The 273,542-nt window shown below is 53.0% G+C and overlaps 5 protein-coding genes and 1 long non-coding RNA gene across 26 annotated transcripts; 3 read left to right on the forward strand and 3 right to left on the reverse strand.

The window, feature by feature from the left end:
• Positions 1–706: 706 nt before the first annotated feature.
• MMAB (metabolism of cobalamin associated B) lies at positions 707–13,540 on the reverse strand. Of its 10 annotated transcripts, XR_014251869.1 has the most exons (11): positions 13,322–13,540; positions 12,127–12,188; positions 10,609–10,692; positions 8,808–8,852; positions 7,884–7,941; positions 5,872–5,944; positions 5,522–5,619; positions 5,124–5,188; positions 3,532–3,591; positions 1,674–2,113; positions 707–1,559 (listed from the first exon to the last, which is right to left on the reverse strand). XR_014251869.1 is itself a non-coding variant. In XM_082417584.1 (10 exons), the coding sequence occupies exons 1-10, from the start codon at positions 13,523–13,525 to the stop codon at positions 2,033–2,035; spliced, it is 804 nt and encodes a 267-aa protein (XP_082273710.1). In that variant the 5' UTR covers positions 13,526–13,540; the 3' UTR covers positions 1,691–2,032. The 10 variants fall into 10 exon arrangements, 9 of the variants coding, with proteins under 9 accessions (XP_082273710.1, XP_082273708.1, XP_082273711.1 ...); XM_082417584.1 differs by lacking the exon at positions 707–1,559 and having other exon boundaries at positions 1,691–2,087; XM_082417582.1 differs by lacking the exon at positions 707–1,559 and having other exon boundaries at positions 1,691–2,145.
• A 138-nt stretch (positions 13,541–13,678) lies between these two features.
• Positions 13,679–124,152, forward strand: MVK (mevalonate kinase). 4 transcript variants are annotated; one of them, XM_082417556.1, is made up of 12 exons: positions 13,679–13,808; positions 15,731–15,822; positions 16,705–16,852; positions 19,574–19,718; positions 21,532–21,687; positions 24,856–24,959; positions 25,548–25,593; positions 29,521–29,611; positions 29,987–30,103; positions 33,342–33,416; positions 51,848–51,922; positions 123,072–124,152. In XM_082417556.1, the coding sequence occupies exons 2-11, from the start codon at positions 15,745–15,747 to the stop codon at positions 51,878–51,880; spliced, it is 993 nt and encodes a 330-aa protein (XP_082273682.1). In that variant the 5' UTR covers positions 13,679–13,808; positions 15,731–15,744; the 3' UTR covers positions 51,881–51,922; positions 123,072–124,152. The 4 variants fall into 4 exon arrangements, with proteins under 4 accessions (XP_082273682.1, XP_082273680.1, XP_082273683.1 ...); XM_082417554.1 differs by lacking the exons at positions 51,848–51,922; positions 123,072–124,152 and adding an exon at positions 34,531–35,266 and having other exon boundaries at positions 33,342–33,495; XM_082417557.1 differs by lacking the exons at positions 51,848–51,922; positions 123,072–124,152 and adding an exon at positions 34,531–35,266.
• A 1,770-nt stretch (positions 124,153–125,922) lies between these two features.
• Positions 125,923–181,106, forward strand: FAM222A (family with sequence similarity 222 member A). 3 transcript variants are annotated; one of them, XM_082417537.1, is made up of 3 exons: positions 125,925–126,063; positions 154,454–154,585; positions 179,695–181,106. In XM_082417537.1, exons 2-3 carry the CDS (start codon positions 154,504–154,506, stop codon positions 180,975–180,977), a joined length of 1,365 nt encoding a protein of 454 aa, XP_082273663.1. In that variant the 5' UTR covers positions 125,925–126,063; positions 154,454–154,503; the 3' UTR covers positions 180,978–181,106. The 3 variants fall into 3 exon arrangements, with proteins under 3 accessions (XP_082273665.1, XP_082273663.1, XP_082273664.1); XM_082417538.1 differs by lacking the exons at positions 125,925–126,063; positions 154,454–154,585 and adding exons at positions 154,934–155,795; positions 155,903–156,077; XM_082417539.1 differs by lacking the exon at positions 154,454–154,585 and having other exon boundaries at positions 125,923–126,063.
• On the forward strand, positions 156,968–164,529 carry LOC309639858. The gene is made up of 2 exons (XR_014251891.1): positions 156,968–157,631; positions 160,296–164,529. It is a non-coding gene; the product is annotated as an uncharacterized lncRNA (long non-coding RNA).
• Positions 181,107–191,705: 10,599 nt separating the features above from the next.
• TRPV4 (transient receptor potential cation channel subfamily V member 4) lies at positions 191,706–228,853 on the reverse strand. 4 transcript variants are annotated; one of them, XM_082417431.1, is made up of 16 exons: positions 228,632–228,853; positions 213,742–214,158; positions 210,602–210,774; positions 206,067–206,219; positions 205,207–205,347; positions 204,247–204,545; positions 202,567–202,746; positions 201,056–201,214; positions 200,594–200,686; positions 200,378–200,451; positions 199,503–199,668; positions 199,197–199,263; positions 196,109–196,425; positions 194,589–194,716; positions 192,879–193,000; positions 191,706–192,406 (listed from the first exon to the last, which is right to left on the reverse strand). In XM_082417431.1, the coding sequence occupies exons 2-16, from the start codon at positions 214,125–214,127 to the stop codon at positions 192,249–192,251; spliced, it is 2,616 nt and encodes an 871-aa protein (XP_082273557.1). In that variant the 5' UTR covers positions 214,128–214,158; positions 228,632–228,853; the 3' UTR covers positions 191,706–192,248. The 4 variants fall into 4 exon arrangements, with proteins under 4 accessions (XP_082273557.1, XP_082273559.1, XP_082273556.1 ...); XM_082417433.1 differs by lacking the exon at positions 228,632–228,853 and adding an exon at positions 228,369–228,459; XM_082417430.1 differs by lacking the exon at positions 228,632–228,853 and adding an exon at positions 214,561–214,582.
• Positions 228,854–238,486: 9,633 nt separating this feature from the next.
• On the reverse strand, positions 238,487–261,604 carry GLTP (glycolipid transfer protein). Of its 4 annotated transcripts, XM_082417604.1 has the most exons (7): positions 260,003–260,022; positions 255,768–255,820; positions 245,514–245,572; positions 244,389–244,522; positions 241,469–241,619; positions 239,472–239,648; positions 238,487–238,740 (listed from the first exon to the last, which is right to left on the reverse strand). In XM_082417604.1, the coding sequence occupies exons 1-7, from the start codon at positions 260,005–260,007 to the stop codon at positions 238,678–238,680; spliced, it is 642 nt and encodes a 213-aa protein (XP_082273730.1). In that variant the 5' UTR covers positions 260,008–260,022; the 3' UTR covers positions 238,487–238,677. The 4 variants fall into 4 exon arrangements, with proteins under 4 accessions (XP_082273730.1, XP_082273728.1, XP_082273729.1 ...); XM_082417602.1 differs by lacking the exons at positions 255,768–255,820; positions 260,003–260,022 and adding an exon at positions 261,332–261,604; XM_082417603.1 differs by lacking the exons at positions 255,768–255,820; positions 260,003–260,022 and adding an exon at positions 251,711–251,819.
• Positions 261,605–273,542: the final 11,938 nt, after the last annotated feature.

Below are 273,542 nucleotides of genomic sequence, written 5' to 3' on the forward strand. Positions count from 1 at the left end.
TGGGCGACCCCCCTCCCCAGCAGGCCTCCTCAGTTCTTCCCAGGTCAGTGGCACAGGATACGCCTGCACCTGCACGTTTCTCAGGGGTGTTTGTTTCTCCAGGATGTTTGCTGGTGGAAGGGACGATGCAGGGGGCGCAGGGTCTGGGAACCCAGAGTTACCATCTGGCCTGTGACAGCCCCTCCCAGCAAGGGCTGGTGGGGAGGGGATTTGGCTACAGGAAAAGGCCTTGTTTCAGAGATCATCCCGTGAGGACGCTGTATCTACTCAAAGAACTTATCTTGTCCTTTGCAGATGTTTCACTACAGTGGGGAGTGTGGGACTGTTGTTTTATTATGTAGGTCCGGCTCCTTCCGGGAAGATGCTAAGCTGTGGGCAGGATCTAGTCACTTGATGGATCTGCTGTGAGCTCTTGGAACATAACCCTCCCCGGTCCAGCCTGAGTGCCTGCCCGACAGTGAACCGCCTTTAGCCTGTTCTGTAATGTTCTCAGTTCTGTTCACACAGGCCGAGCGCCCACCATGCACCAGACCTGGCACCAACTGCTGGCCGGGGCCATTTCCTGGAGGGTTTTCACTTTCACTCACGGTCACCTGCACCTCGGCCACTTTGCCCAAGTCCAGGAACGAAAGGACCCAGAAGGGACGACATATGATGTTCCTCCAGCAAAATGAGCAGGTAAGGTGGTTAAGAACGAAAGCGAAAGCAAGCACAAAACTCATCATTTTAATGTTTCCTAACTGCTGGCAAGGATGGCTGGAAGGACCAGCCTTCCGAGCTTCAGGCTAATAAATGATGGCTGGATGGAGTTCACTGGGCGTTTCCGCCCTGACAGTTAGTGAGAGCCTGCCCTTCCCAAGTTGTTTCCTGCAATTAGTGGCGTGGAATCTTCAGGTTCTCAGGGCTGCCTCCTCGCCCTTTATAAATATCCCCCTTCCCAAGGACACAGCTGGCACTGGCAAGGTCACTTCATAGCGGGAGGGAGCAGCAGTGACAACTGAAATAAAATACAGCTGTGGCCTGGATCTCAGAGGCATAAACCACCCAAGTGCAACATCAGAGAAGTCGGTCTGGTCTGCGTCAGCCTCGCTGGAAACATAAGAGCTTATAGTCTGAAGCTGAACGCAGTTCACCTCTGACCCTGGATGCCACCTGCCTGGGCAGGACGTGCCCTCCTTAAAGTGGTGGTGTTCCTCTCCCCGGGGTGTCCATCCCTTGATGGAGGAAGGCTCCCCTTTAGAGAATATTCTCCGGGCTGCTCCCTCACCACACACGCACTTCAGTCCAAGTGTTTCCGAGGCCTCGCCTGTCAGTCTGCAGCCGTCCTTCCCCCTTGATGAGTGGCTCAGAGGTGACTAAACTCCAAATCCTGTCTGCCTTCCTCTTTATAAATGTGACATTTTAAAGCCCCTTTGGCACAGGTAAATCACAGTTACATTTCCAAGGGCCTCTGGTACCATTCCAAATCCTCGGACAGCCAGAACTGCCAGTGGAGGGCAACACACACACACACACACACACACACACACACACACACACACACACACACACAGCCAGAACTGCCAGTGGAGGGCATCACACACACACACACACACACACACACACACACACACACACACACACACACACACACACACACACACACACACACACACACACACACACACACACACACACACCCTACCTCTCAAGCCTTTCCCACTTTTATTCTTTTTTCTTCATGGCTCCTCAATGAAGCAATCACTTTATCTTTCTTTCCTGCAACACTGCGTTTATTCCCACCTCCTGGAAGGCTGAGGAGAGCCCAGGGGAGGGGGCAGGATTCTCCACCAGCCTCAGCTCCTGAAGGAAGTGGCGGGGCCCTGAGAGGAAGCTAAGTCTGGACAAAAGACCAGCTTCTGGCCCCTCTGGGTGAGATCCTCAGGAATCAGGACATGAGGGCAAAGTCTTCCTTTCCTATTGTCACTGTGGAGGAGTCTGCAAAGCTCCCTTTTTCCATTATTTCCACGTGCCTCAGACACGGTCCGACAAGTCATTTTTCTTGTATATTTTTTCTGGATTCCCCTCCTTCATGGCCGTGTATCTGGCTAACGTGAAGAGATAGTCACTGAGTCTGGAGGGGCAGAAGGAGGCAAACGGAATGATCTGAAATGAGAGATCAGTGCTAACAGGGTCCTCCCTGTATTAGCCTCCAAGGAGGAAACACCAGTCACGTGCCCCGGGAGCATCGGGCGGGACAGCAGGTGCTCAGCCAACCTGGGCCTGATGGATGGCGCTCCAGGCCAGCTTCTTGAGAGCCCAGCGCCCGACTCTGGCGCCAGGGCTGGGGCGGGTCCTGCAGGATGAGGTCACTACCCTGTCCGACCTCACAGGGCTGGTGACTTTGGGCCACTCCCTGGTTTCTGCACCTTCCAGTGAACAGGACTGGTGCCTCCCAAACTGGGGTGTGCACACAAGTCACCTGGGGATCCTGGTGACATGCAGATCAGATTCTGATTCGGGAGGACTGGCTGGGCCAGGCCCAGGATTTAGCAGGTCTAAACTGTGCCCAGGTGATTCTGGTGCTGCTGGTCTACTCTTTGAGTAGAGGGAGCCTAGAGCAGGCTTCTCAACCTCGGCACTAGTGACATTCGGGACCATTCCTTGTGGCTGGGTGATTCTTCGTGGCAGGAAGAGGGAGCTGTTGTGTGCATCATCGTAGGACATTGGGCAGCACCCCTGGCCCCCACCCACTTGTCTCCAGACATTGCCAGACATCCCGGTTGAGAAGCGCTGGCCTGGAATGTTCTAGTGGGCTAGACCCTAGTGCCCCTCTCCCTTCTTTCTTTGACCCACCAGTGATGGGGCCTCTGGGCAGGGGTGGGTGGGGAGGGAAACAGGAGAGGAAACAGCGAGCCTGCCCCTAAGGGGCTGGCAGTTAGTTTGCGAAGCTGCCCTGTGCTCTCCCTTGTTTCCATGCCGCACTGACCCCACCCTCCTCTTCTCTCCCTGCCCCAACCCTGCCCGCTGAGGCCAGCTCCATGCCAGGTCCTGCTGGAACCTTCCCTGACCCATGCCCCCTCCTCCTGATGCCTGGCTGTCTCTCTGGGAGTGGGGTGGGGGACTGGGCAGTGGAAGAGACTCCGCTCTGGGTGATCCCCCCGCCGCCGCAGAGCTGTCACATGCTGGTTCCTCATCTGCGCGGTGATGCCTTCCTCGCTAAGGGAACGAACTGGCTCAGCCCACACAACCTACACGGCTGGAAGGCTCCCCAGGATCACTACTGTGACATGAACAGAACGGTCCTCACTCCCCTCCCAGGAGGAAAGGAGCTGGTCAGGGCCATCAAAGCCCAGGCCATGTCCTAGGGGAGGAGTGACCACATTAAGGGGCCAGACCCTGGCTGTGAGGTCACTTTCTGGACCCCAGGCAGCTCCTGGGGTCCCTCAGCTCTCAGTCCTGGCCTGGCCCACGCTGGAGCCCCACGAGCCAGGGCTGGAGCCACGAAGTGCCTACTTTTTCAGAAAGACTCTCCAGATCCCATCTGAGTACCTGTTTAAGAACTTGGCCACGTTTGCATCCGTCTCACCGGACTGGACAAGAGGCACCACGCTAGAAGGGGAGGAAACACAGCATCACGCTACGTTACGGGCTCAACACGCCTGGGGGCAGGAGCTGCGTCCTGAGCCAGCATTTCACTGCCGCTGCAGCCTCGCCAGTCTGTGTGCAGACACTCTAGATGGTGCTGTCTGCTGAGCGCCAGCGAGCTGGCAGGCCCTCCATGCACGTCGCCTCTGCTACATAACCCCTGCTGGGAGGTGCTCGCCCCAAACCGAGGCGCCAGGTTTGTGTCTCCTGCCCCAGGGGCTTTGTCACCTGGGCACGGGTTTGGTGTCCTCAGGACCCCTCCTCTGCTCAGCCATTCCCTGATGTTGGGCCTTTGGGTTGTTTCCAATTTTTTGCTACTATGAGCACTGCTGATGTGGACAGCTTTGTACAAATGACTTTCTTCCTTTTGAAGCTGAAGCTCTTTTGTGACTCAGTGTCACTTTAGGAACCACTTGGCCCCAAGAGCCTTTCATGATAAGTGAAATCTTTATGACATGGGGCTATGGACAGAGCTCAGGTATGGAGCAGACACACCTGGGCTCAAATCCAGACTCTGCCATGGACCACCCAGGTGGCCCTGGCCACGGTGTCACCTCTGAGCCCCAGCGTCCTGACTCCAGTAGAGTGGGGGCTGCCACCACCTCTCTCCCAACGTTACCACAAGGAATCAATGAAATAATGGATACAAAGTGCCCAGCACGGTCCTGCCAGTTGTATAAAGCAGGGCTTTATTCCCATTTCTCTGTAAAGCTGGGTGGCAGCCTGGCCTATGAGTGGTGTAAATGGAGATGTTGCAATTACTCTTTTAAAGTTTCCTTGAAAAGGCTGTCAGGAGCTTCTGGGGCGGGGGGGCGGGGGTCCCTCCTCTCCTGACTCTCAGTTGGGGGATTGGGGTAGCAGGTGGCTGGTCTGGGCCCTTCTCCACTCAGCAGCCAGCACGTCATCCCATGGCCTAAAACCCATCAGTGGCTCGCAGGATAAAGGCTCTCAGGATAAATGCAGAGCTCTCGGGGCACGTGAGGCCCTGCCCGGCCTGGCCTCAGCTCAGCCTCTAGCCTCGTCATGCCTCACGCCCCTCACTCCGGACCAGACACTCAGCGTCCTTTGTGTGTGTTCCATGCAGACTGCCACCTCTGCCCTTGCTGTCCCCTCACCCCGGACACTCTGTCCACTGTGCCCCCAGTACCCCCCTTCCCCAGTCCCAGGCTGGGTCACTCTGGTGCCAAGTACCCTCCCTCATAGCTCTTATGGTGTGGAGCTTTTCAATCCTTTCTGCTCAGCTGAGACCACCTCCACCATTTAAATTAACCCCAGAAACACGGAGTCTTCACCAAATACGCACCTGAATTTCATACCACATGAGTGTTATTATAATTACAAATAATCACCTAGACCCGCTGGGCCTCCCCCGCCCTTTTCCTGGAGCTGCCTGCTTCCGCACAAGCTCTGATCCCTATGTGCTGCCCCCCCCTCCCGCGTCAGGATCACTGTCTCTCTGCCCAGGCCCCGCTCCCTCGGCCCCCGCACCCCAGTACCGTCTCTCAGCTCGGCGGCACACGGCCCGACAGAAATGCAGTGCGGAGCTGCTCTTGCCTCCGGACTGAAAGGAGAAAGCAGGTGTTGGCTGGAAGGGCGGGGGGAGGGTGCCCACTGCAGGCAGGGAGCCTGGATGGACGGAGGGACACACAGGCCCCGCCCACAACGGGCAGTGTTCCGTCTCCAGGGGCCCTGCCGGGGCACACCCACTGGGTACCCCTCTCCAAAGCAGGCAGGACTGGGGAGGGAGCCGTGACGGTCTGGAGGGGACTTGGGGGCTGGGGGACAGCTTCTGTCGCTGTTAAAAATTAAAGGGGGGGGCTGAATCCCCGCCTGTGTGTTTTGGTCAACACACTGGCCCGCAGCCACCCCCCGGTTAAGGCAGCCCAGTACCTACAGGCAGGATGAAAGCCGTGAGCGGGGGCAGCTGGCTGGAGTATCTGTCGATCCACTGCTCCAGCTCCAAGATGGGCCCTGCCTCGAACGTGGCGTGTTCTGTGGAGCCAAGGAGGACATGGCTGTGAGGCCACTGCCCCAGGATCACAAGGAGCGCACCCCCGTCCCTTCCGCCTGGGTGCCCGCAAACCATTCCACTGGCTCCGAGGGACCTTCCTTCAGCCTTCTCAGGCTGCACAGGTCAGGTTGACAGGGGTCCCAGGCGACACCCAGGAGAGAGTCATTCCCCCCACCCACGGGCCCAGGCACCCCGGGGCCCTCTGAGCACACACAGCGGGTTCAGGGAATTACTTAAGTGAGCCTCCCTGGCTGAGGAGCGCGGTGTCGCCAGGGCAGAGCCGACGTCCTGCAGGGAGCACTGGATCTGGGGAGGAATGCAAGGCGTGGGTGAAGACCCTGTCACGCGGGCCAAGCGGGGGTCTCGTGCGTCCACTGCAGGGGCGGGCCTGCCGGGAGCTGTCAGACCTCTAAGGAGCCGCCATTTAAAGGCTAATCAGCAAACTCTGTCTGAACCTGCAGCACAGCACGTCTGCCCTGTTGGGAGGGGCCCTGGCTCCCTTGGAACGCCTGGGTGACGCAGACGGGGAGCGTCAAGCACCCAGGGAGTCAGGAGGAATCTTCTCACCCCGACCCTCCTCTCCCATGTGCCAGGCCCTTCGAGGTCTTTTTCTTTTCTCTAAGCTGACGGCCTTGGTTTTCTAACCTATAACACTTGGGCGGAGAGACCCAAATTGACAGTGCTCTTTAAACTATACAGGACAGGTCTGTGCCTCTGATGAGACAGCCACCGTGGCAGTGTGCCGGGAGCAGGACACAGTGGGTGAGAGGAGGCGGTGCCCATCCGGGAGCGGACTGGAACCCTCTTGGGCCACCGAGCAGCAGACTCTGCGTAAGTGACTTGACCTCGTGGTGTCTCTGTGGCTTCTGGTGGAAAGGGGCGTCACAGTACTACCCCGCCGGCCACCTGCAGCGTTTACCCCGGGGGCTGGAGAGAGGTGGCCCCAGTCTGGGAATCTGATCCCAGCCCCACTGATTCCTGGCTGTGCGGCCTTCGGCTGAGCCTCGGTTTTGTCCTCTGTAAAACGTGAAAGCTGGCCTCCACCTCATGGGCTTCTGCAGGGAGAGCCGGGAACAGGCTGCCTGGCCTGCCACAGGCCCGGAGCAGCCCCCAGGGGCCAGGCGGGGCACCCAGCTGAACAAGTCACAGTCTGCGCCCTTGGGGCGCCCAGGCCACACTCCTGGTGATGCTTGCCTTTACAGGAAGAAGCACAGGAGCTGCGGAAGCCTGGGAGAGGCACCAGCTGGAGGCAGGGGTGGCCAGGAAAGGCCCCGGAGGAGGTGATGTTGAAACTGTTACCCAAAGGACGTGGTCTAAAGCAAGGGAGGGGCTCATCACGCCACTGACCCCCTCTTCCCTCTGCAAACCCCGCTCAGAGGTGAGCACGGCAGACAGAAACGACCACTGTAGACGCCAGCAATTCCTCGTTATGAGGCCGAAGACCAGTCTCCCTCATACAGGAGGTGCCTCATTCATAGAATGTTCCAGCAGTTTAGGCCTCCCATCTTTCTGCAGCCCCTCACTACCCTGTCTGCTCCCAGGGGCCCCAGTGGGCTCCAGCCTGGCCTGGAGGACTGAAGCAGGCCGAGGGCTGACCCTCCAGGGAGCAGCTGACTCAGGTCAGCATGCAGACTAAAACCCTGGTACATTCTCCCTGTTCTGGGGCTGGCGGCCCTGCCTCTATTTCTGAAGTCCTCTCTGTGGGCCAGAGCCCCCGCTGCCTCTTAAGGAACAGAACAGTAATTCTAAGAACGCTACCATCCCCCCCGCCGAGGGCTAACCACAGCTGGGCCTCTCAAGTCTCTCAACCTCAGGGCCACTGAGGCCACTGACACTTTGGCCCAGGTCATCCTCTGTCACAGGGGCTGTCCTGTGCGTTGTAGGACGTTTAGCCGCATCCCTGCCTCTACGCACTAGATCCCAATAGCACCTCCACCTCCAGTGTGACAACTTAAAACATCTCCAGACATTGCCCTGTGTTCCCTGAGGGGCAGAACTGCCCCGGGCTGAGACCACTGCCCTTCACATTTCCCTCCCTGAGGGCAAACCTCACCACTCACCTGTGAGGGAGGGTTATCTCTGTGTGTCTCCATCTTACAGATGAAGAAACTGAGGCTCACAGAGGGTAAGTGGACTAGTCCCAGGTGACACAGAAAGGAAGTGATGGTCAGCTGGCAAATCCAGTTATGGCCACCAGGCCTCGGGGTTGAAAAATCCCAGCTCGGGGTGAGACAATGTTACTCACTTTCTGAAGCTCTTCCACAAACGGGTGGCCCTTTTCTGCAATTAATTCCATAGCAAACCTGTGAGGAAGAAGGAAAAAGAATTTGCCTCGAATATAACATCCCCAGGCCCTGTCTTGCTGGAAGGCAATAATTCTCAGGGGATTGGCCATTTTGCTAATTGAGCTATCACAGGAAGGCCGTTATTTTCTTGCTGACATTGAGAACATCGTAACCTTCCATGTGGTTGGGGGTATTTGTTTTTCGCCACTCATCCAGCCAACAACTCCTCTTTCAGCGCCTACTCTGGCCAGGTCCAGGTGATTCAGTATGAACAGAGGTGACACAGGTCCCGTTAGGCAGGATAGGGAGATGTGAATCAGATGTCACACGACTGACGGTGAAGTTGCAAACTGAGGTCAGTGCTCTGAAGGAAAGGGTGAGAGTCCTGGGATATTTGGCCTTGATTAGGGTTCAGGGAGGGCTTCCTGGAGGAAGCGATGCTGGAGGTGGGACTTTGAAGGCTGAGTAGGAGTTCGCTGGTAAGGCCAGGTGGGGCAGGAAAATCAAAGTGCCCCCGATGCAGGTCAGGACTGTGGCCCTGGCCTCCCTCAGAACACTGCACCCACTTCTGTACCAGTCGGGGTCCTGGCCGGGAACAGACAGTGGTGTGTTTGAAGGGTTCCTGGAGGAAAGCTTCACGAAGGGACTACTGACAGAGTGGGAAGGCTTATGGGAACTGCGGATGGATGGCAGAGATGAGCAAAAGCAAGAGCCTGAAGGGGCAAGGGAGGGCCAAAGGCGCTACCAACCCTGGAGAGAGCTGCATTCCGGGCAGAGGCCACCACCAGGAGCTGGGCAGCTGGGAGAAAGCCGTGGAGAGCCCCACGACTGCCAGAGCCACACAGGGCTGGGGACAGGGTCACACATACCCCCACCCCTCTCACCCTTGTCCGATCTCCTGCTGGTGCTGCCCGTTGGTTGGACCAACTCTAAAGCCAGAGGACAAGGGAATCGGGGTGAGACCATCTCCAGGCCAGCCTCCCAGGCACAGGGGAATGGCTTTGAAAGGGCAAAAGAAGAAGTACTGTGCATCTTCTAGCCCAGCTTACAATCAGAACTAAATAAGCACACACGTAAGCTGTCCGGCGTTGGTCTTCCCCTCTGGACGGTGAGGAGGGGGCGTATGCCTCAGGCCTGGCACACTGGAGATGCTCAGGAATATCTGCTCACCGAGGATGTTCCCACGACAGAGGCCAGCGGGAGGCCCCTCCCCGTGCTCGCTCCATCCCCGCTCCCACCACTTGTGGCTGCCCCTCTAGAGTCTGTCTGCTCCGCCCTGCCCACTGCACCGCACTCCCCAGACCGCAGGCTCCATGAAGGCAGGGCTCAGGCTCCCCGCTCAGCAGAGCCTGGCACACGCAGATGCTCCGCCAACATCTGAGGACGGAAGAATCCACAACTGAGCTGTGGCCAGTCCCCTGCACCACATCACCTGAGGGATGATGGCCTGCTGATTTGCTAATTCTAAACAGCTGATGCTAGAACCCGCCTTCCCGCCCCTCTGCCCACTTCATCTTGTGTGCACTTCCCCCTTGCCACACCCTTCCCACACACACCAAGGGGTCTGCCCTCTCTCCTCTGCTGGCAGACTAGCTACATTATCTTTCCTGAGAACCTCACTTAGGCCCATCACTGAGAAATGACGACCATGAACAGGTAAGTTTTAATAATTATGATAATAATAGCTAGCATTATGATTGGTGCTAGGTACTGTCCTAACGGGGAAACATGGAGTTCTCTCATTACATCCTCACAAGAACCCAATGAGATTGGATACTATTACTAGGATCATTTGACAGAATAGGAAACTGAGGCTCAGAGAGGCCAGGTGATTTGCCTGAAGTCACACAGCTAGTCAGCAGTGGGAGAGAATTTGAACCCAGGTCTGTCTGATTACCATGATCTTCACCCACAAGGCCGAGTCAGAACTTGTGAACTAGTACTTATATCTGCAGCTCACGCTGCCAACAGCTTGCTGAGCATGGTGGCCTGAACTTTGTTCTCAAATATTTGCGGCCCCTCCCACCCCTGCTGCTGTCACATGTGTCCACGTCCCTGGCTCTGGCCAATGAAATGTGAGCAGAGGTGGTGTGTCACTTTGTGGAAGCTTTAAGAGCCAGCGTGGGCATCACCGTGATCTCTCTTCCCTCTGCCACAATTACTGGTGTTGTTCTAGACAGAGGCTGTCCCACCAGCCCGGGTCCCAGAGTGAAGGCCAGGCAGAGAAGAAACATACCCAACCCACGATGGGCTTGAAGTGAGAGGATGAAATACGCCTTTGGTGGGGTAAGCCACGAAATGTGGGGGTTGTTTGTTACACCAGCATGGCCCGGCCGATCCTGACTACTTCCCCGAGTCCACCTTCTAAACTCTGGCTGTGTATACGCTTGTTTAAAAAATAAGCCTCACGAAAGGGATCATGTCTGATGCCCTGTGTACTGTGCTCGACTCACCTGTCACTTAGCACGTGCACCTCAATGGCACACACATACGAGCACAGTGAGGGAGCAGGGATGGGGGGCGAGGCAGCATCACGCGGTGAGGGGCGGAAGCCACGGGCCAAGGAAGGTTCTTCGAGGGCTGGCAGCCTCTGGGACTGGCGGGCACTCTGGAGAGCTGCACATCAGTCATGCCCTCTAACGACCAACTCAAGCCCGACCTCAAGGCCAATCCCGTCCCCCTTACCCAATGGCTGAACTTAATTCATCTGTAGTTCCCACGGCTTCAAACACCTGGTCGTCTTTCGGTCTCCTTTCTCCAGTGAAGGTGCTGGAAAACCCTGTGAAAATGTTTTGCTGCCCAAATTAAAGAGTTTTTTTCTTGATAGGCTCTTTTAAAGCATTTTTCCACTTGAAGGATAACATACACAGAGAAGTGCTCGAATCGTAAATGTACAAGTTGATGAATTGTTACTAACTGAAATAGACCTCTGTGATCAGCATCCAGATCAACAAATAAAATATAAGCCTCACCCTGGAAGCCCCCATGTCCCCGCTTTCAGTCACTGCCCCCCTCCCCAGGGGTAACCACTGTCCTCACTTCTTTCCTGATATGCTTTATTTATTTATTTATATATTCTTGGCTGCGCTGCTTGGCTTGTGGGATTTTAGTTCCCCGACCAGGGACTGAACCCAGGTCCTTGGCAGTGAGAGTGTGGAGTCCTAACCACTGGACCGCCAGGGAATTCCGTCCCTGGAGTCTTTGGCTGGAGGGCATCAACACTGTCATCCCTTTGCATCTTTTCTTTTCTTATTGTGGTAACATAAACATAATGTAAAATTGGCCATTTTAACCATTTTTAAGTGTACAATGGCATTAAGTACATCTATGAATGTTTTTATCTTCTTACTACATAAATATACCCCCAAAGCAATAAATACTGGTAATCTGCGTGGTTTTTTTTTTGGGGGGGGGGGCGTGCCACGCAGCATGCGGGATCTTAGTTCCCCAACCAGGGATCAAACCCACGCCCCCTGCAGTGGAAGCGCCAAGTTCTAACCACTGGACCGCCAGGGAAGTCCATGCGTGGTTTAAAACTTTAGAAAATGGTATCATACTGATATGTTCTTCTGCATCTTTTCTTTCTGTACATTGTGTTCTGGCATTTTTAAAATTATCAAAGCAATATATGCTCATTACAAAATAAATAATAGAATAGAATAAAAGAATGTACAGGAAACAATGAAAGCCCATCTGTTCATTCCCCTCTCCCACAATTCAATCTCTCTCCCAGGTAACAGTCCAGGGTATAACCTTTCACAATGTTCTGTGCATACCTGAACACACATATAAATACACACACACACTTTTATCCAATGGATTCCAACTATTTGGATTGTTCTGCAACTTGCTTTTATCACTTAATATATCTTGGGCATCTTTCAATTCACATCACATTTGGGTGATGCCTATTGAGATCTGTTACATACTTTTAATGTCTGCAAAGAATTTGGAAGAACTTTTTAAAAATATATTTTAAAGCTATTAGTTATTTAATTCTCATTCCAGAATTTTCCATCAATTTCTAGTGCCACGTGGCATACGGGATCTTAGTTCTCTGACCAAGGATCGAACCCATGCCCCCTGCAGTAGAAACGTGGAGTCTTAACCACTGGACTGCCAGGGAAGTCCTAGAACTTGGAAGAACTTTAAGATGGAATCTGCCATGTCTTTCTTTGCATTTTTCACCTGTCCCCACCCTACCTTTGTCTCCTGTTTTGGTGTAGATCTTGGGGAGCTTGGGTGTCTTCGAGGAAGGCTGTGGCCTAAGGAGAAATAAACATCAAGAGATGACGAGTGAGGATGGCGTATACAGTGGGGCACGTCCTTCAGTGGGTCACAGTTTGCTACCCATATCCTTAGAGGCAGCACTTATCCCCTTCTGCTTGGATCTCTTGAAATCTTTCCCCTCCGTTCCTCTTAGTTTTAAGCCCTTTGTGGGCAAGTTCTGTGTCTTGCCACACCCGTATCTGCAGAATAGCTGATGTAGTGCATTGCTCAATGCAGACACTCAATAAATATTGGCTTAAAGAATTTATCGATCGCTTTCCATAGTCTCTGCACTGTGCTAAGTGAATTACAGGCATTATCTCCTTGAATTATCCCTAGAATCTTCCCAAGCACTACCTATGATGTTCATTTTGTTTTTGAGGAATCTGTAGCTGACGGGATGAGACTCACCCTCCTAGGTCACCAAGGGAAGAAGCGGTAGAGCTGGGATTCTTGCCCAAGACTATCTTATTCGACATCCCAAAACTGTTACCTCTGCTGTACCAAGCCAGGGACTCTTGGAGGGAAAAAACCCTGGGCTATTTCCATACTATAAAGCTTCAAGTATACTCCGAAATGGAGAATTGCCAAAACAGGGTTCGAAAACTGGCATTTTCAAATAGCAACACCTTTAATAAAGACTTCAACATTAAAATGTGACATTAGAAGGTTATTCAAAGGTTAAATTACTGGATCTGTGAAATAGATTAATCCATTATTAAGTCTGGTTCTGAGGTCTGGAAACGGGGTGCAAGTTTCAAGGTATATGATGACAGCCATCTTTAGACCGCGTTGGTGGATCCCTGTGCCTTAAAGTATAAACTGCTTTGGAGATAGGTTAAGATCCGAATTGAGGCCCCTCCTGATTGTGAGGCCAGGCAAGATGACCCTCTTGGCTCACATGGGATATGCCCTGTCCTGATGGATGCTGGGCTTCGTTTGGACTTGTCTTGTGCCAAGAAACCTTGGTCTCTGGCTTCCACGGAGCCCACGTTGCCACGGTGACGTCACGACTAAAGAGGACGTCACCTGGCGATTGCTGCGGTGAACTCCCAGCGGTTTGACGTAACCACGGCGACAATATAACTCAGGGCAGGTGCCTGGGTTACCCTCCCAGCCAGATACTCACCTGTCCCCGTCTTCCACGCCCTGGGGGCCGCGGCTCTGGAAACGGGGACACGATAGCTTGCGGGCGCCGAGGCACCCACGCAAGCCAATGCGACCTCCCAGACCCCACACAGCCATGCTCCAGGGCTCTGGTAGGGGACTGACCCAGCCAGGCTCCCGTCCAGATCCCGGGGTGACTCCACCTACCTCCGGCCGCGCCACCCATCAGCCGCCATCTTCCATTGGTCCGTGGCTCTCTCCCCAGGGCGGGACACTCCCAGAGACTTATTTCTCATTGGTTCACGGAAGGAGCTGGGCGGGGAAACTCGTGAGGACTTAGTTAGTAACAGCTATTGGCCAACGCTCAAGCCAATTGGTAAAGGGGCTCTCGGTTTGCGCGCTCTGATTGGCTGGGCGAAGGAAGCGGCCTCTTCCCCCCGCCGCCCTCGAGCTTGGGGATGGAGGCCCGGGGCGGCTCCGGCTCGGGAGCAGAGGACCTGTGGCGACAGGTGAGAGGTCGGGTTCCCGGGACAGGGTGGCGCGAAGTCCGAGGCCGAGACCCAGGACGACCCTGGACCGGGCTCCCGGCTTCTCTGGCTTAGTTTCCCCAACTCTGAGAATCCGTCCTGACGAGCCGGCAACCTGGAATCTGACAGACCGGATTTGGAGTTTAGGACAAGCAATAGGTTCCCCCACTCCGAGCCTGAGTTTCCCCCCCAAGAAACGGGGATCACTGTAGTATATACTTAGCGCATAGTGTGGTTGTGGTCTTACGCTATTGAGGTAAAGCCTTAAATGGATGGTAGTTTTGCATTCTTTATAAAAATCTAAAACGCGCACACGTACGCCCAGCAAGTCACTTTCTAGGACTCTGTCTTGTAGAGATCCTGACTTAAGTGTGCAAAAAAAAAAAAAAAAAAAAAAGTATAACAGCTGTTTTCTGCAGCCTGTTTGTAATTGTGAAACGTTAGAAACAGCCTAAATGTCCAGGAAAAGGTTCCTTCCGGTCCATGATTTCATTTAAATTTCTATCTTTAATAGTGGTAATAATAGGGGACTTTCCTGGTGGCGCAGTGGTTAAGAATCCGCCTGCCAATGCAGGGGACACGGGTTCAAGCCCTGGCCCAGGAAGATCCCACATGCTGCGGAGCAACTAAGCCCGTGTGCCACAACTACTGAGCCTGCGCTCTAGACCCTGCGAGCCACAACTACTGAAGTCCTTGCGCCGAGAGTCCGTGCTCCGCAACAAGAGAAGCCACGGCAATGAGAAGCCCGCGCAACGCAACGGAGAGTATGCCCCGGTCCCGGAACTAGAGAAAAAGCCCGCGCACAGCAATGAAGACCCAACGCAGCCAAAAATAAATAAATAAATAAATTTATTTTTAAAAAATAGTAATAATAACAAAAGCTGGAACCAAGAACAGAGCCATTAATAAGTAACTATGGGCTTCCCTGGTGGTGCAGTGGTTGAGAGTCTGCCTGCCAGTGCAGGGGACACGGGTTCGAGCCCTGGCCTGGGAAGATCCCACATGCCCCGGAGCAACTAGGCCCGTGAGCCACAATTACTGAGCCTGCGCGTCTGGAGCCTGTGCTCCACAACAAGAGAGGCCCGCGCACCGCGATGAAGAGTGGCCCCTGCTTGCTGCAACTGGAGAAAGCCCTCACACAGGAACTAAGACCCAACACAGCCATAAATAAATAAATAAATACAATTAAAAAAAAAAAAAAAGTAACTATGAGTAACTGAGTGATTATGGTGTGCCAGACCGTAAGTGTTTCCCTTGCATTATTTAGTTTAACCTTCTCAAAACCCATTGAGGTAAGTACATTTATTGTCCCCGTGTAACTTTTGGGGTTCCTAGCTATTTGAGTGAGTTAGCTAAGATGACATCACTGGGGAGTGGAAGAGCTGGATTTGAACCCAGATCTATTTGATGTGTCTAGCTGACTGCTATCCTGCACTGCTTTTTTGGGCACATAGCAAATGCTGATGGTAGCCGCCTTTTTTTTTTTTCTTTTTTTTTTTTTTTTTAAAGGAATTCCTTTATTTTTATTTTTTATTTATTTATTTATTTGGCTGCGTTGGGTCTTCGTTTCTGTGCGAGGGCTTTCTCCAGTTGCGGCAAGCGGGGGCCTCTCTTCATCGCGGTGCGCGGGCCTCTCACTATCGCGGCCTGTCTTGCTGCGGAGCACAGGCTCCAGACGCGCAGGCTCAGTAGCTGTGGCTCACGGGCCCAGCCGCTCCGCGGCATGTGGGATCTTCCCAGACCAGGGCTCGAACCCGTGTCCCCTGCATTGGCAGGCAGATTCTCAACCACTGCGCCACCAGGGAAGTGCGGTAGCTGCCTTTTTTGTTATAATGGTGAGCTTGAACTAGGCATTCTCTTAAGTTCTGGGGACCTTCCATCCTCTTTCTGGCTTTCCTTTTCAGGACTCCCAGGAGCCATGTTGTCAGAAGTCCTGCTAGTGTCTGCTCCAGGGAAGGTCATCCTTCATGGAGAGCATGCCGTGGTCCATGGCAAGGTACAAGGCCCCCTGAGCCTTTGAGGATTAGGAACTGCTTCTCCCTGATGCTAACCTTAAAAGAAGCTGAAAGGAAGCCTTGAGGCATAGCTTGGGAGTACATCAGAGAGGAGATCAGTTTCTCCCCAGCTGGGCAAAGAAAAGACAGGTCTTAGGCCCTCTGAAGGGCTTCTCTGGCCCACCCAGTAAGAGAGCAAAAAGATGACATGGAAAGCCCCGTGGGTGGAATGAGGCCACTTAGGAAGTGAGCTTCGGTGGAGAAGAGAAGAGGTTTAAGGACTAAACTCGGGGGGAAACGAATAGGATTCTGCAAAGGAGTCTGAGACATGCATTGTCTCATTTACCTCTTAAGCTACCCTCTGACATTAAACTTTTATTATCCTATTTTGCAGACGTGGAAGCTGGGACTTAGGAGGGGATCGGTAACTTGATCAAGGTCCCGTACACCTCAGTAGAGCTAGGAGTGAACCTAAGTCTGCTTGAACCCAAAGCCATGCTTTTTCCGCTCTTTCAAGCTGTCGTTTTTCATATTTTTAACTTATATTTATCTTTGAAAGCATGGTGATTATGGGGAAGCCATTCCTTGGTGTTGAGAACGTGTGAAATTTTACGTGGGGAGGGCAAATATAAGTAGGTATTAACTCCTAATTGATTGGTAGTGGCTGTGCCTAGGCCTGTGGGAGAGGGTGCCAACGTTTGATTAGGAGAGGGTGCCAAGGTTGATTAGCAGTGTCTGCCAAGGGCATAGGTGAGAGTGGCCTGTGTGCTAGTATTTGCCCTCTCTTCTCGGCTCATTGACAAGGGCCCCTTTTTTCCTAAGACAGGAGCCATGCTTGTTGCCAACCACCCTCAGGCTAACTGCTTGTGCCCTTTATTCTATAGGTAGCACTGGCTGTGGCCTTGAACTTGAGAACATTCCTCCGGCTTCAGCCCCACAGCAATGGGAAAGTGGGCCTCAACTTACCCAACATTGGCATCAAGCGGGCCTGGGATGTGGCCAAGCTTCAGATGCTGGACACCAGCTTTCTGAGTAAGTGCAGGGAGCAGGAACCAGGTGCGGGAAGAGCCTGGGCCCTGAAGAGAAGGGGAAGGAGGACAGCTGGGTTGTCATCCCAGGCTGTCCCCTAGGGACCAAAAGCCAGCCACTCTGGGGGTGTTTTCTCTCCTGTCCCCATAAAAATAGCTTCACTTATTTATTAATTTTTTTTAAATTTAAAAGCATAAAATGATGCACCAGGTCTATGTGAGCCGTTGGGAGAGGTCATCAAGGCCTCCTGTTGAGTGAAAAAACACAAGATGCAAAACAGCACGTATAGATTAAGTATCAGTGGGTATGTAAATGCAAAGAAGAGGCCTGGGAAGATATATATCCACTGACAATGGTGATTAGTTATGTCTTGGAGGGTCCTACGGTTGGGGAGTGGACAAAGGGAGCCTCCCTTCTACAATGTTGTTTTAACAAAGAGAATGTTTTGGTGTTTTGTGTGATTGAAGATCGTTAAAAATAAAAGTAACTTATGTTACTGGAAAATATGGTCAATGCTGAGACGTTGCCAGGAAAAAAAAATCCCCAATTATCACTGCCTCCCACTCCACCCCCCCAGGACAGCACTAAGCATTTTGGTGTTCATCCTTCTGGGTTATTTCCTGTAGACCAGTAGTTACATTGATTGATTGAGATAGGGAGAGAGCTTGTTTTTTACCCGAAATTGGATCAAGCCACATAAACTTTTTTTTTCCTTTTTTCTTCTCTTTTTTTTTTTTCCTCCTTTTTCTTTTTGTTTCTTTCTTTTTCTGTTTTCTTTTTCTTCTTTTTTTTTTTCCATGTAAACTCCTTAGAAGCGTGTGGGATTTTTCCTTTCTTCAATATATTGGGGCTCTCTTCCCATGCCAATAAATAAAGGCCTCCGTGCTCATTTTGCTAGTGTTGGGACTGTTTTGTCCACTCCTGAGCAGACACGGTTCATTCATCAGCAGAGTGACTATCTGCAGCAAAGCTGCGGTGTGTTCTTTGCTGTCAGTGTCTCCTGTCTGGGCTGACGCCTCGTCCTTTGGAATAGTGTCTCCCAGCCAGGGTGGGGCAAGTGAGACTCCTCCAAGGGCCTTTTCTTTTTAAAAAATAATTAATTAATTAATTAATTAATTTTAAATTTTTGGCTGCATTGGGTCCTCGTTACTGCATGTGAGCTTTCTTTAGTTGCGGCGAGCAGGGGCTGCTCCTGATTGCGGTGCGCGGGCTTCTCGTTGCGGTGGCTTCTCTTGTTGTGGAGCACGGGCTCTAGGCACTCCGGCTTCAGTAGTTGTGGCACGTGGGCTCAGTAGTTGTGGCTCGTGGGCTCTAGAGCGCAGGGGCAGTAGTTGTGGCGCACGGGCTTAGTTGCTCCGCGGCATGTGGGATCTTCCCGGACCAGGGCTCGAACCCGTGTCCCCTGCGTTGGCAGGTGGATTATTAACCACTGCGCCACCAGGGAAGCCCCAGGGGCCTTTTCCAGACGGTTCCCTGTCCCCCATGAGAATCAGTCCACAGCTAGTCACTCAGCCACTCCCAAACCCTGCAGGGAGATGAAGGAAGAGTTGAAAACCCACAATTGCAAGCAAGCCTCAGTCCTGCCTTGAGATCCTCGGGGGAGGTTTTTGTTGTTGTTTTAACAGTACAGATGGCTTCCTGGCCGTGCCCCTCTCCTGTGGAGAATCGGTAGTGGTGGTAGGTGACCTGGCGTGTGTATTTGGGTGATTGCAGGGACAGCCTCAGTTCAGAGCCACCACTTTGGAGCCGCCTGGCCCTTGCTCTCCGTGCTACCCCAGGCCTCTCAGCCTGGCCGGAAGCGTTCCATGAGAACTGGCTGCTGCTTTTGCACGTCAGTAGCATGGATGGAGCAGCCAGGTGTAGTGGCACACGCCTCAGACCACCTGTCTGAGACTCCCTGTGTGAGCCTGGGAGGGTCACTTACCGCTCTGAGCCTCTGTGAGCAGAGTCGTGATGCCTGGGAGGGCTGCTCTGAGGATCCCGCAAGGTGGGAGGTGGGTGGAGGCTGTGATCTAGAGTGTAGTCCATTCACAAGGGCTCGTTAGGCTACTTCTCCAAGGAGACAAAGGGGATCTGAACCTTTTGGTGTCAAGTTTTCTACTAGGTTGCCAGGGTCTGCCATATTTTTCTTCCAGTGTTTTTTTGTTCCCTCCTAATAGTCCTAAACATATTGAACATTTGGGCATTTATGTGTCCTGGTTTTATGTGCGTGTCCTGTTCTCACTAATTATGTTTTGAGAGAGGGAAATATTGGGGAAATAATACTGCCTTTGGTTTTGATTTTGTACCGTGGAGTTCAGTCCTAGGCCTTTGAGTGATTGTGTGTGCATGCGTGTGTGTGTGCTTGTGTGTGTTTGAAAACTACAATTAAGCCCTTACTATGTGCCAGGAGCAGTGCTAAGGATACTCTGTACCTTATTTAAACAACCCTGGGAGGATGTACTGCTGTTACCTCTGTTTACCAAGGAGGGAAACCGAGGTGCAAATAGATTAAGTCACCTACTCAAGGTCACAGTAACTGGCACAGTCAGGGCCCCAAACCCAAGTCCGCCTGCCTCCCAAGCCTGCAGTCCCCTGACACCCTCGGCTGTGGTGCTCGGACCCTGAGTCCCTGTCCATCCAGATGCTGACTCCCGTGACTGCTCGGCCGTTTGTGTTCTGGTGTCTATAAAAGCCCCGAGGCCCTCTCACCCACCTGCTTGCACTTGTTTGCCCATGTGACAGAACAAGGTGACGTCACAGCACTCACCCCGGAGCAAGTGGAGAAGCTGAAGGAGGTGGCGGGCTTCCCCGAGGACTGTGCCGACCACGAGCACCTGGCTGTGCTGTCCTTCCTTTACTTGTACCTGTCCGTCTGCCAGAGTCAGAGGTGTGTGCGCGGTCGGGGCAGGGAGTCCGGGTGCAGCCTGCCCCGGAAACTGAGCCAGGTTGGCTGTAGTTTTGGCTGCTGGACGACGCACGGGCTCCTTCCCAGGCTCTGAATAACAGCAGCTGTCCTCGCCGCGTGCCAGGAGCCGTGCTAGACCCTATATGTATGGTCTGCTTTCAGTATTCATGGCAACCCCACGAGAAGGACGCTCTCCTCATTTTGCACAGGGAGAAACTGGGACCCAGAGAGATAGAGACATTCAGGGCCACACAGCTACTTAGTTAAGTGGTGAGAGCTGGGAAGTCAACTTACTTCCCTTCAGTGTCAACGCCTGCCTTTTTAACCCCACACTGCCTCCTCTGGCCTCTTCGATTCAACCAAAGCCAGATTCCATTCTCAGATCCACTGTGTGTCTTCTTCAAGCCATGCCCAGAGAGGCACCCTTGTTCCACATCCCACAGGCTCCAGGGGAACTCCGTGATTAGCAGAGTGAAGCCTGTGTTATGATAAGATCTGGGTTGTCTGCTCTCTCGGGAAAGCCGGCTCCTAGAGGGGGACATTCCTGCTGAGGTGGTGTCACATGGTGACAGAGGGCACGGGCTGAGGGTCAGACGGCGTTGGTTCACACCCCAGCGCGACCATTTACTAGCTTGTGTGAGGTTCTTACCCTTCCTGAGCCTCAGCTTCCTCACCTGTAAAATGGGGGTGGTAATAGCACCTACCTCGTAGGGTTCCTGTGAAGTTAAATAAGTTCATTTACTTAAAGTGTTTGATTCAGAGCCTGGCACGTAGCTTGATAAATGTTAGCTATTATTATTATCACCTTCCTCAGAGAAACTATCAGAGGATTAGAAACATTATACATGAAAGGGGCCTAGCACTGTAACTGGCACACAGTGCGTGTGCATTGTGATTTGTGGTCCAGGACCCGAAGGGAAAGCCTCGAGGCGCAGCCCTTCACTCGTGCAGCAGACGCTGGCTAAGCGGCCACTGGGCCCGGGCGCTGCGCTGCAGACACATTCAATCGCGTCTTGACACTTGCTGTCCAATGCCGGGGTTTTCACCTTGAGTGGGGCGTGTCCCCTTCCGGGGTGAGGGCGGGGGACACATTCCAGAATCTGATGTGGGTGGGGTGGGCATGTGCAGTTTGAAAAGGCAGATTCAGTCTTACAATGTTATATTTGGAGAACGGGAAGAATGCTTAATGGAAATGATAGAACCTGACGTCTGACGGTTCTCGCTGGGGGGAAGTAGAGGTAAGATGCAGCGATTGGGAAGTCTCCGCTGATCCAGAGCAGGCCTGTGTTACACGCGGCTGGGAAACGCTGTCCGGCGGGAGAGGCATCCCATGAACACAGTATCAGCGCCCAGGGGGATCATTTGAGGACGGTCTTGCAGGATGGGTAGGAATTCCCCTGGGGGAGAAAGGGGTGCAGAGCTGTCCTGGGCAGAGGGACCAACCTGTGCTGAGGGCAGGGCCTTGACAGAGCCTTGCTTGTGTGGGGAGAAGGAAGGAGTTTACAGGAATGGTCGGTGGATCGCGAGGCACTTTTAGGAAGGGCTCCGGTTGGACAACAACATAGTGACTTAAACGATCCTCTACCTATTTTCAAGTTGTCTGATTCACCATGAGTTCCTGCCATCCAACAGGGGTGGCTTTGGGGTTGGGAGATCTCCCTGAGGTCAGAAAACTGGGCCAGACACTTAGAGTCAGGCCCTGCCCGTGTCCAGTCCTGGGTCTAGGCTGCCGGTTCAGCGCTGGCCCCTCATGGCCCTTCAGGAGAGTCAGGCTCTGCTGCCTGCTGTGTTTCAGAGCCCTGCCCAGCCTGGACGTCACCGTGTGGTCGGAGCTGCCCACCGGGGCCGGCCTCGGCTCCAGTGCCGCCTACTCCGTGTGTTTGGCGGCTGCCCTCCTGACTGCGTGCAAGGAGATCCCAAACCCGCTGAAGGATGGCGAGGCCGCCAGCAGGTAATCAGGCCCTTGCCTCGCTCCTTGTCCTGCCTGGGCTCCGCACCCCGCGCCGAGAGGAGAGAGGTGTCCCTTGGCCACATTACAGCTGAGGACGCTGGGGGGCAGGGCGGCCACACAGCTAGTGATGGCAGAGCAGGATCCGGACCCGGTGGTCTGAATCCAGAGCCTGAGCTCTTTGCCCCCAACCCCCCACCCCTCCTTGCCTCCTTTGGGTTCAGGTGCCCGTGATTTGGTAGAAAGAGCCTGAGCCCGGATGTAGAGGGCAATGGGTCAGAGGAGGCATCGGGCCCCCCCTGCCATCGACTCGCTGAGGGACCTTGGCCAGCCTGCTGCCCCCACCCCACCCTGGGAGCCTCACTCAGTGCCCTTTTCTGTAAATGGCGATACGGACAGCCGGCGGGTGTTGCCAGCTGGTACCAAATGGTTATGAAAAGCAGTGTAACGTGCTGAGAAATAAACATAGGAGGAGTGTCCGTCAGGTCAGGGCGTCTCCCCTCCCGTGGGTCCTCGATCCACAAGTTCGCAGCGTCTCCTCCGCGGCTTATTGTAAGTCACTGAGGCTTGTCCAGACAGGGCTGCCGGCGGACTGTTTCTGTTACTTGGGGAAACTAGAGAAACCGGCCCGAGTGCAGATAACGCAGTTTGCCCTGGGAGTTGGGGATGAGGCCCCAGCATCCAGCCTGGCAGCTTCTTGGTGAGGCCTGCCCTGGGCCCTCATGGCTCCGGGGAGCCCTCCCGCTGGGGGGCCTTATGTACCAGCCATGTGGGCCCAGCTGTGCTGTGTCGGGGGCTCTGCTGGCTAAGCCCGGAGGTCGCTTTGGTCCCCGTGGCCACAGCAGGTGTGGGGCTGTTGATGTGACTCCTGGTCCAAATTCCCCAGGGCTGCTCTGAAGGGCTCGTGCGCTGGAGAGAGGCTGGGGCGGGGTGGGGGCGGGGTGGGGGGAGGGGAAAGGGGCCCGCGGAGGTGGCCGTGGGAAGGATCCGCAGGTAATGAGCAGGTAATGATTGCACCTGCGGGGGGTGCGAGGCGGCTATTCTCCAGAATGGTTTTCAGGAATCTCAGGTTTGCCAGTTAACTAGCTTCTCTCTGGGGCTCCATTTCCTCATCTGAAAGTGAGGGGCAGCACCTGTGATCCCTTGGGTCGGGGGAGCTTCTAGCTTTGACATGCGCTGATCCCGAGATAAGACAGTGACTCAGGACGGAGGCTTCAAGACAGCCGCTCATTACTGTGTGCTGATCGCTGATTCTAGCCCAAAGCAGTGAAGGCCGTGTTGCCCTGGGTGTCCCGAATAGACACCTGCCCACAGGCCGGCCAACTGGCTCTGCCTTTCAAAGGATATGGGTGGTTGTGTGTGCGTGCGTGCATGTACACGCCTGTGGGTGAGCCAGTGTCCAGTGTGCATGTGGGTGTGGTCTTTCTCGTGCTGCTTCCTTCCACCCAGTTCTCCCACCTCCCCTGAAGACCCATCATTCCTTCTCAGAAGCTGTGAAGAGAGCAGACCCACCCGCCCTGCCCCCCAGCATTTCCCAATCGGAAGGAAGACTCGAGTTTGCAGAGCGGGCCAGGCCCTGGGCTATGTTCAGCTACCCCTTCCCCACCTCACTGGCTTGCTCGCTCACTTTTCGGTCCTGGAAAGGGCCAGTTCTTGTCCAGTTCCAGGCGTAACACAAGCAGCACGGCCTCGGGCTGGACTACTCTCCCGCTATGTCTTGCCTCACTGACCCACCTCGTCCCTCAGCCCCTCCATTCAGAACAGGGTGTGCCCCGTCCAGCCGGCATCGCACTTCCCAGAGGCTGTAGTTAAGTTCTGGTGGCTTCCTGACATCTGCTCTGTATTAGACTCCAAGCTGCAAGCAGTTAAGGACCACGTCTGTGTGGGCTTAGTCACAGGCACATAGTAGATGCTCAATAAATATTGGACAAGTGAGTGAGTCTCGTCGGCACCAAAAAGGTCAGTAGTTAACGAGCTCAGGCTTCCATTAGCAGATGCGGTTCTGATGTCGTGGTGAGTGGTACTGTGATCTGAGCCTCGGTGTCCTCTGCTGTAAGAAAGGGGGTGGTAATGGTACCTTCCCTTTTGAGTTGTTGTGATTGTGAGGATTACAGATGGTCCATTAGAGAAAGCCTTTAGCGCAGTGCTTGGCCCTGGGTAATCAGTAGCTTTGAGCAGTGTTAACTCACTATGAATCATAGCCTCACAACCACCGTGTGAGTCTCAGGTCCCTAAAATCCTCATCTGACAGATGAGGAAAGAGACTCAGAGGGGGTGATTGACTTGCCCAAGGCTCCACAGCAAAGGGGTGGGTGGACCAGGCTTGGAGTGACTCCAGGTGCCATGATCCCAGGTGGCCTCTTTTTCCGGAGCACATACTCTCCCCTGGGCATTTTACAAAGCACCTGTGTGTTTTTCCATCCCACAAAATCCTCTGTGAGGTAGACATCTTTACCCCTATTTCCCAGATGAGAACACTGAGGGTCGGAGGTGACGCAGTTGCTCAGGGACGCCCAGTGAGTCAGCGGCGGGATGGGGTTCACACCAGCTCCCTGCTTGATTCCCAGCTCAGCTGCACAAGCCCCGGTGGCTTCTGCCGTTTCACGGGGCAGGGGCTCGACAGAAAGGAAACAAGAGCTGAGAGAGAAGGTGGGGCAGTGGGGCTGAGCACTTGCCCTCGTTCGATACTCACATGTTTTGGGTCTGTTCACTTAAACCGTCACTGAGCCCGCATCCCTTCTGGGGAGGCACCGTGGCCGCGGGCTGGGGAGGGATCCAGAGATGACCCACGTTCCACACCCCTGCGCTGAGCCTGTGAGGAGGGAGGAGTTACCATCCTACAGAGGAGGAGAGTGAGGCTCAGAGAGGGCAGGCAAGGGGCCCAGAGTCACTCAGCTCGTAAGAGGCAAAAAGCAGGATCCCGTGAACACAAAGCTTTGGCTCTTTTCGCTGCACCAGGCGAAGAGGCATGCTTTAGGGCGTGCTCTTTAGCTGGAGAGGTTCAGAACTGTTTACTTTTCTCTTCTTTCTGAGTTCGGCGGCCCAAGCCCCTTTGCCTTTTGGTCTCCAGCAAGCCCAGCCTGTGACCCCTGCCCTCTGCTGCCCTCAGTGACCCCCAGCCCCCTATTCACCACCATGGACAGTAAAGACGAATCTCTGTGTCTCCTACAGGTGGACCGAGGAGAACTTGGAACTAATTAACAAGTGGGCCTTCCAGGGGGAGAGGGTGATTCACGGGAACCCCTCCGGAGTGGACAACGCCGTCAGCACCTGGGGTAGGTGCTGCCTCGGGCCTGTGTTCTTTATTTTTATTCTTTTAGAAATTCTTATGACAAGCGTCGCTGCCCAGGCTCTGTGGGTTTGGGATGAGCAGCATCAGTGCGTTCTGAGGAAGATGCCATTTTCCTGGTGGGAGGGGAACGGGGGGCGTCTCAGGGCCTCGCACCTCCTGGATCCGAATCTTGGAGGGTGGGCCTGGGCCTGGGAAGCTACGGTTTCAGTGGGACCCCCAGCCCCAGGGGTCCAGATGGTGACGCTGCGGAACCATTGCTGTGGGGTCTGCAGACTGCACCAGCCGGGCTCCCCTCCGGTGAGGACATCTGCTGTCCCACCTCCACCCCATCGCCGTGCAGCCCGTCGGAGGGAAGCTGGATGCCTGGATGTAAGGGAGGGACCCCAAGTCCTGGGCGCAGAGCGCCTTTGCGCCCTCCTGGGCCTTTGCTGCCTGAGGCTGAGGTGCCTAGTTACGGGGTTGAGTCTAGTTGTGGTGACACTCTACCCCTACCCCAAACCCAGCCCCTTTCCCAAGAGGCACAGATATGGAGCTTTTCCTACGACTCTGACCCACTCTTTCTTCTCTTTAGGAGGAGCGCTCCGATACCAGCAAGGGAAGATTTCATCCTTAAAGAGGTAATTCTGGGGGAGCCGCAGCTTCCGCGTCTGGCAGGGAAGGGGGGCCCCATTTCTTTGGGAGGGAGGGAGGGGCACGTGCCCCTGGGCGTCCCCTCCCCTGTGTGGTCCCGCAGGGCGTGGGCCATGAGGAAGCCTGCTCTTTCCTCTCCACTTCAGCTCTTTTTATTTTGGCTGCGCCACGTGGCTTGTGGGATCTTAGTTCCCTGACCAGGGAGGATTGAACCCGGGCCCTCAGCAGCGAGAGCGCAGAGTCCTAGCCACCGGACTGCCAGAGAATTCCCCACTTTAGCTCTTAAATTGCCGAGAGATCAGAGGGGGAGGTCATGCGAGGCTGCGCCATTCCGCTTCCAGGAAGTGGCTGTTTCCCCAGACCTTTGCTCAGTTACCTGTTCATCCGTTCAGTTACCTGTTCGTCCGTCCATTTGTTCAGTAAACAAGAACTGATACCTTCCTCTGTTCCAGATGACACTGCATTAGGGCCTAGGGGTATAAAGATGAATCTCAGACATAGTCCTGGGCAGTTAGGGACAGACATACACACACAAGCCACCAAAATGCAACGTGGGAGTTGCCATAGTGATGGCACCATGGCCGAGCAAGACCGGAGCCCGCCGCAGGCTCGTGGGAGTCTGAGTGGAAGGGACATTTATCAACTTTCATATTTCCTTCCGCCCTCCCGCTGGAAGCATTGGAATTATAGACATGTGTATTAAAGTCCAACATCCTCTGTTCTGTTTGCACTCAGTGTGGAAACGTCAGGGGCAGGCGTGAAGCCCATGGCCAGCAGGAGCAGGTGCCTCCTGGCTCTTCCCTGAGCCCTCCATCAAGTTGGGGGGGTGCAGTGGTTGTCCCAGGGTGCTCTGCTGCCTCGGGGGGCCTTTCCACACTCTCAGGGTCCCAGGGCTCCCTGTCACCTTCTGCAGCCAGGGTGGTCTTCTTGGCAGCTGGACAGCAGGTCCCGGCCCTCTGCCTCTGCCAGCTGGGCCACTCCGTTCGGGGCTCAGTGACCTGGCAGGCCATGGTGCGGACTCCTTCTGCCTGCACCTCTGGCATCTTCCCACCCCTGCTCTGTCAGCTTCTGGGAGCCAAGCCTGCCTTTCTGAGGCCCCACATCAGCGTTTCTTTAGCCTTAGCGCTGCGGACATCTGGGGCTGGAGAATTCCTTGCAGTGGGGCTGGTCCTGTGCAGCGTGGGATGTTTAGTAGCATCCCTGGGCTCTGCCCACCGATGCCCGTAGCACCTCCCCTGTCTCCCAGTGTGACAACCAAAGATAGCTCCAGACATTGCCACCTGTCCCCTGGAGGGCAAGGCCCCCTGGGTGACAACCACTGCTCCACACAAAGGAGGGAGCGGAGCCATTTGGGGGCTCGGGACAGCTTCCTCCGGCTGCTTGTGGAAGCGATGGCAGGGGGGCCTTGTGCCCAGGTGGCGGCTGGCCCTGCCAGGTGGACCGAGTCCATGTGCAGTGAGAGCAGGAGCGAGGGCGGGATGCAGAGGTTTGTGGGCCCGGGCCTGCCCTCAGCCCGCGGGCTTTTGGAGGAGGCAGTCACGACTGTGATGCTCGGCACACAGGTGTCCTCGGGGCTCTGAGGCTGCTGGGGATGACAGTCATCGTCAGGCTGCAGATCTGGGGAGTCCTTCACGGGGCAGGGGCAGGTCATTCACTCTGTTTCCTGCGAGCCTGTTGTATCCTAAGCCCTGAACTGGGCCCTGGGGACAGAAGATCAATGCAGATGTGGCCGGGCACATGCATGGCCTATGGGGAGAATTAAGAGCTGAGCGCTGGAGGGTTTCCCAGGCACGGGGAGGCGGGGGGAGAGGCCCCAAGGTGTGCACAGTGGCCGGTGGTGGTGGCGGGGTGGTGGCAGATTCTCTGGGGTCCACAGGCTCGAGTTTGAGCCCAGCTCTGCCGTTTGCCTGCTGGGGGCCCTTAGGTGAGTTACTTCTCCTGAGGCCTCTGTCTTCTCGTTTATGTAATGGGGATCCGGGGCATGAAATCAGAAACGGTATCTATCAAGTGCTTATTCACTCCTTCCTGACCAAATTCATTCATCCAGTCTACAAATATCTCTGAACAACTACTGGGTGCTGGGGCCTCAGCAGGGAACCCAAAGTCCCACCTTCACGGAACTCCCACTTTGTGGGAGGACAGGCCACAGACAGATGTCTCTGTAAGAGCACGGCAGGCCATCCCCACGGCCTTAGGACACATAAAGCAGAGTGAGGGCCGGAACGTGAAGCAGGGAGTGGGACAGGCTGATGGAGGGGAGCCTCTAACCAGACGGCATTTGAGCAGAGCTGCCGAGGCCGGGGCAGGTCCCTGGAGGAGGAGACGCACGTGCAAAGGGCCTGAGGCAGGAGTGTTCCTGGCGTGCTTAGCAGCAGCCAGGAGACCAGGGTGGCTGAGTGGAGTGAGCTCCAAGGGAGGGCAGAGATGAGATGAGGCTGAGGACATAGCCAGGCCCAGATCACTTACAGGGCATAGCCCCAGGTGGTGGTCACTGGATGTCATAGGAGCCTGAGTTTTGTGGGGCCCGCAGGGCTAGCAGCAGGCCCGTTTGCAGAGGACTTTATCTGAGAAAGATGAAGATGTGATACCCAAAGTTCTCCCACCCCGATGGATGGTGACACAGAGCGGCCGACCTTTGCTGCCGGCCACAGGGCGCTGCGGCGAGCAGATGGCAGATTCTCTGCGAAGCCAGGAGGCCAGACTCCACATTAATCCCGCCAATGGCTTAAAGAGGAGCCCTTGCACCCCAGACCACTCCTGGTGCTTCTCAATAAAAAAAAAAAAAAAAAGCATTGTTCGCGGAGAGGATCAAGATGCGACCTCCCAGAATGCTGCCCTTTTGAGGAACGGCTTGTCTTTAAAGGGAAGAGAAAAGCCAGATAGAATGTTCATCGTTTGTAAAGTTAAAAAAAAAAAGCCGGTCTCCAAGGTTGAGAATCGATATTAATTTCATGGGCTTATGGGCGGTGAGATCAAGCAGGTTTCTGACAGCCTTTTCCAGCCCTGTTGGATTTTACAATCTTGATCTGTGAAAAGAAAAGCGAATAAACGTATCAGGGGCCTGTCCGTCTCCAGCTATCTCTGGCTAGAGCTCATCCAAATTCTCCACCCTCTGTCCCTGGCCTTGGAGCAGTGCTCTGAAAGGCAGGTTGGGATGACAAGAAACAGTGGCTTAAGTCCCCAAAGACAGCCAACCACAAGGACAATTGGGGTTGTGGCTTTAGGAGGGATTAGAAAGCCCAGAGGGCAGATGAGGACAACGGGGTCGTGCTGGAGAGCCGGCTGACCGTGGCCACCCCAGGCCCTCCGTTCTCCTACCTGGGGGTGACTGACTTCCTCTAACCACACCTGGTATCGTACCAGGGCCACCGGTCTGGGCACTGTTGAGGCAGGGCAAGAACTGGCTCAGAGCACTGGCACCCTGACCCTCCCATAAGGCTGCCCTCCCCTCGCGTTCCTGTGCCCACTGGAGCATCCTTCTTCCCCATGCCCCCTCCATGACCCATCCCTGGTCCTGTGGCTTTTTCTTTTTGAATCTCCAGTACCCTCCTCTCCAGCTCCCTGGGGTGGCCCACAGGACAGAACCTCAGCCCCTTCTTGTACCCTTTGAACTTCTAACTCCATGCATGCCAGGCCCTCCATGCGCATGTTCGCTCGAGGTTGAATGAATGAATGAGTGAGTCACAAGCCAAAGGAAAATGTCCGTCCGCCCAGGGGCCAAAGGGATGCAGCTGTAGGCGGTGGTGGGCACCCCGGGGTGGGCGTCAGGACCTGTCTCCAGCCTGCCATTGACGTCACCTCCCCGGGCCTCTGCTTCCTGCACTGGGTCAGGGTGGGGCGGAGTACAGGCGGGCCCCCAGCCCTGACCCAGCTGCCCCGTCCTGGGCTCACCGTGGACCCTCTTCACCCCCCAGGCCGCCAGCTCTGAAGATCCTGCTGATCAACACCAAGGTCCCCCGCAGCACCAAGGCCCTGGTGGCCGGCGTCAGGAGCAGGCTGCTGAAGGTGCCGCTGGTCCCACTCCCGGGCGGGTTCCCGGCAGGGCCGCGGCACTCACGTTTGGGTGTCCAAGCCCTCCCTCTGCCTCGTGGGTCAGTGGAGGGGGTTGGGGTGGAGGGGACCTGGGAAGGTGCCGTCCGTCCATACCCCCGCCGGGAGGCAGAACAGGGATTGTTAGACGTGCTGGCTTTGCAGTGAGAACCCCCGCTTGGGTCAAGGGTGGCTGGACAAGGCGGGGACCAGGCCAGAAGGAGAGGGGGTTTCCTTAGAGGGTGGGTGTGGGCCCTGGGGACACCTCCTCCCCCTGCCCTGGTGCTGGAGCAGCTGTCCAGTGTCTGCCAGCCCCCAGGCCTCATGGGCCCTCGATCCCTTTCCCTGCAGTTCCCGGAGATCGTGGCCCCTCTCCTGACCTCCATAGACGCCATTTCCCTGGAGTGCGAGCGGGTGCTGGGGGAGATGGCGGCGGCCCCGGCCCCAGAGCACTACCTCGTGCTGGAGGTAAGAGCCCGCCTGCAGGATTGGGGTCCCTCATCCATGGCGCTGTCCCAGGCGGGGGCTCCCCATCTGCGCTCAGAATCCCTGGGAGCTAAAACACAGAGGCCGGGCCTGGGCACCCATGTGTGCACCCATGAGCAAGCGTGCCTTCTTTTGAAGCCTCTTCCCAGGTGATTCGGAATAATCAAGTGAACACACAGGCAGCACTGAGGGTGGTGCCTGGCGTGTGCTAAGTACGACAGGCCAGGTTTGGGATCATGCACGTAAGGACACAGTCCTCCATAGGTCCAGGAGCAATTTCTCCCCTGGCCGCTTCTTTCCCGTGATGTTTGCTAAGTGCATCTATTCATGCAGTAACTGTTTCTTACCTGCATGCTGTGGATCAGACATGGTCTAAAATTGTTCTCTCACTGTCAGTACTCCAGCCACCACCCTGTGCCTAATTCTAGTGTAGAGGTTGAGACCTCACGCTTTGGATTTCGTCAGGCCCAGGTCTGAATCCTGGCCTCACTGGAGTGTCTTAAGAGTGCAGTGAGGCCCTGTGGCTAACACACAAGCACCATGCCCGATGAGCCACCAGCTCGGCCAGAGGGCCCAGGCTCATTCCCAGACCCGGTCCATCTGGCCCAGTGAATGGATGGCATTAAAAAGCCATCTGGCTTCCCTGCAAGAATCAGAAGATCTGGCAGCCCCAGCTGACATAGCTGTGTGGCAGCGGTCAGCTGGAGGTGCCCAGGGGACCCCCTTGAGAGTGGCCCTGGGGTCTCCATTTCTCCGTAGTCCCCACCACTCCCTAAGTATTACCCACAGCCGCTATACTCTTTGCCTGGTGCCTCCCTGTCCCGCTGTAGGCATTTGAGTCTGCAGCCCCTGTAATGAGTGGGAACTGCTACTCTCCCAGGTCTCTTCACAAATGATTCCTTACTTAGTCCTACAACAACCTACCTGTGAAGTGGATAAGTTGCCACCCTTTTTTTTGCCACCCTTTTACAGATACAAAAACCAAGACCTAAAGAGAATGACTTTCTCTGAGGTTTTCCAACTAATGAGTGGCCCTGAGCTGGGAATCACTGACTTATTTGTTTATTCCTTTAGTCAACATTTTTTTTTTTTTTTTTTTTTTTGGCCTCGTTGCACGGCTTGCGGGATCTTAGTTCCCTGACCAGGGACTGAACCTGGGCCACGACAGTGAAAGTGTCTAGTCCTAGCCGCTGGACCGCCAGGGAATTCCCAACAAATTTTTAATGAGTGTCTACTACAGGCCCGGTGCAGGGACTCCATCTAATTCATCTCTGGGCTTTTGCCCTCGTTCCCCCAGCCACCTCCCTCCATTCCCCCAGCCTTTGCCTGCTCATTCTCAATCCCTTTCACGTAGAAAAGAAGGGAACACAGTCTTCCCGAGTAGGAAATTAATAATGATGGAGTGCTGCCTAAAATACACCCTGTTGAGCCCCTGGAGAATGCCTCAGAACAGCACGTCGATTATACATCGTGTATATTTTTGGCTTCGGCAGTCGCTGAAATGTGCAGCTCGCCTCCCGGACAGCTCTACGCTCAAGCCAGCGAGCTGTTCTCCTGTGTCACAGCCTGTCATCTGATCCTTGACAGATTTTGGATCAGAATGTGACAGGTGTTTAGAACCTGCCTTGGCAACGTGACACCTGGTGCTCAGGCACAGAGAGAGGCCCCCAGAAGTTTTCCCTCCCATCCAGCCCTCGGGGCCAGTGAAAGGCACCCGAGGCTGCCACCGGGCCATCACGCCTGTCTGCTCGTTTGTCAAAAATACTGGGGTGTGTGAGGCGGGCTGTGGGGGAGAGGCAGACCCAACCCTGCCCGACGGCTCCAGGCAGGAGAACCAGGTGGGCCTCGGCAGACAGCCCTGTGATTGGCAACCCTTATGGCACACAGGCGCTCCCGGGACCCCGGGGCAGAGCTGCATGCTGTCAAGCTGCACACGGCAAGAAGTGGGTGGCGGGAGGGATGCCAAAGGTGCTCTCAGAGGCGGGGTAGATGCACGCTTCACGTCAGGCAGATCCGGCTTCCCGTGCCAGCTCAGTACCTTACTAGCTCAGTGACCTTAGGCAAATCACTTTCTCCTCTGAGCCTCAGTTTTCCCCTTTGAAAAATGGGGATGATGGTAATGCAACCGTAAAAGTACTAACAGCAGCTGACGTTTGCCAAGCACTCACCCTGTTGCAGGCATCATGTGAAAGATACCTCATTTCCATCCTCACAGCAATGAGGCAGATACTCTTACAATCCCTGGTTTACAAGGGGGGAAACTGAGGCTCAGAGTGAAAGACCTCTTCCCAACACACACGACCAAGAAGTGGCAGAGCTGGGACCCAAACCCAGGCCCCTCTGCCTCCAGATCCCACGTTTGTAACTTCCCTGCGGACCGGAGCTCATCCTCAGAGCCTCAGCATCTAGCAGGGTGCCGGCAGCATGTTGAAGGGATTTGCCAGACACCGATGGAGTAAATGAAATGTAAATAGGGAACGCCTGGGCAGTGAGGGTTGTTAGCTTTGTTATTTCATCAACCTGCATCTTGTTTGATCTGCAGGAGGGCAGGAATTTTATTACGCATAATCAAAGAAACCTGAACAAACATTTAGCAATTTCCCCCACTTGTGACATTGTTAGAACTACAAACCTGTTCTTATTCTGAAAATCGGTACCTGAGGGAGCTGTACGATGGCATATTACTTGAGACTTCTTTTCCTGCAAATGACAGAAATTCATCTCAACGAGACTTTAGCAGAAAAGGAATTTATTGGCTTATAACTGAGACGACCAGAGGGGACAGCTTTGGTCATAGCTGGATCCAGGGGCCAAAGATCTAGTCTGAAATCTCTCTCCATCTCTGTAATCTCTGACCACGTTCAGGAAAGATAACTCTGGCGGCCTACCTCTGAAGTCAACCAGTTTTAGCAGCTTCCAAGGGAAGAGGCAGAGTAAACCCTGGGAGGGATCTCATTGGCCCAGCTGGGGTCACAAGCCTGATCAGTCCCCATGGCCAGAGGCTTCTGTGGCCAGGCCTGGGACATGTGCTCACCACCAGCTCCATCCCAGCCCCGTGGGACTGCAAGAAGGAGAGGTTCTTTTATCAGTGGAGAGGGACAGTGTGCCGGGTAGTCAGAGCCATTTGCGGTCCCAAACCAGCAGCTGTCACGTGGACAGGGCGGGCAAAGGACCCCGACCTCAGGCAGGCCAAGCAGGAACAGAGACCTCTCTCCCTCAGGAGCTCATCGACATGAACCAGCACCATCTGAACGCCCTCGGTGTGGGCCATGCCTCGCTGGACCGGCTGTGCCAGGTGACCATGGCCCACGGACTGCACAGCAAGCTCACTGGCGCGGGCGGCGGGGGCTGTGGCATCACGCTTCTCAGGCCAGGTACCCAGGGGATGGGCAGGGTTCCACCTGGGCAGTTCCCTTGGGAGAAAGAAGAGGCCTCTGAATAGTCTCAGCTCTGCTATATGGCCTTGGTCAAGTGAATTAACCTCTCTGGGCCTTTGTTGCCACATTGGTAAAATAAGGATGCTGACAATCTAGTTTATGTAAGATTGTTGCCTAGATTCAAGGAGGAAAAATGCATTTAGGGAGGCTGGTGCAGGGCTTGTTCCTACGACCTCCTTACCTGCCAAGCCTCCCACAGGCTTGAGAAATAACCAGGACATTGTCACCACCAACCCTACCAGCCTTGCATCCCCTGCTGTCACCTCTTGATGGGGCCACGATGCGGAATGGCCTTGCTACAAAAGAAAGGGGTCTCTTTCCTCTTAGTCTCTGGGGAAAGAGCAGGGCTGAGGATGAGGAACGGGCTTATAGCAGCAGCCCCTGTGCTGGGGTGGGAGTCACTGCTCCTTTTGGTTTCCTTTCTCTCCATCTCCCCTTCTTGGCCTCCTCCTCCTTCCTTTTCTTGTCCTGCTTTTGCCCTTTGCTTTGCTGTAAGCCCTCAGTGGCCCACAGAGGCCCCCTCCGCCTCAGTGGGACTCCCAGGCCTCAGGGAGTCACCGTGTCCTAACTTCAGGAGACCTTGACTGTGGGGACCTAGTTCAGGCAGCTATGATGATGGTGAGAGAACATTTCTTGAGCGTGTGCGGTGTACCAGGCGCTGTGCCAGGCTCTCCACCTGCAGTAGCCCATGCCAGCCTCACTGTGACCCTTGAGGGGTAGGTCTCATTATTAGCCCCTTTCCCAGATAAGGAGACTGAGACTCAGAGAGGGGAAGTCATTTGTCTGAGGCCCCACGGCTGAGCCAAGGCCAGGTCCGTGTGACTCGGGATTCACAACCCTCCCGGGGAGGGTGCCAGGCTCGGCATACCAACAGGAAGACCGGCCCCTGTGCCTGTGCAGTGAGCGGAGACAAACATTCTCCAAGGGAGTGGACGGTTGTCAGGGGTGACCTGCTGCCCTTCCTCCCCACAGATCTGGAGCGGCCAGAGGTGGAGGCCGTGAAGCAGGCGCTGACCAGCTGTGGGTTTGACTGCTGGGAAACCAGCATCGGTGCCCCTGGTGTCTCCATCCACACGGCCACCTCCCTGGACGCCCCTGTCCGGCAAGCCCTGGATGGCCTCTGAGATGAAACCACCCCACCACGAAGCCCCTTCCCAGATTATTCTGGGCACTGGGTTGGCCTCTGTGCTGGCCAGTGGGCACCCAGCTCCTGACACTGACCAGGAGCCCCCCAGCCCCTCTGTGACGCCCCTCCCACTGGCCATGCCCCCCAGTCCCCAGAGTGAGTCAGGTGGCCCAGAAGCCATGTCTGTGTTCTACAACATTCTCTTGAGCCGGTGGGCAGTGGGGCCATGTGGAGTCCTCTGAGACTCAAGGGCCTCTTTCCTGTCCTCCCTGAAGTGCCCACAGACCCACAAATTCCCTGGCAGAGCTGCTTGGATCCCAGATGCAGGGGTCTGGTTCCCAGAGCAGCAGGCCTTCTCCCTCCCTCCACCTCTGCTCACCTCCCCCAGGAAGCTTTCCCAGGCTGTTCTCTCCAGCTAGACTGTGGGTGCCCCCAGGGAGTGTCCGGGTGGTGGTCTTTGCCTTCTACCCTGCATCCCGAGGGTTGGCCAAAGGCAGGGTTGATGTTCAGTTTCTTCCGGTCTGAACCCAAGGGGTTTGCAGAAAAGATGGCAAAGGGGGGAATAAAAAGATCTTGAGTAAACAGTGCTTCACTCGTGTCCAGAAAGATGGGGGAGGGTCTGGTAGTCTCCAGCTGCCCACACCTTCCTCTCCTGTCCTGTCCCTTCTCCAGCCACTTTGTCAGTGGAAAGAAAGGCTTTGGGTCACTTGGTTGTGTGTCTCGGGGGATGGGGCGGGGTTTCCCCAGATGGCCCTGGCCAGACAGGGACGGATGCCTGGACATCAAGCTCTCAGCCCTTCAGCAGAGCTCCAGCCCGCTTTTCCAAAAAGGGGAATTTTAAGTTTCCTTGCTTCTCAAATCGTGAGTACCCACTAATTCGCAGACTTTTTAAAGAAATGGAAACAAACCTGCTGTAGGTCAGGGAATATTCCTTTCTTTCTAAAATTGACTGGGGGTGGGAAAGAGACTTGAGCACTGGTAGCCAGTGCCTGGTACCTGCTGGCCCTGTTTAAACTTTATATTGCAAGTCAAGGCTCTTTATGAAATGGCAGGATCCATACAATAGCTCTGGTAGCTAGCACATTGCCACCGGAAGCTCTGGAAGCCCTGGGTCTGCAAGAGGCTGGACAAGAAGTTTGGGGGGCTGAGGCAGGGAGTGCAGGATTTGGTTAAAATGGCTCTGTGCTTCTGCCCTTGACCACTAGGGGGCAGCTGGATTCTTTCCCAGCATCTTCACGGGGAGGGTGAGTAGGAGCCAGCCTTAGAGCACAGTCTGTCTGCCCCCCACACCACGGTTCTCTCTCCAGGTTCTGCCTGGGGTCACTGCCAGGAATCTGAGGGCGATAAGAAGAACATCTGCCCCAGCTTAACACGTGAAAATGGCCCTAGCATCACTGATAGGGGTTGCCTGCCTCTGCCCTTCAAAACAAATAATGCATAAAATGATAATACTGCGGGCTTACCATGTATGGGGCACTGTTCTAAGCACTGTTCCTCAGTCATCTCTTTTCATCTACCCCAATCTTGGAGAATAATTGCCAGTCTCAGTCCCATTTTACAGATCGGGAAACTGAAGCTCAGAGAGGTTGAGTAACTCGTCCAAGGCCACACAGCTAATCAGCATCCAAGGCAGGATTCCAACTCAAATGGTCTGACTCCAGCCCCTGCCCTCAGCCCCTATGTGCTTCTGCCTGGACACAGGTTTGTTTTGATTCTTGCTGTTTTCCACGCTTGGGCTCCTGATTTCCTCCGGACTCTGATGTACGTGGTCAGAGTGGGGCTTGGGCCTGGGTGTTTTTTGAAAGTTCCCCATATGGTTTGAATGAGCACTCAGGGTTGCAAGATGCTTTCTCAGGGATGAGGCTGGTTGGCAGCATTTCTACACTGCAGGAGGCGGGCCTGAGAGGAGGGTGTCCAGAGGCTGAGGCCCCAGAACCTACCTGCTCCTTGAGACGCTCCCTCTTCCTCGCTCCCTGGGGACCAGGTGTCACTCCTGGAGCAGAAGCCAACCCGTTGCCCCACTGAAGCAGCCACCTGGTGTGCCTTGGCCTGCAGGCTCTCACCCCAGCCACCGTCACCGGCCGCCATATGGGCCTAGTAGCCCCCACTCCTGGCCACCTGTCTTTGATATAACATTTGTACACGATTTGCATTTGTAGCCTCGCCCTTCTCGTTCCCTAGCGTGGTGGTTCTCTCTCCCAGCTGCGCCTGGAAACCACCCCTGAATGCCTCGCCCCACCCCCAGCTGTTCTGATTTAACAGATCACGGCGGGACTCAATCATGGGTAGTTTGCACAAGCTCCTAGGTGACTCGAATGTGCGGCCAGGGCTGAGGACACTGAACTAGATGACACCTAAGGTCATTTCTGCAGCCTTCACGGCACTGAGAGCTCGCCTCTGCCTGGGCCCCCATTCGGCTCTGCCAGCCACTAGCCACATGACCTCGGGCAAGCCAGTCCACTCTTGGGGCCGTAAGCTCCTCATCAGGAAGATAGAAGTAATAGTAATGCTCACCTTGTAGAGTTTCATGAAGATTGAATGAGAAAATGCACGTTAACGCCTTTGGCACGGTGCCTGGCACAGTGTAAGCGCTCAGTAAACGCTCATTATTTTAACTGTCCTGAGCTGAGAGACAGGGTGTCTCTCAGAGCCCAGAAATGGTGCACAGAGCTGGTTAGACGCACACAGCGCCGTCTGTTCAAAGCCCCTAGGTGGAGAGCCCCGGGGTCGCAGTTCGAGAAACACAGCGAATGCCAACTGGCTTTCCAGCCTCCTGGCTTCCTCCCCAAAGAGGCGGTGATGTAGCCCCAAGCCCTCTCCGGCTGCCGGAGGACGGCAGTTTCTCAAGTCAGCATTTGGAGTGGCTCCCAGCCTCTGCAGCCAGTTTAACACTCACCCCCCACCACCAGCCAGAAGTTCGCAGGACATTTGCCCGCTCTGGCAGAGGTCTCGCGTTGGGAGACAGGCAGCAGACGTTGTGATCCACAGCAGACAGAGGAGCCGCTACAGTCACACCCATGTTCTTTCTGTCAGTGGGGATCTTTTTCTCCCTGAGACCAGCTCCCATGGATGGCTGGCAGCCTGTTGAGTCAGGCGCTGGCTGCAGGTCAGCAGGTTGGTCGGGCCCGCCCTGCCATCCCAGTGTGCTTGGGCCCATCCCTTTGCCTCTCGAGGTCCCCATTTTCATTCTTGTTCTCCTGTGAAAGCTTTTTGTTTAAAAAAAAAAACACTAGCAGGCACCCCCTTCCCCCGTCCTTCCTGCCTTCCAGCTCATTTTGGACCAGCTCCTTGGCTGTCTCTTAGCACCTACTGTATGCCAGGCTCAATCATCAGCTTACGTGAGGAAGGCGAGGCCCAGAGAGGTTAAGCAATGTGCCTACAGTATGCTTTTATCTCCAGTGCCCAGGCCATAGGCACATTTCCTCCCAGTTGTTCCCCAAACGTCCAAAATCCTGTCCAGGACCACACATCTGGCTGTTATAGCCAGATGTGCCTCAGTTTCTTCACATGAAAAGTGCCAGGCAGCGTGCTAAACCCCGCAGGCGTTGTCACATTTAATTCCCACAGCAACTCTGCGGTGCCTGTAGGACAGGACCACAGTGCCTTATCTGAAACCCTGGGACCAGACGTGATTTGGAATTCAGAATTTTGCAGCTTTAGGGATAGACACCCTATGTTCCAGCCTTTGTGGCATCTGGGGCAGCGCCACTCCAGACTGCAGCGACGGGTGTGAAGGGTAAAGGTCACACACAGTGTGTCAGCCCGTGTTGCATCTGCTGACAAGTGAGTTCTGGTGCCAAGCTTCTGGGTTTCAGAGTGTCTTGGACCGTGGGCCTGAATGGCCCTCCCATTTTGCAGAGGAGCAGACAGATGGTCCCTGAGAGAGTTCAGTGACTCACCCAAGGCCACCGATCTAAGCGGGTGAAGCCCAGGCTTGAACCCCGTCTGTCAGGCTGGACACGACATCCCTCACTGCAGGGTCTGCCCAGGGCCCGTCTTTGGCCATCGGGGTGAGAGGGCTGGGGTGTCACTACAGACTGAGGGTGAGGGGCACTGGGCTCCCTCTGGTAAGTCAAACTGGAGTCGTCTACCATATTTGTTTCTTTCCCACGGTAAAGCTTGTAATGTGACAAACGCGGCCGTAGGAAATGGCCCAGTCCAGCTGCTGGGCCCTCTTGAGGGGTCTGCTTCTTCCTGAAGACTGGGGGCAGAAGTGAGGGGCCATAGCCTGAGGGGGAGGGAAGGGGCCTCCCTCTCCTCCTGGGCCGCCCCTCCTCCCTCCAAGCAGCGGGAAGGGGTGGGGAGGCCGAACGCATCCATTCTCACCACACTCGTGGGCTAACGGGGAGGCCGCCTAACCACACACGTAGGGGAAGAGACGGGGGTGGGGCGTGGGGGGGGAAGAGTTGGGCCTCTTTCGCAGGCTGCTCTGCCAAACCCCCCCGCACAGAAGTTGAGCTGGGTCTGTTCTCACACAGTGTTTTACATCTGATAAGGAAAACGTCCATTTTGATGCATTTACATAATGTATTGGCTGAGGCTGAGGTGTCCCCCATGAATGCTGATGGGGGCACACCGAGGCTTTCCTGGGATGCACCTGGCCTCCCCCCGGGCATCCTCCCTGCCCGGAGAGAAAAGGGTTGCCCTCCTCCCCACGACTGCCAAGGGCTGTAGGCAGATCCTGGCCCCTGAGCTCATGGACGATATTCATTCAGCAGATATTAAATGTGCACCTATGCATGCCAGGGACTGGGCTGGGCCCTGGGGAAGCTAGGTGACTGATGGAGCTGCTCCTACCCTTGTAGGCCTGCTGGCCTGTGGCTCTGGATGCTTTCACGATCATTCTCTCCACCTGTACCCACAACAAGCCTGTGAGGAAAGTGTGGTGAGCCCCATTTTACAGATGAAGAAACTGAGGCCCAGAGGGAGTCCCTGCTCCAAGCCACGAAGTCAACAGGTGCAGGAACTAGGCCCTGAGATGGGTCTCTAGACACCAGTACAGTGTTCTTCCTAAGATGCTCCGGCTGTGAAGAGAAAACCAAAAGGCAGCTTGCTGTGTGACCTTAGGCAAGTCTCTTGCCCTCTCTGGGCTTTGGTTGCCCCATCCATGGAAATCATGGGGCCCGTTCACCGTGCCAGGAGCTTGCCCTTGTGCCCTCGTTTCATCTTCCCAGTGATTCCTATTTTGTGGTCTCTGAGGTCAGACAGGTCTGGCCTTGTTCTGTGGCCTGATCACCTCCAGCTGTGGGGCTTGGGGTGGCCACATCACCTCCCTGAGCGTCAGCTTCCTCGTCTGTAAAGTGGGAATACTAGGTAACAATGCGCATCAAACACTTAGCCTGGAGCCTGGTATGTGGAGTGAGTGTCCAATAAGCAGGAGCTCTTGTTATTATCAGAGGTGGGGAAATTGAGGCTCAGAGAGGTGACGGGACAGCTGGGAGGTGGCCGAGCGGGGATTGGAATGCAGCAGCGTCTGACGGCAAAGCCAGGGGCTTCCTCTGCTTTCCTTGCCGGGCGAGGCTGGGTTTTGCTGATGCGACGTCCTGCCCTAGGAGAGAGAAGATTGGGTGCTAGTACCTCCCCTGACACTCTTAGGGAGCTTCGACCAGAGCCTACTTCCAGGAGGGGTGATGTGATAGCACACAGATGCAGGAGTCTTCATGGCTTTGATGGGGAGCGGGGAGGGGAGGTATGGTGGGACCAGAGTCACGACCCCCCGTCTCCCCACCAGCCTCATGTGGTTGAGGAGAGCACTACCCACGAATTCGGAGATTTCTAAAATGCTGTGTGACTTACACTTGAGGCCTTCCCTCTCTGGGCCTTGGTTGATTGTTTCTGAGGATATTATTTTCAGCTCCATGAAAAGTACCCTGGGGTGTTCCACCTGCCCCTCAGCCCCGCTCTGAGGAACCTTACCCACCAAGGGGTCTCACATTCACAAGCCTCCAGGGGCCAGCCAGGTGACACAGAAATGCCAGGCCTGGGGGAGGGTGCAGCACCTCCACCCCAAGCTCCCGACAGGTGTTGCCTTGCAGGGTGGTAGGTCCTGTATTGCCCAACATTTCTATTTAGTTTCTGAGGAGAATTCAGACATCTGGGTTTTGGGGGTAAAATAACCTGGTTTTTAAATGCTGTCAACCAGTTTTTAAAAACCTCGAATGATCAAATCAAGCTCTTCTGCAGATGGAAAACCGCGCAGCCTTGAGACCTCTTTCAGAGCCCATCTCCCCGGGGCTCTGGAGAGTGAGCCGGGGCACCACCTGTGGGAGGGCACCCCGCCCCCAGCGGAATCTGATTACCCCCGGGCGCCCCTGCCAATGGCAGGCGGTGGGAGGAAGGGGCGGGCCGGGGCGCCAGAGGTTGGGTTGAGAGCGCTTCCCCGTCAGGCACAGATGGTATTTTTTTTTTTATCAGTGTCAGCATTGGCTTCTTTCTGCTCTGATGAATAGATTCTAAAGAGGCAGTGACATTATTCGAGATAACAGAGGGAACAGAGAAAGGGTCAGCGACGGAGAAAAAATGGCAGAGCCAGCAGATAAAGGGGAGGCCGGAGGGGGCGGAGTGCCGCGGCTGGGGCGCCCCCCGCCCCCCATTACTGCGATGCCCCCCCAAGCCCGGCTTCCTGCAGCGGGGGCTGCGGTGCCCGCCCGGCCCAGGGCAGGGGAGGCCCAGGCAGCTGCGCGCGCGCGCCTGCTCCCTCCCGGCATCCCGGCCGCCCATTCCGCCTTTTCAATTCGATTCAATTAGGCCTCCCCGCTCGGAAGCTTGTCTCCTCTGATATCCAGTTTAACTGACAGGGGATTAGAGTTGTTTGTATTACACACACACTCTCTCGGGCTGCTAAACCACAGGCAGGGCCCGGGGACCCGAGTTATTTATGGAACCTGCAGCACTGTTTCTCTCGACCTGTTTCCTTCTGGGGGTAGCTAGGGGGCCTGCTGTCTGCTACAACCCCACGCCTCCCTCCAGGCCTGGGCAGTAGAGCAAAAGAGCTCAGGGAGAACTGAATCTGAATCCCAGCTCTGCCACTTGCTGGCTGTATGGCTGCGGGCAAGCCTCAGTTTCTTCATCTGGCAAATGGAGACAGCCAACTCCATCGGCTCCATTAAGGCAGGTGTAGGGACGACCTGCAGGAACAGGTGTAGGGCATTTAACACGGTGCCTGTGCATTCACTTGGCGTATCACTCAACAAATACGATTGAGGGACAGCCCTGTGCCGGGCGCTGGTCTGCGTCACTGAGGAAGGAAGGCCCCCTGTGCCTGCCTTCAGGAAGCTTACATTCCAGTGCCCGAGTTGGAAAATAAACATGGACTCCCTCCCGGTGCTACATGGGCAGGACCAGGCAGGTGAGAGTGAGGATGGCGGTGATGGTGATGGAAGCGATACCACTGCAGGGCCTCTGCCTCTGCCGTTCCCTCTGCCTGGAGCACCCCCACCCCACCCCACCTCTCTCTTTGTTTTATTTCCAAAGTGCCGTCATTTGCTGTTACGTCACCTGTCTCCCCAGTCAATTGCCAGCTCTCCGAGGGCAGGCGCCAAGGCTGTCTTCTCACTGCTGCCCCCTCCCCAAGTTAGCACAGTGCCTGGCACATGATAAGAGTGAAGAGTGAATGAGTGAATGAATGAACGGATGGATGGATGGATGAGAAGGTAGGGAGACAGAAAGCGGCCACCCTTGCCTGCGACATGGCTACCCTCAGCTCAGGAAACCTGGCCATCCCCAAGCCCACCTCTCCAGACCACCTCTCTAAAGGGGTTTTGCTGGGTTTAGGAATGGGTGGGAGTCGGGGTCTTGGTCAGAAGGCAGGGGGCTCTTCCCTTCTTATCCTATTTTCACTCAGAGGGAAAGAAGGGCCTCCACACAGACCCTCCCTCTCCCAGCAACCAGGGGCTGGGGAACAAATAGCATTTCTAAAGTCCTTTGAAGTGCTGGGGGTGGGGAGGCGGAGGAAATGTCCTCATTGTTGGGGGAAGGGTGATGCTGCCAGCACCCATCTGCACCCTTTCCTCACTCCACTTACCAGACCTTGAGGGGGCCCTGGCCCTAGGGGAGTGCAGGTCTGGACACTCATAAAATTCGGTGCAAGAGAATAACAGCCACCAGTAAATGCACACATTCCCCGTGTCAGACTTGACGTGCAGGACCGAATTATTTCCCACAACAGTTCTCAGTGGTGGGAGTTGTCTCCATTCTCCAGAAGAGGAAACTGAGGCTCAGAGTGGTGGGAGGGCAAGCCCAACATCACCCAGCCAGGAAAGGGTGGCACTGGGATGGAACCCAGGACTCTGAGGTTCAATACCTGCTTGTTCATCTAACGTCTGCTGTGTGCCAGGCACCTTCATGTCTCCAGACATCCTGAGAAGTGGGTATTCTGTCCCCCATTTTACAGAAGGGAAAACTGAAGCTCAGCAGAGAGGTGAAAGGGCTGGCCCTCAGTCTCACAGCCTGTTAGAGGCAGGCAGAGCCAAGTGGAAACACAGGTCTGCCTGACTCCAGATCCACTCTGCAGTCTCTACCCTGCAGTTTGCTCCTCAGCTCAAGTGTCCAGGTTGTTTCAGATTTGTATTAGGCCCTGGGTAGTCAGTGAAGGGTCAGATCAATCAACCAGCAGTTGTTGGGTCCCTCAAAAGCTCCTGAAATATGACACTGTCCCTACAGGTAAGGAAGATGTCATCCAGTTGGGAGGGTGACATATTAATATGTAAAGAGTTATAAGAATTAAATGACAAACAGAAACTCTGGGCAGTCTCACAAGGGCATGTGTATGATCCACAATTCTGAGGAATTGGTCAGGGAATGTGGCCTTGAAAGATTTTTTAGAGACAGAAGTCCACATGATACGCATTACAATTACAATGAATTGATCATCATTATAATGACAAAAACCGTTAATAATCACTCTAATTAGGCCCCATTGCTGTTCCTATTTCACAGATGAGGATGCTGAAGCTCAGAGAGATAAAGCGACATCCCCAAGGCTGGCCAGCTGGTAAGTGAGACTCAAGGCCAGGTCCTCTGACTCCAAAGCCAGTTTCTCTCCCCCTACCCTGGGCAATCTGAGTGTCACAAGCAGGAAAGTAACTGGCCCAGGTCTAGGTGGCTGAGCTAATATTTGTTCCCAGAGCCAGCTTCTTGGCCAAGGCCTGAGTTTGGCTGGGGCCGAGGGATCAAGTAGACATACTACCTGACCTTGAACAATGTGCTGGGTGCTAGGGTCTCAGGGGTGAATGAGACCCGTCCCTGCCCTCCAGGGCTCACAGGCAGAGCCAGCTAAGCAAAATGACAATGAGACTAAAGAGAGGCAGGTTCCGAGTTACCATGGAGCCCAGGGAGGCATGATATGTGTCCCAGCTAGAGTGTGGGAAGGGAATCAGGGAAGGCTACCTGGAGGAGGAGGTGCCTTTGCAGAATTTTGGCTGAGCTGGGAAGTGAGCGAGGGCATTCTAGGCAGCAAAGGCACTGAGGGGAGCAGTGCTGGAGCAGGTGCAGAGAAGCCACACATGGTTCGGTGTTCAGATGGCACCTATTGTATGAAACAGGGCCTGGGCCAATGCGAAGCAAGGTTTTTCCTAAGGGCCCTGGGGAGCCATGGTGGGTGTTAGACACGGGAGGGCAGGTCACAGTTGTGCTTTGGAGAGTCCTCTGGCTGTGGTGTGACAGAGGCAGGGGGATAAGGGGAGGTGAGAGATGGCAGTGGCTGGAAGGGAGTGGCAGCAACGGGGACAGACGGACTGGAGGTGACACATGGAAGGATTACCCAGGTGCCCAGAGGGGCCTTTTCAGATAGTCTCCTGCCTGGGGTGGGGCCTCTTCGCTGCTTCTTTAGTTGGCATGCAAGCCCCTTGTATTAGCGTCCAAGGGCTGCTGGAACACAGTACCACACACTGAGAGGCTGAAAACAACAGAAATTTCTTGTCTCACAGTTCTGGGGGCCAGAAGTCTGAAATCAAGATGTCAGCAGGGCCACGCTCCCTCTGAGACTCTAGGTAGAATCCTTCCCCGCCTCTTCCCCAACTTCTGGTGGTGGCCAGCAATCCTTGGCCTTCCTGGGCTCACAGCTGCCTCCTTCCCGTCTCTGCTTCTGTCGTCACGTGGCCATCTCCTCTCTGTGTCTCTGTCTTCACACGACATTTCATCTTCTTATAAGGGCACTAGTCACATTGGATTCGGGCCCACCCTCGTGACCCCGTCTTAACTTGATGACAACTGCAAAGACCCCATTTGCAAATAAGGTCACGTTCACAGGTAGCAGGGGTTAGGACCTCACCACCTCTTTTGCGGGGGATGCAACTGAAATCATAACACTCTTCAGAGCAGGGGTTTTCCTGGTTCGTTTCTGCATCTGCGGTCCCTGGCACAGAGCCTGGCGTATGTCAGAGCTCAGAGGGAGTCGTGGGATGAACAAATGAGCGGACTGAGTCCGGGCGTCCAGCCTCTCCTCCGTGGCTGACCCTAGCTCCTCTGGCGACTGCAGCCACCCCAGCCCGAATGGCATCCAGGCCAGGCAGGTCTCCGGGGGCGGCCTCTCCCGCGGGTTGTTCTCGGAAAGAAGTGCTGTCGATGTCAGCAGATGCCTATCACTTTCCTTCCCCAGCAGAGTCTCAGCTGTCAGGGGAAGTGAAATAGTCATTGCCTATCCTTGCGTTTGAGATTTTATTGACAGTTTCATTGTCACCTAAAAAACCTCCTTTTCTCCAGTGGCATTTTCATCAGGAGAGCCTGGGGGCAAGAGGGGAGGCAGGGCTGGTTCCTGAAAACTGGTTTTGGCAGGCGGTGAGCACTGGTTCTGCCCGCCTGGGGTCAGTCGGGGTAGAAGCCCCCTGCCACCACGCCTCGGCTCCAGCCCTGCTCGGCACCCCCCTCCAGGGGACAAGAGGGAATGAGAGGTGGGAGAGGAAGGCACCCTGACGGGCCCTGGAAATAGCCACGGTGGCCAGATGGGGCAGCCCAGACCCCACAGGGGGTCCTCACACCTTTCTCCAGCCCTCCACGGTGGGCATTCGGTGGCATCAGGGGGCTGGGTGAGAGCACGGGCTGTGCGATCAGGCCCACTGGGGTGCAGTTCTCAGCTCGGCGATGCACCTCAAGGCAAGTCCTTAACCCTGCGGAGCCTCAGTGGCCCCATCTGTCCAATGGGGTAGTAACTTGTAGCTTCAGTGGCCGAGGTCCATCTGAGCCAAGCACCCATTATCCTATTCAGTTCTCCCCAGAACCCAGAGAGCTGGTGCCGTCAGGGTCCTCACTTTACTGATGTGGAGCCGAGGCTCAGAAGGTGGGGCAGCCTGGCCAAGACCTCCATGGCTGGGAAGTGACAGAGGCTGTGTCTGAACCCAGGCTGTGATACGCCAAGCCTGGCTGTGAACCACCTCATAGTGTCAGTGCGAGGGTGCAGGCATGAAAGTATCACGGCGCCTGCGTGTGGGAAAAGCCATCTGCTATTATTTATCGTTGTTGTTTTTGTGGGGTGGAACCGGGCCCCTCGACAGCCACTCTGCCCCGAGGACTCTCTGGATGTCACTGGGAGGTGTTGGCCACACAACAAGGTGAGCTCAGGGGCTGAAGGCCCCATCAGCGGGTCCTATCCTGCTCCATGCTGCAGCCCCCTCTGCGCTCCCCTTCCCCGGCCCCCAGCAGGGCTCCAGGCAGAGCTGTCAGTTACCAAGTGGGCAAAGGCAAGGTCAGCTGACCACAGCATCAGCCTGAGACCTTGCAAAGCCGCTTCACCATGTCCAAGCCACCTCACCATGTCCAAGCCACCAGATGGGAAATGAGGGCTGGATAGCTGCCCCTGCTCAGGGCCGCCGAGCGAGGCAGGTGGATACTGTAGTTAAAACAGATCCTGGAGTCCACAAGTTTGGGTTCTGGTGTGGCCACCTGCTGGCCGGCGAAAGTGCCAAATATCACTGAGTCTAAGTTTCATCTTCTGTATGATAAGATAATAAAAGGTCCCCCTTGTAAGGTCCAGGGGCTAAATAACACTGCACAGAAAACACTTAGCACAGGGTCTGGCACAAAAAGAAGACAGAATTTTAGCACCTAAACGCTTCTTAAAGGATCTCGGGCTGCCAGCCCCTCCATGGTACACAGGAGGAAACAGAGGCCCAGAGAGGGGAAGGGTTTCCTCTTAGCCAGTCCCCAGAGCGGGTCTCGCACTTTGGCCTCTGGACTCCCGGTCCAGTGCTCCGCCACCTCCCCTCCCAGCTTGTCAGCTGAGTCCCTCCGGCCCTCGCCCATCCTTCTCCCCGTGTCTCCAGCCCCCGTGGCTTCGAGAGCCCGAGCCGCAGGCCCCGCAGCGAGGCCCGCCATTCTCCCTCTCTCCGGCACACTGAAGGTTTTGAAAGTTAAAGTATTACCGTCGGCTTTGTTGTTGCCTAACTACGACAGACAAATTGAAAACCAGTTGTCAAAATGTCAGTGCACAACAAATCAACATGCAGAACGAGTGGCGGCCCTCTGCGGTGTATAATTAAACAAAAAATCCCTTTTAGAAATTTCAACGAGCGTTGGTTCCACTTTATATTTGTCTGTGTGATTAATAAAGGCAGCTAATTTTCAGACTTTAAAAACAGCTAGAAAATAGCTCCTAATTACATATTAGGTTCCTAGCGGCCCCCGCTGAGCCGCACCGGCATTGGTGGGCCCAAGAATTTGGCAGAAGCTTAATTGCATTCTGAGCATCATCTAATTTTAGTTAAATGTAATGTAATCAGCAGCAGATGTCTGAAATAAAATATGAATTATGAATATGATGAAATTTCATTCTTGAATAAAAAAGTAATTTGCTATTTAGTTCATTAAAGTCTTAGAGGTTTATTAGGAGCAGGTATATACAGCCCGGCGAGGTGATGTATTAAATGGTATCTGGGAGAACGAGAGAAACCCCAAAGGGATGGGAAACTTTATCCAGAGTGTCCAGTTATGATTAATTACTGTGGGGCCTGGGGAAGCCCCTGGGGACCCTGATGAATCTCTCAGGCTCCTTGAGGTGGAGCCCGAATTTTAGGGAAAGGGGCTTGGAGTGGGAAGCCATGGGTGCCTCTGAGGCCTGTGCCACCCCTGGCATCCCACCCCTATCTCCCTCCCACCCACAGCTGGCGTCCCCTGGCTTCTGAGATGACTATGTGGAGGGCTTGCTCCTGGTGACACTGCTCCATGGCGGGCCCCACTCTGGGCTTGGTGACACCGTGTGGGACGGCCATGGGCATCCCAGGCAGGGATTCAGTCTCTGCCTCTCACTGTGTGACCTCAGTTCAGGACCTCAGTTTCCTCTTCCATAAAATGGGCATAATAATAGCACCTATCAGACACTCAGAACAGTAGCCGGCATGTGGCAAAGCCCCTGCTTCATGTTTGCTATTGTTGGAGTTGTTATTACTATTCATAGAGGTCACAGTAAATCAGTATTAAAATGCCTTCTTTGGTTTCGTCTCTCGGAGCAGCCCATGATGCAGATTGTAAACTCTATCTTGTTTTTCAGTTGAAACTCAGAGAAGTCACACAACTTGCCCGTTGCACAGCTAGTAGTTGCCAAAGTCAGGATTTGAACCTGGGACCATCCCTGCTTCCAGTGTTTCCCACAGCATCCCAGGAGAGCTGACCTGGTGGGAGGCCTGGGCTGAGGATTCTGGAAGGGGACTCGGCAGGGTGCAGGAGGGAGCAGGGTTCATCTGCCCCAGATTCAAGGCATAGAGAAGTGGGTAAAGGCCGGAGGCTGGGCAGAGGGTCTAGGCCGGTATCCTGGGCTCTGCCAGGAGCCGCTCTGGGCAGGTGGTGGGGACAGAGGCCACCTCTCCACCCTCATTCACACCAACCAATAATTTCCTGCAATTATCTGGAAAAGATTAATTAGCAAAGTGCACCATATTGACTGGAGGCTACCCTGGCAATCGATAAACTTGGGACAGTCTCCCGGGTGCTTGGAGAAAAGGACCAGAACTTGAAAGCGGGGGAGGAAGGCCAGCTCTGGCAGGTCTGAGCCTTGTTTTCCAGCCCTGGGGAGGGCTGGTCGGCTTCCTGGGTGGGGCTCAGCTCTGTGTGACCTTCTGGTAGCTTTGAGCAAGTCCCTTTGCCTCTCCAAGCCTCAGTTTCCCCACCTGTAAGATGGGGGTCCGGGCTGCCCCCAGTCAGGGATCTTCCTTCTCTTATAAGTTCTGGGAGGTGTAGGGGAAAAGAGGGTACAGGGGGCCAGTAGGGCAGCAGCTGTGGAGGGAGCCCCTCTTCTCGTGGCCTCAACTTCCCTTTGCTGACTTGGGGGCCTGCTGGGGACTGAGGAGGCAGAAAGGGTTCACCGAGACTGCCTTTTAAGGACAAAATTGAACATCTGGTCTTTCTGAGGAATCATCAGTGTACAGCCCCAGGAGCCCTCCACTGCCCCAGGTTCTGGTCAGCCTAAGAGCTGAGCGTGCGCAGCCTGGCGGGGAAGGTGACAGAGCTAGAGGGCAGGTGAAGGATGGCTCAGGTCCCGACTCCCCCATCTCCCCACTGGGCGCCCCAGCCAGTCTCCAGGCCTCCTGGGGCCCCAGTGCTCCCCTCTGGAAATCGCACACCCCACTCAGCAGTTAGGAGTTTCCAGTGGGCCAGGGGATGCCGGCGGCCCAGCCTGGTGCCGGCACAGAGCAGCTGCGGGGAGGATGGAAGCTGCTGTCCGCGCAGATCCCCACCCTGCCCCCCACCCCCGCGTCCGGCAGCGTCCAGCCGGCCCCAGCGCCCCACTCGGATGGTACAAGTGAAGAGAGTGCCATGGAGGGATTCTGTACACAGAGGTGCAAGCCAGCCGGGGACACTGAGGCCCCCGCACTCAAAGGGACACGGCCGCTGCCGGGAATGCCACACCGAGGCAAGCATACCCCAGACTCACCCTCTCCCTCGACCCCCAGCCTCCGATTGGGTGATCCTTCCTGGAAGCCAGAGGGCGGGAAGCCTGTGGAGGTCAGCTTCCCAGGGCACAGAGCCGGGCCAGGAAAGTTGGAAACAGACACGTGGTAAAAGGGAAGAACCCACCACCGCCCCTCTTCCCAGGACTTTGGATAAGTACTGGCGGGAGGGGAGGCTTTGGGGGGGGGAGTGGGGACGAGGGGGTCCTAAGCAGGCGTGGTCTTCACCCCATGTTGCTGATGCTGAGTCCCATGTGACCTCTGCCCGTGGCTCCTCCCCTCCCCCCCTGGGGCCTCATCCCGCCCATCAGAGTCTCACTTGGCATCAGTGCTCCCAAAACAGTGCTCCCTGGGGAGTCAGAGAGGATTCCAGACAGGCTGGGTTCTCCAGTTCCCAACTTGCTTGTGCCCTAGGCTTAGGGGCTCCACCTCCCTGAGATTAACTGAGACCACATCAGCCATCAGCCAAGCGCCTCGCACAGTGCCTGACACATAGTAGGTGGTCCACAAAGCATCCCCTTCCCCCCCTCGCCACCCTCTTCCTAATCAGTCCCTGGGGCATGAGCCATTCATCTGATAGCAACTGGGCTCCTGCCACGTGGCAGGCCTGCGCCGGCCCCTGACCCAAGCTGCAGGGAAGCTGGAGTCATTTGTCCTGTGGCGAAAACTGACAGAGCTTCTCCTATGAGCTGGACTCTGGAGACAGGGCAGTGAGAGGACAGCGCTGGACTCTGCTCCTGTGAGGTCCACGGGGTCTTACGGAGGCAGACTTGGAGTGGGAGTTTCCAAAGTTGGAGGTGCTGTAGCAGGGGGTGACCCAGAGGGCTGTCAGGTGAGGCCTCTCATGTCAGTCGGCAACACGCTTCCAGGAAAGAGCCCCTTCCTGTGTCCTGTCCTTAGCTGCAGGGGGTGCTCGTGTGCAGAGCCGCAGTAGGTGGGTCCAAACAGCCCTAAGTCCTGTGCCTGGAGGGGACCAGGAAGGCTGGACGGCTCCGGTGTCCCGCCTCCACTCACCTCCCGGGTCCCCCCTCACCACCTCACCTCCCGCCAGGCCCTGAGGCCACCTGCCTGCCTGCCACCCCCTGGCCACTCCCCAGCCCAGGTCAGCCGCCTGTCCCTGCTCTATTCATCAAGGGCATGACAGCTAAAATTCATTTGAAGATGAAGAAAGTGCCCGCTAATCCGTTCTGGAAGACATTGATAGACTAGCAGCTCAGGGAGAATTGCACAGCAGTAATGAAATTAGGCTAAAACTGCTGGCGGATTGCAGATAATTGCCCTTGTCTGTCACTAGGAATAACATCTCCCAAATCCAACACAAGGATTGTTCAACTTGCAGGAATTTCTTTTCTTTTTTTCTTTTCTTTTCTTTTCTTTTTTTTTTTTGAGAAGCAGGAGAGGGAAAGCCAGTCAGGGCTTGGAATCTTTGTCTGGGCAACAGCCTCAGGGGGGTTGGGGAGCAGACATCGCTGTGGTGCCTGCCTCCCCTGCCCCTAGAGGCCCCCAGGATCCCCAGCTGCAGCCAGAGAGACAAGGGGACAGGAGGAGGGGGCTGAGCCATGGTCCCGGGACCGTTCCTCCACGGCCCTTTGTGGGTCCCACCCTGAGCCTTGTTTCCTCCTTGATGCCCACCAGCATGGTCCAGCTGGCAAGGCCCTGGGTAGAAATCAGGGAGGAGGGAAATCTTAGGGAACTGCACCTACAGCAATGATGGCTCTGGGTTCTGGGGGGACAGAATCTTGTTGGAAGAAGGCCATAGGACCTTGTATAGAAGTTACCTTTGCATTATGTTGAGATAAAATCAATCCTTCATATAAGAGGATGGACTGTGGGAGATGGGGACAGCTAAGGTCTCCTGAAGCCACTCTCTGGTGCCACCATGGGGGTCTAGATTCCTGGAAAGGAAAGTTCTGAGAAGGGACAGTTTATGGACTCACAGGTTTCCCCTGGCTGTTGGCGTGACCAGCACACAGCTGGCACTCAATTCACACTGATGTCATAGAGCATTCAATGTCAGCCACAGCCCCTGTGAATGTCAGCATAATGTCTTTTCACGTGTTAGCATTATAGACTGTTTGATGTCGATATCACTGGATGATGTCACAGAACATTTGAATGTCAATGCTACGTTCAAATGTCAGTGTCCCAGAAAGCTTGAATCTCCCTCTCACAGGAGGTCAGAGTGTCAGTCAACGTCAAGGACCATTAGTACATGAGTATCATTGACTCAGAGAATTGGGGAGCAGTAAGGAATCTTAGAGATTGATTTAAACTCTTCATTTGACAGATGCAGACACCATGGCCCAGAGAGGTTAAGTGATTCGCCAAAGGTCACACAGCGAGAAGGACTGCCCCCCCAGATGTAAGTTTCATCAAGGTCACAGTTTTCTCTGGGTCAGCCGTCAGAAAACGTGTAACCCCTTCCTCTCCTCCAAGCCCCACCCGTCCCAGTCCCCCCAGGGTGCTGGTTCCTGGTGCTCAACTCTTGGGGATATGCCCATGTTCTGGGATTCATAGCAGGATCTCCCAGGATCCTCTGGTCTGCTAACCACGGTTAGCCAGTGTCACTAATCAGCCCCAGCCATTGGCCGAGTCACATTTCCATCTCCTCATTCCTTTGGATCAACGTGGTTTTGTTGAGGACGTATTATGTCCGATGAGGGTGCTGAGAGTGAGGTGAGGCTGGAACAGAGATGCTGAGTGGACAGGAGGTTCAGAGGAGGGAGACATGATCCTCTCTGAGGGCTTGTGTTCAGGAAGAACTTGACTTTGAACAGGATCTCGAAAGAGCCAAAAGGTTTCCATTAGTAGCTTCACTTAGGGCTGGGATCGAGGGAGGAGCTGCACGTGGGGGTGGAGGACACTTGCCCCCGGAATGCAGAGGCGGCCTGATGATAGGGGCAGGGACGGTGGTATCCGATGATGGACAGCAACTCGTTGAGGACCCTTTGCCCATCAGACTTCATCCGCGTCTTCCAACGCCTCTAGCGGCACCAGGGATCATCACCCTGGATCTGTGGTTCTCAAAGTGTGCTCCACAGACCTCCTGGGGCACCTTTCAGGGAGCCTGTGAGATCAAGACCATTTTCATAATAATCCTAAGTCCCTCCTTGCCCTTTTTCACTGTGTTGATGGTGTAAAAGTAATGGGTGGATAAAACCTGCTGGCCTCATAGCATGAATCACGGCATTGGCACCAACGTGGAATAGAGATGTTTGCATTTTTCATCCTGAACACTCCCTCGGTTAAAATTTCGACAGCTAGTTTCACTTAAGAATGTTCTTGATGAAAAATAAAAATTTTAATTTTTAAAAATCTCAACTTTGGAGTACACATCTTTTAAATACTCCATGTGACAAAATAGGAAGCACACCCGGAAAGGCCCAGAAAAGTGCCATGTGACTGTTTGGGTTACAAGCTGCACTAGACACTTTTTTCACGGAGCATCATTTTCACTCTAAATAATGACACACAGACAAACTATAGCCTTGCCGGCTTGGCGATTTGGCAGGTATTTTCTCGAAAATGCACAAAGTTGCCTGTCAGCTGATAGTATTTGTTGCCAATGATAAAATTTGACTTTCAAGCAAAAATTTGAATTTTGGAGAATTTGTACCTGCCGCTCTGGGTTTGACAGCTTCCTACGGAAAGGCTTACCAAAGAGCTGGGTGGTAATAGTGAATGTAACTTTTTTTTTTTTTTTGGATACTGTATCATGAAATACGTCAACATTTGGAAGAGCTACATAACTCAGTAAACCAGTACGTTCCCAATGACCAATGCAGAGTGTTACAAAATGAGTAAAAGATCCATTCAAAAGGCAAAATAGACCAATGGGTTTTAATTTAACAGAATCTGAGAGTTAATGGATGTGGTTTCAGGTGCCATACTGCAGCTAACCTTTTGCGAACTGCCACAGAAGGACTCTTGGTTTAATATCAAAGTAGAATATCCATAATCATCTGAGAAGGCTATTAGAATATTCTTCCCTTTTCTAGCACACATCTGTGCCAGGTCAGGTATTCTTCCTATGCTTCAACCGGAACAAAACATCGCAACAGATTGAAATGCAGAGGCAGATGTGGGAATCCAGCTAGCTGTCTTGGTAGGCCGTATGTTAAAGAGATTTGTAAAACTGTGAAACAAGGAATGAACCGCTCCATTTTACAGATGTGGAAACTGAGGCTCAGAAGGCAACAGAGGTAAGCCTTGGACCAAATCCCTTTCGCCATCTGCGCCTCCATCTCATCTGGTTGCCGACCTCCAAGAATCCCCTGGCCAAGCGTCTTCTCACGGCTCCTGCCCAGGCATCCGGGAGGCGGAGCGGCGCAAAGCCAGGCCTCGCCTCCCCGGCCCCTGCCAGCCTGCTTCATACCCTGCTGCCCAGGGTGGGCGAGGTCCAGGCCAGGGCAGCTGGCAGCTGGCCCCACGTCCCTCCGGCTGGTGAGGAGGTGACCAGGGCCATTTGCGGTAATGGATTGCGGGCGGGTGGTGGCTGGGTGAAGGAGTACATTGGCCGCGGCCCTTAATGCCTCACAAGCCAGCTCTGGCATGGGTAATTTACTGCTGCCGACAATAACATATTTCACTTCCCGTCGCCCCGATGAAGATTAGTTGTGTTTGAAAGTGGCTGAGTACACAGTCAATTCCGCTTAAACGTTTACAGTCAACTGAGCACAGATAATGCCCCCTCCAACATGTGTCTGGGCCTCCTGTGGCTAGGGGAGGGGCCCGGAGCGGGAGCAGGGGGTCACAGCCCAGGGAAGGGGCTGCAGCAGCATGGAGGGAGGGATTCGGGAGCTGGGGGCTGGGCAGAGGTCTACGGCTTCCTTCGGCCCCACTTTCCAGATTGTCTTTTAAAATCATCCGTGCAACAAATGCTTCCCCGGGACTGGCCAAGGACATCTGTGTAGATGGGTGTGGGGAGGATTCAAAGCCATGATTACATTTCATCCCGACAACATCCCTGGGAGGCAGGTCTTATCTCCAGTTTCCAAAAGAATGGAAACTAATGCTCAGAGAGGCTCATTAGCTTTCTGGATGTCACATAGCTGGTACCAGATGGGGCCATGATTTGAACCCAAGCCTGATGGAGTTTCTGAGTCTTGCGTTGTTCCTAGTGACCTGGATTCTACCAGCTTAAGCCCTGGGCTGGGCAGGGTTGTCTGCCCAGGGCTCCCGGGTGAACTGTAGACTTGCATCCTCTATGCACCCATGTTTGGGTCGACTACCAGGCTCCAAGGCTCAGGCTTAGAGTCCCTGGGTCGTGTGGAGGGTCCCGTGGGTGCCATGAGTCTGATGGGATTGGAGGCTGGACAGAGTCCCAGGCACAGAATTTCACTTGTTGGGGGAGGAAGTTTCCCCTGACAAGCAGGCTTCTTGCCGTCTTTGGGAGCAGAGTGGTTTGAGGATTGGGTGCAGCTCCCTCCAGGCCTGCCGGTGACACTCAAGGCTCTGGATCGGGTACAGATGGAGGCCCCAGCACCAGCCCCTGGGCCTTCTCTTCCCATCATGGGCCATGTCCAGAACTGGAGGGGCCTCACTCCCACACAGGGGGACACCAGCCTGCTAGGGTCACACCCCCCCCCTCAAACAGCCACCCCGTGACCACCCCTTGGGCTTGGGGGTGCTCACATCTGTGACACGTTTGTCCTGGGAGGAGGGACCTCGGAAGAGGACTTCCAGGCCTTGGAAGTGGGCTCAGCGCTCTTAGAGAGGGGGATTCCAGGATGCCGGCTTCCTGAGTATGGTCAGCAGAGGCACAGGCTCCTGGTGGGCACGTCTCCTGGGTCCGTAGATACTTCACCCTGTGGGAAGGGGCGTGGTCAGCCCTGTAAGACACAGGTGGCGCCCATCCAAGGTGGTGCAGCCGCCCAGCCAGGCTTGCTCACGAGGAGGGGGGAGAGGGGGTGAGTGGGTGGCCTGGGCTTCTCCCCTCCTCACCGCTCCCCGCCCTGAGCCAGCCCCGAAATCCCCCCGAGGGGCATCCACGCCCGAGGACGCTGCAGGCACTGCACCCAAGGCCTGCCGGGAAGAACCAGAGGCTTGCCTGTCTGGCCTGAGGCTGGGCCTTCCACAGCCAAAACCACGCTGTAAGCAACAGCCTTTATTGAGCGCCTGCAGTATGCCAGCGCTCCTCCCGGCCCCTCCAGCATTATTCCACTCAAGCTGCACGGTATCCTGGCTGCTGGCTGTTCCCTCTCCCTTTCTCAGAGGAGAATGAGACTCAGAGCAGGGAGGAGGACACACAGAAGGAGGGATGGAGCCAGGATTCAACCCTGGGTCTGCACTCCTGTAGGGGGGCCTGGCCTCTCTGCTCTGGACACGTGGTGTGAGAGAATGTGACTGTGCGTGTGGGTGGCCACTCATGTCCCTGTGTGACAGATGGGGTGTATCCCATGCTGAGTGTGATACCGTGTCTGGTAAGTCATGCCCGTGGATGCCATGGGCACTGCGTCTCCCGGGGTGACACTGTCCCAGTTACGCTATGTTTTTCCATGTCTCTAGGACACGGCCATGTGACCCTAAGTTGTTTGTGTGATATCGGTGTCGGTGTCTGTCCGCGCCTGATGACAACATCTGGGTGACCTGTGTCTGGGTGACCCCCATCTATCCGTGTCTCATGACATTGTTGGGTGACCTTGTCGTGTACGGGTGGTGCTGTCCCCAGTGAGGAGCTGTAACTGGGTAATTCGCAGGGTCGAGAGGCCGTGCGGGACACTGGGTGCTGGCAGAGCGTGGGGGCTGCTGGACCCATCTCTGCAGTCCCGGCCACCCTGCCCACCTACCTGGCCATGCGGGGACCCTGAGGCCTGGGCCCCCGAGTCGGGGAAGTGGCCACAGAGGCTGCGGTCCTCGGCCACACCGACCAGAGTGCCTGCCACTGGGCAGGGCTGACCCCATGTCATCTTGTCATCCCTCCACCCCAGGGGGCACCTCTCACCAGCAACTCTCTGTCCTCAGCAGCAGCAGTGGCAGAGCCCTCCGTCCGGGGCTGGACCCCATCCCAGCCATGTCTAAGTCTGGCCCCTCTGTGGACCCCCCCAGGACCCTCCCCCCCCATCCACTTATCAAGCTCCAACGAGCCAAGCCTATTCCAGGCACTGGGGATTCAATCAATTCCCTGCCCTCACCAAAAACAATGAATAGATGTGCTCAGGCCGGGAGCGCCCCCATTAGACCACCCTTGGATGCTGAGCCCCTGCCTAGCTTCTGCCCCCATGGTGCCCACAGCACAGCTGAAGCCTCCTGAATTGGAGGATAAGGAATTCAGGATGGGATTTGTGAGCCTGCCCGATGTCCCCTTGCTGTGTGACCTTAGATATGTTGCTTAACTTCTCTGGTCTGAGACATGAGATGACCTAAGAAAGGGCTTGATGGTTTGGAAGGGCAGCAGAAACAGCAGACTGCCCTGCATGGCACAGAGCTCTGCGGTGTTCAGAGGGCTGCTGCCGCCACCACCGATGATGACAGAAATGGCAACTTCTGTCTCTTAGCACAGGCCCGGGGCCACGCTCTTTGCGTGTTGTAGCTCCTCGGAGGCAGGCCTTCTTTTATTTTCATTCTGCAGATGTGGAAACAGGTTCAGAGAGGGCAAATGACTTGCTCAAGGTCACCAGAGCAAGAAACGAACAGACTTAAACCAAACCTGTATTCAGAACAACTCCTGTGTCCCCTACCATTGTCTGCAGTATGGATGGGGCGTGGCAGGAATGACTATCTCTTTTACAGCTGGGGAAACTGAGGCTTAGAGAGGGGATGTGATGTTTTGGGGTCTCTGGACTCCCAAGCCAGTGCTCTCTCCCACCCCTCCCTAATCTCTCTACCGTCCTGAGTGCAAATCACCATGGTGGGGTGGGGGAGGGCTGGGAGGCAAAGAGAGAAAGGCTGTCAGAGACAAAGAGCCACTGTGGCCGCACAATGGTGACAATCCAAGCCAGATGACAGGCACTGGGCTTCAGGAGCAGCTTGGAGCCCACCTGCAGCTTCCTCCAGACAATGAGAAGCCTATGCTCCTGGGGGGCGGGGCACAATAGGCACCCTGTGTTCCGGGGCCTGCCTCTCCCTGCGCCACTCTGGGGACGAGAGATGGCCCTGACAGCCACTGCCCGGCCTAAGAACAAGGGGCGAGGGGCTGGTGAGCTCACACATGGTGGTGGTGGGAGGGGGAATGGGCAGCCCACCCACATGGCGGGATTTGGAAGATCTCTCTTTCCTGAGCCAAACACCCCACCATAAGTGGCCTCTTACCTTGCCTGAAAATGTATAAGTAGCTCTCCATTCCCTCTGGGCAAGCAACTTAAACATCTCCGAACTTCCGGTTCTCCATCTGTAAAATGAGGATGATAGATTTCACTTGGCAGAGGTGCTATTAGGATTAGATGAGGGAGACACATTGAATGACACGTAGTAATGGCTTGAGATGTGTTAGCTCCTTTTCATGATGGGTGAAAGGATGGATGGGTGGGTGGGTGGCTGGGTGGATGGGTGGATGGATGTATGGATGGAGGGGAGATTAGATGAGTGGAAGGACTGGTGGATGGAAGGATGGGTGGGTGGAAGGATGGGTGGGTGGATGGATGGATGGATGAATGGCTGAAGGAGACAACAGATGAGTGGAAGTGTGGGTGGGTGGATGGGTGAATATCACATTAAGGTCTAGGTAGCAGGTGGATGGAGGAATGGCAGATGGAAGGAGGGATGATGGCTGGGGAAGTCTGAGAAGGCTTCCAGGAGGAAGTAAGCTGCAGATAAACAGAGAGAAGGGTATTGTGTGTTCCTTAAGGGCAGGCAGTGTGCATCTCCCAGATTTGAATCCCCATCTTCTGGCCTGAGCCCCCACGCAGACCAGGTGCTCAGAGATCCCCTCTCCCTGGATCTCAGGTGTGTGCCGATCAAGGCCCCAGTGTGTCCCATCTCTCACCAGGCCCTTCCAGTGGATGGGATGAGGACTCCAGTCCCTCTCCATCCTTGGCGGAGGTGGAAAGGCAGGAGAATTGGAGTCAGGTGGCCCTGGATCCGAGTTCCAGCTCTACCTCCTACTTGCTGTGTGACTTTAGGCCCGTCCCTTCCCCTCTCTGAGACTCAGCTTCCTCTGCTCGTACACTAGGCACCCTCATCCCAACCTCACTGGCATTGTGGGTAGCAAGAGAGATGATGGAGATAGAAGCTCTCGGCACACAGTAGGTGGACAGTCACGAGTGTGGCTGGGACTTAGGGCAGAGGAGCATCGGGTGGCAGTGCGGAGGCCCAGGACTCAGAGCCCCTGCCAGGCCTGACCTGTCCCCTCCTGAGTCCTAATAGTCCCCTGTCTCCTGTCCTCTGACCCCTGAAACTAGAAGGAGCCAACGGGACATTTCATAATTTAAAGAGAACAAGCAAGAGACTCTCGAACCACAGCCACCTCTTAATGGAATTACCAAAAAGGGCTTCTTAATTAAAAACAAGAAGCTGGGGACAGGTTCATATCCATGATTCAGGGCCCGGTGCTGCGGTCGCCCATGGTTTCATTTCCCTTTATTTGTGTCTCACCCTTGGCATGATCTATATTGTTAAAATCCTGCGTGAAAAATGGGCCCGGCTTTTCAGGTGGAGCTGTAAATATTTACCCTGCCTAATACGGGTCCCCCAGTCATGGGAAGCTTAGGGGCTTTTCAATGCCGCTTAAGACATCCCGGCGATGTCTCATTAAAATTTAGTCTTGCCTTTTCCGTCTGCTCTGATTAACGCTCAGGGCATGGGAGAGGCAGCTGCGGCGGGGGGGGGACATAGAAGTTGAGTGGGGCGCAGGTTAGGGGATCCTAGCTGTACGGAGCTGACACCTTCTATTTTGGGGTCACAGGCACCCCAGCCCGGAAGAGCGGACAAGGCAGGGGACATGGCCGGGAGCTGGTTCTGCCTCTGGGAAGGGGCTACTCAGGGCCGGCCTGTGGGCTGCTCCAGCTCTACCCTCCCAGCCCCTTCCTCACAGAGCCAGGGGGCCTTCCTCGTCCCTCCCACCCCCTCGTCCCTCACTTTCTTCTTCTGAATACACCAAGCTCTCTTGAGCCTCTAGGCCCTCACATCTCCTCTTCCCGCTGCCTGGCTACTTTTCCACCCCTGAGCTCCTTCCCGTCTCTGCCTACATGTCTGTTCCTTGGGAGATGGTTCGGGTCCCAGGCTGGGTTAGGAGCCCTCCTCTCTGTGCTTGCCAGGATTGTAGCAATGTCACACTGGGCTGTCATTTCTGCCTACTTGTCAGCCCCACTCCATCTGTCTGTCGACTTCCTGGAGGTAGGGAGTGTTTCTTGCTCCCCACCAAGTCCCCAGCTCCAGGACTGAGCCTGGAATGGGGAATGAAGGTTGAACGGCCGCGTGGGTTCAGGGACGGGCCCAGGGCGTCTCGCATGGTGATTCCCTGTGTCACCCCCTGGGCTGTGCCACGAGGCCCTGCCCAGGTTTGATGGGGAGTCTGAAGGCCTGGGGGTACCCCAGCTGGGCTCTCCCCTCAGCTCAGGTGCAGGGCCTGAATCGCAGAGACACTGGGCAGGGGTCTACTCGCCGGGGTTTTGGGAACAGCTTCAGTGAGTTATAATTCACACATTCGAAGTGTATCATTCAATGGTATGCAGTATCTGCACAGAGTACAGATATTGCAACCAGCACCACAGTTCTAGAACATTTCACCATTTCCCCCAGAAGGGAACTCCCTGCTCATTAGTGCGTGCGCATGCACGCACACACACACGCAGCCCTGGCAACCGCTAGTCGTTCTGTCACATGGACTTGCCTATTCTGGGCATTTCATATAAATGGAATCATACAGCACGTGGTCTTTTGCGGCTGGCTGCTTTCACTTGGCATCCTGTTTTCAGGGTTCATCCACGCTGTAGCATGTATCAGCGTTTCATTCCTTTTTAAGGCTGAATACTATTCCATTGTCTCGATGGGCCACATTTTGTTTATCCCTTCCTCAGCTGCTGGACATCTGAGTCGTTTCTGCCTTTTGTCTGTTATGACTCATGCAGCTATGCACATTTGTGCACAAGTTCTTGGTGTGGACGCATGTTTTCATTTCTCGGGGGTGGAAACTGAGGAGGAGAGGGAATTCCCTGGCGGTCCAGTGGTTAGGAGTCGGCACTTTCCCTGCCGTGGCCCCGGGTTCAATCCCTGGTCGGGGAACTGAGATTCTGCAAGCTGCGTGGTGCGGCCAAAAGAAAAAAGGACCTGAGGAGGAGAATATGCTTGGGTTTCGTGATGGCATTTTGGCAGCTCTGAAGCTTTTTGGCAGCCTTCTAGGTGGCGAGGGAGGGACCGTGCTGAGACGTGGTGGCAGGGGTGGGAGCACCGGGAAGAGGGGGGCACAGCAGTGCCCGTCTACCTGCCGGGAACTCAGAGTCGCTCTGTCTCTGAGCCTTGGGCTCCCCCTCTGCCCAACGGGGACAACCAAGGCGCCTCCCAGAGTTGGTGCGGGCCACGGGAAACGACAAGGCTGCAGGAAGAAGGCTCACAGGAAACATTCTCCTTTGCTGGGTGTGGGAAAGGCCCTGGAGATGCCGTGTCGACTGTCCAGTACTGCCACCGCTGCCAGCAGGGGATGGGGTGGAGGAGCCAGGCTTGATGGCACTGACTATATCGCCCTGAGAGGGAGGTGTCATTATGGCCCCCATTTTGCAGATGAGAACATGGAGGCCTCGGGAAGCAAAGTCACTTGCCGGGTCACAGTTGCAGTCCCCACATCTGCCGGATGAAGTCTTTCCCTCAACCCGCTCCCAGCCTGGCCCTGCCTCCTCCTGGCTGCCGTGAGAAGCAACGAGAAGCCAGGTTCCTTTTGTGGGTGCGAGCCCCCAAAGGGCTGGGATGATCTGTCTTGTCCCCTGATGTGGTCCCAGTGCCCAGAACAGCCCTTGGCACAAAGTGGGCACTAGGCAATTTTGCCAGAAGGATGCATGATTTGGAGACTCTGTTTCCCCATCTGTGAAGTGGGCATAACATCCAGCCCCAGAGCTTGTGAAAGCACAGGGCACAGAGCCTGAGCTTTTCAGGTGACGTTCCCGCCTCTCCCTCCTCCCGCACCGGGATGGTGTTGGGGCAGGCCTGGGAGACCAGCCGTCACCTGGGGTCCGGTCCCCTGGGAGGAGAATGGGACGGCAGTCCGAGTCCATGGCTGGTCCTGCCCTAGAGCTTGTGGGGGCACCTGGCACCTCTCCTGCTGCCCTCTCCCTCTTCCCAGGCTGGTCCCCATCAGTCAGCTCCCGCACACTTCTCTGGGGTCCCGACCTCAAGTTCTGCCCATCCTGGGGGTGCCGAATGAGTATGTCTTCTGCACAGAGATGCCCTCGCTCCTTTTCCAGCTAATGGAGCCAATTAGTGATGTCAGGAGGCCTCTCCCCTGTGATTCCACTGCAGCAGCCAGATTTTTAAAGTCCAGATTATCAGATGCCCAGCCCTGCCCCTTGCCCACCCAGAAGTGGTAGGAGAGGGAGGGGTGTCCCCAAGGTGGAGGTGGTCAGAGGCCTGGCTTCGAGGGGGCCCTAGCTTCCCTCCCCCCATTTGCAGGCACTGCTCTGCCAGGGAATCGGCCCCTGCCCCTTGTGGGCTGTGGGCTGGTGGGAAGGGGAGTGGGACCAAGGCCTCTCCCCTTCCCAACGGCCGGCCTTTCCCTGAACCAGCTCACAAAGGTAGCACCATTGATTGCAGAGCTGAAATTCCCCTGGGGTTGCAAGACCCAGAGCCCGTGCTTTGTCAACCTCAGCGACAGGTCGGTGCTGCTATTGCGTTATTATTATTGTCAACATTCTCCACAGATACACTTTGCAAATTGCTGCCCTGGTGGAAAAAGTTGTGGGGTGGGACTGAGGGGCCTGGGTCCTGGCCCCTATCTGCTATGGCCCAAGTGATCTTGGGAAATCCCACCCCTCTGAGCCAGGAGCCACCCTCCCTACAGAGGCAGTGTCTTGCGGTGGCCGAGGCCCAGGCTGGGAGCCAGGTTGCCTGCTCTGCTCTGCATAAGCAGGTGAGCTGGGAGAGGTGACTTAAACACTCAGGGCCTCCGTTTCCTCACCTGTAAAATGGGAGCATAATAGTCCTCACTCAGCTGGGTTGTGGTGAGGATCTCTGTCGGGGTTACGTGTGCAAAGCCCGACTCAGCAGATTGCTATGCAGTGGACTGGATCAGGGGGTTATAGGATCAAGACCACAGGGAGACACCTGACCCCCTGCCTGTGGCAACCACGCAGGTAGATGTTTGAGGGGGGCAGTCCGCCCGCATCACCCAGGGGCTGAGGTTGGAGGAGAGCCATCGTTTGTGTCATTTTCCAATCTGCCACAGGGAATCAAAGGCTCTGAGGGGCCTGTTAGCACCCATTCTCTGCGGATCACTCAGACAATTTCCGCAGTGCTCCACGACAATGGGCCGTAATTAAGGTGTCAGCATATCATTTAGCCCTTTCAGCGCAAAGCCCAGAGACAGGCTGGGCAGTCTTCAGCCCCTTTAATGAGAGATGCTTAGAAGGAGTGGGAGGGTGGGAGGTGCACATGCGCGAGTGGGGGGCGGTGCAGGTCCCCCAGAAGCCTTCGCTGACCCAGGGGGACCGACCAGATGGGTGTCTGAGCAGTGGAGTTGGGAGGAAGAGGAGATAGGCCTGGAGGTGACGAGGGGCACAGAGGACCAGGGACGGGCTGGCTGGGTGCATCAGCTGTGCCCTCAGCCCCCTGAGTCCCCGTCAAAGCCCTCTTGAGGCTGCGTGGCCAGAGGCCTGTGCAACCTCACTCTCCTTTCTAGACAGTGACCTCCTTAAAGACAGGCACCACGGGTGCCACCTCTGTCTCTGTACCTCCAGTTCCTTGACCAAGAGTGGCTTAAAGGGTGTAAGAAAGAATGGAGAAAGGGAGGGGAAGGCAGAAAAACAGACAAGGTAAGAGGAACCAAAGGCAAAGGTTTGATAGTACAAGGGATGGGGTATGAAAATGATAGAAGCCTGAGAGAAAGGTGCAGAGAAGTGTGTGTGTGTGTGTGCGTGTGTGCACGTGCATGTGTGTGTTGTGGGTTGAATTATGTCCCCCACCAAAAAAAAGATATGTGAAGTCCTCACCCCCAATACCTGTGAATGTGACCTTTTTGGAAACGGAGTCTTTGCAGATATAATCAAGTTAAGGTGAGGCCAGGGAATTCCCTGGTGGTCCAGTGGTTAGGACTCAGCACTTTCACTGCTGGGGGCCCGGGTTCAGTCCCTGGTCAGGGAATTAAGATCCTGCAAGCTGCGCAGCATGGCCAAAAAAAAAAAAAGTTGAGGTCATTAGGGTGGGCCCTAATCCAATATGACTGGTGTCCTTTTAAGAAGAGGGGAAAAGACACAGACGCACAAGGGAAATGCCATGTGATGACAGAGGCAGAGATTGGAGTGATGCAGCTGCAAGTCAAGGATTTAGGGCCACCACCAGAAGGTAGGAAGAGACAAGGGAGGATTCTGCCCAGCGTCTTAGAGGGAGAATGGCTCTGCTGACATCTTGCTTTTGGACATCTGGCTTCTAGAACTGTGTGAGAAGACATTTCTGTCGTTTTAAGGCTTCCAGCTTGTGGTGCTTTGTTATAGCAGCCCTAGAAAATTATAGTGTGTATACATACGTTGTGTGTGTGTAAGAAAGCGAGGAAAGACAAGAGAGGAGAGAGAGAGAAGAAGATGCAAAAACACTGTGCGTTAGTGCCTGTGAAAACGAAGTCTTCAACATAGCCTGGCCTAGTGCACTTTCTGTGTTGAAAGACTCTCTTCACAACAGCACCACTATCCCCATAACTACGTCCACCCCCATCATCACCACCATCACCATTATGACCACCACCGTCATCACCATCAACCACCATCATGACCACTATCACCATCACCACTACCACCATTATCACAACCACCGTCATCACCATCATGACCGTCACCACCATCATGACCACCACTATCATCACCATCATTACCACCATCATCTCCCGTCATCCCCACTATCGCTATCATGACGACCGCTATCACCATCACCATGACCACTACCATCACCATCACCATCATGACCACCACCACCAAGTGTGGGAGGAGAAGCAAAGAGGGAGAAGGCAGAGCCCTGGGGAACACCTGCATTCAGAGGCAGGCAGGAAAGGAGGCAGCTGCACAGGCAGACAGCCAAGCAGTCACATCTGGGGAGGCAGGAGGAGAACGAGAAAGAAGGAATCTCAGACCCGCAGGGAGGAGGGAGTTAGAACAGTGTCTGGTTTCCCAGAGAGGCCTGTGAGGTGGGGCTGGTGCACATGCCAGGGTAGAGGAGAGCATTCTCAGGGGATGGGGGCCCAGAGCAGATGGCAGTGGGTTGAGGAGTGAATGGAAGGTGGGAGTGGATGAAGGCACCAGGCTGGGAGTTGGAAAGATTCTCCTGGTTGCTGGGTGGAGAATGGATGCAGGGGACAAGCCTGAGATTCCCAAGGAGACTGGGGAGGGGCTGGGCTGGTCCTCCAGGTGGGGGAGAGGGGCGGCCCCACCTGGGACAGGGGCCTGTGGGAGGGGCCTCGGGAGCCTGGAAGGAAGCAGCCTTGGCTGGGCTGCCCCACTGGGCAGCTCATCCTCATCCCCACTGCCTTAGTGTCCTAGGGCGGCTGTAACCAAGTACCATAAAGTGAGTGGCTTAAAACAGCAGAAATGTATTCTCTCAGAGTTTTGGAGACCAGAAGTCTGAAATCAAGGTGTCAACAGTGTTGGTTGCTTCTTGGGGCTCTGAGGTCAAAACCATTCCACGCCTTTGTCCTAATTTCTGGTGGTTGCCGGTAACCCTTGGTGTCCCTTGGAGTCTAGATGCATCACTCCATTCTCTGCCTCTATCATGACATGGAGTTCTCCTCTCTGTGTCTGTGTGTCAACTTAGGACACCAATTATTGGATTTAGGGCCCACTCCAATTCAGTATGAGCGCATCTTAACTTGATGACACTTGCAAAGGCCCTATTTCCAAATATAGTCACATTCACAGGTACTAGGGGTTTTGTATTTTGAGGGTGGGGACACCATTCTACCCACTACAGCCACTGGCACATTGGCAGCTCTTTTTCTTTTTTTTTGGCGTGTAAGATCCTAGTTCCTCGACCAGGGATTGAACCTGCATCCCCTGCAGTGGAAGCATGGAGTCTTAACCACTGGACCGCCAGGGAAGTCCCCCTTTTTTTTTAGCAGCTCATTACTAGAGGCATTTAATAAGCACCTCATGGGCACTGGAGCCAGCCCAGGCATGGGGCTCCTAGTCTCACAAAGCTTATAGTCTATGACCAAAACATGTGGCAGAAGCTTTGGGGGACAGGGCTGGGGCTCAGCAGGGGGTGTGAGTGCCCAGGGGCCACATGTTGGAATGCTGCCCTCAGAGCTGGACTAGGAAAGGAGGCAGGCTGGGGGAAAGGGGCTGCAGCCTCGGCCCCCAGCCCTTCCCCACCTTCCCTGGCATTTGGATAAAGCCACAGAGGAGCTTGTGACATCTGGAGCCCGTGTAAACGGAGCATAAATTAGCTCTAACAATCACATCTGCAGCCGCCATGCTGCAGTCTGTTTCCTGCCGAACCCTGGGTGGGCTTGGCGTGGGCAGGAGGGCAGAAGCTGGTCCCATATGTGCCTGAAACCCTCACTGATAGCATCGCCGTGTTTAGAAGCTTCTGCTGAAACGTGTTCGTGTTCGGGACACATGGGACCCAGGATTCTCTTCATAGATGGTGGAATTGGGGTGTTAAGAGATGTGGACATGGACAGGAGAAAATTTGAAAGGTGGAGAAGGAGGGATGGGACACCTCCGGGGGTGAAGGAAGGTAAGGGCAAGACCAAGTGGCTAAGAGGCCGTGGGGGGGTGCACAAGCCAGAGCCGATGTGGCCTCACACCCTTCTCCGTGCTCCCTCCCTCCCACCCCACCCTGGGGGTCCCAGAGCCAGCAAGGGGTGGGGGGGAGCAAGGGGCCACCGTGGACCAGACCTTTACGTAAATTAAGTCATTGTCCTTCATCTAACCTTGACCATGTCCTTGTGAGGGTGGTTTGTATCATGCGCATTTTTTCAGATGAACAAACTGAGGGGCTGAGGTCGTACCATTAAGAGGCATCTAAACCAGGACCCGAACCAGGTGCTTCGACTCTTCCTCACTGTGTCACCCTGCACCTGATCAAGAAAGGGTGTCGCACACGTGTGTGCATGAGTGTGAATACGTGTGTGCAGAGTGTCAGCGTGTGAGTGTGTGTGTGAAAGTGAGGGGAGGCAGCCACAACCCAAGATCAAAGTGTAGGAACCGGAGCCTCCTTTCCCCCTCCTGCCCCAGTCAGCAGGGCCACCACAGATAGTCGTCCTCCAGTCTTAAGCACCTACTGTATACAGGACCAGCGCTTTGACGCGCACAGCTGCTTACCCACCTACTCACTCATTCCATTTCACAGGCCATTTCATGAGCACCTACTACAATCCGGTCTCTGCACCAGGCACTGGGGACACGAGATGAGTGGGGCAGTCCCTGACCCTAAGATGCTCGCTCTCCAGTGCAGAGGGGGCAGCCGTGGAACAGCTGAACTTGGTAGCAAACTGTGGTTGGCGTCCTAAGAGATTAAAGAGATAGGTTTCCAGAGGGTGGCGTTTGGAAATTTGCTTCCCGAGCTCAGGGACCATGTCTGTCTGGTTCATGCTGAATCCCAGCTCCCAGCGCAGCGCCAGGCACACCACAATTGCGCCTGTACGTGTTTGTCGAATGACTATTGATTGAAAGATGGGCAGGTTCTCAACACGCAGAGTTGGGGTGGCCGGCCATCCTGGCTGAGGACCCTGCGGCGCAGAGGTGGGGAAGCACTGAGATGTCTGGAGGAACGGCTTTTGGGGGAGGCTCCACTAGGAAAAGCATGTCCCCGAGAATGAAATAGACCTGAGGGAATCCTGGCCCCAGCACTTATGCGCTGGCTGGGTGAGTCTAGGCAGGTTTCTTAACCTCTCTGATCCTCTGCATTCTCATCTCCAAAGCAGAGCCTCCTATATTTGCACGGTTATTATTATTTGGGGGGAAATGTTTTCCTTTTTATTGTGGAAGCTTTTAAACACATAATGAAGGGGAAAGAATAGAATAATGAACTCCCACGACCCCATCCTCCAACCTCAACCCTTACCAACATTTTGCCATCCTGGTTTGAAGATACTTAGATAGTGATTAAACCCAGTAGATGAGTGACAACAATAGCAGTAGCTCCGACGGGGTTAGGACACGCGGGCAATGACAATTCCACCGTCACTGCTGCCTGGCAGCAGGGCGTAGGGGGTTGAAGGGAGTGGGACTGGAGGCCACAGCTACTGCAAGGTGCACCCGGATTTCAGAGACGTTCAAAGGTGAAGGAACGCGCGTCCTAGCATTGATGAAAAGCAGCAGTGAGGCCAGGCTGCATTTTACTTGTGAGACATAGAGTTCGTACCTAAGGTGGGGAAGAGGTCAAGATTTTCCTCACTTGATGTTTTGTGAGTTTCCCTGTTTGTTTGTTTGTTTCAGAGAAGAGCCCCTTGCGAGGTTATTAGGATCAAAAGTGATCGTGGGGTGTAGGGAGGTGGCTGTTTGTGGTGTGGTTGGGTGTGGAGGATGGGACTGGGGGAGGCGACCCTTGGGCTGAAACCTAATTAACACGGAAGAACATTCCAGGCAGAGGGACAGGCTAGAGCTGACCTTTAGGTTTAGAAATCTGCATGAAGTTAAGTGAGCTGTTGCCTACACAGGGATGGGGCGGAGCAGGAAACGAGGCTGGGGCAGCAGTGAGATCACTCTCGGCCCTGGAGTCCAACCTGTGACATTTTCTATCTTTATTTGCTCCATGTCTGCCTGTCCCCTCTGGAGTGTCAGCAACTTGGCGGCAGGGACTTTCTCACTGTATTAGGGTTCTCCAGAGAAACAGAACCAATAGGAGACGTGTGTGTGTGTGTGTGTGTGTGTGTGTGTGTGTGTGTGTGTGTTTGGTATTGCAGTTGTGGAGGCTGACAAGTCCTAAGACCTACAGTCAGCAAGCTGGAGACTCGGGAGAGCTGATGGGGTAAGTTCCAGTCCGAATCTGAGTTGGAAGGTAGGAGAAGATGGATGTCCCAGCTCAAAGACAGTCGGGCAGAGAGAGAAAGAATTCTTTTTCACTCAGTTTTTTGTTCTATTCGGGCCCTCGGTGGATTGGCTGGGGTCCACCCACATTGGGGAGGGCAGTTTGCTGTCCTCAGATCACAATTCAAATGTTAAGCTCATCCGGAAACACCTTCACAGCTACACCCAGAATAATATTTGACCAAATGTCTGGGTACCCTTGGTCCCAGGCAAGTTGACACATAAAAATAACCCTCATACTCCCAGCATCCAAGACAGCCTGACACAGAGTAGGAGCTCAATCCACATTTATTGAATGAATGAATGAATGAATGATGGGGTTGGAGAGACTTGACTTTGACATGGGATCCCCCCTGTATGGCTGAAGCCACTCTTGCTTCAAATCCACACAAAACCCATCTCCTTGTCTGGGGCATCTTCTCTGCATCTCCCCCTCCTGGGTGTACCCGACCTCTCTCTCCTTGGGCCTCCCGGAGCCCTGGGTCACGTTGTCTCTGTTGGGACCCTCCAGGTTGTCCCCAGGGATGCCATCCCAGGGGAGGACCCCTCTGCCCCTGGTAGACATCCTCGGGGGCAGCATCTGGATTCCATTTACCTCCACATCCTGAACGTGCTAATGGCAGATGCCCCCTCCCCGCCCCACTCAACATAAAGGATTCATGGAGTAGATGCTTTGAAGGATCTTCTAACCCTCAAAGGGGCTCCCCGTTCCTCATAGGGTGCCTGGAATCCCCTGGAGCATCAGTCTGAACATACGTGTGGTGTCCTCAGAAGACCCCCAGGGAAGATGTAGAGGGTCCACGTTGCCAGCCCCTGGGATTCGTGAGTATGTGGACGGAGCACAGGCAAGGTGTGTCCCCTTGAGCCCTGGGAGGTAGCCACGGTGGGTATCGCCTCTGTGCCCACGTTACAGATTGGGAAACTGAGGCTTATTTGTTGAGGGGAGTCACGGCACTGAGAGCCTGAGTGACCTGCCTAAGATTTCCCTGCTGCTTCTCAGAGGAGCCCAGACTCAAATCCAGGGGTTTCTGACTTTAAACCCCATTCGCTTCGTCCCAGACCATTTTGTAGACCACGTCTGGGCCCTGGCCCATCTGTATTACATTCACTGAGGGAACTGGTTTGCAAAGGCAGGATCCCGGGCCTCACTCTGGAGATTCTGTTTCAATGGATCTGAGTTGAGACCCAGGACTCTGCCTTTTTAGCCAGCTCCCAAGCCAATTCTGATGCTTTCTGAAGTGTGAGACCCACGGGCTACACTCTGCTGCTTGTAAGGGGGTAAGACGTGCATCTCAGGACCCAGAATTTTGAAAGCAAGAGTGACCTGGTCTCTGCCTCCCTGAAGGGGGCTGGTCCCCCGGAGCCCTGCTTGATGGGGACTCGGGCTTCTGCCTCTACCCCCCCTGCCTCCACAGGGGCTGTTGCCAGCAAGTGCAGCTCTGCTGGTAAAGTCTTTATCGGGAATGTCGCCTAATGCATTCATATCAAACAATAGCGCCTCATACATCATCCCTGCCAGAGGCCACCTCCGCTAGGACAAGCACAGTCCATTACCCTGACGGGCGCAGGCCGTGCGCAAAACAGATAACGGGTCCCAGCTGTGGGGGGCAGCCATGGGAGGGGAGTTGTCACCGCCCCAGCCATCGTCAAGGGGACCCTGGGCACCTGCCATTCTGTGCAGTTGGGACAGAGGTCCCAGTCTTACAGCGCAGCTGATAGAGTATTGGTTGAGAACCTGGCTCTGCATCTTCAGGGAAGTAACTCAACTTCTCTGAGCCTTGTTTTCCCATCTGTAAGAGGGGCTAAGCATAGTATTTGCTTCACATAGAACTGTGGGTGGGGCTGAAGAAGAGGAGGCCAGTAAAGTGCTGGGCACAATGCCTGGGGAAGAGGAAGCAACCGGTAAACAGTAGGTGTAACTATTGCTTTATCAGCAGGACCCCATTCACGCTGGCCTGCCCCTTTCCAGGGATGGTTGTCAACAGTCCTCATGACCCCCAAGCTCCCGTGGACGCAAAGGGACCAGTCACCCTTCCCAACTGCTGGCTCCCCAGACCCTGAGACAGGGATTTGCAAGCCTGCAAGTCGTTTATTTTGGAAATGAAGCTCACACCACGAGGAGAGTGGGGAAGTGAGGCAGGGCAGGAGGCCGCCAATAAAAGGCGTGTTATAAAGCCCAGCTGTCACTGTGGCGAGTGGGGCGTAAACTTGCGAGGGAGCTCTGGGATGCAGCTGGGAACACGCCAGCTCAAGAAGCTGGGAGCTGGGGTATTTACAGATCAACTCCCATCACCACTGGGGTTTCTCCAGGGGACATGAATCCCCCAGTTTGGCCTACAGGTGACAAAGCAGCCTTCACACACTGGTAGCTAGAGGCTGGATTAAGGTGCACCCAGGTGGTAAGGGTGAGGGGATATGGTGGGGCACTGCTATGGGCTGAATTGTGTCCCCTGCAAAATTCGTATGTTCAAGTGCTAACCCCCAGTACCTCAGAATGTGAGTACATTTGGAGATAGACCCTTTACGTAGGGAGCTAAGGTAAAATGAGGTCATATGGGTCACAGCCACTCCAATATGACTGGTGTCCTTATAAGAAGCTATCAGGACACAGATACACAGAAGGGGGAAGCCCATGTGAAGACACAGGGAGGAGAAGACGGCTGTCTCCAAACCAAGGAGAGAGGCTCTGAAAAATCACACCTGCCCTTGATCTTGGACTTCCAGCCTCCGGAATCGTGAGAGTAAATTTCTGTTGTTTGGCGCTAGTCCTCTGGTTAACATCACACATGACTTTGAACTGTATGCAATTGAATGCTTTGGCCCCTACTTTTAAATATTATGGCAGGGGGTTTACAGCTTAGAAAGCATTTGAACGGTACTGTGTAAATGTTAGCTATTATTATTAATCCCATTTTAAAGATGACAAACCTGGTGCCAAAGCTGGCAGCTGGCAGAAGGCCAAGGGCAGGAGAGGGCATTTTGGTGCCCCCTGACATGTGAGGACAGAGTGGCTTCAGATACCTCCATCCTCCCCAAGGGGCAAGAGGCAAGGGTCCCAAGGGGTAGCAACTTCATTACATGCCCCAATCTCTCCACATCATCTGAGTCAAGTGAAGGGAATCATAAACCAGGGTTTTATTAGCTGCCCTATTGGTGGGTGGGCTGGGCTGGGCTGGGTCTCCTCCCTGAGCCCCTGAATAATGCAGGAGGGCATACCTAGGGCAGACAGGAATGGAGGTTGGGTTTGGGGTTGCATAGCAGCCCAGAGAGTAGGGGAGTGGGCCAGGGTCTTAACAGCATGTGATTAAAGACCCTAGTAATTGTGTCTGACAGGGGACTCATCCCCAGGGCTGGAGAGGAGGGGGATACCAAAGCCCAGATGTAGCCTGGGGTTGGAGGCTGATGGGGGTAGGGGAGAACCCCACTCGGAGCTCCTGAGCAGTGAGTCCTGTGCCATACATCACCCAACACGCCTTTCCGTGGGACCGGCCTGGCTGACAGCAGCCATTTATCTGAATGTCATTGGCAGTAAACTGGCGCGGGGGAGGGCAGTGAGGAAGGAGGCAGCCATGGGGCGGGGTCTCCTTGGGAATTTCCCAGAGGCCAGTTCGCAGCCCCAGCCTCGGAGGGGAGCTGTTATAAGCGGGGAGGTGGTGCTATCCGTGGTGCTGAATCCCACCTGCCCCTTTCTCTTTCTCCCTGGGGACAAAGAGGGCTGAGGTGGGGGAGTCCTGTGAACTCAGCGCTACCCTGTAATCAGATGGGAGCTGGGGGCAGCCCCAGTGGTGAGACACTGACGGGGAGGAAGGTGACAGTCATATACTTTCATGGTTATGGACGTGAAATTTGGAGCCATACTCCTAGTGTGTTCGTTCATTTAAAGGATATTTATTTATCAAGAACAGGTTCCCCAGGACATAGTCCCTGAAAATGTCAATCAGTCATACAACCTAAAAAATGTCGACACTAACTGTGTGACCTTGGGCAAGTTACTTAACCTCTCTGTGCCTCAATGACCTCATCTGTAAAATGAGGGTAATAATCATAGCCACTTCAGAGGGTTGTGAGAGGATTGTGATTATGTAATTAAAGTGCTTAGAACAGAGACTGGCTCATGGAAAGTGCTCAATAAGTCTTAGCTTGAGTTACTGTCATTATTTATACTATGAAGTGTACAGGGAGCTCTCAGAGGCAATAACAGGGGGAGCCAGACTTTGTTCAGAGAATCAGGGAAGACCTGAAGGATGATGAAAGCTTGCATGGGGGAGGGTGGAAGGCATTCCAGGCAAAGGGGACAGCATGGGCAAAGGCCCTTAGGCAGGAAAGGTGCAGGACACCATCCAAGAGCTAAAAAGAAGCCAGAGGGGCTGGACCACTGAGAGTGATGGAAGAGCCTCAGTTTCTTAATCTGTTAAATGGATATAATAGTAGAACCTACCTCCTGCAAAGCTGTGAGGGTTAAATGAGATGGTGTGTTTAAAGTTCCCAGCACAGAGCCTGAGCACTCATGGTGATTGGGTAGCTTCCTGGTTCCAAGCCCAGGGAAGCCACATTCAGTTTGCCACACCCCACATCAAAGCTGGAAAGGACTTCAGAGGCCATTCATTGTACAGATAGGAGCACAGAGGACTTTAGAGAGATCCACTGGAAAGGGAGGCTGCTGGGGCTGCTTGTTCCAGCCTCCTTAGATGGGAGAGAGTGTGGGGCAGTGAAAACAGTAGAGGCTTGGGGGGCTGAGGGGTGGGGTGAAGTCCTGACCCCAGTGCTAACCTGTTGTGGGACTTGGTGGGATGGATGCCTTGAGGCACTCAATTTCTTCATCTGTAAAATGGGGATAATAACACCCAGAAGGCATTTATGGTTATAAGAGTGGGTCAGACACTCAGATGCCCACAGGGACCAGGTAGACAATGTAAAGGAGACTTCCCAAACTAGTCTTACTTCTCAAGAGAACCCTAAATCCCGATTTTATGTAGGATATCCCTATTTGTAAGTGTTAGAAACTAATTTAAGCTTTTTTAAAACACAAGGTGGGTCAAAGCTACCACGTTTGTGGCTTGAATTTGATCTGTGGACTGCCAGGGTGTAGGCTCTGGCGGAAGGTGATGTACTTAGCAGGTGCTCGATAAATGAGGTCCCTTTCTCTTGGGGAGCCTCTCCTTCATCCATCTCTATGCCACCGCCTGCCTGCTGGGAGTTCAGACCTTCCTAGAACCCTCGAGTTCAGGAAGGGGCTTAGTCCTACCCAGATCTAAGCCTCTGGCCATCCTCACCCCTCCTCTGTCCCCATCCTGGGAGATCCTGTCTTACCAGGAAGGCGCTGCCTGCCTGGGGACCCAGAATCACAGAGCACACAGGTGGCTGGTGTGGGAGGTACGTGTCACAGCCTCGTCATCAGCACGGCGGCCCCCTCCTCCTGTCTGTGGCATCAAGAAACCCTGAGAACCAGGTGACACAACTCCCCAGGGAGTGTACGTGCCTCGGGGAGTGGCGGCTGTGACTCAGAGGTGCAACCGGGCTCAGATGCTGGTGGATGCACCAGTAAAACAAGCAGAAAAGGAGTGATAGCAGGTCAGAGCTACATGGGGCCTTGGAGGGCAGCCCAACAGTGTTCCGTGGAGAAACAGAGGCCTGGAGAGAGGAAGGTCACATGTCTACTGATTCGCAATTGAGTGCTTTTTCCATGATATCTTCCTGCCAGACCAAGATCTAGAGCAGGGATGTTAGAGTCTGGGGAGGAATCACATTTCTTGGTCTTCATATCCCCTAAGTCATGGGAAGAAGAGGCCTACAGACTTTGTTTCCATCCTGGTTCTGCCACTTACTGTGTGTCCTTGGGCAACTCACATAGCCTCTCTGGTCCTCAGTTTCATCATCTGTAAAGTGAGAATAAACGCTTTGCCAAGGTTAAAATGAGAGCTAGTGTAAAATGCCTGGTTCGTAATGGATACTTAAAAGTCTTTCTAAAGGCACTTACATCTGGCCTCATTTCAAAAAAGGCTTAGAAGTGGCTTATAAATACACACTGCAATGCCAATGCAGGAAAGACCTAGATGAGAGGACAGGATGACAAGATGGTGGGGTAAAGTCTTGTATGGTTGCGAGCAGGGGGCCACACATCTGGATCAGAGTTTCCTGGCAGCCACAGCAAAGGGAGAAATACAACCATTATGTGACTCTTGGTATCCATAAGCTGAGAAACTACTGCTTGCTTAGGGAAAAAAATTAACTTTTCTTGGTAATGGGATATGAGTGATTTCTCATGTGAGTCTTCAAAAACAGGGCCTGTGGGAAGAGTAATTCTCTTTCCTTTCCACTCCCTCGCTTCCTTCTCTAGCTATTCCGTGGGGTCACCCAAATCCTACAACCGTAGCTGATGGCATAATGATTAAGAGGCCCAGCCCTGAAGACAAAACCAGTCTCCACCTCTGCGCAGCCTTGGGCTCGAGACTGCCCCTCTCTGAGCCTCAGTTTCCTCATCTGTAAAATGGATGGTTATAGAGATAACTACCTCTAGGTTCTCGAAAATTAGAGGTGGTGAAACAGCGTGTAAAACACTGACCAGCTTAAACTGGTTTTGTTTCCTTAAAATGGGTTGTTGATTAATCTAACCTGGAGTTATTTTTACAGACAGCATTGCGCATGTTCAAAATGGGAACGCATGTCTCCAGGATGACCCCGGAACCAGGAATCTTTAGCTGACGGAACTTAAAGAATAGAAATGTTGCCACCGGAGCCCTTTACGAAACGAGAAGTCCTTCAATAAGGAGACTCTGGCTTCCAGCGGTAGCTTATTTGGACTGATTCGAGACTAGCCAATCAGCTTCCAAGTTTGAAGTTCCCTTAACCCTTTAAATTTCACCCAGAACCCTGGATTGAGGGGGGGGTTTGAGCTCTGCTTCCTGTTTCCTTGCAGGTCGACCTTGCAGTAAAGCTCTTTCTTTCCTCAAAAGCTGGTGCCATAGTATCAGCTCCTACATGCATCAGGCAGCCAGCACTTGCTGGGTAACAGAGGCATCTTCTATAAAGACCTTCAAGTGACGTCTTGCATACAGTAAGTGTTCCATAAATGGCGGCTGCTCTTATAGCAGGAACTCAATAAATGGTCACTGAATGAGTATCATAGGGCAGCAAAAGCATTTTCTCTTCCAAACCATCTCTTCAGTGCTTCTCAGCAGCAGGCGTTCTCCCCAAACCAAACTGAAACTGCGTGTGTGTTTTAATCAATTCCATGGTTTGTGGAGCCAAAGAGCCCAGGTTAATGGAACACAGCCGAATCCCCTGTGAATTTCTAACCCTCCTTGAAAGGCCTCTGCTTTTTCCTGCTCAGCCACTGGGAAGCTGTTGCCTCCACTCGGGGAGGAGAAATTGAATAATTGATGCAATTTGAATAACACTAGGATTTATAATGATATTGAAATGTAAAGATAAAAGGGGGCGTGAACGGGGGGGGCTCATAGCGGAAGAGGCAAGTTGTTAATAGGCACTTAGGGGCTCTGTGGGGTGGGGGGAGCTCCCCTGGAAACATGTGCTGAAAAGTCATTTGAGAGAGGAGGTGCTGGGAGGGGGGTGGGCTGGGAAATCTCCACCCGGAGAGGGAGAAAAGCCATATTCATAAATAAGACTCGGAAATTTCTCCCGACTCAGCACCACTAACAGGGAGTGGATAATTATTTAAATGCCAAATCATTCCTCTCATTAGAATCCCAAATCATATCTGAAGAAACTGATTGCCCAGGGCAAGAATGAGAGGGGGCGGAGGAGGAAATGGGGTGGCTAGGAAAGCAGGAAATGGGAGGGTCTCCCCAACTTCTGGTCCAGGCCAAGGGGAAGATGGGGTGGAAAGGATGGCAGGATGGTAGGGAGGGTAGGAACATAGGGTGGAAGGAAGTCAGATAGTCGTGGGTTCAAGGCCAGGATCTGATACTTCCTTATTGTGGGTCTCCTTTGTTACCTTACCTCTCGGAGCCTCAGTTTGCCCAGCTGAAAATGGGGTTGATGCTAAGATCTACTTTGCAAGCAGCGAATGTTAGCTGCTATGATTAGGGAGGCAGGACGGAGGGGGCTCAGGACGGGGCACGGGCTAGGGCTGGGGGAGAAGCCTCGCATAAGCCCCAAGCCAGGCTCCTTTCCTTCCCAAACCTACCCTGCCTCTGACCCCAGTCACAGACAGGAGCTGACTTGAGAGGTGGAGACTGAGTCCCAGAGAAGGTAAGGGATAAGGGACTTGGCCAAGATGACACAGAGCCAGGGACCCCAAGTACACGCACATCCTATCATCCCCACAAGCCCTCAACTCCCAGCCTGATCTGGCCACCCTCCCAGGTGCCGGGAGGTCTCCAAGGTGGGAGTCGCCTCAGCCCCCGGGAGCGTTATCATGTCTGTGGACCGGAGTCACAAGGGCAAGTCGGTAACAATTCAATTATGCCGAGAGACTCAGGGCTGGCTGGCGCCCCCTCCCATGGTGGATGACCATGCCACCCCTCAGAGACGAGCAAGCAAGCGGGGGCCCTGGAGCAGGGGGGCCACAAGGAGCGCTGGCTGGGCTCAGCAGGGACAGGAAAACCCCAAAATAGGGAAGCAGCGTGCACTCACGTGCTCTCAATATAACACTATGAGTTGTAGTAATAAGCCAACCGCACACCTGTTGTGCAATAGCATGTCGGCTTTTATTCTGTGCCAGCCCTTGTGCTAAGCATTTTATATCATTTAACTCTCATTAGAACCCTGTGAGCAGAGGCGATGGGGAAGCTGAAGCCTGGAGAGGTGAGGCAACTTGTTCATGCAACTCAAAACCTGTGAGGCTAAGGTTTGAACCTGTCGGCCTGAAACCCAGGCCTCTTGGTAGCTCTGGGCTGCCCCCCAGACTCAGTCCATAGCCAGCGCCTGGCTTTCTCCTCACCATGGCTCTGGGAGATCCCTTAGGTGCTGTGTGCAGGCGAGACCCTCTGTAGCCCCACAGAGAGATGGAGAAGGAGCTGGGATTTAGACATGGGTTGTTCCAATCTCAATCTCACACAGCCCTCTCTCTGCCCCCTCTGGAGCCTCAGACCCTCCCACGTTCCAGCCCACCTTGCTGATCTCTCTCCACTGTCTCCCACCCCCATGGCCTCCTGGTCAACGCAGAGAGCAGCCCAGCTGCCACTCCCCCCATCCCTTCAAAAAAGACTTCCAGCAGCCACTTGCCTGTCCCCAGAAGCCTGGGGAACCAGGTGGGGCCCCCCCACCCGCTTGCTTAAGGTCACCCTGGCGTTCGCATTCAGTAGAGGTTGGGGGCCAGGCCTTCCAAGGTTTCCCAAGTAGTAACTGAAACATTAGCTCAATTAATATTTCAGTGGCCCCATCCTGGCTGGTGATTGCTGCAGCTGGGAAGCTGGGTCCTTTGTCTTCCCAAGAGGCCAAGCGGAGACAGCTGGGAAGCCCTGGGGCCAGGGGCAGTCAGAGGATCTGGGTTGGAGCCTGCCTGCATGGCTGTGTGGCCTTGATCAAGACCCTTCCGCTCTCTGGGCCGTGTCTGTCAAATGGAGACATCACTCTTTCCTGCTTATAGTGTTATTGGGATTAGCCTGGGGCCTGGCATATGGTCGGTACTCAGTAAACGATAGTATTCGCAATACCTGTGTTTTCCAAGGTGAGCTGCCCATTCTACCTGCTCCAGAATTCCATGGGGTGCTTGTTACAAACACAGTCTCCTGGGCCCCGCCTGGACCGGCAGAGCCTGGATGCTGGGGCCCTGGAGTCTGCACTTGTGTCAAGGGCTCCCAGTGACTCCCCAACACCCCTGCTTCCTAGAGAGGGAGTAGGGGCCTAGGCTCTGAGACAAGCAGTTGCACCTCGGTTTCCTTGTGTGTAAATGGGAACAGAGACATTGACCTCTCAGGGCTTCTGGGAGGAAAGAATGAGATTAGGGGCTGGCACATAATAGGTACTCAATAAATGATTTCCCCCCTCCCACCACCCACTCCCCTTCAGTGGAAGACCAAGCATCAGCCCCCTAAAGAGGGGACGACGGGGGTGTCCTGCCCCTCAGGAGCCTTGTCAGCAGGGCCCGCTCCAAATCGATCGTTTTCCCCCCCGTTTTCACTCACAGTGTCAGCGTCTCTTGGGGCGGGAGAAAATGCCAGCATCAGCGCACTGCATGCCCCAGCCAGACACCGCTGCTCTTTATTAATTAACCACCAGATGTTAGTTTTGCATCTTTTATCAGAGGGAGGTTTATCACCAGGACCCTGTATGTCAGGCCATTAGGGAGAGGCAGGAAAACATCCCTTGGGGGCCCTGGAGTTGGCAGGGAGCGGGGAGGGGGACAAGAAGCATGGTCGCCAGCCCAGAGCACCCCTCCGCCCTGGCCACCCCCCGCCCAGTGCCTCCATGGTCACGTCCACAGTGGCCATTCGGCCCATTTGAAGTGGCTACTTGTACATCAGCTCACAGGGCCACCATGATGAGCAACCCAGGCCCAGTCCCTGTTCTCCAAAGCTCACAGTCAGTTGGTGAGATTGCCACATTCCAGTAAACCCAAATAAATAACACTATGACAAATTGTAAGCGGTGTCATGAAGGAAACTGACAAGGTTTTCAGAGCAGGCGAATAGCTGGCAGGGGACCTAATTTAACGGAGCAGTTTCCCTGGGGAGGTGACATTTAAGTGGCCTCATGGAAAAGGAGCCGGGGCAGAAGATTCCAGGCAAAGGGCACAACAAGGGCAAAGGCCCTGGGGCAGGAACCGGCTCAACATGTTTAAGGATCTGAAAAAAGATCCGAGAGCCTGGAGCGTGTTGAAGGAGGAGGCCACCAGGATGCTGAGGTCAGCTGGGCCGGGACCAGGGGTCCTCGTGGGGTATAGGGAGGAGCATGGATTTCTCGTGTTGAGGGCACCCAGGAGCCACAACAGGCTGTTGAGCAGGGGAGCGATGTGATGATGGGATTTTGACATGAGAAAGAGCCCTCTCTCTGCCCTGGAGGGTGAGGAACGGGTTAGAGGGGAGGGAGGGAAGCCCGCCAGGTGGTCAGTCTGGGAGAGATGGTGAGCCCTTAGCATTGGCTGGACACTCACAGAGTGTCGGGCAGTGTTCACACGCAAGAAATATTATGAAGCAGAAACGGGGGGCGAGGGTGAAAGAAGGGTCTAAGGTGACTCCAGGTGCCTTGCTCCAGACACACCCGAGTCCTCTCATGCCCCCAGCACCTACGAGACTGGAATGAGGATCATCTTCATTTCACAGATGAAGAAATGGGGGCCCAGTGAAGTGTAGCAGCTTGCTCAAGGTCACACAGCGAGAAGCAGCAGATCCCACACTTGAACTTGGTCTGCCTGCTGCGCTGTCTTTCCTGCAAACAGCTGCCCAAGCTCACGCAGGCTGCAGGTAACTGCTGTCTTCCTCCTGCTGTTTCATGAATGCCGTGCTACCCTCCACCAATTACCCAGCAAAGACCACTGGGCGGAGCAGTGGGGGCCCGGCTGACCTGAGCAGGTAAGGGGCAGTGGGTCCCAGATCCAGCCCTTAACTTGTCCAAGGCACAGCAAATCCAGACCGAGTCTATGTTATCTCCTTTAAAACTGATGTGACACTGTTACCCAGGGTGATTATTTTCTGCCTGTTTCACTCACCCTCTGATAAACAGGTGATTACTTCTCCTCCCAGTTCAGTTTCTGATTTGCATACAATAAATATCACCCCCTGGAAGTGTGTGTGTGTGTGTGTGTGTTGAGGGTGGAAAACAGGTCTCATGTCTTATTTATGAGAAATAAACAGGAGCACGAACTCGCATAATCAACACATATTTAATCGGGCTCTTTTCGCCCTTTTGACTCTAATCAGGCCGGGTCTGTGCAGCTCTGTGTGTGTGTGTGTGTGTGTGTGTGTGTGTGTGCACCCGCACACTCACGGGCTGCAGGGGGACAACCCTGCCAAGATCTTCATCCTAGCCTGTTTGGTTGGGGCACAGGCTGCCTAAGAGGTCTCCTGAACCCCAGCACACTTAGTTTGCGAATCCAGGCTCAAGGTATGGGAGGGGGGCAATTGCATCCCCCCAACAACTTCGCAGAGGGAACCTTTATTTTAAAATTGTCGAAACATGTTTGAACCGTTAAAAGTACCAGCAATATAATTGGGTAGCATTAGCCACAGTTCTGTTGGCAGTGACACCCAACATCACATTTTTTTTTTTTTTTGATTTATTTTTGGCTGTATTGGGTCTTCGCTGCCGTGCGCGGGCTTTCTCTAGTTGTGGCGAGCGGGGGCTTGTCTTCGTTGTGGTGAGAGGACTTCTCATTGCGGTGCCTTCTCTTGTGGCAGAGCATGGGCTCTGGGTGCACAGGCTTCAGTAGTTGCGGCACATGGGCTCAGTAGTTGTGGCTCGCGGGCTCTAGAGTGCAGGCTCAGTAGTTGTGGTGCATGGGCTTAGTTGCTCTGTGGCATGTGGGATCTTCCGGGACCAGGGCTCGAACTCGTGTCCCCTGCATCAGCAGGCAGATTCTTAACCACTGGGCCACCAGGGAAGTCCCTCAACATCACATATTTTTCATCAAGATAGAAAAGCCAAACAGAAAAATTTTTTAAAAAGCTAAGCATTGCATGGAGAATCAAGGTCACATGCTCATAAATGCCAGAGCCAAGGCTTGAACTTGGGACTCTGACTGCAAAGCCCAAGTTAGTATCACCCCATGATGCTGCCTTCCTGACATGATGAGTAAGAGATCTGGGAGAAACCAGCAGTGTGATCACCTACTGCCATCCAGCTCCTGTTCCACTGATAGAGAAACTGAGACCATAAAAGTAAAGGGACTTGCCCATGGTCATACCCAAACCGTGTCAGAGCCAGAATTCAAATCCAGGTCTTAATTGTGTGTGTGTATGTTTAAAAAATAACTGTTTTGGTATGTTGACCAAGGCAGAGCCCAGAAGGGATAGCTTGTGTTTGCTCACCAGTGACTGGGTCCTAATTTGGAGTGGTTTGAAAGACTAGAAATATGTCTGGGGTGGCAGTTCTGGCTGCCAAATGGGCTCCTTGGTTCTTCTCCAAGTTGCATGTGCTGGGACTGAAATGTCCAACATGGCTCGCTCACTCGCATATCTGATGCCTGGGCTCAATGGCTGGGACAGCTGGAGCTTCTTCAATATCTCCCTCCTTTCTATACAGCCTCTCCACTTAGCTAGCTTGGGCTTCCTCACAGCATGGCGGTCTCAGAGTAGTCAGGCTTCTTTCATGGCGGCTGACTTCCACCAGAGAAAGAAATGTGAAATCTTGGGTGTGTTTTCTATTTTGGTATGCTTGTTTATTTTTATGAATATATCATTTTTATGCAAACACATATGATGGATGTGTGGTGTAAAAATTCAAACACTATGGAAAAGTGCAAAGATTAGAGGGGAAAAAAAACACTCAAGATTCCTCTACCCAGAAGTTAACATTTGGTGAACTTTAATCAAGGAAACCTTTTCTTTTAATTTTTATTTATTTATTTATTTGGCTGCGCTGGGTCTTAGTTGCAGCAGGCGGGGTCTTTAGTTGCTGCATGTGGGATCTTTTAGTTGAGGCACGCAGGATCTAGTTCCCTGACCAGGGATCGAACCTGGGCCCCTTGCATTAGGAGTGCAGAGTCTTAATCACTGGACCACTAGGGAAGTCCCAAATCAAGGAAACCTTTTACAACAAAAAATAAAAATAGGAGAATGGGGAATTCCCTGGCTGTCCAGTGATTAGGACTCGGCACTTTCACTGTCGTGGCCCAGGGTTTGATCCCTGGTTGGGGAATTAAGATCCTGCAAGCCGTGTGGCGAGGCCAAAAAAAAAAATCGGAGAACAGATGGATGGATAGATGAGGGAGAGATGGGTGGATGGATGGATGGGTGGGTGGGTGGTGGGTGGTTGATGAGTAGATGGAGAAAAAAAAAGATAGAGGAAAATTCTGACTGTTGAGGATTCTAAGAGCTGGGAAGAGAGACAATTAAGTTTCTCAGTGTTGGAAAAGTGGTGATGAGAGGCCTGTCACCCCAGACCAATTACTACTATTACTATTACTGCCACTACTATTACTATCACTATTACTAGTAATATTACACTATTGTCACTATTACCACTATTACTATTATTGCCACCACCACTGTTACTATACTATTACTGTTATTTTCACCACTATTGCTACTGTTGCTTTTACTGCCACCAATACTGCTACTACTCTTACTACCACCATTACTGATATTATCAGTACTATTACCACTGTTACTATTGCCACCACCACTATTACTACTATTCCTAGTACTATTAATACTATTACTACTATTACTTCCACTATCACTACTCTTATTATAACTACCACCAGTATTGCTGCTATTACTACCAGTACTGCTACTATTACCACTATTACCACTATTACTATTACTGTTGCTGCCATGATCACTACTATTGCTACTTCTTCTCTTTCTCCCTTTTTTCCCTTCTGCTGTAATTTTTATTGTTATTTTTAAGTTATTACAAAGGTAACACATGTTCATGATAGAAAAATTAAGAAAGAGGTAATTTCAAAGACAAATTAAAACTCACCCTCAAATACCACCATCCAGAGGTGTCAGCCCCTGGTAGGTCCCATTCCTCAGTGGGGTCTGCAAGGCCCTCCATGGCCAGCTGCTGCCCACCTTCCCATCTCATCTCCTCTCTGACCATGTGCTCCAGTCAGCCCAAACCTCTGATGCCCCCAGACCCACCTGCCTTCCCTCCCCTTGTCTCTGGGCCTTTGCACGGGGCTGTTCCTTCTGCTTGGCATGGCCTTCCTCCTGTCCTCCATCTGGCTCACCCCCATGCTCCCTGGACTCTGAACAGAGACAGAGATCCTCTAGGGAGCCTCTCTGAGCACCCCACCCCTTAGACTGGGTCAGGGGTCCCCTCTGGGCCCCAACCATCCCCGAGTGCCCCCTGCAGAAGTACCCCTCACCCTTCTTTGTTTATCTGTCTTTCTTCTCCACTGTAGAAAGCAGAGACCATGTTGCGTCACCTCTGTGTGCCCAGCATGGACCTGCCACATAGTAGGGGCCTCCGTATGTGTTTGTTGAGTGAATAAGTGAACGCGTCAGCCTGGAAAGGTTTGCTAGAAGAAGTGGCCTAGGACCCATGCTCTCCCGGCGGTACTGGGGAAGAAAGCAGTCAGGGTGTAGGGCCAGGCAGCTTTTTCTACCCCGAATGACAGCTGTCTGCATTGACTTTTGATCTGGGCTGTCACCTGGGCCCAGGGGCCCCATGTTTGCAAACGCACCAGGCTCCCAGCGGGGTGTTTGAGGAGGGCAGGGTGCTTCCGCCCCCCTGCGCCACTGAAGAGGCAGCGTCAGACACGAGAAGCAGGGTTCCTCTGTGCACTGTTGATTCGTCATAACTGCCTGCCGACAGACAAGGTGAACAGTTCACTTTTATGAATCCTTATTAACAGTGTGGCAAGAGATATTTCACTTTAAGTGCCCCCTTTTTGCTGAAAAAGAAAAAGAACAGAAAATGTAAATTATCTCATCACAGAGAGATGCTGAGAGCTCCGAGCTGGGGCCTTCAGAGAAGACAGAGCGGAGACTGGCTGGGACACGAGGAGGGGAGGCCCCTTCACGTCCCCTAAGTGGTCAAGGCTGGCCCCGTGGAGGATCCCAAAGCCGAGGTCGGTGGGGAAGGCAAACTTGGCAGGGGGAGCGTGGCCACGCAGCCGAGGGCTGTGAAGCAGGTGGTTACAGCATGGAAGCCAAGTGTGTGCTTAATGGGCAAAGAGAAAAGTACAGGAATGCTCATGACAACCTTAAAAAAAGCGTAAAACTGGAAACAGTCTAAATGTCCTTCAACAAAGGACTAGATACACGTATGTTATAATACAGCCTTTTGAGTGGAATACTAGGCAGCTAAGAAAAAGAATGAGATCATCCTGTGTGGACCAATAGAGAAGAAAGTATATGAGATATTACTGAGTGGAAAAGCAAGTTATAGGACAATTTATAGTGTGCTCTCATTTACATGAAAGTAGGCATATATGTACTTGATGTGCATGAAAAGTATGTAGGAAGAGTCACACAAATATCTACTCACCGCAATTCTCTGGGAAGTGAGACCAAAGAACCGGGGATGGGGTCAGTTTTTGATTTTCATCTCATCCACTTTCGTGCTAGTTTAATTTACTTTTTACTATGTGCAGTAGGACTTGTATTTTTTAAAAGTTTTAACTCTTTTAAAATGTTCAGCTCCAGGGGGGTAATTTAATTGTCTCCTTTATAACCTTCTCCATGGTTTGAGTTTTTTTTACAATAACCAACTAAGATGTCTGTAAGTATAAAAATGTAATACAAAATTTTTAAACAAGAAAACACTGGCTTTGGAGTCAAGCCGATCTGGTTCTTGTTCACAATCTTCCTTCTACCAGCTGAGTGACATTAGGGAAATTACTTAATCTCTTTGGGCATCAATTTCCTCCAGCAATAGTGGATATTAATAGTATATACAGATAATCTGCAAAAAAAACCCCACAACTGAATCCCTATGCTGTATACCTGAAACTAACACAATATTGTAAATCAACTATACTTCAATTAAAAAATAGTATATACAGAGCAAGCATACAGTAAATAGTAGCTTTAGCCTTATAATTATCATTATCCCATCGAGAGAAATGGCAAACCCTTGCATGCCCTCCCAGTTGGTGAATTCATACCCACCCCTGTGACAGACCCTAGGAAGCTATTTTAAATGATCCTCAAACAGTTTTTAGGTATGTAATTCATTTACAAATGGAATCTTAGGTGGAAACCCAATACGTGTAAAACAGGAACAAGAATGTTTTAGTAGCATTCAAAGCGTGACATTTGTACTCAGGGATGTTTGCAGCCTTCTGGCCATCCTTCATCCTTTTTCCTTTTGGTGATAACATCCTGACCTTCCTTCAGGGGGATTGTCCTTCCCCCTCTCTCAGCTCCCCACCCCCACCGGAGGTGGCATTTACTCAATGCCAAAGACATCCCCTGGCCACAGGGAAAGGTTCAAGGACCAGACTGTGACCAATGTGAGCCAGTCAGGCTTATGATTTCCATGCAAACTATAGAGGGAAAGAAGGTCCTTTTTCTCCTAGATTTGAGCCTGAGATGGGGGTTGGGTAAGCCTAGAGCTGTCAGAGTTCACCCTTGGAGTCTAAGAATGAAGCCAATACCCTGAAAGGCAGAGCTGAGAGATGGCGAATACTTGAACCCTGGTGACATCACGAGAGCCCCTGAGTCACGCTGTGCCTGAAAGTAGCACCACCTCTGGAGATTTTTGTTGCAAGAGCCATTTGTGCTCCAGCCAGTTGGGTTTTCTATCACTTGTGACCAAAGATAGGCTAAATAAGATAATATATGTATTCATAAAGCCAGTTAGGAAAAACAAGGAAGTTGCTTTGACAGATGTAAACATTTGAAATCAGGAGTTAGGGATAACAGGTGCTGTCTTGTATCAGCCCCACATCTAATTTATTTCCATATTTGTTTCTGTTTTTTTCTTCTGGCCGCACCATAAGGCATGCAGGATCTTAGTTCCCCAATGAGGGATCGAACCTATGCCCCCCGCAGTGGAAGCGTGGAGTCTTAACCACTGGGCTGCCGGGGAAGAACCCTGTATTTGGTTTTGAGTGCCCAGCGTCAAGAAAATTTGGAATCACAGGTAAGTAGAGCAGCAGTTTAGTGTAAGGCTTTGGTGCCCAGGCTCTGGAATAAGACAGTCTGGGTTCAAATCCCTACCCTGATCCTCAGCAGCTGTGGGACCTGGGGCAAGTCACTTGACCTCTCTGAGTCTCCGTCTCCTAGCACCTACCTCACTGGAGGGTTGGAAGCAGTAGATGAGTTGCTCCACGTGAAAGCATTTAAATAGTGCCTGACACCTGGCCTGGGTGAGCTCTTATTATTCTGCCCTGTTCCTGCTCGTCGGAGCACCTGTGTGCTGCCACGGGCTGACAGCTCTGAATGAAACCTCGCCTGCTACGTCATTTTCATTGACAAACATCCCGAGATGGCAAGGTAAGCTTTTACAAAACTTATTGGCAACTGCTTATCTGCGGCTTAGGGTTTTCTGGAGAGTGACCTCAGTGCTGTGCTCCAGGGGAAAGAGATTCCTAGAGGAGTTTGAGGGACGTGAGCTTGAGCTCAGAGGGGACTATTCCAGTGCCTGGCGTTGTCTAGGGATGGACCAGGCTGCCCTCCAGGCAATGAGCTCCCTGCGTCGGGAAAGAGTTCACAGTGAGGCTGGGCTCCCGTGCGGTAAACGTGTCGTAGTACGGATGCCAGCGCCAGACGGAAGGAAGGCTTCATTCATTCATTCATCAAATATTCACCATGACCCAAGCACTCGGCTGAACATCCCCCCCTCACTCTCAGATTAGGTCATTTCATAAAGAATTTCTTGCTAAGATAGGAGGACTCCCTCCGCCAGCCTTCTAGGGGCCGTTTTCATTTTTAAAGAAAAATGAAACGTTTTTCATTTACCGTGTCAATGGTAAGAAAAGGGTTTCTAATGGTGGACTCCCGGGCGCTTGGGCAGCTCACCCGGGCATAGAGATGGGAGGAGGCCCACTCATCTCGCCTTGCATCTTACCTGACCAAAGTGGACGGAATAAGGGAGATGGACACGCCCCACACCCCCCAGGTGGGGTTTCAGATCACAGTAGCGGTATTAATGAGCATGTGACACGTCTGCTATTTCATTTCATCTCAGCTGCCCTGGGCAGCTGTGAGGGTCCCCCAGGCAGGCAGTTTGGCCTCAGGCAGCCCTCCCCTTTCTGCCCACCCCCACCCACCAGAAGTCCTCAGTCTCCTCCAGTGCTGGGTGAACAAACAGGCAGGCTGGGGATGACAGGTCTATCAAACTCCCATTTTCAGATGAGGCTCGAGGGGAAAAGGTCTGGCCTGAGGCCTGCCTCCACAACTCCCATAATCCTCCCAAAACCTCTGAGGGTGGTTTTATGCCCATTTCACAGGTGTAGAAATAGAGGCCCAGAGAGGCAAGTCACTTGCCCAAAGTCTCATGTGAGCTGAGCTGAAGCTCAGCCCAGTTCCATCTCATTTCCCATCCTGGGGTTCGCCCTTCCTTGTGGCCTCCCTGAGTAAGACCATGCAGGAGACAGAGTGGGGTGCACAGGCCCATTTCTCGCTCAGGGGACAGTGTGTGTAGTTGGGGGGAGTGGGCTGCAGGCCTGTGGTGGGAAACCATTGACCTGCCTCTTTCTCTGCAGCCTGGGGAATATCTCACCCCCAACAGGGGCTGCAGGTGTAGCAAATACATCTTTATGTTTCTTCCTCTAAATGTAAATGGCAGATGAGTGGGATGTTATGGGATTTGGTAAAATAAAAAAACAACAGAAGAGTAATTTGCATTAGGTGTGTGACAAAATCTCAAGAGAAAAGTGTTCCTCAGCTCTTGGTTCAATCCTGGGTCTCTACCTTGGAGGGTGGTGAGGGTCACAGAGGAATGAGCGGGCCCTTCATGTCCCTCTCTCCCTCTCTTCCTCCTCTTTCCTCTCCCTCACCTCTCCTTTTGTCTCTCTGCCTCCCTAACCTCTCCTCCCTTTCCCAGCTCTCTGATTTTCTCTCTCCCCAGCCCACAAGAACCCCTCTGGTGCAGCACTGCACCGAGAAGCAATTTATAAAGCAGATGTTTATTGCAAGGTTTCACACAAGCTTGGTGCCTCGCCAAACGTTATAGTAATTGGAGGCTGTGTTTAACTACTGATCAATGTAAAGTTGGGATGAGACAGGCCTGGAAACTGCCTTTGGTCTAGACTCTCTTCTCCGTTTCAGAGAAGGCAGGAGGTCTCGGCCCTCCATCTCTCAGCCCGTCCAGAGCCAAGGCCTGGACAGCAGCAAGGAAGGAGGATGTGGGCTTATAAGTAGCTACTGGCCCACTGGCTTCTAGGAAATGGCTTTGGGGAGAGGAGACCCAATTCTGCTATTGTCCTTTACTTGCCATCCCATTTCTGTGGAGGCCTAGTCTGTGCCAGGCATTGGGGTCACAGTGATTAATAAATTTCTCCCTCCCAATGCCTGGACTAAGAGCTTTACATACATTATCATTCAGTCTGACGTAAGACAGGTGTGGTAGCCAGGCTCCAAGTCAGCCCTCAGTGATCCCTGCCTCCTGGTATTCATCTGCTGTGTAGTCCTCTCCTACATGAAGAGACTGACCTTTGTAACCAACATTGCAGAAATGACAGCTGTGACTTCCAAGGCTCCCTCATTAAAGACATTGTAGCCTCTGCCTTGCTCTATTGGATCACTTGCTCTAGGGGAAGCCAGTAGCTATATCATAAGGACGCTCAAGCAGCTATGGGAAGCTCCACATGGGGAGGAACTGAGGAGCCACTTTGGGGAGTGGAACCTCCAGTCCAAACAAGCCTTCCGGTGAGACTGCAGCCCTGGCTGACACGATAGCTGCTCATGAGAGACCCTGAGCCATAAACACCCAGCTAAGTTGCTCCCAAATTCCTGACCCACAGAAACTATGAGATACTAAGTGGTTATTGTGGTAAGCCACCAAGTTTTGGAGTAATAGATAACTAATATAATAGCCATGGGAAAGAAGGAAGCAAAAGGAAGACTGGTAAATAGGAAACAAAACAAATATGGCAAGAAAGAGTGCAGCCATATAATCACATAATTATATAATCACTATATATGGATATAGATTTTTAAAATCTACTTATATGTTGATGGAATATATTTTATATATGATAGTATAATCACAATAAATGTGAATGAGTTAAATTCACCAATTAAAAGAAAAAATATTATTTCATTCTTTCCTTCAAATAATCCCGTAAGAGGCATTTTACACCCACTTTACAGATGAAGGAGTTAGGCTCAGAGTGGGGGAGAAACTTGCCCAAGGTCTCCCAACTCAAGAGTAATAAGGTTGGGATTCAAACCCAGGTCTTTCTGACTGTAAAACCCAAAGCTCTTACACCATACTGTATTGTTAGCTCCTTTGGATAGGAGAGGAAACTGAGACTCAGAAGGGGTGGGTGACTTGCCTGGGGTCACACAGCAAGTCGTTTCAAAACTGGAGCCAGAACTGGGGAAGATTTGTTGTCTGGTGTCTGCCTCCATGAGCTTCAGGGCTCTGCCATCAAAGCACAAGGATCTCATGGGTCTTCTATCTTCATAGCTGCTTAAGACAGCTGGGGACCTTTGGCTGTGGCCAGAGAGACCCTGTGGGGTCAGGTTGGGAGTGTTTTCAGGGAAGAACACCAGCACAAAGCAACGTGCAGGGGTACAGAGTGGGGGTGGCTCATGCATCGAGCTGAACTCCAGTAATTACATCAGGGCCAGCAGCATAATTTGTATCTGGGTGATGAATGTCTGTGTTTTCGGGCCTGATTGCCCTATTTACATTTGGAATTTGCTGATCTATTATTAATGTCTGCTGGAGGCCAGGGTGACAGGCATGAGCAGCTGGGGAGTCCCCTCCCCCCTGATCCAGGGAGCACTAGCTCTTAGGCCGTAGCTCCCCAAAGTCCCACCTTAGTCCCCTTTGTGTGACCCTGACTTTCACAAGGCTCTTGGACCAACTGGCAGAGGGGTTGACCTGGGATGAGGTTTCCCAACCTCTTATCTGAGTGTACACACTCAGATGTACACATGCATAAACACAGAACGTGCTTACATGCACATACTTGCACATGTATATACATCCACATCCTTGTATACCAATAGGCACCTTTACAGAAACACGCACATACATGAAATGCACGCATAGACATGCAAACACACCACACTCGTGTACATGCACACTCATGCATGTACATGTGCACAAGTATATAGCATACATTACTGTTACGGATTGAATGTCTGTGTCCCCCTGCCCCCTAAATTTATATGTTAAAACTCTAACCCTCAATGTGATGATGGTATTTGGAGATGATGTCTTTGGGAAGTAATTAGGGTTAAATGAGGTCATGAGGGTGGAGCCCTCATGATGGGATTAGTATGCTTATTAGAAGAGATACCAGAAAGAGAAATCTGTCTTTCTCCATGCACAAGAAACAAGGAAAGACCATGTGAGCACACAGCAATAACGCAACTGTCTACAAGCCAGGAAGAGAGCTCTCACCAGGAACTGAATAGGCTAGCACCTTGATCTTAGACTTCTTAGGCCTCTAAACTATGAGAAAATATATTTCTGTTGTTTAAATCACCCAGTCTGTAGTATTTTTATGGCAGCCTGAGCTAAGACACACATGCACAAACACACACACACACACACACACACACACACACACACACACACACACACACACACACACACACCCTCACGCGTCTCATCATTCTGGGAGCAGCACAGCAACTTGGCAAGGTCTCCCAACTTGAGAGGGAAGCGTCCATGAACCATGGTCCCAGATAGCCTGGGTTTGAATCCCAGCTCTGCCACATATCAGCTGTGAGACCTTGAACAGCTTACTTCATCTCTCTGTGCTTCTGTTTCCCCATATGTAAAATGGGAATGATAATGTCACCATCTCATAGGGTTGGTGTGAGGATTAAATGAGTTAATGGAAGTCACTTCCCTGGTGTACCATAAGCAGTAGATACATATTTGCTGTGTTATTATTATTGTTGTTTATGTGCTTGTCACATAATAGGCTCTGAATCATTTTGTTGAAGATGATTAAACACACTCGTCCACACCTATGTATTCACACATAACACACACACACAAACACACTTTCTACCCTCCCCCATCTCTGCTTCCTCAACCCCTCCTGAACCTTCAAGGACTTCATGGCCTCTTCTCCCTGAAGCCCCTCCTGACTGTTCACTCTTCCATGCCCACCTCGAGGCTGCAGGCAGGATGGGATTGGGGAAAGACCACTGGATTTGGAGTCACCAAACCAAGAATCAGAACTTGGCTCTGCCACTTGCTGGCAGCGTGATACTGGTCCAGCCATTCTTAGCCTCACTTTCATGATCTACCCAATGGGCGTAATGATAGAAATGACCTCACAGAAATTGAACCTCCAGTGGGTAGCTAGGGTGGAGTTACAGGCACAGTCCCTGGCCAGGCTGGGTCCTGCTAAGGGAGTGGCTACACTGGCATGCAAATGAGCATGCAAATTAAAGCTAAGTCCCTAAGACTCTCAGAATCCAGGCACTCCCCAAGCTGAAAGGCTCCTGTCTCCAATCAGCTCTTTGCAAAAAGGCACTGGGTAGGGATGAAAGAACACTGGACAGGGAGTCAGGAGATGTGCTCCAGGTACAACACATACATGCTCACATGTGGGTGGACACCAGCATCCTTATATCGGCACCTCTACACAAACATGCACACACACGGGAGGCATGCACATGCATGAACATGCAAACGCATATGGTGTAGCCAAGCGGGAAGGGTCTGAACTTGGAGGCAGGTGGTGCTGTGTAGCCGTGCCCGAGACTCTGTACTTCTCTGGGCCTCTGTTTTCCTCCTTTGTAAAATGGGGTTAGTCATCTCTGGCCCATACTTGGTGTGGTGAGGACTGAATAAGACAATAGAGGGTAAGCTATGACTGTGGTGTGCGGTATACAGTAAGCACTTAATATACGGCAGCCATGTTTGAGCATCCTCATCTGTGAAGTGTGAGGCTGGAGGGGGTGCTCTCTGAGACCCCTGCCGGCTCCAAGTTTCTGTGGTTGTGTGAGTTTCACCCACACCCCCACTCAGAGCCTGTCCGCCATCAAGGCTGGAGGGCCTTGCGTACGTTCAAGAAATTGGCCCCCCAAAAAGTGATTCTGCCACTCCTCGATTATGCTGGAACCTATGGCCCATGGCAGCTCTGAGTACTGTGCTGGAGGTCCTGTGACAGATGAGGAAACTGAGGGAAAGGCAGGAGTCACCAAGGCCAGCACAGGTTGGAGGTGAGACTGACACTGCGACCAGGCTCCTGGTCACTGAGGCAAGGCTTACATAGCCAGCATTTTCTGCAGCCTTCTCTAGTCAGGGCAGAAGCAGGGCCTGGTGGCTTTCTACTTTAAGATATGGCCCATCCCTGGGTCCCCAGGCCCCAAGCAGTGGCTCCAAAAAAAGAACATATAACTGTATGTGAAAACCCCAAAGCTGCAATAACCACTACCTTATCCTGAGTATTTACTACACACTGAACATTTCCCATCTGTTTCATCTCATTTCACCCTCATAACCAGGAAGCTGAGGCAGAGACCCACACATACTTAGGGTCACACAGGGAGCAGAGTTGGGACCTGAACCTGAGTCTTCGCTGACTCGCTGCCCTTAGCTTAAGCTCCAGCACCTCCCAGAAGCAAAACAGAAAAATGGGTTTGCAAACCGCAACAGACCCTCGTCTCCTGGGAGCCATTGCTGGGAGGGGCGGATGCGTGGCCCAGCGGCCAGGGCTGCAAGAAACGCCCGCTGCGCCCTCCAGAAAGGGCCCCCAGTTTCCCTGCAATCCCAGGGAAGATTGGGCAGCGAGCACATTAAGGCCATAAATTTGTCATGAAGGCCTGGAAATGAACGGGGCTTATCATTTATGGATGGAATAATTAAGCCACTGAGCTCGGCGGTTCACCAAGGCCTGTGCCCGGACACCAGGCGTCACCAGCAGCTGAACTGGTTTGGGGTGTTCGTTATCGCTCTCCCCTTCCCCTCTCCCCCCCTCCCCCCCACCCCCGCAGCATCTCAAACTTGACCCTTGGGCGTGCAGACTCCACCAGCACCAAGGCAGGTGCCAGCACGCACTTCAGTAGCGATGGCCCCGCCCTCGTGATGTCATACCAGCTCTGGCCAATCCCAGGGAGACCTCTCTCGAAGCTCCGCTCATGGGGGGCGGTGCCCAGCCCTCTTAGGTGGAGGTGACTTGCCTGGCTTCTCCTTGGGAGATAAACAGGCTTCTTCGTATGGTAGTGAGAAATTTGGACCGACTTGGGTTCAGATCTTGACTCACTCTCCAGCTGTGTGCCCCTCGGCTAGTACTTCACCACTCTGAGCCTTAGTTTTCTCCTCTCGAAAATGGGCAAAATAATATTTTTATGGGTTATGTGGTGGATCAAATTAGACAATGGCTGTAAAGTACATAGTGAGGGTGGGTCTGGCTTATAGTAAGTGCTTCACAAATCCAGCATTTCATGACTTTCTCCCAACAGAGTGCTCAGGCAGGCAGGAATCAGAGGCTCAGAGAGGCAACGGGACTTGACCAAAGATGCACAGCAAGTGAGCAGAAAGTGGGCTCCTACTTCCTTCCCCTGGAGTTCCTGTGACCTGTCACTTGTGGGAGGGTTCAGCCCATTCCCCAACAAAAGGTTGAGGCTCCTGTTCCCTCCCTGCCCCAACTGCCCCAGGTCAGTGGAGAGGAGAGGTGATTGCAAAGGTGATCGTCACCACTAACATTTATAGAGCTCTTGCAGTGGCCAGGCACTGTTCTAGATGCTCTGCAGTTATGATTTCACTTTATTCTCCAGATAACCCTCAGAGTTAGGAACCATTATTATTCTTCTCATTTTAGAGGTGAGGAAACTGAGGATTGCAATCAGACCCCTGACTTGAGTCACTCAGCCAAGAAGTGGAATTTGTGCGTAATTTCCTGGGTCCCAGCAAAGCCAGGCTTGGGGGGAGGGTGGCAAGTTAAAGACTATTTGAATTATGAAAGTGACGTCACTCGACACATTCCAGAATTCCAGCTTTGATATTCTATATTCTTAAATGGGTTCAAGCCCTCACTTTACAGATGGGAAGACTGAGGCCCAGCCACCAGAGGCAGAACCTTGGGGCTTGCCTACCAGTTCCCCAGGGCCTGTTGCATCGGTGGTGGACACCAAGACTGGTGCAGAAGAGAAGGCTTTGGCACCTGCCTTGAGGAGGAGTCTGGACCCTCCTTGCCACCCTACCCCACCCACCCTCCATCACCATGGCAACCATGCAGGTGAGCCTCATCACTGCTAATCCTCTAATTACCAGCCACCTCTTCAATCGGCTGTAATTACTTTGGGGACACAGTTAACCTCTCATTAGGAACGCACGGCCGCTTTCTCCAAAAGCGCAGCGGTGACATGCCTAGTAATTTACCGCCCCGGCTCGCAGGGCCTCTTTGTGTTTAACTCGGGCGCCATCGCATCCCTGTCATTACTCCAGCCTGGTTGTCATGACGATTAATCATTCAATCCTTCATCAGCAACTTTTGCCAAATGTCACCCTGCTCTTGATCAAAATCCATCCTGCAGCCCGACACTGGGGGACTAATGACTTGGAAATAGGCTTCTCCATTCCCGAGAGGTTTTCTCCAGGACTCCTTCTCAGCTCCCTCCGGGAAAGGGAGAGGAGGGCCTGAGTTCAGTGTGGTGGTAGAGTGTGATGGGGGCAGAAAAACTGGCATGTATTGGTGGCTTACTCTGTGCTAGGCACCTGAGGGGCATTGATGCATTTAACCTTCATGACAACCGGATTCCTGGAAGAGGAAACAGGCTCAGGGAAGCTGGTAGCTTGCCAACAAGGAAGTATGGAGAGATTCGAACTCAGATCTGTTTGACTCCAAAGCAGAGCTCTTTTTATCAGACCTCGAGGAGGATGAGCATTACCTACTAGCAAGGATCCTAGAATGTCAGAGTTTGGGCAGCATTGTAGAAATTAGCTGGCCCATTAAATTCAAGGCAAAATAAAAAAGGCTTAAGAGACAACGCTGGGCACTTTATGATAAGAAGTCCAATCCAAAGTCAGCAGTTAACTGTCATGAATACCTATGTCCCAGTCAACATGGCAGCAACACCCAGCAGAGAGCAACTTCAGAACCCAGATGGTGGAATAAGCTCAACCATACTGGTAGTAGGTCCATGAAATGATCTAGATTGAGATTCTTGACCTGGGGTCCTTGGAGCTTTATGATGGACTTCAGTGGCCCATGAGCCCCCTGAAATGCAGGCTACATTGTGATCAGCTGTGAGTTTGGGCATTTTTCTAGGGAGATGCTCCAGAAAATGTTAAGAACTACTGATCCAGTACATTTATCTTTCCCCATATCCTTATTTTATAGAAGGGGATACTGAGGCCCAGAGAGGAGCCATGACTTGCCCAAAGTTCCACAGCAATTCAGGGTGGGAACCACTGGTCCAAGCAGGGGTGACCTCTTTCTTAGGTGCCCAGGGTTGTGCAAGGAATTCTTCCTCCTTCACAGTGGCTTTGAAAACCTTAGTCCCCAGCTTCCTGAGAAAGCCCAATCTCCCACCCCACTAAAGGAATCTTTCCAAAGCCCCTCCTAGGGAACGTTCCTGCTGGCTGGGCCGCCAGCATGTGTGAGACATAATTACAGCACGTTGTAAATGGCATTAACAGACTGTCACAGCAGCCACATGGTATTAGCAAACGGCTCTGTCTTCATCATGCAGTCCCCGCAGCCCCTGGGCTGGAGCACTTCCCAAGGGGTCTTCTTCCAGGTCCAGGTTGCAGAAATCTCCCGGTGGGGCACTGGGGGTGGGGGCAGTGATTCAGATCGCAGAAGCCTGGAGGTTTCCCCTAAGGCTTTCTGAGATCTCAGCAAAGAGCTGAGTAGAAAGTTAGGAAATCTGATTTGTAAACCTGGTTCAGCCTCGAAGAACTAACCTTTATCGGGCAGCGACTTATGAGCCAGATACTCTGGAATGTAATCTTGTTTCAACCTCATAACCACAACCCAAAAGATTATGTTCTTCACTCTGCTTTATAGATGAGTTCACTGAGGCTCAGAGGGGGAATGTCACTTGCCCAAGTACCTTCATCTAATGAGTGGCAGCTGTAGGATTTGAACCAAGTTCTGATGTTTGCAGAACCTGTGCTTTTTAATATATCATGTTGCCTCCTTGGAAAAGTCTTTGATCAGTTTTCTACCAATAGATATTGATACTATAGCCTTGAAGGCAATTCCCTGAAGCTACCAGCCCACCAGAAACTTACCAGCCCCTGAGCTCTGCTCACTAGGGCTTCCACAGGAGCAACATAGTAACAACAGAGTAATAATCAAGATGATAACAAATATTGTGAGTTTCCATACAGTTTCTCCTATGATCTTTGTAGCAAATCAATAGGAGGAAGAGGAACAATTCTTATTTGAGAGAGTTGAGAACAAAGGCCCAGAGAGGGAAAGTGACTTGCTTAAAGCCCCACAGCAAGTCCTGTGGTAAAGCTAGAATGGAACTCCCCTTGTCTCCTGATTTCCAGTCCTGGTTCTTCTCCACAAACCACTGAGAACATGTCCATAGGCCTGTGGCTGGGGTCTAAGCAGGGGGTCATTCACTCTTCCGGGTGCCTCCTGCCCTCCCCGTGGGCACCAGCGGTTTATGCTTTATCCAGGAGGCCTCCGGGCTGCAGGCAGCAGGATGGGCTGCCTCTCGACTGGTAAGCAAATCCCCTGCTGAGCAGGTCATATTTTATCCAGGCTGCCACCTGCCAGCTCATTTGCTTACAGATACAGGTGCTTCTAGGGAGGAATTAGTGATTACTTAGCCCGGAGACCCTGGCAGACAGAGAGCAAGCTGGGGCCATAGCTGGGGTGGGAAGCCAGAGACCTAACTGTGAAGTCTCTATCTCCTCCCAGGCTGCTTAGCCCTGCTCTGGAACCAAAGGGTAGGAGTTAAGGATAGAAGGAGAAACCTCTCTGCTTTGGGGAAAGCTGACCCCCCACCTCCCACTCCCAATCCCATCCGTATCCTACCAGTTCTCCAAGGCTTGGTGCCAATAGCCCTATTCCCTGCAGCCTTCCAAGATCCTCCACTTACCCTGCCAAAAATAATAATATAGTAAATCTGATAGTCCCAGAGAATTTATTGGTGCCTAGTACTTTACATACATTGCCTCATTTAATCCAAATCAACTAATAATCGGCATTTTAAAATCCCCATTTTATGGATGAAGAAACTGAAGCTCAAAAAGATCGAGTAACTTGCTCAAGGTCACACAGTAAGTAAGGTACAGAACCCAGGCTGCTCTGATTTCAGATGTCCCCTCCTAACCAGGACATATTTCCCCCGGGCTGTTCCCCAAACCCTGTACGTTGCTTGTTTGAAGTTTATTTATTTGTTTATCTATTTATTTTTAAAATAATTTTTAGGGAACTTCCCTGGTGGTCCCGTGGTTAAGACTCCACGCTTCCAGTGCAGGGGGCACGGGTTCAATTCCTGGTTGGGGAACTAAGATCCCACATGCCATGCAGTGCGGCCAAAAAAAAAATAATAATAATAATAATAATTTTTAATCTCAGAACCATTTTAGATTTACAGAAAAATGACATAGATAGTGCAGAGAGTTCCCATATTCTTCTCAGCCAGTTTCCCCTATTATTAACATCCTACGGTTTGTATGGTCCATTTGTCACAATTAATGAGCCAATATTGATACATTATTATTAACCAAAGTCTATTCTTTATTCAGACTTCTTTCACTTTTACCTAATGTCCTCTTTCTTTATCAGGATCCCACCCAGGAGACCACATTCTATTTTATCATCACTTCTCCTTGGGCTTCTCTTGCTGTGATAGTTTCTCAGACTTTCCTTGTTTTTGATGACCTTGACAATTTTGAGGAGTACTGGTCAGGTATTTTGCAGATTGTACCTCACTTGGGATTTGTCTGATATTTTTCTCATAGTTAGACTGAGGTTATGTGTCTGGGGGGCAGGAAGACCACAGATGCCATTCTCATCACGTCCCGTCAAGGGTACATACTATGAGTCTGACATATCGTTGTTGACCTTAACCTTGATCACGTGGCTGGGGTAGCATTTGCCAGGCTTCTCCACCGTAAAGTGACTTTCCCCCTCCTTTCCATACTGTCCTCTTTAGAAGGAGGTCATTGTGTGTAGCCCCCACTTAAGGAGTAGGGAGTTAGCCTCCCCCTCCTTGATGACAGAGTACCTACACAAATTATTTGGAGTTCTTCTGCACAGGAGATACGTATGTTCTCTCTTTTGTTTATTTATTCAGTCATTATATCACTATGGACTCATGGATATTTATTTTTTACTTTGGGTTATAATCCAATACTACTCAGTGCTTTTTAAATGACACTTGGTTCTTTCTTCCTTGGTTTATCTGCATTTCCCCAAATCTATTCTGAGGCAATCTCATTCCATGGGATTTTAACAGGCAATCCTCTTAAAATAAGTTCTAGAGGCAAGTCATTTGGGGTAATAGTGATTGAAAAGAGATCTTGACTAGAGGACTTGTCAGATATTTTAATGTGCTAATAGTGTGAGCAGTGAATCACCCAGAGGGGGATCTAATAGGCAACATTTCCCAAACATTTCTTTTCCTGATCCCCTGGGGTGGGGTGGGTAAGATAGATATGAGAAAATAATCTAGCTACGTATCTTATCTTCCTCTGGAGACCAGAAGTTCTTTTCTTTTTTTTTTAAACAGAAAGCTACTTTAAAAAAATATATTTATTTATTTATTTGGTTGTGCTGGGTCTTAGTTAACGGCAGGCAGGCTCCTTAGTTGCGGCAGGCGGGCTCTTAGTTGAGGCATGCATGTGGAATCTAGTTCCCTGACCAGGGATGGAACCCAGGCCCCCTGCATTGGGAGCGTGGAGTCTTAACCACTGCACCACCAGGGAAGTCCCGAGACCAGAAGTTCTTAAGAGCAAAGTTTATGCTTTATTCTCCTCTTATCTCTAGAAATTAGCCCTTAGAAGGTGCTAAGGAATAATGGGATAGGTGAAAGGGTGAATGATGAAAGGATGGACAGATGGATGGATGGGTGGGTGAGATGGATACATGGATAGATGAACAGACAGAAGGATTTGTGGTTGATGGATGGATAGATGGATGGATGGATGGATAGATGGATGGATAGGCAGGTTGGTGGATGGATGGGTGAATAGGTGTGTTGGTAGTTGGGTGGATGGATGGATGAGCAGATTGGTAGGTGGATGGGTGAATGGGTGGGTTGGTAGTTGGGTGGATGGATGGATGAACAGGTTGGTAGGTGGGTGGGTGAATAGGTGTGTTGGTAGTTGGGTGGATGGATGGATGAGCAGGTTGGTAGGTGGATGGGTGAATGGGTGGGTTGGTAGTTGGGTGGATGGATAAATGGATAGCTGTTTGAGTTGGTAGGTGGATGGATAAATGGATAGCTGTTTGAATTGGTAGGTGGATGGATAGATGGATGAATGAACAAATGGATGGATGGACAGACTGGGAAGTGAATGGATTGGTAGATGTTGACTTCTGGTTTCAGTAGTTCCCTTTGTTAGGACCAAAAATACTCTCATCTCTCAGTCACCCACAAACTTCCAGACTTAGGGCTTGAGATAATTGCTCATAGCTGACAGAAGGCAGTGAAAGTAGTGCCCATTTATTATGCCCTGACTGTGTGCCAGGCATTTTACATGCTCTTTCATCCTCATAACAGTCTGTATGATTATTTCTCCTCATTATTCAGAGAAAGAAACTTGAGGATCAGAGAAGTCCAGAACTTGGACCAAGTCCCCTAACAGGAAAAAGTGATGGAGCTGGAATTGGAGCTGAGATCTAAGTATCTTTGCTGCCTGAGTTTCCCATGATGTCTCTGAATTTCCAGGCCCATAATCATCTCTGATTCCCTTTCCTGGGCCCCACCAGGCCAATGGGAAAATTATAGAGATCTTCAGGGACCTGGGGAAGAGAGAAGAGTCACTGCAGGACTTAATCTTTTTATCCAGCACCAGGCTCCAGAATGTTCCAGGTGAGGGAGGGCAGAGCATAGGCAAACCAGAGTCCCAGGAAACAAAGAGTAGGGAGACAGGGAGGCATTCAGACCGGATGTGTATGTGTGTGTCTATGTGCGTTTGTGGTCACGTGTGTACCTGTGCACTTGAAGACAGGTAGTGTTTTGTACAGCTAACTGTGTTGCTTCCAAAAAATTATGTAAGGTAGTTGACATTTTTTTAAAACCCTGCCTAATTAAAATTATACCATTAAAACTGGAAATAAAATACAAGAGCCAAGCATAAAGAGGGTTGGGAACAGAGAGGTAGCCAGGTCCTAACATCAGAGGGAATGAGCTGGGGGGAGGCCTATGCCATTGGATGGGGGTGCAAGGGAGATGCAAAGAAAAAGCCTCCATTCTCTGACTACCCTCTCTCTGTTTTCCATAGTCTTGCAAGACAATTATTAGGTCAACATATTCCCTTAGAAATTGTTTAAAAGGCACTTTTTTTGGGAGAATGTGCTTTTTCTCTGACAGTAAGTGAGGAAACAAATTATATCAGAAAACGTAGGGTAAGGTAAATGATGGCAATCAAAATGTAAGCCTTGTCCTGAGCTTCCTAGCAGCCATGGCAAAAAGGCAAACAAGTTTCTTTTCCTAGTTCTCATTGTCTACCAAAAGCCAAGTTTAAGAGAAGTAAAACTATGAGTTTTCCAGAAAAGAGAGACTTTTCTTAGGTCTGGATCCTGAGAGGGATGTGTCCCCTGGGCCATTCTAGAATCCATATGACATAGAACAACCATGGACAACATTATGGATCAGCTTCTTGACAGTGGTTTTGCACAGAGACATTCCACATATGATTCTTTCTCACATAAACCCTTAGTGACTGCCAAGGGCTCCATCGCTTTGTGGCCCTGGGTGGGTGGTTCTCCTGGGAAAAGATTAATTTGATCTGACTTGATCCAGGGACAAAGCCTGGATAATCTGGAGGATGGAAGCTGAATGTCTTGTGGCAGCAGCAAATAGGACTCTGGCATCCATGGGAGCAACAGCAGGGTGTGAGGAGAGGGGCACAGAGCAGTTGACATTCCCTAGCACTTAGAGTCAGGCTAGAAAAATCAGGCCTTTGGCGTCCTTCTTTCTCCCTGCAAAGGCACAACCAGGGCATTTGCCCTCTAGGAAGAGACCTCAGCCTCGTCTAGTAGAACAGCTTTGAAATCAGACAACCAAGACTCGAGGCCCAGCTCTGTCACTAGCTGTGTGATCTTGGACAAGTCTCTTAGCCTCTTTGAGTCTCAGTTTCCTCATCTGTAAAATGGGAATAGTTACTACCCCACAGCATTGCTGAGAGCCTTAGACAAGCTAATACATATAAAGTCAGCTCAGTAGATGCCAGCTTCCTTCCTTCCTTCTCCTCTTCTTGCCCTGTGGAAGAATCTAGTGTCCCGATGGCCCCCCTGGGGGGCACGGGGACCTGAGCCTGCTGCTTCTAGGGTGGGAATTCTTTGGGGTCCATGGTTAGGTTTTACTATGTTCATGAACCCTTGAAGCAATATGCAAAACTGTGTGTGCAGATGCATTTTTCTGGGTAGAGAGGCCATAGTGTCTATCAAATACCCAGAGGGGCTCATGACCCCCAAAAGCCAAGGACCACTGCTCTGGGGGCTGGATCTTGTCTCCTGGCATGTGCCTCCCCAGCCCTAGATCCCAGGTCCAGTCCTCAGGTTATCTGCTGGCCTCGCTAATCATTGGGCCCCAGCTGGATTCTTCCTCTGCTGTGGGGAGGGAGATGGGCAGGCCTGGTTCTTAGGAGGGTACAGCCAGGGATCTGGGCTGGGGCCAGGGAATAAAGGCCCAAGCGTGTATTGAGCACATAGGAAGGACCACACATGGCTGTACATGTCACCTCCTCTGTCATCCCTGAGCCCTGGGATGGAAGAGCTGTTATCATCCCCATTCTAGAGATGAGGAAACTGAGGCCCAGAGATGAGACAGTAGGACACACATAGGGCTAGAGGCAGTGCTGGGATTTGGATCCAGTGCTAGCTGGTTCTGGAGCCCATGTTCTTTTCATGGTGTCACAGGGGACCAAAGCAGTCCCTAGGGGTCTGAAGATGGGAATAGGCTGCAGGATAGTTTTTCAGGTTGTGCCCCACCCAGGGGCACCTGGTTGAGGGAGTGGGGTTAGGGGTGAAATGCATCTGAAATGCAGTCCGAGGTCCACTGGTTGAGGCTTGTACCAAGGGCCTTCAATAGCCTGGAGAAAGTGTAGCCTTTTGGTAATGATCACACCCAGAGGGGTGCTTTTTCCTCATGGGTCTGCCCAGAGGGGGATACGTTTTTCTAATTCCAACAAAGCCCCCAGATGGGCTGCCTGCAATCCCAGCAGAAACACATTTTAAAAGGCAAGCACATGGGGCTTCCCTGGTGGCGCAGTGGTTGAGAATCTGCCTGCCAATGCAGGGGACACGGGTTCGAGCCCTGGTCTGGGAAGATCCCACATGCCACGGAGCGACTAGGCCCGTGCGCCACAACTACTGAGCCTGTGCATCTGGAGCCTGTGCTCCGCAACAAGAGAGGCCGCGATAGTGAGAGTCCGACGCACCGTGATGAAGAGTGGCCCCCACTTGCCGCAACTAGAGAAAGCCCTCGCACAGAAACGAAGACCCAACACAGCCATAAATAAATAAATAAATAAATAAATAAAATTAAAAAAAAAAAAAAAAAAAAGGCAAGCACATCCGCAGGAGCTGAGAAACCCTGCCCAGCTTCTAAGATGACACTTTTGAGGTGGGGTCCCATGGGGCCCCCCTGTCCGGAAGAGCCAGCCCAGACTCAGCAGGTGGGAGACAGTTCCTGACAGTTTCCCAGGCAAGCGGGCTGGCAAGGAAGGGGGTTGGGACCTGACCACTCTATTCAGCTGCCCTAGAGCACCCCCTCCCATCCCACCTAGCCCTGTCTCCCATGTCCCTCCTACCTCTGAAATCCAGGCATGGGAGGCAGGGCCCCATCTGTGGTCATTTCCTGAGCCACCTTGATCTAAAATTCTGTACTGTCTTTCTAGGGAAGGGTGAGCAAGCCCTCCTGGTCCCCCAGAATATCCGCTCCCCTCCCCTCCCTGACCAGTGGCATCTCCCAGGAGCAATGGCTGCTTCTCCCCAGGCCAGCCTGATGGCCACTTGTAAGGACTGATCACCCAGATCCTTAGGACTCGGCACCCACGCTTCACTCTCCCCCGCTTCTCCTCCGCCCCCTCCCTGCCACCACCTCCGGCCTGATTAATTCCCCCAAATCTGCCATGCCACAATGACTAAGCAGGCCCTTGCCCCACTAATTGGCACTCAGAGACTTGACAAATGCCTCTGCTTATGGGATACAGAGGCTGGGCTGGGTTAACTTCCCAGACCCAAACGACCCCAGGTTTGTCCCTAAGATTAGTGAGCTGGAGCCTTGGAGAGGAGAGGGGAGCAGAGGACCCAAGACAGAAGGGCAGGCCCCACCACGACCCTCTGATTAACTCAGCTCTGACACTTCCTGGCTGTGTGACTTAGAGCAGCTCATCTCCCTCTCTGAGCCTGACATTCAGGCTCCTGGACTATCTGAACTGGGCCTCATCTCCAACTTTAGCCCCTCAGGCACCTTGTCCCTTCCACTCCATCCAACCTGCCTTATCATAGTGGCTTAGTCCCAGCTCTCTGGGGAAAGAAAAAAAAGTGTATATGTTACACGTGCCTTTGGGCATAGTTGGAACCTTTACTGATATTGTATATCAATATCAATATTGTATTGATACGGATGTGTGGCACACAACTTAAAAATAATAGTGAAACATACAATAGTCTTTCTTGTAAATTCCATAGAGCCAATTGATTCTCCTAAAATGCTTTCACTGAAATTTGCCAAGCTCTGGTATTAATAGCCAGCCTATGGTTGGACTTGATGAACAAGTGTAGTTCAGGCATGAATACTGGCTGATATTTTCATTTAAGTGTTAATGGGTAAGCTGAGAGTGAAACAGTGGAGATGTATGTTAGAATTTCACCCATTTGTCAGTGATGGGAACTGCATGATGGTTTTTAAATACTGGAAGAATATTTCTTCAATTTTGTGTGTCAGCCACATTTAAGGGCTATAAACACAACACACTTTCAAGTTTGATCTGTGTTATTAACATTTTCTCCATCACTTTCTAAGTTTAGATAATCAACAGCACGATAAGTTAAGCCCTGATCTGTAGCACTTGCCAATTTCTGTGGTGTCAATACTCTGATTTCAAACTCACCAACATTTTAGTGAATGTGGAGTTGGAGAGAGATACGGAGATACCAGTTATGTAGTATTTCCACCATATAGACACAATAGATGGAAATAACCTCAATGGCATAGATAATAGCAAAATGTAGTAAAACATTAAGAAATGATGAGTTTTGAGTATTTATTGCTGTTACAATATGATTTGTTTAGCTGTAAGTTTATACAATTTAAATTTCTTGTATAAGAAAGACTGACTGGCCTTTGTCCCTGGTTCCTGTGAGGGAGGCTCTAAATCCTTGGAATTTCTGGAGTAATAAGAGTGTCTTTGTGGGACTTCCCTGGTGGTCCAGTGGTTAGGACTTGGCACTTCCACTGCAGGGGGCATGGGTTCCATCCCTGGTTGGGGAACTAAGATTCCACATCTTAGTGGAAGCGTGACCCAGGAAAAAAAAAAAAAGATTGTCTTTGTTATTCCTGAACCCCTGGATCACACCTAAGTTTATGCTAACAAATGAGGTGACTCAGGATGGGGGCTTGTTACCAGAAAGACCAACCAAGTGATTAGAAGGTGGGCCTTTGTGCCGCTCCCCGCTGACCCCAACCCCCTCCAAGCAGGAGAGAGGCCTGGAAATGGAATTCAATCACATGGCCAATGATTCAATCAAGCTTGCCTAGGTAACGGAACCTTAGCAGAAACTCTGGACACCAAAGCTCAGTGCAGCTTCCTGGTTGGTAAACACATTGATGTGCTAGGAGGTGACGTGCCCGATTCCACAGGGAGCAGGCACGGAAGCTCTGAGTTCTGGAACTTTTCAGACCTGAATTTGTAGCCAGTTGGTCCTAAGTGTCAGGACCCCTGAACTTGCAGCTGTCGTCTGCAGCGAGGGCAGTCGTGTTGGGGTCTGTGCCCCTTAACCTGCCGAGTCCAATGCTGACTGATGGTTAAACATCAGAACTGGATTGAATGAAAGCACACCAGTTGGGATCAGAATACTATGTTACATAACTGGCTCACGGAATTCCTGAACCTTTGACAACTGGCTCTCATCAGATGGGTATAAATGCTGAAAAAAATGCACAGCGTGAGAGTTGTGAGTTAAGTTTTACTTGGTGCAAAATGAGGACTGTAGCCTGGGAGATAGCATCTCAGATAGCTCTGAGAAACTGCTCCGAAGAGGTGGTGGGGAAAGTCGGTATTATATGTGATTTCAGTGAAGGGGGCAGATGCATCAAGCACACGTGTTGCCAGAGGCTAGCGCTAGTCACGAGGAGCAGACATCACCGTTAATAATTTTAGTGCTGTTTTAGATACTAGAAGATGCAAGAATTTGGGCTCATAAAACCTTCTCCTGAAAATATCTAACTATCTGAAGTGTTGTTCTGCCAGTTTTTCCCAGAGCACAGAGCGCCTCATTCCTGATCTCCGCCCTGAACTCCTCTCAGGGAGTGTTGACAGTCAACGACAGCAGTGGCTCATGACTTCATCCTTGTAGAGGCAGATGGTGAGTGACAATTTTTAGTTGGCAATGTCTAGTTCTACTTTTGAGCCTTTGCATATGCCATCGCTTCTGCCGGAATATTGTCTTTACACTCACATTCATTCTTTCATTCATTCATTGATTCACCAAGTCTTTCTTGAGTGCATGCTTTGTGCCAAGTGCTATGCTGGGTTCTTGGGATAGTGAAGAAAAAAGACCTCATTTGCAGTGGGTACAATCACATGCCACTTATCTCCTGGGGTCCCTTTGACCATTTCTATATGTCCCTCCACCAGCTTTTGTGTGCTTCTTTCCGTGTGTCCACATTTGTGACTCCTTCAAAGAACTATCTTCAGGCCACGGGAGCTACTTTGCAGGCACATGCCCAGAGCCAGGGAGTTTATATACACCTTCATCCCCATGCTGGGGCAGTTCTTAGCCAATGGCTGACAGTGAGGGTGGAAGCCCAGCTCCCTTGCCTCAGGTCAGGATAACTGCGGTGTAACTTACACTCCCGAGCTCCCGGTCAGGATGAAGCCACCCTCCGTGGGGCTTTGCCTGGAATTGTACCCTGCTTGGCTTCCTCCCCTTCCCCGTCCTGCTTCCCCCATGCTCTCACTCATCTCTCCTGAGATCGATTCCTTAATCCCTTGCACACCAATCCTGGTCCCAGGGTCCAACCCAAGTTTCCATCTCTGCCCTGTGGAGCTCACAATCTAGTGGGGAGACAGGCATTGTTCACAGGATCCTAGAGAAACAAATTTCTTTATAAATGGACATCAGCGCTCTGAAGGAAAGCAGTGGGGTCTCTGAAAGCTGTTAACAGTCAGAGCAATCAGGGAAGACTCCCTGGAGGAGGTAGTGCTTCCTGTAGGATGAACTCTGAAAGACAAGAGGGAGTTTAGCCAGGCGACGGGGACAAGGAGGAGGGAGGAAGCTTTGCAGGCGGATAACATAGCAGGTGCAAAGGCCCTGTGGTAGGGCAGAGATCAGTGTGGCTGGAGCACAGGGTGAGATGAAGCCAAGGGGAATTGGTAGGGACAGGATGGTGCAGCTTGTCGGCGTGTGTGAAGATTTGGGTTCACTTTCTGAAAAGGGTGGAAACACACCCAAATGTCAAGAAGAGGGCTGACTTGAGAGATTTAAATTTTTTTGAAATTTTGAAAAATATTCTTCAACCCGCAGGAATATACCCTGTGAATAAGCCCAGTTGCAGGCACAAGAATGTTCACTGCAGCTCTGTGTGTGATATTTTAAAAATGCAGAGCCTAGTGGGATGTCTGTCAAGAGAGGACAGGTTAATAAATTTGGTCCATCCATTCAGTGAACTCCTGGACAGCCTTTAAAAAGCATGGATGAGGTGTGAACTCACCCCATCTCTCCTTAGGCTGGGCTGTTGGGTGGGTGAAAAATGTGCAAAATAGACTATTGCATGTTCACAATTACCTAAAAGCAAAGTATATCTAGAAACTGTTCCTAGAGAATTACACACAAACACACGATTGTTAAAAGTAGCTACAGCAGTGTGTAGCACATAGTAGGTAGTCAGTATTAGTTGAGTAAGTGAGGGAATGAAAGTCTGAATGCACACTTGGGTTGTTGCTTCTGGGGAGTTGATATGAAGGTAGAGAGTTTTACTTCTTTCCTTTTTTTAAAAAAATTAATTAATTAATTTGTTTGTTTGTATTTTTGGCTGGGTTGGGTCTTTGTTGCTGCGCTCGGGCTTCCTCTAGTTGTGGTGAGCGGGGGCTACTCTTCGTTGCGATGCATGGGCTTCTCATTGCGGTGGCTTCTCTTGTTGCGGAGCACGGGCTCTGGGTGCACGGGCTCAGTAGTTGTGGCTCACGGGCTTAGTTGCTCCACGGCATGTGGGATCTTCCTGGGCCAGGGATCGAACCCGTGTCCCCTGCATTGGCAGGCAGATTCTCAACCACTGCGCCACCAGGGAAGCCCCTACTTCTTTACTTTTTGATCTTACATTCTTCCCTAAAGACGAATTGTCTTCTGCTTGCATGTGGGTTTTTTACTGTAATTTTTTTTAGCCTTTGTCCAAGTGTAATTTACATACAACAGAATTCACTGATGTTAAGTGTGCAGTTTGATGAGTATACAAGTATATACAGATGCCTGCAATCAGTATACAAATATATACAATCATATAAACCCACCAGATTCAGCTATAGGACGTCTCCATCACCCTCCGCATTTCCCTCCTGACCCCTTTGTGGTCAATCCCCACTCCCCACACTTTGGCCCCCAACCATCACCAGTCTGCTCTGCCACTATAGTTCTACCTTTTCTAAAATTTCGTACACATGAAATCGTACGGTGTGTAGTGTTCTGAATTTGGCTCTGAAGGATGAGGGGGAGTTTAGCCAGATAAAGAGGTAGGGGAGGCGGCAGGGAGGGAGGAAGCTTTGCAGGCAGATGGCAAAGCAGGTGCAACTATATGGTTTTTTTTTTTTTTTTGAGATTCACATATGTTGTTGCTTGTATCAAGAATTCGTTCCTTTCTAGCGCTGAGTAGTACTCCATGGTATGAGCAGACCTGGTTTGTTTATTTGCTCACCAGTTCACTCCCCGGCATACCTGTTTGTGTCCCAGGTCACAGGACCCCGCCTCCACCCACCCCTTTTCCCACTGTCCTGGTCCCACCCCCTCACCCTCACACACACAGCCCCCTGCCCTGCACACGCCTCCTGCCACTTTATTGCCTTCCCCCCTAAAGCCCTGTGAAGGGAAGAGCCGCATCCCTCCTCGGTGACCTTTAAAGGTGCAGGTAAAGGAGGTGGCGTGACGCCAGCGCCGCGGATGATCACGGTGGCCGCCTCCTCCACCAGCTGAGGCCAGGCCTTTCGTCTAGGAGAAAGCTGGGCAAAGGGCCAGGCAGGGGGCCTTGGCCGAGGCCTCTTCCCCCTGGGGCCCTAGCTTTGCCTCCTCTGAGCCTTAAGAAAGGAAGCCGAGTCTGGAGAAGGAGGCAGAAGAGACCATTGCTCCTTGGAGGGTCGCCGAGAATCCCATGTGCTCCCGGGAGCGACCTGCTTCGATCCCCACACAGCCTTGCATGGTATGAGGCTCCCTGTTTTCGAAATAGGGGAAGGGCGGCTCAGAGAAGGCAAGGGTTTGCTCAAGATCACACAGCTCAGAGACCAGGCAAGCTGGGACTTCACCTCCTCACCTGCTATTGGCTACTGAGTTGCTTGGAGGTCCCGCAAGATGCAGAGAGTGAAAGAGAAAACCTCCTAGAAGCAGTCAGGCCCCTGTAAATGTTTGAGAGGAGCCAAGCAAGGTCATCCTGTTCTTCCCTCTGGCCTCACTTCACCGGAGAACCAGGCGGGGAGCAGGGAACACACTGTTTCTCTGGACTGTCTACTTGGGTCCCTCTCTCCACCACCCCCATGAGCTAGCCTAAACCACTCCAGCTGTCACCTGACTGATAAAAAGGGAGAAACACATGAGGGGTCCCTCCCTACCAGGCAGGGTGGAAGGTTAGACCCCAGGGCTAGGAGGAAAGGGATAGCCACCTGCCTCGCTAAGAACTCGTTCTCCCCTACCTGCCTATCTACATTCCCTGTCCCCCTCCCTCCCAATAAGCCAGAAATAATAATCCATTTTTTTAAAATCCCGCAGTCCCTACTGCTGGGCTCAGGGACATGAGATAGCTGCCTCTGGCTGTCCATAAACATGAGAGACAGATGTTGGCAACATCTGGAGACCAGGGAGGCCCAGTTCTGCCTGGAACTGGGAAGAGTGCCCGGCTGGGCAGAGTGCTCCAAGGGGAGGGGACCCCTACCTGTCACTCATCTGGACAGGGGCCGCTTCCACCCCAAAGGAGGGCCCCTAGGGCCTGGCCAGGGCTCCCAGGCGTGGAGGCCCTTTGGAAGGGAAGCTGGGCGGATGCTGCCTGGAGGGAGGGGACTTCAAAGGCTCCCCTAATCCCCAGTGACATTTTCAGACACAGGAGTTTGCTTTTTTATGCTGTGGATCAAAGCCCAAAGCTTTATAAATAACCCTCATAAAAACCAAGGGACTTGTAAAGTTAACAATAAGTCACAAGGAGTGTGAGCATTTGGGGGCAGGACAGAGGCTGGGGGAGTCCTGATCTGCCCCACGGGCTGGCCACCCACCCCCAACCCTGATGAGACCAAAGATTGAAGTCCCTGCGGGAGGTCAGGAGGCAGGCCTGGAGGGTAGAGTTGGACTTGGCGTCTCTTCTCCAGCCCCCTGCCCACCCCCTGTAGGCATCCTAGAGCTGACCATTCATTCATTAAATCATTTCTTCTCTCATTCATTTTTTCAATCGGTCAATCAACAAACATTTCCTGAGGTTATCCCTGGGCAAGGGCCCTGGCCAAGGAGCTTTGGCATTACTGGGGTTCAAATCACAGCACTGCTGCTTCCAAGCTGGGCAACTCCTAGAAAATCACCTCACCTCTCTGAGCCTCAGTTTCCTCATCTGTAGAATGGGGATACTTTTCGACCATGTTCTAAAAGAGTCATTGGGAGTCCTAGGTGGCATGGCATTTGGTGAAGGCTCAACACGTGGGTTATTATTATTATTAATCAGGCAGATTAATAATAATTATTATTATTAATAAAAAAGAGGGGGTGCTTCTTTTCTTTGTCTGGTTCCCACTCCTCTCAAAGTAACTTCCCCTTCTACCCTCATATCTGCGGGGCCTCAGCTGGGAGGTGGGTATTTTCTGTGCAGTTACAGGGGCCATGAGCCATCACCCAAGGAGAGGCTGTTTCTAGAGCCGGGGCCGGGGGGGTGGGATGTGAGTTCAAATCCTGTGTCCAGCACTTCCCAGATGCGTGCCCCTGGGCCCCTGCCCTCCCTCTCTGAGCCTGAATTTCCTTATCTGTAAAATGGGGGCAGAGGGGAGGATCCAGTGAGGGCAAGAATATCTAGGCCCTGGAACATAGTAGGTGCTCAGTAAATGATAGTGGATCCTTTGGGCCCTTCTCACAGTGGAAATTTCCGGAGGGAGAGCTCAGCATCAGTATAGAAGGGGGAGGAGAGACAGAATTGGCAAATGATGAGGGTTCCTAAAACCCAGCACACTGGGAGCTGGAGCCTGGGCCCTCCCTTGAATGAGGAGGCCAGGATGTAGGACAGACTATGCTTGTGTGAAACCCCCTGCCCCATCAAAGGGCCTCCCCTAAGTGCACGTGGCAGCTTCAGGATGGCGGCGAGTCCATTTCATACATGAGAAAACTATGGCCCAGGGTAGAGGCATTTGCCTGTGGTCGCCCAGCTAGATTGTGCCAGGACTGGAATTGGAACTCAGGCCTGGCTGATTCCAGATCAGCCTTTTCTGCTGCTCCCATAGGCACCAAAGGTGGGCAGCCCAGAGCTGGTTTCTCCTGAGCAGCACCCACCCGACCCAGCTATTCCTGACAAAGCAAATGCGCTCCCAGAACTGAGAACCTGGTTTCACATCTGTGCAGCTCCTGTTATGGGAGATTCAAATTTAGCTTCTGCCACCCAAGCTGCCAGCTTCCGTGTTCTCTGAGAAGAGGGATTAGGGTTGGGGAGCCAGGAGAGGTGGGCACGTGTCTTAGTCTGTTTGGGCTGCTAGATACTAGAGACTGGGTGGCTTATGACAACAGAAATCTATTTCTCACAGTTCTGGAAGCTGGAAGTCTGAGATCAGGGTGCCAGCATGGTCAGGTGAGGGTTCTCTTCCAGGTTGCAGATTTCTCACTGTGTCTTCACATGGCTGAAGGGGCGAGGGATCTCCTGAGGTCTCTTTTATAAGGGCACTGATCCCATACCTGAGGGCTCCACCCTCATGACCTAATCACCTCCCAAAGTCCCCACCTCCAAATACCATCACTTTGGGCATTAGGGTTTCAACATATGAATTTGGGGAGGACGCAAACATTCAGGCCATAGCAGTGTGCTGGTGAATTTCACTCACTGGTTCCATCACTCAGGGAGTGAGTCAGTCGTTGAACAAACGTTTATTAGCCCCTGCCACATGCCAGGCCCCATGCTGGACACCAAGGCTGCTGTGCACACCAGATAATCAGGGGCCCTGCCCTGCTGAGCTGACAGGGAGGAAGCAGGTACAGTCCAGAGTGATCAGGGAGCACAGAAGTGGAACTCAACCTATATGTGGAGGAGGGTCAGTGAGAGATTTCCGGTAGAGGTGACAATTGAACTGGGACGCAAACAATGAGTAGAAGTTAGCCTGGGAAAGGGGGCCAGGAAGGACATCTCGGGCAGAGGGAACAGCCTGGGAAATGTGAGAAGGCACAGGGTGTAGACACAGAAGGGGCCCTCCCACAAGCCTCCTTTGTTTCTAGATCAGAATCCTCTGAGCGGCAGGTGTGTCCAGCAGCATGTGATCCTCACAGCCACCGTGCCCCTCACCCCTATCCCCAGCTAGATATTATTCCCATCATGGCACCTGAGGCAAGGGAGGCTCAGAGAGCTTGAGTAACTCGATCGAGGTCACCCAGCAAAGACACTTTGGATCTGGACCAGCTTGGTGGTCCAAGGAGCTGTTTATCGGGGGCCCTCCCAGAGTCTCCAGGGTTTACAGCCTGCACTCTCAGCAAGTCACCTCTCCCTGATGAGTCTCAGTTTCCTTACCTGCAAAATGAGACCTAGGTGAAGTGCCTCCTCACACACCTGTTAAAGCCACATTTCTCACTGACTTCATTAGGGCAGTTGGCCTGGAAGCAGTGGTCCCTGGGGGAGGCTCAGCTACAAACCCTGTCCCAACTAGGCCAGGGACAATGGGATCCCCCTGCAGGCATCTGGCCTAATTGGCAGGAGAGCCCCGGGAGCTGTGCCCGCTTCGCTGTGATCATTTCATGACCCACGTAACACTGGTCTCAAGCGCCTCTGAGCCAACCCCGGGACCCAGCTCCTCTGTGGCCGGAGGATGGGCTTCAAACACCAGACGGGGCCCTTCTCCCTGCCAGGCCCACACTGGATACCTCCCATAGATGCCATCACTTGATTCCCAAAGCACCCAGGGAGGTCAGTACCTGTGTCTCCACTTTCCAGAGGAAGATTCAGGGTTGGGGCACCACCCACAGAGCCCTAGCCATGCTGGGGGCAGCCCCTGAGGGCTACCTGGCTTCCCAAGCCTCGGTTCTCTCATCTAGAAAATGATGATGAGGCCCCTCTTTGGGCAAGGGATGGCCTAAGTTTCCTCATCTGTAAAATGGTGGGGATCTGACTTGCCAGGTTCACGTAAGAATTAATCACCAAATAATAACAATAGTGCACAACTATTGAGCACCTACTGTGTGTCGGGTACTTTTTAGGATCTCTGCATGTGTTAACTCTTTTAATTCTCATAGCAATCTCTGGAGTTAGCTCCTGGTATCATTCCCATTCTACAGTTGAGCAAACAGAGGCACCGAGAGGTTAAAAAACTCACCCAGGACTTCCCTAATGGCGCAGTGGTTAAGAATCCACCTGCCAATGCAGGGGACACGGGTTCAATCCCTGGTCTGGGAAGATCCCACATGCAGCAGAGCAACTAAGCCCATGCGCCACAACTACTGAGTCTGCACGCCTAGAGCCCGTGCTCAGCAACAAAAGAAGCCACTGCATTGAGAAGCCTGAGCACCGCAACTAAAGAAAGCCCACGTGCAGAAACGAAGACCCGATGCAGCCAAAAAAAAAAAAACCTCACCCAAACTCAGATAAAGGTCTTAACACAGGAGGCCTCAATAAAGGTTAGCTTTCTTTTTTCTGTTCCACTCCCTTCAGTACCCAAAGAACCCCTGCCCACACTCTCCACCCTTCCTGTATCTTCCACCTGCTTCTAAACAGTGACAAAGTGTGTCATTTGTGGGATCACCTAGGGGACAGAGTTGCAAATGCTTTTACCTTGACTAAAGTGAGACAGCAGAAGGAACTTCCCAGCCACGGGAGCTGTGAGCAAAAGAGTGTGTTCCCCAGAGTCAAGGCTGAGAGATGCTGAGATAAAAACTTTCACGAGACAGCAATAGGGGCAGGGGGCAGACAGCCCCTCCAAGTTCCTTCTGGCCTTAGGATTCTAGAAGCAGGACGGCAGCGGGCCCACATGATGCCATCTCGCTTGTATGTTTCTTCCTGGGGCTGGAGAATGCCAGGCTATTGTCTGGCACTGGGGGAGGGGGAGCTCCTCGGCAACAGGATCCTGGGATTGGTGACAACACCCCCTTCGCCACCCCATGCATGCCAGCCCCCCAGAGCAGCTGGGCAGCATTTCTGCTGTCTGCGGGCTCATTTATCATTCCAAGGGGGGCATCACTGCCGTGAGGTCCCTGGGGACAGCTCTGCCGGGCCCCATCTGATTGAAATCCAGGCCCAGTGCACACACGGCCCAGGGAAGTGGCTGCCCAGAACCTGAAATAAATAATACCACAGGCAGGAGGCACAAATCTGCCGCTAATTATGGCATATCCTGATTAAATGGGGTGCGTAAATAAATATTTCAGCTTGAAAGATGAATCGGCCTGGAGGACCGCTGTGGCCAGCCCCGCTCTGAGCCTCTCTTGTCCTGCTTCTTCCCCGTAGGGGCAGACAAAGGACAGAGCCTTGGCCTCTCTTGCTATGTGACTCAGGATCAGCCTCTCTCCCCACTCTTGGTCTCAGTTTCCTCATCCATCAAATGGGTGTCAGTGATCACCCTTTAGCCAAGTTCAAAGGTCTGGAGTTAGAATCTGAGAGGGCATTTGGGGTGACCGGGTTTCACAGAGCCAAGGAGGAGTGATATTAATAGTAAAGAATAAATAACTGGGGGCCAGGTGGTCATGAGTTTGAATCTCAGCTCTGGGACCATCCCTGTGCCTCAGTTTCCCCTTCTGTATGTTGGGTGGATGCAAAGAGCCAGTGTACTCTGAGCTGCGCCTGGCACTTAGCACAAACGGTAGCCGCTTTGAGGATAAGCGACACCACACACGTTATTGTCACTGAAGTGGAGGTCCCCAGAAGACCCAGCCCCAGGCAAGGTCCACATTCTCCACACCTGCTCGGAGGCCCCCACCTAGAGACTTCTGTGCCTGGCCTAGCAGATGCCACCTACTCACTTCCGAGAGGCAGAGTAGTAATAGAATCGGGGGCCCAGGGGAGTGGAGGAGGGAGAATCATCCTGGAAAAGTTTAAATCAATTAACTCCCTTCCAGAAAACAGGCTGGGAAATGTAATGGAGAAATAATGACTTTTCTCCACAGGATGAAATGACATAGACCAGGGCTCAGCAAGGAATCGGGGAGGCAGGAGCAAGAGCCCTGTCTGTGACTGCCTGTGTGGCCTTGAGTAAGTCTTGTTTCCCTCTCTGAGCCTTCATTTCGCATCTGTGCAAGGGGAGGGCTTGGGCCAGGAATGGCTAATAGATGGCATGCCTCCTGTCACTCTCCCCTCCCATGCCCATGGCAGGCATTGCTAATCAACTGCAGCACTGTTTTCATTGAACCTGGATGGGGTAGCAAAACTAACCCAAGCCAGTGCTCGAGGCATTTCCCCTGGATGAGCCAGAGTTGGCACACAGGCACAGACTGGGTTTAGAGGGTCTGCAGGTCCTCCACTAGCACTAGGTCAGAATTCACCAATAACATTATCACCAGTTTGATAGACTCAGAATCCATCACAGCACTAATAGCAAAGGTTAGCATTCCCTGAGTGTCAGCTCTGGACCAGGCACTGGTCTAAATGCTTTCATATATTAATTCACTGAAACCTCAATGAAACCTAATAACCATTAGATAAAGCCATTCCTATTATTATTATGCTCATTTTAAGACCAAGGCTCAGAAAGGGGAAGTGATTAGCCCACGATCACACAGCTAATAAGTGGGATCAAGATTCAAACCCATGCACCTGTCTTGCCGGAAACAGGCCAGATGGGGTAAGGGAGACCTTCTCTTCTCTTTTAATTGAAAGCCTAAGGAAGAGAACCACCATTTCTCCCTGCCAAGCTCTGTGCCAAATGTGTCACACACATTCTCAGTTTGGAACTACAATTATCCTTATATTCTGGATGGGGAAACTGAAGCTCAGAGGGGTGATGGGACCTGCCCAAAGTCATATGGCTGGTCGTTTGCTAGGGGTGGGGTGAGATGGCACTGTTCTCTATTTTCCACTGGCCCCCACCTGCGGGAATGATGCCCGTTTATCCTGGCACCTCCAGTGCCCTGCCCAGGACCTGGCACCCTGGGGTCATGGAATGAATGAATGATACTAGTACTAGAGGAGTTCCAGGCTTAGGGTACACGCCACCCCTTCCATTACCAGCCCTCGGACCTCTAAGCTGACTCCTTGTCCCTGTCCCTTGCTGACCCACCTGCCCCAGCTGGGTGACCTCTCACCTCTGCTCATGACCCCAGATGACCCTGGAGGCTTCTGGTTGGGGACCAAATCCATCACTCCTGAGTGGTCTGTCCCAGCCCTGGCTCCCCCCATCCATCTTCCCACCACAGCTAGAGGGAAGGGGATGGTGCTGCTCCAGGAAACGCTGTCCAGTGTCCTCCCATCACCTCCCAAACAGCCTCTCCCCACCTGCAGAACCGTTTGGTCAAATACCTTGGAACCCAATATATGACAGCTAAAGGCAGAGGGCTCTGGCTGGAGGGTACAGGGTGTGAAGGCACCTGCCTAGTACCCAACCCTCCCTCTTTGCCTCCCAGCAGCCCCCAGGGTGGAGACCCCAGAGACCCTCCAGAAAGCCATGGAGAAAAATTCTGTCCTGGGGACCAGGAGACCTGGGTTTGAATTCCTGCTCAGCCACTGGCTCGCTGTGTAATCTGGAGCAAGTCCCTCCCCTTCTCTAGACCTCACTTTCCCCATCTGCAACATGAGAGGATTGAACTCAGTAGTTTTCAAACCTTTTATTGTTGGAACAGTGGAGAGATTTTTTCAAATTAAATCACGTGCTGAGCTCCGAGAGGAAAAAGAGATGAAATTGAATGTTCTCTGGTTGAAGTTGGCAGGGTGAGGGGTAAAGTGTGGACCCCAGAGCTCTAACTTTTCCAGCTCCATCTGCCCACTCCCACCACTAACTAGTGGTCCCTGAGGCATCTTTCTAAAACTCTAAGGTTCCTAGAAAGACTTTGAAAATATAGGAATAGATATTTTTTCAATCATTTTATTATGAAACATTTCAAACCTACAGCAAAGTTGAAAGACATTTACAATGAACACTCAAATATCCACCATCTAGATTCTACCATCAATATTTTACTGTACTTCCCTTATCAAATAAGGGCACCCTCGAAGCTCTGCAAAATGCCATGACTCAGAGAGGACTGTGCTGGGGGCAGGGGTGGTTCTGAGTCCTTCCTGGGAAGCCCTGCGAATTCATGATGGCAACACCAGCTGCTGTAACAAATAGACCCCAGCATCTTAGTGGCATATCTCAACAGAGGTTCATTTCTCACCTAACAGTTCAGAGCCTGTGTTGTTGGTCCACAGGTGGACAACTTTCCTCAAGTGATTTAGGGACCCAGGCTTCATCCATCTTTGGTCCTGCCTTGACCTAGAAGGGTCGATCACCTGCCTTACGGCAGAAGAGAAAGCTTATAGAGAAAAGGCACATTCACTTCTCACATCATGCTTGCTCACATTTCGTTGGCCAAAGCTACTCATTCAGCCATGCCTGGAAATGTCATCCCCAGCTACGTATTCTCCCTGGGCTCTCTCATTTCACCCATGGAAGGGGCTATGAATTTCAGCAGGGGGTTGGCTATCTTTGCCATATCCAGCATGGCTGGAAGCCCCACCGGCCACCCTAAATCATCCTAACCATCCCCTGTCTCCATGCTGTCCCATGCCCAGCCAGCTCTCCAGAGGAGTTTAACTTTGCTCAATAAACATGTATTGAGCTCTTATTGTATACCTGGGCTCTGCACCAACCCTTGACCATACAAAGATGAACAAGACCAGCCCCCTGTCCTTCAGCGCCTTCCAGTAAATGAAACAGACAACTCTTTCCCCTCGAACCCTCCCTTTCCTGAGAGAAAGCCCGTGAGATTTTCCATTTAGGAGGGAGGGTATATGTGACGTTGGAACACTGGAGGAAGGACAGGATGTGATAGATCTTTACTAGGCACATTTTGTGTGCCCAGAACATTCACGTGGGTGAGCTCATTTCATTCTTTCACTCTGGCAAAGGCAGTTTCTCCATTTCATATAAGGGAATGGATGCCCAGGCTCAGAGTGGTGAAGTGACTTGCCTAAGGTCACACAGCTAGCAGTGGAGAGGGGATTTGGACCCAAATATCAGTTTCTAGTTCCCTGCCCTTTTCTTCTCTGCCAGGGTGTCTTCTGGAATCTGTGACAGAAGAGAGACACAGAGCATTAGCTTCCTGACACAGGCCCTAAGCTAGGGGCTTCACACATGTCCCCTGATTTCTAAATCCCTACACCCATGAAGTTGGGGCTGTTATTCTTGTCATTTTAGAAGGTAGAGAGCCGAGGCTCAGAGAGGCGAACTGACTTACCCAAGGCTGCACAGCCAGTTTAATTTCATATCCTGGTCTGTTTGACCCCATTAGGTCACGTCTTGATGTATGGGTGGTTTTTATGGCTAAACATAGAGGCAGTGGGATTGTTCCTTGTTACCAGGATGGCTTAAAAGGCAAAGGGGTGCTTTCTCCATCAACGATGGCGTGAACATATTTTAAGGAATGGAATGGTGTCTCTGAGCAACAATGGTTTACAGAACAGCTGCAGACAGCTTAGCAGATCCCCTCCCTGCTGGATCCCAGCCAGAAGGGGGCTCTGGGGCAAGGGAGGAGGCACCTTCCTGGAGCTCTCTGGGTCTGAGCCAGGGGCTGGGGCTGCGGGAGGGAGCCCAAGGCGACCGGGCAGGAAGCAGGGACCCAGCCCATCGACAACAAGGGCCCAATCAATGCTATCTCCCCAGGCCATGCCTGGCCAGACATTGATTTCTGCCGCTGTTGTTAACTCCCTGTTTATGTAACGCCTGAACTTTGCACAACTGAACCGTTTCATGTTCAGAAGAGGGCCTGTTGCCATGAAAACCAGGCTGCACATGACAGCCGGGATGCGGCGGTATCCCTGTTTTATTGGCCTGCGCTGAGTGTATTTTAACCTTGATAAGTCAATAACTTTTTGTACAAAAGGAGATCTGCCAGGCGGGCTGGGGAGGGCCGGCTGGCCTTTCCAGGCCAGAGGGGAGGTGGGGCGGGCTGGGTTTAATCCCCTGGAAATCTCACTGTCACTCAGAGCCCAGGAGAACCAGGCCCAGCTGGCCAGAGAGCAGAGATGACCTTGTTGAGAGGGGGGTCGCCTTTGAGGGGGGGTTGCCAGGACTACTCCCATCTCCAACCATTTCTGGTTTGTTAAGGCCTCCAGCTAAGTCAGCAGGCCTTCGTGCAAAGACACCCACCGGGGCTCAGATCCTAGTCTCACCCACTCAAGAGCTCTGTGCCACCCTGATCAAGGCCACTGACCCCACCTCAGGGTCCACACCTGTAACACAGGCCAGTGGGTCCCCTTCATGGCGTGTTGCAAGGCTTATAGATCACGCATGAGAAGCACCTGGGGTAGTGCCTGGTCCATAGCAAGGCCTCAGAAGATGGATGTTATTATTATTATTGTTGCTATATTTTACAATAATAATCATTGATTTTGCTTATAAAGAGCCCATTAGGCTTTTGGAAATGTTATACATATTTTCTCATCACAGTCCTTGAGCTAGGCAGGGCTAGTCCCAATCTTCAAATGAGAAAACTGAGGCCCAGGGAAGTTGGCTGGCTTGTCTAGGGGGTCATGTGATAAGATGGTGGTGCTGATTGAAGGAACGAAGCCTCCTGACTCCCAGTCCAGTGCCCTTTCAAACTCCATGCACAGGAATAGCCAACCCTGACTCTGGCAGACATCACTACGCAATGGTAGCCCAGTGTTCTTTCCATTCTAATCCTGAATGAGACCTCAGAATCCTCCTCAACATAGAGCTGGTATTTGAGATGAGACTCATATGGAACTCTGTGCTCCCAAAACGGCTCCAGGTTCAAGTCCCACCTCTGGCCCAAACTTACTGTACAACTTTGGGCGAATGCCTTCCCCGGGGTCTCCTGATCCCCAGTAGTGAAACAAGGGATGGGGGGCATTTCATGGTTCCTGGATTCTCCGGGGGGTCTCCCAAGTGGAAGGACCCCCACCACCTCCTGTTTCCCGTCCCAACAACCCAGGCCCCTCGAACCCTCCCCAAACTCCATCTACAAATATTGACAGAGAAGCTGGTATGCATCTGTGATTACACAAGGTGCTGGGGACACAGCAGTGAAGATGGTGACATAGAGTCCCGCCCCTACAGAGCTGACAGTCTAGACAGGGAGACAGGAAATAAACAAGTCAACCGACAGTGCTCAGAGAGCTGCCAACAGTGATAAGTTTGGGGAAAGGAAAAGCAAAAGGGAGGTGCTCTGGGAAGAAGAACTTCAGATGGGGGTAGTCAGGGAAGGCTTCTCTGAGGAGGTGACATTTAAGCTAATGAGCCAGCCGAGTAAAGAGCAGAGGAAGAGTGGTCTGGGCAGAGGGAACAGCTCATGCAAAGGCTTTGAGGTGGGAAGCAGTTTGGCACCTTCAAGCAACCAAGAGGAGGCCAAAGTGGCCGGTGGGATGTGAGGGTGGGGTGTGGTCCGGGAGCTTGGGGGTGCCAGTCCCTGCGGCTACCTGGGCCTCCTCAGCCCCCCTCCGTTGGCCTCTTTGCCCCATCCCCCCCAAAGCTTGGCCCAGAGAGAGGCTCCAGGTACTGGGGATGGGGGGCAGGGCCGGGTGAGTAACAAGGTTACACGTGCTTCTTCTTTCTCCTTTTCTCCAGAAGAAGCATAAAGAGCTCTTTCTTTTCTGCTTATTAATAGCTCTGATTAAATTATCTCTGAAAAACCTACATGGCGTGCACCAATGGGGGCTCGGCTCCCTCCAGGCTCTGGCCTAGATTACAGCAATGAGGGCAGGTGAGGCACCTGGGGGATGGGGAGGGAGGCTGGGCCAGGCCTGCTCCCCCTACCAGGATAAAGGCTCAGTCTCAGCCTCCTCGCCTCCCTCCCCAGCCCCAGCTCAGCCTCTGAGCCACCACCACCCTGAGGACATTCACTTGGGACACTGGGCCTTTGCATTGACAGTTCCCTTTGCCAGGAGCACTCTTCCCTCGCCTCTCCCCTTGGCTACCTCCTACTCATTTTTCCAGGACAGCTGATCATTCTTTCCACCATCACTAGCCCACCAGCTGGGTCAGGTGCCTGCTCTGTGCTTTTCCCTTCCCTGTTACCCTGGGTGATAACTGCTAGTCGCCTTGTCTGTCCCCCATGAAACTTGATTTCCACAAGGCCAGGGACTGTGTCTGGGTTACTGCTGAATCCTCAGTGGCTTGCACAGGGCAGGCCCTTAGGAAATGATGAATGAATGAATGAATGAGTAGGGTTAAAGGGGGAATGATCAGGCCTCAGTGAGAGAGGCATGACTAACCTTACATACGTGGGAGGGTGGAAGCAAAAATACTAGGCTCCAGGCCTCTTGAGCAGTGCCGCTGTGGCAATTAACCCCATTTCACAGATGGGAAAGCGAGGCACAGAGCAGATGAGTCACATGGCTAGTCACCTGAAGAGTTAGGATTCAAATCCAGCCTGTCTGATTGCCCTCCCTCTTCCTCTCCCTGCTCCCCCTCTACAAGAAAACAAAACAGAAACCTGGGCCACATTCATCCATTGATTCAGAGATGAATTCAACAAACCTTTATTGAGCATTGACCGTATGTCAGGCCCATGCTGGGGATAAAGCAGTTTGAATGCAGCCCCTGACCTCACAGAGCCCTCAGGTTGGTGGGGAAGACTGACAAAAAAGTGGGCCATTATAACACAGACTGGGTGCATCTATGAAAGGGGAAGCACTCCAGCCTGGAGAGCAGTAGTCAGGGAAGGCTTCCTGGAGGAGGTGGCAGCCTAACTGAAATCTGAAGGAGGAGCAAGCATCTACTACCTACCTGGAAAAGAGGACATTTTAGATGGAGCGGACAACCTGGACAAAGGCCTGGAGGCCAGGAAGACACCTGGGAGGATGTACAGGTATTTTAACAAGGCTGAAGTGTAAGAGGCATACAGCGCACATGAGGAATGAGGTGCTCTCAGTCCACTTTCCCCCTTGGGGCCTCTTGGACCCCTGGCTGGAGCCAACACAATGTTCAGGGGCCGACCTGCCTGTTGGTTCTACGGACCGTGGCAAATCCATCTTGACATTGTCTCCATTCACATAATGCAGAGTTATTGGACACGACCAAAAGCAAGGAAAGGCTGGGTCAAGGCTGAGAGTTGGGGGGCCAAGGGGCAATGGTACAAGGGTCTGATTTCAGGGATGTGGGCTGTGGGGAACGGTATGGGGCAGTAGCACTGAGCTTGTGTATGGGGCATAAGTGAAGGTCCGAGGCTGAGCATCTGTGGGGACATCCACCTGCCTGGAAGGGTATAGGGGCACCTGGAAGATGAGTTCCCTATGTAGCTACCTTCGAGCCTGCTGCTGCCTGAAATGCCACCATTTAGCACATAATGGACTCACATACCTTCAGAGATGGAGGGGCGTTTTGAGATCATCTAACTCCTTGGCTGCACTTTGGAATCATGTGGGCATCTTTGGAAACTACTGAGACAGAGATGGGTTGCCAGCTCCAGAGTCTGATTGGCAGGGCTGGGTTATAAGCCCCAACCTTTATAGCAGAGGAAACTGAGGTCCAGAGAGGAGAAGAAACTTGCCCTCAAGGTCACACCCAGTCAATGAGAGGCTGGCACAGAGCACAATAAATCAAGGTCAGGGGCTCTGGTTGGGACCCCAATCTGTCATCGTGTGACCTTGTGCAAGTCGCATGGCCTTCCTTGGCTGTAAGATGTGGATAATAATGGAATAGACCTCACAGAGTTGCTCTGAGGGTAAAAGGAGGTAGAAATATGTGATATAAATAGCACTGAGCATGAGCTTCTGCACATAGTAGGTGTCAAGTCATGGTAACCTACGACAGAAAAAATCCCAAACTTTGCAAAGGCTCTGGTGTGGCTCCCTGCCGCCATCTTCCCTTTCTGCTCTTTCTTCCCAGGGTTTTGATTGTCGCTGTCCCTCGCCTTGCACCTGGCCTGGGTCCACCAAGCACTCTCCCCACCTGTTCACGCCCAGGTCCGCATAGCAGGTCGCCTGGACAACCCAACCAGACGTCACTGGCAGCTCAGGCGGCTGGCCCAGGAGCTGAAGCAGCTGGTGGCCAGATCACGTTTCCAGGTGAATCCCCTCCCCCACCACAAACCTCCCCCCGCCCCCCCCGCCCCGGGGGTTTGGGTGGGGCAGCGGGGAGAAATAGAGTGGGGCACCGAGACAGGGAGATGCTGGGAACGGGGGGTGTGGCGGGCAGCCTGAAACAGGGCCAGCTTCTGTCCTAGATAAGGCAGTGGGTGGCCTACTTGGGCCAGCGCTGGAGCTTCCCGGCCGGCGTCTCCCCCAGGCTCTGGGTAGGTGTGGGTTGGCTCCTGGAAGTAGGCTAGGGCCCAGCTATAATCAGCTCCTCCCACTGGGTACATTCACCAGGGTCTCCAGAGCTCTCCACATCTGAATGACCACAGCTGGCATTTATTGAGCACTTAACTTTGTTCTGAGTCCTTTCCAGGCAATAACTCACTCTGCCCCCACACCAAACCTGTAAGGTAGGAATTATGATACACAGACAAGAAACTGAGGCACAGAGCCATGAAGATAAATGTCAAGGCCACAAGGCCAGGGCTAGAATCCTGCCCAGGTTTTGTGGGACTGGGGGGTATGGGGTGGGATGGGGGTGAGGGTCACACAGACACAGCCTGAGTGTGGTGGGCGGAGTTCTGGCTGCTGCTTTGCATTTCTTTAGGGATCCTGAGATCTTTCCTGGAAAGCTGCCTCCCCAACTTGCTGTGTGATGCACACATGGCAACTGAGGGAAATGTCCCTCCCAGGGCTCAATTTCTCCAGCTGTAAAATGGGACTGCTAAATGGGCCAACCTGCGGGCTATCAGGCAGAACAAATGAGAACCTATTAAGCTGCTTAGAAAGTAAAAGGCAAGGTGCGTATAGTTTGATGGAGTCAAAATTTGGACCCCAAAGAAAAAAGCAGGGCAAATAAATTTCCAATGAAGTATCAAACAAAACAACAAAAACAAAAACCCCAGGTGATACTGTGCCTCATTTTCCCCATCCGTTAAGCTGGGGCGGTGGGTACCAGTGCCTACCTCCCACGTGTGTGGTGAGGATCCCGTGAGGTGAAACTTACAGTGAGCATGAGGCCTGGCTATATAGTTAGTGCTCCACAGATCTCAGCTGTGATGCCAAAATCAATCACTGCCAACAATATGAATTGAGGCAAAACACTCTGGACTGTCACTTCACATCTCTTAGCCTCAATTTTCTCTATAAGTTGGGAGTATAATGATAGTACCTCCTATATCAGTTTTCTCATGTGTAGAATGAGGGTGATAATACCTATCTCACAGGGTTGTGTGTGAGGTTTAGGTAAAGTATCAATACTTGGTTACATGCGTTAGCTTCTTTTATTACTTTTATTATTTTTAACAAACTCCTCATTGGGATGTTTCCAAAATTAAGTGAAACAATGCAGACAACGCACCTAGCTTGTGCTACCAAATACTTGCTCAATAAAATGATACCGATTTTTCCACCCCTCGTTCCCGACAAAGGGACTACAAGTACCAGCATGCCCTGCGCCCCCAGTTGGGGCCCTTACGACCGGCGCCGGCGCGCTGCGTGCCGGGAGTTGCAGTCCTCGCGAGGCAGGCTCCGCCTCGCCCCAGCTTGGGGGAGGAGGTTGGAGAGCCGCCCTGCCGGCCTTTGAATTTTGCCGCGAAAAGCGCGCGTGGCGGCCCCCGGCTCCGCCCCCCTCAGGACGCGGCGCCGCGTCACCCTGGTAACCGCCTCTCGGCCGCCGCTGATTGGGCCAGACCGCAGGGGGCGGGCGGGGGGCGAGACGCGGCGGCGGCTGCGGGCGCTAGCGCCTGTCAGTCGGACCGGAGCGAAGCAGCGGGCAGGACTGCAGGGCTGACGGCTCTGCCGAGAGGCTGCGCGCGGCACCCGGGGGAGGCGAAGAGCCGGGCACGCCGCTTGTGGGGCGCGGCGCGCGGCACCTGGGCCCGAGGCGAGGCGAGGCGCCGGCGCGCGCCAGGCGGCTTGAGGCTGAGGCCCCGGGAGCCCCCACGCGCCGCCCGGGGCCATGGGCGCGTGAGAGCCCGGCGCGCGCCGCCCCTGCTGCAGCTCGAGAGCTCGAACGTCCAGTGCACCATCCTCCGGGCCGTCCTCACATCCGCCCAGCGCCACCCGGACCATTTCTCGGCGCCGAGGCCCCCGGGGCTGCACCCGAGCCTCCACCGCCCGCTGCCGCCGCCGCGGCTGCCGCTGCTCTCCGGCTTCCCCTCCCCCCACACCCGGGGCTCCGAGCAGGAGGAGGAGGGGCCGGTGCATTCTCGCCGCCTCTCTTTGCAACCTGCGGGGGCCGGTGCATGCCCGGCGAGGAGTCGGGGCGCTGCAGGTGCGTGCAGCCTCGGAGGAGGCGATCCCCCCACCCTCGGGCGAACCGGGGGGCTGCAAGCCACGGGCGGGCGGTCGAGTGAGAGGAAGCAACAAAGACAGGCTGCAGCTGGGGCCGGCGAGAGGAGCCGTGGTCGCCGGGCTCCTGGCGCGGGCAGAGAGGGCGCCCCGGGGAGCTGCAGCCCCGAGCAGGACCCCGAGGGGAGGCGCAGCGCCGCCCGCCGGACGCTGTGAGCACAGGCCCCCGGCGAGGATGCGCCGCCTGAGCGCCCGCGCGGCCCGGGTCCCGGGCGGGCACGACCCCCGCTGAGCCGAGAGAACCCCAACCCCCGACTTCGGACGGCGTGGGCCGGCGCCTGGATAGACCACACCGACAGCGTCTCTTCCCACCCGGAGAGAGGCATCGGCCCCCAAAGGGGGCTTCCTCAGGCAGCCTCTGCCGCCTCTGCCACCTCTGCATGGCTGCGACCCGGCGAGCGGAGAGTCGTAGCCGCTGAGACCTGGTGCCCTTCGACGGCCTGGCTGATTAGGTGAGTTCCGCGGGGCGGGGCTCCGGGGTGAAGCTGGGGGCACCCTCTGGCGTCGGGGCAGCCAGATTGGAAATAAAGAGGCCCTGGGCTTTTGGGGATCCTGAAGCAGCAGTGGCCCTTGTCTGCCCCTTTCCCCCCGCGCACAACTTGTCTAGACCGGCCTGTCGGCCGGAGCGGACACGGGGGGCTCGTTGTGAGGACTCCGGCAGAGCCCTGGGTGGGGCGTATGCCGGAGAGGAAAGGTCACCCCACCCCTAAAGCCAACAGACAAAGGTAGCAGCTCAATCATCCGAAAATTCCCCGGGAGTTCTCGCGTCTTAGAGGGGTTGGGGGAGCACCCAGGATGGGACACCTTGGGCTTCTCCCGAGTAGCCTCTGAAATCTTCAAGGGACATTAGCTCAGAGGGGGACGTAGTGTCCCGACCATGCAGGTGGCTGCGTTGAGGATTGTGCCCTCTGAGGCTGGACTGTAGCAGGGTTCACCTTACTGCCGCGTTCCTACAAAGAGCTCGCAGGGACGAAGAGTTCCCCGGTGGGGTCACGGCGTGACGTCATTGCCAGACCTCTGACGTCGCTGCGGTTGCCGTGGCGACGCGACTTGTCCTGACCCAAGGCCGGAGGGGGCGGGGTCGTGGTAACCTGGGACGAGGCTGGATGCCTTTGGGTAGTGGAGGGGTGAAAGCAGACTTCCCCCACCTCCAACTGCAGTCCTCTGACCTAAATCCCCAGCTCCCCGATGGGGTGGGGGAGGGAGGGAGTGCCAGCTGTCACTGCTGATGCCCCTCCCCCAAAGACAGGTGTTTAGCTTTGCCCATATAGCCTGGCAGTGCCTGGGGGCGCAGGACTCCCAAGCAGAGCAACTTTGTGCTTTCAGAAAGGGATGCTACAGAGGAGAGCTCCCTGGACCCCAACCAGCAGGCTGGAGTTCCCAGGGTCCCCAGAGTGAGGTGGACCCCCAGCCTTAAAGCAGGCTACTTCTGCTCAGGGAAACGGGGGTGACCCGCCCCCAGCCCGGGAAGGTGCAGGGGAGCTGCTGCTTGCTGCCCCTCCAGTCCCGGGGTTCCCCCTGCTGCTCGACCCCAAGATGGCAGGGCCTTGGCCAAGCCTGAACTCCTGACTGCCCCACTCTCCTCTTGGTGTTTAAGGTGATCTGACAAGCACAGTGTGGTGCTCATTAAGTGAATGGAGGGTAAGTCAGGCCCATCAGTGCCAAGGTCTGAATAAGCGTGCCCCTGCCAGGGGCCAGCTTTGATGGGGGTCAGGCAGCAGCCCTCTCTTCCCCGCCACAGCCCAGCCCTGGCCCTGTTCCGTGTGAAGGCCCAGAGCAGCGTTCTGCTGCTGGCTCTTTGATTCCTCTTCTAAGTTCCTTCCAGCAGTTGCTGCTGGTGTCGGATGTGGGTGAAACTGCTGTGATCACATTTCTAGGAAAAGGTTAGAGAACTGTGTCATTGCTTAAGCGGTGCGGGGTGGGGTGACAGCAGAGGGGAGTGCGTGGGGGTCATTATGGGAAGCCAGGCCCCAGTCTCTACGTAGTGAGCTTTTTCTTCCCCCCCCGTTCTCCTACCAGGCTCTCTAGCTAGATTTAACAGGTCGATAAGTATCAGTGGAGCTGCTTTGGGGGGCTTGGCAGGGAGATGATATTTCCAGCTGAAATGGTGTCGTTAAACACACAGGCTTCCAAGGACAGAGCAACGGCAGATGGGGGTAGAAGCGGGAGAGGTGGGCAGAAGGGCTGTTTGCGCTGCCTCTAGAAGCTTCCCAGTTTAGAAACAAACTCAGAGTGTGCGCCAGAGATCCACAAACACAGGCAGTCGGAGGTCCTCCGTGGAGTATTTACACTTCCACAGCCAAGGCGGAGGGAGAGGCTGTCAGAATTGGGCAATTCCTTCTGTTCCCTTCCCTGGGCTTGGCAATAGCACCAGGCGACAAGCAGGAGGGAGTGCCAACTTACCCGGCGTCTCCCTGCGTGCCAGACATTTTACAGGATCTCAGTTACTCTTTGGAGTAGCTTATGTGCTGTGGCCCATTTTACAGATGAGGAAACTGAGGCTCAAACAGAGGAAGCAACAGGCTACAGGTGCTCAGCCAGGCAGCTGCAGAGGTTCAGCTCTGAACTGCCTTGGCTCCTGAGTCCCCAGATCTTCCCACCCCCTTCCATGGGTGGAGGGAGGCACCCCCACTTGTTGGACAAGGGTCCCTGTAAGACTCAGGGGCTATCTGCTATGGAGGCACTGCGATGCCTTCCCACACTGAAACCCGGGTTTGAATCCTGCTTCCCCATTACCTACAGGACAGTGTTGAGCAGAGTAGCAACTTCTGTCCTGGCCTTGTGGGCAGCCTGTTCCCCTCACCCCCAGCACCCCTTTCTCCAGTACTGGGGTAAGAAAGGTATGGCATGAAACCTGCCTGCCAGGAAGGGTCAAGAGAGCCAGCCCTAGGCTCCTTGTCACCTGCCCCTCTGGGCTTACCTTGGGGAGGGGTGTGAGTCTGCCCTCAGCCATTCTGGGGACCCTCTTGGTTGGCACTCAGCTGGTGGGGAAATCAAGGATGTTGATGGGGCAATGACAACTTTGGCTCCCAACCCAGCCTGAGGGTCAGGAAGGGCCCTATTAGCAGGGGTACCATGTGAGTCTCAGAAAGGACAAATAGAGACCTGCCAGGCAGGGGAGTGGAAAAGTGTTCTGGGCATTGGGAGTGGCCATGTAGCAAGCCTGAGTGCTGGAGTGTGCTCTTGAGGGGAAGAGGTGGCCCTGGGGTGGGTGTGTCCTGGAGGCTGAGGTGATGGGAGAGATTTAAGCAGGGAGAGGATCCGGTGAGGGCTCCCTTGACAGTGACGGAGACCCTGGACATCCCTTCCGGTCCGGGGCGGGGGTGGGGGGGTGGGGGGGGCGGAAACCTTCTCAAATCTCTGAGCAGTCTCCTCTCTCAAGGTTAGCTCCCTACCTTCCACCCGCAGTAATCCTTATCACAGGTCTAATTCCATATAAGCTCACCCACCCCCTATCCCTTCTGAGCTTCACAGTTGCTCTGGACCGGGGCTGCACTGGGCCAGGTTTCTTAACGCCCAGTGGCTCGTGATTAAGAGCCAGGCTGTGGAGTGGGTCCACCTTGTTGGCTGTGTGACCTTGGGTGAGTAGCTTTGCCTCTCTGAGCCTCAGTTTCCTCATCTGTGAGAAGGAGCAGATAATAGCATCCACTGCCCAGCCTCATGTTAGGGATTCAGTGAGGGCTGAGCACAGACGATGCACAGAACAGGGCCTTGAATGGCTCTCCCAGTCCCTCTTGGAGCCAAAGATCAAAGACCCTAGGGCAGGTCAGGGACCCCCCACCCTTCCAGCTGCCTGTGCTGTGTCTCCCACCCACCTTCCCGGAACACCCCACGTGGTGAGCACACGTGGCTCCCATGTGAGCCCCTGGGGGCCTGGGGCCTGGCCAGGGGCCCCCCTGCCCAGTCTCCCTTCTGCGCCCTCCGCCTTCCAGTCCCTCTCCAATCGGAGGAAGCTAGCGGAGCAGCTCATATTCATGGACCGTAATTCAATCAGGCGGAGATTCCTCTGGGCTCGGGGGCGGGGGTGAGAACGGGGAGGCGCACACAAAAGGGCCGCCTTATTACCTCCCGCGGGCCGGGGATTGCTGCTCTGCCCCGGCAGCGGCCGGAGCCGCCTTTATTGTGTTAACCCATTTGCGTGTCAAGAGCTATTGTGCGCTTTCTCTGCCTGTGCGGGGCGGGCTTCGGGAGGAGGGCTGCGCGCTGGCCGGTCACCTCTGCGGGCGCCGCCCACCGCCCTGATTGGTTGCTAAGTGATTTGCATCCAAGGTAATCACTTTTATCTCAGAAGGATGTCGACTATAATTATAAGCTACTGACATCTTTTGAAATCTGCCTAATGACTATTTTAGTCTGCACGGGCTGCGGGTGGGGAGGGGGATTCTGGAGGCTGGAGGGGTGGGGTGAGGGAGGAGGCTGGAAGGGGGAGGGATTCCTTCCACCTGGGCCGTTGGTTGGTTTGTTAGTTGAGAAATATCTGAATGCCTACTGCGTGCGTGGAACAAAAGGCCAGGGTGGGGGGGGGCGGGTTGCATTCCTAGGGGCGGAGTTAGTACCATTTTAGAGATGGGAAAAATAGAGGCCCTGGGGATGAGCCACCTGCCCAGAATTATACACCTAATAAGTGGTCGGTCGGGACCTAAGTCTCTCTGACCCTAAATTCATGCGCTGGCCACTGGAGTAGGGTGTAGACAGACATAATAATAGTAATCATTCCTGCCTGATACCTCCCAGGGTTTATGTCATAGCCCTAAGAAATGCAGATGCTATTACTACCCCCATTTTACCAGGGAGGAAACAGGGGCACAGAGAAATTACATTACTACCCAAGGTCACACAGCCAGGGAGGGGCAGAAGTGTGAGGTCTGTTGATGGCCAGAAATAGGGGTGCAGCGTGGGCAGTGAGAAGGGTGAAAGGGCAGGCATGGGTTCCAGCTCCCCTCTCCCTCACCCCTTTGTGTTTCCATTTGGTAAACAACGGGCATCAGACTGGGTTGAGGGCACCCTGCTGGCCACTGTCTGGGTGGCAAAGCTCTAAGGAATCAGATGGCCTGCAGCCTCCATGGGGAGTAAGATGAGTCTGCAACTGACTCGAATTACAGACAGAGCCAGAGCAGGGCTGGAGGAGAGACACTGAGGAGGGGGAAACTACAGCTGGTCGTGGAGGGCTTCCTGCAGAGGAGGCTTTTGCTCTGGGCCCTGAGGACTGGGTGGATCTGCCCAGTCTGGAGTGAATGGGGATGTCACTAGGAGGGAGCTTGAGAACCCAGGGGCATGACCAGAGGGGCAGGGGGAGCTTATAAGAGGGCGGAGGTAAAAGGGAGTTAAGTTAGGAGGATGTGCAGTTAAGCTAGGAGTGCTGCGCTAAGTACCTGACTTGTCCAGGGGAAGAGCAGCCAGAAGCCAGTGAAGGTGTCTGGCAGGGAGGGGTGCAATATGATCTGGGTGCCCGTAGGTCAGTCTGGCAGCCTCTGTAGGGGCTTCGGCGTTGCAGACTGGGATGAACCTTGACTGCATTCTCGCTGGCTGTGTGTCCTCAGACAAGTCACTTTGCCTGTCTGGGCCTCACTTGCCTCATCTGTTCAAGTACGTAATAGCAGTTTTCTCACAGGCTTGTGGGTGGGATGAGCTTGGGTGTGCGGAGTGCTTGGGGGAGCTTGACTGAGCCTTTCAGAGCTAGGTGGGCTCAGGCCCAGGACCCAGCCAGTCATCCTGGCCTCACAACAAACCAGCATCCCGGCCACAGCAGCTGTTTGGGGCCCTGGGAGCCCCTGCCATTGTGCAGAGGGCACAGGGGACAAAGGCCTGGGAGGTCAGGGGGTAAGGCCGAGGCTGGCTGTGAACAGGCTCCTGAGGATGGGGACTTAATGACTCAGAACTTACTGACCTAGAGTCTGTGGGGCAGGGGGCTGAGGAGGAGGAGGAGGAGGAGGAGGGAGGTCCAGCCACCAGCTGTCTGCTCCAGGATTCGCTGCCAAGGCAGGGGCAGCTGCCCCGCAGGGTCCAGGCCTGAGCTTGGCACTGGGAGAGGAAGAGGTGGCAGAGCCTCCTGGCCTGCAGTCCCCAGGCCTGAACTGGGGGCTCGGCTTTGCCCCTCAGCATCTGCATGACCTCAGTCTCCTCATCTGTCAGATGGGTCAGAGGTCCACTTTGGAGGGCAGCTGTGAGGCTTGGCAGGAACTGACAGCAAGCGGGCAGTAAACAGGAACTGCTATTTTTGCTCTTTATTCATCCGTTCATTCCGGGAGATTCACCACTCTGTGCTAGGCTCCCTGCCAGGAGCTGGGGATGCAAAGATGAACAAGCCCAGTTGCCTTGAGAGGTGGTGAGGCTTTAGACACACCATCACAGTACAGTGGGTAGGTCGCCACAATATAGGAATTCACAGTGTGCAGGCACTGTGCCAGAGGCGGGGTGACAGCAATGAACAAGCCAGATATGGCCCCTGCCCTCTGGGGCCCCCAGTCTTTCAAAAGCACGCTAGGAAATCAGAGGTGGAAATGACTACTTCCAGCTGTAGTATTCAGGGAGGGCTCCCTGGAGGAGGAGACACTTCCTATTGCTAGCTTTGGGGGCTTCTGTCTAAACACCTTCACCTATTACAGGAATCACAGGACATGGCTGGTGTCTGCTGTGTGCCAGACAGAGCTTTCCGCTTTGGCAACCACATTCTCATGTGGTTCTGGGAAGGGTGTTTTTGTCCCTGTTGTGTAAATGGAGAAACTGAGACTCAGCAAGGTTTTGTCCCTGTTGTGTAAATGGTGAGACTGAGGCTCAGCCCAGGGCCACATGGCAGGTCAACAGAATCCCCTTTGTTATCCACACAAGTTTTGCCTGTCCTCTGCCTGTGAGGGTGCTGGGCTGGGTGGGGCTGTCACAGGAAGATCCTTGGGCAGGAGCTAAGGGGACCAGTTCTGGGCCAGCTGTTGCTTTCATGAGCTCACGACCTTGAGCAAGTCACCCTCCACTCTAGCCCGGCCTCAGCCGTGTCCTCTGTAAGATGTCAAGGATAGCAAATCCGTGGCAGGTCTGGCTTGCTTTACACTGCTGTGCCCTTGGCAGACATCACCAGTCAGTTGCTGCCCTCTTCCCCCGCTGAGTTCTTCCCCTGACCTTGGGTTCTTGCCAGGGAGGGCTCTGGGCAGGCGGCACCAGTCAATCAGTGGGGCCTATGTGCTGAAGCCTGCTTGCCTGCCTGGCCTCAATAAGCTCAGGGGTCCCTTTAGCCCATCTCTGTACGGTTCAGAGGACCAGGGTACCAGAGCGAGGGATTTCTGGGGAATCTTCTCTGAGGATATGGGTTGTTCTTCAGCCATGAAGACTGTTGAGGTGTGAGAGTCTGTTACCTTCCTCCAACTCCCAGAGTTGCACAGCCCATCACATGCTCAGCATGGAGTGCTGTCAGCAGATTGCAGATGCTTTCAGTCTGGATAATAATAATAGCATTTATTGAGCTCTTCCTGAGAGCCAGGTCCTTCCTGGGCACCCTCTCATTCATCATTCCCCAGAGCACCTGCATTGTGCCTCTCAGCACTCCTAGGAAGAAGTCTTAACCCATTTTAGAGATGTGGAAACTGAGGCTAAGAGCCATTAAGCATAGCAGGGTTACATACTTACTGAGTGGCTGAGCTGGCATTCAAATCCAGGTCTTGAAGTCCACAGCCTGGGACAGACCGGGCAGCCTTCCTGGAGGAGGTGTCATTAAAGGCCAAGGCCTTAAAGGCTGGTGGACTTCTGGCAGACAGAGCTGGGCCTTCTGGGAAAGGGAAGGGGGTCCTTTTAGGTGAAGGGAACAGCATGAGAAGCAGCTCAGAGGCCACAGGCAAGAGTGTTTAGGTTGAGGGACTAGTGTATGGCTGGATGTGGCTGGAATGTGGGAGGGGACGGGGCTGTGGAGGAGACTGTGGTGGTCTTGGCATTTAGACTTTGCCCTCCCATAGTAGGGAACTATGGCAGATCTTGGAGCAGAGGAATGATCCAATCCTGTCTAAGTGTATTTATTCAGCGCCTCCATGAACCCAGGGTGAGGTCAGCTGGTGCTTGGGGCTACCTCTGGTCTACTGGAGGCTTTAGCCTAGAACCTTTGCCTGGCACATAGTAGGTAGGCATCCAAGAAATATTTGTTGAATGAATCAATGAATGAAAATGCCTGCCGGGCTGAAATGCTCCTGGTGTCCCCGTGGGCCCAGCTGCAAGGAGGAGAGAGGCCAGAGTCTCTCTCTCCAGGAAAAGTTGAACACCAGGCCTGGGGGTGAGGGCTGGGGGAGGGAACCAGGCAGGTACCTGGGGCAGGGACTTCCCGCCCTCCCCAACCCTGCTGCGTGTCCCCAAAGCCCTCCTAGACCTTCCCACAGGGCTGTCCGCTCTCCTCACCACCAGGCGTGGCAGGCAGCCTGGACCCAGCGTTTGGTGGGGATAAAAGATGAAGGTTCGTGACCATTTTTTAACTCAATAAAGGGAGAGACAAGCTGCAGGCTGCAGGCCGGAGATATAATTAGTTCACAGCAGTGGCGCTTTCTTGATTTAGCTTCTAAGAGAACAAGACAAGGATGTTATACCCAATTAGCAGTAACATCCAGTCGGGGCCTCAATAGGTGAGATAACAAGCTATTTTTATGACTTTTCTTTCCCAGCTTGGAGGGGGTGGGGCGAAAGGGGGTATCGGGGCCTTATTTCTTTTCATTGGGGAACAACTATTAGTGAACACGGGATTTCCCAAAGCCAAATGATGCATTTATTAACCCAAATTAAGCAGGCATGCCAGCGCGGCAGCTGGGGTGGCATTTTGAGGCCAGGACTAGTGGAAGGGGTGCAGGCCGCTCACCTCCACTTTGGAAGCCCTTGGAAATGGCTCCAAATGCACAGGGTCCCTTGGTGTGGCAAGGGGAAGCCCAGGCCCTTGAGATATTCTTAGTGACTGCCTCGATTTCCCTACCTGCTTCCAAGAGGTACAAAGAGGCTTTGCCAGTTCCCCTGGGGATGAGGAAGGAGCCAGTTCTGGCCCTTGGCAGCTCTTCCTGGCACCACCTGATATCCTTTCTGCCAACTGGGCCAGAGGTTCTGGCTCCTCAGCCTTGAACCTGGCGTTGCACTCTGCCCGCTAGACCCCCATTATGGCTCGTACTGCCCGACCACCCTCCTCCCTGTCCTGGGTCCCAGCCCCAGTCTCTGGCAGGGGCTGAGTGGTGATTACCTCCCCCCTCTCCACCCTCATTACCCACACAGCCGGGGCACCCAGCACTGGCCAAGTCTCCGCTGGGCAGGGGAGCCCTGCCAAGCCCCACCCCAGCTGCCTGGCCACACTCCGACTCCTGGCGAGGGCTGGGGGATGCCCAGAGAGGGAGCTGGCATGGCTGTCTCAGCACACCATCATCTTGGGCCACAAGCCCAGAGCAGGTTCGTGGGCCTCCGCCCGTCCTGCCCCAAGTCCCATCTCCCCGTCAGTGTGGAGCCCCGTGCTTGTGGCTCACACAACTGACAAATCCAGCCATGCAAAGCGGGAGTTTAATTGCAAACAGTTTTTGTGGATCATGGGCCCATCTGTGCCACCATATGCAAAAGGGGAAAAAAAAATTCCCATAAAAAAGAAAAAACGTTTCTCCCTGCCCCATCCCCCAAACTGACTCCAAAAGAAACATTTGCCAGGGTTTTTCTGGCTGGAGCCAAGCATGGAGCTGGGATCCACCCTGGGGGCTTCCTTTAGTGTGGGCCCGGCAAAGTCAGGGGGCTAGGTGGGGCAGGGGTGAGCAGGCCCCATGGGGCCTGACTGCTGAGAGGAGGCTTTTTTGGCCTCAGCAAACTGCCAGAAGTTCCTGAACCCACTGGGTTTTCTCTGGGCTCCGGGCCTTTGCACGTGCCATGGAGCTGTCCAAGTATCTGCTGTTCTTTCTTGGCATGGAATGGGCACTGTGCAGTGTCGATGCCAATGTGGGCATGAGTGGGGCTCCCGGACGAGGCGCCTCTTCTTCCATTTCTAGCCCAGGAAATGCAGCCCCAGGAATTCATTTCCCCCAGGCTGCCCAGGCCTCACAGACTCCGCTCTTCCCATTGGTCCTGGCCACCTGGCATGGTGCCCAGCCCGGCTGGGCAGATGAGCCCTGTCCATGGGGTCAGCGCTCCTTGGGACCTCAGGAAGGGCTGAGTGGGCTGGTCATCTGAGAGCACTCACCTCTGCGGCAGCCTGCTAGGGTTCTGTTGCCGCACCACCTCATCCCAGCTGGGGGATGTCAGACTGTTGTTTTTTCCCTCCATGCCTCAGTTTTTTCCTCTGTAAAATGGGGATAAGAAGTGGATGCGAAACTGCATGTGAAAAGCCTCTGTTATCTGTCATATCTCTTCCCCAAGTGAAGGTCTTTGTTCACTGATGTCTTCCCAGGTTCCTAATCAGGACATTCGATGTTTATTGCATGAATAAGTCAGTGAATGAATGCATGCATGAGTGAGTGAAGTATTTGGAGGACTCTCTGGGGAGGGAATGAGACACAGGCTCCAGGCCAGCCAGAAACTCAGGGTTTTTACACCCTTTCTATTGGAGTCTAGAAACCACTCTGCAAACTGGGGGGATTATGAGTTCCATTCTACTGATGGGGAAAACTGAGGCCCAGAGAGAGCCAGGGCCTCTCCCAAGGTCATGCAGCTGGAAAGAGGCCCGAGTTGGGACCGGAACTCTGATCTGACCATATTCCTGACCCTCACATTGTAGGTGAGGAAGGTTAGGCCCAGAGTGGGGAAGGGATTCAGCCCAGGTCACACGGCAAGGAAACAGCAGGCAGCGTTTGTGGGGTCCTTCCTAGTCCCTTGTAGACTGAGGAAACTCAGCCCCTCCAGCCTCAGAGCCAGGCCAGCCAAGTGTGCTGCTCCTCCCTCCTCCTCTGCCCTCCAGCTCCCCCAGGTCTGCACCAGGATCCCTGTGCCAGTGGGTTTCCCCATCAACTTCCTAAACTGGCAGCTCCAGGCCGCATGCTGGGGTCCTGGTGCCTGAGGCCCGGTACTTGGGGCAGCCCTCCTGCAACAGGTAGCGGGGGAAAGGGGACCCTTGGGACCCAGGCAAGCACAGGCCAGCCAGGCCCCTGGCAGGAGCCCAGGCCAGACACCAGGCAGCCCATTCCCCACCTGGCAGTGATCACCAGCTCCCGTTGTAATCATTAAAACTATTAGAAGGAAACGTTTGCTTGAAGCAAATGTCAGGCGCCGAGTTGTGCTTTGTAAACGCTCACAATTAATGCCAATCAGGGCCGGAAAAAAGCCGGCCTGGAATCCTGTCTGTTTCGTCTCATTTGTCAGCTGGTGCCGCTCCGTGTTGCACATTTTCATACAATTGCTATAAACATAAAAGGGAAACTCCACAGTGTTCCCGGGCGCCCGGATGGTGCACGCCGGCTTAATTACTTGGGATTCTGCTGTTCACTTGGCCGCCCCGCGCCCATGGAAGGGAGAAAGGGGGACTTTGTGTTGACAGGGTGAGGGCTCCTGGGGGTCAGCCAGGGAGATGGGTCAGGCGCCCAGCCCGGGTCTCCACACCCTTCACAGGCTGAGGATGACTGTGAAACAAGAAAAAAAAAAAAAAAAAAAAAGCCGCCTAAAATACGTCTGCAAAATCCTCAAGGAGAAAAGAGGGGCTCAGTGTCCACCAGACTTTGGCTTTGAATCCCATCTCCTAGAATGATCCATCAGGTTTATTGCCCTCCCCCTGCATGCCAGGCCCTGTGCCACTTGCCAGCCGGGCCTCAGTTTCCCCACCTGTGAGTTGGGGGTCATAGCCCAGTAGGTCAGGATTTCAAGCTGGCTGGGGCCAAGCTCTGGGCTGCAGGCATGAAGTAGGCTTTTTCTCATTTAGTTGTTACATGGACCCTTTGAGGGCGTGCTGCTCTTCTTAGTAGCAACAGGGAGTGCGAGGCCCAGAGTCTCACAGCCAGAAGTAGTGGAGCCAGGATTGCTGGACTGCAGAGCCCATCCTGCTGTGCCCTCCCAGGCTAGCTGTAGGGTCAGAAGGAGATGATGGAGCTAAAAGTCCCAGCACACAGTGGGTGTTTTCATAAACAGTAGCTGCTGTCATCCCACTGCCTGCAGATGGGCCAGGGGCAGTAAGGGGCTCAGGCCCAGGCCTGAGGGACAGCACCAACACACGTGGACCTTGCTGGATGGAGGTAGTGAGGGGAGTGGTCTATAGGGGGATGCTGCCTGCCGCCCCCTCCCCCAGTTGCCTCTAATCTGCCTCGGAGGTGCTGGGTGCTAACTGCACGCCAGGCCCGCGTACCTAACCAAACCCTCCACTGCCCAGAAAGTTGGGCAGGTTGTCATCATTGTCTCCATTGTACAGATGAGAAAACTGAGGTCCAAACTGATCTAGGGCTGCAGAGCTAGGAAGTGGGGAAGCTGGAGCCAGATTCAGGTTCAGCCACTCCAAAGCCCTTCTTATGCCTTTCCAGCCACCTCCCCATCAGTGGCCTGGATGTGAGGCCTGGCCAACTCTACGAACCCTCCCCAGGACCCTTTTGAGCTCTCTAGCTCTCTGTGGATGGGGTCTTCTGAGGCCAGGCTGGCTCGGCAGGGACACACCGGCCTTTGTGTAGGCTTGGGCAGGCTTGGGCCAGGCGGGGCAGCCAGTGGAGTGGGGAGAGGCGGTGCAGCCCAGCCGGCCAGGGACAAATGCTCAGAGCAGGAATAGAGGCCCCTTTGTGTGGTGCTCAGTGGGGGAGGGGGTGCTGCCAGCTGCCACCCTGTGTGACCGGGGAGCCCTGAGTCCTCCACAGAGGCCTGCCGCCATCCCCAAGGGACTGGCCAGGGAGCCTGTCATCTTCTCCCTGACACCTCTTTCCACCATTATTTGCCTGCCTCTTGTTTTCTGGGGGCCCCAGCTGCTAGAGGAGCCAAGGGCAGCCATTAACCTGGTTTGCCGTGGGCCTACTGTGTGCCAGCACTGGGCCAGACACTCCACCAACCCTGCAGGTCAAGGGCAATAGTCCCACTTACAGGTGAAGACACTGAGGCTCAGGACAGGCCACTTGTCATAGTCACACAGCTGGTCCTGGGGCCAGGATTTGGCCGACTTCAAAGCCTTTTCTTCCCATGGAGTTGCCTTTTGGGCCTGGACCCAGAGCTTGCAATTTGAGGTGCCGCCTCAGTTGCCGGGGTGGCCTGAGGAAGGCTGCTGGCTGTCTCTGTTGCCTGGGCAACAGGGTACCAGGCGTCCATTCCATCCCTCCATCCTGGCCAGGCTCTGGGCTAGCAGCTGCAGCTTTAGTGGAGACCAAGCCCGGGACCTGTTGAGGGCTGCCCTACCCATTAAACCTTCTCTGAGCTTCGATCCCCTTGGCTTAAAAATGAGAATGAAATAGAATCCACCCCTGGGAGCATCAGGGATGCTGGGCCAGGGGGCAAGTAATGTGCCGAGCTCAGTGCCTGCACGTACTCAGGCTGCACAAACGTGGCCTGGGGTTTCCCGGCAGCCCTGCCACCTCCTGGGAGAGGTGAGAGGACAAGGCAGTGGGTGGGTGGCAGGGATGTGAGGGTAACTCTTAGGAGCACAAGCACATGGCAGGGATTGGCTCACTGGGTCCCTGCCGTAGCCCCATTTTGCAGGTAAGCAGACTGAGTCTCAGATAGCTGAAGTGGCTTGTCAGGGGTCCCAGGGCCCTAAGGAGCCCAGGAACACAGGGAAGGTAGCTTCCCAGAAAGCCCAGCTCTTAGTGTTTTTCTGACCCCCACCTGGCCTGCAGCCACTGACCAAGTCCCGTCTGTGAGCTCAGCCCTGTGGGAGGCCCAGAACCACCCACAGGAAGCCCCCAAAGGCCACTTGGCTTCCCATGGCATAGTCCAGCAACCCGGGACCAGCCTGCACCCACCAGGTCGTTCCCTGCTCTGTGCCTTTGCTCAGGCCGGGGCTCCCACCGGGAGTGCCTTCCCCACCCCACGCTCATGCGGGCACACTCATGCCTTCTCTTCATGGGTGACTCCAACTCTCCTCTTCCCTAAAGGGCTCCAAGTCCCTCCTCTGGGCCTATACCCTGCTCACCAGTGCCACAGCCCCAAGCCTCTTTCTCCAAACTCTCCGTCCACAGTGTGGCATGTGGTAGGCTTTCAGTGAAGTCTAAACAAAGATGCAGCCCTGGCCATCAGGACCAGGTCCCTGCCTAGCCTAGTGGAAGAAACAGATACAAACAGATCAGTGACAAGGCTGCATGTCTGGGGATGGGGTCAAGTGCAGGACATCCAAGGAGCCGGCAGGTCCCACCCCAGCTCTCCCTCCTCCACCCAAGGGAGCGAACACTTCCAAGCCCTTACTATGCTCCTGAAAGCTCGGCCATCTCGGTTTAATCCTCCCAGGGCGAGGCAGGGGTTTACGGATGAGACAGGAAGCTCAGGAAGGCAGATGCCGGCTGAGGTCACACAGCTTCTGCGGGTGGAGCCTCTGTTGGAGCCTTGGACCATCCGACTCCAAAGCCTGTGCCCTGCTCCCGGGTGGAAAATTCAGGTGCCCACAGGGGCCAACCAGGTGACACAATGAACAAAGCCAGCTGCCACTGGGCCTCGTGGGAACGTGGGCTCCAGAGCTGCCAGCTTTAGTTTGTTTTCAAGAGAAACCAGACAGTGAGAATTTTAGATGGAATTTTAGTTCTTTTCTTTTCAATATTGGCAGCCATGTCACAATTTCTTTTTACTTCAACAAACAGAGCACAGAAAAGATGTTTGTGGGCAGGATTTGTACCCTTCACTGATGTGGTGTTATCTGGGTGGCGGGAATGATGGGGCTCCCAGGATGTCTTGCCTTCCCCATCCCCGGCCAACAAGAGTCCCCAGAACCCAGCGGCAGCTCCACGCACCCCTGAAGGCACCCGCAGCCACCGCCTTCACTGCCAGAGGCAGGAGGCAGGGCCCGAGCCCCACGAGGGCACCACCCAAATAGCTATAATCAGCAGCCTCGCCAAGACTTCAAACTCACCCAATTATCCTGCGAGAGAAAAAAAAACACAAAATGAAAACAAATTAACATGTTTGCATAGAAACTGCTGCAGCAACACACACAGCCGCACACACGCACGTGCTGGCGCATGCCCTGGCGAGGCTGGGAGACACCGCTGCCACCCCTCCCCAGGCCTGGCACCCACCTGGCAGGGCTGGGCCGGGCCAGGCTGAGCCCACGGCCCAGGGCCAAAATGTGCCCTAGGCCCAGCGACCTGACTGTCCCCACACCTGGCTGGGCACTGTCTTAAGTCCACCGGCTTTCACGTTCTTCACTTTTTTCTTTTCTTTTCCAATTTAATAAACGCATGAAATTCATCGTATGCCAAAATTCAGCCTCACTGATCTGAACCCCTTTCTTCAGATGGGGAAGCTGAAGCACGCAGGGGTTAGTTGACCTGCCCAAGGCTGCACAGCTGGAGAGGAAGAGCTGGGGTTTGAAGCTAGAGTGATCAGCCCTGGAGTCCTTGCCCACCCCTTCCCGGCGCGCTGTCTCGTTCCGAGGGCTGTGTGGGTGTGGTGGTCAGGATCGCAGAGCCACGTGGAGATGAGTTCAGACCCCTGATCCGTCAGTCCCTCACTGGATGGCTTTGGGCAAGTGACTTGGCCCTCTCTGTGCCTCAGTTTCTCCTCCTGGAAGACTGGGATAATAATGGTCCCTTCCGCAGGGAGGTTAGGAGATTTGGTAGGTGAATGACTGCAAAGTACTACCTCTGGCACCTGCCCACGGGGAGGGGTCCCTCCCAGCCCCACACCGTTTAGTTGGCCCTCCAAGGCCTGGCTCGTCAGAGGAGCCCCTGTTGGGGGCCTTTGGGCTCCGAGCCAGGTGCTGCCCTTGCCCCTGGAGCACGCAGTCAAGGGGCTCAGGGGCCCTCTCTGCCGGGAGGCCGCTCGTCCTGGGAATGAGCCCTCTTCTCTGGGCTCCCGCGAAGCTCCGTCTGACCCGGGGCTGGGCTTGCTGGGCGTGCGCCGGATCCTCCCTGCTGTGTCTGATTCTTCTTCAGGTCCCCACAGCCTGGCGCACGGCCGGTGCCCGGGCAAGGCTCCGTGAATGGAGCCATCCCCTCGCTCCCACCCCCACCTGGGCATCTCTGGGGCTTGTCCCTGGGACTTGAAGGAGAAACTGTGCTGGAAGGACTTGGGGCTTAAGATCTTGGGGCTCAAGGGTCCCCAGGCCAGGGCTGAGGACGCCTCCCCAGCCCCCTCCCCCTGCCCTGCAGGACCACAGACAAATCCCTTCACCTCTGCAAGCCCCTTGCGTTCGTCTCTGGTCCATGACGGTGAAAGCTGAGGGTGGACATCGCCAGCACGGTGGGCACCTAGTGGGCAGTGGATTTGAAGTTGCTAAGAGGGCAACAGAGTAGCCTCTGTCCCCGATCGAGTGACAGTACTTGATCACCCGGCTTAGTCCTCACCACAACTGGGTGAGGGAGGGGAGGTTTCTAGCCCCATTTTTCAGATGGAGAAACTGAGGCCCCAAGGAACTCAGACTCAAGAGAGTCCCACTGGTAAGTGGCAGGGCTGGGGTTCAAACACAGCAGTTCTGGGTTTGCGCTTTAGCCGCGGTGCTGTTTGGCCCTTCCTGGATGCCACCGGTCAGGGGTGAAGGGGGCAGTGTCTAGCAGGTCTGGACGGTGAGGACCAGCAGGACGCTGTCCTGGTGGTGGTGGTAGAGGGTTAACTTCATTGGCCTCAGGTTATTTGGCATCAGCCTCGGTCTACAGTCACGCCCACCACTTAGGGCCATGGTGGCCCCCTGAGGGTGGTGACCCAGTGCCCACCCCAGGGGTGGCTGGTGGGACATTGGGTGCCCACTTGGAATCCCAGCCCTCCCTTGGCATGGCCCTGCCACAGGCCTGAGAGTCCAGCAGACCCAGCTTCATGCCCCCACCCCACCAGCTGGCCTCAGACAAACCCTTGTCCTCTGTCCCCCGGGAGCATGGGAGGCATGGCTGTGCCCGCACCTCTCAGGATGGGCTCAAGGCTGGGACGTGGCTCCAGCATGTGGTCGCTGCCAGCTGAAGCAGCCCCTTGCTCAGACCTGTGAGGAAGCGGCCCTCCCCCTCTTCCAGAGGATTCCCAGCCCTCGCGCCTCCAGGACACAGCTTGGGATGGGGCTCGCGTGGCCTCCCATCCGATGTGCCACTCACCCACCTGCTTTGACAAACACCCGCTCGGTTCTCTGGGGGCCCGGGTGTTCCAGACGTGCAGAGGGGTTTGTTGGATTGAAGTGGTAAACTGTGCAGTGAAACAAGGAGGGGAGAGACCCCAGGGGCCAGGGCAGATGACCGGAGAGGAGAGCTGTGAGCCCCGGGCATGCAAGGAGTGGTCGGGAAAGAAAGGCCCCAGTGTATCCTCTGTTCAGTGCGGATTTATTGAGCATCTGCTTTGTGCCTGGCCTCAGAGTGGGAAGACTAGAGCTGGGTCTGTGAGGCCCCAGGCTCGGCCGCCTCCCGGCTGTGCACCCCTGGGCAAGCCAGGCAGTCTTTCTGGACCCAGCCTCCTCCCAGGGGGCTGTGGAGAGGGTCAAGGTGGGACGACATTCAGTACGAGGTGGTTGAGAGCCACGGAGTTCCACCCTCAGAGGTTCAAACCCCTGCCCTGCCCCGCCCCTTGGGGGTAGGTGGGCGCCGCTTCGGTGGCTGTGTGTGGAGGGGGCATGGCTCCTGGCTCTGAGAGCAGAAGCCGGGGGCCAGTGGGGTACAAGAAGTAGGGAGAAAGTTCTTTTTCCTCCCCCATGACAAAAGTAATATTTCTAAGTGTTTGGAAATGACAAGTCTGATCACGAAAATTTGGCCATCATCCAGCTGCCCAGAGCTGGGGACTTGGTCGCACACTGGGGCCCTCCTTCCCAGGTGTAGGGCACTTGGGGAGGGTCTGGTCTTGCGTGGCATGAACGACCATCCTGGTCAAGCAGACCTCACGTGAGTCGGTGCAGGGACACGGCCAAGTCTCTCCTGGGCCCTGCACCGATCGGCACGTTCTGGCCTGGGCTTCTGGAGCCACCTGCCCGCTCGCCTGCCCGCCCAGCAGCCCATTGTCTGGCGTGTAGGGGCCGGAGCAGCCGTTGTTCTGCACACATCTGATCCCGTCTTTTCCACATCAGATCATTTGTAACCGTCACCAGGCAATCGGCCCCGTCGCTGATTCAATCTCGGCTTTGTGCTGTCACAGCCGTTTTTCTGCGCCGGGCTGATTTTGAAAGGAGGCCCATCTTCTGGGCCCGCTTTTCAGAAGCAGGGGGAGGGGGGGGGTCTTTGTGTGTGCGTGTGTGTGTGCACGTCCCCCCCACATGTGCGCACACACACAGGCCTCTGCCTCTCGTCGCTGAGAGTAGAATTTGGAATGAGGCAGGCAGATGAGGGCCCCAGGCTGCCACCTCCACCCCCTACCACCTGCTCACCCTGAGCACCTACTATGTGCCCCAGTGTGCAAACACAGCAGAGTCAGTGCTCCAGTACAGGAGGTAGATGCTAAACCATTCCTCAATAAGATCATTTCAAAGTGGTAATGACAGTGAAGGAACTACAGTGGTGACAGGATAGTGGCCAGGGCAGAGGGTTGCCAGCTTAGACAGAGTGATCAAGGAGGGCCTCTTGGCGGAGGTGATGTTTGAGTTGAGGTGTGAATGAGGGGACGGAGCTGGCACAGAGAGTGCCGCCCCATCTGAACTGAGATGTCTTCTACGTGTGAAATCCACCCCAGATTTCAAAAAGTTACTATGGAAAAAAGGTCATAAAATACCTCATTAGTAATTTTTGAATACTGATTCCATGTTGAAGTAATACTATTTTGGATATATTGGATTAAATAAAATATATTATTAAACATAATTCCCCCTGTTGGTACTAGAAAATTTATAATGACATTATATTTCTATGGGAGAGCACTGGATCTAGAGTATTTAGGTAGAGACAAAACTGTAATTGCAGAAGCCCTGGGGTGAGACCAGGGTTGGCCGCTGAGAGGACCAGGTGCACCAGGGGAGAGTGACAGAGTGGGCAAGGAGTGAGGAAGGGGTACGTGCAGGGCCGCAGAGGATATTGTTAGAAATGCCTTGGAGGCCAGCGGGGGAGTTTTGAGTGGGGAAGGCAGTGAGTTCCACATAGGAAAGCTCAGCCTGGCCCCTGCAGGGTGGAGTGTGGAGTGAAGGGGCCTGAGTGGAGGCCTGTAGGTGATGGGGCGCATGGTGGGAGCAGGGACCTGTTGTAGAAGAGTGGTCCACAGGACCTGCTGGAAGCTGGGCTAGACCCGATATGCTTCCATCTGTCTGTCTCTCCACTCCTGGATTTCGATGCCTTCCCCTCCTCCTGTCTCTCTCCCCACCCACCTCTACCCTCCTTGGCCGCTGTCTCCCTGTCAAGTCAGTGAATTTACAGCACCCCAGATTTGTGTCCAGGTGGTCAGTGGTTGAAATCCCTTCCAAAAAGTTATTTTTAAGAAAACAGAAATGATGGCATATTTACCATAGAAAAATTGTAAATGCAGAGAAGCACAAAGAGGAAAAATCAAACTCCCCAGAGGTAGGGGAGGCTCTGGCCCAGCTGGGGTTTGAACCCAGGTGGTCTGGCCCCTGCACCCCAGCACTAAAATCATGGCGCCCTGTGGCCAGATGACACAGAGGGAGCTCCCGTACCAGGGAAGGGCTTAGGGACACTGCATCCCCGGCCTCGCTCACAGCGAGGGCAGAATGGGGAGACCTGGCCCACACAGAAGTGGGGTTTGCCTCTCAGGGGTTAATACTTTTATGTTTGTGCTCTTATTGGTCCCAAGTGTCCTGTCCTGTTCCCCCACCCCTGCCTGGAAGGCTCTACTGATTTCTGCCCCAGCCTGACCCCCAGAAGCATCTGTTGATCCTTGATTTAAAGACTAGCCCTCACCGGCCACCCCCACCTAGGCTTTTCTCTCCTAAGCACTCCTGGCCGTTCCTGCCAGGGCCCAATCTTCCACCGTTCTTCCCCTCCCCCCAGGATCTAAACCTCATGCTCGTCTGGCCCAGGCCCACCTCTTCCAGCCCCTCCCCCTCCTCGGGCCTCTGTTTCCTCACGGGTACACACACCATGGTAATCATCTCTCTCCTTCTCCCAGGCCTGGTGTGGGTTAAATGAGGTGATGTCTGTAAAGTGCTGAGCCCATGGGGAACACTAAAAATAAAAACGAGCTCCTATTATTGCTCTGAGTATTAGATTTTCTCCTTCTCCGTTGCTGGGTTAACGCTGAACTGCGGATGTAGGGACCTGGAGTAGGCGGGAGGAGGGCTGGGCGTGCATCTTACCTATGCCCTTTGCGCACAGCGTTTCTTCTTCCAGACCCGATATCCCTGGAGTCATCTGGTACCATGTTGCTCCTCTGGGAAGGGTCCATGCCCCCCTCCAGAAATACTGGGTTGGGGCCTTTCTGCTGGGTTCCCCTGGCCCCCACTGTAGTAGCATCACAGCACTGATGACTTTGGTATTGATTCCGGCTTCACCGCACGCCCCACCCCTTTGCTGGAAGGTGACTGCCACTTTGTCATTCAAGAGCCAAGGCCAGAACTAGGAGAGGAACAAATGACTTGTAGGATGGGACCCCGCCCCAGACTTCCCCCTTTGGGGGCTGGCTCTCAGAGAAGAAGGCTCTCAGGGAAACTGGCCAAGGGGTTCTGAGCTTTGGGGGCTTTGCTCTCCAGCCAGGGCTTCCCGAAGGTTCATTTTCATGCGAATGAGCCCCGCATTCACTCCCTAGGTACTGTGGAGGGGGCCTCTGGGATAGAGCCAGCCAGGTCTGCTGCTGGTGGCAGTGACTGCCCATCTCACCCCATCACTGAGGGGGCGGCTTTTGAGCCTTTGTGAGCCCCCCACCTACCCATGCACCCAGCACCTGCTCTTAGCCTCTCCTTGCCCTGACCCAGCACGTGTCCACAGAAAGCGGCTCTCCCCACCTTGAGGTTTGGGGGACCCTGCCGCTGTCCCCTCTGTCCTGGTGACCCTGCCCGGCCAGGACGGGATGCTCTCGGTCTTCTCCGGCAACCCAGAGCTGCTTCAGGTTCTCCACACTCACTGATTTCTTTCAGGTCTCCATAAGCTTGTCTGTGTAGTTCTCTGCTTGGGACCCCCTCCCCCTCGCCTTGTTCACTTGGCTGTTTCCTACTTACCTGTTGATAATAATCATAAATGATACTAGTAACGGCTACCACTTAGGGAGTTACTACTGTGACCCTAGCACTTTGTTTGTACTGAGCTGTGGTAAGGAATTAACCCCTTTTTCAGACGAGGAAACTGAGGCTCAGAGAGATGGAGGCGTTTGCCCAAGGCCAGACTTAATGGATAAAGCTGGGATTTAGTTAAGAGACAAAGCTCAGGCCTCTGGCTCTGAAGCCTGGGACACAATACTGTCACCCTCCTTATGAGGCCGTGGGGCTGTCCCTTTGTCTTGACAGCCCCCAAGCCAGGTAGGGTGGCTCCATCAAGGGTACACTTGTCACCCTGCCTTGTAATTGCGCTTCTGACGCACACACCGCTCTCCTGGCATCTGCCTCAGCATCTAGCACAGGACCTGGCACATAGTAGGTGCTTAATTTGTCACGTAGTCATCTCTGAAGGTTGGAGCGCTGCCCAGGGCAGATAACGTCAAGGTAGTTCCCATGGCGACTGACATCATTAGGCTCCCAGGCTCCGCCCCGCCCCTCTTTCCAGGGTGCCTGTGCTGGGAGCTGGCCATGGTGCTGAAGGGCCTGGGGACCGCCGCACGCCCCAGCCCGCAGCCCTGTGTCCCAGTCGGATACTTCCTAATCCCGCCTTGCCCTAGCTCCCTGGGCCAGCCTCTCGCCCATCCTTCCTTCATGAGAGGGTTTCCTGAGGGCCTACTGTTCACAAGCACTGGTCATGGCACCGTGAACCCATGGAGGAGGGATCGGGGAGAGCCGCTCGGGGCACTCCAGTTATTCATCAAACATTTATCAGGCATCTCGTGTGTCTCCAAGAAGCCTTTGAGGAGCCTGGGCTTCAGGTGAATGCTGAGTAGAATTTCAAGGGCTTCAAGCAGAAGGGACTGCATGGGCAAAGGCCTGCAAGTGCGCAGGTGAGAGGCACGTCTTGAGGGATGCCCGCCTCTGGACTCTGCTGCCCGCCATCCAGAACTCGTGGCTGGTGGTTCACTCCTCGGCCTCCCCTGCAGCCCAGAGCCACCAGCATCTGTGGCTCCAGTGGTCTGCCCAGGGTAGGGCCCAGACAAGGTGCTAGGAACTATGCGTGAGGATTAAGTGGAGGGGTGCTGTCGCCCAGGCAGGAGGCCGGCATCTCTGTCCTAGCAACAGAGGCAGCCAGGCTATGCTCAGTGGCCAGATGTGCATTTTAGAGAGACCTCCGGCCTCTGGGGGTGGGGATTGGACGCAGCGGTAATGCTTGGCAGTAGATGAGGCCTCCTCTGGAAGGGGCCAGTGCCCTCCCCCTACCCCAACCTTAAAAAAAAGAAAGTGAGGCTCCCCTTTCTGGTGCTGCAGCCCAAATGGCAGTGGGAAATAATCACTTTTCACAGGCCCCTTTATCCACAGCCAAGCCCTGCGCCAGTTTAATCAGCAGTGCCAGTGTGACTTGAAGATTCCCGGGCTTGAGAGATCAGGAGAGGGGTTAAAGAAAATTACCCTCGCCTCCTCCATGCTAATGTAATCTCTAACCAGATCTGCCTAGCCGAAGCTCAAATTGCTTTTTAGATTAACATTTAATTATTAACAGGGTCCCCTGGAAGGCCTCGGGCTCGGGCTTGGAACAGGAATGGGGGAGGGAGCGGCAGGAGGGGGTGGGGGAGGGCTTCTACTCTGGCTGCCTTGCAGAGAGAGTTGGGGCGGGTGGAGGGGGAAGGGGTAGGGGAGAGTGGGGTCAGGAAGGGAGTGAGAAAGGAGACAGCAGGGAGGAAGAAGGGAAGCGCCAGGATAGGAAGGCAGATGGAGTGAGCGACAGCCATAGAGACAGGAGTGAAAGACAGACAGACAGACAGTGGATCCGCCTGTCCTTGGGGAAGGGTTGTGCACCCAGGTTCCCTATGGCACTCTCAGGCAAGGGCCCCTCCACCCTTCTGTCCTGGCCAAGGGCAGGCAAATCCTGCCCCTTATGGTTTAGGGGGGCACTGAGCTTTCTGAGGCTTTGTGCTGGCCTGGCTCATGGTGGTGGGGGCCCATCCAGAGAAGGGAGCCGGTACTCAGGGCCACACAGCCAGGATCCGAGCCAGCTCTTCCAGGCTCTCAATCCAATGCTCATTCCCCTCCCCAGGCCCTCGGCCTTCTGCCTCTACTTCAAATTCTTCCCTGCATTTGGGGGCAGGCTCTGGGGCCAGGACAGGGTGAAGGAGAGCAAGGCTTCAAGTGCAGCACTGGGGATGGAGGTGAGAACTGGGGGGCGGGGGGGGGGGACTCCTGCCCCCTCCCCGTGAAGGTTGTGAGGCCCTGGGAATAGCAGGCTTCTCCTTCGCCTATTTTTAGGGAACTCAGAGCCCTGACTGTCCACTCAGCACTTAACATGCTGGGTTTTACCAGCTTCCTGACTCAACATTCCAAATCCCTCAAGAACAGACTACATCTGGAACCCGCCCTGTGTGGGCTCAGCCCTGTGTCTTGCACACAGCTAGTGCACTGGATTGTGTTTGAAAACCGCATGGTAACATCCCCTCAAAGGCTCAAAGGCCCTCCTACGATCGGCTGGGCCACTGCCCGTCAGGGTTCGGCAAGGGAAACTGAGACTCAGAGAAGGGCTGTCGCTTCCTTAAAGTCACTCAGCCAATCAGAACCCTGGTGCTTGGCCCCTGCCTGGCAGGTGCAACCCTGAGGCCTCCGGGGCTGGCCCTCTACTGTGAACTCCTAGTCCCGTTGGACGACGGGAAGGCCTCACATGACCTTCTCCTCCAAGCCACAGCGGGTCTTTGGCCTTGAGTGGAGCCATAGAGGCCAGAGTAGGGAGCTCCAGGGAGGAGGGAAGGACGGGGGCTGGCAGCGGCACCGCTCGTGGCCTTCACAGGGTCACAGCCTCCTGCTGTGGAGCCCAAGTACGTCCCTGCATTCCACGGGCTCCAGGGCCAGCCCAGCCTGGTGAGGGGCAGACTGCTGACCTACAGGATACATGGGGGAAAGTCCTGCCCACCTGCCACTTCAGAGAAATATTGGAGGGTGGAGGGAGAGGCCAGGGAAGTCCACTTTGAACAGGCTGGCCTTGGGAGTAGGCAGTCGCTTCCGGTTGGATATTCTGTTTTGGCAGGATGTTCTCACCGATTTCCATACTCCCAGCATATGGCACGGGGCTGGCCCCCAAAAGATGCTCAGGGAGTGTTTGCTGCCTGAATGAATGAATGAGTGAATGAATGGCTGGGTAAATGACAGCTGCCTCCAAACAGTTCCCTCCTGGAGGCAGGGCCTTGCTTTAGCCACCTCTGTACTGTTCTGCTCACGCAGGCCTCTCACGTTGTCCTCCATGAATGTTCATGGGATGAGTAGGTGGACTCCTGAGAGCCCCTCTTCCTCCTCTCTCTCCTCTCATCTCCCTCTCTGTGACCCCAGCCCCTCCCGGAGTAGAACCAAAGACTTGGGCACCGGGGAGAAGCAGGACTTTGCTTCTGGAGCCAGGGCTGGAGGCCGTACAGTGTGGAGCCGTGTTGACACCCTGGGGCTCTGCCACCTAAAAGCTGTGTGACCTTGGGCAGATTACTTCTGCTCTCTGTGACCATTTCCTAATCTGTGAAATGGGGCTAAAAACAGAACCCACCACAGCAGCTGCTAGGAGGATGCTGTGAGATATAACAGACAGGATGCACATGGGGCACGGCACAGAGGGAGCATTCAGTAAATGTGCGCTGCTGTTACTAGCACTAACATGCGTATTGTAATTTTCAAGCTCCCTGTTCCCACTGGCAGCGTGGGGGGTGGCAGGGGTGGCTCCCCTACACCCTCTGCAGCCGGACAGGCTGGGAGAGATGACAAAAGGCGGGCAGGGCCAAAGGCCCCAATTCCCTGTTCTTTTAATAAAAATAAAGACAGCCTTTAGACACCCTTCTGCTATGCATTGTTCTGCCGAGGCGAGCAGCACAGACTCAGTTCCTCCTCGGACTTGGAAAGTTCCTTCCTTTCTTTCCCCTCCCCTGTCACATTTTCTTTATCTAAATCCTCAGCTATGAAAGGGCATATCGACAGCTGGGGGCATTATCTGGTGGAGGGGACCTTTTCCTAGGGGTGCTTCCGAGATAAGGCGTCTTATCAGCCCCCATGTCAGGGACGGTGCCAAAGCATTCTAATCATTGAGGCTTGCGACATTTCCCCCCTCCCCCCTTTTTTATTATTAAAGTCACAAAAGACCTTGGGCTTATAAACAGCCCGATTTGCTGATAGGGTTTCAGAATGTGCAGCGCTCCCAGGATGGTCCCTGGCTGGGGGAGTAATGAGTTGGGGTGGGGGCTCTGAGGGGCTGGCTTTCTGCAGATGGGATGATGCCAGGCGGGGGGTGGGTCATGGGAAGATCATGAGTGTTTTAGGCACCTGCTCCAGTCCTGTCTCCAAGCTTGCTGTGTGACCTTGTGCACGACGCTTGGCTTCTCTGGGCCTCCATCACTTCATCTGACAATAACTGATTCATTAGTTTAGCCATTCATTCAACACCTATTTATTAAGTGATTACTCTTTGCCAGGCATTGGGGAGAAAGAGACAAATAAGACACGGTCCTTGCCCCTGAGAAACTCACAGTCCAGTGGAGAAAGACAGACATGAAAATTGGCAATTACAACTCTGTGTGATTAGGGCTGTGAGGGGGGATGCCCAGAGGAGGGGAGCCAGAGTCTGAGTTAAAATGGATCAGGTGGCGGTGCTGTAGGCAGAGGGACCAGCACAGGCAAAGGTTTGGAGGTGGGAGGCTGCCAGGCTGGAGGGAACGCTAGGAGGGAGCTAGGAGAGATGGGGGTGGGAGGCGGGGAAGACAGGTCATAGTGGCCTTGAGGGCCAGGTAAAGGAGGTGAGGCTCTACTCTGGGACCAGAGAGAATTTTTATGGCCAAAAAGAGGGCTCTGTTTTGTTTGTCTTGTTTGTAGATGATGTGGATGATACCGAACTGGCCGCTGCCCACATCCCACGCTGCACCCGCCCCCCCACCCCAGCAGCAGGCTCAGGACTCCTGGGAGAATGGGCAGGGGGTTGGGGGGATTGGGGGTGTAGAGAGAGAAATTGCTCCTCTCCAAGTGAAGACAGCCTCTTAGGCTGCTGGTCCTCCAGAGGCGAGGGATGAAATGATCCAGGTGGCTGCACCAGAAAAGCTGAGCTGAGGCCTTCACGTGGATACTGTCCCCTCTGGGGAATCCTCTGTGGCCCCCTGAGCTGGGCCACGTGACCTCAGCTCCCAGAGCTGCCCGGTCGTCCAGCATCCGAGCACTCGGAAACCAGAGCCCTGCTTGGAGGGCAGCTGATGGGGTCTAGAGAGGCCCCAGAACAGGCAGCCTACCCCTCACCCGATTAGCACTGCAGTCCCAGCCTGCCCTTTTCAACAGAAAAGCATGCTGGGGTGCATGGCCCCTGGGGAGGGGGGGCGCTGGAGAGGGGCTGGGCTTCTGGGCCCCCAGCACCTGGTGAAAGGCCAGAGGTGGGGAGGACCTCCCAAAGTGGGGCTGGGCTTGGCCAGGACCCTGGAGAAAAATGACCTGGGAAGGATCATGGAAGTGCTTTTACAAGACCAGAAAGGGGCAGTAGCTCCCCTGGGGTCACACAGCAGGCACTAGGGCAGGGGAGGTTCCAGGCTTCCAGCCCAGGTTTCCTCGGTGTGCCAGGAGGCTGGCCTCCCTCCTTCCCGGCCCAGCGCTGCCCCAGCCTGTGGGAAGCAGTGTAGCCCAGTGGAGAGGGGGCAGGTTCACCCAGTCACTGTCTGCTGGGTGGCCCCGGGGAGGGTGCTGCCTCCCTCTGGCCTGGGTTTCCCCATCTGTGGAGGGAGAGGGCTTGCTTGGGCCCTGCAGCTGGCTGGCCTTTTCCAGCTATCCCCTTTGTCCCCTAACCCCTGCATCAGAGCAGCAAGAAGTGGCCGCTGCTCTGGGCTGGAGTAGGGGTGAGGGGCCGGGCTGCCAGGGTCACCACAGGCCTCTTACCTTCCAGGTGGGCACATGATTGTGCATGTCCGTGCACCTCCCGCGTGTGCTGAGAGGTGCCAGGGGAGCGTGTCAGTCGGGGTGGGCGAGGGTGTGACGGGGTTTGCCCACCTGCAGGAAAGCGTATGCAGCGAGCACGTCCGGGATGCGTGTGGAGGCCCAGCATGGCGGGCAGCATGTCCACGTGTCCCCGGGTGTCCCCATGTGTGCGGGTGTGTCCCAAAGGGCCCCAGCACGGCCCGCTCCCGCTGCCCGCGTCCCCAGGGAGCGGCGCCTCGTTCCCGCAGTCAAGGGCTTTCATCCCTGCAATAGCCCTACTTCATTCCCTTTTTAAACTGTATAATTTCTGCCTGATTGTAATGGCATATTTTAAAATTACCAGAAATCAAAGCCAGGAAGTGGATACCAGATCTTTCACTGCATCGCTGCGTTAAGGCTGGCGACTGGGCGGGGTGGCGCATGAGAACCACCGACCCTCCCCCATCCACCCCCCACTTTCTCTCTCTCTTTTTTTTTTTTCTGAGACAGTAATAGGAGAAAATTGGTTTTGAAACTGAATAAAAGTCCCTTTCAGAGTAAATCATTTCTTTCAGGCTACCTTTGCTGAAAGTAAAATAGAGCATAATGAAAGGTGGGTACGTGATTGTCTTTCATTTACCGGGCGTCCAGGACAGACAGGAGGCTGCACCCGTCTCGGGGAAATACAAGATCGGAATAATTGCGCCGTAACAAGGAGCTTGTTGTGAAATTAGTATCTTAAGAAAGTAGTGAAAAAAGGCTTTTCCTCATGAATACTTCATTATTAGAAGAAAGCAGCAGAATTTAGGGCTCCAGACACCTGTTTAGTGTTAAATAACTTCTCTTTCTTCCCCTTCAACACACCCTCCCCTCTACTTTCTTCTTTTTTCAAACCAGCCCAGCTTGGTGGCTCAGGCCTTGGCAGTGGCGGTGGCGTGGGAGTGGGAGGGGGTGGGCATGGGGCGCCCAGGCTGGGTGGACATCAGCAGTGTCCAGGGTTGAGCCCGCCTTCTCCTTACCCTGACCCTGGCAGGAGACCTCCCACCCTCTCCCCATCCATCCAGGGCAGGCTGTGTCACCCTGCCCCTCGGGGGCTCTGGGTTCTCGGGAAAGTGGGTTCTGTGAAGATAAAAATGCTCGTTTCTGTGTGAATCTGGGTGCGTGAGCACACGTGGACCTGTCTGGAGCCACATCTGAGCTGCTGCCCACGGGGGGCCTCGCCCCAGCCTGGCAGAGCTGCCCTGGGCGGCCCTGCCCTTTCCGTTCGGGGTAGGGAACTCAGTCAGGGGGCCCTGGTGGCCCTCGGGGCCTGGGCTCAGGGCTCAGCACAGGTCACCTCTGGTTCTCCCGGGGACACCATCCCGGGCATCTCCCCTCCAGGGGCGCTGTGAGAAGTCTCCAGGCCGGGGGTGAGGGCAGACCAACACCTGAATAAGTGGGGACACCCATTCGCCCACTGGCCGTTCCCGGGCACCCGTCCATGTTGGTTCCCAAGATGACCAGATGGGGTCTTTGCCCTTGATGAGCTCAAGGCTGAAGGTGAGGGGCGGGGAGGCTGGTACGGATTTGCTGGTGGGCGGTTACAGGAGAGCTGGAGGCCACCACCCCTGGAAGGACGGCCTGCTGGGGGAACACGGAGGGGGTGAGGGTCTGAGCAGGCCTGGGGGCGTCGGGAAGCCCCCTGGAGGAGGCGGCCCACACGGTGAGCAGGGCTGGGTGGGGAGGGGGGAGGTGGGCACAGAGCAGCCCCGGTGACCAGCGCCTCCTCTCCCTCCTCACAGGGACCCTGCCGCAGAGCGCGTCCCCCCCGCCGCGGGCCCCCAGCTCAGCCATGCTGGCCTGCCTGCAGAGGACCCAGAACGCCCCCGGCCAACACCTGGCCTGCCCGACCAAGAGCCTGGAGCTGCGCAAGTGTGAGTGACACGCCCTCCTTGTGGCCCTAGCCCCGCCCCTTCCTCTGCCCACCCCGAGTCCACGGGGCTGCCTCTCTCCTGGACACACCAAGCTTTCCCCACCTCGGGCCCTCGCAGGGCAGCTCCCAGGCGGGGAAAGCCGTCCACGCTCCGGCACATCTGCCCACCACCACCCTGCTTTGGACCGTCCGTGTTCTCCCAGGCCTTTGCCCCGTCTGTGCTGCCTCCCTGGGGTCCCTTCCCACTCCCCTGGTCTGGCTGACTGCCACTGGGCGTGACCTTCTCCCCAGCAGCCTTCTCTGACCACTACCAGCACCATGGCCCCGACCCCAGCACTTCTTCTGTGACCTGACCGTGTGTCCTGTCTGTCTCCCTCTGCATCAGCAGAGAGGATAATGGGGAAGCAAACACAGCCGGCCCTTGAACAATGTAGGTTTGAACTGTGCAGGTCCACTTATAGGTGGATCTTTTTCAGTAGTGAATAGTACAGTACTACAGGGTCCGTGGTTGGTTGAATCCGCAGATATGGAGGAACCAAGGATATGCGGGGCCAACTGTAAGTTATGCCTGAATTAACCACCACGTTGTTCAAAAGTTCACTGTAGTCCTGAATGGGATCCCAGCTTGGGGACTGAATTGCTGGGCGATCTTGGGCATGTCTTTTCCCTCTCTGGGCCATTAGGGAGCCGGACTTGGTAACCTCCAAGGGTCTGTCCTCCTTTACCATCCAGGACAGGGCTCCCAAACCCTCTGATCTGATTATTTTTAACCACCATAGGTTGTTTGGGTTTTTATTTTTCCCAAGTATTTAGACACATTTAAAAACGGGGAGATTTGTATAAAAATCTGGATGTAGTGTGTCTTGAACACAAATCAGAGGATCTGGTAACATAAGCCTGTGTTCCTGTCCTGTAGCTATTGGTTAGAATGTAACTATTGCCTCTTTAAAGGGGACACCCATCTCCAGTTCACCACAGTCCCCACCCTTTCCTATTGCCTCTGTCCTATAGTGCAGGAGCGGTTGCCACTTACCATAGTGTTTACTTTGTTGCTTTTTGCTTTTTTAATATGTATTTTATCTTCAGACATGGTAATATACTCACGTGGTCCAGTATTCAAAAGGAATAAAGGGGTATAGAGATAAAACTCGTCCTCTCCCCGCTGTTGTGTGTCCTCTCAGGAGACGTTTTATGCACATCCCAGCAAATATGTGTGTATATACATATTTTATCCACTGTCCTACCCCTCACTTTTTCACTTAGCAGTATATCCTATATGTCAGCCTCTAAAGAGCTTCCTCATTCTTTTGCCATATAGTTTTTCATAGCACGGATGATCCATAATTTATCTGACCAGTCCCCTCAGAAGAACCATACCCAACCTGTTGCCATTACAAGCAATGCAGCAACAAACTCTGTCACTGTGTATGTGTCACAAAGGTGTGAGTAAAACTACAGCATAAATTTCTACAGGAAGAAATACCGGGTCGAAGGTATGTGCATTTGTAATTTTGATGGATGTGGTTTGACTGACTTACCTATTCATCTTCTTGATCTATTTTTCTCATTGGGTTTTGTCCTTATTGATTTATAGGAGCTCTTTGTATATGATGGAATTAGACTTCTGTCTGTCATATGAATTGCAGATGTTTCCCCCAAATTGTCATTTGTCTTTGATTCTGCCATGGAGTAGTTTTTTGGTGAACTAAAATTTGTCAGTATTTCCTTTTATGGCCTTTGGATTTTGTGTCATACTTAGAATGTACTTTCTCACGCTGAGATTTTTTTAAAAAACAAACAAAAGGTGTCCCCAGGGATTCTTCTAGTTCTTCTCTGGTTTAATTTTTAAAATATACGATCTTTGATTATTTGATAATTTATCTGGTGCAAAGTGCGGGGTATGCATTGCAAGTGTATTCAAATATCAGTGCAATACTGTTTTCATTATTGTAGCATTATAACACATTTAAACATTTTTAATGGCTTTATTGAGATATTATTCACATACCATACAATCCACCCATTTGAAGTGTACCGTTCAGTGGTTTTAGTGTATTTAGAACTTTGCATCCATCAGCACAGTTCATTTTAGAGCATTTTTATCACCTCAGAAGAAATCCCTTTCCCACTCCCTCATCCCCCTGGCTCCTCCCTTCTCTATAGATTCCCCTATTTTGGACTTTCCTAGGAAGGGACTCATACAGTATGTGGCCTTTTGTGACTGGCTTCTTTCCCTCTGCATAGTGTTTTCAAGGTTCATCCATGCTGTAAGCATGTGTATAAAACATTTTAATATTTGCTGGTGCTTCTTGCTTGTTATTCACCATCCTCTTATGCAGAAATACCTTGGCTGTTCCATTAGTTTTCTGTCTGGACTGTAGAATCAACTTATCTAGGTAAGAACAAAATCCTGTTTGGGTTTTTACTGGGATTGCATGCAATTTATAAATTAGGAAGAAATGACATTTTTATGATGATGTCTTTCCCTCCAATAACATGATCTATACCTTTCTGTTTGTTCAGACTTTCTTTTGTGTTCCTCAGGAATGTTTTAGTATTTTCTTCATTTAGATCTTACACATTTTTAAAGTTTCCTTCCTCTGGAAAGTTAATTTTTTTTTTGGATAAATTTATTTATTTTTATTTTTGGCTGCTTTGGGTCTTCGTTGCTGCACGTGGGCTCTCTCTAGTTGCGGCGAGCGGGGGCTACTCTTCGTTGTGGTACGCGGGCTTCCCATTGCGGTGGCTTCTCCCATTGCGGAGCATGGGCTGTAGGCGTGTGGGCTTCAGTAGTTGTGGCACGCGGGCTCAGTAGCTGTGGCTCACAGGCTCTAGAGTGCAGGCTCAGTAGTTGTGGTGCACGGGCTTAGTTGCTCCACGGCATGTGGGATCTTCCTGGACCAGGGCTCGAACCTGTGTCCCCTGCATTGGCAGGCGGATTCTTAACCACTGCACCACCAGGGAAGCCCCTTGCAAGTCTTATACCTTGATTTCTTTGTCTTATTTAATAGTGTTGTCTACTATCCCTGGAACAGTGAAAAATAATAGTGGTGACAGTAGACATTCTTGCTTTGTCTTTGCCCTTGAGAAGCTTCTAGGATTTCCTCATTACACAGAATGCTGGTTTAGGGGCAGATATTTTATCAGGTTAAATAAGTGTCCATCTATTCCTATTTAGTTGAGAATTTTAAAAATCAAGAATGGAATCTGAACTTTACCAAATGACTTTTCAATGTCTGTGAAACTGATCATATGGGTTTTTTCTTTGTTCTGTTAATATGAATAATGATACAGATTTCTTTATATTGAACCATCCTTGCATTCCTGGTTGGTTCCCACTTGGTCATGATAAATATTACATTATAACATACCATAGAATTGGGTTTTATATTTTGTTTAGGAGTTTTGCCTCAATTTCATCAGTGAGAATAGTCTTTAGTTTTCTTTTTTTGGAACAGTTTTTGTTGGGTTTTGCTATCAGTGTTACATTTGCTTCATAAAGACAATGGAGGCTTTCCTTCTTCCTCTGTGCTTTATAACAGCTTAAGTAGAAATGGATTATCTGTTCTTTAAAGATTGTTTGATCCTTCATGAAGCAGTCTGGGCTAGTGTATTTATTTGGGAGATGGAGGGCTGGGTAACTCTGAGATAATGTTCTCTATTTCTTCTGTAATGATTGATCTAATTGTTCTTGAATGAGTTTGGTAAATTATGTTTCTCTAGAAACGTACCCATTTTATCCAGGTTTTTGAATTTATTTGCATGAGGTTGCACAAAATAAATTCTTTTAAATGATTACTTTACCCTTGTTTCTTATATTGTATTGTATATTTTGTGTGTGCTCCCCTACGCATTTTCTTGATTAGGTTAGTTAGCTAATGAGGTTATCTACCCCTCTTTCCCAAAGAACCATCTTCAGGATCCATTTATAGTAATTACCCGTTTCTGGTTCCTAATTCATTAATTTATGCATTTATCTTTATTAAAATCTTCCTCCTGCTTTCCTTTTTAAAAAATTTCTTGAGAGGCTTAAATCTTTATACTGCTAAACAAGAAAAAAAGGAAAATTAAGGCTGTGAATTCTCTCAGCACTGCTTTAGCTGTATCCTGTAGGTTCTAGCATGTATTTTTATTATCAGTATTTTCTAGGTAACTTTATAACTTTGGCTTTGATTTCTTCTTCTTTGGCTTCAGGCTCATTTGAGTTCCATCTATCCACCCAGGTAGTAGGTGCCTTTGTGTTTTGTTATTTCTAGTTCTATTGCATTATAATCAGAGAATGCTATCTATGATTTCTACTTTTTTGGACTTCGGTGAAGTTTTCTTTGTGATATAATCTCTGGTGATTTTTGTGAGTTTTGTGACTTTTTATGGGAATTTGAAAAGATGTGGCTTTGTTTCCGGGATTCAGAGTTTGGTGTTAACCAGTTATATCTACCCTGTTAATTACATTAGTTAGGTCTTGTGTATCCAAGATGCAATGGAATTTAATGCACAGGTATTAGTACCTTAAATCTCCATGGTGAATTGCATCCTTCTTGGCTGTATTTAATACTTTTTGGCCTGGATTCAATCTTATCTATTAAGATGGGAACTGCCTATTAAGATGCTTTTTTAATTCACATTTTTCTTGAAACCTTTGCCAGTCCTTTTATTTCAACCTTTCTGAATTACTTTGTTTAGATGTGACTCATATAATATAGAGTTGAATTAAGCTTTGTGATCCAATCTGAATGCCTTTTAAAAAAATGTTAATAGAGTTTAGCCCATTTACATTTATTGATATAACAGATGTCTGGTATTAGTTCAGTCATGCTGTGCTTTGTTTTAATTGCTTTGAAAAGTCTTTCCCTATGTGATCTAAGTTCTCTGCTTTGTGTACCTACTAATCATAGGGAAGGCTGGTGTTCTTGTTCTAGTGGTGTAGCATTAAATAATCCCCTAATTTTTTGTCTCTTTGTAACAGCATCTATTCCATCTACCCTAAAATGAACAAAATGATGAAATTAGTGTATTTCCTTTTTCTCCCTACAGCACTTTCTCAGCGTTCACTTCATCCTTTTAAACCTCTATTAACTGACATCAGCTTTAAATATCTTTTGATACCAGCTATTAAAAATGAGGACACCTGTGTACTTATACTACTGTTCCCCTCTTTCCCCATCCCCTCTCTTCTTAGTGATACCATTATTTTACTCCTAGGGCTTGTGATGTTAACCTCTGGTTACATCACCACACTCCCACAGTTCTATCCATCTCAGTCTCCTAGATAAACAGGGTCCATGCTCATCACCAGTTCTTTTGCCTTATTTTTCCACCATCTGAAGTTGCCCTCTAGTCTGTGGCTTAAGGCCTCCTGTGAACAACACTCCTGGAATTCCCGCACATTCAGGATGGTCTGTCGACTTTCTACTTGAATGAGCAAAAAAATAATTCCTGGGTCACTTTGTTTCCTTGAGGATTTTTGTAGACCTTGTTCTGTTCTTTTCTAATGTTGAATGTTGCCATGGAGAAGTTGAAGCCTGAGCCCTCCTCCTTTATATTTCATTTTGATCTTTCCACATCTTTCATGCCATTACTTTACTAGCCTGTGTCTTGGGGTTGACCCTTCAGAGTCTGTTTCTCCTGGAACAGTCTGTGCCTTTCGACAGGCAGATCCAAGGCTTGTATTATTTCACTTTCCTTCTTTTGGGGACTCTAGTTAAGCACAGATTGGCTGTCTTTTGCCCATCTTCCCTATGTACCCTCTTCTAATTATGCCTTTCTGACTCCCTATTTCCCTTTCATTTTGATCACTTTTCATCCTGTTTTCTATGACTTCTTTTTTTTCTCCCTGTGCTCATTCCATTTCTCCTTTTATGATAAGTTTTTTCCTCCTACTCTTTGCATTTCTGCTTTATGGAAACAGTTGCTTACTACATTGTTTCCTTCACAATGAAATATTTGGCCATAATCTTCATCTCTTCTGTGGCCACATTTTTCTGATGGGAAGTGTTTTTTTGCCAACCATTACTTATATTTTGCCTTTCCTTCCCTTTTCTTATATATTTTGATTAGGTCCTGTGCTGGTTCAATTTTGATTACTTGCCTCTGGAGGGTATTTCCAGAAAGACAAGGGGGACCTAAGATGTTATATCAACATCCTCAGAACTGAAGGTCCTCTGATGGTGTTCTTTCAGAGATAGGGGTTTACAGAATGCATGTCTGCCTCATCAAAAATAGAACAATGACAGATAATCTGGAAGGGCCTTCGGTTTCAAGGAAAAATGTTTTTCATGCACAGCCCCCTTCCCTCCTTTACATGGCCTCCAGGGAGAACACGTTCTCTTTTATAAAATTAGATACTCCACTGAATAGATTGTCTGTGGCACATAATTCAGAAGGCATAAGGATTTACAGTGAAAAATAACTCTCCTTCCCAGAGGAAACCAGCATTAGCAGTTTCTTAAATACCCTCCTGAAAAATGCATGCACGTAGGAGGGGCAGTAAATACCTTTTATGTAAACATTTGCACCCCGACATACTTCTCAGCTCCTTGCCTTTTTTCTTACCGATGTGTCTTGGAGATTATTCCTCACCTGACAGAAAGAGTACCCTCGTATTCCATTGTACAGATGAATATAATGTTTTAACCATCTCCCTGTTGATGGACGTTTAGGTTGTTTCTAGTCTCTTGCTATTCTGAACGGTGCTGTAATGAACATCAGCTTCGTACACGTACGTATATCTATCTGTGCAAAAAATTCTTCCAGGATGGGCTTGCTGGTTTAAAGGATCTGTGCATTTTAACCTCTGATTGCCACCGTCCCCTGCCTTGCCCTCTGCTGCCAACTGGCTGGAGATAAGGGCTGGGCACAATGACCTGGGCCAGTCCTTCCTTCCTGCTCCAAGGCCGGAACTAGAGAATGTGGAGGGCCACCAAGGATGTCCTGCTTCCCCTGCCCACTCAGACCCTTTGACATCTTTGCACTTATTGGAAAAGACACTGACTCTGCCTGTAACTGAAGAGCACAGGAGAGATGGCAGCAGGAAGGGAGATAAGCAAACTGAATTGGGTGCCCTGCCGCCTGGTCAAGGCCTGGACAAGACTCCCGGGCATTCAGGCCTAGGCTGACCCTCTTGTCCCTGTGGCCCCCAGGCAGAACCGAGACAGGAAGGGCTGGCCCTGAGCTTCGTGACCAGACCTCGGGCTGTGCTGTTTCTCACTAAGGGAGAAAGGTCTTGACTGGGCCACATGTAGCGTGACCTTGGATGAGTCAATTGGCCTCCTGGGGCCCGCATTCTCCCTTCTGTAAAGCAAGGGGTCAGATCAGATGGACTTAAGAAGCCATCCAGCTCTGACCATCTGTGATGATAATGTCAAAAACCCGGTGGGGAGAAGACGTGGCCTGATCTGAGCCCTCCTCCCTCTACTTCCTGTGAAATGGGATCAGAGCGGCCTGACTACACTGGGCTACACGAGGACTGACCTCCACAAGCGCCCAGAACGTAGCCAGTGAACCAGAAATGGCTGCAGTTTACCTCTCTTAGGACCTGAGGTCAGGCAGGTGGAGGAGCCGGGGGCGCGGGCAGCCACGTGTCCAGGAGCCCAGGCGGCTGGCTGCTGTAGCCTGTTCCAGCTAACCAGAGAAAGTTACCTGGAGAAAGAGAAAGGGAAAAAGATGTGGCGGGAGGGAAAGTCCGTCCCCCTTCCCTACCTCAGGCCTAAGATCTTGGGCTACTCCCAGCTGGGTAGAGTCCCTGGGTCCCCAACAGGACCCACCCACCCCTGGGACAGAAGCCTGTTCTTCTCAGCTGCTCAGGACCGTGCCCCTAATAAATATTTGACTTTCTCATCATGGTTTTGATACATAAACTTTGAGTCACACGCCGCTAAAAGTACGGGCCAGGCAGAGAGGCACCATGGGGGCTCAGCTGGTGCAGGGGTAGACTCAGGGACCTGTCATCCAGGGAGGGAGGGGCCGTGGCAGCTGCCCCAGGAGCCTGGTGTGAGCATCCAGCCTCGCTCTGCCGGACCCCGGGTGAGGGACGCAGCCTCTCTGTGCCTCAGGCTGGTCCTCTGAAGATGAGGATTGAGTGACTGCCCTGCCCTCCTCCCCAGGAGCCCCCAGGGCACAGGCTTTGAGACCAGATGGCCTGGGGGGTCAAATCCTGGCTGTGCCCTGAATGGGATGTATGTGTGGTCTTGGGCAAATGAGGGACTGGCCCTCTCTAGACCTTCGTTTCCTCCGCTGTGACGTGGGAATAAGAAGAAAAGGAGAGAATCCCCAGGGCCTGGCAGCAGACTCAAACCCTTTACCTGCCCCCATCTCCCCCAGAGGGCAGGACCCCTTTCCCCACACCCATACCACAAAGGGATAAGAGGTTCCCCAGCCCATCCTTCGCATCTTCACAGATGGAGCTTCTCCCCAACGCCCACCCCTCCTCACCTGACTCCTGCCCAACACCCCCAATCCCAAAGGCTGGCGCCATTGCCCCTGCGGGCCGTAGCCCCACAAGCATTCCTGCAGGTGCAGCTGCTTCCACTAACACTAATAAAATAAGGAAGAAACAAAGCAATTTAAAATTCCAATAAAATTAAAAACCCACCGCTGGCCGCACAGCAGATTCAATTACAGAGCTGTTGCTGAGCACAGCCCCGGGGATGGAGGGATGGTCCAGGGCCACCCCTGCCTCGGAACCGAGCCCAGGAGGGGAGAGACGCTCAGAGGTGACGGCCAGGACAGGCCCAGATGGAGTTAGCCTCCTTTTATGATTGAATGAATAAAAATAAGCTCTTAGCAAACTAGGACGGCAGGCAACTTCCTTCTTCTATTACGGAGGATACAACCACAGTCCACCACAAACCAACCCAAGGGTTGATAAAATCAGAGGAGGACAGAGACCCAAATCACTGCCTTCCCACATTGTACAGAGGTCCTGGCCATCTCAGTAAGACAGGGGATAATAAATAACAAGTTTTAAGGATTAGAAAGAAGTCAGACTGTCTGCATAGAAACCTCAAGAGAACAAGAATTCAGCAAGATTTGCAGACAGAACATCAACATACAATACATAAAGTAGATAACCAACAAGGAGCTACTGTATAGCACAGGGAACTATACTCAATATCTTGTAATAACCTATAATAGAAAAGGATCTAAAAGAGAATATATATGTATATATATACACACACACATAACTGAATCACTTTGCTGTACACCTGAAACTAACACAACATTGTAAATCAACTACATTTCAACAAAGTTTTTAAAAAATAAAAGCGGAATAATAGAAAAAAATTAAAAAAAAAAAGAATATCAACATACAAATGCGATTTCATTCCTCTACAGCAGAAGTGGGCAAACTTCTGTAAAGAGCCGATATTTTCGGCCTCGCAGGCCGTACAGTGTCTATTGTAACTACTCAGCTCTGCGGCATTGTGGTGCGAAAACTGCCACAGACACACAGAAATGAGTGTGCATGGCTGGGTTCCAATAAAATTTTATTTACAAAAGCAGGTTGCACACCCCATTTGGCCTGCAGGTGGTAGTTTGCCAGCTCTGTATCTATAACAAAGAGTTGGGAAATATGTATTACAAAAAGATACTATTACAGTTGGGGGTGGGGACAGTTTTACGTGTATGGTAACAGGGACTCTACAACTCACCCATTAAAAATATACTAGTGGGGCTTCCCTGGTGGCGCAGTGGTTGAGAATCTGCCTGCCAGTGCAGGGGACACGGGTTCGAGCCCTGGTCTGGGAGGATCCCACATGCCGCGGAGCAGCTGGGCCCTTGGGCCACAATTACTGAGCCTGCGCGTCTGGAGCCTGTGCTCCGCAACCAGAGAGGCCGTGATAGTGAGAGGCCCGCTTACCGCGATGAAGAGTGGCCCCCGCTTGCCGCAACTAGAGAAAGCCCTCGCACAGGAACGAAGACCCAACACAGCCATAAATAAATAAAAATTTTTTTTAAAAAAACTTGCTTTAAAAAAAAAAGTATACTAGTGAATACTTTTTAGCATAAATTCACAGTTGTCCAACCATCACCAATTATCAACTTCCAGACCATTTTCTCCACACCCCCAAAAGAAACCCCATAGCCAATAGCAGTCACTGCCCAGCTACCCCTCAGCCCCCTCACAGCCCTAGGCAACCACTAAACTACTATCTGTCTCTCTAGATTTCCCAACTTTGGATATTTCATATAAATGAAATCATATGTGACCTTGTTTTCAAGGTTCATCCATGTTGTAGCATGCATCAGTACTTCATCCTTATTAGTGCCGAATAATATTCCATTGTGTGGATATGCCATGTTTTGTTTATCTACTATCAACTGATGGACATTTGGGTCATCTCCACATTTTTGGCAACTATGAATAATGCTATGAACATTTGTATATAATTTTCAGTGTGGGTGTATGTTTTCATTTCCCTTGCATATGCACCTAGGAGTGGAATTGCTGGGTCACATGGTAATTGTATGCTTACTTTTTTGAGGACCTGCCAAATTGGTTTCCAAAGCAGTTGCGCCATTTGACATTCCCACCAGCAGTGTTTGAGGGTTCCACTGTCTCCACGTCTTACCAAAACTTGTCATCTTTTTGATTCCAGCCATCCTAGTGCATATGAAGTGGTATCACTGTAGTTTCGATTTGCATTTCCCTAATGGCTAAGGATGTTGAGCATCTTTTTATGTGCATACAGGCCTTTGTATATCTTCTTTGAAGAAATGTCTGTTCTGCTCTTTTGCCCATTTTTAAATTGGGCTGTCTTTTTATTAAGTTGTAAACGTTCTTTATATATTCTAGATACAAGTTCCTTATCAGATTCATGATTCACAAATATTTTCTCCCATTCTAGGGTTGCCTTTTTCACTTTCTTCATGGTGTCCTTTGAAGTGCAAAAGGTTTTAACTTTGATGAAGTAAAAATTTCTTTTGTCACTTGTGCTTTTGGTGTTGTATCTAAAAAGGCTTTGCTTAACCCTACGTTAAGGAGGAAAATTTACTCCTATGTTTTTGCCTAAGACTTTTCTAATTTTAGCTCTTACTTTTAGGTCTGTGATCCATTTTGAGTTAACTTTTGTGCATGGTGTGAAGAAAGGTCCAACTTCATTCTTTTGCATGTGGATATCTTGTTCCAGCACCATTTGTTGAAGAAACCAATCTTTCCCTATTGAATCGTTTGGCTCCCTCGGCAAAAATCAGTTTACCATAAATGTGAGGGCTTATTTCTGGATTCTCAATTCTTTGGATCTACATGTTTTTCCTTATCCCAGTACCACACTGTCATGATTATTGTAGCTTTGTAGTAAGTCATGAAATCAGAAATTGTGAATCCTCCAACTTTGTTGTTTTTCAAGATTGTATTGGGTCTTCTGGGTCCCATGAATTTTAGGATCAGCTTGTGAATTTCTGCAAAGAAGCCATCTGGGATTTTGATAGGGACTGTGTTGGATCTGTACACCAGTTTAGGGAATATTATCATCTTGATATTAAGTCTTCTAATCCATGAATGTCTGATGTCTTTCCATTTATTTAAATCTTCTTTAATTTCAAAAAAATTTTTTTCAGATTATAACTTTTGCTCTTTTGTTAAATTTACTTCTAAGTTTTATTTTTTGATGCTCTTGTATACGCAGTCATTTTCTTAATTTTGTTTTGGACCGTTCATTATGCATGTATAGAAATACAGTTGATTTCTGTATATTGATCCTGCAAACTTGCTGAACTTGTTTATTCTAATAGTTTTTTTAGTGAATTTCATAGGATTTTCTTTTTTTTATAAACTTATTTATCTATTTATTTATTTTTGGCTGCATCGGGTCTTCGTTGCGGTGCGCGGGCTTCTCGTTGCAGTGACTTCTCTTGCTGCGGAGCACGGACTGTAGGCGCGTGGGCTTCAGTAGTTGTGGCACGTGGGCTCAGCAGTTGTGGCTTGCAGGCTCTAGAGCACAGGCTTAGTAGTTGTGGCACACAGGCTTAGTTGCTCTGCGGCATGTGGGATCTTCCTGGACCAGGGCGTGAACCCGTTTCCCCTGCATTGGCAGGCGGATTCTTAACCACTGAGCCACCAGGGAAGCCCTCATGTGATTTTCTATGTGCAAGATTATGTCATTTATGAAAAGAGATAGTTTTACTTCTTGCTTTTTATGTGAATGACTTTTATCTTTTTCTTGTCTAATCGCCCTGGCTAGAATCTTTAGTACAATGTTGAATAGAAGTGGCAATCTTATTCCTGATTTTTGAGGGAAAGCATTCGGTCTTTTACCATTAAATGTGACATAATCTGTGAATTTTTCCTAAATACTCTTTCTCAGGTTGAGGAAGTTCCCTTCTATCCTAGTTTGTTGAATATTTTATCATGAAGGTACCTTAGATTACATCAGATGCTTTTTTGCATCCACTGAGATGATCATGTGGTAGTTGTCCTTTATTCTATCTATATGGTGTATTACATTAATTGAGTTTTGGATGTTAGGCCAACTTTGCATTCCTGGGATAAGTCCCACTTGGTCATGGTATATAATGCCTTTTATATATTACTGGATTAAGTTTGCTAGTATTTTGTTGATTTTTGCATGTACAGTCATGGTATCCCTGGGAGATTGGCTCCAAGACTCCCCCCCGCCCCCCGGAAGTGGATACAAAAATCCACAGATGTTCACATCTCTTATATTGATACATAAAATGACATAGTATTTGAGTATAATCTATGCATATACTTTTTTCTTTTTTTGGCCGCACTGTGTGGCCTGTGGGATCTTAGTTCCCCGACCAGGGATTGAACCCTGGCCCTCGGCAGTGAAAGTGTGGGGTCCTAACCACTGGACCACCAGGGAATTCCCCTGCATATACTTTAGCTCATCTCTAGATTACTTATACCTAGTACAATGTAAATACTATGTAAATAGTTGTAAATATAATGTAAATGATATGTAGATAGTTGTAAATATGATGTAAATGCTATGAAAATAGTTGCTGCTGCACAGCAAATTCAAGTTTTGCTTTTTGGAATTTTTGGTCCTCAGTTGGTTGAATCCATGGATGTATATAACCTGTGGATATGGAGGACCAAGTACATATTCATAAGTGATATTAGTCTATAGTTATTTTGTGGTGTCTTTGTCTGGTTTTGACATTAGGGTAATACTGGCCTCACAGAATTAGTTTGCAAGTGTTCCTTCCTAGTCTCTTTTTTAGAAGAGTTTGTGGAATAATTGGCATTAATTCTTCTTTAAATGTTCTATAGAATTCAACAGTGAAGCCTTCTAGGCCTGGGCTTTTCTTTGTGGGTAAATGTTTTGATCACTAATTTAATCTCTTTATTTGTTATAGGTCTATTCAGATTTTCTATTTCTTCTTAAGTCAGTTTTGGTAGTTTGTGTCTATGTAGGAATTGTCCATTTTATCTAAGTTATGATACTATTACAATTTATTAAGGAACCTAAAATAAATTGATAAAAGAGGTAAATAACCTCTATGGAGAAAAATTTAAGTTTATATAATGACAGTTTTTAAAGACCAGAACAAACTTAGACATATGTCCTGTGCATGGAGAGAGATTCAATATGGAAAAACTTCAATCCAATCCCTACATCCTGGCCATCCTGTGTATAACTTGAAAACCTGATGTGGAAGTTGATAAGGAAAGAACAAAGGGCCAAGAATGGCCAAGTTGCTTTTGACAAAGAAGTATAAGAACCAGGGACTTCCTTGGTGGTCCAGTGGCTAAGAATCCACCTTCCAACGCAGGGGACGATCCCTGGCCGGGCAACTAAGATCCCACATGCCGCCGAACAACTAAGCCCACGCACCACAACCACTGAGCCCACGCGCCACAACGAAAGATCCCGTGTGCCGCAACTAAGACCCAACTCAGCCAAATAAATAATAATTAAAAAAAAAAAAAGTATAAGGGCCAGTACTGCCATGGCTTAAGGCTGAAACCATGGGACTAACAAAGGGAAAGAGGGGACCAGGGGATGGAGCAGAGCATCTAGAAATGGATCCACGCACTATCCAGCTCCATCTAGGATGAAGTGGGTCTTGCAGATCACTGGGGATGAATATGCAGTGCTGGGACAACCAGTTATCCACATGGAGTAAATGACACTGGAGCCTTACGCAACACCATACATCAACAGGAATTCTAGGCAGACCAAAAAACCATGGAAAACAGATAGATTTCTTCTTTGAAGAAAATGACAGAGAACATCTTCCTCAGGATAGGAAGGATTTGCAAACTGAGAGGGAAAAAAAGTACAAGTGAAGAGACAGGTTGGACCACGGTAAAATTTAAAACTCAGCAAAATACACCCAAAAAAAAGTCAAGATGAGCCCCCAAATTGAGAGAGGAAGTCTTCAGCACTTACAACGGACCAGTATCCAGAATAGAGAGCCACGATGTGGTGGCAGAAAGACAGCAACGGGGAGGGGCAGGGAGCCAGTAGTGGGTGGGAGGGGGTGAGACTAAGGATTGGAGACAGAGACTGGAGGGGGGAGGGAAGGGATGTGGGGTCAGACCAGCATGGATGTGGATGGAGACAGAGAGGAGTAGGAAAATGGCCAAAAGGAGGGAGAGATGAGGCAGCAGTTCCAAAGGGCAAAGACAGCCGCCACGAAGACAGAGGGACAGGGACTTCCCTGGTGGTCCGGTGGTTAAGACTCCGAGCTTCCACTGCAGGGGGCGCAGGTTCAATCCCTGGTCGGGGAACTAAGATCCCACATGCATCACGGCCAATGCAGCAGGGTGAGACGGGAACACAGGCAAAGCCCAGGGCGGGGGATGGGCATTGCTGGGTCCTGGGAGACAGTGAGGAGTGGGCTCCCAAAGACCGAGCCCAGTCAAGGAGCAGGTCAGGGAAACTGAGGTGCAGGAAAGTCAGACTGGGGAGGGACTGAAGTACTCCCAGACCTGCCTACAGGGAGGGACACCTTGGCCACCGCAGGGCTCCAGCTGGGGCTCCAGAGGTGGGGAAGGAGGATGTAGACACGGGTACGTGTGCCTGTGAGCACCTGCCAGCCTCTGCATGTGCAGGACATCCCTGAATATCTGGGCACACGTGGCTCACATGTGTGACCCTAGGCATCTGAGCATGTGTGTGAGCTTGGACATGTGTACACACAACATGCTTAGAGAATGAGAGGACCCTTTGTGCGGTGCCCAATGACCACCACTACCTTGTACTGCCTGCTCTGGCACAGAAAGAGCTAGAAGGCAGGCAGCCAGCCTTCTCTGAGCACCACTACGTACCAGGCCTTCTGACACGCATCCTCTCATTTAATCCTCACACCGTCCCCTTAGGAGAAATGGAGGCCAGCGAGCTGGGGTCACTCCCCTCTGAGGTCCCCCAGCTGGTAGCTGGGGCACCTGGAGTGACACCCGGGCCTGACCTCCAAGGCCCTGGGGCTGCCACCGGGGCAGTGGGCTGGGGGCAGGTCGGGGTGGCTGGCCGCCGCCCTGCCCCTCCCTGCCTCCCTCCCAGCAGAGGCCAGAGAACAGCTGCGTCTGCCCCGGCCCAGCGCCTTCCCCTGCCCCCCCTCCGGGGCAGCCTCATTAGGGATTCTGCCGGTGCCACCAGCTAATTAGTGTCACGTTAATTGAGCATTCAGAAGGCTGCCACCTCCAAGGGCAGAGTGTCGGCAGCAAAGGGGAATGCAGATACGGGCTGCTCCTCCCGGTGGGCTGGGGCCCACCCCTCCTGTCCTGGACACCCCACCCCAGCCCTGTTTCAACACAGATCATGTCCACTTCCTGAGCCTTAGGGAGGAGGTGATAGGCAAAATCTGTGACAGCATGAGAAGGAAATGGCATATTCACCAAACACCTGCTGTGCTCCGGTGCCCGGCACACCTTTCATTCTCCCACCCCTCCTCTAGGAAAGCTAGTTAGTTACCAATAGCTCCATTTTACAGTCAGAAAGTCTGAGGTCCACCAAGGGAACAACTTCGCCGGGGCCAGGGTTGGTGGGGACGTCCAGTGGCCCAGCAGGAAGCTGCACTCAGCCGCACAGGGACTGGCGTCTGGGTGGCAGGTGCCTGGGAGCACCTGGGGCTGCCACCGGGGCAGCACGGAGAAGCCCGGGGCGTGCGAGCAGGAATCCTGGGCTGGCGTCCTGCCCTGGCCACCCCTCCCACCTCCACCTGCCCCCTGATGGGCAGGTACCACGTGCCCGCCCGTACAGAGTATCACGCTGACTTCGGCAACGCCTGAGGCGCCCACCCCTTCAGCCCCTTACAGATGGGAAACCGAGGCTCACGTCCAGCGGCTGCCCCAGGTCACCCCCGGCAAGTGGCTGAGCCGGGCGTCAAAAGGCCGTGGCCTGCCTCCAGTCGGAATCCGAGCCGCTCACCTCTCCGCTCTCACCCCTCCACCCATGCTCCCCCTCCAGCTTCCGGAAGGCAGGGTGCCACCGAGGCCCGCTCTCCTGTCTCCCTGGAGCAACATTAAATCCCACTCAAAGGGCTGCTTTTAATTGGCTTAATATACTCGTTAATAACTGCATCTATTTAACACACCTGTAAAAGGCCCATAAAGTTAATTTAACGGCAGCGACGGCTCGCCTGCACCGCCAGCCAGCCAGGCAGCCTTTCACATTCCCGACAAGGCTTTCACAGGGGCCATGGCAGCCCAGTTCATGGGGGGGAGATTCGCTAGACCCCGCACTGTCATTCATGCAAAGCTCCCCGGGCACCTGCCATGGTTCCACACATTCTTTTAGGCATCAGGGTGCTGAGAAGGAGCAAGGCCTGCCCTCAAACAACTCCAAATCCAGCCCAGGAGACAAGCCAACAGCTACAGCAGGGGAGTGCTGGGGGGCAGGCAGGGAAGGCTGCCCGGATGGGGGCGGGGGGGCGTGTCTCGGCTGAGACCAGGAGGGTCAGAGCCAGCAGACCAGGGGGTGTAAGCAACACCTCTTCTTCATCCTCTCAGCACATAATTCAGGCACCTACTGTGTGCTGGGCACTGCATGGACAATTCCACCCCGCCCCAGGTTCACCCTTCCAGATCAGGTACTGGGGGGGACCCAGAGATGGGGCACTTCTCCTCGAGGTGTGGGGCGGGGGAGACAGACGGACACAGACTAGACCAGCAGGGTGTCCAGGCCATCGGCATCAACCTGAGAGAACCGGTCCAGCCGTGGTGTCCACGGTGCCCACTGACTGAGAGCAGGGGCCCGGGGCACAGATGCCCGGGGCTCAAATCCTGGCTCACAAATTGTTTCTCTGCCACCAGAGGTCTCGAACTGGCAGCCCACGAGCCACAACCTGCCCACCAGGTGTGTGGTGTGTCCTGCTGGTGTCTGAACACTGTTTCAAAAAAGAACACCTCTGGGGACTTCCCTGGGGGTCCAGTGGTTAAGACTCTGCACTTCTAATGCAGAGGGGGCGTGGGTTCAGTACCTGGTCAGGGAAGTAAGATCCCACATGCCGCGCGCGGCCAAAAAATATTAAAAAAAACAAAAGAGAACACCTTGGGGCAGGGCACGCCTTCCCCGCCCACCTCCGTCCCTGCCCTACCTGGGCTCTGGCTCCTTGGCAGCCCATCTGTCTGCCAGCAGTCAGCAAACCAAGCAGGGATTTTCGTCTGCAACCCTCACTGATGTCCTGTCCCTTGAATGCCTACCCTCCTCTTCTGGAACCCAGGGCCCACCTCCCGGGGCCTCCACGGGGCTGGCAGAGGGGCGAGGCCCGGGTGTTTGGGGCGATGCTGGGCCCAGAGGTGGTACTCAACAGAGGGGGGCGGTCAGCGTGTACAGGAGGCCCGGGGACACCGTGCAGGCGTCCAGGGGCCTGTGGGGAGGGGGGGCTGCAGAGGGAGGTCAAGGCCAGGTGGTCTGAATGCCACCCTGAGCAGCTAAGACTTCACGCAAATGGGGGGCTCACGGGAGGGTTTTACAGAGAAAGGCAAGGCAGCTGGGGGCCTGAAGGCGGTGAAGGGGCTTTAGTGAATTCATCACCAACAACCTTGGCACCCACTGAAGGCAGGCACCCTTTCCAGTGCTCACAAAAACTCTCGAAGGTCGGCAACAGCAGTATCATCCCCATTTAACACAAGAGAAAACCGAGGCTCAGAGAGGGCAGCGGCCTGCCTAGGGCCACACAGCCAGTGTGTGGCAGAGCTGGGATCTGACCGTGATTCCTTCTCAAAAGGCTGCCGACCACCCTCTGTGCTCTGCCCAGGAGCAGACGCTGCCCTATGACCTGGGGAGCCGGGGAGCCTCAGGCTGCTCAAGGCCAAGGGCAGTGGAGGACGCTTTGAAGCAGACATCAAAGGCAGCACCCTGGGAGGAACGCGAGCCTGTGCCTCTCCCCCACCCTAAAGCAATACTCAGGTGTAGCTGGCCACCGGCAATTACAGAAAAGCACAGAGAAGAAATAACATGCCTCCTTCCCAGGCCAGCCCCTGTTGGCATCCAGGGCTTTCTTCCCTCAAGTCTTGGTTCGAGAGGGAAGGAGGAAGACAGACAGCCCCCTCTGTGACCTCTTGCCGCATCCCTGTACTGTACCCGCTTCCCAGCGTCGTCAGAGCCTTCCAACACCCTAAGCGTTAGTGCCCAGCGAGGTGTGTTTCTGCCGGGGGCCTCCTGGGTGCTCTGTCTCATAGGGACAGTCAGGCTGCTCCCGGGATGACTTCTTCCTGTTTCCCACCCAGTAGCCTTAGGGGTACCATTAAAACCCACATCAGGTCATGTCCCTCCTCTGCTCCCAACCCTCCCCCGTGGAGCAAAGCCCAGGTCCTCTCAATGGCCCCAAGGCCCAGCCCGTTTGCTCTGTGCGCCCCCTGCCTCTCTGGTCCATCTCCTATGACCTTCCCCCGCCAGCCCCGCTGCGCCAGGCGCCGGGGCGCCCGTCCACTCCCCTCAGCCTCTGCTGCCGGGACCACTCTCCCAGCAGACGTCCACGCGGCTCACTCCCGCACCTCCTTCCGCGGTCCTGAAGAGCTGCTTTATCAGAGAAGGCTCTCCGCTGACTGCCGTGTCCAAACGAGGCGCCCTTCCATCCCATCCCTCTCCGTCCCCCACGCCCTGCTGTCCCGATGACTACGGCTGTGTAACAAATCACCCCAAAGCTCAGCGGCCTCACACAGCTCTGTCGTATGCTCAGGACTAGAGACAGGGCACCATGGGGCGGTGTCTCTGCTCCGTGATGTCGCTGGGCACGGGGTTGGGGGAGGGGGCCTTGCTGGAAGACCCGGGCCGGGGCTGGAGTCTTCCGAAGGCCTGCTCCCTCACACATCGTGTGGTGGGTGCCGGCTGTTGGCTGAAACACCCACACGTGGCCTCTCCACGTGGCCTGGGCTTCCCAGAACCTGATGGCGGGGATGGACATGACTCCAGGGATGGACCTCCTGAGAGACACACCCACCTGGAGCTCCAGGAGGCAGCCATGCGCCTTCAGGACTGAGCCATGATAGTCACCAGCGCCACTTCTGCCGCGTTCTATTCAGTAGAATCGAGTTGCTTAGTTAGTTCATGTTTAAGTAAAGGAAAATTAGCCTCCGCTATTTGTGGGATGAGCGCCAAAGAATTGTGGACATAAACTACGACACCTCTCTCCTTGTTCACGGGGCCTGTCGCTGCCGGACGCGTTACACGTTATTGTCTGTCTCCCCCGACTAGACGTCAGCTCCGAGAGGGCGGGGACTTCGGTTTGCTTTGACCGCTGCTTGTCTCCAAGCCCAGGACGGTGCCTGCACGTGGGAGGGCTCAGGAGACACCCGGGGGATGCGGGCTTGCGGGGGAGGCGTCTCTCCATGGGGCTGTCTCTGGCTTAGTTCCTCCCAGGACCAACTCTCCCAAGTGTCGTGACTGGCGGTGAACAGGGGCTCCCAGGCTGGACGGGTGCTTCTAGCCACAGCCTCGTCATTCCTTCAGCGTGACCTTCCTGAGTTCCTGCTCCGTGTCCTGTGGGCAGTGGGGACAGCACTGAACAAGCCAGCTCAGGGAGCCCAGTCTGCTGGGGCAGCAGGACAAGCCCAGGGCAGTCAGAATCTGCCGTGGTGCCGAACCTTCGCTGGGGGTGCCCTGGCCAACTCGGGGAACCAGGGAAGGTGGGCCCTGGGGCTCCCCAGGGGGCCCATAGGGCCATGGGTCCCCTCCTCTGCCCATCAACCCCGTGAGTGCTGCCCCCCATCCTTGCCACTGCGTAGAAGCCCGCCACAAACAGCTGGCTTGGCTGGTTCCTTCATGTAAGGCCTTTTTTGTGTCATGACATTTGCCAAAATGGGGCTGTGCAACTGCACTGAACGCTGGTGGTGGCGCCCACCTCCAGGGGAGGGTCAGGAGCCTTGGCCCAGACGGACTTGGGGGCCCAGCCTGGCCCGAGTGGCCAGAGACCCTCCCCCCCAAGCCATGGCCACTGTACGCTGGTGGACAAGGCTGGGGTTGAGGCCCCCGGGGTGGCTCAGGAGAAAGCCCTTCAGGAACAAGGTAGACAGTAGAGGCCGCAGATGCAAAGGCTCACAGGGGTGCAGCAATCAAGCCAGGTTTGGAACAGGGTGACCCTGGTCCACGCCCACCCAGAGACAAGCACATGTCCAGGGGAGGCCTGCCGAGGGCCGCCAGCTGGCAGTCTCTGGGAGCCGAGGGCAGCCGTGAGAGCTGCCCGGCCGTGTGTCCTCTGATGGGTCACTTCCTGCCTCTCTGAGCCTCCGGGCTGACTCTATAGACCCTCCTCAGGACTGTCCGCCTCCTGATTCAAAGGAGGAAGAGGGGGAGCCTCCTGAGTGTCCTGGCTTCAGCTGGGGCCTGCCTTGGGGTGCAGGTGACATGACGATGACATGGAAGGCAAATCCCAGCTCAGCCCCTCCCCGGCTGTGTATTCTCGGGAAGCTTCCATTTCCTCCTCTGTAAAATGGGGGCCTGGATGAGTTATCTACTGCTGTGTAGCAAGTTGCTCCAAAACTTAGTGGCTTAAAGCATCAGTGATCATGTACCGTCTCTCACGGCTTCCGTGGATCAGGAGCTCAGGAGCCACCTAGCCAGTAGCTCTGCTCCGTGTCTCTCGTGAGGCTGCAGGCGGATGTCGGCAGGGGCTGCGGTCCTCTGGAGGCTCGACCAGGGCTGGAAGACCTGCCTCCGAGAAGGCGCATGTGGCCCTCTATGGGGGCCTCCCCCTCGGCTGCTCCGGCATCCTCACAGGCAGCTGCTTCCCCAGAGCAAGTGATCCAAGAGGGAAGGAGGCCACAGAGCCTTTCGCGACCCTGCCCTGGAAGTCACACTCCTTCACTTCCACGGTATCTTACAGGTCACACAGGTCAGCCCCGTGTGGAGTGGAAGGGCGTGAACACCAGGAGGTGAGAAGCACTGGGGTCGGGGACAGATCTTGGAGGCCGCCTGCCAAATGTCACAACTTGTCTGCTTCCTTATCTGTAAAATGGGACCACCTCCCACCTCTCAGAGCTGTCAGGTGCTCCAAACAAGAGGCATGGAGAAAAGCTGTAGGCACGGGGCCTCACGTATACGAAGCGCTCACCAAAGGACAGCCTCTGTGTCACAGCACTGCCGTCGGCTCCAACAAACTGGAGGGACCAACCCACACTGGCTGAGCCCTGTTGACCAGCAGAGGGGCCAGATGGGCCCCTTCTTTCAATGAATGGAAACTAGTAACAGGCATTGCTCTTCTTTTTTTTTTCTTCTTAAGGTTTTAAACACCTAATTTATTCCATCCATTAGATAGATTTTGTAGATTTAATCATTTTCACAGTTGGTGGCTCATTGGATACTCAAGATAAACTCCAAATGAAAGTATAATGGTGAGGACAAATGAGTTTTCACACCACAATGGCAGAAACTTGCTTGGGAAGAGAGTTTAAGAGGAACAAAAATACATACAGATATAATTTTTTTCCCCCGGCAGCTGCTTTTGCTGACTATAGTAGGTTACCACAGTTAATTTCACCAGTTTTGTTCATCTGTAAAATTGCATAAAAGTGACATTTTTGTGCTCATTATAGCAACTGCTGATTTATGGCTGGTAAATGAAGAGCTGGTCCCTTTTTTGCGGGACTCTCCGAGCGGCGCTAAGTGCCCATGAAATTGCTTGTATAATGTAGTTTAAATCCAATCTCGGAGAAAGATTCCCCCGTTGGCCAAAGTGACATTTCCATTCTCCACACCGAGTTTATTTTAGGCCACTTAGGAGGGGGGCTGCCCCAGGCAGGGTCAGGATGGGGGGCCTGGGGTCAGCTCCACCCACCTGGCCCAGGTTAGGCCACACAGATGGCGTGGCACTGCCCCAGCCTCCTTGGGGTACTCGATGCCACCAGCCTCTTCCCTCCCCACTGTCCTGCCCAGGTCAGACCACATCCCTGCACCTCAGGGCAGAGGAGAATGGTCTTCCTAACGTAGGCCTGCCCTGCCCCTCACCTGCTTGGAACCTTCCACGGCCACCGATGCCTTGGGCGAGGGCTCCCAACACAGCAGTGCAGACGCCAGGGGCCTGACAGGTCTTTGTCCTGCGCATCGCAGGAAGTTTAGCCGCATCCCTGGCCCGTACCACTAGCTGCCGTAGAACCCTCTCTGCAAGCTATGACAACCGAACTCGTCTGCGGATGTCAACAGTGTGCCCTGGGGACAGAACCACTGAGAACCACTGCCCCACAGCGAAGAGGCCCTGCTCTGGCCCGACACCATCCTGAGCTGCCTGTCGTGGTCTTTGCTCCCCTGCATGCCTGCTCTGGGCTTCTGCTTTTATTCTGGTTTATAGTTCCCACTGGGACAGGCTTCCTCACCTCTGGACCTTTGCCTGTGCAGTTTCTTCTGCTGAAATATGTTTCTCTCCTCCCTCCTCACTCCTTTCACCATTGCCTTTAGCAGGGATGCTCTTTCTTCCAGAAAGCTGCCTCTGAAGCCCTGGGGGTGAGGCTCCCCCGTCACGGCATGCATTTTGCTCAGATTGGCTCTAAGTCCACAAGGGAGTCAGGGGTGAGGCTCGGGAAGGAGGGGATGTGGTGGGAAGGCCTAAGGAAGGCGGTGGGGTCTGCACTGTGTCCCAGCCACAATGCCAGGCCCACCCATGCACAAGCCCTACCCCTTCCTCTCCCAGGAAGACCCTTGTGCCAGGCAGATGGGAAGGGTCTGAACACACTTAGAGAGACCCACTTCTGCTAACACTCCACCGCACGACTCATGAAAGCCTCACAGCCATCCTGGGAGGCAGTGTTAGCAGCGGTATAACCCCATTTTAGATGAGGAAACTGAGGCTCAGAGTGGTGACCACCCCCCCACACCCCCACAGGAGTCACTGTTGGGTCCCAGGGGTGCCCACAGGGCCGAGAGGAAGGCAGTGCACCATGAGACCTTGTAGGGTCCTCCTCACCCAAGGGCCCAGCCAGGTCACGATCTCCCATCACCTACTGTTTGTCTCACCCCCTGCTCGGCCCCTTGGCACAGACATTCCTTGAGGCCGCCCTGCAGATCTGCCACAGTCCTTATCCCCATTCCACAGGTGGGGAAACTGAGGCTCAGCCAGGCCAACAACTTGCCCAGGGCCACACAGCCCTGCAACCAGGCAGAACTCCACCTAGGCAGCCAGCTCCAAAGCCCAGGGTCTTTCCATCTGCCTCACGCAGGCCTCCTGCTCCACTCCCCGCCCCAGAGGGGTTCCTGGGTGGCACTGAGGAATGTCTTAGGACCAGGGAGGGGCTTTGGATGGGAGAAGGGGGTCTGCCCACCGGCAACCCGCCTCCCCCACAGCAGGGCCCAGTTGTGCCCACTGACAGTGGGGACAGTCAGCCTGTCACACAAAGTACACCCTTCAGGGAGTTCCCTGGCGGTCCAGTGGTTAGGACTCCACGCTTTCACCGCCGAGGGCCTGGGTTCAATCCCTGGTCAGGGAACTAAGATATCACAAGCTGTGCAGCGTGGCCAAAAAAGTAAATAAATATAAATAAATAAAATAAACAAAGTACACCCTTCAGCTGACGTGCTGACAGCTCACAAAAAAGGCAGTGGCCACCACACAGGTCTTGCAGGTGACAGGCAGACTTGGGGAGGGGATGGGCAGCCAGCGGGGGCAAAACCTCTCCTTCCCGGCTGCCTGGTGAGCACCAGGATGAAAGCCAACTGCGGCAACTTGCCCAGCGCCAGGCCCATGTAGCAACTCACTGAACCATCCATGGGTCATCATGACCCCATTCTACAGATGAGGCACCGAGAGGACAAGTAAAGGGGCGGAAGGAATGAACACCCACCAGAGTGGTGGTATTGGGGCTGGCCAAAAAGTTCGTTCCGGTTTTCCATAAGATGGCACGGGGAAACCCGAACGAACTTTTTGGCCAACCCAATACAATGAACGACGGTACCGGGCAGGTGGAGTGGAGGGTTTGGAGCCCCCGTAACTCCCGTGCTGGGCGGTGGGGGCTGGGAGCGCAGCTGGCACAGTCCCTTCGGCAAGTTGTTGGGCATTCTCTCCTGAAGCTGAGCATTCTCGTCTCTCCTTTGTCCCAGCAGTTCTGCTCCTGGGCCTATTCCCAGCAGGACTCACTGAATACGTGCCCCCGGGGGCTGTCGCACTATTTGTATCAGCCCCAAACCAGAAATGACCCAAATGCCATCAGCAGTGGGAAGGATGAGTAAACTGTGATGTCGTCACACTCAAACATCACACGGCCATGAGAATGAACGGACCGCCGCGCCCATGGCCACCCGGATGAACCTCGAAACATAACCTTAAGTGGCGGAGACCCGACCGTGCACACGCGCGTGCGCTGCGGGATCCCAGCTCACCTGTGCTGAGCCCAGGCACCACGAGCCCGCGCCGTTAGGAGCCAGGAGAGCCGTTCCCTTGGTGTGGGTACTGACTAGGAGGGGGCGCAGGGGGCCCTCTGGGGACTGGCACAGGCCTCTCCCTTGACCTAGGTGTCACACGAGTGTGTTCTGTTTGTGAAAGTGCAGCAAGCTTGTGATGTATGCAGTTTCCTTTACGTACTTTACAGTTCGATCCGAAGCTTAACGATTTAGAAAGAATGAATGAAGGAGCAAGTGACTGGATGGAAAAAGCAAGGGAGGGGTGGCCGGCGAGTCCTTCCGGGGACAGTGGCGGGGTGCGGCCTCCGGGCCTCCCCGGGTCGCAGGGTCGGCTCTCACCTGTGCTTCCTCCCCTCCCGTGTCCCCACAGGCGAGACGGTGGCCAGCTCCATGCATTCCTCCCGCTACCCGAGCCCGGCCGAGCTGGACGCCTACGCCGAGAAGGTGGCCAACAGCCCGCTCTCCATCAAGATCTTCCCCACCAACATCCGCGTGCCCCAGCACAAGCACCTCAGCCGCACCGTCAACGGCTACGACACCAGTGGCCAGCGCTACAGCCCCTACCCGCCGCATACGGCCGGCTACCAGGGCCTGCTCGCCGTCGTCAAGGCCGCCGTCTCCTCCTCCGGCGTGGCTGCGCCCCCCGGGCTCACCAAAAGCGTGCTCAAGAGCGCCGAGGGCAAGCGGACCAAGCTGTCGCCGGCCGCCGTGCAGGTGGGCATCGCGCCCTACCCGGCGCCCAGCACTCTGGGGCCCCTGGCCTACCCCAAGCCGCCCGAGGCGCCCGCCCCGCCACCCGGCCTGCCCGCGGCCGCGGCCACCGCCGCCTCCGTCATCCCCCTGCCCGGCCGCGGCCTGCCCCTGCCACCTTCCAACCTGCCCTCCATCCACAGCATCCTCTACCAGCTCAACCAGCAGTGCCAGGCCCAAGGCGCTGCGCCCGCCGCCTGCCAGGCCGTGGCCGTTCCCCACCCCAGCCCAGCCAAGCACGGCCCGGTGCCCAGCTTCCCCAGCCTGGCCTACCCGGCCACTGCCGGCCCGCCCGACTGCCGGAAGGGCGCCGAGCTGGGCCAGGGAAGCACGCCGGCCTTGACGTTGGCTGGGGCCACCAAGCCCACAGGGTACGCAGACGGGGGCCTGGATTACCTGCTGTGGCCGCAGAAGCCGCCACCGCCGCCGCCCCAGCCACTGCGGGCCTACAGCGGCGGCACAGTGGCCAGCAAGTCCCCCGAGGCCTGTGGGGGGCGGGTATACGAGCGGGCCGGCGGGTCGCCCGTCAACTGCGGCGTGGGGCTGCCCACCAGCTTCACCGTGGGCCAGTACTTCGCCGCCCCCTGGAACAGCGTGCTGGTGACCCCCACCAGCGACTGCTACAATCCGGCAGCCGCGGCAGTGGCCGTGACCGAGCTGGGGCCGGGGGTGGCCCGGGAGCTGGCGGGGCCGCCGGCGGAGACCCTCTCAGGCCTGCCCAGCAAGAGCGTGTGCAACACGGCCGTGCTGAGCAGCAGCCTGCAGTCACTGGAGTATCTCATCAACGACATCCGGCCCCCATGCATCAAGGAGCAGATGCTGGGCAAGGGCTACGAGACGGTGGCTGTGCCCCGGCTGCTCGACCACCAGCACGCCCACATCCGCTTGCCCGTCTACAGATAAGGCCTGCCTGGCAGATGCACAGACGGACAGGTCGCCCCGGGGGGAGGCAGGCCGCAGAACAGGGTGGGCAGCACGTGGGGCGGGGGCGCCAGCCCCGCCCTGTGTCCGAGTGCCCATTGATGCCCACAGGGAAGCCAGGCCGGCTGCTGCCGGCTGCTGCCGACGGGGAGCGGCAAGGTGACCTCACTCACCAAGGCCCCTCCCCACCATCAGCTGCCCCAGGACACGCGGAGGGCCAGGGGCAGCTGCCGACGTCCACGCCTTCCTCCATCCAAGCTGGCCGAGGCAGGGAGAGAGAAACCACTTAAAACAGGAGTGGTTCTTTCCGGCTCTCCAGGAGAGGGGAGTCAGACCACAGTGGGATGCAGAAGGAAACGTTAGGGTCTAGAGTCGGGGTGGGATCAGAGTGGCCCCCGGGGCTTAGACAGCTCCTCCCTCCACGAGCTCCCCAATCTCCTGGAAAAAGAGCAGAGGGGGCCTAGAGGAAGTCATCGAGTCCACAGCGCCCTCACTGCCCTCTCCAGGCGAAGACCACTCTAATACAGGCTCCGGGGACTACAGGTCCCCCTGTTCCTCCTCTTCTAGACTCTCTTCCCCTCCCCCCACCATTCCTTCCCAACACAGAATCCCATCTCCATTCTCCAAACCCTGGACTACCTTCTCCCTTCCCTTCAGTACATCTTACAGGGCTTCTGGGCACAGTTGTGTAGGCTGTGTACTGCACAGGGCAACTCATCTGAGGAGACACCATTTGCATCCTAGACTTGTATATTTATTACAGCAATTTTCTGAATCTTGAGGAAGGGGCACCATTTACCTATGTGCACAAAGGCGCCATAGGGGCTAACAATGTCAGAGGGACCAGACCCCGCCTCCTTCAGGGGTTTTCCTAGGAGCCAGTGTGGGGGCAACCTGCTGGTTTTAATTGGGAGATCCAATCCAACTCTTTTCCTGCAAGCCACCCTCCAAGGCCTGCCCCACACCATTCCGGGGTATAAGGCAGGCAGGGGGTCCCCCCATTAAGTCTCCAGGGCCCGATTTCCCCAAGTCCTGGCCCCTCTGGCACTCCAGAAGCGGTACTGTATCTCTCTCCAAGGCCTGTTCAAGCACTAAGTGCATTTACAAATCTCTGAGAATGTTTTTTTTTTATACTAAAATTGACCATTATATTCTACTGTGAGAAGTGCGGTCTGCACTATATTGTTTTAAAAACGAAGAGAAAGAAAAAAAAAAAGGAAAACACAGATGGTGTCTCAGCTGTGGGATGTTTTGTAGCTCTTGTTTTTGTTCGTTCTTCCTTCCTCCCCTTAGGAGTAAAACGGGCTGTCTCCTCCCCTGCTGACTGGGCTTGGAGCCCTCGGAAGCAGGCCAGGAGCCTCCTGGCCCCTCCTCTGCTGGGCCACTTTGTATGCAATGTTTCATTTACTTCTCCAGCTCTTTCGAAGTGGACACTGTTTACGTGTCAGCCACTCAGTTGGGTCAGTGATCGGTCCTAGAGCAGCCGAGACAGAACTGAGCCCGGGCTGCTCTGGCTCATTCCCTGAGGGGTACAGAGGTGGTCCTGGGGCTGGTGTTCCCCTGCATCACTAAATTCCTTTCCAGCTCTTCCTCTGTGCCTGGCACCATCCATGCTTCCCTGGAGGCAGAGTGGCTGGGGACAGGCCAAAGTGGCTGAGCAGTGGCCATCTCCCTGGCCAGCCCCAGCACACACCCACCCCGTGCCCTGGTGCCTGGGGATGTCCAGGAGACCATCCCTGCTCCGGGATGCTCAGCATTTATCAGGCACTTACTGTGTGCTGGCCATTTTCCTATACACGGCAGCTCTTTGGAGCCTCACCACTGCTTGCAAGGAAGAAGCGGCTCAGAGATGTGAAGCGATCTGCCTGAGGTCACACAGCAAGTCTGTGGAAACTTGTAGTTCAAGCAGCAAAGCACAGACTCTTCCTCACGTCCTGTCCCCACCTTCTCCCCTGGCTTGTTGGCCCGATGTCTGAACAGGGGGAGTCCCCAGTCTGATTCAGGCCTCCCCTCTCATGCATGGAGCCCTGTCTGGATGCCTGGCATGGCAGGTTCAGGGCAGAAGAGGGACAGAGAGGACACCCTGGATGTGACCTTGCAGTGCAGACATCCACCTCCCTAAGGCCAGACCCCCGAGCCTGGCAGCACACGGAGGCTCCGAGAGGAAGAGGCTGTGTCCAGGGCGGGACCCAGGCCGCTCTGAGCTGGGTCAATGAACCAAACACACCACCCAGGCCCTGGAGAGCAGGAGCAGGGGTCCTGCTGGGAGACAAGCTAGGGAAGTCAGAGCTGCGTGAAAGGCCACTGGGCGTTATCACAAATAGGATGTAAACGGTAGCTGACACAGTGCTTTTCTGACCACACATAATTGAGTCTCATGACAGCCTTCTCGGGTATGTAATAAAAGCATCCCCACTTTACAGGTGACGCAGAGAATCTGAGAAACAGCCACAAGGATGGTAAGAGGGAGCCAGGTTCCGGCATCAAGCCCCACGCCCTGGGCCAGGCTGCCTCGACACTCCATCCTCATCCATCACTGACGTACGCCTGGGGGCATCGCAGTGCCCAGGGCAACCCAGCCCCTGGAGTGAGCTAGCCCTGGGTGCAAATCCTACCAATGGTACTTTGAGTGACCCGGAACAGGTCCATCCCCACAGGGGGCAGCGCCAGAACCAGAGATGGGATTCAAGGAGACTACAGCACAGTGCGGGTACTTGGGAGGGGCGCAGAGCAGAGCAGCAGGGTCTACAGCCAGGTTTACGGCTGGGTGGCAGCCTGTGGCTCAGCTGTTCTAAGGGGCTACCAGCACCAATTCTAGGTAGCCCAGGTCCCCACGTCCTGGGCCCACCACCAGGCCCGCCCACACTGGGGCATCAGGAGAGAGGACAGAGATGGGAGCCACCCTGCAGGTCAGGTTCCTCACACTGGCGGTGAGGACCCGCCCCCTATCCTGGGAAAAATCTTACCCTCTGCAGGGTGGGTCTGCAAGCGGGGCAGGTGCAGGCACGGAGCACAGCCAGTCGGGGCATGGCCCCAGGACCCAGCTGGGGTTCTAGCTCTGTCCTAGCACTGGCTCCCTGGGTGCCTTGGCCAGGTTTCTTCTCCCTGGGAACTGAGCTAGCTGATGTCAAAAGGCCCTCCAGCCTCGTCATTCTGGCATGAGGCACCCCTGCCCTTTATACCACATTGGAGGAGCAGCACAGGTGACAGCGATATTATCATTACGACAATTACAGACAGCCCAGTTACTGTAGGCAGATTGGCTACCAGGCTCAGCGCTAAATGGTATTTAGGCCTCACAACTGTTCAGGTGCGCCTGATATGGGTGCACCCCGCCACATCACAGATGAGGCCCAGAGAAGGGCAATCACTTTGCCTAAAGGCACACAGCTGAGGATGGAGCTCAGAGAAGCAGCTCGGGTAGAACACCAGCCCTCTGATTCAGAGTCTAAGCTCTTAACTGCTGTGCTATGCAGCGACTAAAACTACCACCGACCCCCAAATATGGCCTACTTGGCTCCAGAACGCAGGTCCGGCCTCAGTTGCCGCACCCCGCGCTACTGGGACTTCATGTTGGGTGAACGAGGGAGAGGGGAGCCGCTGCCAGCCGATCCAGCCCCCTCCCCCCACCCGAGGTGCAAGCCTTTCTCTTCATAAGGACGCTAGGAGCCTCTTCTCCGTGTAGCTGTCTTGGGTTCACCCCCAGTTAGAGCTGAGCTGTCCAATACGGTAACCACGTGTGGCTGGCCCAGAACCGCGTCTACTACTACCACTTCCGGTCATAACAGCAATTAGAACATCACCCCATCTTCCAGAGGCATCAGACTGGAGGCAGTGCTTCGATAAACATTTGAGTGAAGGGAATCCACGTGGGGAACACTCACCTTTTCACGGTGGCTCCGTGTTTTCCTGACTCATCCCAGCCTTTAGATCCCGCTCCCATTTCGACCCCTGCCTTGCCTCTAAGCAGCGACTTCGAACCCGAACCCGCACCGCTCAGCTCTGAGCTGCATCTGAGACTCCACGTGCGCCTGGGTTTCCCCATGCGCTGTACTGCGCCTGCGCCCGCGCGTCCCGGGTGCTCTTAAAGGGCCCACACAGCCGCCACAGGGTCCCCTTCGCTGGCCATTGGAAGGGGGCCCAGCCAGGCGGGCGGGCAAACCCGGTGGACAAAAGGTTTTTTGTTTAAATCATCACCATCACCAGCTCACTAAAGAGTGGCAGGAGGAGGGGAGGAGTCAGGAAAAACTGGCCTCAGTGTCCTCGTAGACTCCATGTGTGACCCTGGGTGACTTGTATGGCCCCTGTGAGCCTTGGTTCCAGTTCTCTGAGCCTCTGTCAAAGGGAGTGGAGGCCTTTGAAGGACTGGGATGGCATCAGGTGATGTGTGATGAGGATGACAGGGCAAATTGGTCCTGTGAGTGGGACCCACCCCCAGAGCAGCGGGGCCCAAAGGTTCCAGTCCTGAGGCTGCCGCCCACCAGCATGTGGCCTTTGGCAAGTGATTGCCCCTCTTTGAGCCACCTATGTCTCAAATGTAAAGTGAACCTAATATTACAATACACGTACCATGTGGTGTTGAACAGAGGAGACGGGTAGTCATATCCGCTAGGCAGCACAGATCCTGTTCTGTAGATGTATTATTTCTGTCTTCACCTAGTCTGGCTGATTTTCACCTTGGAAAGTGGGTTTCTAGGTTAAAAGACTTTGAGAAATAGATGCCTATGTCCCCCTCCCCCCACCACCTTGGAGATGCACAAATCACATTAGCATATTAAAGGCTCTGAAAAGTCCTGCAGGCAAGATACCCTTCCAGCTTTAACCCAGCATTTCCCTAACTTTTTCCGATCACCTAAGTTTTTGTTTCTATCTGTTAGCATCCCAAGGAACAAATGGGACTTCAGGAAATACTGAGTCCTAACTCTTGTGTTGCAATTGGGGAAACTAAGTCCTTTCTCCTCACTGGGCCTCAGTTTCCCCAATTGCAACACAAAGACTCCTAATGAGTTTGCTGCAGAGCCAGAACTGGAATCCAACCCTGACCTGAGTCGTTGGGCCTCACGTCCTAATTGGTCTTTGTCCACTGTGTAGAGATAGGCCCAAAAGAAGGGAAAGACCACCAGGGAGAGAAAGAAAGCCCTCATTTGAGAACTGGGGATGATCCTCCATTTTGAAAATTTAAAAAGTGAGGTTCAGAGAAGGGAGGCAACTTGCCTGAGAGCACACAGCAACTAGGTCCTAGACTTTCCAGAGGCAGGTATAGACTCCTTTTTCTCCTTGCGGGAGTGGCAGTGGCAGGGTTTCCTCAGTCTTGTAGCGTCAGCCTCACTTAATGGGGAGCTCACTCTAGGCGCTCCTCCCGACCACGTCCCCAGGTTCCAAGTTTCCCTAAGGCCTCCTCCGAGGAGGCTCCTGGGTGTGACTACAGCAGCCCCTGGTGGCCAATCTCCACGACCAGCCGCCCCACCCTGTAGTGGCCAAAGGCAGATCTGTGGGATCCAGTGGGTATATCCCAAACTGAGGGGGGCTGAGATAGAGGGGGGAGTCTCTGATGTCACTGTGCACCTTGAGATGCTGAGAAGACTCTGAGCTGGGATATGGGGACCTGGGTTTGAGTCCCAGCTCCACCCAACCTGTCCCATCTTCACCTGTTAGAAGCCATCACAGCAGCCTGTTGCTATAGAAAAACAGAATGTCCCCGTGCTGTGGAAAGGCCAAATCGCTTAAAAAAAAAAAAAAAAAAGAAAGAAAGAAAAAAAATCCTGCTACCCCCCAGCAGGGGTCTCCTTCTAAGCCAGAGGATTCAAATCCTGAGTCCACCACATCCAGGCTGTGTGTACTTAAGCAAATGCCTTTACTTCATTGGGTCTCACTTTCTTCATCTGTAAAATAGGCAGAAAAATGTGTTCTTATATCTTCATGATTTTGGCAGGGTAATAGGAAACCCTGACTCACTGGTATAAATGAGGAAAAAAAATTGATTATCTCAAACAATCATAAGAAACCCTATGGTAGGGTAGCTCCAGGGTTCGTTAATTCAATAGCACAGTGGTGTCATCAAGGACCCATGTCCTTTTCATCTTTCTGTTCCACCAAGCCCTTTCATGGTCACAAAACGGCTGCTGCAGCTCTGGGCATCACATCCAGACCTGACAGTGCCCAGCAAAAGAGAAGACAGTGTTTTTTATATTTCTCTTTTTCTCCCCAGAATTCTTCCTCCTTTGGCAGACTTCCCCTTTTGTCTCATAGTCCAGAACTGGTTCACATGGCTATTCCTATACCAATACCTAGTAAGGGAAATAGCGTCACAGTGGTTGGCCCGGCGGAAGCCCATGACTGTAGAGCAGAGTGGAGAACTCTGAACAAAACGAGGCGCTGTGAATAAGGAAGAGAGTCATGACTTTTGGAGAGGCATCCACACCAGTCCACGAGGTCCCACACATGGTTCCTGAGATATGAATGCCAAACACTGGGTACGGCGCCTAACACAGGGCAGGTGCCTTATGTGTGTTCATTTGTTCTCTCCTTTTTGTGCTTCCCTCCAAAAACACAAGACTCCCAGCCTGGCCTCTCCTGACCCAGCCTCCCACCCTCCATCCCTGGGGCTGGGGTCTCCACTGCCCAATGCCCCTTCTACCCTGTCCTCTGGTTCCATCACCACCACCTCCTTTTGTTTCTGTCTCAAAAGCTTGGGATGAACAAGGATCTCCCCATTGTCCCCCATGACTTCAGATTCCTAAAAAATAAAAGACGGGTAGTGCTCGATTCTCATGCAAATGCTTTTGCCAGGGAGTCAAAAATTAATAACAGTATAAACAGAGGCCTGGAGTATTTAACCACCGTGTCCAAACAACCAGAGTGATCAGAATACACCGTTATCCAGGCAAGGTGTGGAGACTGACTGCCAACTACGACATTATTACATTCGGAAATGTCAGAAGCGTGCGAACGCTGGGAGGAGATGAACAGTATGGTTGAAAATGACTTTTGATTAAAAAAAAAAATCCCCAGCATTCATCTAAAACAATAATAACAGCTAATAATACAGGGCATGTAATAATGAACTATTCACAGGCATAAGAGGTAATTGTTCAATTAAGATCCAAGAGTTTCTGAGACTGTCTTTTCTGATGGGGTCCCATTGTTTTTGACTCTGGTAGCACTAATTATTTCCCAGTAGCGCTTTAAAGTTAGGATGAAAAAAACCCTGCTGTCACATATGACATACAAGTGCTTTAACATTATTAAATACACATACACGCACATAATAAGAAATCCTTGTTGGAATAAAGTTAGGGGTATGTTCAAACTGACAGTCTCCAGGGCTCAGCAGAAGTGGCGGGCAACAGCCAGGGCCTTACCCCACTGCAGAAGCGATCTGGCCTCACCACCTCTCACCCCTCAGGGGTCAGAGTGTTTTCTCTCCAGGATGGGGTCTGAGGGCAGAATGCCTGGGTTCAAATCCCACCTCCACCACTTACCAGCCAGCTGCCCTGGGCAAGTGTCTTCCCCTCTCTGAGCCTCCGTTTCCCCATTTATAACATGGAGTGCAGTGAACATTCAGTTTTTTGGTTTTTGTTTTTTGTTTCTTTTTGGCCTCACCAGATTCTAGTTACTCTTTCTTCTATTGTCTGTATTCATTAGCTATTGCCACAAGATTGATGCCTGCACTTGAAAAAAATCACAAAACTCAATGACATACAAAAAAACTGTTTTTGGTCCCGCATCTGTGGGGTCCCTCTTATCTCTGTGAGGCTTGCCTGGGATGACATAGCTCTATTCCACGTTCTCTCATCCTCCTCCTGGGTGCTGGCGCCGGCACGTCTGCTAACATCCCACTGGTTAAAACAAGTCACATGGTTAAGCCCAGGGATGCAAACTTATGCTTTGCCCACAGTCGAAAGACAAAGTTGTACTAAAAAGAAATGGCTAAAGGGAAGAGTCAGGGCCACTGAAGCAGTCTAGCACAGGTATCAACACTCCAACTTTCCCGGGAACTCCCCCTCCCCATCCTCAGTCCCTGTAGTCCGGGAGAAGCTAACATCATCCCTGGTTCTAGCTCTGCCTCTCAGAGATTCTGAGCCTCAGGTTTTTCTCCATTAAAGAGAGATTAGTGAGTGTTAGGAAGGTATCAAAAGCCCAGAAACATCAAACTGAGACCATGTCCTAATCAGGAGGGACGTTTTCCTCTAAGTGATTCTATGTCCAATGTGTCCCCCGAAAATATTTTGACATACCACCAGTACACGCCCTATATTTTGAAGGACATTGGGAAAGGTCATCTTTCAGATCTTACAGGAGCAAACAAAATCTCAATGGCCTGAAAATATTTTAAGTTCCCCCTAAACAGCTTTTGAGTTATAGAATATCAACACCCAAACCATCAAATATTTAGAAAATCACAGTTGAAAAAGTTACTATATATTTAGCTGAAAATGTTCTCAGAGGAAAATTCATAGCCTACAATTATTTCGTTATTTTTAAAAAAATGAATGAATTAAACATTCACCTCAATAATTTATGGAGTCTCTTTGAGTTGAAAGGGTGTTTTGATTTTGTGGGCCAGCCCATCACAAAACCCCCTAGAGAAATGACCTCTTTATAGCCCCAGAATAAGTCAGAGCCGTTTTCCATGACAATGTTGCTCAGATGGGGTAGAGGGTGGGCATCTGGGAGAAGGATTGTCGCAGATGTTACTGGCTGCCTAGGCAATATTGGTTTCCCCATCCTCCTTTCCCACAGAACCGAGACCTGGCTGGGGAAACTACCTTTCTCCATATTGCCTTCTGCTGCTTTAGGACAACTGCTGCTTCCAGCCTGCTGATTGGCTGAAGCATGGGACACATGACACAATTCTGGCCAATAATACAAGAGGGGAGGTTGGCTGGGGGACTTCAGGGAAAGGTTTCCTCCCTCATAAAAAGAGACACAGGAAGAACCATTTCTCCTTCTTCCTCTGGATGCTGCCGAATCTGGATGTGATTCCTGAAACAGTGGCGCCATCTTGTTTCTTTGATGGAGGCCTGTGTGAGGAAAAAGGCAGCACATCTGGTGGGTAGTGCCTAGCACAGTGCCTGATAAATGTTTGAAGGGATAAATGAGCTGGCAGAACCCTTAATGAATCACAGAGACTGAATTAACCAGCCTTACTGCCCTCCCTAACTTGGGACTTCCTGCCGAGACAATAAATATTCTTCTCTTCAAGCCAGTGTAAGTTTTCTGACTTGCTGCCCCAAACACATAACTGTTTGAACACCACAACCACAATCCTCTCTTCTTTGAAAAGCCCAGGGAATCACCTGACCTTCACAAAAGCTGTGCCCCATTTTACAGATGAGGACACTGAGGATCAGCGTTTAGGTCCTACCCACGGTTACCCAGAAGGCTTGGCTCAGCCGGAGGGCATCCCCTCCCCCAGCACAGGATTGGCTCAGGCATGACATGTGACCCAAGTCCGTCCAATCAGAGTGGCTCTTGGGACCTCCATTGAGAATGGTGGAATGAGGAAGCAAGTAGCCCTGGGAGAAGCTGGGTCATCCCTGGATCACGAGGAGAGCCCATCAGCCCCTGGAAGCCCATCAGCCCCTGCCCATCATCAACGTAGAGGGAGATGGAAAGAATGCGTCTGCGGGAAGGTTGGCGCCCCTCAGCCACCCTCAGCGGTAATACAGTGAGTCTCCCCTTCATTCTCATATAGCTGAACAGACTATATGACATCCTTCTGACAGACGGGGACATGGAGGCCCAAAGTAAAGTGACCCATTGCCACAGTTTGGGCTGAGGGTGTGAACTCGGGTCTATAGACCCCACGCCCTGTGCGTCTCCCACTGCAGCTGCCCTTGGCCAGGTCCTCAGAGACCCAAGCTCTTCTCAACTGAAGCTTCAGAGAGGAAGTAAGACCTAGTCCAAGCCGGGACCAGGAACCTGGGAGGTCAGAGGGAAACTTCAGCTGGCTGCAGATTCCTCCACTTCAGCGTGGAGCGGCAGGATGGGGTATTTTGGGGGCCCCTCCTCATGCCCAGAGGCTTGGAGCTGCCCTGGGGGCTTGATCAGCAGCGGGGTGTGACCCTGGGAAGAATGGCTGCCCTCAGAAGGGAAGCAGGTCGGCCTTCAACTCCAGCTCACATTCACAGCCCCGACGGCACGCGGTCCCATCCACAAGCACTCTCACGGCTCCAGTCAGCACCACTGTCCTTACTAAGGCCGCTCTCATCCTCACCATCACCCCGCTGCTGACACTGGATGGCTCACCCATCTCTGTGCCTGTCATCTCCGCCTCTGCTCTGCCCTCTCCCAGCAGCTTTCCTACCCACCAGCACATCAGTGTCCCCCCACCAGCATCACTATCCCATGATGAGCTTTACAATCTCCCCACTAGCATTACTCTCCCCCACCAGTGTCATTACCCCCTCCCAGCATTTCGATAGATTTACTATCTCCCCCCAGCATCACTACCCCTCCGCCAGCACTCCTCCTCTCCTCACTCCCTTTGTCTCTACCTTCCCATCACACTCCACTCTCACCTCCATCTCTCAGGCCACCACCCCCGTCCAGCCCCCACCAACCATCACCCTAAACATCACTTGGTCGTTACTACTAAGCCTCGTTCTGTTCTCATCCCCACCACCCCATCCCCCCGACGCGAGCATCTCTTAGCTCGTCCATCTCTGTGCTGTCATCCCCGTGCCTGTTACCGTCTTCCCCACCGTCTCCACAATCAGTGAACATTTATTGAGCACCAACAATCCCCTACAGAACACACAGAAGGCGCAGCCCCACCCCGAGGGCCCGGCCCTTCAGCAAAGCCACCCCGCTTCAGCCCAGGGTGGCCTGTGCCGCCAGGGCGTGGGGCGGGGCCGGGGGCTTAGCCGGCGGCAGTGCACCTGGGACGGGGGCCTGAGGCCTCTGCCAGGCTCCAGTTGGGGGCGGAGGTTGTGCCACTTTCCTGAGAACAGAGCAAATAAATAAATGGAGAGGCCAGGGTCTGAGCCCCAGTGGGCAGAGAGACTGGTGTTGCTTACGTGACTCCATGGGAGTGAGACAGGCGGCCAGGAGCCCCGTGCCCGGGTGGGGAGGTGGGGCTGGAGGCAGGAGCCTGGGGACCAGAGGGTCCTGGGGCCCCCCTGGCATCTCCACCTGGCCCTCACCTCTGGGGGTCGAAGGAGGGTGCAGGGGACACCCCAGGAGGTGCCGCTGAAATGCGGGTGGACTAGAAATGGGCGGTGGAGGGGACCCTACTCCTGCCGGCAGCCCCTAGAGGGGGGCGTCGTCAGTCCTCCACCTGGGGGGATAACTCTTCTGGTGGCCGTCACAGCTGGGGTTCCCCACGTTGTCCAGGGGCACCACCACCTCGTCTGGGTTCGAGTTCTTGTTCAGCTCCACCACGCGGGGCACCACCGAGGACCAACGATCTGTAGTGAGCGCGGCGGAGGGAAGGGTGAGGGTTGGTGGAGAGTGCACATGCATATATTGAGCACCTTCTGTGTACCGGGCACTCCACAGTGATCTAAAGGGGGAGGTATATTATCCCTGTTTTATAGAGGTGGAAAGTGGGGCTCAGAGAGGTCACAGAGTCCACCCAGGAACACACAGGAGTAAATGAAAGAATAAGAATTCAAGCCTGGGTCAGGAGGCCTGAGTGCCCATGACCTCTCCACTGCATCTCATGCACTCAGCTGAGTGGGACGGAGGGGCCCCAGGCCTTCACAAGCAGCGGAGGAAGCTCAGTGGCCAGCCCATCGGACCCTTCCATTCTACAGATGTGAACACTGAGTCCCAGAAAAGGAAGAGGACTGCTCAAAACAAACCAGTGATGAGGAGGACCAGGGCTCCCCCTCTGCACCCCTGAATGTCCCCCACCCCTCCACTCCGCCCTCTACTCACCCCTCCGGAGGCGGCCCACGGTGTGCGAGAAGCCGTAATACTGGTAGTTCTCGTTCTTGCCGGGGTCCTCGTTAATGATGCCCAAGTTCTGGTTCCAGTGAGACCAGTTTACCTCGTCCACCCTGGTGGGGCCACAGCAGAGGGAGGGTCAAGGGGAGCCCCCCAGAGACAGCACCCCTTCCCCACCCCCAGACAGCATCCCTGTTCCAGCCTCCCAGCATACCTTCCTTTTTTTTATTCTGATAAAATATATATAACATAAAATTTGCCATTTCAACCACTTTTTTTTTTTTTTTGGCTGCTCCACGCAGCTTGCAAGATCTTAGTTTCCCTGCCAGGTGTCTGTCCTGGCAGTAAAAGCATGGAGTCTTAACCGGGGAAGTCCCCCTCAACCACTTTTGAGTGTACAATTCAATGGCATTAAATACATTCCTAAGATTGTGCAACCATCACCCCTATCTATTTCCAAAACATTTTCATCACCCCAAACAGAAATTCTGTACCCATTAAGCAATAACTCTCCATTCCCCTTCCCACCAGCCCCTGGTAACCTCTGTTCTACTTTCTTTCTCTATGAATTTAACTATTCTGGACATTTCATGTAAGTAGAATCATTCAGCATGTGGCCTTCGTGTCTGGCTGCTTTCACTTAGCATCATGTTTTCAAGTTTTATCCACAATGTAGCCCGATCAGTACTGCATTCCTTTTTATGGCTGAATAATATTCCATTGTGTGGAAAGACCTTATTTGTACGGGTATATATCCATTCATCTGAAGATGGACACCCTCCTTCTTGATATTCTCACTCTTATTATTGAGACACCCTCCTAAAGTCAGGTTACACCCTTTTGGGCCCAAATGGGCTCAAGATAATTTTTCCTTTCTAAAATTATTTTTAAGTTATTTTCATTCAGTTTCCATCTTTTGAGCATTTTTTCCTATGGGTCAGGACCCAGCAAGGAAGATACATTCTCTGTTCCCAGTTTACAGATGAGGAAACTGAGGCTTGAACTATTCATCCAAGGTTACAAAGCTGATAAATCACAGTCGGGGCTTGAACTTCAAATTCAAATTGAACAGGACTGACTAGCTGGCCTGTGAGGTGGGGGCTATCATAGCGGAAACTGACTTTGCCTGACTCCAAACATGATGCTTACGCTCTGTGCTGGCAACCACATTACAGAGTCCCCTTAAAAGAAAAGATTCACCCAGGGGTTCCCCTAAGAAGCTGGCATTCCCTGTGCATCTGGGTAACATCCCAAGCCCTGGAAGCTGCTGATAGCTCAGATTCCCCCTTTCAGCCGGAGACCTGAAACCCACCCCATTGGTTTGCCGACAGAGGGCGGTGCCCTGTGATGAGAACCCGCCTCTGAGTCCGCTTCCTCCAGCAAAGGACAGAGCAGTAACACTGGTTGCATGGGGGGGCGGGGGGGGGGAGTCTGTCCCAACGTGCGTCAGGTGCTGGCCGCGCACATCTCACGTGCCAACCCGTCTAATCCACACAGATGGCTGCGGGAGTGATGCTATCATTGTCCCCATTTCACAGATGAAGAAACCAAGGCTGAGAACTAAACCAACTGGCTCAAGATCAGCCGGTGGAACTGAGTTCTGGTTGGGCCCATGGGGGCCTCAGTGGCTCGGGAAGTGGCAATGGGTAGAAAACGTAAGGAGGCCCAGTGGTCCTGCCCTGCCCACTCACCCGGCCTCACCTGAAGCACCACCTGCGGTCTGGAGTGCCGTCCGAGCTCTTGCCCACGGTCACCATCTCGCCGGAGCGGAAGGCCTTCCTCAGGAACACAGGGAAGGAGCGCTCGATGTCAAGGATGGTGGTGGCCCACTGCGGGGAGGGAGGGAGGGCGGGCAGGCGTGGGTGAGCCGCCCCCAGCCTCGCCTAACTGCTCTCAAGGCAGGAATGATTCAATGGGCCAGTCTGGGTAAAGAACTAGGCTTCCCAGCTCCCACTGCCTCTGGATTAAAAACTCAAATACCCACAGGGGCCTGGCAGAAGAAAATGAATGAAGAAGGATCAACATCCTGTGCCCCAGGACACCATGTGTCCCCTCGGTGCTGGGCATCCCCAGGGAGGGGTGGGGACTGGGGCAGACTGGGGGGTGCAGGTCCCCCACCCCGTGTAGGGGAAGCAGCCACCTCTCATCTATCTGAGCGCTGCCAGGCAGGAATGTGAGCTCACCTCGCCAGGCTTCCAACCTTTCAAGAAAGGCCAGAAATCTGGATTCTTCTATGACATCTCTTAATTTAAAAGTTTTGCACTAATAAAAAAAAAATATGGTGATGCAGGAAAAAAATAAATCTGGGCTGGTCAAATCCAGTCCATAGGCTGCCAGTGGCATCTTATGAGTTATACTCAGTAGGGAAACTGAGGCCCAGGGAAGTAAGCGGTATGGATAAAGGTTAAGAGCAGGTCCAGATGGTTCCCTGAGACCCAGACCTGGGAGGAAGACCTTGGAGTTTTTTCTCACTGCGCCTTTTCCTGGAAATGTACCACGTGATGGTAAATGTGGACGCTGCGTTCCCGGGCCTTGCAGAGACACTGAATTTATTGGGAACCCCAGTTCTTGAACTGCATGCACCCAGGCGGGCTGTGACCCCCACGCCCAGGGCCTCTGCTGTCTAGGACTGCACGGCAACCTGTGAGAAGCAAAGGCAGCAGCTCCCCAGCACCCACTAGGCCCGCATCTACATCCAACCACATCTGCTTGGCGGGGGGCAGGTGGGGAACCTGGAAGCTCCCCCTGGGCTGGTAAAAGCCCCTCTGATGGGATTGCTGACGCTTCCCGGCTCTGGGGTGGCCTGTACGCATGCCAGCCTTGTCTCTTGGGTCAGGGTGGGGCACGGAAGCTGCCCCCCATGCTCACTGCAGAACCCTCACTGAAATGTGAAATGTGATGCTCTTTGAGCATTTCCTGTGCCGACAGAGCTCACTCAGTGGAGCCGCGTGAAGCTGACTGTATACCACAAACTGGACCACGAGGGAATCTGAGCCCACTGCTAGTGGTCAGGCAAGAAGCCACCTGGAAATGTGTTAGGCGGCTCTGGGGAACAGAAGGCAGTCTTCGGTGCCCATTTTACAGACAGGGCAGTGGAGGCAGAATGAGATGGTGCGGCTCGCCCAGAGCACAAGGCCGAGGAGGTGAGGCGGGTCAGGTGGGCCCATCTCAGAAGGAGAAGAGTGGCAGGCAGGGTGAGGATGGGAGCCCTGGGGCCTCACCTGCAGCTTCCAGATGTGCTTGCTCTCCTTGGACACCTGGCCCACCGTCTCCCCCATGAGGGCGATGAGCATGTTGAGGAGCAGCACGAACGTGAGGATGATGTAGGTGACGAGCAGGATGATGAAGACCACGGGGTACTTGGTGCTGCTCAGCATCTCCAGGTCGCCCATGCCGATGGTCAGCTTGAAGAGGTCCAGGAGGAAGGTGCTGAAGGTCTCGCTGTCACGGCACGAGGGGTACGTGGGCACTGTGCAGTTGGTGTGGTCCTCGCTGCACATCTTCATGTTAGCACACGGGTTCAGGAGGGAGACCAGGGCTGTGGGAGGGACGGCGGTGATGTTCACCGAGGGTGAGGACGCCGGCTGAGAAGTGGGGAGGACCCTTCCCATTTGATGGAGGGGAACGCTGAGGCCCGGTTAGGGGATAGCGCTGGCCCAAGGTCACTGAGCGTGGAAGCCAAGCCAGCAGTCACATCTGGGCCCTCCTGCATGCAAAGCCTTTGCTCTGTCCACAAACTCTTGTTAACAAGGAAGAGGCTCCCAGGACCTAGTCCAGTGGTTCTCAACCAGGAGTCATTTTTCCCCCAGGGCACCTTTGGTAGGTCTAGAGACATTTTTGGTTGTCACAGCTGGAGGGGGGAACACTAGTGGCACCTAGTGGGTAAAGATTAGGGATGCTGGGACTTCCCTGGTGGTCCAGTGGTTAAGACTCCGCACGTCCACTGCAGGGGGCGTGGGTTCGATCCCTGGTCAGGGAACTAAGATACCACGTGCCATGCGGCATGGCCAAAAAAATTTTTTTAAAAAGACCAGCAATGCATCCCACCGTGCACTGGACAGTTCCCACCACAGGGAATTATCTGATCCCAAATGTCAGCAGTGCCAAGGCTAAGAAAAACCTCATCGAGCCTATTGTTCTTAGAGGTCTTGGGAGCCTGGAATGCCAGCATTCTGGGGGCAGACTCTCTCGCATGCTCCTGTTTCCCAGCTCACGGCAGCTCAGAGAGGAAGGGTGGAAGAAGCCGTTCTCACTAAGGCCCTCACCCCCTCCAGACATCTCAAACTGATCGTGGTGTTCATCCCTTCCCACTAAACCCAGACGAAGCTTCAGAGTCCTTCTCAACACAGTTTAGCACCAACATCTGCATCTGCTCCTACACCATTCACAGCAGGGAGCATGAGGGGGCTGAGCCCCTTCAGTCAGTGGGGCATAGACGGTCACCATGCCTTCAACCTGGGATTACAGTAAGCAGTTTCCAACTCATATACTAATGCTATTCAATTCTGTAGCCACTGCTGAAATATGTGTTGAGAAGGATTCTGTGATCCATTAGCAATGTCTGTCATGGGCACAATAGTGGGAAACAGCAGCACATGTACCACGTTCGGGATATGTCAGCCTCAGAATGCAGATCTAGTGTTCCCTAGCAGGAGAAGCCCTGGGACCAAGCTGACCACTAAGTTGCTACTTTAACCCCTAGGTTTCTGCCTCAGTTTCTATATTTAGGACTGTGGTACGGCTGGACTCTTGATATGACTTTCAAACCACTGGAGAACCCTTGACAATCTGTCTAGTTCTTTCCAGTCCTCCTCCTGGTAGGGGCAGTTGGACCCTGTCCTTCTCTCCCCAGCTAAGCTAAGGCCACAGTTCTCCTTCTCCGAAATAATCCACACAAAGCCTTGGCACCATCTGGGTTAAAATATCACCATCATCAGATTCCTGCTGCTAGTGCTGGTTCCTAGACCAACCTCCTCAGATGTGAATGTGGCCTGCTGAAGCCTGAGTTGACCACTCCCTTTTGGATACTGGGCATTGGATGGCAGATCACCCACCCCTTGGGAACCAGCCCAACAGCTTGATTAGTTTCCCCATCCCTGGTCCTTCCCCCATGGTCTGTGCCACTGAGGTCCCACAGCATCAGGTCACCAAGGAGAAAGCCTATTAGAGGGAGCCAGTGCTGAACCTTAAGAAAGACCTGGGCTGGGGCTTCCCTGGTGGCGCAGTGGTTAAGAATCCACCTGCCAATGCAGGGACATGGGTTCGAGCCCTGGTCCGGGAGGATCCCACATGCTGCGGAGCAACTAAGCCCATGCGCCACAACTACTGAGCCTGCGAGCCACAACTACTGAAGCCTGCACACCTAGACCCCATGCTCCACAACAAGAGAGGCCACCGCAATGAGAAGCCCGTGCACCACAGCGAAGAGCGGCCCCCGCTCGCAGCAACTAGAGAAAGCCCGCGCACAGCAACGAAGACCCAACGCAGCCAAAAATAAAATAAATAAATTTATAAAAAAAAAAAAAAAAAGAAAGACCTGGGCTGGTAGATGAATGATTAAAAGGCACCCTCCCCTGTAACCACACCCCTTCAATGTGGCTTTGTAGCTCCTGCCACCAAGAGGGTAGAGTCTATTTCCCCACTCCTTGAATCAAGGCTGGCTTTAAGACTTGCTTTGGCCAATAGGGTGAAGCAGAATTGATGCTGTGCCAGGCAGTGACCTTGAACACTTCTGCTCACATTCTGGGAACCCTCAGACCACCATGTGACCAAGTCCAAGCTAGCCGGCTGGAGATGAGTGACCCTGGGGAAGACAGCGAAGTCACCCCCAACAGAGGCCACCCCCTAGCTACACCAGTCAGCCAGCAGCCAACCCGCCAGCTGAGCACAGACACAGGAGCCCATCAAGATTAGCCAAACCTGGCCCAGGTCGGCACAACCACCCAGCTGGGCCACAGACTTGAACGAAATCATCAGTGGTGGTTGTTTTAAGCCACTAAGTTTTGGGTGGCTTCTTTTGCAACAATAGCTAAGACACCAGTTTTACCATTCCCTAGCTTTTGAACTTGGGCACATTATTTAACCTTTCTAAGCCTCGGTTTCCTTATCTCTAAAAGGTGATAAGAAAGGCACTTCCCTTACAGACTTGTTGGGAGAATTAAATGAGGCAGGAATGGGAAAGGACTTAGCCCAGTGCCAGGCACACAATGAGAACTCTACAAACGCTGGTCATTTTCCTCCACACATTGTGGTGGCCGCTCCAGTCCCGGTACCACCCCCGCCAGGCCCACCTGGGCACCCGGAGCTCACCTGAAGCGTAGCCAATCATGAAGAGCAAGTAGACCAGCAGGAAGCGGAAAAGATCTTTGAAGAGGATCTAAAGACCCCGGAGGGAATATGGAGGCAAAGATGAGACACGTGGTTTCTCGCTTTACCAACACCTCATCCCAAATCTTCTCTCCAGCTCCACTCCGTCCCTCTCCGATGTCCAGGCCCTGCCCACTGCCCCCACGGCGCCCCACAACCTCAAGGCCGCCAGCACTGTCTGTACATATGTGGTGTGTGTGGCTTCCTCCGAGGACATGCAAGTCCAGAGGGAACCCCCCCACCCCATACCTTCTGGATCATGATGCTATAGGTCCCCGTCAGCTTCAGCCCACGGGTGAAGTAAAGGGCGTTCATCCAGCCCAGGACCAAGGCAAAGACCATGACGGCCAGGTAGGCCTCAATCCCCGCCAGGTAGAGGGCCGCCGAGACTATCACCAGCACAGAGTAGATGAAGCTACAGGGCAGCAGAGATCACAAGAGGGGCCAAAGGGGAGAGGGGAGAATGAGGCCCTGGAGGGGGAGGCATGCCCTCAAGCCCTCTAGGTAGTAGGACACTCCAATGACACCCGGAAGAGAAACCATGTGGATTCACTGGGTTCCCCAGCATCCTGTTAACCAGAACGCTCAATTAATTGGCAACTGATACGTGTGTAATGGCCCTGAGGCCCTACCAGAACCCAAAGTGATGTCCTTTGGAATTGGTAGAGAAAGATTCAGTGGTGTTCAGTGGCGATTTTGTGGCTAAGTGAATTTTCATTGTTCTCTAACTCTAAGGAAAAGGGAAAAGAAGTAACACACACGTGACAACACATCCTGTGCCCTAGGCAGACATCATTAATCAATCCCAGCACTCTTTCCCACTAAACACAGACACAGCCTCAAGATTCTTAACATGGGCACTCCTGGCAGACATTAGCGATTAATCACAAGCATAAGAGGTTAAATTATTTCTATCCATGGTGTATACGGTGATAACGCTTTAGCAACCAGAATCTTGCTTTAACCAGAAGACCCTTTTGCTTGACACTGGCCTTGTCCTGATCAGGCTGGGTGAATTCACTCCTAACAGAGTCAGCCCCCATCCCACCACCAAACCCGGATGATGTCCCTCCAAACCCCACCTTCCTCACCCAGAAGCTGCCACCCCAGGGACCTCTACTCACTAGAGTAGTTGGAAGGAGCCATCGACGAAGAGAGAATTCACTCCAGGGCATTTCTTCATGAACAAGTCTTTGATCTGGAGGAAGGGAGGGGACATGTGAGAGAGGTGGAGCCAACAGAAGTGCAGAGGGGAGGAGAATGGAGCTAAAAGAGGTGGAGGGAGAGGAGGGGGACGGGCAGGGTGGGCGGGGGGATGAGGGGGGAGGCCAAGCACTCACGTTGGTGAAAAAGAACAGGACCCCGGTGAAGAGCGTGATGATCTCGCCGGCCAGCCTCAGGTAGTCCACCGTGGTGAGATAAGGGTATGGAGGCTGTGGGGCAGGGAGCATGCAAGTCCTCCCCCAGCCCCACCAACATCTGGTCCCAGATCCATATGTTCCCCAATGCCCCGAACATCTACGTCCTGTGGCGCCTCCTCCCTCACCCTCTTCCACCTGGGTGTGGGGTAGGCACCTCCCCATCCATTTCTTTTTTTTTTTTCCGGCTGCACCACACAGCTTGTGGGATCTTAGTTCCCCCAACCAGGGATTTACTGAACCCAGGCCCTCAGCAGTGAGAGCACGGAGTCTTAACAACTGGACCACCAGGGAATTCTCCCTATCCACCCCCAAGCCTTCTCCAGTCCCTCCCACGGGGGACCCCGCTGCGCCCCAGCTTCTGCCTGGCTCGCGGTCACTCACAGTGCCCTCCAGCGGCTGGTAGTAGGCGGTGAGGGTAAAGATGACCATGGCGCACAGATAGGAGGCCACGTTGATGTAGAAGGAAACGGCCCCGAACTTTCGCCACTTGTCCCGAAGTAGTTCATTGATGGGTTCCACGGCCAGCATCTCGTGGCGGTTCTGTGGAAGGCGGGGTGGTCAGGGGGCTAGACAGGCTGACTCCAGTACGCCTTCCCCCACCCTCTGCCCAGGGAGCACTTTTTCCTCCTAATTCATTCTTCAATGACACCCAAACTTCTGGGCTCAGCATTCAAGGCTCTGCCCAATTCTGCCCCAACTTACCTTTCCAGCCTGTTCTAGACTCATAGAACCCAGAGCTAGAAAGATCCCTAAAGAATATCTATTCTTGTGGTCCCCAAACTCCAATCTGTGGATGGTGCCAAGCCGCTGGCAGCAAAGTCACCTATGGAGCTTGTTAAAAATATAAATCCCTGGGTTTCAACCTCAGAAATTCTGATTCAGGAAGTGGGACTTGGAAATTTAGCCCAAGGATAATAAATACTTGACTCACCACAATTTTCCAATTCTGAACCCAGGACAGACATCAATAATTGAGTCCCACACAATAGTTCTCTACACAGTTCCCTGGGCAGACACTACCAATCAATCAGAGTTTGCAGCAGAGATGCTAAACTTCCCACCATCCCCAATCTAAATCAAGTTGGTCACTAATTTCAAAGATGAGGGAAGTGAGCTCTGGTAGGGGAAAGGCATCTGTCCAGGCTCACAGAGCCGGGGCTAGAAGGGAGACCTTCTGCACCCAGGCCCCAGCACTTTCTGCCCCATTTGTACAGCATCCTGTCCCTTTAACGACTTGAGTCTCTTTATCATCAAGGATTTGTGCAATTATGTAGTCACAAAGATGTCACTGCAGTGTTATTCCTGATAGTTAAGTGCAGAAACAAACCCAAATGACCAAGAATAGAAGAATGGTTAATTAGAATGTGGTACATTTCCACGCAGCAATGATATTGCAGAAGAATATTTAATGGTGCAGAACGATGTTCATAAGATATTCCTAAGTCAAAAAAAAAGAGCTTTTAAAAACTTCATATAACAAATGCTAATGATAATAGCTGACACCTAATGTTTACCCTGCGCCAGGCTGTTCATTTGGTCCTCCCAGCAACCCAATGGGAAATGCTCTATCTTTCTCCACATGGTACAAAAGAGGAAGCTGCAACTCAGAGAGGTTGGGTCGTTTGTCCTGAGTCATATAGCACGTAAGTTACAGAGCCAGGATCCTGAACCGGTCCTGCTTGTCCTGAGTCACACAGCACGTAAGTTACAGAGCCAGGATTCTGAACCAGTCCTGCTTGCCCCTGAAGCCCGACCCTTACAACCTCCCATTGCCCCCCAGTGCCAGATGCTGTTCTGGGCACTTAGTTGGCTTCTTCTCTTGCATCCAGTTCACAGACCCACCACTTTGGGCCCCTCCTTCACTGGGTCCCATCTCCTGCCCTGATGCCTACCTCGATCTTGCTGTTGTACACCAGGATCTCCAGCACAGAGGCCTCTTCCCCACACGTGTCCAGGGAGGAGAGGTCATAGAGTGAGGAATACACTGGCCCGTAGGCCCAGTCCTTGAACTTGCGGGACAGATGCCTGGTGTCCTCGTCTGTCACCTCCCGACGGATGATGTGCTGAAAGATCTGCATGGGAGGAGGGAGGGTCAGGGGGTCCTCTGGGGGGCGGGGAGCACTGCTGCTGGGCCACACACATTGGAGGGACCCTGGGAGCTGGGCCAGCCCATCAAATAGCACCTCTCCAGAGAGCAGGATGGAGGGAAGGGTAAAATACTTACTGAGCACCTGCTGTATGCCAGACCCTTTCCTCACATCATCTTGTTTAATTCCTACCCTTACCATCCTGGTTGACAGATGAGCAAACAGAGGCTCAGAGAAAAGAAGGATGTCCCCTGAGGCCACACAGCCCACTGAAGCCAGACTGAACCCAGGTCAGCCTTAAAAACCTGAGTTGTCATGAGTATCTTCTTTACATAATTAAAACAGCAATTAATCAATCTTACTGATCAGTTAAATCTAGTAATAATTATCCTATTCGGTCCTTCTTATTGCTACTCCTACTATCTCTGGCTTACACACAGGGGAACCGGGGAACAGATCCAGGTGGGAGTCCCCCCAGGCCACAGAGCCCAATAGGCAAAGACAGATTTTAAACCTAGGCCTTTTCTACCGCCTCAGGACTCTGGTATAATTGTGATTTTAGTGATTTTTTGCTATATTTTTAATAGAGGAATAATAACCCTTACTGATTATTGAGCACTTATTACCCATCTCAGGATCTTTATTAACAGCTTTAAGTGGACGACCTCATTGAGTTGTCAGAACACTATACCACAGGGTACTATTGTTATCCCCATTTTACAGATGAGGAAACTGAGGCACAGAGAGGTGAGATGCCTGAGGTGACATGCTGGGAAGTGGCAGAGCCTGGCCTTGGACCCAGGTGCTCCTGACTCTAGAGAACCCCAGATTTGGTTCTCAATCAGGGCGATGGGTGCCCCCCACCAGGGGACAATTTGGCAATGTCTGGAAACATTTGGGGTTGTCACAATCGGTGGGGGGTACTACTGGCATCTAGTGGGTCGAGGCCAGGGATGCAGCTAAACATCCCACAATGACACAGAGCAGCCCCACACCCCAGAACATCCAGACCCAAATGTCAGTAGTGCCCAAGCTGAGAAATCCTGCTCTAGGCCCTGTGCTGTGAGGCCAGAGAGGGAAGCAACTGGCACACAGCCACTCAGCAGGTTAGAGGCTGAGCCAGGACCCCTGCCATGGAGTAGAGGGGAGTACTGCAGGGCTGCAGCTCTGGGACTCAGTTCTCTGTCAGCGGCTTGCCCTGGCTGGTGGGAATGGGGCAGTGAGCATCCAGTGGGGTGGGAGGAGCAGAGAGGCTCTGGGATGAGGTTGAATAGCTTGGCTGGACAACAGGGAGCCATAGCAGGTTCTTGAGCTGGGACATCTGCACACTGGGGTTGGCAGGATGGGAGGTGGGTGGCATATTAATAATAATGCATGCCAGCAGCAGTCCCTCCCCTGTGTGTGTGTGTGTGTGTGTGTGTGTGTGTGTGTGTGTGTGTGAATGGAGGGGCAAGAATGGGTGTGTGCCCCCGGCCCTGCACTCACCCCGATCTTGCCCGTCTTGGCGGCCATCATGAGGGGCGAGAGGCCGTCGTTGTTGAGCACGGCCTCCAGGTTGCTGTCGGGGAAGAGGCGGGCACACTTGAGCAGCAGCAGGTCGTACATCTTGGTGACGAACTTGGTGTTCTCGCGAGTGTTGTCCGCGATGGCCACCAGCGCGTGCAGCACGGTGTTGCCACGGGAGTCCTGGCGCCGCATGTCCGCCTTCTTGTGCGGGTTCTCTGTCAGGTAGTTGACGATGTGCGGCTGGTTGGTGCAGGCCGCCAGCGACAGGGGCAGCTCGCCTGTGGGTGGGGGGGCGGTCAGTGACGGGGCCCCGGGGGCGGACACTCAGGGGCAGACGCCGTGACAATGGACGCAGTGCCCACGGTCAACGTGGACGAGCCCCGGCCGACTACACGTGTCTGGAGGCGATGCCCCCGGGTAGACGGAGGCAGCTATTTGGGGGGGGGGGCGGGGGGCGGGGGTGGCGTGTGACTTGGAGGCCGTGAGGGATTCTTTAAGAGACTTTGTGCCTGAACCCCAAATAACATGTGCCTTTGAGCAGGGGTGAAATTTAAAATCTTTCATGGGTCCAACTGGGACATGGCGGTGATGGAATTTGGGCCCTGCAATGCGACCATCAGTCCCAGCTTAAGTCAGACTGGAGGGTGCGAGTGCTAAGGGGCGGGGACAGCCCATCACAGCCCTCGGATCCCATCACGATCCCCACTGTAGAGATGGGGAAGCTGAGGCTCGGGGCAGTGTGGTGATGCTCTACTCCTCAAAGACAAGACCTCAGTGACCAAGACCAGCAAGGCGGCCTGTGTACCGGGTGCTGTCTGGGCCCCTGGCCAGCGCAGCCCTGGCTGTTTGGGGAGGGGTCAGGGCTGCCAGCACCACCATACACCCCCCGCCCCCAGCCTCTCCCCCGTGGGCCCCAGGCCCCACCGGGCCCCTCCTCACCAAAGTAGAAGTAGCCTCCCTCATCCTTGGGCTGGAAGAAGCGTCCCCGGGCCTGGGCGTGAACATCGGCACCTTGGGCCACCAGGAGCTCCACATAGTGTTTGCAGCGGCGCTCGATGGCGATGTGCAGGGCGGTCTGGCCTGGGATGGGGTGGGGGACAGTCACCGGGGGCAGAGACCCGACCAGTCGTGGGAGGCACTGGGGTGCAAAAGGGAGAAATCCACCCGAGGGCAGCAAATAGACCTTCAGACATTCCCGGATGTGGAGTCTCTGATGCCCGAGGTCCCAGATCTGCTGCATCACGCAAGCAGAATCTTAGGCTCAAGGGATATCCAACTTGGAGGGTCCCAAATGTGGGAACTTTTCAGACTCAAAAGAGGCTTTCATCCTAGAGGAAACAACGGCATCATGGTCTCACAGAATTTGGGGTATAAAATTCACAGCCTTTGAATCTGCATATCCAGGAATCTGAAAGGTCAAGTTGGATTCATAGATCTCAGAATTTAGACCCAGGGAGCTGGCACTGGTGACACCTGTGCCTTTCTGAGCTGTTGGCTCATAGAACTATTATAACAAAGCCTCAGAGTACCCAGAACCTGAGCATCTTGGGTCCAGATTTCCAAGTTCATGGCCCCTTTGGCTCATTGCATCTGAGAACCTTGGAACCTTTGATTCTGAAACTCAAAATATCAAAGTTGGAAGGGGTGGTTATTGTTCTTTCGTCCGTTCATTCATTCATTCAACAATTGGTTCCTGGGGACGTGCTGGCACTTGGGGCCCAGACTGAAGCTCTCAGTTGGGGGGATGGTTGGACAAATGGAGACGGTGCCCCCCACCCCCGCCCGGCCCAGGGCCTCACCTCGGTAGTAGATGTCCCGGAAGGGCGAGTTGATGAACTCGCGCATGTTGCCCGTGCGCTCAGCGATGTCCAGAAGCACAGGGATTGTGTCGTTGCGGCCGTTGCTCAGATTCAGCAGGGCTTTGGGCAGGCAGGTCTTCCCCGTGGATGGCTCTGTGAGGAGAGACGTGCAGGAGAGGGGCGCTCGGCCCGTGACCCAAACTGCTGGGCAGCTGGGGACAGGGCACTGGGCAGGGAGCCAGACGTCCTGGCCATGTCGGTCCTCCTCTCCGAGCCTGTTCCCTATCTGCTCCCCATGGTACTGAGAAGGTCAAATAAACTCAGAGGAGCCGAAGTTTTTTAAAACGTGGGAAGCTGCAGCCTGTAGAGAGGTTGGTGTTTAACAAAGCATATTTGGAGAGAATTTTAAAAAATCAAATAAAAAGAGGGAATGCTGAGTTAAACAAAGCCAACCGTATTTCTTCACTACAGGACTTCTCAGAACCTTTAATCTGTTAATGAGGACTGTGAACCTCTAAAAGCAGACCCAGGAGGCAGTCTTTGCCTGCCTATTTGCACATAGATCCTTTTCCCATGAAGCGATTACACTAGTGCCCATAGAGGGGAGCAGAGGGATTGCAGCGTTCCCCAAAGTGGAGGCCGTGAGCCATAGTGAACGTGAAATTACCTTAGAGGATTTTGGGGCTTCTGCAGATGCAGCAATAATAACAGTAAAAACCCATGTGTGCAAGGTTTCATCCGCTTGTCAAATCCCTCCTGTGAAGTCAGTCTTCGTTTTGTCCTAATGGGTCCTTAACACCTCCCACTAACGCTTACTGTCCCTTTGCAATTTTCTTTCCCTTGTATTAATTTTTATGGTGACGTGAGTTGATTTATATCTTTAAAAGAGCAAGTCAATGAAAAGAGAAGTCCCCTGTCAATCAGGCAGGGGGCAAAACGGCCAGATGCAGGACGGGGATCAGGAAAGGGATGAGGAAGGGGAGAGGCAGGTGTGGGCTGAGGGGCCCGCTCTGGAGCCAGGTCTCTGGGGGCTCGAATTGGGCTTTGCTCCTGATTTCTGTGTGACCTTTTCTGCTTCAGTTTCTTGTCTAGCTAAATTGAGGTTACAAAGGGAAATTGTGGGACTTCCCTGGTGGCGCAGAGGTTAAGAATCTGCTTGCCAATGCAGGAGACATGGGTTCGATCCTTGGTCCAGGAAGATCCCACATGCCACGGAGCAACTAAGCCCGTGCGCCACAACTACTGAGCCTGCACTCTAGAGCAGGCGAGCCACAACTGTTGAGCCCGCGAACCACAACTACTGAAGCCCACGCGCCTAGAGCCCACACTCCGCAACAAGCAAAGCCACTGCAATGAGAAGCCCGCGCACTGCAACGAAGAATAGCCCCTGCTCGCCGCAACTAGAGAAAGCCCGCGCACAGCAACAAAGACCCAACGCAGCCATAAATAAATAAATTTATATATATATAAAAGGGAAATCGTGAGCTAATAGGTATTTGTTGATGAGCCCAGAGCCAGGCAGATAGGAGTCTTCAATAAGTAATACTGCTGCAGTTATTACTCCACGAGAAATGCTTTAGAGCCTCTCCCTAGGTGCTGGGAAGTGGGGAAAACGCAGAGACCTGAATTTCTGTCCCACAGCTCCTAGGAGTGAGGTTGCTCAGACAAGCCTCGTTCTGGCTACTTTTCGCTACACCCCTGGGGCCCAGCCCAGAGTCGACACCAGGTAACTATATACTGAATGATAACGGACTCCAGTTCCCCATCTGCATAAGGGGGAGGGGACCCCAAATGCTGGCCGAGGCCCCTGGGAATTCTGTCCAGACACACCCACACTCAATCAGTCCGTTTTCTAATTGTCAGGCAACTCATGATTCTCCACGCTGACCTCGTCATCTTTCCTTCCCCAAACCCCAAACCAGTCTACATGTGTCCCCTTCGTAGATGATGGTGTCCCCAGCCAGCCAAAACTTTTGTGTCACTCTTATCTTTGTCCTCCCTTCTCCCCACATCCACCCCCCCACCCCAGCAAGTCCCACAAATTTTACCTATTTCTCCAACCCCTCCACCACGCTCCGTCTCCACTGCCGCCAACCTGGCCCAGCCACCATTTCTCTCACATTCCTGGTTTCCACCAGCCTCTCTGGACGTCCTTTAATCCACTTTCCACATAGCGACTGAGTCCAACTCTGGTCATGGTTAGCCACAGGGCCTTTGCACATACTGTTCTTTCACCTCCTCTCTAATCTTTCCTCCACCTCTTTTTACCTGGCTAACTGCAATTCATTCAGACTCAGCTCATGTCACCTCCTCCCGGAAGTTCTCCCAGATTTTCCTGATTAGGTCAAATTGTCCAATACAGCCTCTTGTGGACACACATTACAGTTTGTAATTGTGTATTTATTTCTGTGATTGCTTGATCAAGTTGGTCTCACCCTCAAGACTGAGAGCAACGAGAGGACAGGGTCATATCTGCTTCACTCACCACTTTTGCCCCACACCAGCAGAGCCTGACACTTGATAGGTGCCCAATAACCACTTGTTTAATTAATACACATTCAGCGAAGGGGCAAGCTGGGCACTGCAGGGAATTCCAAACCACAGGAACTCAAGTGGTTTGTGTGGGATGTGGAACTAGAACCTGGATTTGGACTTCCACGCCCCCAGGCCCAGGCTGTAGCAGGGTCCGGGGCTGACAGCCTGGGTCCTGGTATAAGACGCCAAGAACGGCGGCTACCCAGAAATGGGGAGGGGTTGCAGTTATGGACTCCACCAGCAGGTGGCGAAGTGGCTCTGCCCACGGCGGGGATGAGGGGAGGCTGGAGCCAAGGGCCCTAAGTTAACTGCCAAGTTCGAGGTTATGTGTGGGCGGAGGGGAGGGCCGGTCACTGACTCCCCTAAGAATCAATGAGCTCACGAGCCTCTGGCTAGAAAAACCCACAGGGGCAAATCCAGGTTTTGTGGAGCCTGAGACTTACACAATTGGGGGATCCTGTTAATGAAAGCGAACAGACAATTACAAGTTCCAGATTAGGTCCAGGGCTACAAGGGGCCAGAGCAAGCAAGGGGCCTGAAGCCTAATTAATGGGCCTCACGGTAAAGCCCCCTCTACAGATGCATTATTCTGTACAATTTCAGGGCCCTCTCCCAGCCTATCTTAGGGTCCCCCACCCACCCTCATGCAGACACACTGGCTTAGAGCCCCCTTTCAGCTCAGTCCCGAACTCGGGAGAAGCCAGAAGCCTTGGCAAGCCCAGCCTGGCGCTGCTCTGTCCACCGAAGCACAGGCACCATGATCCCCATCTCACAGGGGTTCACTCCGCCCCAAAGCTCCCCACTTTTGCCAGGTGAACTTGGGGGGCCAGGTGGGGCCATTTTTCCAGGGCTTAAATGTGGATTATCTCCAAATGAGATTCACACCATCACGGAGACCCTCTCCGCAACTCTAAGCTCGTGCCCCAAACGAGGTCACACCACCTGGCTGGGCACCATGAATGAATATTTTTTATAAGTCCGGTAATTCTCTTCTGATGGACACAATGATACAGCATCGTATCGTTTTGGTGTTCAAAGAATCTGGTTGATAAAGGTATATGTGAAAAATATACTGCAGACCCGGTTAGCCTACTTTCGCACTTAATTTACTTGAAGTACCTAAAGTCTCCAAAAATGGCCCCTGATCTCCCTGAAGCTTCGTCGGTCCCGAGCTGTTACCATGGCCGGCCCACCCGAGACAGGCCCTCCTTCCTAGCAGGTGCCACAATTCTCGACATTTTATATGGATTTGTGGGGTCACTAGGCCAGTTAATTACAGCTCACCTGGCACCCGGCACATAGCAGGTGGCTGACTTGGGTGGAGAGGCTCACAGGCCACCTTCCCCGATTTGCAGGGAAGCCCTGGGGTAGCGGAGGGAGCTAGTGCCCCGAGGTGGGTGTTCTGAGCCTGGACGAGGCTGGAGAGTGAGCTGTCTGGGCTGAGTAAGTCCCAGGGCAATGGTGACTGGGCCCCAGCCTATAGCGGGGAGCCGGAAAGCTGCGCGGGGAGGGGGGCAAAGCCTCAAAGCAGAAGCAGGAATGCCCTGCTCCCCACTCCAGAGCTCCCCTCAGAGGGGGCAGGAGCTCCTGGGACCGCAGCTGCCTTGTGCTTGGCAATATGGAATTCTCTGTCCTCAGAGGCCAGGACTATGCTATTATTATTCCCCAGGGTACAGATGAGGAAACTGAGACCCAGAGAGGCCACACGTCCCTTAAGTGGTAATGGTGGGATTTGAATCCAGGTGGGTAGACTCTGCTCACCTATGACACTAATCTTTTCATAAATGAAGGCTGAATGAATGAACAAAGAAAGGCAGCAAAGGCGCAGAGAGGTTAAGTAATATGGTAAAGGACACACAGGACCAGACTCCCTGTCCAGTGCTCTTCCTGGCTAGTGCAGCCCACTAACCCAAGGGAAAATGCTGAGGGGAAAGGGGGCCCCCAATGCCAGGCCTCCCCCAACCCCCAGCTGGCCCACCTGCTATTCCTGGGTGGCTTACCCCGGAACTCCTCGTCAGTCAGCCGCTTCTTGTGGGTCAGCAAGAAGGGGAGCAGCCCGTCCAGGTCAGCGGTGGAGCCCCGAGACACGATGTCAAAGAGGATAGGCCGGTTGAAGACTTTGAGTATGGGAGGCGGCTGGGGTGTGGGAGCCTTGGGGCTCTGTGGCTGCTTCCTGAAGGGGGAGGAAGCCGGGTGATAGGAGAGCTCATCCTCTGCCCACCCCACAGTCTCTAGCCTTAGGGGCCCAGGGATTGGGGGGTGGGGGCAGCTGGAGCCCTAGAGAGGGACCAGACTGAGAGCAGAAAGACATCTGGAGACACAAAGGAATGTTTTATCCCAATAGACTCTACCTGGTACCTACTGTGTGTTGGTTGGAGACAGAAAGAAACACACAGCCCATCCATCCACCCACCCACCCACCCACCCACCCATCCATTCATCCATCCAGCCATCCATCCACCCACCCACCCATCCATTCATCTATCCATCCATCTACCTATCCATCCATCCATCCATCCATCCATCCATCCACCCATCCATTCACCCATCAATCCACCCATCCATCCATCCATCCACGCACACACCCACCCACCCATCCATCCAGTCTTCCATCCATCCATCCACCCATCCACACACCCACCCATCCACCCACCCTCCATCCATCCATTTATCATTTACTAAGTACTTAAGAATCCAGAGACTGGAAGAGACAAAGATAGTAAGAAAATAAAGGAGGAACACCAGACTAAAAGATAAAGCAACTCTATCTTTTATTCAATCATTCACTCCTTGATTTATTCATTCAACAAACATTTGAGACAAATGAGGCCATGCACATAGGTGCTTAGTCCAGGCCCCACCAAAGTAAACACCCAATAAATGTTAGCTGATATTCCTGTTATTATTTAGTGCCTACTGTGTGTCCAGAGTCTGTATGTGTGGGAGAAATGCCGAGCTACAGAGGCAGGTGGAGATAGAACAAGATGGAGAGGGCTGGGGGAGAGGAAGCGATGGAGAAAGAAAAAAGGGAAAAAACACATTCATTCAGTCATTCAACAAACATTCATTGGGCACCTACTGTGTGCTAGGTTTTGAGAGACAAAGAGCTGGAGCAGCAGTGGCCCAGTGGCACCATGAGGGCAGGGATGCCCTGCGTCGTGTCCTCACACACCCAGTGCCCGGGACGTACGAGGGCGAAGAACAATCTGTGAAATGAAGACAGGATGGAGAAGAGAAAGAGGCGGAGATGGGGAGGGAGAAGAGGGGCTGTAAGGGAGCAGAGAGTGAACCACGACAGAGGTGGCGGGGCCAGAGGGGGAAGGGACACTGAGGCAGGGGCTTCAGGGCAGAGAAAGCCAGCGGCTCACCAGGGGGAGTGGACAGCCGCTCTCCCTCCTTCCTCTGCCCGGGCCCCAGATTTTACACCCCAGGGCAGCGCCTCCAGTGATGGGGGGCCAGGGAAGGGGGAAGAGGTGCTTCCTGACGACGGGGGCACACAGGCTAGGGCAGCCCCCATTTTATCTGCTCCTGAACTGTGACCTTTGAGCCAAAAAATGAAATGAAATAACACCCTCGCCCCCAGTCCTCACCGAGGCAGCCTTCGGGGTCTCTGAAGACCTCAGCTGCTTAGCCCCCTCCCAACTCCTCTGCAGCACCCCCAAAGCCGTTAGCCCTGGCTGTCTGGGGTAATGGTGGGGATGAGGGCTTGAAGGAGGGGATCTGAGGGAGGCGAAAGGGAGACAGGGAGCCCACCAGCTTCCAATGGGACCTTGGAGGGATGGGACACCAGGGCACTTTGCTGCCCTGGGCCTGTTTTCACCTCTGAGTGGAGGTGACGCAATTTGTCCAGTACAGCATGTGGACTGCGAGGCCCCATTTCTTGGATACATTGAGCCTCTGTAGCCTTGGGCCCCTGTACATGCACTTCCCTCTACCTGGAATACCTTCCTCCCACCCACCCCCCCCTGCTGTGTGGCTGCCCTTTTTCACCCCTTAGCGTTGGGCTTAAATGTCGGCTGCTCCAGGAAGCCCTCCTGGACTACCTTTCCTGTATCAGCTCCCCTCTCCCACCTCAGCACCTCCCCCAAAGTGAATTGTCTAATCACTTGCTTATTACCTGTCTTGCCCTCCAAACTGAAGGTACCAGTGACAGCTACTCAGTGTCTGAGCTGAGTAGGGGTAACATCTGGTCTGACTCACCCCTGGAGCCCCAGGGCCAACCGCCCTACCTGGCATGTGGTGGCTGCTCCAGAAACAGTCACCGAACAAATCGGTGGCTCAGTGAATAAATAAAGGAAACAAAGCAAGGGCTGAGGAGGTGAGTGGGCTTCATCCAAGGGCATAAATGAGTCTGTGATCAGCAAGGGGGAACAGAGGAGGACCAGGTGACAACAGGACATCTGCAGACTTCAAGACTGTCCTCCAGACACACACAGAGGCCTGAGAGAGGTTTTCATGGGTGGATGGCTGGGCAGAGAGATAGCAGATGAATAGATGGGTCGATAGACATTTGAATGAGTGATGATGGACAGATGAACGGGACAAGTGGATGGGCAGATGGGAAGATGGGTAGCTGACGACAGAGAAAGAGAGGGAAAGAGAAAGAGAGAACAAAAGAAAGACATGGAAATGAAATGAATGAATGAATTATGAATAGTTTGATAGCTGACTGGCTGGATGAACAGAAACAGTGAGTCGATGGGAGAACGGATGGATTTGGGGTAAGTATATGGTGGATAAATGGAAGGTTTGTTGTATGAGTGGATGACTGGCCAGATAGATGACAGATGGATAGATGGGTAGAGAGATACTTGAATGAGTAGATGCTGGATGGATGGACGGACTGGACAAGTGGATGGCTAGGTGGAAAGATAGGTAGCTGGATGAATGAATGAGTAGATAATGGATGGATACACACATGGATGGATATACAGATGGATGGATAAGTGGACAGACAGATGAATGGATAGACAAGTATACAGAAAGGTGGACAGATAGGTGGATGGATGGATGAGTGAATAGGTAGACAAATGAATGAACGGATAGAAGGATGGATGGATGGGTGAATGGATGGATGGACGGATGGATGGATGGATTCAATACAGAGGAGACCCTCGGCCAGGCAGCCAGCAATACTCACTCTATGACCTTCCTCCTCCACCGCTTGTTGTCACTGGGGTGCTGACGATAGGTGCCATAGTCAAAGAGCGAGTCCATGGGCGCCTTCTTGGGCCCAGGCACCACCGAGGACTCATACAAGGTGGACTCCAGCAGGTCGATGGGGTTGGGCACCCCCTTGCGGAAGGCGCCCTGGAACTTCATGCGCAGGTTTGGTCGCCCATCGCCTGGGCCGGCGGGGCGACCACTATCGGCCGGAGAGGGTGACGGGGAGCCGTCCTCCCCCTCGAACAGGTTGGCCAGCGAAGAGAGGGGGAAGGCCTCCCCGCCGGGGATGCCACTCTCATCCCCGGGGGGCTCGGCTACCTCCCCAGGCCCCACGCGGGGGCCTTCGCTGGGATCCGCCATGCTGCCCCTGGACCTGTCTGCACTGCTCGGCCTGCAAGGGAACAGGAGGGGAGTCAGGCCGGCTCCAGGAAGCCCCCTCCCACGTGGGCAAACAACACTGCTACCAGCTTCTTCAAAGCCACCGTTGTAATGACAGGGGTTCAGGGTGGCCACTCCCAGATGTGGCTGGCCGCCAGCCCCCGGCAGGAGCTGCAACAGAGCCTCTTTCAGGGACCTGGAAACATGAGTCTGCCTCGGGTCCAGCTACCCTGGACGTTAGCTGGAGGAGAAAGGGCGTCAGAGTCACACTGGGTCCCCAGATCTGGAGCCCGGGGCTTACTCCTGGCCAACCAAGCCAGCTTCGGGGCCCCCAGAGCAGGGTTCAAGTTCCAAGCTCCACATTTAGCAACCATGTGATGCGGAAGTGGATGGTTCACAGCCTCGGTTTCCTCACCTGTGAAATGGGGATGCGGAAGCAGAGAGCACGTGTTCCAGTGGCCAGTGCCGTGCCTGCCACACTGTAAGCACCTACTAAAACATAACCATCAAATCTATGCTTCAGGGACACTAGGTGCTCAGAAATACTCATGAACCTACTGTGGGAGTCAGTAGCCCTCAATTTCCCAGTACCATCATTATGACCCCATTTCACAGAACAGGAAACCAAGGTTCCGAGAATTTAGTTAACTTCCCACAGTGCTCAAACGCTGCTCCCCAGTGCCAAGCGCTGACCCCTTCCCTCCCCTCTTTGCCTGGTTAACTCTTGCCCACCTGCAATCCCAGCTCATGTCCATTCCTCTGGGAAGCCCTCCCTGACCATTTGTTCATGAGATTAGTTAATTCCTGAGCTGTAAGCACCAGAAGATAGGGAATGCATCTGTCTCGTTCACTGCTGTGTCCCTGACACCTAGAAGGGTGCCACATGGACACACGACCTGATGACAAAGGTATTATTTGTTCCCATTTGTCAGATGAGGAAAATGCAGCTTTAAGAGGGGGAAGTCACACAGCTTGTAAGGAGAAGAGTTGGACTTGAACCCAGCTCTCTCTGGCTCCCAGGCCCAACTTTTAGCCAGGAGAAGGGCAAGGGAGGGGCAAGGCCCTGCTGGCTGTCAGCCCCCTGCCCTCTGCAGCACGCCACTGGGAGGGCTGGACACCAAGGGCGAGTTTCCTGGAACTCCTACCATCCCACCTGGGCTGCAGGAAAATGTCTGGAAAGCCCTCTTTTCTATAGCTCTCCCTCCCCACACATTAGCAGAAAAACAAATAAAGATTGGTTCCCACCTTGTTTGTTTTGTGGCTACCAGGAGGGAAGGCTAGGGCACTGCAAGAGGCCTCTCTAGGCAGGCGCAGCAGGGCACACAGAGGGTCAGAGCTCCTGCCGGGGACAGACCCCCTTCTAGGCACCAGAGGGTAGGGAGAGCCTAGATTTTAGAGTCTTCCAGGCCTGGGTTCTAACCCCAGCTGTGCTATTTATGTGCAGCATGACCTTGAGAAAGTGACTTTAGCTACCTGAGCCTCAGTTTCCTCATTTGTAAAATGGGTACAATAGTAGTAGCTTTTTTCATACGTTTGCAGGAAGAAGTAAATGAGATCAGGCACGTCCAGTGTCAACCCTGGGATTAAACTGGGGGCTCTCAATGATTATAATCAAAGGAGTAAGTAAGGGTTAGGAGCACAGTTGTTGAAATCAGATATACCCGGTTCCCATCTTGGCCCTGGTTAATTAGCAGCTGTGTGATCCTGGACAAATCACTTCCTCTCTCTGGGCCTCAGCTTCCCCACCTGTAAAACCAGGGTAACCACACCTCCTCCTAAAGCTCTTGGGAAATGCCAGTGCCCTCAGGAGTTTGAAGCACCCACTTGATGCCAGCACTTAGTACGACTTCAGGAGACATTAGTTCCTATTCACCTGCCAGGTGGGAAAGGGAGACCCCTAGTGGCTGCCACACGAGTCTGGGCTTAGTGATGCAGGAATGGGGGTATGTGGAGGCAGGGAGAGTGTCCACTGGGGTGCAGGCATTGAGGGGGAAGATTAGACTTCCCCCGGCACAGTCCTGTTCACCTCAGTGGGGACCCAGGGTCAGGGGAAGAGGAGGCATTGGGCACGTGCTTCTGCTGTCAACACCCTCCTTACTACTGCACCCCGTCCCAGGGCCCCACGGGGGCAGGACAGCCCCCGCCATAGGGGGGGCCAGAGGAGGCAGCCGCTCAAACCCCCGCCACGCCTGCACCCCCTGCCCTAAGAAATCTCAACTCAGATGGCATCCAGGGTTTCTGGGAACTCCACAACAGGGGGTCTGCAGTCAGCCAGCCCCAGGTTCAAATCCCCCCTCAGTCACTCACACACTGCTCGTAGCCTTGACAAGACACACAGAGATCAATATGAGCATATTAATTACGGTGAAGTAGTAATTTTGAACTAAACTCCCATCATCATCGTGATTATGTGGCTCTGATGGGCCCAAGTGCTTCATACACGCACTCTCATCCGGTCCTCACTGCAACCTTAGACCAGCAGTTCTCAGCCGGGGGCCCTTCTGCTCCCCAGGGACACTCGGCAACGTCTGAAGACATGTTTGGTTGTCACACTGCGCAGAGGAGAGAGGGCTACTGGCATCTAGTGGGTCAAGGCCAGGGATAGTGCCAGACATCCTACAATGCACAGGACAGTCCCCACCACAAGGAACGACCCAGCCCAAAAAGTCAGTAGTGCTGAGGTTGAGAAATCCTGCTCTGGAGGTAGGTACTGCTATAATTCCCCTTTCACAGATAAGGAAACTGAGGCTCAGAGAGGTTAAGTGACTTGCCTGAGGCCACCCAGCAGGTTAGCAACGGAACCAGGATTCAAATCCTGGCAGTTGGCTGCGGAGCCTGGGCTACCCTAACCCCTCAGTTGAAGGCGTGGCCTGGGAGCCAGGCGCCACACCAGACCCTTAGAATATCTTGTTCAAGGTGCACAACAGCCCCGGGAGGTAAGGGTTATTACTATCAGCTCATGCTAATCTCTCTGAGCCTTGGTTTCCCTACCTATAAAATGAGGGTTGCAAAACAGCTTCTATCCCATAGGGCTGCCGTAATGGGCAAGTCAGGTGTCTCTTGGGCACCTAATAAGCACTTGACAAATACTTTAATCATCATCGTCATTATGATACGGTCCCAGTTTACCTGTCCTCCTCGCCACCGCACCTGCCGGGCACACACAGGTGGTAGTACTACAGCCTGGCATTCACGGCCCAGGCTAACATTCACCAAGCCCTCCCAGCCTCTCCCTTGGTTAATCGGCCAGAGCCTGGTGAGCAAAGCTGGGCTACTGCTCCCATTTTACAGCTGAGGAAACTGACTCTGAGTTGCCACACAGAGAGTGAATGGCCTTGACGAAGGCCTCTGGACTCCGAACCTTGGACTCCTTCCACACCACACAACCCAAGTGTGTACAGACACCACCGTGCACGTCCACACACATATTCACGTGTACACGCACGTGCGTGCGCGCGCGCGCGCACACACACACACACATACACACACAGCCTGCTCTGTGGCCATCATCCCCTCCCCAAACACTGCCCTGTTCTCTGTGGTTGGGGATAGAGTTCACTCCCGGTTCTAATTTGCCCTGTAGGCTGTTATTACACATTCCAAACCCATGCCAGATTTAGAGGGAAGGAGGGGTACAGGGCAGGAGAGAGGCTGAGTCCTCCTTCATCTCCTCTGTGTGTAAATATCGTGTCGGTTTCTTCCTGTCTCTCCCCATGTGATCAGGCACACGCGGGCGTGCCTGCTGTGAGCCCCTGGGAATGCCTCTGCAGCGGGTGGCACCCAGCTGGCACCAGGAGCATGTCTGGGGCTCAGCGAAGGACATTTACGCAGAGCGTGGACATCCCCACACACTGTGTGACCGCTGTGTTCATTTAACGCAGCAGATTTCAAATGTTTTTGTTTTCAGCATCAAGGAGCAGGACTGGAATTTACTCAACAAATGTGTATTGAGCACCTATTGTGTGCCAGGTCTTGGGGACACAGACGTGAGCAAGACAAAGAACTCCTGCCCTGCTGGGGCTGACCTGGTGGGAAAACAGAAGAAACAGCTAGACAAAGCAAGAAGCTGAGGCATGTCTGGTGGTAAGAGCTGGTTAGACCAGAAGGGCTCGGGAGTGGCCGAGTTCAGGGGTGCAGGGGTCCCGGGCGGGGTGAGGAGATACAGTGCTGAGCCAGGGTCCCCAAGCCGTCCTCTCTGCCTGGGTCAGACTCCAGGCTCTCCAGAAACGTGGCTGAAGGTCATGCATTCTGCTCTGATGGCCCTGCGGACTCAGTCAGAGCAGCCAAACCCACAATCCCTCCCCCCTAAGGAGGGGGCACCTGGTAGGAGCTAAGGGGGCATGGAAAGAACTTGCATTTTGATGTCAGACAGATCAGGGGGCTGGCTCCCAGACTCACCGCTCATCAGCTGGATGAGCTTGAGAGAGTTACTTAGCCTCTCCGAGGCTCGCTTGCCTCACCTTTCCTTGAGGAACTTAACTGGGTCATCGTGAGGATTATATGAATTGAGTCAAGCACCTGGCACAGAGTAAGCCCTCAGTAAACAGCAAACCGCAAGACTACGTGAATGGCAGGTGCCTTCTGAGAATCCCAGATTCGGCAGGGGTGGGGTGGAAGTCTCTTGTTCCATCCCCCTGTCCCCACGCAGAGGGTAGAAGAAGGGACCCATCCTCACCGTTACCCCGTGGCTTTGCCTGATCTCATGGAAACCCTGGCACGTAATGTCAAATCCCATCCTCCTGATTCCGTGACCAAGGAAAGCTGCTTAAATCTGGGGGCAAGTTTAGGCGTGCAGGGGCTGCTCCACCCCAGGGGGAGGAATTCCAGGGAGCTGGGATCAGTGCACTCCATCTGCTGAGTGCCACCTGCTTGCAGGGCAAACAGGAGTGGAAGCTCAGGGAATTCACAGTCTAGGCGGGAAGGCAGATGGCTTTCCCCCTCCAGGCCTTTGCCTGGGCTGTCCCCTCTGCCTGGGATGCACTTCCTCCACTAACCCTTTCTTTGAGTGTCATCTCAACCAGCATTTCCTCTGAAAAGCCCCCCTGGCCGCCCCCAGTCTAAACTGGCTCCCTTGTGTTCACTCTTAGAGCAAATTGTGCCCCTCTTTATAGCGCTTCTCATGATTAGACTTTGACCTTTACTTATATCATTCTTTTATTCATCTTCTCCCTTCTCCTCTAGAATTTTGAGTTCCATGAAGGAGGGACTATTTTGTGTCTGCTGTCTCCCCAGCATTCAGCATCGTGCCGAGGCATCAGTAAATTCTTACACTGCAAGGCAAGGTCCTCTGAAGTTCTGGAAGGAGGAAGGCGGGAGGAAGCAGCACTAAACTTGACAGGCACAGGGAGAGGCTGCAAGGAGGAGGGCTTGACAAATGGAATGGGATACAAGAGCAGAGGAGACAGCAAGGTCAAGGGTACGGAGCTGGGAAAGAGCAGGGGGCACTGAGGAACGGTGCTGCCTGAGGCGTCAGAGAAGAAAGGTAGGAAGGAAGAAAAGATGGGTGAGTGGGTGGGCGGATGGGGAGATGGGGAGGAGGATGAGGATGGGTCCCAAGGTTTGCTGGTGCTGAGAGAAAACACCCGCTCTGTCCAACCCCCCACCTTCCAGGTGAGGAAACTGAGGCTCAGAGAGGTGGAGTCACTCTTACAGGGTTGCCCAGCTCCTTAGAGGCAGAAGCAGGTCTAGGATCCACGTGGCTCCAGGACCTATGTCTTCCGTGGATACTTTGCAAGGACCAGGAGATTCGAGAAGAAAAGGGTGGAAGATGGGGGTGGAAGAAGAGTGGTTCAGGGTGAGTGGTGGGGACCAGGGGCCCCAGAGGCAAACTGCCCACTCACCAGTTGTGTGACCCTGGGCAAGTCACTGGCCTTTCTGTGCCTCTGTTTCCTCACCTGTAAATGGTGATGATCATAGCACCTATCTCCGGATTGTTGAGAGGGTTAAATGAGATAGCACCCAGCAGAGAGCACACACCCAGTAAACGATGGCTGCTGTCAGCATCATCACTATCATTACATCATCATTATTAGAAGATGGATGAACAGACAGACCGAGGACCAAGGAAGGTATGATAGCCAGGGAGGGCGGAGTGGCAGGGCCCAGAGCCTGGGACTCTGGCAGCCACCTCAGAGCAGCTGCCACTGGGAGCTCAGCCCCTTGGCCAGGCAAAACCCACTGCCTGCCAGGCTGCCCGAGGCTCCCTGGGCCCTGGCGGGTGGCAGCAACAGGGGGCATCACGCCATGCCGGGCACCTTCCCCAGACAGCCTGTATTTACCTAGCAGGTCTCGGCCCAGCCCGCTTCCTGTTTGCTGCACAGTGGCTGCCTGACCAGGGCTGACAGAGCCCCAGTGTCCTGTCGGGTCCCCCCACCCAGGAGGGTGCCCAGGCGGGGCAGGGCTGGGGTGACTCACTGGGCCCCACAGAGGGCAAGGCCAATGTGACCACGGCAGTTACTTGGTCATTCTGCAAGTCCTTGGCCGGAGGGATTCCAACAGTGCACACAAATACCCCTCTGAGCTCTCACGGGCACGCATTTGCTTCCAAGGTCCCCGGCCCCAGGGTGGGAGCCACCAGGAGGCAGTGTGGCTGAATGGTTTAAGAGCACACACTGAACAGCACAGAAGGCCACATGTGATAGGATCCCATTTACATGAAATGTCCAGAATAGGCACATCCATAGAAACAGAAAGCAGATGAGTGGTTGCCAGGGGCTGGGGGGAGTGGGGGGGACAGTGACGGCTAATGGGTAGGGGGTTCATTTTGGGGGTGATGAAAAGGCACTGAAACTAGACAGTGGTGATGTCTGCATAACTCTGAACGCTCTACAAAGCCACTAAATTGTACAGGTTGAAAGGGTGAGTTGCATGTGAATTACATCTCAATAACACTTCCCAGCTTGGTGACCTCAGACAAGTCACTTCCCCTCCCGAAGCTTCAGTTTCCTCGGTGCAACAAGGGAACGTCGTGAGGTTAGACGCTCATAAAGGGTCCAGCACAGGGGCTGGCGCACAGCAGGGGCTCAAGGACATGAAGTCCCTGTCCCAGGAGGCTCCGGCTCCTTCTTCCCTTGCCTCGCCCCCTTCCATCAGAGCACAGCCCTGGATTCCACCCTCTAACTCAGCCCTGCTCAGAGCATGATGCTACCCAGATCCAGCTAGGAAGACGGAGGCCCCTTCTCCCTAGCCCAGCCCCTCTCCTGGAGGACAGTCACAGCCACAGAGAGCCCCCCCAGAGAGGATTCTGTGGCCTCAGAAACTACCCAACCTATGTCCTCTTCCCCACCTGCCACTTCCTGGCAGGGCGACCGGGAGCAAGTCATCTCTCTCTGGGCCTCAGTTTCCTCATCCATCTGTACAATGGGGTAAACAATTACTGCCACCTGGGAGGGGTGAACCCATATTTGCTTTATAGTTATTGGTTGGACTCTACATTCATGCTTTGAATTAAAAAATAAAATGATAGCTCTTACACCAAAACGCTGTTGTGAGGATTGAATGATAATGGAAGATAATTGATTGAGTTGATAATTCAAGAGTTTAAGACAGCGCCTGGTACATAGTAAATGTTAACAAAAGGCAGCTGCCTTTTCATTGTTAATATTCCCTCAATTTACAGCTGGGGAGACGTGACCCAGGACTTGTGACTCTACGTGAAGACCTGGCCTTCTGAAAGGGTTTTCTCCCCTCCTCATTTCCATCTCTCTTCCATCATGGCCCCACTTCCTAGCTGGGAGACTGAGGTCCAGAGGAGACAGGATACCCACCCACCCATACCTACACACACCCCTCCACCTCATACCCACGTGCAAAATTCCCGAGGTGGGGCTTCCCTGGTGGCGCAGTGGTTGAGAATCTGCCTGCCAATGCAGGGGACACGGGTTCGAGCCCTGGTCTGGGAAGATCCCACATGCCGCGGAGCAAATAGGCCCGTGAGCCACAATTACTGAGCCTGCGCGTCTGGAGCCTGTGCTCCGCAACAAGAGAGGCCGCGATAGTGAGAGGCCCGCGCACCGCGATGAAGAGTGGCCCCCACTTGCCGCAATTAGAGAAAGCCCTCGCACAGAAACGAAGACCCAACACAGCCATAAATAAATAAATAAATAAAATTAAAAATTAAAATAATAATAATAATAATAATAATAAAAGTCCCGAGGTGACCAAGTCAGAGAAGAGAGCAGACACCCGTGGAATGAATGGGTCGGGCAGGAGCCGGGAAGGGAGCCCCAGGCAGCAGAAAACCAGTTTGAGATCCTCTCTCTGCCCCAGCCAGCCTCACCACCAGCCTATGCCAACAGTAGGCTGTGTCTCTGGCTAACTGCTTGGAATTATGGCTGAGAGTAAGGCCTGAAATCCCACATTAGCAGTGCCTACCCTCCCGTTGGTACATGTCACACAGCATCTTCTATCTCTTTTAATCCAAAAAATAACTCTAGAAGTTAGACATCATCGTCTCCATTGTCAGATGAATAAACCATGTCTGGGGAGAATGGAGGGGAGGGGCTGACATTTATCCAGCACCCATCATGTGTTGAGCACTCTCGCGTTTACTTCTCATCCCCATTTCACAGATGAGCAAACTGAGGCTCGGCGAGGCCAAGAGACCCAGCTGAGGTCACAACTCAACAGGAAGGGAATGTGGCTAGGATTCCAACCATCTGCTTTTAAGCCCATTTGAGTTCATCCTTCAGGGTCTATGAAGCCCTCTCCCTGGAGTCATCCTTCTAAATGCCACGCCCCTTGGAAGTCACGGGGCAAGCCGGCACAAAAAGACTTGGAGTTTCCATTGTGGCTTTGCCACTTAGTAGCTGTGTGACCCCAGGCAGATTATTTCAGCTCTCTGAGCCTCAGTTTCCTCATCTCTAAAAGCGAACTAATCACAGCACCCACTGCTGGGTTGCATGGTCATTGTGGGTGTCAGAGCCTCATAAAGTGCAGCCCCCAATGATGGGAACGCGGACACAAGCTCCAGGAGGGCAGGGACCTCTTCTGTTCCAGTCACCACTGAGTCCCCAGTGCCTAGGACAGGGCCTGGCACATAGTATCTATCCAAGATATACTTGCTGAATGAATGAACAAACGAATGAATGAACACATGGATATAAGTGAAAGGAATCACAAACAGCTAAGTCATTCTCCACAGGGCAGACAGATCTCCACAGCTGAACCTCTACCCAGCTAGCTAACTTTCTCCCTCCCATCCTTTAACATAATTTATTGAGCACCTACTGCATGCTGGGTTCTCTGACCTATGAGGTTCAATGTCCCCCCATGAGGGCGGCAGCTATCATGAGTCCATTTTGCAGATGAGGAAACTGAGGCTCAGAGAGGCCAGGACACTCGCCCAAACCCGAGTCTGAATCTGAGCAGGCAGGTTCTCCTGATGCCCCCGCCTTGCTGATTCATCTGTTCAATCACTCCTTCCTTCCTTCCTTTACCATTCACTCTGTCCACAGGTATTCCTCAGCCCCTCCTCTCTGCCAAGGGACACAGGGACAGGAGTGAACCGGGCAAACCGGTCCCTGTCTGAGGTCAGTTGGCCCCTTGCCCACCGGGGTCCCCCCTGAGCCTGTGGAGCCCATCGGGGACACACGTTGGAAGTAGCCCCCCCATATATACCCTTGACGAGCTGTCCCAGAAGGTGGTCAGCCCTCCAGGTCAGCCGGGTGGAAGCCAGGCCACTCCACCCTCAGGGAAAAACAGGCGTCCAGTGAGACTGAGGAGCCCTTTGTGTGGCGGCAGGCAAGGGCGGGGGCAGGAGGGGCGGCCGTTACTCACCACCCAAGAAAAATAAGCGTATTCCCATTTGGTCAATGGCCCTCCTGTCTGCCCCGCCACGCCACCACCTCCTTCCGTAGGCTTTCCCACCCTCTGACCTCACCTGGAGCAGACCTGTGAGGGCCTCCTATGCCCCTGGTGTGCTGTCTGTGACCATCCCTCACAATTGAGGAAACATGCTCAGAGACGTGGGGTGACCTGCTTGAGGTCACACAGCCTGCAGTGCGCAGGGCTCGGAGCAGAAAGGGGAAGCCGATGACCAGGAAGGGGCTCAGAGGTGGGAAGGAAGTCAGAGTCACAGTGAAAGTGAGGGCCTGGCCTCCCTTCCTCATTCCTGCTCGGCCAGGGTGACAGCTCAGCGGGACCCAAGGGCACCCAAGGCAGGGGGAGTCGAGGCCGGGGCAGGAGTGGCAGCCAGAATAACCCAAATCTCCCCAACTGGCAGAGCTCTGACCTCCAGCAAACCCCGGGTGGCAGCCCCAGGAACACCGCAGCAAGTGGCCGAGCTGGGATGTGAACAGAGGTGGGTCAGACTCCAAGAGGGGAGAGTCCAGTGGCCTTCCAGGAAGGAAGCTGAGCCACCCACTGAGTTTTCAGGGACCCAAGTCGTCCAGAGTCACTGGGATCTGGCTTTCAGGTCCAGCTCTTCCATAAGCCAGCGGGGAATCCCTAGGCAAATTACTTCTCTCTCTGAGCCTCAGTTTCCTCAGCTGTAAAATGGGACTCAGTATTCCTGCCCTGCCCACTGCCAGTGGGGGTGATGCCGTGACACCATCAAGGTGACTGTCAGGCAATAGACACTGGTTACACATTGAACAGTCCGTGTTGCTCTGGAGACTGTCCACAACCACCCCACGAAGCAGGCACTAACATTATCCTATTTTACAGATGAGGAAACTGAGGCCCAAGGAGTAAGGGAATTTACTGAGAGCTGGGATCTGAACCAGCTGGCCAGGCTCTGGCCCTGTTTTTAAGCATTACATTAGGAAATCAGGAAACTCTGACGGTCCTGGAGCTCAGTCAATGCCCGTAAATATTTTGTAGCTGAAAAGGCAGCACCCCTTGTCCAAATGCAAGTCTAGCTCTGCCCCTGCTACCTTCCACCTGCTTTCCTGGCACAGAGGGGTTCTCAGAGAGATGAGCTGGAGGAAAATGCACGCTGGCACAGGTCGGGGGACAGGATGAGGAAGAAGATAATGCTCAGAGCCCCATCGGTGTGCCTTGGACTGTCCTTGCAAAGAGGGGGTTGACAGCCTCATTTGACAGATGAGGAAACTGAGGCTCAGAAAGATGAGGTGACTTGCCCGAGCTCCCCTGGTGAGAAGGCAGCAGGCCTCGGATTTAAACCCAGGCCTGTCTGAACAATTCAGGTTCTTATCTCTAAACTGCAGACTATCTTCCCATGACCCCAGATCCAGACAAATGGGGACAGGCCACTTTGGAAGTTAAGGGCATGAATTTTAGAATCAGATAAATGGAGTTCAGATCCCAGCTCCGGCCCTTCCCAGATGGGCAAGCAACTTCACCACCTTGACCTCAGTTCCTCCCTCTCAAAAATGGGTACAATCCTAGCTTTGCATCCAAATGTACTGAGTGTTGGGCTCAGTGCCTGGTACACAGTACGTGCTCAATAAATGTTCGCAACCATCGTAATGACCACTAATGCAGCCCACGCCTGGCTAAAGCCAGAAAGAATCTTGCACCCAGAGTTCAGAGCAGCAGCTGCGGGGCCCAGGACCACAAGCATCTCAAGAGATCTGAATTAATCTTTAACAGGTGAATTCCGCCCCAACTTGGTGACGCAGAACATTCCAGAGGGCTTGCTGGCATGAAATGTTCCCTTGGCTCCCCAGATCGTGTGTGTGACAAGAAGAGGAGCTAGTCCCTGGGTCCCCATGAATTGGGGAGGGGCCTGGAGTGTCTTTCCCGGAGTCAAATGGGAGAAACTGAGGCAGACAGCAGGCCGGGGGCCTGGGAGGGGTACAGCCGCCTGCTCCACATGGCCCCCTCCCTCCTGGGAACACACGAAGGACCTCAAAGGACTCCGGCCCTCTCAAAACGATGTTTTCAGTCACTCAACCGTGCAACAGTGATTTACTGAGCACCACGTGCCAGGTGCAGCGAGGCCAAGGCTTGCGTGGTTCTCTCCCTCCTACACCTTCCAGCCGCCCCTGTCAGTCCCTACCTGGGGCCTCACACCTCCGGCCTGGAGGACTTCCCCTGCCTGGGGACCGGCCTCCCCGCCTGGCCCCCACTCTGCGGACCTTTCCAGACCACACATCCGGCAAGTCCCTCCCAGCCTGGACTTGTAGGGTTTCTAGGTCTGACCCATCCCCTGCCTGTCTGATCCCCTGTCCTTCCTGTTCATGTCACACACTCCAGACAAAGGGGACAATGTCTCAGCTCTCCAAACCCTAGTTTTACCACCTGGTGACAGGTAGAAGTCAGGTCTTCACCTAAAAACCTTTTTGCCCAACATCTGCATTTATTCCTCCAGGTGAGGCTCAAGTGCCACCTTGATCAAGCCGTCCCGGGTACTGGATCACCACAGTGCCACCCCCAGCGCGCTCTCCTGGGCCCCATGCACGGGCAGCACACCCTTCCCGGCATCCAGCACAGTGCTCCCTTGCTGGGCGCCCTCAGGTCTGGTGTGGGTGCTCCTGCTGGAAGCCACAGCTGGCACGAGGGGCAACCCCAGGGTCAGGGAGGCAGCCGTGGGAGAGGGGCAGCCCTTCCTCCCATCTCAGCGGCTCTCTTGGACCGCTCGGTTCACGCCCCTCGGACTGGGGCTAGGCTGGGTCTGAGGTGCCTCAGTGCCCAGCCCAGGGCTGGCACAGGATGGCTTTCCCAGAGGGTTTGATGGACAAAGGAAATGGCTGAGGCTCAGCTCACACCTGATGAGGTGGGAGGGGTGTCCACAGGCCCGGCCCGGATATAAGGCATCTGGTCTGGATTTAGCTTGGGGAATCCCAGGCATCTTCACTGGGGCTCTCTTGCACGCTTTTTCCTCAGGTGCCCGTTCCCTAAACCTCGGAAAACTCCACTTCGGAATGACCCCACCCTGCTTTCACAAACGTGAACCTGACTGGCCCATGACCGCCATTTGCCATTTGTCTTGGGAGCCCCTCCCCGCTCCAATTGATCAATGAAGGTGGGAAAAGGGGCCCCTAGTCTTTCTGGTTCCCACCATTTTTCAAACAGTATGATGTAGAGAAATGCGGAAATGGCCAATCACCTTTCTCACCCCCTTCCATTAAGAAGCCGTTGGGGCAACAACAGCACGAGCATAGTAACAGCTGGGGCTCCAGGCACGGCGTGGGACCCCCTCACACGTCCGCTGTCCTCACCCCAGCCCCGGGGGTCACCCTCAGCCAACCCCCATTTTCCAGATGAGCTCTCTGTCCCTCAGGCAGCTGAGGGAGCAGCCCAGGGTCACACAGTAGTGGGGTGGCAGAGTGAGGGTTCGGGCCCACACAAGCCCCACTTTTAACCTCACAGATGACCTTGGCCAACCCTCGTACCTGACCTCTCAGGAGAGGCCACCTCTTCACCCCGCTGTCCCCGCCCCAGAGATAAAGTGGCAAAGCTTAAACCCTCCCGTGGGTCTTAGCGTCCCAGGTCAAAGCTCACACACGACATCACGCCCCTACCCCCCCTCCCAGCAGAAGCCCTTGTTGTAGACACTCAGCAGCCATAAGCCCACCCCCTCCTGGGTAACTTCCAAGACACCCCCTGGGCACCAGGCAGGGAGGACGTTGGAGCCGGACAGCCCTGGGTTTAAATTCCACTTGGCTACATCCCCGACCTGAGCCTCAGTTTCCTCATCTGCAAAATGGGGAAGACAGATGGAGAAACCCGCTGGGGCTGGGCCAGGCAGGGGTGCCTGTGGTTGGAACGGCCACCCATGCGGGGAGGGTGGGAGGTCTCTCCCTGTCCTCAGAGACCTCCCAGGAGTCTCCAGGGCAGAGCTGGAGGGGAGGTTAAAGATTTTCCTGCCTCTTGTGGGGAAAGAGCCATCTCTCTGGGACTCAGTAACTAAGAAGTGGCCTTTGGAAGTTCCAGGCTCCCAATTCCCTCCCAGAGGTGGGGGGCAAACCTCAGGACCCCAACTCCCTCTTCCAAGCCCTCCAAAAAGGAGGTGACTCCGGGGTGGGCTGCAGGGCCTTCTGTGTTTGCTTCCTGGGCTTGGATATTGGGGGACCTGGGCCTGCATATTGGGGGACCTGGGCCTGCATCCCCGGAGCCCACGTTGGCGCCCTCTTCGCAGGTAACAAAACCGAAGCCCAGAGAGGTGGTGCCCAGCCCAAGGGCCCCCCGCGGGTCCCGCGCCTCCCGCGCTCCAGGCCACCACTCCGCAGCTTCCAAGATGTACCCGGGGGCGCGCGAGGTCCTCGGCTGGGCCGTCCCTGCCAGGGTCCCCGCCCCGAAGTTCCAGGCCCCACTCACCTCCGAGAGGGCTCGGCGCCGGCGGCCGGGAGCGCGGCGCTTCCTGAATCCCGGCAGCCGGCCCAGCTCCCGCCCGCCCGCCGGCCGCCGCCGCCGCCGCCGCCGCCGCGTCCCTCCTCCCCGGGCTCAGGTTCCACCTCGCGCGCCGCCCGCGGAGTGCACCCCGCCCACCCCGCCCGCCCTGCAGCGGTGGCACCGAGCCTACCCCGCACCCGGGATCGGCTCCCCTGCGGGGCGCAGAGGCGGGCCCTCAGTCTTCTCACCTGGAAAGTGGGCGTCATGATCCCTGGTAGAGGGGCAGGCGCTCCGTGGAGGGGGCTCTGGCTGGAATCCTGAGATCATGGGCTGCTGACCTCGCCAGCCTGGGACTCCTTCCTCATCTGTTAATGGGCATCTCGCTGATTCCTCCCCGCTTTCGCTCGTTCATTCATTCAGCAGACAATTCAGAGACAGGTCTGCGGTAGGTCCCGGCCCTCAGGTAGCTCCACGTCCAGCAGGGGAGACACCTGTGTTACAGACAGTGCAGGTCCAGGACTAAATCAATGTGAGCTCCTCTTAACTTCACCTCTACCCAGCGCCTAGCATGGAGCCTGGCACTGAGTAGGAGATCAACGAGTGCTTTTTTTTTAACAGGTGGTGAAGGTAAGCCCCACCACCCAGACACACCTTCTACCCTAGACACTTGAATACCTCCATGGGACGGGCAGCTCACTTCTGCTGGGACTGGTTGGAAGCCTCGAGCCAGACTCCCTGAGCCCAAGCCCTAGCTCTGTGACTCACTAACTGAACAGCTGGTCCCTTCTCTGTGCTTCAGTGTCCCCTCTGTAGAGCACGGTGTAGATATGTCCCCACCTCACATCACAGTGAAGATGGGGGGAGCACCAGGTCCGTGCAGAGCTCAAGGAGCATTCTTAGCCCTTTTTATCGTTATTGTTTTTACTAAACTGAGCTAACTCTCCCGCTGGGAAGACAGTGGGGTACGTCCTTCCTCCTAAGCTTGCAAGTAGAAATAGTTCTACTATTCTACTACACCATGGGGTGTCGGTTCGGCAGCTAGAAAGTGGAATTTGAGAATCACTGGAGACAGAGAACCTTAATGGAAGTGATGTGTTCAAACCACCAGTTTGAGGACTTCCCTGGTGGTCCAGCGGTTAAGACCCCGTGCTTCCTCTGCAGAGGGCATGGGTTCGGTCCCTGGTCAGGGAACTAAAATCCTGCATGCCTTGTGGCCAAAACGAACAGACCAAAAATTAAAATAAAATTCAAACCACCAGTGTGAAACATTTACCAAAAAGAAACCTTAATAATGAACTCGCTGAGCAAGGGGTGGGGTGGGGGGGTGTCATGTAAACCTTCCTCCCACCAGGCTATGAGGTAGGGATTGCTTTGCCCATTTTACAGATGGGAAACTGAGGCTTGGAAGGTAGTGTGGCCTCTCCAAAGCTCCCTCCATGAGGGGATGGGGAAGAGAAACTTTTTACTCTGGGTTTCCAGGATCTTAAACAGAGCAGACAGGCAGCTATCTGGCAGTGAGGAATGTAAACAGGGGGCCCCTCATACTTCCCTGATGGAAAGCCCATCTGTTGGGGGCCTTCTGGGCTGGGGCTGGGGCTGGGCCAGGTTGGGAAGCAGAGGAGTCATGGGCATAACTAGTCTGGAGCCCATTTCTGCAGAAAGACCCTTCTCAAATGGAAAGAAAATGACAGGGATAATTCAGGTTAGTAGGAAGGTGATGGAGGGGACGAGAGAAGATAGGGTCGGGGAGGGTGTCTGCTCTTCTCCAAAGTTAGGGGGAAGAGGCATGAGCCCTCAGCATCCGTATGGTTAACCCAACTCCCTCCTGAACCCAATTTCATGGACGGGGCAACTGAGGCCCCATGCAAAAAAGTGACTCATCTTGGGCCGGGAAGCTGGATCTTGGCCCCTATGCCAGCCGTGGGTTCAAACTCTGTTTTGCCACTGATGAGGTGGGAGCCGTGAGCAAGAGCCTCTCCTTCTCAGTGCCTCAGTCTTCTCATATGAAAAATGGGTTATCAGTTCCCACAAGGCAAGGACCACGTCTGTCTCATTTGCAGTTGCAGGACCAGCCCCTTGGCACTTAGTAGATGCTTTTAAAATACTGTTTGATTGAGACTTCCCTGGTGGTCCAGTGGTTAAGACTCCGTGCTCCCAATGCAGGGGGCCTAGGTTCGATCCCTGGTCAGGGAACTAGATCCCACATGCATGCTGCAACTAAAGATACCACATGCTGCAACTAAAAGATCCTGCATGCCGCAACTAAATATCTGTCACGCCGCAACGAAGATCCTGCGTGCCACAACTAAGACCTGGCGCAGCCAAATAAATTATTTTTAAAAATTATTTTAAAAAAAATACTGGTTGATTGAGCTGGAGGAAGGGGGGAATAGAGTTACAGTTTAATGGGTACAAACTTTCAGTTTTGCAAGATGACAAGAGTTCTGGAGATGGATGGTGGTGATGGTTGCACAACAATGTGAGTGTTGAGCCACTGAACTGTACACTTACAAATGGCTTAAGATGGCAAATTTTGTTATGTGTATTTTACCGCAATAAAAGAAAAATTGGGGAAAAAATACTGGCTGATTGAAAGCATGCAGGCCTGCCTTGCAGGAAAGGGGGGAGTGGGAAGAGAAAGTGAGGTGCTCGGGGCACCCAGCAAACACTCGGTGGTTTGACTAAATATGAACAAGGGCCACTGCTAGAATGTGACTGCCATTATTTCACTGTTTTTTGTCTCTGGTGAAACTCTCCAGCCTCTGCCTTGGAAGAACGAGAGACTCTCAACAGAAGGAACTTTTCCTCTTAGGGAAGGAAAAATTTTCAAAGCCCTTAAAACGGGCAGAGAGTCCCGTAGAGGATATAGGCAGGCCCAGCACCTTGTCCCACATGGGTCCCAGAGTCCCTAGCAGGGGCACGGCCACTTCCACTAAGTGAGGTTCCTCGGCAGCATCGAGGGTCTGCACTTAGCAAGCGCCTACTGTATGCCAGAATCAGTGCCAGGCACTGGGGAGAGATCGGGAGCCAGATGGGTCCACATCTCAGGGACTTTATACCTGGTACATCTGCCCCAACCCCCAGTTATAAAAACAAGACATATGCACCTCACTTTACAGTTAGCATAGCCCTGATGCTGCCACTTCACCTCCTGACAGCCCGGAAGGGAGGGGTTCCTATGCCATTTCCTACAAAAGGACACAGAGAGCCCACGTGTCTGACATCCTACAGCTGGTAGCATTTGAACCCAAGCTGGGCAGATTCTAGTATAGCAAAGTCAATGAGAATATGGTCTCAAAAAGACAGATCATAATATGTGTTAGCAAAGATGTGGAGAAGCTGGGACCCTCATACACTGCTGGTAGGAATGTAAAATGGTGCAGCCACTGTGGAAAAGTTTGGCAGCTCCTCAAAAAGTTAAATACAGAGTTACCATATGACCCAGCAATTCCACTCCTAGGGATACAGCCAAGAGAAATGAAAACATATGAATACCAAAAAAACTTGTATACAAGTGTTCACAGCAGCACTATTCATACTAGTCAAAATAGAAACAACTCAAATGATGAACGGATAAATGAAATGTGGTATATCTATACTGTGGAATATTATTTGACAATAAAAAGAATGAAGTAATTCCCTGTCGGTGCAGTGGTTAGGACTCTTCCACTGCTGAGGGCCCAGGTTCGATCCCTGGTCAGGGAACTAAGACCCCGCAAGCCACGTGGTGCCACCAAAGAAAAAGAATGAAGTGTTCACACCTGATACAAAGTGGATGGACCTTGAAGACATTATACTGAGTGAAAAAAGCCAGACATCAAAGACCATATATTGTATGATTCCATTTATATGAAATGTCCAGGAGAGGCAAATCCATAGAGACAGAGAGTAGACTAGGGACTTCCCTGGTGGCGCAGTGGTTAAGAATCTGCCTGCCAATGTAGGGGACACGGGTTCGATCCCTGGTCCAGGAAGATCCCACATGCCGCGGAGCAACCAAGCCCACGTGCCGCAACTACTGAGCCTGTGCTCTAGAGCCCAAGTACCGCAACTACTGAAGCCCACACACCTAGAGCCCGCACACCTCAACGAAGACCCAACGCATCCCAAAGAAACAGAAAAAAGAAAGAAAGTAGACTAGTGTTTGCAAGGGGCTGGAGAGGCTTGGAGCAGTGATGGCTAAAGGGTATGGGGTTTCTTTTTAGGATGATGAAAATGTTCTAAAATTGACTGTGGTAAGAATTGCATCTATCTGTGAATATACTAAAAACCATTGAATAGTTCACTTCAAGTGAGTGCATTGCATGGTATGTGAATTGTATTTCAATAGAGCTGTTACAAAAGATTTTAAAAAAAAAGAAGAAGAAGAATGTGGTCTCTGGAGTCCAAAGTACTTGGGAGTGGCTGTACTGTATTTCTAAGCTGTGTGACCTCAGGCAGGTGACCTTGCTTCTCTGAGCTTTACTTCTTTGTCTATAACATGGGAATAGCAACTGTCCCTACCCCTTCCCCTACCTGGGAAGAGTAAACACGATCATGCTCATGAGGGCCGGGCAATGCCAGGACATAGTAACGCTCAGTAACTAGTCCTGTGTGGGCACCGTGCTTCCCCCACCAAGACCAACATCCCCTTCTGAGCACTCTTATGTTTACCCTACACTCCCCCTTACACATCTTCCTTCCCGCATCTTGTGAGGTTGGCATTAGTGTCTCCATTTTACAGATGAGAACTACTGAGTCCAGCAGGCAGCAGGCATCCCTGGCATGGCTCTCCCCTACACTCCCAGGCAGAAACTTCCTTCCTCTCTGTTCCCACACCCCATGCTGTTCTGCCTCTGCCCTCTCCCCTCCTTCTCTCCCCTGGGCACCCCCTTAGCCCTGCTGGTGTCCTTGTAGCTCCAGGGCTTGGCTTAGGCCAAGAGTTGGTGTCTAGGTTCCTGGGGGCCTGAAGTGCTCCTCAGAGTTAGGGATGCAGCCAAAACCACCACGTGGGGCTGGATTCCTGCAGACCCTGGCCATCTCAGTCCCTCCTCCCAATACACCTCAGAGGGGTGGGTTTCTCTGGCCCTTTTCACAGATAGACAAACTGAGCCTCCATACAGTGAAAGCCCTTTGCCTGAGGTACCTGCTGGTGATGCAGTCAGGATCTGAACCCAGGACCGTCTGAATTCAAACGACACTCTCCAGCCCCTCTAGCAGCCACTTGGCACTGCCCCCTGTGCCTTAGTCCCCTCACCTCTGACATGGGAAGCCCTGCTCACATCCACCTGGGTGAGATCGGGGAACATGGGGTTGTAGGGGTGAGAATTCTGGTTGGTCTTTTGGCTTTTTCTCTGAGTGCCAGGGAAGGGCTCAAGTCGTGATGTGGAGAAGAAACAATTGGGGACGAGGGTGGGGGAGTACCAGGGCTGGCCTATGTGCATTTATGCAGCACCTGCTGTGTGCCAGGCACTGTATAGGGCTTGATCCTCACCAATCTCTCCCAGCTACAGGAGAGGAACACACTCAGAGAGGTGAAGGAACCTGCCCAAGGTGACAGAGCCAGGAGGGTGTGGGGTCTGATGGTCTTCCTCTGGGGGGCTGCCCCAATGGACAGCAGGCCCCCCATGAGATCACATCCCCCCACATTTACCTAGAAGCCACAGAGACAGGATACCAAGAGGCTGGGGACACTCAGCTGGTTTGTCCACCTCGGTCCTACAAAGAGCTGGCTTTGTCCCAGAGACCATTAGGTTCTTCTGGAATTCTCCCTGGGGCAGAAACCTGAGGCCAGGTGGGGAGGAAGCCCTTCCCCTCAGACATCCGTTGCCATGGGAACAGCCACCCTCAGCCCTCAGCCACTGGCCGTGATTCCAGTCCGCTGCTGGGCAGCAGGCCTGGTGGCCTGTGGGTGTGGCCGAGCCACAGCTGGCCACGGGCATTTTGGAATTAGCCTTCATCTGGAGCTATGGCCTAGAGAGGGCGGGGAGCCTTGGCGCCAGTGGGGTTTGAGTAATTCCAGGCTTCCCAGCTGGGGCCCCTGGGTGGGCTACTGGGGACGTGTGGAGGCCCCTGGGATGGTGACCGAAATTGTGAGGGGGGTGGTGAATGAGCACGTTCCTGAGAGGTCCATGACTTTCACAGAGGTCTGGGATTCCCTCCCCCGCCACTCCTCCACCCCTGCCCCCCAGCACATAGGTGATGAAGGCTCAATTCTCCCAGCCAGGAAGAGGCAGAGGTTGGGGCAGGGAAGGGAGCAGCCGGGACCCGTTAAGATCCTAGCTAACAGCTTTTTAAACTGAGAATTGGCTTTGTCACCCTCTACTCACAGAGGCTTATGATTTCCCTTGCTCTAAAATAAAAACCAAACTCACACTGGCCTCAGCATCGCTAGGTTTCCTCCCTCACTGTCCTCTCCCCTCGATCACCAGGCTCCAGACACTTTGGCCTCTCTCTGTCCTTAGAACATGGTGTTTTCTCTCCTGCCTCAAGGCCTTTGCATCAGCTGTAGCGGCTTCTTTTCTTGGTCTGCTCTTTCTCCCTCTTCAGATCTCAGCTCAAATGTCACCTCCTCAGAGGGGCTCTCCCTGCCCTCCCCCATCTAAATCTCTTCCCGTGGACCGTGAGCCCCTTGAAGGGTGCAGCCTTATCTGACTCGGGGCTCCCATATAGTAGGTGTTCAGCAAACAGGAGTTGAATGACTTGCCTTCCAGACACTCCTCTCTGGGCTAGGTGGAGAGCTGATTGCTATCATCATCATCACAGCTGCCCTTTATCACGCACCCTCTAGGTGCCAGGCCCTGTGCTAAGTGCTTTGCACATGTGGTCCCATTAGATGTCACAAGGAGAAACCGGAGTGCCCACTTGTGGGTGGAGTGTTGATTTCCCTGGAATTACGAATACAAACCAGGGACTGGATGCAGTGACAGGCCACTGTAGATCGACAGAGCTAGAAAGGAGCTTTGAACTGTCCAATCTCCTGACTTTATAGATGGGGAAACTGAGGCCCAGAGGGGAGAAGGCACTTGCTCAGAGTCACACAGCAGATTAGGGCAGAGCGAGGAATCCCAGCCATATTGCACGACCTTTTCTGGGGTGTTCCTGTGGATGTGTTGCCGTGCACCCTGCCGTGTCTTTCAAAACAAGAAGTGAACATGCTACAGTTTAACTGCATTAGGGGTCGGGTTGCCCCTCAGGAGCCCCTGGCAGGCCATAGCATCATAATAAAAATATTAATAAATGCCAGTTATTGAACATTTTCTGTGGCAGGCATTTTACACACATTATCTTATGTAATCCTGCAAGGTAGAGGTGCTCCTGTCCCATTTTAGCGATGCAGAAACTGAGGCTCAGAGGGGTGAATTGACTTCCCTGGATCACACAGCTACAAAGTTATAGAACCTGGACTTGAACCCCAAAATTGTGAGGTGATGATGATGGTGATGGTGCTAGTGGTAGTAGTAGCAACTGTAGTAGCAGCAGCAGCAGTAGTAGTAGTAGTACTAGTAGTAGTAGCAGAAGTAATAGGACATACCTTTGACCAACGGCTGACATGAAGTCAGAATCCCAAAGCACCCACTTAAGAGGCTTCAAACTTTTCCAACAGTGTTCAAATAGGGCTCCTCACGTAGCCCTTGGAAACCACCCCGAACACGTTAGCGAGGCAAGGCACACACCTTGGGCTCTGGCTGCTGTTCGGGAGGTGCGGACAGGCGGGGACTCCCAGCTCTGTCGCAGCGGCGCGGTGCTAACAGCGCCACCTACCGGAACCCGTGGGACCTGCAGGAGGTCAGCGCGCAGGCGCAAGGGCGGTGGGGCGCGCTGCCCGAAGATGCAACGGCATGAACCAAAGGAACCCATCAACGAGCCAACTAAACCCAGGGAATGGAATCCTCCTCCGTCCTCCTATTAAGCTTCTGTAAATGATGATCATTGGATCAACACTGAACGATTAGCAGCCAAGCGCCTGCCTGGGCAGTTTCATTGACTCTCAGTGAGCTAGGAACTGTTAGTATCCCCATTGTACGGATGAGGAAACTGAGACTCAGAGAGGTGAAGCGATTTGTCCAAGGTCACTCAGCTGATAAATAACAGAGCCAGGACTCCAACACTCGATACATTGCCATACGCCCTTCATCACATACCAAAAATATCCATGCAGTTTTATTTAACACTTACGAAGACAGCTTACTACGTTGCGGACACTTCTAATTGCTTTACAAATAGTAACTTTTTTCCTTTTTTTTTTTCTTTCTTTCTTTTTTTTTGGCCATGCCACACAGCTTGTAGCATCTTAGTTCCCGGACCAGGATTGAACCTGGGTCCTCGGCAGTGAGAGCTTAGAGTCCTAAACACTGGACCACCAGGAAATTCCCTACAAATAGTAACATTTAATTTAAGCCTCACAACCTGTGAGATGGGTATTAGCAAGACCCCCGTGGTACAGAAAAGGAAACAGAGGCTTTTTTATGGAGAAGTGAGCTTCAGTTCCTTGTCTGTAATGGAGATGTATTAAGACGGATTTGAACTATTGCTTATGAGGTTTAACTGAATGCAGCAACGAGTGAGTGAAGAGTCAGCCGTTGTCAAACTTTTGGGCTCGCTCAGGTTTCTGTGGACCATCATGTTAACCTGGGTTACATCCGGGGCTTCCCACAGTGGGAGTGTCCTGGCAGGATGTGTGCTGGAAGGCGGGCTCACTCTGTCCGCTGGCACCGGAGTGGGCATGGCTGGGGGGAGATATGGAGTCAGATGTGAACTCCCAGTGCCCCCAGTCCTGGCAGGATCACCCTAGCCAAGTCCTCTTGAACCCCTGGGGGGTTCAGTTTCTTCATCTGATAAATGGTGCTCCTGATGCCCACATGTCAGGGCGCTTGTGAAATGATGCATATGAAGCACTTGTGCAGGGCCTGGTATACAGCTGGTGCTCAATGTGTTCCTTCCTCCCTGCCCCGGGCAGAACTCAGTCCCACTTTGACAAGGATGAAATGAGAAGGCATAGATGCACTGCTGGCTTTGTCTCTGGGGTCAAAAACCCAAAGGGCTCCTGGGGCCAGGCAGGTACCAGGACTGAAGGAGGCTCTCCTGGGAATATTCTGACCTTCCACAAAGAAACTGCCTTCCCGGTCTCACTGTATTATGTTGAAAACATGAAGAAAAGCTCTTTTTAAAAAGGAATACACAGAATTTTACAATTTTGTTGGCAGAATTTTATAACCAAAGGGAAAAATCCTAAAAAGCAGTTAGAGTTTAGAAAGATCAGTGGCATTCCTACTATCAGCAACCTTAGAAAATATAATAAAATCAGAGACAGCAAAAAACTTAGTTCAGGCGTCCAACCCTTGGCCACATCAGAGGGAGCCTTCCGAACTGGATATCCAACTGACTGTGCGCAAGACCCTTGAAGGCGTTCCATAATTTTCAGGGTCAAATTCAAATCCCTCACTGGCATGATGTCTCATATACACACAGCCTGCTCTGGGTCAAGCCATCAGGACATTGCCTATGATTTGCAGTGTCCCCTCCTTCTCCTCCTCTACCGGGATCCTCCCAACCCCAACCCTTCCATAGAGGTTCAGTGTCATCCCAGGATGTGGCCCCCCCCCACCTGTAGCCCTAGGCTCCCTCTGGGCACTGACCACTCTATATCATCACTGGTGATTTACTGGTCCATCTTGCCCACTAGACTATCAGTTCTGTAGGAGCAGGAATGAAGTAAAATATTTCCTTCTACATTTAACCCTAGTAACAGAAAAAGCATCAGCCCACAATAAAGCTCAAATAACCAATGGTCACAGGGTTGGGGAGGCAACAGGGATTGGTGGGGACTGAGGCAAAGTGGAAAATATATCCACCCACTCCTCCCATCCAGCCAAGGGGGCAGTCATCTCTCAGCTCCTGACAGGCAGTCTGATTTTTCAAAAGAAGCTAGAAATCAAGCTTTTTCTGTGACATGTCCCCAGTTTCTCAATGTGGCAACCAGTTCTATTTTTTTAAACCAGAAATAGGACCTGGAGGCCAGAAAACAGGTCCTTGACTTATCCCCAGTTGTAACCTCTGATCCAGAAAGAACGGGAAAAAAAAAAAAAAAAAAAAGAATCAAGAACCAAAACAGCACACCAATGTGATTCCAAAATAGAGATTTATTTATTAAGGATTATTTAGTTTCCACATAAAAATCACCAATCGTTCCTCACTGGGTTTTTAACACATATCAGTTCTTTGGGGGTTGCTCTGTTTGCCCCAACACTTTCAAAAATACAGCTCTTTTTAGCGCCAGGAAGGACAGTTAAGGCAGCAAGGCATGTTCTTGGGTTCATCCTCTTCCCCTTGAAAGAATACACATGGTAGGTAGTTTCTTAGGTTGGAAAAGCTGTCCCTGAAGAAGATAATTATGGAGAAGAATGCAAATACAGTCATCTATGGTCAATTATTTGTGCCTGATAGCTTTAAAATAACCCTCCCCTTGGTCATCAAAGGCTTGCTGGTTGGTTTCAGCTATAAAAACACTGTCTAGCAAAAGACAGTAAGAAAGAGCAGGCTCTAATGACAGTGCTGTGAGGTTGGGCTGTGCAAACCACGGAGAACACACGCCAGTTTGCTTTAAAAAAATCCCACAATAGGGGCCCTGTATAATTTCAGATCAAACCCCCTCATGGTCCTTAAAATACCCCAAACATCACTCAGCCAGATCCTCAGGACACGCGCCTATTTTTAAAGTGAGGAGTCTGACACCGGTTCCCCCAGAGTCACGCTCCGCATGGGGTGGTGGTGGGAAACCAAAAAAACCCGAGGACTTGATTTATTAGAAACATTAATCAATTTTTATCACACTGAAATGAAGGCATAAAGTCAGTCTGTGCTGTCATGAAATTCGGAAGTGAGATCGTTATTTATTGCTCCAGGAGGATAGACCCCAAAAGTGACTTTTAAAAGAGCAGGGCCGGTCCCCTGCAGACCCTGGTCCGTCTCTGGGCTGCTCTGGGGGGCGCCTCAGGCTGGGGGTGGCCGGCCGGCTGGATTCACAGTGATTCGGGTTTGCCTGTTCCTGCGGGGGGCTGTGGTCAGGGGCATGTGGCCCGGGGTGCCCGCTGAGGGTCTGGCCTACACCTTGTAGTTGAGCTCGGCATTCATCTTGGTGTACATCTCGTAGATGACGTCGATGGTGGCCGTGTAGTTGACCAGGAAGAGGCGGGTCTTCTCCAGGCATTCCTCTTCCGTCACGTTCTGGCCCTTGGAGAGTGCTTTGAGGAGGTCGGACTTATAGGGGGCCGCGTACAGTGCTGCCTTGAGACGGGTGAGAGGAGGGTGCGCAGTGTTAGCGGAGGTGGAGATCCTGAGCCACCGGGCCAGGCCCGTCGGGGTTCTGGGAGGGGACTCCCCAGAGGCCCGTGCTGGGCAGGGGTCTGTGCTATTCGTGGTGCTGGATGGGAAAGGCCAAGGGGGATGTGTGTCCCCTTCTACCCCGGTGAGAGACAGCAGGAAGCTTTGGGGACAGACAGACCTGGGTTCAAATTCCAGCTTGTGCCGCCGACCAGCGGTGAGCCTTGAGCAAGTTACTTAGCCTCTCTGAGCCTCAGTTTCCTTATCTGTAAATGGGGATAATAATGACACCCACCCAATCGGGCTGCCTTTGTGAGGATTAAGGAGGTCACGCAAAGTGCTCAGCACAGCACCAGGCACACAGCAGGTGCTCGGTGTGGATGAGCCTCTTCCCGGGCGCTCCCTGCCCTGGAGAAAGTAAACAGCTTCCTCCTGAGACCCCACCTTTCTGAGGCGGGGAGAGGACGGCTGATCTGTGCTGTTCCTCTTTTGTCCTTCAGGGGGTGATACTTCCCTAAATTTCAGGGCTTCCCTGACAACTTGAAAAGTCCAGAGAACCAGACATACACAGAATTTCAGAGCCAGAAGGAAAAGGATGCAACCGGATAAAAAGCTTAGGCTACAAGCCTTTCGAGAAGGTGAGGAAATTACAAATAATAACGTTATCATTAGGAATCAAAATAGAAATAGCTTCAATTTGCTGAGTGTAAACCACATGCCAAGCATTTTATACGGAGTAACACGCTGACTCTTCACAATGAGACTGTGAGGCAGGGCCTATTTTATACCCATCTGCAAGATGAGGATACCGAGGCTCAGGAGGTAGAATCCCAGCTGCCCATTTCTCTTACTGTGTGACCTCTAGCAAGATCCTAAACGTCTCTGGGCGTCAGTTTCCTCATCTGTGAAACGGAGGCAAGGACAGCACCTCTCGGTGCATTTGTGAGGCTCGCCCTCCACGGGCAGCCCGCCAGGCCAGGCATCCAGGACGCATGGTTATTACTGAGGTGGTGGTCGTGAGGCCTTCACGGGGGAGCGGGGGGCAATGCTCTGCCGGGGGTGGTGGGGGACAGGGCCCTTGCGGCACCCACCCAGGATGAGCACTGTCCCCAGCCCTGCCAGGGCAGATGGCCCAGATGTGGCCCTATTTCCTGCCTGGATCCAGCAGATTCCCGACCCAGCCTACCCTCGACCTGTGCCACGTGGGACGGAGACCAGCCCTCAGATGCCGGTTCTCACGGGAGTGAGGAACAGCGGGTGGTGGGAGCTTCAGGAGGAAGGGCGGCCACGACAGTGTACAGGGCACCCCGAGGGCTCTCCACACCTCCCCAGTGGACCTCTCCCAAAGCCAGGCTGGTGCTGAAGGCCTGTGGCCATCATCACCCCAACACAAGTCACCAAGGGCCTCGTGGGCCAATGTTCTTTCAGCAGACGCCCCCGTGGGCACAGGGGCCCTTCCTCCCCTCCCCACCCCAGAGCGAGGGTCCCAGCTGAATCCAAGGGGCCAGTGAGGCCAGCCCACCATCAACCTGACGGCCTCAGTCTCTGCCCTGGTTCCTCCCATGGCCTCCCAATCAGGCCCCTCATCAGAACCACCACGGAGCATCTAGGAAAATGCCCGCCACGCGGCAGGGGTCCTTCGGAGCACCAGCCTCACCCCAGATGGACAGGGGAGCCCTTCCTGAGCCGGGGCGGGAGGGGGGCGGGGACCGCAGCTCCAGGGCGCGGGGCAGAGGGCGGGCCCCGCGAGCCGGTGGTCCTTCCGGGCCTGCGGGGCGGCTCACCTGGAAGATCTTCTGCACGATCCAGCCGTGGTACTTCTTGAGGGCCATCTCGTAGGCCTTGGTGGCGTTGACGCGGACGAGGTTGGGGTGGTTCTCATCCCGCTCGCCGTCGCAGATGCTCTGGAGGAACACCTGGATGAAGCGCAGGCCTCTGCAGCCGGAAGGGAGACGGCGCTTCAGCGCCCCGCACGCCCCCGTCGGCACCACCCACCAGCGCCGCACGCGGAGACCCGGATGTGCTCTGTATTAACCTCCCACAGTGAGCCGGGGGGGGATGGACACCCCAAAGGGGGTGATGATTCCTCTACTGTCATGTGTCTACAACAGCTTCCATGTAACGTGACTCCCCGGCTCACGTCACATGTCCCAAGTACCTCGTCTATACCAGGCCTAGGGCTAGTCCCTGTTGGGCTGTAAGGTCTATGAGGGCAGGGTCTGGGCCTGTCTTGCCTATTTCCATGGCCACATGGCCATCACTGCTTGAGGAATGAAGCCAGTCAGTGCAGGGTTGAAGCTACAGCTCTGGTCCTCAAAGGGCTCAGGGACCATAGACCAGGGACATGCTGAGAACACAGGCGAGTTTGACCCTGTGGGTTCCCCGCCTCCATCACTGCCTGAGCCACCGTCTGCATCCTCCAATGGCCACTTGAGCCCTTCCTCTGGGGTAGAATGATGCTTCAAGAGCCAGAAGAAGGGTGTGGGTCATGGCAGGGTGACCAAGTTGAAAATCAGATCAGTACTAGCCCTTTAATCCACATCATTTCATCTGCTCCCCTCAGCCCTGTGAGACTAAGTTCAGCATGATCTGCCCACTTCACAGAAGGGAACACAGAGGTACCCCAAAAGCTCAAAGGCCGGGATGTGAACCCAGCCTGTCTCACTCCCCAGCTGGGGTCCTCTGCTCCCTCCCTGCAGGGCGGTAGGATTCAGGTTGGGGGGTTCTTAGGGGCAAGAGTTCTGGGCCCGAGGACTAAAGGAATAAAAGTTAAGCTTTATGACCTATGAGGTGAAGGGAAATCCTCCATGCTTGGATCACAACCCTCAACCATTGGGGATCAGCCTGGGGTGTGGAAGCGAGCTCAGGGTCCAGTCCCAGCCCTGCCCTGGCTGACCACCTCTCCTGAGCCCCTGCCTCTCCCAGCCCAAATGATCCCCCTCTGACCAGCAGCTGGGACGATTCCTTCTCAAGCCCCATCTTACCCTGTTGCCAATGGGCTTCATGCCCCTCAGTGGCTCCCTAGCACCCCTGAGGAGGCTGGAACTCATCCTTGTCCAATCCCATCTCATCTTTCCCTGCTCCTGCCTTGCATCCCGGGCCCTGGCTAGACCAGATCTTCCTGGAGGGGCAGATATGCTGTGCCTCTCCTGCCCTCCCAAGGCCTCTGCAAGGCCTCTTCCTCTTGGAACCCTCCTGTTCAGTCTAGGAGACCCTGCTTGGCAATCCTCCTCCAGGAAGCCCTCCCTGATTTCTCTCTGCTCCAGGGTCTGATATCCAGCTGTCAGTATCTGCCCACCAGCCTGACCCCTTGCCCAGGCTGTGATACCCTAAGAGGGACCATGCCTCTCCAAGCATCATCCCATGCACCCGGCACCATGCACAGCACACAGCAGGTGCTTATTATATGCTCGATTTGTTGACATCCACCGGCTCTCCCAGTCACCTGGCTCTGCCCATGTCTGATCTGGACACAAACAATCTAACTGATCTGAACGTCACTCTCTGGCTTGCTCTTCCTGAGAAACCTACAAAACCTGCCAATGGATAGACCCAGGGGCTTTCCTTATTCCAGGTCTGTGATTCTCTTGTTGACAGACAAGAGTAGGTAGCTCAGTGGGGGCGAGTCATAAAATAGGGCATAAGGTTGTTAATTATAGCCCATTTACCCCCTGATGCCCACACAGGCCACACCCTCCAGGGAGCAGATTCTTCCTGTTTCACCAAAGAAGTGCATGGGGGTGGGGGTGGGGTAGCTTCAGGGAATGGAGAGAGAGACAGGGGAAGAGCGCCTTTCCTGGCTCCTGACTCCAGGCCCCAGAGAAAGGGCAACATTGGGAACATCTGTGGGGCAGAGAATGGGTCCCTGGCTTCACAGCTGTTGCCAGGGACTGTGCAGTTTGCACAGCTAAAGGAGAATTCTGGAGCTGGTAGAGAGCAGCGTGAGCTCAGCAAGCAAGCTGCCTGGCCTCTCTGAGCCTCAATGGCTTCATCTGTAAGATGGAACAATTGTATGTGGCTCCAAATATGTGCTCTGAGGACAATATGTATCACGGTTACAAGCACTGTCAACTCTGGGGTAAGACTGTCTGAGTTCATATCCCATATCGGGGTATCCTGCCCCCAGGCCACAGGACGAATTTTGTGCAAATTAGAGTTCTTTGTCCTCAAGATGCTGTATTTCTGTCAAGAAGCTGTCATAATATACAAATCTACCATGTGTGTGATGTGACCGGCCCTAGACGGAACATCTTTGTGCAGTGTACAACCTGCACAACTGTGCTCAGCCACTCAGTCCCAGCACTGCCCCTGTGCCCTGGGCATGTGATTTGGCCACCAGAAGCCCCAGCGGCCTCCTCTGGGAGATGGGGATAACCACACCTAACTCACAGCACATGAAATGCGATTGGGTGTCTAAACAGCTTAGCACAACGGCCAGAGTACCCGCCGGCTTGCTATGCCTCTGGTGGGGCTGGAACAAGCAAGGAAGCGTCACCATCAGGCTGGCCTTGGCCCCCAGGGTGCTTTTTCTCTGTCACTAACTAGCTTTACACAAGAAGAGCACCTATGTGAAAGACAGGAAGTGCCCGTCCTGCCCCATCAGAGCAGACACCGTGGGGCAGTGGCAGGGTTGGCCGTCCCTCCTCTGCAGAGCAGGCCTCTGGGCCCACCAGCCACATACACCCAGCCACCCAAGCCCATCACCTCTTCAGCCACATCAGCGCCAGTGTGGCCCCCACTTTGGGCCACTCGGCTCCATACATTTCCTTCTCCACCTCCAGGATGTTCTGCAGGGTCCGGAACTTGGCCGGGTTGTTGTCATACACAGCTTTGATTTTCTGAAACGGAGCACACAGGGTTTCCCCCTTAGGAAGGCTGCCCCCACAGACGGCTGCCGCGTGCTGGGTGGAGGAGCGCCCCGCCAGAGCCTCGCTCTCCTGCCCCCCAGCGCCAGGACCTGCAGTGGGGCTTGTCAGCGGGGCTTGTCATGACAGTAACCATGACTGTTCGCATTTACAGGACTTGCGAAGTACTTTATGGGCACAGCCTCATTTGATCCTCACGGCAACCCTGATGCTGCTGTCGTAATTCCAATTTGCAGATGAGGAAACTGAGGCTCAGAGAGGGGAAATGACGTGCTCAAGGTCACATAGCTGGTGCAGGTGCGAGCGGGTTCCAGCACTGGCCAGGCCCCAGAGTCCACGTTCTCCAACCACTACTGACAGCGCCTCAAACCCCAAGCATCTGAAGTTTCGCTTTTGTGGACAAATGGAAATAGGTTCTTAGGATTCTGAGATGTCCAGGAAGAAGGCTCCTGAGTTGGAGCCAGGCAGTTTGGATGTGAATTCCACCTCTGCCACTTCCGTGCTATGAGCCCCTCAACAGCTCTGAGCCTCAGCTTCCTCGTCTATAAAATGGGGATGATGACACAGACCCAGCCTCAGAGTGGATCCTCATGGGGGAGGGTCAGTTGCTGGGGGATGCCGTCTGGAGCTCTCAGCATTGGGGAAGGGAAGGGCAGGGTCAGTGCACCTGTTGACCTTGGAGTTTATTTTTTGTTTGGTAGAGTGAATACAAGAACCAGTAGGTTCCTTCTCAGGTCAACCCTCCAGACTGTGGTCCTAGTTTGGCTATGACCGGATGGCATGACCGCAAAGAGGACCAAGAACCTGGAGCCCCAAGTCAGAGAAGCTGGGGGCCAGGCCCATTTCCACACCTCCTTCCTGTTCCTCAGCCTGGGGAACTTGCGGCAGGGAGCAGGGCACTGGTGACGGGGCGGGATTACAGAGTCCTGATCTGGGTACCGGGGCTGCAGGGCCAAGTACGTACTGTGATGTTGCCACTTATGTCCAGCTTGATGGGAGTAAACACTGGGGAGCCGAGGCAATCTGGGGACAAAATAAGAAGAGAGATTTAGATTCCCAACGAAGGTGATATTCAGGACCTCCATGGGCCATGGGGACAGGAGGGGAGGTCACTTGGTGTGTTTAAGGAAAGGCAGAGCTGTTTGTTAAGTGTTAAAATGGTTCATGGGCAATTTGGAGTGCTGGGCTCTGAGTAAGACCAGTTTCTTACTGCAGGACTTGTCAGAGCCTTTAAAATACACCTGGACTAGGACTTCCCTGGTGGTCCAGTGGTTAAGACTCCGCACTCCCAATGCAGGGGGCCCGGGTTTGATCCCTGGTCGGGGAACTAGATCCCACATGCTGCAACTAAGAACCCACATGCCGCAACTAAAAGAGGCCGCACATGCCGCAACTAAGACCTGGCGCAGCCAAATAAATAAATAAATACTAAAAAAAAAAAACAACTGGACTATCTAGGGGGCAAACCGTTTTGTCCACAGCACCCTCTCTTCCTAAGACAAAATGTTCTATATTTGCACCGTCTAACATGGGCCACATGTGGCTATTGAGCACTTGAAATGTGGTGAGTGTGATCGAGGAACTGAATTTGTAATTTGATTTAACTTTCATTCATTTAAATTTAAATAGCCACATGTGGCCAGTGGCTACCAAATTGGACAGCACAGTGTAGAGTATCTTGCAAAACTAATACGCTAAGAAACCATCTTGGCTGACAAGGCAGAGGCCACTAATGAACCAGCTGGCCAGGAGGCAGCTCGAGGAATCTTACGAGCTGGAAGAAGAGCTCGTTCACCAGCTTCTTTTTTCTTTTTTTTTAAATTTTTATTGGAGTATAGCTGCTTTACAATGTTGTGTTAGTTTCTACTATACAGCAAAGTGAATCAGCTATACGTATACACATATCCCCTCTTTTTCGGATTTCCTTCCCATTTAGGTCACCGCAGAGCACTGAGTAGAGTTCCCTGTGCTATACAGTAGGTTCTCATTAGTCATCTATTTTATACATAGTACCCATAGTGTATATATGTCAATTCCAATCTCCCAATTCTTCCTACCCGCCTCATTCACCAGCTTCTAAGGAAAAAGTGAGCTGGCGACCCAGAGGCCCCACCGTTCTGAGACTCTTTATAAGAGCCCAGGAGAACCCACCAGGAGTGGAACTCTGGTCACTTAACAGAGCTCGATGAACTGGGGATCCATACCCGCTCTGCACACACTGGCAGTGTGGGCTTGGTCATGTCCCTTCTGCTCTCTGAGCCTCAGCTTTCCCATCTAGCAAATGGGCCAACAGAACCGATCAGAGCAGCTGTGAGGATGATGTGAAACAACCCACTTCCAAGACACATATTTTGTTCACCTCTGGAATCAGAATGTTCTTAATTGGAGGCGTTTTTCCTGTCTTGGCGGTTCATAAAACAACAGAGCATTTTAAAATAGGTGGCACCTTTGAGTTGATGAAATGTGGACCTAGAAACTGGCAGTGCCTGGAACTCAGGACTCCATGGGAAATGTGAGCTGACTGTGGACTGTCTCTCCTCCTTTCCCTCCTCTGTGATCCCCCAGCAGGCTGTCAAGGGGACCAGAGACAGCCCACGGGTCAGAGCTCCCTGCTAAGGGCTGGGCAAGGAGGAAACACATGGGGAAGGGCCGGTTCTCTCCTGAGCAGACTCAACAAGGACTTCACCTCAGAGCCTGAAGACAGCTGTGCTTCCCCAACACCTCTCACCGTCCTCGATACAGAGCCCAGGGGGCAAAGATGCCCAAGCAGGCCACAAGTGGGTACCAAACCCACGGCGGGGAAACACCAGCGCCAGCTCCCCCTTGTCCGCTGGCCAGGCTGGGGCCTCGGTGCGCGTGCCAACTGACCGCATAGGGGCGGAGGACTGGGGGAGGGACACCTGTGGGCTGAATTCCACCCAAGGTGACCCAGCACACCTGGCCGGCCATCTGGAACATTCTAATCGCAGCCGTTGCAAAAAAGGTGCATTGGGGAAACAGCATTGGACGTTATAAATGAAATACCCCAAAACCCAATGGAAAGAAGGTCGCGTAGAAATCCAGACACCCTGGGTTTGAATCCAGTTGAGCAAGTCTCCTGTGCCTCAGTTTCCTCACATGTCAAATGGGGCAGAAGTGGTACTTATTTCATAGGGTTGACATGGGGATTAAAATGCACGCGCTAAACGCATTTAGCAGAGTGGCCAGCACAGGAACCCTCAGTGCATGAACTGTGACCATCTTTATGACTTTGTAGCGTGACCAGCGCCAGGCTCCACGGTCCAGCAAATGTCACCCAGGCTCGGAAGGCACCAGGTCCTTCAGGACCTCCGCTGAGTGGGAACACTGGGCCTGTGTCCCCTGCCACCTCTACTCTCCTGCTTCCCAACTGAGGCCCTCATGGGGCCCGGGGCGGCTGCCTTGCCCTGCTGCAGGCCCCCGGGCACAGAACCCTCGGGCCGAGAGGTGAGCCCACCGCTCTCAGCTACCAGCCTCTCTCACGCCTGTGGGAGCACATCTCCCTCCACGGGGCTACGCTGGACCTCCCCCGGGGTGGCCACAGGAGCTGCTCCGAGCTGCTGGGTGGGGGGATGCAGGCTGCCTGTCCCACCTGATCCCGGGCGCTCTGGACTCCCAGGTGGACCTGCCAAGGGCATTAATGAGGTAATGATTCCACCCACCCTTTCATCTTCCCTGATGTATCGCTGACCTCATCCTGCAAGGCCAACCTGGGAGGCTGTGCAATTTGCTAGCCCTGCAACGTGTTCTCTCCCAGGACATTTACCACTGACTCCCCCAAAGGACAACGCATTCCAGACTTAAAATAAGAATGCAGGAAATTACTGGCGGTCCAGTGGTTAGGACTCAGCGCTTTCCCTGCTCAGGGTAAGGGTTCAATCCCTGGTCGGGGAACAAAGATCCCGCATGCCGAGCGGCGTGGCCAAAAAATAAATAAATAAAAAGAAACCTCCTTTAAAAAAAAAAATAATAATGCAAGACAGCCAGGACTCTCCACCACTGGAGACTCTTCCCCTCTTGACTGTGCAACCAAGGGTCACAAATTTCGAGCCTCACAGGAGCCGGGCAGGTGCCATGGATGGGGAGCATAGGGACTGGCGAAACCCTTCCAAAGGGGGGCTTCCCTGGTGGCGCAGTGGTTAAGAATCCGCCTGCCAATGCAGGGGACACGGGTTTGATCCCTGGCCTGGGAAGATCCCAGATGCCGTAGAGCAGCTAAGTCCGTGCACCACAACTACTGAGGCTGCGCTCTAGAGCCCTCGAGCCACAACTACTGAGCCCACGTGCCACAACTACTGAAGCCAGCGCGCCTAGAGCCCGTGCTGTGCAACAAGAGAAGCCACCACAATGAGAAGCCCGTGCACCGCAACGAAGAGTAGCCCCCGCTCGCCGCAACTAGAGAAAGCCAGCACGCAGCAACGAAGACCTAGTGCAGCCAAAAAAAAAAAAAAACCCTTCCGAAGGGATGGCCAATGGCTTCACCTCCACATCTTTCAAAATGTATGTTGTCCAAAGACATGAGGTGGATTGATGGACGGATGGATGGATAGGTGGATAGACAGGTATGGTCAGGTATTAATGGTAGAATCTAGGTGGCAGATTCATGAATATTCACCGTAAAATTCTTTCAATTTTGCTGTACGTTTTATTTTTTATTTATTTATTTTTTTATGGGTATACTACTATTTTATTAACATTTAAATTTCACCAAGAGTTTGCTAGCCATTTGTTCAGATTTTTAAAGACAAAATGGGCAAACAGCTTTAAGGCTGCGATGTATTTAACACTGCACCATATATTCACCAACTAGACAATCGAAGGGGTATGACTATACCCTTAGGATCACCAAATACAGGAACAAGCCCTGGAATTGGAAGACAAACCTGCCCCGCCATTCAGGACTGAACAGAGGTCTTTGGTTGCTGACAGAATCTCCCCTTGACTTCAGACTTGAGACAAACCGAGGGAGTCTGTCAGTATACACAAACCACTGCCTTCAGTAACAGGATGGACTGGCCAGAGCCAATTCAGATTGTGGGGGCCAGTCTGAAGTGAGCAGGGTTGGCTGGAGGCTGGAAATGTCGCAGCTGAAAGCCAGCATCGGCAGATGACAGCAGCCGTCTTCTAAAAATCGCTGATTTCTACACAAGTTCCTAAGATGCTTTTCCCAAACAGGGTTGCTGTATGTTTAAAATTTTTCATATATAAAGTTGGAAAAGAATGTCAGACTTGGGACTTCCCTGGTGGTCCAGCAGTTAAGATTCTGTGCTTCCACTGCAGGGGCACGGGTTCAATCCCTGGTGGGGGAACTAAGATCCCACATGCCGTGCGGCTCAGCCAAAAAAAAGAACAAGAATGTCAGACACTTTTTTCTGCTCATAAAAGTCATACTTCTTCCTTCCACTTTTTCTCCAAGTCCACTGCACTGCTACCGTGATTGTGGTTCCACGTGTAACTCTGTTTTCCACCCATCCCTGCCATGGACTTGAGCTCAGAGAGGGCAGAGACCAGGGGGCCTCAGTCCCCCTCTGTGCCCCCCGCACCTGGCATGGAGCTGGACCCCAGCATGAACGAGGGGGCAGATAATAGGAAACGTGAATCTAGAGGCACATTTCCTGCCAGGTTCTTCTTCTAGCCACTTTCTTGTAGTGAAGATTGACCCAGTGCACCGGGTCTAAGGACGCACGCGACTAACAAGGCAGAGGCTATGGAAAGGGGCTTTGGCCTCAGTTTCCCCGCCTGGAAAGGGACCACCCCTGTAGAGTTGCTGTGATGGGGCAGGCGCCATATGTGCCAACTGAGGGCCCTGAGCCTGGCCGTGATTTGATTCCCACCGCCGGCTGATGTTCGAGTAAAGCCATCCCACGTCGGAGATGTGGAACCAGGGCTTGGCGACAGATCATCATCAACCACGCGTGGGTGGCTTCCGAGCTTTTCCCAGCGACTCAGGCCACTGGGCATGCATTTTAGACATGCACAGAATGTTATTCAGCTTCCCTGGCTCTAGAAACGGCTCTTTTATGGTTCTGAGTGCCCGCCCCACCCCGCGATGGCGGGGAGAAAGGCTTTTTGTTTCGTCTTCTCCCGACAGCGTGTCACTCGGGTCATGAGGCTGCCGTGGTTGGCAGGAGCCGGGCCCCAAGGCAGCTGTTCTTGTGCGTCGTGGCTACCATGCAGGGACAGAGCTTCTGCTCTACTGTAGGGTAGGATGTGGGGTCTCGATGGACTTCTGGAGCCAGTTGTAGAGCAGAAGCAAGAGAGGGGAGAGTCGAGGCCTGGGAGATGGACCCCAGCAGAGGGAGGTGGTGAGGCCGACCGACCCCGGAATCCACTTCCCCGCTGCATGGGGCCGGGGCGAGGGGGCGATTGCCGGCAGGAAAGGCGTCACTGTGTACACGCAGATGGGCACACAGGAGCCGGGCTGGCAGCATCTGGGGGTGGGCCGCCTGTGATCAGGGGAGGAGCACGGTTGTGCTCCAGAGCCCCGGTCCTGGGTTCGGCTCTCAGCTCTGGTGTCTGGACAAGTTCCTGAACCACGCTGGGCTCAGGCCCCTCCCTTTCCAGAGCCCTGAAGTGCTGGGCAAACAGGAGGCGCTCCAGGTAAGCTGAAGCCAGCTTCAACACGCCTCATGGAAGGCTCTGGGTTTATGTTTGCTTTGGCGCAGCCCGAGGCCGCCAGGCCCAGAAGAGCCAAGTGACTGGCCCAGGGTCACACGGCGAGAGTCAGGCACGCAGACACAATTAGCCAAGGCTGGTGCCACCACTCCCTCTAGCCTTTCTTTCTAGAACGTTTCTATCTGTGTGTGTGAACTCAACAGAAGCGAAAGGACTCTGACGGGAAAACCCTGCAATGATTTTAACCCCCAAGCACACTGTGGCCCAAGCCTTGAAACTCAAACTGGCCGCTGCTCTGGATACGACGCGACACGCTTCTGGAGGGTTGTCCAGCTCTACCTTTCCTACAGAGTGCAGCCCTGCCTCAAAATTATTACCTTTCTTGTTTTACCTGTTTTGCAGTTAACCCAAACTTGTTTTTCATTGTTGTCAGCCAACAGGCTCTTTAGAATGACACCCAGAACCTGCCAGAAGGGAAGGGCAGGGGGTGGGGCGGCACTCGGTCGCTTTTCTCATTCATCGTCTTACCTCCAGGGTGAAAGGAAGTTGTCTCAAAAACAAAAGAAAAATCAGGTACAATTTCACCATCTCGCTTCATGATACCAACTCTAATGGGCACGGATTCCAAACACAGTCAAGCCTTGGTTACCTGGAACACATTGGCAAATGGCCCCTTCTGTTTAGAAGACTTTTCTAAGCATGTACTCAACCCAAAAGACATAAGGAAAAGACCAATAAGTCTGATTACAAAACCCAGAAACCTTCTATATGGCATGGGGTCGGGGTGGGGGGAAATCCCATCACCAATCTAAGCCAAAGAGCAAACTGATTGGGGGAGGGGATGACCTGTGTAACAAATACCATAGACCAAAGACTGTCACCCCTAATGCGTAAAGAGTTCGAACAAATCAGTAAGAAAAAAACAACAACCACCTTATAGAAAAATGGACAATTAAAAGAAGAAAGGAAAAGACATTTAATCTCAATAATAAAAAGAAAATAAAACAGTGAAATATTTTCCATCTACCAAATTTTATGAATGTACCAACTTTCACATTCAGCCATTCTGGATGGAACTTCTCAAAATGTAACTCAAATGTCCCTGCTTTTGTACAGCAAGCCATTTGCAGTTTTCTAAACAGGGCCATCATCAAAAACAGGAATTATGATAAAAGTGTGACCCAGTGACATCACAGGCCCCCTCAACTCTTCTCTAAATGGCTCTACATGGTATGTTTTCAGGGATTTAGGACAGCTTTGTGTAGTTTTTTAAAAACTCCTCTTGTTTTCTCTGCAGTGCTTTGATTCTGCTAGATACTTGGAAAACAAATAGCCAACTTTGTCACCATTGCCTTCAAAATAAGAGGAAACAGGCACCAAGCAAGCATTCTGTGCATGACCTCTGTAACAGTTCTGCCCGGGTCTCTGTCATAGTTCAGATGGTTGAGATTGCCCAGACAGCAGAATTCCCCGTAAGCCAGCAGTCACCATATGCCACACAGAATCACATTCACTTCCTCTTTTTCTGGCCTCAGCGTAGTTGGAAAGCACCTGCCATCATGCTCTGAGCAAGCCCTCAGCACATATTTGGAAATTTCCATCCAAGCTGCCCCTCAACGCCTGCCTCTTCAGACAACCGTATCTTCCCACAGGTGATGTTCCCAACATTAGGCAAGAAAGTGACAGAATCGCCCCCGCCCTGGCCCGCCCTCTCATTTCATCTCAGGAATAATTTTCCTTCAAGAACAAAAAGCATTCCATTTTTAAGACGCACAGCTTCACTTTCAGCCTGTGTGATTCAGTGTGGGAACACCAGACCCAATCCATAAATACTTATTTGAAAAAGGAAGAAGAGGGTACCTGTGTCATGACTCTAGGAGCCTGGTTTGGGGAGGTTCTATTTCAAATTCAATTTTTTCTTTTCAATAGCTGGATAATAAGGTTTTGTTGTTAAACACATGGGACAGATTAACTTTACAGATCCTGGGTTACAAGGATCATAATGGGAGGCACTCAAATTACAGCTGATGGAGATGAATCATTTATTAATCCACGGGTATGTGGTGTGTGTGTGTGTGTGTGTGTGTGTGTGTGTGTGTGTGTGTGTGTGTGTGTGTGTGTGTGTGTGTGTGTGTGTGTGTGAGATGGCTCAGTCTGCAATAAGGCCTATTTTGAAGCATAAGAGCCCTGAGAATGCCCACCTTTCTAAAACTAGTCCCCATTCTAAATTCTACTATCCTAATATCTAAGAGAAAAGAATGTTTACAAAATGATGCTTTTAAAAATCACCCCCATGACATGCCAACTCTCTTTACCCAAAATTGACCCCTTTGGCAAAAACCAGCCTTCAATCGGGAATGCAGATGGGAAAATGATTTCTCTTACTTGCTGTGTGGCCTGGGAGAATTTGGTTAAACTCTCTGAGCCGCAGTTTCTGCATTTGTAAAATGAGGCTGATAACAGGCCTCACCTCATAGTTTCTGGCTAAATTTTTAAAAAAGTATTCTTTCTGATTATGATTATAATAACTATTATAATACATTATATCATCATTCTTTAGAGAAGAAATCCAGAAAAGAGTGATTCCAATGATTAAGAAAACAAAAGAGAAAGAGAGGAAGGGAGGGAGGAGAGAGAGGTAGAGAAAGAAGGTGTTATCAGTTGATTGATATGGGTAAAATTAACAGGAGCCCTTCAGTTATAAAATAAGGACCATGTATTCCTGACCATTAATGTCTGAGATCTCAGAAGGGAGTGGAGAAAGGAACTCGGGGGAACAGCAGTGCAGAAAGTGAATCATTTCTGAGCCAGGGGAAGTGTGAGCTGGCTGCGCAACGGCAGGGACAGAAAGCAGAGATTTTATAGGACCCTGGAGAGGGCTGATCCGTTGTAATGACTTTTAAAAGCTCAGATACAGTTAACACTGTAACAATTAAAAAAAAAAACAAAAAACCCTGTTACCAGTAACTCTGTAAGAATGTAACACAAGGAGTTAACATCCATCCAGGCCATTTTAAAACTGAAACAATGCAACCTACATTTCCATTCTAATAAGCTCATTGAAATAAGCACACTGCCAGATGGGAACTTACTTCCTATCATTTCCCCTCCCTGACAAACAGCTCAAAAAGGCCCTTTCTGCTCTGGAAGACTTGTGGCAGGGCTGGCCCCCTACAAAGCCCTTACTAGCTGTGTGACCTGGTCAAATCCCTTCACCACTCTGAACCTTGGTCTCCTGTTCTGTAAAATGGCACGAATTCCTCCTAATTCATAAGGTCATGATAAGGACTGGAAATGAGATATCGGCTAGTTCGATGCTTGGCACATGGGAGTCACTCAAAACAGGGGTTACGCTAGCTATGATGGGGTCATGCATTATATTTTACAAAGCCCTTTGTCACGCATTCTTTCCATTCCCTTTCAAGTCCCATGTTGGCTGGGCACCTACGCTCTGCCAGGCACATTGCTGGGGCCTGGGAGGCGATTCACAATGGGGCACTGTTCCTCCAAGAAGCCCTATGCGACAGACACCCCACAGATGAGGAATGAAACGGGGGCTGGATGAGCTAGCAGGTGACAGAGTGGACGTTCGGGTCTTTTCCCTCTTTCTTCTCCATCCTCTTCCCTCCAGGAGCAGAGGCCAGACCTCCGTCCCTGACCTCAGGGCCAGACTTTTCTGAACCCAGAGGATCAAGAGGATTTCATCCTTATCACTGGGGGAACAGAGCAGGTGGGCACCATTTGTCCATGCTCTGCACTGGCCTTTGGATGTTATAAGTGAGAATTGCTTCAGTAGCCAGGCGGCTCGGCTGGCCCCAAGCCCTGGCAGCTGGTCAGCAAGAGCCAGAGGCAGCTTCTTTTTGCAAGAACCTTGTTTCCCAAGGGCTGTGTGGCAAGAAGTGCAGATTCTAAAGGTCTGAGGATGTCTGTCCCACCTGTGCAAAAAGATGGAGTGATTCTGGGCATTGGGCGCCAACATCATTCGGGGGAGGCCACCTCCATCGGCCCTCCTGGGAGGCCCAGCTTCCCCCTTGTACAGTTGGGGCTGCAGGCTCAGAGAGGGGAAGCACTAGGGCATGGACACACAGCTGGGGCACCATGGAACCAGCACTCAAGCTCAGGCTGGCTGCTTGATGCCAATATCCATCTATCTAGAGATTTCGATTCATGGACTTCAGTGGACAATAGACCCAGGTTCAAAGCAACTTCTTCCCTCTAAGCCTCCAAAGCAGCCAGCTCACGGGCTGTTATACAGACGGACGGGATAAGACAACAGGGCCAGCGGCAGCCCTCTATACAGGTGTTACTTGGCTCTAACTTGGGCCAGGTGAGCTCATGAGTATGTCTCACCAGCACGCAGTAGGTGCTCCTCAAGGCTAATGAATCCTCACTCACTACTTGCAAACACACTTCCAATGGATGAGAGGAGTCTGCAGGCCGGTTCAAAATTGCAAAACCCATCGCTGAAAGTGACTTATCCACCGCCCTCCGCAAAGTACATTGTTTCTTCCTCCTAGAAGCGGTCTACATCCGGTTCCTACAGCATCCAGCTCTCAACAGACACTCAACCAAAATGATAACTAACCTGCTATTGGACGAGGGTTAATACAGTTTCTTGTTTCTCTTTCTTGGGATATTCTATACAAAACCAAAAATAAACATACATTTGTATCAACTTAAAAAACAAATACCAAAAAACTTGTGGTCCCAAGTCCTGAAAGGTGCTTGTTGCAATGGTAAGAACAACTTCTTAGAGGACAAGGGGTGTGGGTGAGGCTGGTCCCCAGGCAGTTAACTCAGTGTCCCAATTAAAGGAAAAACTGAGCTGTCTGGGGCCTCCCCACTGGATGACTTCCATGCCCCGGCCATCAGATCTGCGTTCAAATAGGCAAGAGATATGGTCCCAGCTTGGCAAGATGATTATGAGGCACGCAGCTCCAAGGAAACCTGCATAGCTGGTCTGGGGTTCCCAGCGTCTTGGATAAGCCACAGTGGAGCCAGCAGAGCTCCAGGACTTCGGTGGCCAAACAGGCTGGCTCCACTGACCAGACAGGAAGCCAGGAAAGCAGGCAGGCACAACAGCAAAAGCACTGCATAAGGAGTCCAGAGGCCTGAGTTCTAGTCTGGCTCTGTGGTCAATTGCTGGCTGTGTGACCTTGGGCAAGTCACCTAACCTTCCTGGCCTTGGTTTCTTTGGCTGTAAAACAAGATAATTCTGTGGCTCTGGGCTGCCATTCCCCCACTCCCCGCCAAATAGAGCTAGCATTGAACCAAAGTGATGCAAAACCACTCTTTCTGGGGCTACTCTAGGACTGTTTCGTGAGTGTCAGATATCTGTAAGGCTCAATTCTATGGACATCCATTTAATTAAGCTAAGAAGCCTGAAGGAAGTAAAATCACCCCTGGAATCTGGATCTCAAGAACCAAGAGGTAGAAATCATTACTTTCAGCTCCTGCATCTTTGGTTGCTCGCTAAACAGTGAGAGCAAACAGGTGTCACCTCATGCATCAATTCTAATAGACCTCGGAGTGGCCGAGGCTGTGTTTAGACTTAAAGGGGCAAAAAACAGCATCATGATTGATTATTAACGTCTGCCATGGGTACAGGATATGAGTTATGTATCTTAATTTGATCCTATATTTTAACTTAGAAAGAGAGAAGAAAGCAAAACACTTTTAGAAGAACCCAGAAAAATGGGAATGGAGCCAAAAGCATTCACTCGACAAACATCACTAGCTCGCCAAGTGCTAGGCACTGAAATAACTCAAAGTGTCAGAATGGGGTAGATTCCATGGGAGTCAGGCAAGATTTTCCGGATGAGGTGACCCCTAAGCTGATTCCTTAAGGATAAGTGGAACCCAGCCAGGTGAAAGGAAGGTGGTGGGCCAGAGAGGAGTGGTACCCCAGGCAGAGAAACTGACACGGGTAAAGTGCCAGAGGCAGATGATGGCATGGTACCCTCTGTGGGGCTGCAAGCCATTCAGAAAGGCTACAGCACAGATATCAAGGTGGGGTAACAGGGAGCCACTGAGGCTTCTAGGCAGGGAGTGGCCAGACTAAATGATTAAGCCTCTCCCTCCCCCTCCCTCCACCCCCCCCATCCTCCAATTGCAAATGCTCTAGAATAGCTGCATAATTGACCATAAAAGATGAGAGAGCAGGGCCTCACAGAAGTCAGCTGCAAACTGATCAGTCAGAGGTGAGATCCAATTACTGGGTCAAGGTAGAGAAAGAAGATGGACAAAGGGCTGACCTCTAAGTGGACGTAGCAAAACCTATACAGCTCGGGAGACTCAGGCTGGAGATATGGAAGTGTTAGCCCAGGATGCAGATGTTCTGAGCTACATCTGACCTGCAGCCCAAAGAATCAGCATTCATCAAGCCCAACCAATTCTGTCCCAAACCACCACCGATGATGGTTTAAGAAATGGGGTTGTGCTAACAGGTTAAAAGCCTTCACAGCCTTCGACCCAGCAATATCCCTTCTAAAAATTAGAAATAACCAAAGAAGTATGCAAAGAAATATATACAAGAATGTTCACTGTAGCACAGTTTACGGGAGCAAAAAAAAAAAAAAAGGAAGCAATGTAAATGTCCAACAGCAGGGGATTGGTTAAATAAATTAAGGCCACATTCAAACAATGAAGTTCTAGGCAGCTATGAAAAATGCTGACTGATGGGTAAAGGTGGTTATGCTATATTGTTGGGTGTAAAAAAGCAGCTTATACATTTCCCCTTAAACATAGATAAAGATATAAATGGGTTTGTAATGAAAATACTCTGAAATGTCAGCATTGATTCTCTCTTAAATAACAATAACAACAACAACAAACTGACTCAAAAGGTTGTGAGAGGATTAAGTGAATTAATCAACATAGAATGCTTAGCACACAGTAAATGCTCAATAAATGGCAGGGAGATTTTTAATTTATCATTTCTTCTTGCTCAATTTTCCTTTGAGAAACAGATCTTCCTTGCAGAATTAAAATACTTTTTAAAAACACAGCTTTCAGCCCTCTGCCCTATTTATATCAAGAGCGGTAGCTCTCAACCAAGGGTAACTTGGTCTCCCTGCAGATATTTTTGGTTGTTACAACTTGGGGAGATGGGGTGCCACTGGCATCTGGTAGAGAGAGGTCAGAGATGCCACTAAACGTCTTACAAAGCACAGGACAGACCCCCACCCCAAAGAATGGCCCAGCCCCAAATGTCAGCAGTGTCACGGTGGAGAAACACTGATTTGGAGGAAACTGGCACCGAATGCCTTTCAGACTTCTTGTGTCCATAATCCCAGGCCTGCTCCATTCCAGAAACACGCCACCCAGATCATCCAGGGGACCAGACGTTCCCAAGACCTAGGCAAAGCCCGTGTGTCAGAGCTGACGGCAGATCTCCATCGACCCCTGAGTGCCAGAGAAAAGCCACTGGTGGAAGCAACCTCCTAAAGCTTAAACCCTCAGGAGTTCCTCCAAGAAGAGCCTAATGCTTCAAAATGGATCATCACGGGGGCTTCCCTGGTGGCGCAGTGGTTGAGAGTCTGCCTGCCAATGCAGGGGACACGGGTTCGAGCCCTGGTCTGGGAAGATCCCACATGCCGCGGAGCAACTGGGCCCGTGAGCCACAACTACTGAGGCTGCGCATCTGGAGCCTGTGCTCCGCAACAAGAGAGGCCGCGATAGTGAGAGGCCACAATAGTGGGAGGCCGGCGCACTGCGATGAAGAGAGGCCCCCACTTGCCATAACTAGAGAAAGCCCTCGCACAGAAACGAAGACCCAGCACAGCCATAAATAAATAAATAAATAAATAAATGGATTATCACTTTTTTTTAATAGTGCTAAGAATTATCCTCTGTGGGCCAACCCACTGAGGCCTCTGTATAAATGGTGCTTCTGTCAACAGATGTGACGGCCCACAGCACCAGGCTCGCAGCAAAGACAAGGGTCTTTTGAGATCAGGGAAAGGAGGAGGGGGTGCTCAGCCGGGGCACCAGATCACCGCCAGCTCCAGCCGCCACCACCCCCTTCCTCTAAAACCGGCCCGATAATCGCATCAAATGAAGGAGCCCCCAAACGCAGAACTGATGGGCAACCTTGCTGAAGATGAGGGAGGAAAGGGCCACAGAGCTTAACTCGGGGTTTCTCCACCTTGAGATCCAGCTAACATCTGGGGCTGGATCAGTTCTTTGTGGTGAGGGCTGTGCTGTGCACTGGAGGATGTTTGCAGCATCCCTGGCTTCTACCCACTAGGTGCCAGTAGCACCTCCCCGTGCCCCTCACCACCCCGCCCCCCCCAAGTTGTGACAACCAAAAATGTCTCTAGATATTGCCAGATGTCCCCTGAGGAGGCGAAACCACCCTCAGTTGAGAACGACTAGCTTAAACAGATTCTGAATCCTTGTTCAGGGCAAATGCTCATAGAACCGAGGAGGGGGGAAAAACCTGTCACAAAAATCAACAACTCCTCAATGCTCAAACCAGATAGCTCCCAAGCTCCTGCCTGGAGAGTCAGTGTTATCTCAACACTGAGATACAGAAAATAAGAATGTTTTATACATTTAACAAGTTCTGACTGAGCACCTACTGTGTGCCAGGCACTGTTCTGGGTACCAGGGATGTAACAGTGGATGTAAAAGAGCCAGGTCTGAGAATCGTACAAACCAGCCAATGGCACTCACTCAAATACTACTCATTAATCAATCATCCACTCTATGAAGGAACCAAAACTGAATCCAGGAACTTGTATAACAACCACACACCTCCCCCTGCCAACAGCTAAGATCTATTTGGCACTTAAGGCCTCAGAACTTTACACACACCACCTCATTTACTCTTTGTCGCTAGCCTAGGAGATCAGCATGCCCATTTCACAGATGGGGATACTGAGGCTCAAGAGGTGGAGGAGGAGAGCATGCACACGACTCCACGTAGTCACAACCACCCCAGAGCCCATGGCACGGCACTTCAGGGACTACTGCCCACCGTGAGCCCTGGTCACCCACTAGGGGGGAAAGGGAGTGACTGCCCCGGGTGCCACTTCCCTTCAGTCCAGGTCAGTGTCAAGGTTCTGTCAGTTTGCAGGTTTCGGCTAGACTCTGCCCTCCGGACTGGTCTCTTCCTGCAAGGCCACCAAATGAAACAGCAGGGCGGGACGCTGGGCAAGCCCACATAGAAGAGGAAAAAGCACAGCTCAGGTTGCACCCTTTACTCAGGACCAGCAAAGCAACAGGCAGGGGCCGATGGTACTGTCTTCTGTTTCCCATTTTCCATCCAGGGTGTGGGCTGGGCTGAGGGATGGGAGAAAGGAAGGTCTGCAACCGGCTCAGTGCTCCTATGACCTCCCAGGGCATGACATATGGAGGAGGGATCTTTTTCTTTTGGACCCCATCCCAAGCACTCCATGTCTGATGTCGCCCCACATAGCAGCCCCCCTGTCCTGACCCCTGTTCTAAATGGAGGGAAAGCTTTAGGTGGTTCTCCCTAGGAAGGGGCCCCAGAGTTTTGCGACTCCGTCTCCAAAAGGACCCTCCTCACCCTGCCAGGCTTCCTGCCCTTGGAGTGGGGGTGGTGGGTGGTGTCTCTGATCTGGAATGAGGGAATTCTAAGGAAAGAAGTGTTCACAAGGTCCCATGAGGGATAGGCTGGGAGAATTTACAGAAAAGAGGGGGTTTATGAAATGGGGGGGGATTCATTTTAAGGGAGGGAGTTGAGAGCCACTCTGAAAGGGAAGAGGGGGATGATAGGGTGAGAGATGTTTTCGGGGAGATGGAGGATTGGGGATTTGGAAGAGTGGGGGTGTTTGTGGGGAGATGGACGACTGGGGTGCACAAGGGGGTGGAGAACCGCGAGCACCTGAAGGACATGTTGGCATGTGAGGTGTCTGGGGAGACAGAGGGTTGGGAGAGTCTGAGGGAGATGGAGGATTTGGGGATGTCTGGGAAGAGATGAAGGATGTGACATGTTCGGGGGAAAGAGGATTTGGGAGCGGGCCGGGATAGGGAAGATTTGGGGTGCTTGGAGAAAAAGGGGATCTCGGGTGCGTGGGGAATTAGGATTTGCGGTGTCTAGTTGAGGGATACTCGGGAGAAGGAGGATACGGGTGCGCTCTGGGTCAGGGCTGCGGGCCAGCTCCCCTCTTCACCCCGGCTCACCGAAGAAGGGCGGCAGGTGGGACACCGCCTCCAGGAAGGGCCCCGTCTCGATCTGCTTGTCCGCGGGCAGCGGCTTCAGCAGGTGCTCCGCCAGCAGCGCCATTTCGGGGTCGAGGCCCTTGGTGATGCCCCAGCCGCCGCCGCGGGCGTCCACGCCGCCCCCCGGGCCGCCGCCGTCAGCGCCGGGGCCGTCACTGCCGCCCGCCGCAGGCTCAAGGGACGCCAGCGTCGCCACTTCCGCCCGCGCCGCGCCCGCGTAGACGAGCACTCAGCGCCGCCCGCAGGCAGAGCGTCTAAGCTGCCGGACGCCCCGCCCCGCCCGTCCGCCCGTCCGCCCGCGCCCAATCCTCGCCCACGGCCGCGGACCTCAGCGTCACCATTGGCCGAGGGGCGGGGCTCGCCCGCCGGGCGCGAAAGCGCTCCGACTCGTGGATCCAGGTACGCCCAGGTGAGCCGCTCCCAGGTGAGCCGCTCCCAGGTGACCCATCCCCAGGTGTGTTACCTGCTGCCCCCGGCGTGGCACCCCCAGCCAGGCGGGCTGGCTCGGGCCGGGTCCTCGCCTGATGGGCGAGGTCACAACTCACAACACATCCACCAGCCCAGGTTACAGCCCAATCCAGCCAGCGTCCCTAAGGACATCTGTTTCCCCGTAAACAGAGCCCGTCCTCCAACAGCCCCCAGTGACTTTTTGGACACTGCTTTGGTCACAGTTCTCTTTGGCTACAACCATTGGGGACGCATAATTCTCCGTGAGTGATCCTATGCCTGTTGGACACTGCTCAAGTCACAAGTTAACTCAGCCATGCCTAACTAGGACTCCTGTTACCTGAAATCTGGGGTCGAGTCTGACTTCAACAGTCTGATATTACCTGATGCATTCAGCCCAGTTTACAATCCAACTCAATCAGCACCTGACAGGTGCGTGTTTCCTCAAACCTGACCTCAGCCCAATAGCTCAGAGCACGTGCCTGTCACAACCTGGAGCACACTTCACCTCAGCCACAACCCACCTAGATGCTTGTGTCCTAAAATCTAGCACACAGTTGTTGAGAGCTCCTCATTCATTCCAGAATAAATAATTAACTGTGCCCCTACTATGTGCCATGCACTGTGCTAAGCATTGAGGATAAAGTGATGAAAAGTATAGCAAAATCCCTGCTCCTGTGAGGCTGACATTCTAGTTGGGGAGACAATACAACCCAACACAGTACATTATAACACAATACACAAATAAGACAACTTCAAATACTAAGTGTAAATGAAGAAAATAAAACAAGGTGGAGTGCCAGGGGATGACTGAGGACATGACTGGGATAGGATGTAGGGAGTTAGGGGCAGTAAGTACCTATGAAGTGGTGACATTTGATCCAAGGCCTGAGGGAGAAGTAGGAGACAGCCAGAGTGGCTGGGACATGTGCAAAAGCCTTAAGGTGGCAAAAAGCTTGGCGTGTGCAAGCAGCCAGGGGGAACGGGGGAGGGAATGGGAGTGGAGCAAGTGAGAGGAAGAGGCAGAGGAGTGGAGGGATAGGAATTGAGCTCAGGGAGGTGAGCAGGGGCTTGTTGGGTTAGGTAGAGGGTGGTATAGTTTGGATTTTATCCTAAGGGCAATGAGAAATCACCGGTGTCAGAAAAATAATTGCCAGACCTTATTCAATATTTTCAATTTAATCTGTCAGGGGGCAAATGGGAGAAGAGGCTGTTCCAAACCAAGGACACGACCCACATACAGTCAGGAAATGAGAGGGCGTGGGGGAGACAAGGCTATCATCACTTTTCACCCATGACCCAAACCCTGACATGTCCCATAAAGTCAGTTCACCCACTAATAGGAAGCCCAAGCCGTCAACTTTGGCTTGTTCCCACCCCACCCAACCTCACCCCCTCAGGCATCCTAAGATACCATCTCCTTGAAGCCTCCCTCACCAGCCCTCCCAGCACTTTGACCCAGTGCCAGAACCCCACCTACATTTCAGACACTGCCGTTAATTCCACAGAAAGATCACAACCCACATAGGGACCTCCATCCTCAGACAATGCCCTGATTTCTCAACTTGCTCCATCGCAGCCAAACCACCAGAGATTATGGCTGATATAAAAAATTCAAGTCTGGAAGAATTGTCTTGCCATGGAACATGGGTTTGAGGTGCTGCGATAGGTTGTTGCTCTGGGTTAATGCGATGTCTTGAAAGTTCTTCCATCCATCCGTCTACCCACCCATCCATCCAACAAATGTTTTAAGTGCCTGCTCTATGGATTCCCATAGCTTATGACAAGGATTGGGCCGGTCCCAGGGGCCAGGCTGGAAGCATAAATAGATGCTGTGGGCTGAGGGTTACACAGTAAGGAGTGGAGGGGACTGTGGAGAACTGGGGATCACAAAGACCATCTAAAGGGCACCGTGGCCCAACTCATTCCCGGAGTTGCTAGCTTTTCAGATTTCTCAAGGGAAGTCAGAAACCTAGAGCTGACAGCAAAATCTCTTGATTTTTAGATGTTGGCAACTAATTTTAAAAAACTTTTTTAACGCTATGTGAGCAACACAAAACATTTTTTTTCTTTTTTCTTTTGACACGATCTCAAACTTACATAGAAGTTAGGTGTACAATTCAAATAGCTTTTTGTTCCTGAATCATTTGAGCCTAAGTTGCTGACACAATGCCCCATCACCCTAATACTTTAACGTGTATTTCCTCCAAACAAGGATGCTCTCCTACAGAATCGCAATACATCCATCAATGCAGAAAATTAACACTGATACATTTTTTTAAATTTATTTATTTATTTTTGGCTGTGTTGGGTCTTTGTTTCTGTGCGAGGACTTTCTCTAGTTGTGGCAAGCGGGGGCCACTCTTCATCGCGGTGCGCGGGCCTCTCACTATCGCGGCCTCTCTTGCTGCGGAGCACAGGTTCCAGACGCGCAGGCTCAGTAGTTGTGACTCACGGGCCTAGTTGCTCCGCGGCATGTGGGATCTTCCCAGACCAGGGCTCGAACCCGTGTCCCCTGCATTAGCAGGCAGATTCTCAACCACTGCACCACCAGGGAAGCCCCCAACACTGATACATTTTTAATGTATCTAATACTCAGAGCTCATCAACTTTTGCCATTTGTCCAAAGGATGTCCTTTGTGGCAAAAGGGTCCAGTTCAGGATTTCATGTTGCATGTAATGGTCCTGTCTCTTGAGTCCCCTTCAGTCTGGAACATTCCCCAGTCTTTGTTTGGCTCTCGTGACCTGGACTCTTGAAGAGGCAGGGCAGTTGCTTTGGGGAATGTCCCTCAGTTTACGTTTGTCTGATGTTTCCTCTCAATTAGGTTCAGACCATGCATCATAGATTAGATGCAAGTTGTGGATTCTGTATATCATGGAGTATCACAGAAGTGATGCTGTGTCCTTATTGCATCATAACAGATGATAGGTGACTTCAATTTGTCCGATTATGGATGATGTTAATTGTGATCACTTGAATAAGATGGTGTCTTCCAGGCTTCTCACTCTGAATTTCTTCTTTTCCCCTTTGAAATTAATAAATATTTCATAGGGAGGTACTCTGAGACTAGGTAAATATTCCATCTCTCATCAAACTTTCCATTTATTTATTTCCATCAGTACAGACTCTCGATTCCATGGGTTACAATCCATTACTGTTATTATTTATTTGGGTGCCCAGTGTATCCTAGATTTGGTCCATGATAGCCCCTTTAATCTGGCTTCTGTGTCCTTTTGACATGTCTCCATCATTCTTTAAACACTTCCTTACTGTTTGACACAAGATATTCCAGGCTCATCTTGTACTTTCTCTGCCCTAGCTCTGAAATCAGCCATTTCTCCGTAGAACCCAGGTTCCTTTTAGTAGAGAATGGTATTTAGAAACCAAGATCTAGATGTGCTTATGGTTTGGGGGGTTTCACTGCCCCTAGATTCTATCAGTGGACTGAGTTATACACACATTTATATCTATATTTATTTCTATAGTCTTTTATCGATATTGAAAACCATGAGTTCTCCCTAATAGATCCAGTTCCAGCCTAACTCCAAAGGGTTAATTCTAGTCTTTCCATACTGGTAACTCACTGCTCGGACAGTGAGAAACCTAGTATTCTTATTGTTTTCAGTGTGTTCACTTATTTGACCAACTCCCCATATGTAACAATTTCTTATTGTTGATGCCCTCCCCCCAACAAGGATACCCTCTACACCCCACTCAAGTTCTGACACCACATACCAAGCTGCCTTTCCATGAGGGTGACCTTCTTACTCATGCAAGCTCTGGCCTCCTGTGCTGGGCCACCCTCTCCCCATGCAGACACGCTTCTTATCCCTTTTGGGCTATGACACCCCTCTGTGGACCAGCATGTACCCTCTCCCCCTCCCCCCATTGCTGATGTTTACCTTGCTGGGACCCACCTAATGGATCAAATTGTTAAAGAATAGAAGGGACGGGAAGGGAAGGGAAGGGAAGGAAAGGGAAGGGGAGGGGAGGGGAGGGGAGGGGAGGAAAAGGGGAGGAACCACATAGACCTTTAGCCAGCTGGCTTTAGCCATAAGCCATCAATCCCTGCCTGTAGCTTACTGTAATGGGGCAGACTTCACACACTCAATACATATGGGTTGAGTGTTTACTCTGAACCAAAGAGGACAGAGGTTGTAATCAACAACAAATAAAGTGTCCTGGGGGAAATACTGCCAGACACAGAGGAGCCACCTCATCTTTTTGAATTGTTGGGCCCTCACACTTGCTCCATTGGCTGCACACCTGCTCTCAAATCGATTTGTGGGACCAGCTTGGCCAGTGGAGTTAATCCTAATGCTTGGCATTGACTCAGTGGGCGTGAGGTGTTCATGCTACAAAGTTGCATCATTTTCCTGAACCCGCTCCACCCCGTGTCAATAGCTTCTTCCCAAACTGAATCATCAAATCCAGGTTACTCAGACTGTTGGGATGGATAAAGTAGACCATGTTCATGGTCTTTCGGACATTTCATCCTATAAATCAGCCTCCCACGTGCACCTGGTCATAATAATAATAACAGGTAACATTTATTGAGCACTTACTATGTTTCAAGCCCCACACCTCCACTTTATAGCTATTTGGCCGTGGACAAGTCATTTTCTGTATGAGTTTCCTGTGGCTGCTGTAACAAATGATCACAAACCTTGTGGTTTAAAACAACCGAAATTTATACTCCCACAGTCTGGAGGCTGAAACCTGTATCACTGAGGCAAAATCAAGGTGTCAGCAGCACTGCGCCCCCTAGGAGGGCTCTAGAGGAGAATCTGTCTCTGGCCTCTTCCAGCTTCTGGTGCCTCCAGGTCCCCTTGGCTTGTGGCTGCATCACTCCAGTCTCTGCCTCTGTCTTCACATGGCCTTCTCCTCTGTGTGAAGTCTCTCTCTGTCTCTCTCTCTTTTTTTCTTTTCTTTTTTTTTTTTTCTTTTGGCCACGCCACAAGGCTTGCGGGATCTTAGTTCCCTGACCAGGGATTGAACCCATGCCCCCTGCAGTGGAAGTGCGGAGTCTTAACCACTGGACTGCCAGGGAAGTCCCCCATCTCTCTCTTATGTCACCTGTGATGGCATTTAGGGCCCACTCAGATAATCCAGGATGATCTCTCCATCTCAAGGTCCTTAATCACATCTGCAAAGACCCCTCTTCCAAATCAGGTCACACTGAGGGCCTCCAGGGATTAGCGCCTGATCTCTTTGAGGGCCATTACTGAGCCTACCACACTTCCCCTCTCTGACCCTCAGTTATCCCACCTGTAAAACGAGGATAGTAATAATGGTAACTGCCTCTCAGGGCTGATGTGGGGTTTAACGGGTTAATGTAAATCAGGCAGTTGGTGACTTGGCAGGCAGGCAGCCCTCGATGAATGGCGTGGTTATTACGAATCGATTTCTTGAGTTATTTCTACCCAGGACTGGCAATTGTGGGGGTAATTGATTCCAGTGATGTCACCTCCCCAACTGCCAGGTTTTCAGCAGGATTAAATGTGCCAAATTGGCTTTGTTGAGCCAACTCCCCTGGGTGTGAAGAGCTGCCATGCCAACCCGCCTTGCTGTTTCGCGGGGCCCGTCTGCCGCTTCTCCCTAATTAACGCAAAGGCGACACACACCAGCAGGCCCACTCCCTGCCATCCCAGGAAAACAGCACCGCATACTACAGCTAAATATTTGAACTTTTTTTTCAGTTGCTGCATGAACATAGTATTTTGGGCATGTAAACAGCACAGAGTAAAGGGAGAAATGCCACCTCATCTTCTACCTATAGGGGCAGCCTCAGGGGAAAAAATGCTATAAGGAAACCCAACCATGTCACTGACCGAAGACAGTGTCACAACAAAGTACCATTGCTATTAGTAGCTCTACCACTTCCAGCTGTGTGACCTTGGGCAAAGAACATAATCTCTCTGAGCCTCGGTTTCCGCATCTGTAAAATGGGTATCCTAATAGCCCCTCCTTCAAAGTACTGAGAATATTCAAGGAGACGGCACCTAAGAATTTAAGGATCCACCTGGGACATAGGTTGGCACTCGGCATATGTCACATGGGGATGCTGAAGGTGAGGATGTTGATGGTTCTAGAAATGCCCTCCCCAGCTCTCAGTAATTCTGGGTGGAAGTAGAGTGAAAGCACCCAGGCCCACCTCTCAGGGTACCCAGGATCTGGTCCTGACTCTTGTTGACTGGTTTCCAGACTCTACTTCCCTTTGTGAGCCTCAAATTCCCCATGTGTTGAGTGAATGGGTCCAGCATGATGATTTCAAAAGCCCCCTCTGCAGGGGGGGAGGGATAAATTGGAAGATTGGGATTGATATATACACACTGCTATATATAAAATAGATAACTATAAGAAACTGCTGTATAGCACAGGGAACTCTACTCAGTACTCTGTAATGGCCTACATGGGAATAGAATCTAAAAAAGAGTGGATATATCTATATGTATAACTGATTCACTTTGCTGTACACCTGAAACTAACACAACATTGTAAATCAACTATACTCCAATAAAAATTTTTTAAAAATAAAATAAATAAGCTAAGCTGAGGCCATAAAAAAAAAAGTCCCTTCTACCTTCTAATTCCACTAGTGGCTCTCGGGGTGTGTCCCTCACTCCTACTGCCCCCTGGCAGCTGGCTTTGCTGCAGGACCCAGCCCAGTAACTTTACTGTCCCAGTGAGTGTGGAGTGGAGGCACACCTCGGTGGACAGGACGAGTGGCAAAGCTTTTCTCGGGGACAAAGGCTCCTGAAACTCAATAGAGGAGTCTGGGAACGTCCCAGGTGCCTGCTCAACAGAGGTCGCACTGAATTTTTAGGAACCAGTCCTGTACACTGTCCAGGTTCTGCGGCAAACCTCTCCAAGAGGTGTGGCCCTCTAGCCCACGTCCCCGCTCCCCCACCGACTATGAGGACATAGTGCCCCACTTGCCATAGTTTCATTCACCCACTCTCTAGGTATTTATTAAGCACCCACTGTGTACCAAGCAGTAGAGCAGAGGCTGGGACACACAGCAGGAACCAGGCAGCCAGGTTCCTGGCTTTCATGAAGTTCACGGTCTAGTGCGGGCAGGATGTTAATTTTTAAAATTATTTCTTTAACACTGCAGTGAACACTATGGAGGAAAAATCCAGTGTGTTCTGAGGCCAGGCGACCTGACCCAGTCAGAGGGGCTGGGGGAGGGTTTCTCAGAGGAAGGGGCATTTACACCAAGACCTGAAGGATGAGGAAGAGTTAGAGGGGGAAACAGCCTTCTAGGCAGAGGGAACAGCACAGCAGAAACATTGGCCGTGAGACTTAAAGAAAATGCTAGTGTGGTTGGTGAAATTGGCCAGGGCCCAGACCGTGCCAGGTCCAGTGGCTTGTTCACAGTGTGGCTTCACGTGGAAGGACATGGGGAGCCGAGGAAGGCTCAAGGTTAAGCAGAGAAGGGAGCTGCCCCGACACCATCCACCAGTCACCTTGAACTTAGGAACTTAGGAAGTGGAGGCTCTCTGCCATCCAGGCATGGCCAGTGGGTGCCCATGTTCGGGAAAGGCATGGAAAACACAGGACTGGCTTGAGGCCCCATCTCGGTGGACTGTGCCCAGATCTGACAGCCCAGCAGGATGGAACCGGCATGGGCTCTGGGGTGGTAAGATCTGACTTACACCATACAGGCCAACCACGCTAAGCCTCAGTTTCCCCATCTGAAAAGTGGAGTTGCGATAACCCATAATTCCTAGAGACACCGAGGACAAGGGGGAGTCACACAGGACAGTAGATGTTCAGTAAGTGCTAAGCAGGTGCTGGCCAAGTCTTCTCTTCTTTGCAGCTTCTGTTTCCACCTCCACATGCTGAGTCCACCAGCTGCTCTCACTAGAGACACTGGCTCTGCCACTTACCTCATTTGAGCATGACCTCTCCATCTCTGGGCCTCAGCCCCCTGTATAAACGGAGGAATTTGGATGGGGTGAGCTCCACCACACTGGCCCAGGTGGTTTTCCAGCTGTGGTGACATCAGATCCAGCAGGGGGAACTTGTCACAGAGATGTGTTTGGGGGCCTCACCCCCCAGAGGGAGCTAGGGAAGAACCTCTGACATCCCTTCCCCAGCTGTTGTCATGGCCCAAGAATTACACTTCGATTCTAAAAGCGAGGGTCTCATACACCACCTGTTTTCTAGAAAGTGTGCCATTTGCACGCGGTGAGGCCTGTCTTCAGAAGTTCAGCCGTGGGAAAGGAAACCAGCCCGAGCGCTGAAAGATCAGAGTTAGAACAGCCACGCTAATCCATGCCCCTGCCGTACCGCCGGGAACAGCATTCTTCTGGAATTCTCTTCTGTATGTGGGCCACAGCTGACTGCCAACCTGCCTGGGGAAAGGAGTGTTTGAATAGTTATTTTGTTTTCTTGTGGTTTCTCTTGCCAATAATACATGGAAATATCCATACCCACAGTGTGATGTGTGCTGCAGAATGATGAGGATGATGATTTATATTTCCATGACCTGATTTTTTTACATTAAAAAGTTGAAACAGAAAAAAAAAATCACACTTTGAGATGGTTGTACAATATTATGAATATACTTAATGCCACTGAATTGTACACTTAAAAATGGTTAAAAAGTTGATTTTTACGTGTATTTTACCCCCAAAAAAGTCATGTATTAAAACAAAAAGAATTGTACTTTGAGCAATGCTGCTCTAGAAAAGTCTGTGTATGGGAGTACTTCCTGCTGACTGAAAAATTATTTAAGCAACAAGACTCTTTATTTTACCTTCTAAAAAGGAATCCCATTGTATGTATAGATCACGTTTTCTGTATCCATTAACAACTCTGTACTGTACACGTAAAGATTTTTTAAGAGGGTAGATCTCAGGTTGTATGCTGTTTTACCATAAAAAATAGTAAAAAGAAAAATCTTAAAAGAAAAAAAAAGGAATCCCAAGCTATGGGGTGGGGCCCACTTGGCGGGTTAATTCCGTATTTGACATCACCATCAAGGACCAGATTCTTCTGTTCCTGCCCTGCGAAGGTCACGGTCAGCTGTGTCAGGGGCTTTCTCCTGGAGAGGAGGGCCGCAGCAGTACCACAGGTCTCCCACAGACCCAGCAAAACCACCACCCCTTACCCCCAGGAGATGTGCCCTTAAATGTCATTGGGCAGGACTGGGCCCCAAGCCCACCGCCAGCCCAGTCAAGGGCATGGCTCCATCATAGCTGACTTAGACAAATCAGGATTTACTCCTGAACCACACGCAGAGAGGAGTAGACACCCCACCCCAATCAGTGTGCAGCTCAAGCAGGGAAACTGGGAGAATGGCTATGTGTTTATCAACTGGTGGTGAGCAAATTAGTACAGGCAGATCTCGCTCTACTGCGCTTCACAGATACTGTGTTCTTTACAAATTGAAGGTTTGTGGCAACCCTGCATCAAGCGAGTCTGTCACGTTTCAGCTAATAGGGAGCTGCTCCCGTGTCTTCATGCCACCTCCCCAATCCTGTTTTCTCCTCCCATGCCAGGACACCCAAAGGCAAGTCCAAGAACAGCCCCAAGGAATGGTGCGCTGGCCCAGGGCCCAGTGCGTGCAGCGTCCACCTCGATAGTTGCCTGCCAAGGCTTTCCCTCCTAGTCCCCTGTGGGCCGTAGTCATCAAACTGTCACTAAATATTTAATAATGCTGAACTTTTTATATGGCCCAGCTGGCCCACATCTGGTGGCCTCTTCTAAGAGCTACATCTGCAAGTCACAAGCTGCTGGAAAAGCAGACTGAAAAGAGATTTACAAGCTCTGGAGTTTGGGTGTAAATCCTGGCTCTTGTCGTCCTTGCCGTGTGACCTCAAGAGAGTTGCTTGAGATCTCAGAGTCTCAGTTTCCTCATCTGCAAAATGCAGGCAGGAACCTCACATGTTGGAGGGAAGCTTAAACAAGAAACTACATCTAAAAGCATCTGACACATGGTGGGTATTCAAACAATGTTAGTCCCTTTATGTCTTTCTTTTTGTTGTCTTTCAATACCATCTTTCCCTTTTTCTTTTGGAGAAAAAGAAGGGACTCAAGTTGGGGGGAATCTACTCATTCATTCTCGACGAATATTTATTAAGTGCCTACATTGTGCCAGGCACTGGAGCCACAGCAGGGAAGGTAATGATCCCTACCCTCTCGGTGCTTCAGAGAGTGTTCAGGCCCTGGAATCAGACAGAGCTGGGTTCAAGTCCTGGCTCTACCACCTACAAGCTGTGGTTCCTTGGGCAAGTGCCATCCCAGAAGAAGAGGCCCAGAGGCTATGGCCTGGGGCCTCAAGCTTCCAGGACCAGGCCAGTCAAGCCCTAGGCCCTTGATCCCAGTAGTGGAGCTTGTTTGGTCCTTTAAGGCCATTATACAGATGAGGCAACTGAGGCCCAGAGAGTGGAAGGCCCTTGCCCAAGAGGCACAAAATCAGGACCTGAAGGCAAGCCTCCCACAATACAATTCACATGTTTCTAAAGTTCCTACCACACTCAAGGAGGCCCATCAACAAGTATTTATTTATTGGGCTCTTTTGTTGTGTGGGCAGCTCTGGCTGGGTTGATCAGAGTGGGTGGCTGCTTCCTTTCTCCACTGGGGACACAATATGGAAGAGTGGCCGTGACCTTGGCCAAAGGGGTTGGGACCAATCGGAGGTTAACCCTGGGGAATCTCATGCACGAGGCAGGGCAGATGCTGAGTAAACATGTGTCAAGTAAAGGGGGATGTGAGAGACAGTGCTCACCTGAGATGCACCAGGTGCTCTGCTGCTGGGCCCTCTCCATTTAAACCTTCATTTCCTCTCACAAGGGCAACCCTAGAAAGCAGCCCTGATGGTATTCTTTTTAAAAGCTAAACTGAAGCACAGTAAAATTTTCAAGACTTACTGATTTGAATCAGGCAGCACCAAAGAAAAGGTGGTCAGGAGCGCTCTACTGGCAGAATCTAGGAGAGAGGTTTTTAGAAAGAAGATGTGAAAGCAAGGAAATCATTTGATTGGCTATCGCTTAAGGGGTTGCCTTGTTTGGGAATGCCTAGCTAGCTGTTGGTGATTGGTAAGTTTCATTTTCTCGGATTCGAGTGCATTGGCTCTGGCCTCAGTTTAGGTTGGCTTGCATAGGCTGCGGAGGCATCAGAGCCTCCCCAGTCTCACGGCCTCCTTTTTCAATTACTTTAACATTCTCATTTCACAGACGAGGACACTGAGGCACGGAGTGATGAAGTGACCTGTCCAAGACCACATGACTAGCATGGTGGAGGTTGCAACAGAGGCCACACTGTTCAACTGGACATTATGCTGCATCCGGGAAAACAGAATGGAATACAGGGAGGAAGGAATGAAGGAGAGAGTAAATGAAGACAAGAATGGGAATATGAAAAGAGCATGAATCAAAGAGCGGATGTTTTTATTTTTTTAACGGAATAGTTGATACATAAGATAATACACGTAACACATGCGAGTTATAAAACACACTAAGAGAATGAACAGACTTGAACCCACCACTATCCTAAGACAATAGAAAGTTACCAATAACTCGTCCCGACTGACGCCAGCGGTTCTGCGAGCTGGCTGCACGTCGAAAGCACCTGGGGGGCTTAGACAACCACTGATACCCTCAGGGAGCTTGATGGGATTTGTCTGGAGTTTGGTTTGGACATCTGGATTTTTAAGAGCTCCCGAGATGATTCTCATGTGCAGCCAGGTTTGAGAACCACTGGCTTATAATCACC

The sequence above is a fragment of the Balaenoptera physalus genome (genome assembly GCF_965194825.1).
Source record: "Balaenoptera physalus genome assembly, chromosome: 12".
In the NCBI taxonomy this organism is placed as follows: domain Eukaryota; kingdom Metazoa; phylum Chordata; class Mammalia; order Artiodactyla; family Balaenopteridae; genus Balaenoptera; species Balaenoptera physalus.

Coding starts and splice junctions, on each gene's coding strand:
- TRPV4 (XM_082417431.1), bottom strand. CDS start 214,127: ATGGCGGATCCCAGCGAAGGCCCCCGCGTGGGGCCTGGGGAGGTAGCC. Junction 206,220..210,601: donor GACTGACGAGGAGTTCCGGG/GTAAGCCACCCA, acceptor CTCTCCTCACAG/AGCCATCCACGGGGAAGACC. Junction 199,669..200,377: donor GGCTCCTTCCAACTACTCTA/GTGAGTAGAGGT, acceptor GCTGCCCTGTAG/CTTCATCTACTCTGTGCTGG.
- MMAB (XM_082417582.1), bottom strand. CDS start 13,525: ATGGGTGGCGCGGCCGGAGGTAGGTGGAGTCACCCCGGGATCTGGACG. Junction 5,620..5,871: donor AGCCAGGGAGGCTCACTTAA/GTAATTCCCTGA, acceptor TTGGCTCCACAG/AACACGCCACGTTCGAGGCA. Junction 5,189..5,521: donor TCACGGCTTTCATCCTGCCT/GTAGGTACTGGG, acceptor TTCTCCTTTCAG/TCCGGAGGCAAGAGCAGCTC.
- MVK (XM_082417554.1), top strand. CDS start 15,745: ATGTTGTCAGAAGTCCTGCTAGTGTCTGCTCCAGGGAAGGTCATCCTT. Junction 25,594..29,520: donor AAGATTTCATCCTTAAAGAG/GTAATTCTGGGG, acceptor TTCACCCCCCAG/GCCGCCAGCTCTGAAGATCC. Junction 30,104..33,341: donor AGCACTACCTCGTGCTGGAG/GTAAGAGCCCGC, acceptor TCTCTCCCTCAG/GAGCTCATCGACATGAACCA.
- GLTP (XM_082417602.1), bottom strand. CDS start 261,434: ATGGCGCTGCTGGCGGAGCACCTGCTGAAGCCGCTGCCCGCGGACAAG. Junction 245,573..261,331: donor CCACCTGCCGCCCTTCTTCG/GTGAGCCGGGGT, acceptor TTTTGTCCCCAG/ATTGCCTCGGCTCCCCAGTG. Junction 244,523..245,513: donor ACATAAGTGGCAACATCACA/GTACGTACTTGG, acceptor GCTCCGTTTCAG/AAAATCAAAGCTGTGTATGA.
- FAM222A (XM_082417537.1), top strand. CDS start 154,504: ATGCTGGCCTGCCTGCAGAGGACCCAGAACGCCCCCGGCCAACACCTG. Junction 154,586..179,694: donor GAGCCTGGAGCTGCGCAAGT/GTGAGTGACACG, acceptor GTGTCCCCACAG/GCGAGACGGTGGCCAGCTCC.